Source organism: Haemaphysalis longicornis, unplaced genomic scaffold (assembly GCF_048455015.1).
Source record: "Haemaphysalis longicornis isolate Haplotype H1 unplaced genomic scaffold, Haemaphysalis longicornis Haplotype H1 scaffold_1, whole genome shotgun sequence".
Classification (NCBI taxonomy): domain Eukaryota; kingdom Metazoa; phylum Arthropoda; class Arachnida; order Ixodida; family Ixodidae; genus Haemaphysalis; species Haemaphysalis longicornis.
Window position 1 is genome coordinate 204,069,205 of NW_027526203.1, and position 288,358 is coordinate 204,357,562.

At 48.1% G+C, this 288,358-nt stretch overlaps 2 protein-coding genes across 2 annotated transcripts; both read right to left on the bottom strand.

Annotated features, from left to right (window-relative positions):
• Positions 1 to 71,240: 71,240 nt before the first annotated feature.
• LOC144168030 (amine sulfotransferase-like) lies at positions 71,241 to 77,454 on the bottom strand. Its single transcript, XM_077697123.1, has 2 exons — positions 77,331 to 77,454; positions 71,241 to 72,324 (listed from the first exon to the last, which is right to left on the bottom strand). Exon 2 carries the CDS (start codon positions 72,307 to 72,309, stop codon positions 71,356 to 71,358), a length of 954 nt encoding a protein of 317 aa, XP_077553249.1. The 5' UTR covers positions 72,310 to 72,324; positions 77,331 to 77,454; the 3' UTR covers positions 71,241 to 71,355.
• A 170,517-nt stretch (positions 77,455 to 247,971) lies between these two features.
• LOC144156605 (kelch-like protein 10) lies at positions 247,972 to 249,201 on the bottom strand. The gene is made up of 3 exons (XM_077688384.1): positions 248,664 to 249,201; positions 248,417 to 248,569; positions 247,972 to 248,084 (listed from the first exon to the last, which is right to left on the bottom strand). The coding sequence occupies exons 1-3, from the start codon at positions 249,199 to 249,201 to the stop codon at positions 247,972 to 247,974; spliced, it is 804 nt and encodes a 267-aa protein (XP_077544510.1).
• Positions 249,202 to 288,358: the final 39,157 nt, after the last annotated feature.

Sequence of the window (288,358 nt, forward strand, 5' to 3'; positions counted from 1 at the left end):
TCGCCGCAGTGTTAAGCCTAAAATATGTATGCGGGCCCGTAGGCGGACCGGCCGGCTGCTCCCAGCGCGCGTGCGAGGTTCCCGTTCGAACCCATTCCCATTTCACCGTTCCCGCTTGTTCCGTCCCGTTTCAACCCGGCGCAAAACGACCTTCCTGCTTCGCCCTTTCCCCCTTGGCCCATTCCCGTTTGAACCCATTCCCATTTCAACCTTCCCAATTGTTCCTTCCCATTTCAACTCGGGGCGAAAGAACCTTCCCGTTTCGTATTTTCCTTATTAAGTCCGTTCCCGGAATAATGTACCCAGTTTATGAAACGTTATTAAAAACATTTTCATATTGTTTTTCCTTTATTTCCGTTTGTTCACAGCCGCTGGGATAGTACGCTCAGTACATCCAGAATCCTTGACTGCTTTTCGAACCTGGGCTTCACTTTTTGAATCTAGAGATGATGACATTTGGTTAAGATTCGTCATACCAATTAACAAATCTGTTAAATTAACAAAGCCTTACAAACAAATTAACAATTAACAAATTAGTACAAAAATATTTTAAATTAACAAACAAATCTTTTAAATTAACAAACCAAAAAATGATAAAATCAAAAAGCCCAGAAAAGCGCCGCGGAAGCACAAATAAAAAATTGCAAAAACACCCTCACTTTGAAAAAAATCGTATTTGGTGGACTAACAGATTTAATCGTTATAACAGCGCAAGTGTACATCAACGTACAAAAGAAACAGATGAAAACTGAAAAAGATAAAAAGATGTATAAAAATAAAGTAACCATATGTATCTGGATACATATGCCATATCTGGCTACAAAAAATCGCAGTCATGAGAAGCGGCAAAAATTATAAACTTAGCTTTGGGTTTTATTAACTCTGTTTATTCCCGCCACTCTAGCGTACTCAATTGGCATAATAGGGCAAACCTTCAGAAACTTAAGCAGCGCAGGGTCGTCTCTAGCCTAAATGTTCTTTACTACAGAAGCAGGGTCGTCTCTAGCCTAAATGTTCTTTACTACAGAAGCTTAAAATTGACGCGAGAATACTACCTCCAAGGGCCTTTCAGACGTTCAGCGAGAAGACATCATAGTAAGACTATTAGGCAGCCAATCAGCTGAATTACTATTCGAAAGTTCTCTTTGTTTCCTCTTGCAATTTCTTACTGGAATAATTTAACTGAATGAACAGTGTACTCGGTGTCGTTAGAAGACTTTTCCCCACGTATTGTAAATATGTGTTCTGGTTGAATCGTCGTATTTTAATATTGGAATACATTACGAATACATATCCTTGTTCGGACCCATTTACGTCTATTACATATTTATGGTTTTTACTTATTTGTGTGGGGTGTTTTTAAACTACGCCAACCAATACTGATGTGTTTTTATGTTCACTCCTGCATGAGCCCGACAAGACCGTAAAGTATTGGTAAATAAATAAAAATGTCTGCCATTACTCACGTAGGAAAGGCATTAGTAGCCAATTCTCAGACTTCTGCACATGTTTTTGCTTTTTTAAAAGTCTCTCCTACGGACATGTTTGATCTATAGATCTCTCGAACCCGAAGACAAAGCTGCGCTCCAAACAATGAGCATAAGAGCGGCTGATAAATAAATTTCAGCCGCACGTACGAACACCAACTGCAGGAAAATCCAATGCGTGCATTACTCAAGATATTGGGTATCTTTAAGGTACACTTTCGCCGCTAGAACGTTTGTGTCAAGAGGGCAGTATCGGCCTAAGGCATTCGGAAACTTTTATCGGCCGGAAATATCGGTCGATTCCGGAACATTTGGTGCAGACAAGATTTTAGTGCATGACCCGTTGCTTGTGCGCACATTTTGTGGAACAGTTTCGAAGACGGTAACGCATATTTTCAGAAATTCAAATGGGTTGCAACGATGCGGGTTCAAATGAGAAGGGCGCTTTGGGAGCGGGTTGTAACGGGAAGGGCATTTTTGGAACGGGCTGAAACAGGAAGCGCCCAAACGGGAAGGTCGTTTCGGGAACGGGCGCACACGGCGGGACGGGTCAAGCGGGAAGGGCGTTTCGGGAATGGGTTCAAACGGGAAGGGGTCAAACGGGAATGGGTTCTTTCGGGCTACACCCGCGCGCGTACCCCACCTACTGCCTCGCGCGTCGCGGACCGTTCTCTCCCCGCGGCAGCGCCTGCATCGCGTCCACGGCCAATTTTTGGGTGGCTGACAGGATCAGTACGTAGGAGCTTTAGCACAAATTGCCGTCGCAGGGGAATCGGCGGTGCTACGGCAGCTCTGCCTTAGAGATAGGCGACTACAAACACTGACGTCCGTCCGACAGACGCATCCTCCGTGTGAGCGAAGGAGCTGGCCGAGCGGAAGTCCCCCCGCGGTGACGTCACGACCTCCCTCGGATTTCTCCGTTGAAACGCTCCGTCGTGTGAATACCGCTTTAGCGGACCGTGCTTCTCCCTCCGCAACCCGCTTAGCCACTAAGCGACGAGCGCATGCGCAGTCGCACTTTCGCTTTGCTTAGCTGCTGAGCGGAGCGTAAAAACGCCAAACTAAAACTCCTTACCATTTTCACAGTTCATGAGCGGCCGGTAGTAGCCGCGCACGCTGAGTCCGAGAGAAGGGAGAGAGGTCTCTGCAACGGCCTCCGCGACCTTCGGACAAGTCGAAGCATGCCTCGTCTACCGACGCCGAAGTCTTAATCACGCAGAGAGAGAGAGGCGACAGCGATCCGGACTTTCCCAGACATTTAGTGTCGGGTTTGCATCCGTCGGCTCCAAGCGTCAGTCACCGACAGGGAGGCCTGCTCGAAAGGCGCACGTAATGTAAGCTTCACCACACAGCCGAGGAGTGCGGCACAAAGCACTGCGGCGGGCTGATTCATAACAGCTTCTCCGCCGGGGGTCCGAGATCCCGATGGATAAGGGTTTTCAATCGTAGTGCGGAGGGATGCTTTTGAACAGATGTGCTCACCCGATGCTCACCTCCAGGCTTAGGCTGTACCACACCATGCTGGAGCTTCATCGGGCCGCTCACAGAACGAATAGTGGCTAGCCATGGATGTCTCTGGCTTGGTCAGGTAAGCAACAGAACAACACAGGAATACACAACCGCATCGCCGGCAAGTGTGAAGACAAATCCACACTGAAGCTCTACCAGGCTTTTAGTTGCAATAAAATACGCAAATAACTAACTACACTGGTTATATTTTAACCCAGCAGTACTCTAGTCAAGTACGCAAACTTGAAAGGTGACATTTCTGGTAATTGGAAATGTCCCACACAAAACAAATGTAATCGAAAAGGGCGCAACCTGTTACAGGAAAAACAATCCAATTGAGAAAGTCAGGTGTCTACCGGCCACTTCTCCCGCTAAGGGCTGCGATTGGACCTCTCGTCATTGCCCTGACATTTCCCCTTTTTTGAATCGAACATTAGGTGCACCCGTTCTCTGAAAGCTGCTGCGACCGATCGAGAGGACATCAGCCTTCTTCCGAGACGTATCTTGAGCGCGTGGAGAAAACTGCTGAAATTTCCACCGCTCGAGATAAGCGTGCGCTTTCGTTCCCGGCGGCTCCGAGTTCCGCTGAGATCCAGGGCAAAGCGTGCGGGCGGCGCTGCCACTCGGCAGGCGCACATGGGAGCTCTTGCCGCCCTTTTTTGCGACACTGTCGGTAACCGAACTCCACAGGGTGTTTCCGTTCTAGTTGCCCGCTGTGAAAGCCAATCTGGATACGGGCGGCCCGGTCTCAGAAGACGGCCCAACCCCAGGCGACACCGGAATCGCTACTTGCTCGGCTGACCGCTGCTCGACATCGAGTATCTGAGTTGGAGGTGGAACGCTAACGGTTCGCTCAGTCGTGCCGCCCGTGGCTACATTTAGCTGCACCATGAAAACCGTTCAGTGTCCCGACTGCCGGTCTGCCACAGCGTTGCTTGGTTCTGAACTCGCGTACGGAAAAACACTATTCGTTTCAACGGACTCGCATTGCCTCCTTTCGCTAACGTCACGGTTGAGGCTTCCCCCAGAGAACGCCGTTTGCCTGATAACTGCGCGCATTCTGGTCGGAAGCCGTTTTCAAGTCCTCCCGTGAACCTGAGCACTCCGAACACGATGCTGACACATCTCCGCTCACAGTAGGGGCCTTACACACAGTGGACTTACGCTGCCCTCTGTCGCGAGCCTCCGGAAATGCACTATCTTCGCTATCTTTCTGAGTCTCGCCGTTCCTCTCAGAGGTGGCAGCACTATCTTTACTTGAGCCCTTCGCAGGGAGCTCAGCTGATTCTTTCCTCGCCAGTTCCTCGAAATTGCTCCCCTTGTCGTGTAACAGCTGATCCGACCTGTTCGGGAATGGGTACCTGTATTCCGGATGAAGTTGTGGGGATACTGCCGCCTGCGTAACAAGTTCACCAAACGGACCTCCGATGCTGAGCGTAGCAATCGGCAGGCGTACGTGTCGTGCTGCTACGGCCTGCTTCTCCCAAACACACTGTCCTGTCGGCGGATTCGGTTCAACGTACAAAGGGTGGATCATGTCCACCGTCGGCGCGGAGTCACGAAGAACTCGGCACGGTTTACCGTTGACGATGAGCTCAGGTACGTACGGCTCCAGAAACTGCCTGCTGTCCTCACTCTGGTCTAGCACGTGAAAGACAAGCTTACTTTTTTTGTAACTCACAGCGAAATGCTCCGTCTCGCCGCATTTGTAACACGCAGCCTGTTTGCGTGCTTCAAAAGCTTTCTTTCGGCGCTGCTCTTCTGCGCCCTTTTCGTTTTCGCGGCCAGTTCACTATCAGAGAAAACGACTTTGCTAGCTCCACCGTCTTCCTGGGGAGCTCTGCCTTTTGGGCCCTGACTTATCAGGCCTCAGCTTGAACTCTTTTTGGCCGTCTTTCGGCCCTTGCGCTCCTCGACGTGCGAGGAACTCGTCGGCTAGCTCAGCTGCATGATCCACAGTATTTACCCCGGCCTTTCTTGCACCCAAAGGCTTAGGTTTTCTGGTAGACGCCGGTAAAACTGCTAGAGACCAAAGCACTCAACTACTTTTTCAGGCTCTCCGAAAGCCTCCGCCTCTTTGAGCTACTCTTCCATGTTAGCCCTCAGCTTATAGGTGAACTCCGAGGACGACTCGCGCTTAGCTTTCTCGGCTTCACGGAATTTCTGGCGAAACGCCTCTGCCGACAGCCTGTACTTACGCAAGACGCTCGACTTGATTTTCTCGTAGTCCACCACCTCCTCCTTTTGCAAGCGGGCCATCCCGTCGGATACCTAACCTGGCAAAAGCGTAAGCAGCTTTTGCAGCAATGAGTCTCGGCTAAACTGGGCCCTCTCGCACGTACGCTCGAAAATGACGAAAAAAAGAGCGAAGTCTTCTCCATCCTTGTTGGTTCGCATCAGGACACTCATTCGCAACATAGGTCGCTCTATCGCCGCAGACGGCACGCTGCTGTCACTCTGACGCCTAGGTCGAAACGCCTCGATCTCGAGACGCCTCATCTCCAGCTTGTGCTGTCACTTTTCTCGATCGAGTAGAAGCTCATGCTCTCGTCTTTTTTCCTCCTGTTGTTCCTGTTTCTGCCTCTTGAGCTCCGGCGTTTCTAGCTTTTTCTCCTCGCGTTCCTAACGCTGGCGCTCAGCCTCTGCCTCTGCAGCCTGTCGTTTAGCCGTCTCCCGGTTATTGATCAGCTCAATGCACTCAGACAGCTCGTCATCGTCAGCCCCAAAAGAGAGTATAGCCTGTATCAGCGCTGGCTTTCTCAGCGCGTCCGAAACTTGCAAGCGCAACTTGCAAGTTCCAACAACTGCGGTTTTTTCAACACTTTCAAATTCTTGGCCGGTATACAGTACTGATTTCACACTGCTCCAAAATAGTTTTGTGCGAATAACCCACACGACAAAAACACACGCCCTACCAGCTATCCTCAGCTGACTGGTAAAACTCATTGAAGAAAAGTCCCGCACTTACCCTTGACCGCCCTAAATTCTGCGAAGTCTGAAGCCGCCTCGACGTCTGTGGCGTTGGATCTCGCTCCGCTGGCTCCACGTGTTACGAAGTTGCCATCCGACGGCGACAAACCAGCTGTTTCATACAAGCAGGCGTACCCGAGCCGCGCTCCGTGGCCTCCGACATGCGTGTAGTAGCGTGGTGAAGCGAGCGGCCAGCCAATGTTGCTGCCTTGAAGTAGACCATAAGCCGAAGGGAGACTTAACTTGTTTACTGTGTGGCGAGAGATGAGCCGAAGCCCGACAAGAACAATGCCCCAACTGGGGAGGTTACAGTACAGGACTCGAGCAGAGTGACACCATTGATTCACTGCTAAAACACGAATGAACTACAGCGCTTGAGGGGTCTCATTTATACCCAAACTGCTAACGGTCAAACAAGTGTTCCCTCAATTCTGTGCACACGACACGAACGGTACAGACACACTCAACACTCTTTCAGAGTTCGTGAGCGGCCGGTAGTTGCGGCACATCCGGGAGAAGGGAGAGAGGAGGTCTCCGCAACGGCTTCCGCATCCTTCGGACAAGTCAATGCCTGCCTCGTCTGCCGACGCCGAAGTTTGAATCACGCTGAGAGTGAGGCGACCGCGAACCGGACTTTCCCAGACATGTAGCGCCGTGTTTGGATCCGTCGGCTGCAAGCGTGAGTCACCGACGGGGAAGCCTGCTAAAAAGGCGCACGTAATGGAGGCTAAGCCACACATCCGAGGAGTGCGGTACAAAGCACTGCGGTGGGCTGATTCGTAACAAGGGCAACGTCTGTCGAAATTTGCGCAGTACCCCACACGTCCTGGTCAGAGAACTAGCGGTGCGCTCAATATGGTTATCCCAGGTTAAACGCACATTAAAAAGTACCTTTAATGGTTTAATTTGTTCCTACATCTGAATGTTCTCGGATCCAAGATAAAGTGTAATATCTTGGTTAATCTATTCTTGTGGTGGCGTAATTAGAACAGCTTTGGTTTTTACTGTATTTATTTCCAAGGAATTGATTGTACTCCGTTTGAATAATTCACTCGAAGTGCCATTTTCTAGATTTTTTAGATATTTAATATCGCTGAACTGGAGAAACGTACTTGTGTCATCAGCATAAACTATGAAACATGTATGCTCAGTAATATTGACAATATCATCTATGTAAATAATAAGCGAAATTGGACCAAGAATGCTTCCCTGCTGAACATATTGCATTGTTTTTTGCATCGTCGATTGTTCAGATTTAATAGAAACGCATGCTTTTTATGCATTATACACGACCTCAGAAGTTGGAGTGCAACGACGCAAAATCCGTAGAGTTCCAGCTTAGCAAATAGAGTGAAATGGTCAATCCTGTCAAATGCTTCCGAAAAATCGACAAAGATGCCTAAAGTTCTTTTTTTCGTCAGAGACGTTGAAAATGAGCACGTTTTGCGCTAGCAAAGCTAACTCTTTTGAAATTTCTTGCCTGAATCCGAAGTGTTGTGCCGATATAATTCCATGCTTTTCACAAAATTAAGCAATCCGTTTACAAATACGTTTTTCTAATCCCTTTGATGTAGCAGGTCGCCGCAAAATCGGTCGGTAATTTGGGAGTTTGTTTCTGTTTGCGGATAAATAAAAGGGCTACTTCTGCACGCTGAATTTTTTCAGGAAAAACACATGTTCGATAGAATAATATAAAAATATGCGTAAGAACCAATAACAAAAAACCAAGCACGAACTTAATTGGCCTTATTTTGATCCCGTTTATATTACGTGGCTTAGTGTCTTTCAATGACATAAACGCAATATAAACTCCTCCTGGGGTGGTTGGCTGAAAAGAGGTCGTGTGGGCATTGTGTGTGCTTAAAAACGAAATTGCTTCTTCATTGTGAGGGCTTGTTACTAAGGATGCAAAGAAGTCATTTAATTTATCTGCTAATTCTTTTCCTGTGTATACTTTATTGCCTTAGCGTTGACTGAAGTTCATCGTTATTTTAAGCGTTGGGTTTGATTAACCTATTTATTTGACGCCATAATAAATCACTGTGACGGCTCACCTTATAAGAAACGATTTTGGAGGTATATATTTTTTGTAGCTCTCAATAACTTCGTTACTTGATTTTTATATTTTTTAAAGCAGAAAACTCAGCCGGAACGCTTGTTACCCCAACGTATCTTCGAAATATTTTTTTACGATGCCGGCGTCAGCTACCTTTAGGTATATTGTCAGATTTGTCGAAACCAGACCGACCAGTACCGAGTTTCTGATAACACCTCGGATGCGTTTTGTTTTTTTGCCGCAAATATCTGGGCATCATGATGAGTTTCGATGGCATTAGAGGCGATTTTCATTCGCTCATGGAAATAAAAGCTTCCTAATTCTTCTTCATTCGGATTAATAACGCCATCAAAAGGTATACTGGCGTCAGCCACTACTCCGCTTCGCTTATTGAGCTATTCACTAAACTGCTACGAGAAACGTTTTGAAAACATTTCTGCCCATGCAGGAAGACGAATGAAGTCCCGCATCGTAAATGCCACTTCGCCTGAAACATGTCATTTGGCAGGCAAACAGACAAACTGAAAAAAAAGGTTTATTTTTAATCTGGCTTAAATCCCCGGGATTAAAATTCGCATGGGCTTCGGTGCGTATAAGCCTTGTAGGTTCTTACGTGTTGTGCAGTGAAGACCCGAAATCAGCTCTTCCATCTTGCACAAATCTTCCAGCTTTCAGCGGGCCCCAGATTTCCAGTTCACTCTTTTATAAGATCGATAAACGAAATCAAGACGGTTTGAGAACAGCTTCTCCTTATATTCCATGAATGTCGCACTGAGTGTTATTTAAAGTAAAAGACACTTTATGGTTATGCATACTAAGATACCTTATTTGCCATCTTCCAGCACTATGAAACATACCACGTAGATTTTGTAAACATGTATATCCTGCACATCAAAGTTATTCAAACCTTTATTTCGTAGTATTGTGGTAAGTGTCTTCTACGCCGCTGAATGACCGCTTAGAGCTGATGTCTGTAAAAGATCGATCATTCGGAGAATTTAAAAGAAATCATCTAGCGAAGGAAAAGTACTTCTCAAATTACATTGCTTGATATTTCTTTTCAAGATTCAGTGATTTTCAGCTCATCTAGTCTGCAACACCGATACAGTAAATGTTTCTTTCTGAGAGAAGGCAGTTGATTGACGAGCCTTTAAAGGAACACGTCGTTGCTCTCCTCTTAGATTCAAAGCACTAAAATGGCAAACTATATTTCTCTTTCAGTATCTTAAGAGATGAGAAGCAGTAAGTTTGTTTCCAGCGTATTCTAGTCACACAGCAGTTTTTCGGTAAGAGAGAGAGAGAGAGAGAGAGAGAGAGAGAAATTTTATTGAAATAAAAAAAACACCCAAAGGTCGGCCTGATGGTATTCGTTCTGGCCAGCTATTGTGTGTATGGGATAGGGATGGGGAGGAAAGAACGTGGATAGAGGATGAGGGATATGAAGATAGCGGAGAAATGAATAACTGGCAATGTTCAAAAGATGCCTATACACATACAGTGCACTTGTTAAAGTTAATCCAGACGGGCATCAACTGCGATATCGCTACCAGGCCACTGCTTCGCTGAAATGTCAGCACTGCTTTGAATGCCTTGTGGGAACGCTGCACGTCTGGCCAAGGACCAAGCAGTACTTCGATTAGTGGCAAACCCTTTGTAATTTGTATGCATAAACTATGGGCAGCCCCCGGCGATGCTTCGGTTGGCCACTATACTAATAAAACTAATGTTAAGTTATTTCTTGCCATATTTAGGCAGCTCACCGTGAAGTTGTACAGAATTAGGAACTCCCGCTTGCTGTCAATACATGCACTCCTAGCATACGTGTGTGGTAATGGGAAAAGGCTGTTCAAAGTGTTTCATTAGAAGTTTCCCGAAACCAATTGTACCAAGATTCGGCGCTGAAACGACTACTTACCCATTGGAAGTGTAATATCAGTAGGTATGAAGGGTACTCATCAGCCACAGTTTTATGATAAATAACATCGGCCGCTACGGGAGGCACGTGGTTGGTTGCAGAAACTCCAAGCAGATAGCGAGAGCTATGCGAACACGGGAAAATTAAACCGAATTCCACGTCCACAGGGGTGTAAGTTGAGAAATCCCGCTGGCGTCTTTATGCGCGTGTTGGGACAAATTCCTGAAATCTGTTTTTGGACAATTCTATATGGGCAGCATTTGCGAGCAAAAACGAATTGGATATACAAACGGGGATTGATTAACTTGTTAAAACAGGTAATGTTCTCAAACTCTTGATGGTCCCTATTAGGTGGGTGTTATAGAAAAATGTTCTAAAACAGTGTCTAGGTACCTGTATAAGTAAACAAAACTAGTTGAATGTCTGAACTGGCCTGTGATAAAAATCACATATATGAGCAACTACTTCAGCGCTCGTCACTCTCTCCCGGGTCTAAGTTTAAAGAATGTCAGCAATATTCAGCTTCTACACTATAATACTGAGACTTTGCTCATAATATTGCAAACCGTTTGAATGAGCTGTTTGTCTAGGCATTGATATCACCTTTAAGGCCTTTCCGGCTCGTCAGGCGTGTCATTAAAAATTATTTTCGCCCACTTACCGGCATCGCAGAGCGAAATCCTTAAAAGTGGTTTTGTGTATTTGTATTAATAACATTTAATAGAATTAAAAAACAGTTGGATGCATCAATCAGTAGAACATCTATTGCAGAATCTTTCAGAACACCCATTTTATTACGGAATGCAGAATAGGCCCAATACTTTTGGTTAGAGGAAAACCGCGAAACTACTTTTGATATATATCCGTAAGGGCTAAACACATGAGCAAAAACCACGTGGACATGTGAACGGGTGAGCGAGATAATGACGAATTTACGAAAACACACTTTTCCCTTGTTTTTTTGCTCAGCAGTACAATTTCGGAAAACCCAGCCTCAGTAAGCCCTTACGTCATGACGCGAATGTACTCCAGAAATCTGAAGTCTCCAGGTGTAGCAGTTATGGCTGGGCGTTGATGAATCAGTCAGTCAGTCGGGCGCTTCTCTTTATAGGTATAGATTGCACCCACACTACACTTTCACTACGACTGCACCGGTGATGTCGCAAGGATATGGTCGGAACTAAAATCAAACAGGAAATGCCGATTCTACACAAGAACCGTGTTTATTTTGTCTCTCGCAAATAACGCTTCCAACCGATCCCTTGCAAATGTGTTGCACTGGACACGGGATTACGGAAAATTGAATGCACCGGACGGGAAGGAAAATAATTTTGATACCATAAAAATGTCGTGCTTGAAATTGCAGAAACTTCATTACGCTTCGAAAAATCTGTTCTTTTATTTTTAAAATTAATTGGTTCGTCGGAGAAGGGACATACAAAAACTGCTCAACCTGTTCCCATTACGAAGCCCGAGGGACGCAAGGAGGAAACAGCACATGTTTGAGCAGACTCGTGGGGCTTGACTCGTTCAGGAGCGCTATAAAAGCAACCATGGTGGCTGCGGGCACCTCAGGTAGCTTTTCCAGTCGGCGATTGTGACTAATGAAGCCTTATGCTTTAAACGGAATTAAAAAAAAACATTAGCGAGGCGGTATAGATGACGTGCTTACTTGCAGCGTTGCGTGAGGCGTCGCATGATAACTGATTTAAAATTTGAGGAGTGAGTTCTGGAACAATTATTCACTCCGGCTGCTAGCGGACCAATCGGTTAGTCACTACTGCGCCGTTTTCTTCTGCCGTGACCGAAGAAACATCGCTTGGAGCTTCCCCATTAGCTCTAACGGGGCGTTCGTATTGTGTTGGCTAGAGAAATAGCGCCCGGTTTTGTCTAGCGCCGACTCTATACACATCGGTTGCACTAGTTCGTACCATTTCTTCGCTGTCATCAAAAACTTCTGCTCTGAGCGCTGAAAAAACATCTGACGTGCCCTGTTCGAGACACGTAGCCTCAATAAGTTCCGCTCCAGGTATTAAGGAGAAATCCCTAAGCGCTTCATTCTGAGAAACACCGTCGTCGTTGTGGTTGTGCGGTCAAGAAAATGGTCGTTATTCTAAGCATTAAAAAGAATGGCTGCGGCATAGCTCCGCTAACCTTAGATATGCAAAGCAAAAGCTTGTCTTAGTCTGGTTGAGTCTTTGTTTCGCTTGGTTTACCTTTGATTTAGCTGTATTGCTGACCGCGTCTCAAAGCCGTTCGGTTCCGTGCGACGCTCACAGAAGGAGGCCGGGTGAACGCGTCGTTCATTCATGGCGAACGCACCGTTCCTCTCCTTTGGGCGCGAGACTAGTTGCGTTGCCCGAAACGACCCAGCGCCGCACGCATGGAAGGCTGCGGGGGTGGTTGGCTGCCCCGGCCGCAGCGGCGGTGGCGACCGGTGTCGGCGCCCGCAGGCGCCAATAGCGGGCCCGGCGAATCACGCGATGCGCTTCGAGGGGTGTGTCGCGGGGGGTGTGTCTCCAGACAAAAGGTCATTGTCGCATCCTACACGAAATCGCTGGGCGAAAGTACTAAAGTTTTGATTTGAAAAAACATGTGGGATCTAATTTATTTTGAGCCCGGTGGTCTCAATCACTGCGCTATCTGCGCATGAACTTTGCCAGCTGTGGAGAACAAGTTGTTGCTCCTTTTTTTGTGGACGGCACCCACTGTGAGGTTGGCCCACCCTGAGATCGGTCAAGAATCGGGAACGTAAAGGGGCTAATGTGCCTGCTTCGCAAAATTCACAAAACTGTAACTTGAAACTTAAAAGTCATGGCATATTGCGTGCACATGCCACGTGACAGCTCAACGTGGTGGCACGTGAGTAAAAGGGATTCACACCAGCCGGGCGAAACCTTATTTCAGGGAATGTTGTGTCTGCCAGACTGCATGCGACATGGAATTCGGGCAGTAAAACACCGAAGCGAAAGCGTATACAGAGACACAAGCATGTCGTAGCAGAAAAAAAGTCGGTCGAAGTAGTTCGCGCCACAAGACAAAGAAACGAAAGCGAAGATAGAGTCACAAATATATGTATTAGCAAAGAAGTTGTTAAGTATCGCCAAGCTTCCGCATTGAAATGGCGTACGCAGGCTTACGTGCCCCGAGGAATTTTCGTGCCACAGGTCTCTGCCCCGGTGTACACCTGCACGTATCTCTCGAAACAGGCTGACTGGCAATAAGCGCTCACGGTGGAGGCGCATCCCCTTCACTTCACCCTCTGCAGAGTGTATGGTCGGCGGCACGGTTTTTACGAATTAGCCGGAGCATTCATGAACCCATTCAAATTACTGGGCGTTTTTGCAGTATGAAATACACATATCGGTAAGGGAATCGCACCTACAGTTGGAACAATGTGCAAGTTCGAAATACGCTTGTCCGCATTACCCAGATTCGACTGCATTTTCGAACAGCGACGACATCGCATGGCGCTGCCCACCGGATTGCGTGAAATGATGTTTCCTACGTATACGGTATTCTATATTACGGTTGCCACTAGAATGAACATAGCTTAAGTGTACGCTTAGTCTACATGTGAACATAGCTTAAGTGTAAGTCTACTTCGCTTCCATTATGAACCAGTGGTGCCATTAAATTACAGGTGAACTTGCACGCATTGTACATTGACACCCGGCGTCCGTACCGTTTTCCTTTTAATTGTTCAGCCGTAGGACCACCCAAAATACCAAAATTCACCATGAAAGGAATTTAAATTGAGTGCGAGATTGTTCTGATGCTGGGTAGGTCAAACCCATGGCCAGAGAGGCCGGAAGTTTATAGGGTATTCCCCTAGAATGGCTATTGGATTTAAACATACGGGATGAAAAAAAAAAACGTTCACCTTGGAATCGCTCCCTAGCAAACGGCGCTTTGAAGCCGTAAGCAAAGGTTTCTATATTATAGCTACTGAGAATTCTATTAAAATTATATTATTATTTATATTTACATTACAGCTATTAAAGCTACGATGCACACGGCCCACGTGCATCCCGTTGAACCACACACGGAACGAGCGAAAGAGCGTTAAGCTGGCGTTATGCTGCCCCTCGTCACTGTTACATCTTTACAGCCCGCGGCATCCGCATATCGCCGAGGTAGCCGCGCCGCCCCCGCCCCAACCTCCGAGCCCCCGAAAGCGCTCCGCGGTGTGTCCAGAATAGAGACGAATGGCGACATTCTTCCCAATTAAGGCCGCCGGCGCTCATTATTTACGCTCACTTCTTCCGCAGCCAAAAGCCGCGCTGCGTACCAAAACAGCTGCATCACCGACGCCGTGCTGCAGCGACGGATGTCCGTGGCCCGCTGCTTCTTTACGCCTCCCCGGAGCTTTTGGTTTCCACTGGGCCGTTCATAAATCACGGCCACCACTGCGGGAGCCTGGGTGGCCAGCCGCAAGGGCCCCGAAGTGGCAGCCACCGCACCACGCGCCATTGTGCGTGCGGTTGCCCGAAGTTCGTGCACGTTGGCCTGGCCACGCATGCATCTGTAAATGCGCGTGCATGGCTATGCGTGCGCGCGTTCGTGCGGCTTCCGTCGATACGTGTACGTGCGTGGCTGCGTGTTTATACGCCTGTTTACCCTTCATTACTCGCGACGCACAGAAGCGCGTATAAAGCAAACAGGCACGCCGCAACGCGCGCCTGCGTGATATTCGGTTCGCACGCCGTGTCGACCGGCCGAGTCTCGCCGATATAGTATTCGGTTGCACGGCGCGTGCCGTGCAGCTTTGGTCGTTAGCTCGTTTTATGCCCAACTGGTCTCATTTCGGCTGGATGATCGAGCGACCGAAATTCAAGTTAAGCCACGCGGAAAGTTGCGTGAGCCCTCCTGCGGACGGATGTCTGAGTGATGGTTTATATCCTTGGGCAACCATTGGAGTTCCATTCTACTTATGCGTTCTTATTTGCGCGTATACGCAAAATATATTGTGGGCTGGGCCTGGCTTCGAGGAAAGAACTGGTTTTTATGACACCTGAAAGTTCGACGTTGCTGAAGTTCAGATACGAACTTGGCTCCGCAGTTTAAGCCGTCTGCAACGCATTTCCAATTACGCCCTCGATGGCGATTATAAGATTGATTGATTGATTGATTGATTGATTGATTGATTGATTGATTGATTGATTGATTGATTGATTGGTTGATTGATTGATTGATTGATTGATTGATTGATTGATTGATTGATTGATTGATTGATTGATTGTAGGGTTTTATGCGCCGTCTCAACGCTGGTGATGAGGCGCGCCGTAGTGGAGGGCTCCGGATTAATATTTACTTAGTGGGTATCTCTAAAGTGCGCCGTAACATCGTCCCCACGGGCGTTTTTTTCATTTTGCCTCCATCAGAAAAGTGGCCGCCGCGGCGGGGAATCGAACCCGCGTCCTCGTTGCTCAGCATGGCGTTTATCAGAGTTATAGCTTGGCCGAATGGTTTGTTACGCATGACCTGCGAGTAAACTTGTAAATGATGGCCCGGATGTGTCACGGCATGCTTATCCAATTAACAGCTCGCCCTCGCCATGTTCCTCAAAACAAAAAAAAATATCTGAATGTCCCCAGTTACCATAGCACGTTATGCACAAACACATGGACACACACACGCACGGAAAACCCGCATGACCATGCACGGATGTCCGCACCTGGCATGATGGGTGTGTTTGTGTATTTGTCGGCGGTACCAATAAGCTGTTTTGAGGTTTACTTACGGGACCAATAAAACGAAATCATGGCAGCTTGAACCCGCGTTCTTTTAGACAGGGATACACGTTGGCTTGGATTTTATGACAGCAAGTGAAAAAATAATGCTTTAAAAATGGCGCAGGTATGGTCTCACTTGTGCGTGATAAAAGCAAGCACAAATACAACAGAGCTCGTGCGCTCGCGCTGTTACAGGCAAAACAAGAAAGAAAAAAATCACGCCATATCCACGGAATGAATGATGATAAGTGGGGCGAAGCTCGAGAGGGGGAGATCATCGGTAACCGTAACTCTCCCGTGAAAGTTCGCCCATTACATCATTAAGAAAGACGTAAGACTGTGTGCGTACATTGTACAAATCAACTTTTATTTTCGGAGTCAATGCTCCCAGGCCCAGACCTGGTGAAAGACCCCGCGCCATAGAGGACTACCCCGCACCTCCACCACAATTTGTCACGTAGGATGGGACACAACGGTAAAGAAAGAACTTTTATTTAGGGCGAACTTGCGCCCGAACAAGATGAGAGGAAACGAGCAAAGGTCCTTGCGTCTCGTTCGATCTCCGAGAACGACTGCCTGCGTTCGTGGCGTGATCTCTTGCGTGATCTCCCCCTCGCAGTGCACGTGCGCTCGCGCCTCCGTTGGCGAACACAGACAAGCTCGCGCTCCTGGTGCCGAGTTTGCGCTGCCGGTTGCAGCCGGTTCTTGCGCGTGCATCGCGGCCCACTTTTCGACATCTCCGAAAGCATGCGGCGGTCACGTACCACGAGACACAAGGGATGGACAGACCCATGGCTTTAGGAGCTTCGCCCCTAAAAAAATAAAGTAGAGGAAACTGTAAAGAGGAATAGCCCAAGGAAGTGCCTCTCAGAGGAAGGTGCAAGGGAACACACGAGTGTGCACAGCGTGCGAAGAGGCAGCGCTCCGTGCAACTGAAACCAATACAAGCGTACACCACCGGAACCATTACGACGCGAACATTACCCGACAGACATATATTCCTTTGACAAAGAAGACGTTGTCGCAACAGGTGACATATTCACGGGCAAACCCCCCCTAAACATACAGGACCGCATAGCTTGAAATAAAATGTGTGACGTAAGAAGTATATCACGTAAGCAGGGCCGACGTGATGAACGCAAGCTTATGGTTCTGGTTCTACAGGTTCGTGAATTTCACCGTTATAAACGTGTGCACATGCGTTCAAGGTCGGTACCGAAGTCCAGAGATTCTGTTTGCATGAGTGTGGTAAATTGTCTCGTAGCTTGTATACTATGTAGTGTTATGAATCAATGAAATGGGAACATGAAAATATTAACCAGAACAGAGAAATAACGCTATTTCTTTCCATGCAGCTCAAATTTACGCGTGGTTTAATTACAGTAAGAAAGTTGGGAAATATGGCTTTCCAAACGTACCTATAGCGCGCCATTATTTTGCCTCCAGAAATAGTATTTTTGGATTATGAGCTTTGTGGTAGATATTTTTACGTCTGTATTTCATTTTTCCGTGACTGTAAGTTGCATTGCTGTATGAGAAAGCCAAGGTTACTGTATTCGTGTGATATGGAAGAGAATCCCGGCCCGATGGCTAAGAAAACAGAACAGTAACTTATCGAAACAATTCGACGTATACCCGAACAGGTTGATTTCCAAGAAATAATATTTATATTCAAAGGCGTTATTGACACATCAAAAAACACCAGAATAAAAAAATAGGCCGAAATCTAAGCTGTAAAGGGTGACTGAGGCACCTTCTGTTCAAACTACCGTATGTACCAATCAGTTTACAGCTCAAAGCTACCAGCTGAACGATGCCATGTACATACAGTCGCGTGTGATTTGAAGGTAATCGCGCGAACATCGACCACGAAAGACGATAACGCCCCCGAACGACATTTATGGCGCGCCGGGGACCTAGTTTATTTAATCTCCTCTCACTCGGTCGCTGTTCCTTCAAGCAGTCATCACTCCCGCGGCTAGTAATCTAGATACAAGTGGAACGCCGTGGCTGCGTGCGCGATAAGAAATAAAGAGGAAAGGGCTACTTGGTTTGCCGCGGGGTGATAGCTGCTTGAAAGAAGCACGACCGAGGGAGAGAAGAATGTGAAAACTAGAAACTAGGCGCAGTAAAACAAGCCGCACGGGGGCGCTATCGTCGTGGTCGGTCGAAGCTCGCTTGAAAACCTTTACATCGCACGCGACTGTACTCCGTGCTACGTAAACAGGACGACTTACAAAACCAGTGACGTAGGAAAACTTGCGTATCTTTGCTTTGTGCGACGCTTATAAGGAAACCTGGGATGAATCAGAGGCGAAAGTTATCTCTTTAAGTGCAGACAAACAAGTGTGCAGGTGAGGCCCTCTTCAATTGAGAGAGCCCATAGAATAGGGAAGTGCGTAAGAGGAAAACTTAGACCAATTGTTCGATTTCCACTGTTTAAAGATAAACAGCGAATACTGACTGCTGCCTCAAAGTTGAAGGGTACGGACTTCTCGATAAGCAAACATTTCTGAAAAACCATACACGCACAAGGTTTTTCAAGCAAGGTAGTGAACCAAACAATAAAGCTAGCGCCCTTTCACGCGGGGGAAACCCATAGCGACTATCGGCCACTGATTCTCGAGCTGCCCGATTCACTCCGACTTCATCTAATCGCTTGTAAATAATCGTAGGGATTTTCCGCAGTCTGAAAAACAAAGTCAGCCGATTTTCCTGCGCCGTTGACAATGTCACCTCCGGACGTTTTGATTCCAACTGGGTCTTGGTTGAGATATCTCGTTCTCAACTCTTTGCTTCGGGATTTAGTCTATCGGGAGGACAGGGATGCACCGGGAGGAGGAGTATTTATTTTAGTCGACAACGCATTCGGCAGACCACCCTTGCATAATATACATAATTTGTCGGAATTGGTATGGTGTACGGTAAATGTTTCACACGGAAATAGAGTGGTAGTAGGCTCATTTTACAAATCACCTAGGTGGAATGATATGGAACCATTTTTTCTGTTTATCGCAATCCTTACCACTGTTTCCGTCTGATTTGGTATTATTAAGGGGTGATTTCAAAATGCCTGATGTTGAGTGGAACAAATGATCACCGGTTGCAAAAAACCGAAACGCACTTCACGCTGCTTTTATGAACTTATTCAAGTTACGGACTTTTTTATTACTGAATTGCCGACCGGTTCTTGTACTACTGCCTGTAATATGTTAAATCTTCTGCTCACTAGCTATAGTAACCTAGTTAAGTCGGTTGAAATTGTCCCAGGCATCAGCGATCATGAAGTTGTGGTTGGATCTATTGTTTGCGAAAGACCCGTGTGCAATATTCAGCTTACACGAAAAGTATTTTCGTGTGACCGCGGTAATTGTGACCCCATAACCAATGAGCTGAACTCGTTCATTCCGACATTCTTAGATCAAAGTAACCGTGGTGACGACAACGAATTGTGTACACTTCAAAAAAAGTACTTTGATTTATCCATCATTTCATGTATTTTTTAATGCCAAACGCATCACCCGCAACACAATGGGAGTGAGTGGTACGTCCGTTTCAGCCGCATGTCGTAAGGTGGGGCAACAAGCTTAAAGGTACCCTGCAACCATTTTTTTCAAACTTTTTTGAAATGCTAAATTCTTGCAGAACATAGTCACCCAAAACACCCATTACTTAGATAAGGGGGTCGCAAAGTACTTCAGCCAAAAATTACTGCTCTATTCCCATCAGACTTGTAAACTCACTCAAAAGATTTTTCTCTCTTTCCTGGTCTTGACGTTCTTCGGTGACTCGAATTACGTCACTAGGGCCATGTAGCGGCTGTTGGCCGGTTTTCCTCCAGTTGCAGCAATGAACGCTTTTCGACAGAAGCTTAAAAAAACACAGAAAACAAAACAGAAATGGAAGGCGTATCTGGGGCGGTAATCTCGAGTTTTATTATTGTTGTGGGGTGGAGACCACGATCTTTTACCAATGGAACTGCAGGGGAATCAAGAACAAATCGGCAGAACTTCAATTACACATCGAGAGCCTCGACTAGAAGCCGGATGTGATCGCGCTCCAGGAGACCCGCGGCAGACCCAGAATCCCGGGATACGTGACTTACGCGGACCCGTCCGAAGAAGGGACGGCGGTCCTGGTACGCAGCAATGTGGCGGCCACCCAGCACCTCACGGCCCAGAAGGGCTGCGAACACACCCTGGTCGAGATACACACGAGAACCATAGGCAGCGGATGGAACCTGTTCGTGATGAGCGCCTATTGCAGGCCGTCACGCAGGGACCTCGATTTCGACGAGACGGTCGGGCAGGCGAAGCAGCTGCCGGGGAACAGGCCGCTCCTGGTCCTCGGAGACTTCAACGCCCCGCACACCACATGGGGTTACAAGTTTCAATCCAAGCGGGGCAAGGCTCTCGTGAAAACGATGGAAGACCTGGAACTGGCGCCCCTCAACGAGCCTGGGGTAGCGACCTGAAGGGGAACCGGCACCAACCCGGACACCATCACGGACCTCTCGTGGCTCGCGGGGACTCTCGACGCGACCTGGCGCAACGAGGAAGTCAGCCTGGGATCCGACCACGACATCCTGAGCGCGACGATCAGAGGACCCAAGTTCAGAGCGGAAATCGGCACTGCGAGGATCACCGACTGGGACCGCATGCGCAAGTGCGGGGCAGAAGTGGCCGAATCTTCCGCCGAAGCCGTGGAGGGTAGTGGAAGACCGTACGTGGAATGGGCAAGAGAACAGGAGGCCGCGCTCGATAAGTTCACGGAGATCGTCGCCACGACAGCAAAGACACCGTTCGTCGACGCCAAGCTCGCGCACATGTGGGCGGCTGGACACTCGCTGACTCGGAGGTGGAAACGGCAGAGAAGGAACACAAAGCTGCCTAAGCGCATAGCCTCGCTGAACAAGCAAATCTCCGAGTACGCCGCCAAGCTCTGCCGGGAGAACTGGATGAGCACGTGCGACGGCCTGCAGGGCATGCTGTCCGCGCGCAAGACCTGGTGCCTCCTGCGTCACTTGGTCGACCCGCTAAATGGTAGGGTGGCCACGAACCGAAACCTCAGCAAGGTCCTCAACGCCTACGGCGGGGACGTCAAGAGGCTCATCGAAGACCTGAAGGCGAAGTATCTTCGCGCTGCCGGAGGAATACGGGGGACCCGAAAATCCGGAGCTGGACGAGCCCTCTACCACCACAGAACTACTGACGGCCATCGACGAGGGTAACAAAAAGAGCGCACCCGGCACGGACGCCATTACCTACCGACTCCTGAACAACATGAGCGGCGCGGCGACGGCCGAACTCCTGGACCACATCAACCTAGCCTGGGAACGCTCGGAACTACCCGCGGAATGGAAGGAAGCAGAAGTGAGATTCATTCCCAAGCCGGGCAAACCGCTGACGATCGAGAACATGCGCCCGATCTCGCTCACGTCTTGCGTGGGCAAGGTCATGGACTCCAAGAGTTCCTGGACGAGATGAACCAGATGCCGGCTACTATGTACGGGTTCCGCCAGCACCTGTGCACCCAAGACGTCCTCCTCCAGCTAAACGAACTGGTGTTCAAGAAGGCCACGAGAGACTCACCCCGCGGGATACTTGCGTTGGCGGGGAAGGCAGTCCGGCGGGGAACGGCACGTGTTACAAACGCATACGTTTCTTTTGCTAGGATCCTTGCCATGGTCGAGAAAGAAGACGGAGGAGCAGCGCTATCGTGATGCACGCCAATGCCACTAGCATCACCTGACTGCGGCTACCAATGAGCAGCGAGGACTCTGGGGACGTCATGCCTTCAACGTCTTCATAAGCGACGAGGCGACAGCGACGAGCTGCAGTCCGGCGGGGAACGGCACGTGTTACAAACGCATACGTTTCTTTTGCTAGGATCCTTTCCATGGTCGAGAAAGAAGACGGAGGAGCAGGAGCAGCGCTATCGTGAAGCACGCCAATGCCACTAGCATCACCTGACTGCGGCTACCAATGAGCAGCGAGGACTCTGGGGACGTCATGCCTTCAACGTCTTCATAAGCGACGAGGCGACAGCGCCGAGCTGCAGTCCGGCGGGGAACGGCACGTGTTACAAACGCATACGTTTCTTTTGCTAGGTAAGACACTGAAAATCTGGGCGTTTGAAGTCCTTCTGTATTCCGCTGGACTGCCAATACCAAAGTGTCATGATGTCTATGGATTGTTTGGCGTGTATGAAAGCTGTATCTGCTGAACATGCAGGTATAAAATGCGGAGCGTGTGAAAACTGGTATCATTATGGGGAGTGCTCTGGACTAACGAAAAAACCATGAAGGCTATGTCTTCCGAAGAAACTGATAACTGGTAATGCGCTACATGCCGAGTGGCCGAGTGCGTAAGGAAAGGCAGCCGCTACTGCCACGCCTACCAGCGATAAGTGCGCAGAAGGCCCAACGGAGGCAAATGCATGCTGCGCCGAAATTGTAAGGGAGATAAAGAAGCTAGGCGAAGTAGTAACTGCCTTAAAGAACAAAATTGACTCTGTGGATTCGATCGTTAACATGCAGGTCGTAAAAAATGATATTGAAGCTAAACTTGACATGTCTCTGCAGTCAACTCAGGAAATTGAAAAGGCCATGTCACTGCTTTCAGACAAGTACGACGAAATCTTGACGAAAGTGGATGGTCAAGGCAAAACTGTCGAACAGTTGAAAAAGAAAGTCGACTCACTTGAAGTACAAGTGGCTGATCGAGAAAAAGAAATAAAGGACCTGCAGTTGGCTGTCGATAACGCAGAGCAGTATTCTCGCAGATGTAACCTGGAAATTCATGGATTACCGGAGGCAAAGAAGGAAGACTTGGTGGAAGTAGTACAAAACCTGGCCTAAAAATTGGAACTCCCCGTTCCAGACAAAGAGGAAATCGAGGCTGTACATAGGTTACGTGCGAAAGAAGGAAAAGTCCCACCAATCATTGTAAAGTTTGCGCGCAGATCTGTAAGAGACGAGTGGCTTGAGAAACGTCTGGCTCTCAGTTCAGAGTCCATTTTCATCAACGAAAATCTAACACAGCGAGTGAAGAAACTGTTTTGGATCACAAAGCCGATAGCCAAAGCAAAAGGGTATCAGTATGTTTGGACAAAGAATGGCAAAGTACTAACTAGGAAAGCCCCAGGTGAAACAGTAATTCGAGTGGACAGCGAGGCGGATCTCGACAAGCTATAAAATGTCTAAGACTTTCACTTCGTTTGAGGAATGGGACGCTTATATTCAAGATTCACTGACCGATCAGGATTGTGATATTGGATTTAGTCTTCTACATATAAACACGAGAAGTGTGAAGAAACACTGGGACATGCTAAGAACATATCTGTGTGGACAGACTGTTACTCCTGATGCATTAGTATTATGTGAGACAAACCTAGAAGAATCGGAGTGGGGTCAATATACTATGAATGGGTACATACAGTACAACTTCTGCAGGAAGGAACGGAAAGGTGGAGGAATTTTGGTGTTTATTAAATGTAACCACATATGCGAGCCGCTAAGTTACACCTTTAGTTCTGCAGAATCGTTTATACTGTCGGTAAACACCAAGTCAGCTAGTTACGTAATCTGTGCCATATATAGGCCCCCTAACAACAGTGTCGATACATTTCTCTTAGAACTGAAAGAAGTAATTAAAAAAGTTCATAATAGGAATCCCATATTTGTTGGAGATTTCAATATAGATGTAGCAGTCGCGAAGAAACCATACGTTCATACGTACTTAACCTTGTTAGCAGGATATGGATTAAGTAACGTAATCGACGACTATACGAGAGAAGAATGGCGAGGAGAAACCTTTACACAAACTTGCATTGATCATATTGCAATACCAACGTCCATACAAAGCTTGTCTGGTGTAATACAAAAAAAAGTTGCGGACCACTACTTCATTTCTCTAGCTTTCCTTGAGAAAAAAGCTACGAAACAAACGGAGGAACAGAAGGTGACTCAAATAAGAACTTCTATCGTTGACAAGTTATTTAAGGAATATGACTGGAATTCCTTATTGCAGTATAACCACGTAGAAATGTATCACAAACTGGTGACGGAACTGAACAATATTTACTCCCAGGCTTCTAAACAGAAAGTCTTGAAACGAAGAAACACCAAAAGCGAATGGATAGATGGAGAAATAATTAAACTTTGTGACGAAAAAGAAGAAATATGGAAACGCTGCAAGAAGGAACCCGGAAATCAAATTTTGAAGGAAGAATACAGAAGAATTCGTAATAAAGTGACAGCAAAGCTGCGGCTCGCGAAAAACCGGTACTATTTGGAAAAATTTTTCATTAATAAAAGAAGGCCGAAAAACACCTGGGGAATGTTAAATCAGCTTATAGGCAAACAAAGGAAAGGTCTATTGACGACACCATTATTAATAACTTTAAGAACAGGGACGTCCGCTCCTTCAATGATACATTCAATGACCACTTTATACAGGCTATTGAAGGCGTTAGGGGAGCAAAGAAAGTACCATCTTCGGATGGAATAAGTAGTAGGTCAACATGCTCACAATCGGCATATTTGCCAGAAATGACAGAAGAAGATCTTTGGTGTATTGTTAACCATATACCAATATTTAAACCTGCTGGTGTGAATGGAATAAGGCCGAGAGATATTTTCAGACATTTTAAGTAATTGCGAACTGTGGTCCAGGCTATAATTAACGGGATACTCAACACGAGTATAATACCCAATGAAATGAAAATATAAATTGTTAGGCCACTGTACAAGAGAGGAAAGAAAGACAGCATTGATAATTAAAGACCGATTGCTATTTTGTCTGTTATAACCCACATAATGGAAAAGTATCTGGCAAAAATAATGGTCAGCTTTTTTGAAAAAAACTTTTTATTGACGCCCACCCAATATGGTTTCAAAAAAGGGCAAAGTACCCTGACGTTGCTAGAAGATTTCTGTTACCATGTGCAAGCCAAATTGACGAGAATGAGGTTGCCTTGACTTTATTTTTGGATCTCACTCGAGCGTTTGACACGAATGACCGCGACATTCTAATTTGTAAACTTGAAGGACTGGGATTTCGAGGGCCATTCACTGCGTTGTTAAAAATTACTTCTCCGACCGGAAACAAACTGTGAAAATTGACGGTAATTACAGCGAAGTAATATTGATAAAATACGGAGTACCCCAAGGTTCTTCATTGGGACCTTTGTTATTTAATTTGTATGTGAATGACCTCGGAATGCTGAACCTTCAGTCCAAAATATTTCAATTCGCTGATGACACTGCCCTTGTCGTAACACATCAGACTTTGGAGTGCGCAACAAATTGTCTTCAATCTGACATATATAAAATTATGTCATGGTATGAACAAAACTACATATACGTGAATGCATCGAAAACAAAACTGGTTTGTTTTCACAATCCTCATTAAAAAACTTGATAAGTTGAAACCTGTGTTGCTGCATTCGAAAAATCGCAAAAGCTGTTCGTGTGTTCCACTGGAACTAAGTGTTACTGCGACATATTTGGGATTAGAATTAGATGAGACGTTGTCGTGGCGCGTTCATGTCGAGAGCATATGTAAAAAGTTACGTTATGTTGCCGCTCAGCTGTATCAAATTAAAAGCAGTACGAGGGTTAAGTCAAGAAAGATTGTTTATCAAGAACTGGGGGAGTCGCTTTTAAGATACGGAATTTCCCTTTACGGGTTTTGTTCTGACATACTCAAAAAACAAATAAATAAAATAATCTGTGTGCAAAAATAAGTGTGCAAAGCGTATATGTTAGGGTACCAATTCAAGTGATCTAGACAAGAAAAGCCTATTGAAACTGGTAGATCTTCTTACAGTGGAAAAGTTGCGCGATTACGTAATCGGTTTAAAGTGGTCAAACCAAAGAGTACGTTTGGTTTGAGAAAAAGTGAATATTACAATGTACCACGGATTTTCACTAATTATGGGAAGCGATGCCGAGTGTACTATGTTCCTTCCCTTTTTAATAACCTGCCAATTGACGCACTGCATATTCCATCATTGAAGCGAGCGAAGCGCACCTTAAAAAATGTATGCTTAGAAACAATATGAAATGCACTACTTTCTGCGTGTATGTGTTTTTTTTAAGCGTCTCGATGGAAGAATGTGAACTGTGTACGGAAATGCTAACTGTGATTTTCGAGTTTAGTTATGCTTTGTTAATACGATAAGTATAACAAGATATCAATGACAAGTGCTTTCCTTGTCAATAAGTTTGTTGATCTGCATTATGTACAGCTGTGAGATATTTTTAGTATTGTTATTCACCGCTGTAGGTAATTTTCACACAATGCTTATTGTGTTGCATTCTTTTTTATGTGTTTTTGAGGCAGATGTTGAATTTTTTTTTGTGTGCTTTCAAATATTTATTTGTTCAAATGTTTCGAACTTTATTATGTACGTGAGTGATCGCGTTTTGTTGCACTGCTGTTAACTATGCCGGCTGCCTGTGCCGCACTCAAGCACGCTAGTGCTTAAGCGGCGCAGAATTACCAATGTCTGTAATTTACAGTGCACAAATAAACTTACTTGATTGATTGTAGGGTTTAACGCGCCGACGCAACGCAGGCGATGAGGCGCGCCGTAGTGGAGGGCTCCGGATTAATTTTGACCACCTGGGGATCTTTAATGTGCGCCGAAATCTCGTACACACGGGCGTTTTTGCTTTTCGCCTCCATCAGAAAAGCGGCCGCCGTGGCCGGGACTCGTACCCGCGACCTCGGGCTCAGCAGCGCAACGCCTTAGCCACTGAGCTACCGCGGCGGGTAAATAAACTTACTTACTTACTTACTTACTTACCTCAAGGGGGCCTTCGACAACGTGTCCCACGGAAGCGTGCTCGAGAACCTCCGCAAGACGGGCTGCGGCCGTAGGACGTACGGCTACGTCGACAACTTTCTCACCAACCGTACGGCGACCATAAGGATAGGAGAGGAACGGTCCGACCCGATCGAGCTCGGAGACAGGGGCACTCCGCAAGGGTCGGTATTGTCGCCGCTGCTTTTCAACCTGGCCCTCCTGCCCCTGCCTAGGTTACTCCAAGAGATCGAAGGCGTGGACCACACGTTCTACGCCGATGACATTACGGTGTGGACGTCCCGAGCGGGTTCCGAAGCCTGGGTGGAAGAAACCTTGCAGAGGGCGGCGACCACCGTCCATGAGTACGCCACGACCTGCGGGCTGAGCTGTGCCCCGCAGAAGTCGGAGCTGTTGATGGTGCAGCCAGGTAGACCCAAGAAGGAACCACCACCGAACGTGATCGTCACGATCAACGGCACGAAGATCGAGCCCACACTGCAGGTCCGCATCCTGGGCCTGTTGCTGCGTGACGACGGCAAGGCTACCGCGGCAACACACAAGATCAAGATCGTCTCCGAGCAGATCTTGAGCATGATCCGAAGAGTCACCAACAGGAACCGAGGAATCAAGGAAGACGACGCCCTGAAATTGGTGCAGGCATTCATCGTGTCCCGCATCACTTACTCTGCCCCGTACCTCCAGCTGACGAGGGCGGACCGTGAGGCCCTGGACACGGTGGTCAGAAAGGCGACCAAGCTCGCCCCTGGAGTGCCCGTCCATTCGTCCACGCAGAAACTTCTGGGCATGGGTAGGCACAACACGGTGGACGAAATGGTGGAGGCCCACCTCTCTAACCAAAGGATCAGACTAAGTCAGACCGAACACGGACGGGCCGTCCTGCGCAAGGTCGGACGGAGCATCGAACCACAACCAGACACCGAGACATTACCTACCGAGTGGAGGGACGTCGTAAAGATCAAGCCCCTTCCCAGGAACATGCAGCCCGGGAAAAACGAAGGGAGGTGATCCGCAAGGGCCAGGGCGCTGTCCCGCCAGATCGAAGAGGACCCCGACGTCCTCTACGCGGACGCGGCGCTTCCCAAGTACGGAACCACGGCTACGGCGGCGGTCAGCACCATAGACACCCTGGTGACCTGCGCATCGGTCCGCACGACCCAATCGATCGAAGCAGAGGAAGTTGCCGTGGCCCTCGCGCTAACACATTCGACGGCCGGCACTATAGTAACGGACTCCAAGAAGGCGTACGCCAGCTTCCGAAAAGGGAGGGTGTCCCCCGCGGCACATGCGATATTGTCCAAGCGAAGGCCCCCGAGGCGAGCCTTAGAGCTCGTGTGGGTGCCGGCTCACTCGGAGGTGAAAGGAAACGAACTCGCCGACAACCACGCCCGAGAGTTATCCGTCTGGGCCGAGGACGAGCCGGCGCAGCTGCGCCCCGTCACGAGCTATAGAGAAATTACTGAAATGTACAGAGAGCGTAGATGCAGATTATCCAGGCCTCACCCGCAATTGAGCCGAAAACAGCAGACCGTAATCCGAAGTATACAGGCGGGGTCGCTAGCGCATCCCACACTTTTAAACAAGATGTACCCGGACAGGTACGAGAGTACTTGCCCGTTCTGCAAGGAGAGACAAGGCACTCTGGCACACGTCCTAGCCGAGTGCGAGTCTCTTGATGTCCGCCCACCCCCCACCCTTATTCCCACACCCGATCCCCGAGAGCGATGGGAGACCTTGTTGTCTAGCCCCGACCTAATGATCCAGCTCGCGCTGGCAGCCAGGGGCCGGGAGTTGCTAGACGCATATGGGACCCGAGAAGAGGGTTCTACTCCATCCGGTGCCTGCGTGCACTAGCCAATACCTCATTGGGCTCAATAAAAGTTGATTTTCTCTCTCTAGAGTTTTGTCCCTTTTGCGTCTCTTTCAAAAGTGTCCCTTTTGGCAAGTCTTGATTGGCTAAAAACAAACAAGCGGAAGTGACGTAACGCAAGCACGGCAAACCTACTGCCAACGCTCACTGCTTAACCGGAAGTACGCCACGAGGAAGGGGCGCAAAAGGGACGTTTTCAAAAGGGACAGTTACGAGAATACCGCCCCTGGTGCGAAGAGCAAATCACGCAGTGCAGCTTTGTCCTGGTGATAGCTAAAGCTTTCGCAGTGGTTCCAGGTGTGAAGGACAGACCGAAAGCGCTTATCGAAAGTGTTGTAGGATCCCTTTGAGCGGAATCAACGAACCATAACTGAATTCGAGAGCGGCTGTGCCTGGTTGCCAAGGCAACCGATGTTTGATACCGCCGAAGTAGCAGCCCTCTCGCCAGCAATAGAAAAATCTGCCTCCTGTCGGAGCACGTTTTGCCTGTCTCCGGTTTCCACCACGAGCCACCCCAAAAGTAACCAGTCCCGTGACTAAAGCACTGGGAAATCTAGCAATTGGGGGGGGGGGAGTGGCAGAAGTAAAAGGAAATGGCTTGGTCGGCCGCTCGGACTGATGTGCTTGGCATCAAAAAACTACCGGAGGCGGTGTTTTATCATTAGCCGTACCCCGTATATAGTTCTATAGACAAAATGCGCGCTCAAAAACCCTGGGTGAATGCTACGCTCCGTTCTTCAAAGGGTACCGTAAAACAGGCCACCGTCTCCTTACGCTAAGGTAAAATATACGAATAAAAACTATAATCCGCACTATCGCAAGCGAAGCATGCGTATTTTTCATGGATAGCTGATAACACCAAAACGAATCCAAAAGAGGTTGGGCGATACACAACAAGTAATAAAAAGGACAGCAATGGGATCCCAGCCATTATTCATGATAATAATTTGGTGAACAATGATCACCGCAAAGCTGAATGCTTTAGTACGTATTTCATTACGCACAAAGCACGCAACCACCGGATTTAGTTCCTCGATATTGCAGACATCTGCAACACAAGGAAGAAGCTGATGTAACAGAACCAGGGGTACATTCCTTGCTGGCTAACTTGAACACACATTTTGCTAATGGTCCTGATAGCATCGCTAATGAATTATTGCAACGTTGTACGGCTTGTATTTCGCATTTTCTAGTGATATCGCTGCAGGACACAATATTACCAAAAGATAGGAAAATGGCTAACATAACCCCTATTCATAAGGAATGTGATACAGCCAACATACATAATTGTCAGCCGTTGTCATTAACGTCTGTATGTGTAAAGCTTTAGGGCCTTTAATTTGTTCAGGCCTCATGCAAATAAACAATTACTTTCACTAGTGCTCCGCACGGCTTTCGTCCCTAATTATCTTACACAACCCAATTAGCAGTATTTATACAGGATATTGCAATTCGCATAAATATTAGCACGCAGATAGGCGCAGTATTTCTAGACTTAAAAGAGCCATGAAGAGCAAACACAAGTTATGTTCACTCAAAAGATTGCCTCGTTAGAATCATACTGACACCACTTTTAACGTAAACGTCGCTCAAATAAGCTACATAATTAGGGCAATAGGGAATGGCCATGCGACTCACCAGCTCATTTCCCGCAACCGAACTCATAATGTCATACCAGACAACTCTGCGATTGGCGGAGGGCGGCAAAAGCAAACGCAAATTAAGCAGCGCTTATATGCTTGCCAAGCGAGCAATTTGCGCTTATATTTAGGGCACATTCTTTTGAAAGCCCTAAGATGGTGGGACAAACAGTGGAAGTTACGAAAGCACACGTAAACAAAGAAGTACAGATGCGTATGCTGCTGTTGGTACTGCGCGCACTATGCTTTCGTTTAGCTGCCCAGGACTGCGGGGCTTTGGGGTTGTCTTGGGGTTGTCTTAGCGACGATGCCTTACGTGACCGTATCTGTCGAGCGAGCACCATGTTTCACAAAACGACTGTCTCCATGAGCAAAACAAGCCACGTACAAATACATCCACAAACAAGCCAAAGGCAGAAAACGGCTTGTCGCGGTGTGGTGGCGCCATCTAGGTTCACTAACAGTAAACAAGGCCATGTGATGTCATTGCAGACCACGAAAACGCACGATTTAGCGGAAAAATCAAAATTTTAACATTAATTAAATAATTTCTCGGTGAATAAAGCATCGTTTGCATTCGAACAAGCGCTGGGGACACTATTAAACACGAAATCTTTCGAATAACACAAACTTGTGTTTTGTCTTCATGGCACCTTTAAAAAAGGCATTCAAATTGTGTCGCACAGACTTCTTCTGTTAAAATTATCTCATTTAGTAATTCTAGAGCCTTTACTTAGCTAGATCAAAGATTATCTACACAAGCGGGAGGAACGCGTTGATGTCAATGGTGTGCCGTCTTCCCCTGTTGCTGTGCTATCGGGTGTACCACAAAAGTAGGTAGTCAAATTCTGGTTATTTCTTATCGTTATAAACGACCTGCCGGCTAACATTCAGTGCACCGTTAGACTTCATGTGGATGACTTTACGAGAAATAATATTTGATACCCGTAATACTGATTTCAATAAGCGCTAGTTTGTGTGCCCTGACGCAATTTAATTGCGACACAACAGAAACAGACACAGATAATAAACGCAAGAGAGACTACGCAAGAAGTCTACGGCTGTTACATGAGGACTGTTAGGTACAACTCTAACAATTTTCTCATATACAATGATATCCGCATTGAACAATCAAGACGTATCAACACCGGCAAATAGTTTTACACACTTGAAGAGCGCTTTTCAAAAGGTGTTCAGCAGCTGAACAGATTTTTGGTGGAAAAATGCATTTTAGAGCCCATCGGCAGTGCGAATTTTGAGGCGTAAGGAAACGGAGCTGCACAGTGGTGTTTCGCCGTTGGCTCTTCAAAACGGGATTGACCTGCTAACAAGGGCACGTGTTATATACCCAACCGTTGCGTTGGAAATAGGGTTGGATTTCAGTGCGCTTCTAAAAACATGGATGGGACTGCTCATTTTTGAAGGAATCTGCTTGGTGAGCGCGCGAACGCAGTCTAACAATTACAGTGAAATTGCGGAAACAATAGCAAACCAGCACCATCTCGGGATTTTTTAATTGAAAATTCGTCCTCTGGATACTCAAAATAAGCGTCTCATTGTACATCTGCCCGCAGATGGTTTCCGGGGGTCGGTTGAAATAGAGGACTAGGTGGAAATCTATAGGGTGCTGAACAGTCCGTGCTGCCCGATAAGGTGAATAACGATCGTAAAGGGCACTCGAAAGCAAAACTTGAGGCTAAATAGCGTTCACATAAGAACCGACATCGACAATAGGCACTTATAGGCATTTGTATGCATTTAGGCACAAACCTCAGAAGAGGCATTTATAGGCACTATAAAAAACACCATAAAAGCCCTTCTTAACCTCTAATTCATGTTTAGATATCGAAATGGGGCGGGGCCATAGGAGCGTTATGTTTCGGTCCTGACGAGGTTGCGATTTTTCTAACCATCAGCAATCAAGCTGTTGACTTAAAACTGTCTTTTTCTCCCACGTTATTTACAGCCTTCTACTGTGGGGAACACAACAAATGCCAACATTACGAAATTTTATTTACTGCAGAAGAAAGCTGTGCGTGCAATAGTGACCTCAGCGTATGATGCTCATACAGGACCATTTTCTTAAAGTCTGGATATCAGTCCCATTTCATGTTTATGTAAAGAAACAATAATTACACGGTATCACAAGGAAAGAAAAAGATACGGTTCTTGAAATCTAAGTTTCGACGAAATCTCGTTTGGTCGGGTAAAATATTCATAGTTGAAGAAACTGGTGATCGCCGACAAAACGTTTATTTAAAAAGGTAAAAATGCGTTTCGGCTTCCATACGAAATCCCAAAATCCCTGTTCACAGCCTCAGTGAACAAGGCTTCCGTATGGAAACCGAAACGTCTTTTTGCCTTTTTAAATCAACCTTTGGTCGGCGATCACCAGTTTCTTCAACTATGAATACAGTTCTTCTTTTCTTCAGATAGCTAACTTATCCCCATAGTCAGTCAAACCCATAATACGCGTCATGAAGAAACCTGCCTTGTTCCCTCTCCAAGAACAAATTATGGCCAACAGTTGCTGTGGTACGCTTTGTCTACGCTACTACAACGGCACAACAACCACTCATTTCTAATTTTCCCTCCCCCTAGCTCTTGCTACATATTTTGCTGTATTCGCACTGCGTGATGTCAGTATTTTTCGTTTCGTTAATTGTCATGTATTATTATTTTGTATTTTTTTCTGCAGGCTGTCAGTATTCGTGTACTCTTGAGCGGGTGTATTTCTGCGTTCTTTGTATGCCCCACTATTGGTGGTGCTGCGGAATTCCTGGTTCCTTTTTTACTCTATAAATGCGAATTTTATGCATACGCGGTCGCACTACAATTTGTTCGTATACTTTTTACATGACCTGTATATCAAGGGACACGGACCCCGTCAAGGCGATTTTGCTGGGTTTTGTCCATGCTCCCGACACCTGTATGTGTGTGGCTGTCAAGTAAACATATTACTTGCTTGCTTGCATGATTGATTGATTGATTGATTGATTGATTGATTGATTGAACAGAATAGGCCTTTGCCTAAAATCCGGTCTTTACAGATTGCCATACTCTAGAAACACCTCGAATACGTACGCCACGTATCGAGTTTTTTCTGCCGATTTCAGCGCAATATGTAATGACATGATGGCGTTTGAAACAGAGTTCGTTCTTTTCCCATTGTTCCCACCCATTTCATGACGGTTGTCGTGAGGAAACGCTAACAAGACCGCAGCAGTAAATTTAAAGAATTGGCAGTATGCTTAACCTATCTAACAGGTGCGCCAACAAACAAAGGGCAATGTCAATATTAGCTATAAAATGGAGACGATTATGAATAAATTTGACATCAGCTTAAAGAAAAATGTTTTCCCACCAGTGGAAACGCCCTTTGCATTTACGCGTTTAAAAACATTTTCTTCGGGCTCATTCGAAGCGTGAATGTGTATAAGTAACACGAAAAGACATTTGTAACTAAAAGACAGGATGAATGCGGCGACCGGCGGGGCCTCGGCTGGACGACAGCGGCAAGGAGACCTCAACGCCGAGCCAAATCGTCCTTCTGGCCTGCAAGACTCACTATACCTCCCAACGACCAGAAGTCAGCCCTTTGCTTGGTGCTGGAAGCAGCGTCGGCAAACCGCTCGGGTGTCGCGAGGAACAAGGTGTTCGGGGAGATACCGCCTGGGCGCGAACGTCCAGTGTACCTCCGCTTCGAACCGCGCTCCTTCCTGGCCTACAAGACAGACAGAGATTTGGCAGCGCCGACGGCGGAGTGCTTTTCGGCCAGTGAGATCATCGAGGACATCCTGTCATCGGCCGACTACAGCGGGTCTACCTCACAGCGCCATGCATCAGCGCACAACTCCAGCTTACGGACATCCAACTGGCACGGGAGCCCGAACTATCTGGGTTTAAGACTATTTCCACTGGGCCTGTAATGACTGTTTGGTTTTGACTTTCGTGTTTGCCTTTGCCCCGTTAAATATACTCTTTTCGTATGCGCCGTCAACACGCCTCGTACAGGGCCGATCGATGAAAAAGAGGTCGAGCGGCCGTGCCTCGTCCTTCTCCGCCTGTTCGACCTTACCCTCCTGACCAACAAACAATCTGCATCACAACGGCCATGACCGACGTGTGCTCTACACTGACGCTGCTGGTTACCCACCCAACCTCAACGTCAAAGTGGCAGTGGTCACTGCTCACACAACGTGCCCTGTACCCACCGATTCCTATAGGATGACCGAGGAAACAGCCATAGCCATGGATGTGTGCCACATCACCACAGCCCGTCCAGCGCAAGCTGACAATGACGACACCTGGAAAGTTATAACAGACTCCCAAACCACGTGTGCTGCATATTATTCTAGACTTCTCTCCGTCCAAGGAAACAACGTTCTTCGGCACTGGCTATTCACGCTTCCCTTCATTCGTATCGTAAGGACCCCTGGCCATGTCCCCCTTCTTGGTAATGAGTGTGCACACGCGTTCGCCCGAGAAGTGACCCAGCAGGCGTCCAAAGAAGTAGGACAGATCTAGTAGGGTGACTCCCAGACATCACCTTTCGGATCCGACCCAGTGCACCTCTCTACTATACACTCACATTCGCCTACTACCAAACACAAACAAAAACACCACCTCCGCCTCACCACCCCTCATCTCGCGCCGACGCCAGGTCATGGCGGCAACTCCAAACACACGCGGTTCAAACATACACCACAATGCCTCTTATCTCCCACCCAATAACCTGGCAACTTCCCGCCTTACAATAACCCCACTCCCACCCTCTGCCATTCAGTGAGAAAGTGCCCTCGACCGCCCGACGGTGTGCCCCTCTGTGCATTCCCACCCTCTCTTCTTTCCACCACTGCCCCGCAAGATCAGCAACGGCTGATTGCGAGGTACCACCGGATAGCGTCCGCAATCGGATTCCTGCACTGAGGACCACACTCATCGAGGCTGCTCTTCCACCGCCAAAACCGAACGATAGATGTTTTCACAATCAGGGCGACACCTCCGATTTCAAGAAACGCTAGCAGGTCGAGATTCGTTAGGGGTTCCAAATGTGTCATTATTGTTGCGAGCGAGCATGTTGTGTTTGGGACCTCTTATCTGTCCTTCAAAAGCTCGTTTACCCTATTCTAGAACTGACATGTTGGCGCTAGCACGGCCGACGTGAAAAGCTGCGCCGCGCAGAGCACGCTCGTCTACTGCTAAATACAATGCGTGACGTAACGCCAAGCGGAGCCAATAGGTGCGCATATTTCGGAACACAAGGGCCCTGACAAGTGTTTCTAGGTTGTCTAGCTTCGAGAGAACATCTCGTAGCATTCAAAGCACTTTCCGACGCTAGAAAAGAGCGAAGGCTCCAGGCCTTATAGCTTGCAGAACACTATTGAAAGCCCCCTTAACGGCGGTAAGAGAGCAATCGTAGCGTCGCTAGAAGGGGAAAGCGAGTTTGGTGAGGGTGAGAAAATGTGTAATAGAAGGCAGTTGTAGGCTTTCACCAGAATAATCAGGTGGAAGAAACATCCGAACGGGTCAACATTTCTATGAGGTGGAGAGGGCGTTCAATTCCTTCGCTGGAAAGTATGCGCTCGCTGTCACAAGGTGAAAAGGACAGGGACGTGTGGCGTTCTGTGAACAGAACGAGATATACGGGAATAGCACGTGGATAGTGGAGGGAGCACGTGGAAGTCGCGGATTTTGGTAGTAGAGACAGTTGCTTTCAAACTTTGGCAACATTGCAAGGCCGACTTTAGTCGAACGACAGCTCGGCGACTGCCTTTGTCGACACGCCATTCCAGTCTAACTTCGCGCCATTCATCCCGTGATTCAAATCAACGCTGGTACATGTCGTATACTTTATCCCGCAACCAGCACCGGCAACGAAATGACGTTAATGTTGGGCAAGCAAATGGTAGACAGGAACACACTCCAGCATCTAAAGCAAGAAACCACGACCACTCAGACGGTTGGTGCGAGCGCTAAGCATGGTTGTCCCATTGCACAAATACTTGCGAGACACGCCGCGTCGGCGATTTTTTATGCCTATTCGAGATGAGCGCATCAGCTCGAGCCTTAAGTTCGTGATAAGAGGGACGAGATGGCCACCAGGAGACGCCTTCTCGAACATCCGTCAATCGACCCTAAATATGTCTTTGTTTTTTAGTTTTATTCTTATCAGACTTTGCTAAAACGTTTTTGTTCTTATTGACACGTAGCCCGCCAAAAATCTAGGAGCTGCAGGCTTGCACCCGCTAAAGACCTCGCATGAGTGTTCCAAGTATTGGTGGCAGCATGCCGGTGATTGAAGCACGACGATGACCTTCCTGGTATGTATCCCAGGCGGTTAATTTAGTTCATCTTGCCTCACTTCTTAATTCCGGCAAATGCGGCGAATCCCTCTGATTTCTCGCGCAAGCAAGAGGGCAAGCAGAAGAGAAAAAGGAAGAAGCCGCCACGGGAATTGCATTGCCGTTTTTTTTAAATAATTATTATTCTCCTCCTCCTCCTCCTCCTCCTCCTCCTCCTCCTCCTCCTCCTCCTCCTCCTTTCTCCTCCTCCTCCTCCTCCTTCTCCTCCTTCTTCTTCTTCTTCTTCTTCTTCTTCGTCTTCTTCTTCGTCTGTCTTTCTTTCTTTCTTTCTTTCTTTCTTTCTTTCTCTATTTATTTTGTTTCAATTTGGACTGATTTCCGATCTCGATTCCTCAAAAACAAGAAGAAAAAAGCTTCCAAAATTTTCTAACTTTCCTTGAATCATCCACCTAGGCAGCAATCTCATTCGAATTAGCAACTGATGTTTGGCCGATCCCCTGATTGGGTATGCGCCATTTTGTGAAGGAACAACAACAACAACAACAACAACAACAATTGCGAAGGATCGTCCAGCGTTAACCTCCATGGTCTTTCTACGACGCTGATCACCTTTGCCAATGTAAGTGCGGGTAAAACGCAAGAGCCCGCTTTTATACTGTGGCATATTGGGCTTTACTCAAGAAAAAGACAATTATTTGCTGTTGGAAGTTGGCATCTGCGCTCCTACTGCCTTGCAGAAAGCACATATCTATTGCGTACCCGTTTCGAAATCTGGCTGGCGTGAATAAAAGCAATGTGTTAGCAAATTCTATTGTTCTCGTGATTGTGGTGCGCTGAGGCTGGAAGATGAACTCTATTCCAGTGAAGTTACCGAGATTCCCTGCTTCTCGCTGACTTACATTTAGCGAATTTCTGTTTTTTGTGCGTTAGACGTATATCGTTAAACAACTTTTATTGGTGGTGTAACTGCTAATTACCACAAACATTTCTCGAAATAGCAAACACTGCAGCGCCCTGTAGGATAAAATGTACGTGTCAAGGGGCGGTAGCGTGGTATAAAAAGTTCATCGTTAATGAACGCCTGCTTGGACTTGCATTCAAAAAAGTTTGTTTGTAGTCTAATAATTAGGGTGGGTAAATTGGAATTAAGGTGGGTAAACTTGTAATTAATGAGGGTAAACCTGTCATTTGACAGAATGCTTCTGCCCAAAAATGCCTTTTAAAATACAGGGCATGAGTTTTAGCATGAAATTAGCAGGGTTTATTCTCCCGCTGTATATGGAATACCCACTCGTTTTCTTCAAGTCCCTAGAGCGACGTGCTACGTCTTTCATTTGGAGCACTTCGCCTTGTCCGCAGTCGTGCAGTTCGCAAGTAAAGTCATATGCGTTTGTTCTATCGCGTAGATCTCGCAAATTTCGATTACCCCAGCCTAAATTACTCAATAATACCAACGTAAATGTAAGATGAAGTACTGAGACAATGTAAAAGCGGTAAAGTTGGCCGCTCAGGTTGAGTGCAGAAGAAAAAAGACGTGACTGATTGACTTTTCTGACAAAGGTTCTACCTATGAGCCCAAAGCACGCACACACACACACACACACACACACACACACACACACACACACACACACACACACACACACACACACACACACACACACACACACACACACACACACACACACACACACACACGCACACACACACACACACACACTCACACACACGCGCGCGCGCACGCGCACCCGCATACACACGTACGCACACACGCTCGCTCGCTCACACGCACATACGTGCGCACACACGCATGCCTGCACGCCTGCACACGTGCATGCGCATGCGCAGGCATACGCACGCTCACCGCATGGACACACTCACAATACGGAAACACGCATGCACTCGCGCACTCCCGGACACGAACACACGAACAAACTCACAAGCGCGCGCGCACGCACGCACGCACGCACGAACACACACACACCCGGAGATAACAACGCCACTGGAGAGGTATAGCGGAGGAGGAGAAGGCAAAACGTTTAGTCAGAAAAAAAAACGGTGGGTGGCCTCCTCAGTACAGGAGCCTGCGGGCCGCGCTGCTCGCGTAGGCCGCTGGATGAGGCTGAGCTGCTCCTGCAGGTCCAAGCTCGTCAACGCGCACTCCCACTGCTCGGGGTAGGGTCAAGGGAGAGGAACAGGGTGTTGAGGGCACATGAAGACGAGGTGGGCAGTGGTGGCTGGAACATGACAGTCCGGGCAGTTGTACTCGAAGCGTGAGGGGGAGATGTGGGAGAGAATGGTGGAGTTATAGTACGTGCCAGTTTGTAGTCTGCGCCAGATTCGTGATTCTTCGACGGACAGGGTAGGGTTGGGCGGAGGATACCTTTGGCGAGCGTGGCGGTAGTGTGATAAGACGTCGGTGAAGCAGGGTTGAAGAGGATCGATAGTGGCTGCCATAGAGTCCGAGCCGCCTGGCCCTGCAGGGAACTCCCGAAAGTGAAGCTTGCGGGCCGAAGCATGTGCTGCTTCATTCCCAGGGAGTGAGGCGTCTCCCGGGGTCCATACGATAGTTATTGTAGGTAGGTCGGGAATGGCTTTGAGGAGCTTGAGCGCCACCGGGGGTACTCTTCCCTGGAGGTAATGTCGGCATGCTTGTTGAGAATCTGTGATTATGGTTAGGTGGGTGGTGGGTGTGTGGCTGGGCGCCGCGAAGGCAATGGCGGTGGCTTCAGCAGCGGTTGAAGAGAGATGAAGGAAGGTAGCGGCGTTGAGAACGGTGCCATCGGTGCACGTGACTGCTAGGGTCGAGCGGGTGTGTGATGGGGTTTGGGTGATGTCGCTATAGCGAGGATCCGGGGCTGACGAGTACTACAGTTGAAGGTGCTGCACTGTGGCTTTGCGTAGGCCGGGGTTGTATATGGGATGGAGGTGCCATGAAATCGGTGCCCCCTTGATATTGGTCCGGATGTGGGGAGGGAGGGGGTGAAGCTAGTTATGAGGGTTCAGCGTGGGGCGGCCTACTGCCCTGAGGACAGTTCGGCCGGTGGGAATGAGGGACAGGCGTGCAATCGATTTGTCTGTCGTGCTTCGAGGAGTTCAGAGAGGGTGTTATGCAGCCCCAGTTGAAGCAATTTCTGTGTGGCGGCGAAAGCTTTAAGGCCTAGAGCTATCTTGTAAGCCTGACGAAGGAGTGCATCCAGCTTGCTCTGTTCTTGAGATTTGAGACAGACGTAGAAAGTGCCGTATGTGAGGCGGCTGAAAAGTAGGACGTGGACGAGACGGCAGGTGTCCTGTTCCCTCAGTCCATGATGGTGTGTGCAGATTCGACGGATGAGATGGATAAGTTGCGATATCGTGTCCTGCAGTTGAGGGAGGAGTGCTGCTCCAGACCCATCCGCGTGAAAAGGCACTCTGACAATTCGCAGAATTTTCACTTTCGGCACCAGTGCATCTTTGATAGTAACTTGAGGATCTGGGGTGGTGCTCGGGGGTCGACCACACGTTCTGGTGCGGAGGAACAGAACGGAGGAACTTTTGGGGAGCAGAAGTTAGGTCGCGAGGTGTGAGATACTGGAGGGTAAGGTCTATCGCTTGTTGTAAGGCATCTTGTTGGTAGCTGTCGAGCCTTTGTTTATCCAAAGTTTCATATCGTCCACGTAAAAGGCGTGGTGTAGATCCGGTATGACATAAAGTTGTATAGGTAGTTCAAAGAGGGCGAGATTGAATAGTAAGGGCGAAATGACCGACCCTTAGGGAGTGCCTTTGGCTGGTGTGTTGAAAGTAGGGGATTTGTATGGGCCAAGGCGGATAGTTGCAGTTCAATTAGTACGAAAGGCGTGCACGTAGTCAAAGGTTCGAGGACCGCATTGCGTGTGAAGGAACCCTTGTAATATGACGTGGTGCGTCACGTTGTCAAATGCGCCCTGGACGCCTAGGGTGAGGATGGTGCTGGGGTAAGTCTTGCTGAGGTTGTCGATAATTTGGTCTTTTGGTTGGATGAGCACGTCTTGAGTAGACAGGTGATTCGTGAAGCCAAACATGGTATGGGGAAAGAGATCTTTAGTTGCGAGGTAGGAAGTAAGCCGGGAATGCACAATGTGTTCGAAACGTTTTCCCAGGCACGGTGTTAGAGAAATGGGTTGCAGATTTGTCTGGGTAACAGGCTTGTGCGGTTTGGGAATTAGGGTTATGTCTCCATGATGCCATTGAGGGGGCAAAGTGCCTGCTTCCCAGTAGTGGTTGAGAAGAGTGAGATGGGATTCTTGGGCTTCATCGTCGAGGTTTTGAATGAGCTTGTTGGTAGTGCCATCCCTACCCGAGGTGGTATTGCGAGTGAGGCGTCGCAGGGCTTTTTGCAGTTCAACGTGGGTGAACGGGGCATCAAGTGCTTCGTTTGGCCGACCCGTGTAGCTGGTGGCCCGAGGGGGTGGGTGCGTGATGGGTGGCCGAACAGGTGATCTCTGATCGAATGTAGGAGTTCTCGGGGAGGCTGGTCACTGTTATGTATGAGTCTAATAATTTGGTGGCTGGTGGCTGTTCGAGTACGTTTTTCGCCTTTTAGTTTCCGGAGGATGTTCCAGGTGCGCTTGGTGCTGCGAGTGCCTCTTAGCTCGTCGCAGAATGAGTGCCAGTTTTGTATGTGCAATGTCTGAGCATACTGGGTCACTTGTAAAGGGATTGCCGCAATACGTTTCTTGAGGGTGCGGATATCCCTGCAACCAGCAGACCGGAAACACCTCAACCAATCTCCCTCTCCCAACCTTTATGAAGTGCTTCGAGACATCCAGCAACAACACGCTGCCCTCAGCGAACTCCTCAATTATTTGGCGGCAGCTATAGCTGCTATTCAAAGCCCCTCCTTATGCACTACCCTACCCAAAACTCTCCCATCATAGACTTTACACGCCGGGCATGCTGCTGCCATTCTTGAAGAGAATATACCAACACGAATAATCCCCCTCATCGACCAATGCCTGGAAAAGGCCATCGGCGACTTCCAGACGACCATCACAACATCCCTGACTTCTATTCAGAAGATGAGCGAAGTGCTTACTGCCCGCATCACAAACATTGAGAAGGCCCTCGCTAGCAACTCTTCCTTTCCCATTTCGCAATCCAAGAAAGCCAAACTCCAACCACCCAATACGCACGATACTATTGCCCTAGCCATTGCCCTCCCAACGACGATGTCTAACTCCCCGGCCCTGACCATCACTCAATGGAATTGCCGATCCTTAAATAACAAAAAAAGCTTAATTGGGATTCTACATCACCCCTGCCTCTGCCGATGTAATCGCCCTCCAGGAAACCGACGTACCTGCTCGTGGAATTTGTGGGTACACGGCCTACACGCAAGATCACTTCCAACGCACTGCAATACCCCTGGCCGAGCTCCTCCCCGCCCAAGAACATAGCCTAACCTCCCCCATCGCCCACGCATTTGTCGAAATTCTTCCAACTCGGCGAAACGAACCCAGCGTTTTTGTTCTAAACGTATACAGCCCACCTCTCAGTCCCCTGCAAGTAATCGACACCCTCGTGCACGACGCAAGGCGGACAGTGCATCAAAATACTTTCTTTCTGCTCAGCAATCTTAACGCCCCACACTACTCTTAGGGATACTCCCAGGCTACAAAAAAAGCAACCCTCCTCCACGCCACCCAGCACCACGCCATTTGTTCTTTATAATGAACTGCAACTCCAACAAGACTGGGGAACAGTGTATCACGCGACACCTCCTCAGACCTCTCATTCGCAGCCAACGTAGGGCATTTTAATGTCAAAGGACTTCAGACACCCTCGGAAATGACCCCTACCTCATTCAAATCGTGATACCTCAATTCCACACAACCCGAAAATTGGTTTCACAAAGATCACTATTTGACCCGCATTCCGCAAGGATCCCACCACCCTTCCTTCCATCACCGAAAACCTATAAGAGTGGACATCGGCCCTAGAAAATCTCGTCCAGAAGCATACCAAAACATTTCCCCCGTCGGACAAGAATCCTGCCGGTGAGGGCAAGTCAAACGGTGGGAACGACTCGTCTCGAAGCACATCATGAACGCGTCTCGAAGCACTTCATGAAGGCTGGGTGAGGGAGATTGGTTGAGGTGTTTCCGTTCTGCTGGTTGCTTTGGGTGGGAGGAGGGAGGAGTCATGAGCAACGGTAGTTTGTTGAGAAGTTGTCGGGGGTTGCGGTTATGGGTGAGAGAGGGGGGAAGTCGTGAGCAGTGGGAGTTTGCGCTACGATGTTGGACCAGCTCACCTTGCTGAGGCCGGGTGCGGTGCTAGTAGGCGTCTTGTATTGGCGGGTGTTCTGGCGGGCAGTCTTCGTCGTTTCAGCGGGGTCGGTGAGATGACCCGTTTCGGGCCGAGTGTGGGCAGGACGCGTTTGGGGCAATCCTTGCTGCCGGGGGGATGTGCTTGTTTGCATAGTCTGCACGTAGGTTGACAGTCGGGCTGGGGGGATGGGTTGGCGACGTGGCAGCGGGGGCGCTTCGGTGAGTCCGGGTGGGGGCAGATGTCTTGACGATGTCCGACATCGCCACAGAGTTGACAAACCTGGGAGATGCGGCGTTAGGGTCGGCAGCGGTGAAGTACACAGCCCACTCGAACGTAGTAGGGCACCCGAAGGCCGTTAAACGTCAGGAGTGCAGATGTGATGCGACCTACGAGCCGACCGTGCAGGAGGAGCGGGCGGTTGGCTTCCAGAAGTTCTTGTAGGCCATCCTGGGTGATGTGCTCTTCCAGACCGTGGATCACGCCACGGCAGGTGTTCGGCGGTGGTTTCATGTACGATGCAAGCTCATAGTTGGCAGTGCCGAGGTTAATCGCCGTCATTTTGCTTAGCAGAATTGGTACCTGGGCATTTGCTGTACTTGCCACCAAGAGGTTGCGATCCTGTTGAGCTTCCACGATGAGTCGTTGAGAAACTGCGTTCTCGAAATGGCACTTGCTTCGTCAAGACTTGCAGCAAGGGTGCGGGGAACCTAGGCGGCTATATTGAGACCAGATTGTGGTCGATAAATTATTATGTAGTGGTTGGCCGGGATGAGTGGCGGCGGAGTTACGCGCGTTGTTGTAGTGTTTTTCGTGCCTGCTGGTGGATGGCGATGCGGCTGCTTGGCGTCAGGCAATTTGTGCCGGGCAGCGAGCACCGTCTCCCAAGTATTATCGAGGGGAATGGTGCGGCAACTTAGCTCCTCGAATTCCGCGTTGATGGTGGTTGGTGCCGGCTGATGGGATGTCGACGGGTCACCGTTGCCCGGCGCTGTAGCGGTGGATGTCATGGCAGGAGCGACGGTGCCGCTAGGCCTGGAGACGAGGCTTAGCGTGGGCGGCGAGATGGGAGACCATGACGTGGGCTACAACTCTGTCCTTTCGAGTCTGGAAGCTCAGTCGGATGTCTTCGTATTCCTGAAAACATACCGGAACTGTTTGTAGTGGGCGTATGGTGGTCAATGAGGAAGGTCCGCTCTTGGAGGGAGGATAACGCGGGAGCGAAGCAACTCGTTTTCGGTGGCGCTGGCCCCCTGGTGGCGAAACCAGGTATAAGGGAGTTTTTTTTGTATGTCTTCAAAATACCGTCAAAATCCGTGTTGAAGAACAGGTCCCGGGGCCATGGTTCTGCTATGGGTGCTCTTTTAATCATATTTGTCTTCTAGCTGATGATGATGATTGCCCTCTTGGCATGCCGTCTTCGTCCTATTCCGCTACAAGGCCTCCCCGGAGGGGGGTATAACAAAGGAGGATGCGTCAGAGCATAAACATAGCCATACTACACACTGAAAAAATGGAAAACTATGAAGAGAATCTGGCTAGGACAAGGCGCAATTACAAATATTAACAATATAAGTAGATAAAAAATACGCGGTACAAGAAGAAAAACAAGAGGTGTCAAACAAAAAATTTACAATAAAAGGAAAGACCGTTTTAATGTGGGAATTGTACTTCTGCGGGTATTAATTCATAAAATTTCACAGTATCAATGACGGTTGTGGTGTGTAACGGTAACACATTAATGTCAACAATTATGAGCGAAAATAACGACTTGAAGTGTTTCAAAGTGACACACAACCTGCGCTTTGCATTAAAGGCTGTTATTGGTAGAGGACAGAATATTAAGCGATGCTCATGATAAAAATGATCCGGTTGGGTGATTTCTCGTGAGGTCTTAAATGATTGGCTTCCCGAGCCATTTTTCATGACGTTTTCGAACGCGGAGCCAATGACTTCATACCTCACGAAAAATCAATCCCACTGGAATATTTTCCGGCACCCAGTAGGATCTGACCACATCTACGGCTGCGTTCGCCGCAGCTGATGGATCCGACCAGTGCCAGCCGGCCTAAGTGACTCGTAGGCCATCACCACCCTCTTTATCTTATTTTATTGTATTTCTCCTTTTCTGGTTTCTTCACAGAAGAAACCGGTAAATGGTCATTGTCTTCGTAACTTTCGTCTCGCCAAGCCCTAATTTCATCTGTCTGCAGCCTGGTCGCAGCCCACCAGAATCTGCGGGTAACGTTTAAAAGGCCTTCCAACTCGTGCATCACTGGTGACGGCCAACCCATCACACAAGCAAGGCGCAACACGCTCTTTTGTAGCGTAACAGTTTTATTTCTGGTAAGTCACCGTTACGACTAGTACAGTACTTGACTACTCAGTTGCGGTTGAGTTTCATAGCCTAAAAATGGCCGCATATCTGCTGCTTTCGTTGCAAATTTCGACAAAAGACGATAGTCGACTGACGCCCCCGCCACGTAAATGCCACCCTTCTCTTTCCTGCTCACCTCTCATGCTCTTCCTCCCCCGTCTCGTTCCTCCCAAGATAACACGCTAGAGGTTTGCTCAAGTCAATTTAAATTAACTGCGTTCCACTGCTCCAAGTCGGGAGCCTGGATGCCAGCGCTGCCGTACGCGGAGACCCACGTTAATCAAGACACCCTACGACAACATTTTTTAGAACTATGTTGCCCTACTCCACGGGCGTTCCATGTGGAACTTGGAACCTAACACGTGCGGCTTCGTAGAGTGACAGTCTACCCTAACTTGGTTGCAGCTGCGCAGGGAGCAACGGGCAGCCTGTTGTCAAAGGCGAGCTCGCCTCGCGACTTTTCGGCAGAACTATTCTCGGAACACGCCAACCGCGCGTGGGGGCCACGATGGCTCCGATCGTGACTATATCGGTAAGCATTAAGCAGACGCACCCGTGTGTACGTCACTCAGCGCGGCATTCGTGCTATTCCGTATCAGATGAGCGGGGAGGTAGCGTACTGAGATAGCTGAAATGTTGCGTGGGTGGTTAATGCTGTGAATGAATATACCCAGGGTGGTGTGGCTGTGCTACGGGTAGAAGGAGGAGCTGGAGGGAGTTGAGTTAAGAGTCGTTAGAGTAACAGCGAGCCAATTGTGAATTATGGACCCGCGGTACATTTGTCGGCTAACGCGACTGGAACGGGGCAATACAGAAGCGATGACCCTTCATGCATCCATCCTGCATATACCCCGGGCTCCCGATGTACCGTTACATTCGCGATGGTGGTCGACCTTTTCTCCAAAACTGGGGGTTCGGTTCAGTCTTACAATATCTCGCTCTTGGGAGCACAGATACCGTGGGCCTTTGCAGAACTTCTCATACCTTGGTCGTGCGGGCACAAGCTCCATTCGCATTTCGAGCTAGGGGTCGAAGTGTCTGCGTTTCTTTTTCGTGGCAACCTGTATCAATTTCAACTCAAAGCTCAAAACAATGGCCTGAAGCAAAAGTCAATAAGGCTACTTATTAATGCTTCAGCATACACAACTCTTTAAAAAGTTATTTCTTTGGGATATCTTTTTTCCCCGATAAGGACGCTTTCTTTCTCGCGCGAACGGCAAAAGTAAGGTGTTATTATGTGATTTTTGCGAGATAAAGCTTTACGGCAGGACCATTATATTTAAAGGCACTAAAAAGACTATGCAACGGGAATAACACCGATAGTTGTGAGACAGCTGGATTCTGGTTATTGCTTACAAGAACAGTTTGAACTGCAAAAGTTCACGCCCAGTTCTCCTTGAGTGTGCAGACGGCCTATTACAACAGCAAGAAAGCTACAGGGCTCGAGCTAAAATAACCATGCTGGATAACGGTTTGTCACTCGTACCATTTTTTGCATATATTTGGAACTTCAAGTTCGTTGCCATAGTAAAAGGAATAATTTATTTTCAAGAAATTCTTCAAAAATCAGGCGTGACTGCAATTTCCCGTTTTATTATTTGTTTCTTTGCCCAGCTTCAGAACTTTAACCCATTGTCACAAGGGACGCTTTTCCAATGGACGCTATTCTCCATCAGCAAGAGATAACTTTACATCCCATGCTTCGACATAACTAAGAAAATTTCGGAGGACACCTAAATCTGCTAGCGTGGGAGGATGTGACAGATAGATTTGCAAGATGGCCTTGCGACGTAACCACCGATGTTTGGTAAGCAAGGTGCCGCAAGCGATGTCAAACGAGACGCTGAACGAGCCGCTGTCGAGCAAGGGATGAGTTTTGAAGTCCAAAGTGTCATGCGGCGCCCGTATCACCATCTTAGTGGAATGTTATGCGCAACGTTAGCTTGGTTCATTCCCTCTTCTCCCCCTCCCAGTATGCCGAGAACAGTTACCCGGGTTCACTACTGCTCAGGTTAACGAAAAACACAAGGGAAGAAGGCAGGACAAGCGCAAGACATGAAATAATTCTTTAGCGCCATCCGTCCCGTTGTCTCTTGCGATAATGAATAATAATGTTCGCCAAACTGTATCTACCACATGGCTCGTATTTACGCTGTGACAATACCACTGTACCCACTGCGGTGGCTCAGTGGCTAAGGCGTTGCGCTGCTGAGCGTGAGGTCTTAAATTCCCCACCGTGGCGCCCGCTTTTCTGATAGAGGCGAAAAGCAATTACGCCCGTGTGTTGGAGATGTCGCTGCACGTTAAGGATCCCCAGGTGGTCAAAATTAATCAGTAGCACTCCACTAAGGCGCTCCTCATCGGCTGCATTGCGTCGGGACGTTAAACCCTACAATCAATCAATGAGTACGACCGCGGCAATGCGAAAAAGTCGTTGCGCGCGCTCTTTTTTTTTCATAGGTGTATACTATTTCTTTGGCTTCTTAAACCCGAAACATTTTTTGTCTGTCTGTCTGTCTGTTCGTCCGTCCATATATCTGTCTGTCTGTCTGTCTGTCTGTCTGTCTGTCTGTCTGTCTGTCTGTCTGTCTGTCTGTCTGTCTGTCTGTCTGTCTGTCTGTCTGTCCAACCATCGATTCAGCCACTCGGACAAAAAAATTAGAATACTAAACCGCCACGTTATTGAAGCAAAACACTCTGCTGTCTGTCCGTCTGTCTGTCTGTCTGTCTGCCAATTCCGCCAGTCTCCCCGTAGGAAGAAGAACACTAAATCGCCACGTTACTAAAGAGAACACATTTTCCATGCCACTAAGCTTGTTACCATATTTCGTACTACTGAATATGGCTACGTAAAACAGTCTGGTAAAACGATAACTTTTTGCCAATTTCTGCAAAACATCAATACCTAATCGGTAGTCGGCGGTGTTCTTTTAATTAAAAATAAACTGGCACTCGATATTTGCGGCAGCAAATCGAGAATACGTGTTTAAAAGATTTTTACCCAGAGACACCGAACAGCTTGGCCCAGAGAATAGGCCTCATACCGGCATTCCAAGTCCAACATCAACGAAAGTTCCGAATAGATGGCGCAGCGAGCAGTCGAAGGCAGGAAAATTGAATTGACTTGAGCGGACCTCTATCGTGTTTATCGTGGGAGACGTGAGAAGGCAGGGGAAGAGCGAGAGCGGGGAAGAGAAGAGAGAAGACATTCCCAGCGATGTAAGCAGATAGGTTCCATTCTTTTTTTCATTTGACTAGGCCGGGCTTGGAGCGCGTCGTAGTCAATGACACCTCGTCGAACGCTGACGCGCTTTTTCGCCCACGTGGGTATATCTACAGTTGTCGTCGAACCCGTCCTGCGCTCTCCCCGAAATTTCGTCCTCCTCCTCGTCCTGCCCAACTTCTCTCCTGTCGCGCATACAGCTCGTGCACTGTTGTTCTTTTCTTCCTTCAATTACGGAAATGGTTAAGCAGATGCTTCCTTTGTGGCTCTTTGATGTTCCTGCGGCTGCTGTATTTAGCACGTCGCCTTTCCGAAGGAGAAACTGACACTGGTGGCTCACTAGTGCGCCCTCAAGAATAAAACAGCGTCCCTCAAGGTTCTTGCCGTTGGACATACCCAGATGGCCATTAGTTTCCTTCCTTGCTCGCAGTTTTGTCCGTACACAGTCATTTCCTGTCCCAACAGCGTTCTCCACCACGTACAAAACCACTCCCTACCCTCTAAACTTACACAGAAGATCGAACAAACTGTTTTCATAGTTTAGCCATCCACTGTTTCTCTCTGCTGGGTTCATGGACATTTCGAGGATGGCGGGAAGGAGAAAAACTATCAAATCACTCGGAATACCCTTTACTGGGGACAATTCATCCTCTGGCCCTGGCTGGCGGAAGGGCGCTGAGATGGTCTTCCTGCACCGCCTATCAAAAATGTCCACCTCCAGTTACGTTTGAGAGATAGAGAGATAAAACATTCATTATCATGTCCAGCAGTAGTGGGGTGGGGAAAGAAGGGATGGGGCGGCGAGGTGTGTGGTGGACCTCCCCGCTACGGCCGCCTACTCACTGCGCGTCTCGGTGGAGACGGCGTTTTCGGCCGTTGCCGCGCGAGGATGTCCATCACCTGCCCGACCGTGCCGCGTTGATGGCCGATGTCGTCGCTTCTTATGGCGAGTGCCATGCTTGGTGGTATTGGGTCTTGGGTGTCTTCTGGGGGCGTTTGACAAGCGCCTCTTCCCACCCCTGATAAATAACTCACCCTAGGAGCGGTCCCTCTTCATTGGCCAATACTTCCACATAAAACTACGTGACATCATTTTTAAAGGCGATTGTCTTTCTTGGGCTACTTAAACGCAGGAATTTTGGTCTGCCTGTATGTCTTTCTGTTTGTCTGTAACTGAATTCAGCCACCGGGCCAAAGTAAAATACTTACTGCGAAATAGTCATATATACTCACTGCCAAATATAAACGTCTAAGCCCAGTTTATATGTTCATATTTGTCAACTTTGTTGAACAAGAACTAGACATTACGCAAATATAAGACAGGAAATTAGTACACAAGGGATATTTACAGTGTTGCTTTATTTAAAAAATCATGGATGCTTGGTTTTTTGATAGCAAATGATATTCTACATCTACTGCAGAAAACCTCCGCCTGCTGTTCTGTTGCCAGCGCCACCTCCTGGCGGCATATGAGAAATCACGCGGCAACAACAAAGAAAGGTTCCACTAGCTAGGTTTCACGTTCTGCTTGGAACGCACGTGGAGCATGGTAACGCGGTTCTATAAACCTTGAAGTCGGCCGCCTCGATTCTTGCGCGTCCCCGCCGTACTGCAGCGCTGGCATCGGGGAACCCCGCCTGTCGCAGTGGAACGCGGTAAATTCAAATCGTCTCAAGAAAACCTTTAGTGTGTTAACATTAGGATGAGCGCGACGGAACAGAAACAGCATGAGAGGTGAGCGGGAAAGCAAAGAGGGGCATTTCCTTGCAAATGTGTACAAAGACTACAGTCTTTTGACGACATTTGCACCGAAAGGAGCAGATACGCGGCCAATTTTTCTTTTGCTGTCGTGACCAAAGCCTGACACTGCAGAATAAATAGTGCTGGATCATGTATCCCTTACCCGGCCCTTGTTTGTGTTATTTTTCAAGAGGTTATTCAGCCCCTCCGGCAAACGTACTAGGAACCCCGTCGGCGGTGGTTCTACCTGCTTCTGAAAACAGCTTCATCACAGCTTTCCTAGAGGACACTAAGGGCTGATTCACATGCGCCCCGTCGACAATGGCCTGGCCTGCATGGCTCCTCTTTTTTTTAAATGCTTTTTGTTATTAATAATAATAATAATAAATTATTGCTTGTGCGTTGGCACATACATAATTCAGCCTGTATAAGTCTACAGGGGGTGGCTTGTGTGCGATGTTTGGCAGCCCTGCGAATCACAGCGAATTCTTTTATGAAAATTGTCCCTCCGACCTGTACCGTTTCTTGCTAGTCTTGAGGATAAAATAAACAAATAAAGAAACTATTCTGAACAGCCAGCATTTGGGAATGTCGTTGTATTACCCATTTCGACTGAGATGCTTTGTCAATCCCGGCTGTAGCTGCGGGAAGTGTGTGGAGCGCACGAAGAGATAGCCCCGGTGGCCGCCGAAACGCCATGTCTGCCAAACCGACCGAAGAATAGAGCATCAAGGCTGCGACACTTGTGCACTGGTTATGCACATCTGGCTAGGGTCAGTTGTTATAAGCATATTTGACCGGCACAACTACCTCACCTGTGATACCTTCTGCGCCAATCATCCATCCAGGCACTGAAACTAGATAGATAGACAGATGGATGGATGGATGGATGGATGGATGGATGGATGGATGGATGGATGGATGGATGGATGGATGGATGGATGGATGGATGGATGGATGGATGGATGGATGGATGGATGGATGGAGAGATAGATAGATAGATAGATAGATAGATAGATAGATAGATAGATAGATAGATAGATAGATAGATAGATAGATAGATAGATAGATAGATAGATGGATGGATGGATGGATGGATGGATGGATGGATGGATGGATGGATGGATGGATGGATGGATGGATGGATGGATAGATGGATAGATGGATAGATAGATAGATAGATAGATAGATAGATAGATAGATAGATAGATAGATAGATAGATAGATAGATAGATAGACAGGAGCCCGGCTGGGGCAGCCGAGGGAGCTCGCGCCACTGGAGCAGTGCACCTCGTCACTGCAGATCGTCATGAGCCGTGAGCCACGAGGCACGAGTCACGCGGCCGGCAGTTGGGATCCAGACACCGAGCCGACAGCACCGAACTCGTACTCTGCCACGCAGGACCACCACCGGCGCCATGGCCCACCCGCCTGCGCCGGTGTTCGCCTTCTTCCAACCTCTCGGTCCTTCTCAATAAATGAAGGCGAGACCTCTTCTCACTCCCCCTTCATAATTAGTGACCCGGAAAACGAGCCCGCACCGCAGCTGAAGGCGTTCACGGCAACTGTCTCAGCGGCATGACCAACGCTACGTCAGCGTTGCGATCGCGCTCTAGGACACGTCAGCCATGGTTTTTCCGCGCTGGTCTGTATTCCCAAGCTCATCCGTCCAGCCACTCAACCTCACGCTACCGGGACTACAGGAGTTTTACGAGAAAGACTCTCCTGTGTGGTTCGCGCTGCTTGAGAGCCATTTTTCATCCAAGGCATCACCGAGCAGGCGCAGCGCTACAACATCACTAGCAAGGCTGTCCCAGAGCGCGTCGTGGCACAACTTCGGCTGCCGCTGAAAAGCCACGATGTGTACAACGACTTCAAAAAGGCAGTCCTTGCTCATTTCTGCTGGACCAGCCCTGTTCATCTTCAGCAAACTTCTCCTGCCGCAACAGCCCCAGGACCATCAACTGCCACTGCGGAGACGCCACGTTCAGTTCCGTCCTCCGCATCGCAAGTACACCCTGCGGCCTCACCTCACGCCGATACGCACCTCACTGTCTTCCACGCCCACAGAACCGTCGATACCACCACGAAGCTCATCAGTTTCAGTGAGCTCCTACGTGCAGTACATGATGAGAGAGAAGTTATCAGGCCCAAACCATACCTGCAACTACAGCCGTTTTACGCCAAAGATTTCGAGGTATGGCTGGCTCAGGCCGAAGCGTTTTTCGCTGTCAAAAGAATTACCAGTGATATTCCGTAGTGCAAAGCTACGATTCGAGCCCTGCCAACCGACCGCCTGTCCGACATTCGCGAAAAACTTCTCTCTGCTCCGTCGGTCCAGTACTCCCTGCTGAAGCAAGCGATCCTCTCGCCCACCAGCATCCCTCATTCCGACATGCATGCCCAAGTGCGTGCCGGCCTCATCCTCAAAACTGCAACCGCGAGTGAGTTTATGGCAATTGAGACCCCACCTCACGTGGAACCAACCCAGCCATGGTTAGTACCCGTCCAATTTCTGGTGCCTAGCAACATGCCCAGTGCCCCCGCAATCATGACAGTGCGCCATCGCCAACGTCGGAAGCGTTGTCATCAGCTCTGCGCTCATCTTCGCCTGGTGATTCCATCATCACAGCGGCCACTGCGCCCCATGCCTGGAACGCTGACCTATCTACCGCCCCTGATGCACCAGAGCGCGCGACGTCCTCCACCAAGGAGAGAGGCGTTTTGCGTAGTGTCATCTCGAATCCAACTCGTCGCAATTCACCGCAACGAGCAAGCAGCCCGTCGCCAGTTCTACCTGAGAAGTCAGTGGTAGCTGGTGGGGCAGACCTTCCTGAGAGCATGCCCTACGCCCAGAAAGCAGACTCCAACGTCTCAAGGATTGAGAACTTCACTGGCCGTGCAAAGTTGCCTCCTGTTCTTTAAGGCACTTGCCCAAGCTAGCCTTTCGGAACGACTATCTTGTCTCTAAGAACGATGGCCAAGACTGCGCACCACCGGGTAATCTGCCACCATCGCAAACGACCATTGGCAGGTGGCTGCAATCAGTGCCAACGCAAACACACGACAAAGCAGCACCACGCCAGGCATGGCGGCCAAACGACAACCCTTCACTCCGAACGCACTCAACTGAAAGCTCGTGTGAAGATGTGCCGATGTCCGCACCAGCGTGTTCTAAAAGCAGCAGCATCATGGTATTGTGGTACGAACCACCCGGCACACAAACAACCACGTTTTATTACCGGAGACCCGTCAGTGCTTCTGTGAGACACCCTGTGCAACCAGAAGACCCTGCTTTCTTACCCTCCTCGACTAGTCCTGCGTCTGCTGACTCGTCCACGGCTGAGCACCCTGGGAAGACCACCCGAACTAACGGCAAACCACCGGACAGCTTCAACGGCCGAACCAGGACTGGACACAACTTGTAAATAGTTTACAGCATGCCATTCCACTCCCTCTGGGACTGTGAATGGAATGTTTTTGTATAGAGTGTACAGTGTATACATAGGACATTTTTTGAAGTGCGAATGCACTTTATAAGCGACCCCAAACCATCCACCGCCGGCGGCGGCGGCGGCGGCGGCGTCCGCAGTGCTCCTCTATATTTAAAAAAGAAACAGCATCCGGCGCCAGGTTTCGATCCGAGGACTTTGCGGCCGCAGCGCGACGCTCTACCGACCACGCCACGGACACGACGCTGATATCAGTGTTATTGACGCGCCTTATATCTTTAACGCATTCAAACTACGTCGTCAGCGGCGTGCGTTGGCGACTCAGCGGCGTTATAGCGGCTTGATAACTGCGTGGTGTACACGTGATACTACAAACCCGATGGAAGAGATGGAAGAGAAGGCGGCGAGGCGGTGGGCTGCGGGGGCCGAGCGCAAGCGCCGCAAGCGGGCCGACAACCGTGCATTCGCACTTTCACATTCTCCCCCTCGGGGAAATGCGGGAGAATTTTTTTTGTTCTAAATCGTTTGTTCTGAGGCGGCGCTCGAGCGGCGATGGCGCTGGGGCGGAGTGACAAGCAATGAGAGTGGGCCACGCGTGGCCGGGCCGCAAGCAGCCACGAACGTCACGAGCGTGGAATAAAACGGCGCCCCAGTTTTCTGGGTGCACGGCACAGCGTTCAGACGAGTCTCGGCTCGTCTCTCTGTCGAGTTCGCGACATTGGTGACCCGGACGCTGCAGCGGAGTCAAGGCACCAGAATGGACCCTCCTCGCAATACCGGCGGCAATTCTGCGTCCTCCGCTGCCTCTTCGCATGGCATCTCCACCATCGCCTGCCGTTTGCCCACCTTCAGCGCTCAGCACCCCGACGTGTGGTTCCTTCAAGCCGAGGCAAGTTTCCGAGTGAACCACATCACGTCGCAAGAGACCCGCTTCAACCACCTCCAACAGTCACTAACTATTGAGATCGCGGTCGAAGTTCGCTACATCCTCGCAAACCCACCTACCACGAACCCTTACGACACAGTAAATGCTACCATCTTGAGCCCCACGAGGCCTTCAGAATGGCAGCGCTTTCCGCGGCTGCTTTCTGCGGAGGAGTTGGGTGATCGTCGACCTTCGCAGCTCCTTCCCGAACTGCAAATCCTGCTCGGCGACACACCTTCCGTCACGGACTCCCGCTTGCTGATGGAACTTTTCCTACAATGGCTTCCTTCGTCGGTGCAAAGGATCCTCGCGATGGCTTCTGACCTTCCCTTGCCACAATTGACCGAGCACGCCGACAAGATAATGGAAGTCACCACATTACATTCGTCTCCAACCACGGTGGCATCCTCTCGATCTCCCGAACATACCACCGTGGGGGCTTCTACATCCTTGCCCTCACCGGTATCCAACGACGTCACCGCCCTCTAAGAGCGCATGGAAACCCTGGTGGAGCTCGTCGCGTCTGCTGGCTACCGCTCATCGCAAGGGTGAAACACTCGTCGGTTTCGTCGTTCTCCCCGTCCCTCGCCACCGCACGTTTACCGTCAGGAATACACAACGCGCCAGCAGCCCCGTCACACTGATTCCTCGTGCTGGTACCATCGCCGCTTCGGTGCAGCGGCGCAACGTTGCACCCGTCCTTGTGGCTGGTCGTGAAACGCGACGAGGGATCGTTAGCGGCGGCGACCGAATCCCCAGCCAGCGACAGCCGCATTTTCTACATCACAGATGCAACGAGTGGTCAGCGTTTTCTAGTTGACACTGGTGCTGAAGTTAGTGTGCTCCCCTCTAATTCCTATGACCGCACTCAACCACCACTGTGCCATCTCCGAGTTATTAACAAGTCCAGCATCCCCGTGTACAGGAAAAAATCCCTTCTGGTAAACATCGGCCTATGCCGTCCGTTCCGCTGGGTTTTCCTAGTGGCCAACGTGAGTCACGCCATTCTAGGAGCCAATTTCCTTTTTAACTTCGGCCTTCTGGTTGACATGGCCCGAAAAAGAATCCTGGACGGCTCAACCGGCCTTTCTGTCACAGGCCGATCGTCTACCGTCTACCCGTTCGCCTTTACGCTTCTTTGCGATTTACCGTCTCCGTACCGGGAGTTGCTTAATGAGTTTCTTTCCTTGACTGCACCTCCTGACTGGACAAAGCCAGTGAAGCATGACGTTGTTCATCAGATCATTACAACCGGTCCCCCTACGCATGCCGCGGTGCGTCGCCTTGCTCCGGAGAAACATAAAATCGCGGAGCAGGAATTTCATCACATGGTTGAGATTGGCATTGCTCGCCCGTCCTCTAGCAACTGGTCCTCATCGTTGCACATGGTCCCGAAGAAATCTGGTGACTGGATACGCTGCGGTGATTACCGCTCCTTGAACGTGGCCACTGTACCCCACAGGTATCTCCTACCTAATATACAGGACTTCACCAATAACCTCAGTGGTTGTACCATATTTTCAAAGCTTGACCTCCAAAAAGCCTACCACCAAATACCTGTAGCCCCGGATGACGTCAAGAAAACTGGCATCATTACACCGTTTGGCCTCTTCGAATTCACTCGGACGCCTTTCGGGTTGCGCAACGCAGCTCAGACTTTTCAGCGCTTCATAGATGTCGTCCTCCGTGGCTTGCCTTTTGTTTTCGCCTACATAGATGACGTTCTTGTCGCCAGTTCGTCGTTATCTGAGCATCTGTATAATCTGAGGATAGTTTTCGAACACCTAGAAGAGCATGGCCTCATCCTTAACAGCGAAAAATGTGCATTCGGGTTGCCGTCATTGGAGTTTCTCGGTCACCTCGTTGACCACAATGGAATTCGCCCTCTACCAGACAAAGTGAAGGCAATAATCGATTTCCCTCGGCCTCAGTCCCTACGCCAACTGCACCATTTCCTAGTACTGGTGAATTATTACCGACGGTTCATCCCAAACTGTGCGGCCATTGTGCACCCTCTCGAAATTTCCCTTCAAGCATCCAAGTCTACCGAGTGCAAGCTTGAATGCCTGAAACTGCCGATCGCGCACTCACTGCCATCAAGGAGCGCCTGGCTTCTGCTACTCTCCTTGTGCACCCGCGCCACAACGCTCCCACGAGCCTGATGGTAGGCGCTTCCCACTGTGCGGTTGGAGGCGTACTTCAGCAATACATGCGTGGCACCTGGCACCGGCTCAGTTTCTTTTCGAAGAAGCTTTCTCCAACTGAGCAACGCTACAGCACCTTCGGGCGGGAGCTCCTGGCGGCATATCTCGCTGTTAAGCATTTCAGTTTTTTCCTTGAGCGCCTGCAGCTTCGTGATCTTCACCGATCACAAGCCTCTTACGAACGCCTTCAAGTCATCAAAGACTACATATTCTCCCCGAGAAACGCGGCACTTGGTGTATCTTGCAGAGTTCACGACGGACATTCAGCATGTCAAGGAAGTTAACAACAGCCCAGCCGACGCCCTTAGCCGTATTTCGGCCATACAACGCTCCGGTTTCAGATTGATTGATTGTGGGGTTTAACGCGGCGACGCAACGCAGGCGATGAGGCGCGCCGTAGTGGAGGGCTCCGGATTAATTTTGACCACCTGAGGATCTTTACGTGCGCCGAAATCTCGTACACACGGGCATTTTTGCTTTTCGCCTCCATCAGAAAAGCGGCCGCCGCGGCCGGCAATCGAACCCGCGATCTCGTGCTCAGCAGCGCAACGCCTTAGCCACTGAGCCACCGCGGCGGGAAATTTTTGTTTTCCTGTGGATAATAGGCCACACAAGAGTCGCTATTTCAGCGTATTTACGTAAAATTCAGGTTGTTTTGACACTACAGAAAAGGCTTAACAGCCATCGCAAGCCAGCCGCATCTCAATGTTTTACGGCTTGAAGTTGTACTTCATGTCATTCGATAATTGCGTGCGAAAAAAGGAACGCTCAGGGTCTCCTTGAGTTGGCGGAGCGTGCTTGTACTTCCCACATGGTGTAATTACAACTGGAATGTTCAAATTTTTGCCGCTAAGAATCTTTAGCAGTTCGTTTACCCCAGGAAATCGAGGAACTTTACGTTCGAGACACATTTAAGCTTCGGAAAGGCTCCGTAAGCAGTCCTTCGGGGATGGCGGCGGCCAACCTCAGCCTTATGAATAAGCCAGAGGGGCACATAAGTTCTTAGCTACTGAATGCTTTCTGCTGAAAATGTGAAATAACCACACGAAAAGTCACTTTAAGTGTAGGGTGTTATATCGCGGCGGAAGCCGCAGAAGAATGACGAAGCGACCACTGTCGTCGACGATCACCAACCAAAACTGAACTTTTATTCAGAGGCATGCATATATATACAGAGGTCACCTGGTGGCAAGTAAAGACAACATAAACCGAATCGAAACCGAAACTGAAACACTACATATTCCCCTCCTTAAAAGACCAATGTTAGTAATTGTTAGTGGATTAGTATTAGTTCGAAAATACACAATATTTACAAATATTTACAACCACACATGGCATGTGCGATTCACAATAATGTCTGATGTACAACTATGCAGCACACATTCGACGACTGCTACATAACAAAAAAAACACTTGCAGAACCACTGAAACGTCTCAACAAAGTCCACGTAGCCCTCAAGTTGTGTCACTGCACCCGTCTACACACAAACACCAGCTACACACGGTCCCCGTATCGATCCGGAGGTCTTCTGTTCCTCGGTGGCTGGACCAGACGTTGAGGTCCTGGGTGCTTCGACGCAGCTGGCGCTGAAGCTTGTAGCGTGGGCGTAGCTGGTGAAGCTTCAGACTGCGCTATTGAGGAGCGATCCTCGGGTCGCTCAGGCGCCAAAGGCGGGGTTGCAGGTTCGAAGACAGCGTCATGATGCGGATTCCACGCGGCTGATGGCGCAGGTACCTTGGATAACTTCGAAGCGTTCCAAGTTCGTCCATCGTCAAGCCGGAACGTTGATGGGCCTTGTTGGTGGACAACCTTCTGTGGGTGGCTAAACGCGAGGTCGCCCTTAGCAGATATTCCGGGTTTCTTAATTCGCACAAAATCACCCACTGACACTGTTGTCTTCTTCGCGGCCCTGCGACGGTCTGTGTACTCTTTGCTGTACCCTTGTTTGCTCTTCACGCGTTGGCGTAGACGAAGAAGTTCGGAAGCAGGATCGCTGAAGAAAGTTGGTGATGGGTGGCCCACAACGTCAAGACGTGTTCTCGGTAGCCGCCCGTGTAGGAGAACGGATGGTGCAACACCCGTAGTGGCATGTGGCGTGCAGCGATATATAGCCAAATAGTCTGTTACCGCTTGACGAAGCGGACGTTGCTCTAACATTGCAACCTGTACGAAATCTTTAAAGACATGGTTGAACCGCTCTACAAGTCCGTTCGCTTGAGGGTAGTAAATGGAAGAGTGCACGAGACGGATGGCGCGATCATTGAGAAACTTTGTGAACTCCGCAGAGGCAAACTGGGGCCCATTGTCGGATACTATCACGTCCGGGTAACCCTCACGGGAGAACACCGAAAGTAAAAAGTTTATGACGGTGCGGGATGACACTTCACTGCAGAATTGAACTTCTGGCCATTTCGAAAAGTAGTCGATGAGTGTAATGGCGTATCTGCAGCCGTGCGGTGCTCTCTGCAGAGGGCCGACGATGTCAACGGCCAGCTTCTCCCATGGGCGTTCTGGCAAGGGTACTGGCTGCAAAGGAGTAGCAGCAGTCTTCGCACTTTTGTCAGCCATCTGACATATTCTGCAGTTCTGGATGGAAAGTTCCACCTGTCTATCCATGCCTGGCCACCAGAACCTTTCTCTTAGTCGAGCTTTTGTCCGAACTATACCCGGGTGAGCTTCTTGGGCAGCAGCGATTACTTGCGGTGTCAGAGACAAAGGAACGACGATTCGTTCCCCGCGCAGGAGCAAGTTGTCAACGACCGACAATTCTCCGCGCACCAATAAGAAAGGCTAAAGTTCGCTTGAGAGCGTCTTATGTGCAGGCCAAGATGTGGCGACATAAGTCGCGACTTGCGTCAAGTTGCAGTCTTCACGAAGGGCCTGTTGAAACTGCTCCTTGGTGAGGCAAGGTAATTCAACAAAGGACACAACCTCCTCAAATGACGCATCTTCCTGCGGAGACGGAACTGGAAGGCGAGAAAGGGCATCCGCTACCTGGTTTTCGGACCCTTTCCGATACTCTACAGTATAGTTATAGCGAAGTAGCCGTTCCGACCAGCGTGCGATGCGAAGGGGGCGGCGGCCAGTACCTTGCGAAGAGAGGAGAGAGACCAAGGCTTGGTGGTCTGTGCGCAACGTGAAATGCCGTCCCCACAAGTACGTATGCCAGTGCTCGCATGCCCAAACGCACGCAAGCGCTTCACGCTCTCCCACTCCGTATTTCCTCTCCGCAGGGGAAAGCGTTCGCGAAGCAAAGGAAACAGTTCGCAACCTGTGGCCATCGACCTGCTGGAGAACAGCACCTAGTCCGCAGTCGGACGCATCAGTGGACACTACGACCGGAAGGGACGCATCGAACATCTGCAGAACTTGGCTGGACGAGAGCAGAAACTTTATTTTGGCGAAACTGGCATCTACCGCATCAGTCCAAATGAATGGTTGGTTCTTTCGGAGAAGAGCTCGCATAGGTTCTACCACATCAGCAAGACTGGAAACAAACTTGGCGTAATACTCGACCAGACCAAGAAAAAAACGGAGACTAGTAGCATCAGTTGGCGCAGGAGTATTTATAATGGAAGAAATTTTTTCCGGCAGTGGAGAAATGCCTTGCGCAGTGATCTTGTGTCCCAAGAAGGAAAGTTCTTGTACGCCAAACACGCACTTGTCGTTTAACTTGAGCCCGGCTTCCTTAATGCGCCGTAGTACAGCGATCAGGTTGGTCAAGTGTTCCTTTTCATTTTTCCCAAACACAATGATGTCATCAATATAGAAGAGAACACCAGAGCATCCTTGAAGGATTTTGGACATCATTTGTTGAAATGCAGCGGGGGCGGACGCCAACCCGAAGCACATGCGTTTAAAGCGAAAGAGACCATCGTGAGTAATGAAAGCGGTCAAATCACGGCTTTCAGGATCGAGCAAAACCTGGTGGTAGGCTGATGCGAGGTCAAGCTTCGAAAAATGAGTTGCCCCAACTAGACTGTGGAGGAGTTCTTCGGTGTGTGGAAGAGGAAAGCTATCAGTCACTACGGCCTTATTAGGCTCCCGCAAGTCGACACAAACACGAATACCTCCATCCTTCTTTTGAACAACAACAATCGGAGAGACCCATCACATCCAACTGCTCGAGCCGACGAAGTTCTTCCGATACCGGAGCTCGGAGTGAAAGGGGAAGGCGGCGAAGTTTTGCTAAAGTAGACGGAACTGAGAGCCGAACTTTGACACGATGCACAAAACCCTTGGCTAGGCCGAGGCTGGAGTCGAAAAGACACGCAAACTCATTGCACAACTCTGCTGGAAGGCACGCAGTTGAAACTGTCTCCTGGCCTGGGTAGTTGGCGCGGTAGTCCTGGCGCGGTAGTCCTGGCCTGGTAGTTGACGCGGTAGTCTCAAGGCAGCGGAGGGACGAGCCGTCAATCTGGAGCTGAAGGGCCTTAATGGCGTCAATACCTAGCAGCGATGTGCCTTGCGAAACGACGCAGAACAGAATGGACGCTTCGCGTTCCTTGTATACGACCTTCGATAAAAAGCATCCTCGCACGGGGATAGCTTGTTTCGAGTAATCTAGCAGCTTCACACGGGGCGCGAGCAGCAGCGCATGCCCGGCAAAATGCCTATCGAAAAGATCACCCGCCAGAATGGAAACAGAGGAGCCCGAGTCGATAAGAAATGCTAACGGCGCATGCCCGACTGTTACCTCGACGTGAATACCGGCGCGGCTGGATGCGGTCACCGACAGAATGCTCACAGCTTCGTCGGGCAAATTCTGGTCGCTAAGCTCGTGAACACGAACTTCTTTTTGCAAACTGAACTAAAGTGCCCTATGAGCCCACAATTATAGCAACGCTGACCTTTTGCTGGGCAGCGGGATGACGCGGCACGATGCCGGCGCGAACCACAACGGTAGCAGTAAGAAGAAGAGGTGGGTGGGCGCGTACATGAAGCAGGTTGGTGGGTGTCGGGATGCGGGCGCGTTTCGGTACGAGGTGCAGGCAGAGGCGTTTCGCTACGCGAAGGACGGGGGCAGTGTTCATTTCGACTGCGGTCGTGCGGCGTTGAGCGAGAGCTTTTTGATATACGCTGCACGGTGCCTGAAGCTATTTCTCGAAGGTCCTCACTAGCCTGTTCGATTTGTGACGCTAATTGAATTGCTCGGAAGAACGAGAGGGTGGAGCCCTCAAGAAATACGTTCGCGAATGTGCTGGGACGAGACCCCTTCCACGAACTGGTCACGAAGCGAGTCTTCAGGTGAAGCAAAAGAACATGCAGCGGCAAGCGCACGTAGTGCGGCAACGTACTCCTGAACAGACTCCCCTGGGTGCTGAATGCGACGGCGAAAGCGGTGCCTTTCTACGACGACATTGCTTGAGGTTGTGAAATGTTGCGTTAAAGTCGCTACAGCTTCGTCGTAAACAGAAGGCTGAACGGCGGCAGCCTTGCTAGCTTCAGTAAGTTTGTCGTCGGCGGTTGACTCACCGGTCTGGGAGGCATCCGTTGGAAGCGGTAGACTGGAGAAGACACGTTGACCCTCAACGCCGAGGCTGTGTAACAGCAGGGCCTTGCGACGTTCGGGCGGAAATTCGGACGCTCCGGATGCCAGTAGGTAGTTTTCGAAAATGTGGTGCCATTGCGTCCACGGAAGAGGAGGGCGGCCGGGTTCAGGCAGGAACGGGGGCGGCGGAGCAAGCCCGATGCAGCTCATGGCGTCGAAAAGGTGCAGGCGTGGTTACGCCCCCCGAAAAAGACGCATCCTCGTCGCCATTGTTATATCGCGGCGGAAGCCGCAGAAAAATGACGAAGCGACCACTGTCGTCGACGATCACCAACCAAAACTGAACTTTTGTTCAGAGGCATGCATATATATATATATACAGAGGTCACCTGGTGGCAAGTAAAGACAACATAAACTGAATCGAAACCGAAACTGAAACACTACATAGGGCTGTGTAGAATAGTTTTGACTGCGACGCTTTGGTTAACTGCAAAGCTGTTAATACCACCGAAGCGTTTGTTGTAGCAGTTTTCCGCCCTTAGCCGAGTTCCCCAACAAGTAACATCGGGCTCCGGTAGAAGAGGCACAATCTGTGACGAATCTTTGGAAACATGCACGCTCCTCGAAACACGCTACCTCGGCTGCAACTATTTATTCGTTGACAGAAAGGCACGACGTCCTCAGATCTTCACAAAACCGCTGAACCCCATTGATAGTACAGTGATTTGCAATAATTCCGGTTAAATTGCCGAGTAATTCTGTCCTGCAGAAGTGAGTGGCTAGCTACGCTGCTGAGGATAGCGCCATCCAGTACTATGCACTGTCCATAGATTAAAGAACCAGCTATTAAAGCCAGTTAAACAGCTAACTCTTAAAGCTACGTTGCAAACGCACGGAAGATGACGGCTGTCCCGACCAAACTACTCCAAAGTGCCGAGATGCTAGTCGTGCAACCTCCGTCTTTCGATCCTTTGTGCTACGCGTGCTGTATTTTCCCAAACGGCGGTGTACCCGTGATCGACGGCTGCCTGTGCATGTACTCATGGCGTCACCTTGAAACTTTCCTGTGTCACATGTTCACGTAGTTATCTACCGGAAGGCTCTTTGACCTTGAGCGGCACATTCTTGACTGTAGATGGTTGTTTTTCTTCTTTGCTTGTCTTTTTTTATTGTGTTAACAATGAATTGTGCATGTCGGCAAAAGTTTGAGCCGTTGATTCCCGAACACAGCCCAACAGGAGAACATAAAATGAAAGCGCTGGCGCAGACAGGGGTGACGTCAAGCTGAACCGACGGCGAGGTTTGTTGCGGTGTCGCTGCGTTCGGGCCTTTAGCGGCCTGGTTGGTCGGTACAACGTCAGGTTGAGGTGGGGGAAACTTAAGCGCGGTTTCAGAGTCTCGGCGTCTTTGTCACGGTGCGAGAAATCTACTCGCTAGCGACGTGCGAGAAACTCCGAGTTGCAGGCTTCTGAAGTGAGAGCCCTCCTAGCAGAACATGGTGCCGAAAACACAAAAAGGCATATGTAACGTAAAAAAGGCAATTTTAGGCGCTGAAAAGCCCATATTGGCACCAACCTCAAAATAGGCACTAATAGGCATTATAAATGATTGCTTAAAATATTTCTTTTTCCTCAGTTCGGGATTATATCTTAAACAGGCGCGAAACGTAGTCAAGCACAAAAGCATTCATTTTGCCTAAAGTTCCGGTTTCTAGTCATGAGACACACACACAAAAAAACACAAAAAGCAGGCTTAGGCGCCCTGACGAAGTTTTGTTATTGTTTTCCGGTTCAGACAATGGCACTGCTGTAAAGAGTAAAAAAACACTGGTGTGAACCGATGGAATTTGAATCCGGGTCTCCAAAGTAACAGCGCGGTGCACAATAACGTTGTTGGAGCACAAGTGTTTTAAAGCGAGTTTTCGCTTCTTTTATTTTTCTTTTTTTTTTATTACAGTCTCGCTTCTCCCGCCGCAAAAGCTCCCGACGCAAGAGCTCCTGTAAGGCGCTCCTGTTGCTGCTTCTGTGGTCTTGCTCCGACGCGGGCTTCTTACGACACGACCTTACCGTGCTTTTTTAATTACACAGTAAAAAAACTGAAGAGAATGTCCATTATATTAAGAAGTACAGATCACTCACAAGAAAATTAGCTTTGCTATAAAGCGTCTTCTCTCAATTTTCTCTCTCAACACATCAGCGTACCGACAGTCCTTCTTTCCCCTAACCAGCAATGAGTGGAATTGTCTACCAGCCACGCTAACAAGCACAGCCGACCCCATACTATTCAAAAATGCATTGTCAAACCTGGTTTAATTCTTTCGTGTGTCATGCACTTCTGTTTCTTTTTTCTTTTTCTGTCGATTTCTAATTTTCATATCTGCTTCCCTGTTTATATCTGCTACCTTTTGTGTATATTTATTGTATCTTGCCCCTCCTCTCTGCATTTACCTAAATGTACTGATGGTTCTTATCACTAAATAAATAAATAAATAAACTTTCTTGTATGGACGCAGTACAGGATTAAACGATTGTGTGTGTGTGGGGGGGGGGGGGGGGGGAGGCAGGAGGGAGGTACACAGTTTTGCTATAGAAGGCGAAAATGCTTCTTTCGAAAATTCCTTATCTCGCTGGCCCTTCCCTACATAACAACGATTTTTGATCACGTATAGGGGCCCGAACGTGGGACAGGTGGCGCTGCTGGTGCCATTCAACAGCGCCACCCGCGGAAGAAAATCGCAAAACTGAACTGGGTATTCCCTGGCGTGTGAATGTGGAGCACGTTTGTTTCTGTGTTGTTAAAAAGTGCAACCGCTCGTTACCCTGATAATATTAGTCATATGGCACACATTTTTTTGTCAGAAATTAGGTGCGGGCGACGCTTGTTCATTTTATTATTTACCTAATTCATGTTATTTATTAATTGTTAATTATTCATTGATTGGGTTAAAATTCAAATTAATGTCACTGAGGCTTGTGAGGCATCAAATTAAAGGTTTCGATGAGGGGAATCACATGGGACAGATTAAAAGTTGTTTCCTGGTAGGAGTCAAGAAATAGTCACGTGAGTCATGGATTCGATTAAAAATGAAAGTGATGCCACTACGGCTTGTGAGGCATAAAATTAAAGGTATCGATGAGGCGAATCATGGTGTACAAATTAAAAATTGCTTCTTAGTTATACTCATCAGATAGTCACGTGAGTCATAGGTTAGGTTAAAAACCAAAGTGATGCGACTAGGGCTTGTGAGGTATCAAATTAAAGGTCTCGATGAGGGGAATCACGTGGGGGAAATTAAAAATTGCTTACTGGTTATGGTCACGAGATAGTCACGTGAGTCATAAATTGGATTAAATGTCAAAGTGGTGCCACTAGGGCGTGTGAGGTAACAAATTAAAGGTCTCCATGAGGGGAATCACGTGGGACAAATTAAAAATTGCTTTCTTGTATAGTCATGAGATAGTCACGCGAGTCACAAATTGGGTTAAAAGACAAAGTGGTGCCACTAGGGCTTGTGAGGTATCAAATTAAAGGTCTCGATGAGGGGAATCACATGTGACAAATTAAAAATTGCTTCCTAGTTATACTCATGAGATATTCACGTGAGTCATAGGTTGGGTTAAACGTGAGTGTGACGCTACTGGGGCTTGGAAGAGATCAAATTAAAGGTCTCCATCTAGAATGTTTTCATACAATCTATTTTTTTGGAAAAATAACGAAGGAATATCTTTAAATAAAGTTAGAAAGATCACCAGATTAGGTGACATCAGTTGATATTACAAGCCGACACAAGTTCGCGAAAAATCCGTATTAGGGTACAGCGCACATTGTGGGCGCGATTTTATCTTTACATAATACTTTTTTGCCTTTCTTTATTTTAAACAAAATATGAAAGGGAAATATGTTTGCTGACACTTTTTAGAAACCGTATTTTTTATTGTATTAGTGAACTTTCTTTACTGTTGATGCGGCACTGCTGTCGAGGCCACTCTATTCGCCGCTGAATGAGCTCCCGAACCTCGGTTCGCCGCTAAATATCATTCACCTCAAACGTCCTTCGGTGTTGTCGTGTAGCGCTGAAACATTGACATTTAAAGCAAATGTCATTCGCTCGAAAGATAATTTGATCTGCCGTCTGGGAGTTGTATAACATTTGCGGCGCAGTTTCGATTGTAATCCATATTATTGCTCATAAAATAAAATAATATTGATAAGGTGAAGCATTTCTATGGCAGCCGTTGTGTACCCAAGGTAATGCGGCCTTCGCAGAACACTCCGTGCTAATACATGGCTTGCACACCATTCGCGCTGGCCGGTTGCATAATGTAGTTGGCCCAAGCGGGGCGCGATGGTGAAGTAACACAAGGTCCAGGAGGGAACGCAGTGAGAACTTCACATGTGTTGCTGTAAGCCCACCCCGGAAAATATTTGCACGGGGTTCTTTCTAAATGCGGGCTGATTTTTTTGAGCCACTGCAAAAACCGTTACTCGGATTTGGGCATATATACTGTAACAGTCGAATGAAGTGAGCCTCAAAGCTAAGCTATGTGATGAGGTACAAGATGTTTAGCGCAGCTGCAGAAGGACGATCGTTACAATGATAATCATAGCCACTTGTTTGTCTACGCCTCGAATTCATACGGTATTGGAATGAAAGTGGGCGGATGAGTATTTATGTTCTGGAACCACACTTGCGGCAAAAAATGGATCTATTGCCCTAAGCGTAAATGCAAGTAGGGTGCCATAAGCCCGCTCTATATGGTGCGAATTTACAAACGAATTCGCAGCTGCGGCGTCGCTAGTGCGGCAATATGTCGTTTTGCTGCGCAAGCTAAAACAATTCAAGCGATCGATTTTCGTTGCTGCCGAAGCTACAAAATTTCTTCCACAGGTTCAGAGGCACAGTTGGAGAAGACGAAGCGAGAAGCGACTTAAGGAGAACCAAAGGGAGAATGGGCTCAAAATACAAGAACAAGTGAACACTCCTAAGATGGCGTTACCGGTTGCACGAAAGAGGTGGTCACAGCCTCTCTTAAACTTTCCTTATTTTTATGGTGGAATAGTTTACAGATGGTGGCGCCAGTATTCAGATAGGTGTGAATAGTTGTACCGAGACGACACAAACAGGTATCTGTATATTGGAATACATGCATGTCGATTTATTCATTGCACTCTTAAGGAGCAGAAAAGACAGTATAGTGCTGTCACGTTAAAACAGTAACCCTGCGAAACGTCTTGCAGGGCGCATCATGGCGCTGTTGCGCCGCGCATTCCCTAAGAAGATGGTGACGTCGCCACGAGTATTCTTGGTGAGTCATCCTGGATGGCGCACCACGTGACTGGCGTTACTCGTTCCGTCGGTGGCTTGCAACATACTCTCTAGAGCATGAAGTCGTTTATAACAAATTTCACTACAGGGAAGTCTGGCACTGCAATCAGGTGCCGTCATGGGACTGCTGGAAAAGATTATATTTTTACTTCACCGGCCTTTCAAATTCCTCAGCTTCGTGATTGACAACTCTTTTCCCGACGGTGGCTCGAGTTTCTTTTCCCCCTAGAAGCACGACGCTCCCTTTCCACTACTTTGGAGCAAGCATGCACTGCTTGCTTTCTTGAGGCTCTGTGTGTTGCTTTTTTGGGGGGCTGTTAATTCGCGCCAAAGAGCCATAAAAAAAGAGCTTTGAACAGATGCAGCGAACGTAGGAGAGTCGGATCAAATTGAGCAAACTTCGACTGCATCTATGGTGGTGAAGCGGGAGCGGAAGAGACCAGGGTGGGGGAGACACAAGGGGGTTTTACAGGCTCGGATGGCAGAAGACTACTGTCTTTCGATGGCATTTGCAGCAAAGGATGGAGATATAGGGCTTTTTAAATTCAAGTTATGAGAGTTTACGCGCCGCGGCGGTGCACCTGGGCCACGAGGGCTCTCGATTACTTTTGAGCACCAGGGCACCTTTAACGCGCGACGAAATCTCGACATACGATCGTCTTTTTTCTCCTCCATACGAAAAGCAGCGATCGCGAACGGGATCCAACCCGCGTCCTTGGGCTCAGGAGCATAACTGAGCCACTGCAGCGGGTGTTATTTTCAGTTACTGATGTAAGACGGACAGGGGATGTAAAACAGCTTCCGAAGCGCGCTGGTTCGTCATGTGTATATTTGTTTACTACCATAAAAACGTAAAGCACCATAGATATGTTTACCACCCTTGTACATTATTATGTTGGTGCTACCTACGTTGCTCCACATGGCATATCAGCCACAAGTAACAATTGCAATAAAGAAACAAAACAAATGAATATATTTATTTTTTTTATATAAGACAAAAGCTTCATTTCGAATTGCAAGGAGGTGCCACTTCAGTAGAGTTGTAATTTCCATCAAATAGTGAAGGGCGTGAAAAAAGTTTTCTTTTCATGTTTTTTTAGAAAAATATCGGAAATAGAAAAAACACGATTTCAAACATATTAAAAGCTCAACATGCTTTTAAAGGGCTGCTGAAGAGCTTTTCAAAACATTTGTTGGTAGCATTCCTTTATAGTTTTCTTGACGCTGAATCAGGAATCAGGAAAAAAAAGAAAAAGCCCCGGAGCTGCGTCGACCACTCAGCATGCAGAGCTCATTCTGTTCTCATTCCGAAACGGGTCAGAAAGTCCCCAGTAATATTGAAGACGCACAAAATCTTCCCTTAAATAGGGGAGCTTGAAGGAAGCACAAACTGAACAACTCTGCTCGCGGCGAGCTTAAAAAACGAATTTTCCCCGAACGACTCATGGCCGACTTTGGATTTTGGGATGCCGGGATCTTGTGCAGATATGGTATTGTCGATTTCACTACCAGCGCGAACACATATTCCTAGCACACTTTTCAACACCCCATCAGCCCCCTTCTCGAATGTGCAACTTTCTTTTTACATTCGGGAGGGCGATAACAAGCTCTAGGGCATCACTTTGACTTTTACCCCAATCTATGACTCACGTCAGTATCTCATGACTATAAGCAAGAAGGAATATTTAATTTTTCCCACGTAATTATCTTAATCGACACCTTTAATTTGATACCTCACAAGCCCTACTGGCACCATTTTCACTTTTAACACAATCTATAACTCACGTGCCTAGGTCATGACTATAACCAGAATGCAATTTCTAATTTGTTTCGTGTGATTCCCCTCGTCAAGACCTTTATTTCAAACCTCACAAGCCGAGTGACATCAATTTGACTTTTAACCAGATCTATGACTCACGTGACTATCTCATACCTATAGCCAGGAATCAATATTTAATTTGTTCTATGTGATTCTCCTAATTGACACACTTAATTTGATATCTCACAAGCCCTAGTGGCACCATTTTGACTTTTAACCAAATCTATGACTCACGTAACTATCTCATGACTATAACGAGGACTCTACTTTTCATTCGCTCCACGTGATTTCCCTCGTTGAGACCTTTAATTTCATGCCTCACAAGCCCTAGTGGCATCACTTGGACTTTTAACCCAATTCGTGACTCATGTGACTATCTCATGACTGTAACCAGGAAGCGATTTCTAACTTGTACCCCAATTCCCCTCATCGAGACCATTGATGCCTCACAAGCCCTAGTGGCATCACATTCACTGTTAACCCAATCTATGACTCACGTGATTATCTCATGACTATAACAAGGAAGCGATTTTTATTTTGTCCCCCATGATTCCCCTCATCGAGACCTTCAATTTGATACCTCACAACCCCTATTGACATCACTTTGACTTTTAACCCAATCTGACTCATCAATAATTAACTAATTAACCTAAATTAGGTAATTAACGTTTGAGCCCTACTGCCTCGGGAAAAACTCGCGGCAAGCAAAAACAGCGCTCGCGCTCAAAAAAAGAAGTAATAACGTACCCCAGCTGTGGGCATCGCGCCCACAGCTGCGCGGCACGTTCTTTTTTTTTTCGTTCATAACTTCCGTTTTCCGCCACTACGGCAAAAAAATGACGCTAGTGTCGCGCGGCAAACTCCTTGTTCCGGTCCCTATGCGAAACTTACAAATTCCTGCTTTCCGATTTCAGGGTTTGTCACAAACAATACCCATTGCCACGTCTTGATTTGCTTCAAATGGCCCCGCGAAGTCACCACCATTGCGAAAGCCAGAACCAGCGGCTGAGCAAGCGCGGTGAGTTGCCGCCATGTTCAGCCTGGCTACGTGAACCCCACAAGCCTGGGGTTCAATGATGAAACCGCAGACGCTGTCGGAGACGAGGTGCAACGCACGTCAAGGGCCCGTCGAATGGCGACAACGACAACTCCAGTATACGAAGAGGAGTCTGGTGCCGGTTGGAAAAGTAGTCATCGCTCTAAAAGTGATGTCGTCGTGCTGAAACGCGGTGTTTTTGAGAAAGAAACTCAAGGCATTGCGGGTGAAACTACTTTCACGAGGACTCCGCCAATAAAACTCAACCGGGAGATCCAAATATGGCACGTTTCACCTTGTGCGGGGTCGTGACCTCACAAGCAGCAACATCACACCCAGAAAAATAATGCAATAATACAACCGTGAGAATTATTTTGACTCAACACTGCCGGAACTCGTCGTGACATTTAAGGCTCCTCTTTACAGACCGTAAGTATTGCTTGGTTGACACCATAGCTTTTATTTGCAGCAACACACTCCCGTTGCTACTTTCCTACGTACCACCTAGTTCTAAGAATGTAGAACGCATTACCACGAGGCGTCACCACGGTAGAATGTCAGATACGAAGCTTCTTATCAACTCTCATACTTACTTCTTTATCGATTCTCTTCATGGCGTGCTTGGCGACTTTTTTCTACCCTCCTTCGTATTGCGCACTATCCGGCAATCTGGAACCGTCCGGCAATCTGGAACCGTCACATCAATAACTCGCCTTTTCCTATGGAGAGCGTTCTGATGAGGTTCTCCCGTATGTTTTACACCAGCTTCGGATCACCGCATGGCTTACAGCAAAGCATCAGGGCCACATGCCAAGGTTATCTCAAGGTGACGGTGCATCAGGTTAATATAAGATTGTACGTGTGGATAAGAGTGTGCAGTATTGCATATTTATAGCGAAGAAATGCAAACGTATGCCGTGTATAAATCTAAAGCATGTTTGATGCGTCTCGAACCAGTACTTTCATCTTATCATAATTGGCTTTAGGTGACTATTCATTGATTGCCTGAAATGTAAGTCTTCAGAAATATATTTATTTCCACAGGGAATAACGAAGACATGCAGTGGAATAATGTCTCGAAAAAAAAGAGAAAACATAAAAAAAAAACTCACGCAAGCCTTTCGCTGAAAATAATTTGACACCAAAAGAACTTAGTTTCCCCCTACACTTTCGAGGCTTCAATAGCTTCAGCCCGAATATCCTTCCACAGCTCCATGAAAGATGATTTTTTCTCTGCTTCCTGGATTCTCAGCTCCATCCGACGCAGCAGCTCTGGCGTGAAGTGCTCTCTCCACCCACCTACTCTGGCAGTTCGCACAATTCCGTATTTGTATTTATCTCCTCCGTAGCCTTCTTTGCACTTGTACTCACGGCGCGAAAACACCTCTTGCCATTCTTCGTTCAAACCTTTTTGAAGGTCTACGACCAATATACTTCTCATTGAGTCGGCCGTGGTTCTCTCGAGCAACTGTTGGAGCAAGTCGTCGCTTTCTTCTAGGCTCTTGCCATACTCTTCACCGAGGAAGTGCGCCAGTTTCACCACCACACTTCGCTTCTCTTGCTTGAGTTCTTCGTAAGTGAGAAAGAATACGTTAGGCTCGTTTCTCAGCGCGTAAGCGGAGGCCACATGCTCGAAGTAGTCGCCGTACCCGAAGTTTCCATCCATGAATGCCTCGACAAAGTCTTGGAATGTGCCGTCGTAGAACTCGAAGATGCTGAGGTTGGTGGCCCAGTGGAAGAAAGAGACGCACACGTCCCACGGATTCCGAGCCACGTACACGTACTTGGCTTCCTCCGCCATCCTGTTGCGGGACAGTGGCAGATGGGAGATGAACAATCTGAGTGCAAGGGCTGGCGTCCAGTCCTTGCACCTCGAGTACTCTAGTAAGCGCATGTTGCCTGCAAATTCCTGGTGTGTGGAGATCGGTTCACCTTTCTTGAGGATTAGCTGAACAATAAACTGCACCCAGTGTGTTCCACTCTTCGGGAACGTCGACAGTACGACGTCGCCGGCCTTAGCTTTGAACTTGAGAGCTTCTCGAAGTATCTCGGGGTCAACTAATACGCATCGAGGTTCGCCGTCGATTATCTGATATTTAGGTGTCCTGTGCTCCATTGGGGCGTGGACTGCCTGAAAATGGACGACACTGTATGAGTACCGGCATTTGCAAAACCTTATAATTTGGGCTGTAAAACACGCATAATACGTCTCTAGTTCACCGTGCGGGGACACGCAGCGCAGCTTTCAGTTTGGGGAAATGAATGAATACAGCCTTTCGTCCTAATGCATCAACCTATGTTCTGATACAAATATACCTGTATGTAAGTTAACTTCCGTCTATCAGTAATTCTCTTTAGTGGAAATATAACGCTAAATATGGTGTTTTTAGTCATTTCGAAAGAAAACGGCAAGACCCGAAGATAATCTAGGGTGGAGGAGATTAAAAAAACTTTTTAGCTTTGCAATCATGTAGACATTGTTAAATCAGCGGCTTGATTCAAAGCTAATGCCAAAAAAAGGCGGACTTACCTAAAGGGACTGCCCTTAGATAATTGTACGTTGAATAGAGGTGCAAGCCATGCGCTCTCAATAATTTATTTATCGCGGAGCTCGTTGAAAAGGCAAACTAAATAACTTGCATGCGAAAGGTATGGTCACCCTGAATGAATAAAAACTCTATTAAGGTCCCTGAAACACATTGGCAAACTTTTTTTAAAGCAAAGCTTTCTACCTCTACCCCCCAAGGGTTCTTTCGCGACCGTTGGTGTCACCAGAAAACTCAAGCGAACAAATAAAAGAAGTTGCGTTGGCGCCGCCGGGAATCGAACCTGGAACTAATAGACTAACAAGGCGAGAGCCCGTTGTCTTACCGATTCAGCTACGAGCCCACGCGAACACGGGAAGACAAATGGTGTACTCACCAAGCACATCTACGGGTTTACCCCCTGCCTTCTCGCTGAATGCCACGTGAAAGCGTCACACGAGCACTCACGCCCGTCTAGCGTCCCTGTGCGCACCTGGCTCATGTGCTAAGAGATACAAAAATTAAAGGAAGCTCACACCAATCTATGGAATCTCACTTTTAGTACGCCAATGTGCTAAAGCCCGTGGCCTCCAGTGTTCACGTAAAAAATCACAGCTCCTTGTCGTCCGCCCTCGCGCCAAATCAAGGAATACATTCAAATACCCCTTGATGACCAGGCCATCACTCCAAACCCCAGCATCAAGATCCTGAGCCTACATTTCCAGGCCAACACCAAGAGTGACGTCTCCTTGCAGCGCCTCAAAAACAGCATTTATCTAATCATACACATGATCAGGCGAGTTGCCACCAAGAAGCGAGGCCTAAAAGAATCCGGTACCTTTCGATTAATTAAAGGTTTTGTCCTCTCGAGAGTTACGACAAACCCCTATCTTCTTCTCAACGAGGAAGACATAGAGATGCTTTATATAATGATTAGAAAGGCGGTTGAGCAGGCCATTGCTCTTCTCATGAGTGCGTCCACACTGAGGCTGCTTAGCACGGGCTCCACAACACGGTGGAAGATCTGATAGAAGGCCATCTTTCTAACCAGAAGGTCCGACTCAGAACTGCGATGGGTAACCGTATGTTTCACCAGATTGGCTGGGCAGCCCAGAATGTCACTCCACTTGACGTACTCCCAGACTCTTGACGACTAAAACTAAAGATGCTCCCTTTGCACAGAAATATGAACCCCTCACATGACGAGGGTCACCGAAAAGCACGGGCTCAAGCGCTAAACACCACCCTCGGTGGGGCCCATGCAGTTATCTACCCAGACTTCTCCTAACATCGAGGGCAGCAACACGCCATCATCGGGGCTACCTAGCTCCAGAACCAACCTCCTTGTGTGTACCTCGCTTAGGACCCAACAAATGACGGCAGCAGAAGACGCAGCCATCACCTTGGCTCTCACTCAACCAGGGGTTCGGAGGGTAGTCACCGATTCCCAGCAAGCCTACTGGAATTACCAGTCGGGTTGGGTGTCCTGACCTGCACTGTTCGTGCTAAAAAAGCACTTTCCAAACGATTCAGCTCATCTGGACACCGCCTCACGCTTCAATGGAGGGCAACAAATACACCCACCCAACAAGCCTGCGCTTTTACCTCCCGTGCTATGTAGCTGCACGAGGAGTCACCCGCTTGTCACGTCCAGGGAGATAATCCAGCATTATCGCCTTCTGAGACAGACCATACCTTCGCCTTACCCTGACCTTTCCAGAGAACAACAAACTACCCTACGGCTCATACAATCCGGGCTCCTTCCCACAGCCTACGCGTCTTCAAGTAATGCATCCGAATCGCTACGACGCTGAATGTAAATGTTTCTCAGAAGTAGGAATACTCCGCCCCGTAATCGGGGTGTGCGACTTTAGCCCTGAGCACTCTCCGCTCTTTCCGTCAACTACCCAACAAGAGCAGTGGGAGATGCTGCTGTCCAGGCCCTCTCTACCTACCCAGCTTCAGCGGGTGGACAGAACACAGGCCACGCGGACTGAATATGGGCCCCAAAGAAGAAGGAATCCCTCCCCAAGTTTGCACTCTGGGCCGTTCAGAAATCTGAACAGAAGTATTTCTTCCTCCTCCTTCTCAGCCGCAAGTCTCGTCGCCTCCGACCGCGGCGCAGAGACGGAGAAGTCAGATCGTCTAACACCGGATTGGAGCTTACTTTGATTTTATAAAAAAAAGTTTCCACTCTTGCTACACCAATACAACTCAACCAAACACCGTTCATGCATCATGCATTGATTTAACCTTACCAAGAATATCTCTATTGAAGTAATAAATGGTGTGGTTAAGTGCATTTCACTTCTCTCTGGTTTTACTATTTGTAGAGCGATGTGAGTGATTTTAAGTGACCTCGCATGAGTAATCGTTATGGGTGCCGTTTACAGCTTTGCTTTCCAACCACATTCACGGGATGGATTGGGGCGATTTTTTTCGTAATCTTAAATGCTTGTAGAACTCAGTCAATGCAAATGCGTCCAGTATTTTGACCGGTCGGCCACAAAATGCCAACAATGCCAACAAAGTGCCATTCAATATTACGATACCACACCCATCCAGTAATTAAGAAAAATGCCCAAAACATTTTTGTCATTTTCTCACTCCCTAAATTATTAACGAACTTGAGTGATGTCATTCGATTCAACCTCACTCAAGCCATATCGCGGCTGTTTAGTCGGCTTTCTTTTTGTTGCAAGAATAAACGGATTTGGGGGCCACTTTTGAGAAACTTAGAATGAAAGTAAAGAGAAGCTGAAGATGTATCTGCTACACCAAAAACTCACGCAGTCTCGCCCTGTTTAAGCAGTAGCTACAGCTTTTCAGGTGCTTCCAAGGACAAAAGAAAGAGTGAAAGCTTCGTTCAGCAGTGTCGCAGGGCAGCCTAAAAGGATGCTTATACTCTTTCGTAGTTGTAAAGCGACGAGGCACAGCGCAGTGGAGGGTTCCGGAGTGCTTGTACTTTTCAATGACTCTGATTTGCTAGTCGAAGTAGAACGAGACCAGTTAGGCAATTTGTTATAGGGGACAGGTATGCGTTGAAGAAAAACAACTACGTTTATTGGTGGGAAATTTCAAAACGAGTTTTATGCTCAGAGCACACGGTTCAAATACCTGTGCTTAATTGTCAAAATGAAGAGGGCAGCTGCGTCCGAGTGTTTTCTTAGAGGTTGAGGTAGACTTGATTATATTCAAACCTCATCAGAGTGGCACAAAATAAAAGAGTGCAAAAGAGAAGCGCGATCCAAAGGAACGACACCACAGGGCTGACTTCAGCTGGAAGCTTACTGTTCGTATCTACATTATGTCTGCTACCGCGAACAGGAAGATACGACACGTGTTACGAAAAAAACAAGCAAATAATCACATTCTTGTAGGCAAAGCGCGAGGCAGACACAGGACGAGACAAGAGATGGGACGAGGACGAGCGCTATTGCCTCGTCGTGTGTCTGCCTCGCGCTTTGCCTACAAGAATGCATCACCAACAAGACCAACTTTACAATCTCGTCAAATAACTACAACATGCCCCTAATTGCCCCAAGAAACGTTATTGCCCGAATAGCACATAGTTATGATTTCCTAGTCTTTGGTATCATTTATCGTTTTTCCTTCTGTTGGCGGTTGTGCATATTCTGCTGGCGCGAATAATAAGCTGTTTCTGAAGTCAGCGCCGTGGTGTTATCTCTTTCGCGCGCCCTTCTCTTTGGGGCTTATTTATTTCCCGTCATGTTTCAACAACTCGCCCAGGCCTCGACGTTAGCCATCAGGGTGCCCACATCGGCTCCGAAGTAATTTTGCCTGAATTACTCCCTCGCCTAAAAGAAAACAACGGTATGCAGCTTTATATGCGCCCCTCCAGGGCTAAGTAAAAGGACAGCAAGAGAGGGAGGCTAAACTAAGCACCTAGAAGAAATCGTTGGTGAGCTCAACGTGCCTGGGAAGAAGATTTAGAGGTAATCGCTTAGCAATTGGAAATGAGTATGCTGGATTAGAGAGCACACTCTTATCTAAGAGATGCGGGTACAAATTAAACAAAAGCAAGAGGGATCAGGCTTCCATAGATTGCTGAGGGCAGACAACGAATGTTGCACTCGAACTAAAATTGATACGTCGAGACGGAAGGAGAACAAGGGAAGGACAAATGCTGGGGGAAGGCTACCAAGAAGAAAAATGAGTGGTTGCAACAGACGAACACTGCGCACGGTAAGGGTAGTTTGAAGGCAGTGGGAGGGGCTTTCATACCGCAGCGTACACAAACAGGCTGCTGGTGACGATGATGGTGATAATCTAGCCTTGTGTCAAGTTCGCAAATACTTAGCAGGGCCCTGCCTTAGCTCGAGATCATAGCTGAATTTCGTTATAAACACGATTTTACGTCGGCATCAAATACTGACTGAAAGTATTGACAACAATTCGTACACAGAGTCCCAAAAATGATTTCAATTCACGAGTTACTGGTAAATGTTTTAAAGACGGGGCCTCGAGGGTTAACAGCTGCAAGGTCTTATAGAAATTCAGAAAAAGTTGGCGAATGAATCATGTTTAGGTCTCCCATGCAGCGGACGTGAGTGCATGAAATAACCACAGAAATGCAACGGCCGTTACTTACCGGCCGTAAGCGCGTGTGTTATCCTCGGGGAAACCGAGCGAAGTGGGCAACACACGTAGGCTCGGCTCCTTGCGGCTTTCACAACCACTAATATAAAAAAAAGATACCGGCGTTGCATGTCGTCATGGCTGCCCCAACTACGCCAGCAAAGCTATGCCACTCAGTATTTTTTGTTGTCTCCTGTACCGTTGCCGCAGTTTTATCGCCTTCTTGTTGTCAACGCTCCCGTCATATCGATCCTTGACCTGTGGTTTCCGTTCCGTAAAAGGCTATTGTTTGCTCTAAACGTTTCCCGATAAGGTCTGGCGAAGTCACCGAGGCTCCGCAACGCTGTCTTCTAGATACACCAACTTATCATAAGTCAACGTGGGCTCATGAGGGTGGCACAACGTTCTAGCGCACTTTTAGTACTAGGATGGCGAAAACGTGCTAGGTCAAAAAAAGTGATTTTGTGTTTAGGGAGTTGCGTCCCCCCACGCTGACCAGCCAGAACTGTGCGGTGCCCTAGCGACCTAGGCAGGCAATTGGCTGTTCGCGAATTGAGCATCATTATGGGCTCCTTATTGATTATGTGTGCCATTTCCGCGGGCATGTTTCTGACTTGAAAAGTTGAGTCTCATGTTAGCATTTATTCCTGATGTTATCCGATTTTATTCAATATAAGCTGTTTGACCGTTTACCGACAGACGTTGTATACGCAAAGAACAACTACAGTCTTTATAGCCAGTGTTTTTTGAAAATAAAACGTCTGTCAGAACGAAATACGCAGGAGGAGAGAGTCCTGTTTGGTCTAAATATTAGAGTTCCAGCTGAGCAGAGAACCGGTCCCGACACGGTACCCGGAACACCTGCTCATGCGCACAACCATTTTTGCCGTCGTCTCCGCGCACGCTCATTGGCGCCGGTCGCCTTCCGGGTACCGCACCGGGACCGGTTCTCAGCCCTGCTATAAGTCTCTATGGTCTCTACAATATTGTCCCTCACAAAAGCACACGCGTTAGGTCCAAGGCAAAGGTTTGGGTATCTTCGAAAAAAAAGTGACAACTTGTTTTGTGTGTGATAGGAAGGTCATAACGAGGGTTTACTCATTTAAAGCACTTATGCGGTCTCTGTGTAAACAGTCACTTTGATTAAGAACATTCGCCGTGGTGGCTCAGTGGCTAAGGTGTTGCGCTGGTGAGCACGAGATCGCGCGTTCGATTCCCGGCCGCGGCGGCCGCTTTTCTGATGGAGGTGAAAAGCAAAAACGCCCGTGTGTACGAGATTTCGGCGCACATTAAAGATCACCAGGTTGTCAAAATTAGTCCGGAGCCCTCCACTACGGCGCGCTCATGGCATGCGTTGCGTCGGCGCGTTAAACCCAACAATCATTACTTTGATTAAAAACGCTGATACCCACGCAGCTACGTTGTTCGAAGGTTGGACTCGCCAGCCATTCGAGAATAAAAAGCAAGTGTTCGTCCATATTTCGTGCCGTTGTAGACATATAGGCGATCTGTATCATTCCCGGGCAAGTAATGCCCGCAACAATCAGGTGACAGTTGAACTCACTTACGAGTGCGCCTTGTGTATTTCCGACAGGGCACTCGATAGACAGTTGGTTCGAAGGCCTTCCAAACGCCTTCGAAACGGTCGTGTAGCACAGGTATAGAGACAGAGAATACCTCTTTGGTTATCGAGCAGAAGCTAATGTTATGGGCCTCGCCCGGTCCACCACTGGAGCGCTTCTTACCGCAGGTGTTCGTTCCTCTTCAGGGAAAAATCTGGAGACCGCAATAATTACCAGAGAAAGAGAAAGAAAAAGGCTCGCAGATGTAGACGCGATCGCCAAAGGGCACAGAACAATCTGGTATCACGCGACCATGCTTCCAGGGTTTAGACCCGGCGTCTCTTGGCGGGATCTCTATTCTGTGGGCCCCGTCCAAATTCAAGTGAACAGTCTAATAAAGAACGCCAGGAAGGAGGTATCGACAAAGCGAAAGTGAAGGTGACAGCATTATCTTACGCGGGCCCGAATTGAACCTGCCTCTTCCCAAACACGTGGATTGCTATCGCGTACAGCGGCACGGAGCTGGGGTAAACGCTGAGGGCTCGCGATACTTGGCAACTCTGTCAAGAGCCGAGAGGCTGACTAGGTGCAGCTGCCCACCCTAGTAAGACACCTATCAGTGCTCCTAATCAATGACTCGAGCGAACTCGAAAGGACAACAGTTATTTTTAAGTATTGGGCAGTAGCCTTGAACAATAAATTTTGGCTGAGACAGGCACTGTTTGTTTCATTTTGACGGGTGCCTGAATTGAATGGCATCTCAAGCTTCCTTTTGCATGTGGTTTGGGAGTCAGTCATTCCATGTTGGAGTGGGGGGGCGGAGGGCAAAGCAAACGCAGTGCCGTAAGACGAAGGACGGGGCGGATGCGGGACAGCTGCCACCTTACAACACCTGATTTTATTGCGTATTCGGCGCATATACATGCTCATATGACTGAGAAGAGGAAATAATTAAAATAAAATATTACAACAAAACGAACAACAAAAATTGCCAAGCGCCTCCTACGCCAAGAACTCGAGCTCTGGCTTCGGTAAAGCCACGGACGGCCTGATGCGCATTCATCTATTGCACGTGCTATCTTCACCGCATCTGCAATGTCTCCGGTCCGGCTGGAGCGGCGGATATTCAAGCAGTGATCGAAACGAGGACGAACGGGTTTACAGAACACGGCTTTCGCCACACAACTAAGGGACGGGAAAACGCACAGCGTCAGCGTGGGCTGAAAAAAAAAAAAAACAAAGTAGTCCTGCCTGCCCTCCTTTCGTTTTTCCCGCCTTGCTTCCCGTCTTTAGTTCGAGGGAGCACCGGAATTTGTATCGGAACCACGAATCGAGGTCAAGCCTAATACAGAAGGGAGGCTTTCTTTGCATTTGGCGCCCATTTATCGTACACTCAAAGTCCCCCTACGACGTCTTCACCACAACGCTCCAGAATGAATAATAATGACCAATCCACGTGGCCTAGTTTAACCAATTCGGTGAATGACGAGGACGAAGATTCAATTAGAGTGAAAAAAAATCGCCCCAATCCACCCCGTGAATGTGGTTGGAAAGCAAAGCTGTAAACGGCACCCATAACGATTACTCATGCGACGTCACTTAAAATCACTCACATCGCTCTACAAATAGTAAAACCAGAGAGAAGTGAAATGCACTTAACCACACCATTTATTACTTCAATAGAGATATTCTTGGTAAGGTTAAATCAATGCATGATGCATGAACGGTGTTTGGTTGAGTTGTATTGGTGTAGCAAGAGTGGAAACTTTTTTTTATAAAATCAAAGTAAGCTCCAATCCGGTGTTAGACGATCTGACTTCTCCGTCTCTGCGCCGCGGTCGGAGGCGACGAGACTTGCGGCTGAGAAGGAGGAGGAAGAAATACTTCTGTTCAGATTTCTGAACGGCCCAGAGTGCAAACTTGGGGAGGGATTCCTTCTTCTTTGGGGCCCATATTCAGTCCGCGTGGCCTGTGTTCTGTCCACCCGCTGAAGCTGGGTAGGTAGAGAGGGCCTGGACAGCAGCATCTCCCACTGCTCTTGTTGGGTAGTTGACGGAAAGAGAGGAGGGTGCTCAGGGCTAAAGTCGCACACCCCGATTACGGGGCGGAGTATTCCTACTTCTGAGAAACATTTACATTCAGCGTCGTAGCGATTCGGATGCATTACTTGAAGACGCGTAGGCTGTGGGAAGGAGCCCGGATTGTATGAGCCATAGGGTAATTTGTTGTTCTCTGGAAAGGTCAGGGTAACGCGAAGGTATGGTCTGTCTCAGAAGGCGATAATGCTGGATTATCTCCCTGGACGTGACAAGCGGGTGACTCCTCGTGCAGCTCCATAGCACGGGAGGTAAAAGCGCAGGCTTGTTGGGTGGGTGTATTTGTTGCCCTCCATTGAAGCGTCAGGCGGTGTCCAGATGAGCTGAATCGTTTGGGGAGTGCTTTTTTAGCACGCACAGTGCAGGTCAGGACACCCAAACCGACTGGTAATTCCAATAGGCTTGCTGGGAATCGGTGACTACCCTCCGAACCCCTGGTTGAGTGAGAGCCAAGGTGATGGCTGCGTCTTCTGCTGCCGTCATTTGTTGGGTCCTAAGCGAGGTACACACAAGGAGGTTGGTTCTGGAGCTAGGTAGCCCCGATGATGGCGTGTTGCTGCCCTCGATGTTAGGAGAAGTCTGTGTAGATAACTGCATGGGCCCCACCGAGGGTGGTGTTTAGTGCTTGAGCCCGTGCTTTTCGGTGACCCTCGTCATGTGAGGGGTTCATATTTCTGTGCAAAGGGAGCATCTTTAGTTTTAGTCGTCAAGAGTCTGGGAGTACGTCAAGTGGAGTGACATTCTGGGCTGCCCAGCCAATCTGGTGAAACATACGGTTACCCATCGCAGTTCTGAGTCGGACCTTCTGGTTAGAAAGATGTCCTTCTATCAGATCTTCCACCGTGTTGTGGAGCCCGTGCTAAGCAGCCTCAGTGTGGACGCACTCATGAGAAGAGCAATGGCCTGCTCAACCGCCTTTCTAATCATTATATAAAGCATCTCTATGTCTTCCTCGTTGAGAAGAATATAGGGGTTTGTCGTAACTCTCGAGAGGACAAAACCTTCAATTAATCGAAAGGTACCGGATTCTTTTAGGCCTCGCTTCTTGGTGGCAACTCGCCTGATTATGTGTATGATTAGATAAATGCTGTTTTTGAGGCGCTGCAAGGAGACGTCACTCTTGGTGTTGGCCTGGAAATGTAGGCCCAGGATCTTGATACTGGGGTTTGGAGTAATGGCCTGGTCATCAAGGGGTATTTGAATGTATTCCTTGATTTGGCGCGAGGGCGGACGACAAGGAGCTGTGATTTTTTACTTGAACACTGGAGGCCACGGGCTTTAGCACATTGGCGTACTAAAAGTGAGATTCCATAGATTGGTGTGAGCTTCCTTTAATTTTTGTATCTCTTAGCACATGAGCCAGGTGCGCACAGGGACGCTATACGGGCGTGAGTGCTCGTGTGACGCTTTCACGTGGCATTCAGCGAGAAGGCAGGGGGTAAACCCGTAGATGTGCTTGGTGAGTACACCATTTGTCTTCCCGTGTTCGCGTGGGCTCGTAGCTGAATCGGTAAGACAACGGGCTCTCGCCTTGTTAGTCTGTTAGTTCCAGGTTCGATTCCCGGCGGCGCCAACGCAACTTCTTTTATTTGTTCGCTTGAGTTTTCTGGTGACCCCAACGGTCGCGAAAGAACCCTTGGGGGGTAGAGGTAGAAAGCTTTGCTTTAAAAGGGCATTTGCGCTGGGGCATTCCACAATTCAAAACGCCATTCACTCACTTCCCGTCCCTGCGCACATGCACGTTTTGATCAAATCCTATGATGGGATTCGTCATTTACCGATTTGCACACTTGGTCTCTACAATAGGAGATTATGGAGCGCTGTGGTGAAGACCATAGAGTTTCATACAATAACAACTAGAGAGGAATCTGGCGCTGCGATCGTCCGCCTCAATGGGCGTGATGGGTAGTTCTGGATTCGGATTGTCGCTCGATGGCTTGCGGAAGTTACTGTGAATTCGATTATGCAGACAGTTCTGTTTTCGTCTTCGGTTTACATAAACGCATTTGCCCACGCGGAATGTTGAAAGAAGCGATCAAAAATAGGTTTCTCCTTGAACCGCATGCCGCGCGTGCACTGACGCCGCCATGAGTGAAATGTTTAATCACCAGAGTTGCGAATTGGGTGGGTTATCAATCCATTGCCGCACAGCGAGCACTAAAACACAAATGCGGCGCTCTGTGCGGCGAAGTTGTCGGCGAATTAGGAGATACGGCCAGATGCGGCGCTGCTCAGTCGGCAGAGCAATGTATTGTCGAGCTGATAACGGTTGCGAATCGCTTGGAACCGCCACACCTTTTGTGCGTACGCCTGCTCCTACGGCGTAGACCCAGAGTTGCGTAGACCAGCAGTATCGGCGGCTGATAGCAACGCAGCTTGCTGAATGTCACTAATTCAGGCAAGAATAACTTCTCCAAAGGTAATCGGGTTCTTTTTTAAAGCAAAGCTTTCTACCTCTACCCCCCAAGGGTTCTTTCGCGACCGTTGGGGTCACCAGAAAACTCAAGCGAACAAATAAAAGAAGTTGCGTTGGCGCCGCCGGGAATCGAACCTGGAACTAACAGACTAACAAGGCGAGAGCCCGTTGTCTTACCGATTCAGCTACGAGCCCACGCGAACACGGGAAGACAAATGGTGTACTCACCAAGCACATCTACGGGTTTACCCCCTGCCTTCTCGCTGAATGCCACGTGAAAGCGTCACACGAGCACTCACGCCCGTATAGCGTCCCTGTGCGCACCTGGCTCATGTGCTAAGAGATACAAAAATTAAAGGAAGCTCACACCAATCTATGGAATCTCACTTTTAGTACGCCAATGTGCTAAAGCCCGTGGCCTCCAGTGTTCAAGTAAAAAATCACAGCTCCTTGTCGTCCGCCCTCGCGCCAAATCAAGGAATACATTCAAATACCCCTTGATGACCAGGCCATTACTCCAAACCCCAGCATCAAGATCCTGGGCCTACATTTCCAGGCCAACACCAAGAGTGACGTCTCCTTGCAGCGCCTCAAAAACAGCATTTATCTAATCATACACATAATCAGGCGAGTTGCCACCAAGAAGCGAGGCCTAAAAGAATCCGGTACCTTTCGATTAATTGAAGGTTTTGTCCTCTCGAGAGTTACGACAAACCCCTATCTTCTTCTCAACGAGGAAGACATAGAGATGCTTTATATAATGATTAGAAAGGCGGTTGAGCAGGCCATTGCTCTTCTCATGAGTGCGTCCACACTGAGGCTGCTTAGCACGGGCTCCACAACACGGTGGAAGATCTGATAGAAGGACATCTTTCTAACCAGAAGGTCCGACTCAGAACTGCGATGGGTAACCGTATGTTTCACCAGATTGGCTGGGCAGCCCAGAATGTCACTCCACTTGACGTACTCCCAGACTCTTGACGACTAAAACTAAAGATGCTCCCTTTGCACAGAAATATGAACCCCTCACATGACGAGGGTCACCGAAAAGCACGGGCTCAAGCACTAAACACCACCCTCGGTGGGGCCCATGCAGTTATCTACACAGACTTCTCCTAACATCGAGGGCAGCAACACGCCATCATCGGGGCTACCTAGCTCCAGAACCAACCTCCTTGTGTGTACCTCGCTTAGGACCCAACAAATGACGGCAGCAGAAGACGCAGCCATCACCTTGGCTCTCACTCAACCAGGGGTTCGGAGGGTAGTCACCGATTCCCAGCAAGCCTATTGGAATTACCAGTCGGTTTGGGTGTCCTGACCTGCACTGTGCGTGCTAAAAAAGCACTCCCCAAACGATTCAGCTCATCTGGACACCGCCTGACGCTTCAATGGAGGGCAAGAAATACACCCACCCAACAAGCCTGCGCTTTTACCTCCCGTGCTATGGAGCTGCACGAGGAGTCACCCGCTTGTCACGTCCAGGGAGATAATCCAGCATTATCGCCTTCTGAGACAGACCATACCTTCGCGTTACCCTGACCTTTCCAGAGAACAACAAATTACCCTATGGCTCATACAATCCGGGCTCCTTCCCACAGCCTACGCGTCTTCAAGTAATGCATCCGAATCGCTACGACGCTGAATGTAAATGTTTCTCAGAAGTAGGAATACTCCGCCCCGTAATCGGGGTGTGCGACTTTAGCCCTGAGCACCCTCCTCTCTTTCCGTCAACTACCCAACAAGAGCAGTGGGAGATGCTGCTGTCCAGGCCCTCTCTACCTACCCAGCTTCAGCGGGTGGACAGAACACAGGCCACGCGGACTGAATATGGGCCCCAAAGAAGAAGGAATCCCTCCCCAAGTTTGCACTCTGGGCCGTTCAGAAATCTGAACAGAAGTATTTCTTCCTCCTCCTTCTCAGCCGCAAGTCTCGTCGCCTCCGACCGCGGCGCAGAGACGGAGAAGTCAGATCGTCTAACACCGGATTGGAGCTTACTTTGATTTTATAAAAAAAAGTTTCCACTCTTGCTACACCAATACAACTCAACCAAACACCGTTCATGCATCATGCATTGATTTAACCTTACCAAGAATATCTCTATTGAAGTAATAAATGGTGTGGTTAAGTGCATTTCACTTCTCTCTGGTTTTACTATTTGTAGAGCGATGTGAGTGATTTTAAGTGACGTCGCATGAGTAATCGTTATGGGTGCCGTTTACAGCTTTGCTTTCCAACCACATTCACGGGGTGGATTGGGGCGATTTTTTTGTGAGCACGCAAATTTTCTTTTACAACTCGAGATTCTAACTAATTTTCTCGGGTGCAAGAAAATTAGTTGTTCGAAACCATCCATTGTATGCATAAATGTGACTTACAGCAGTGGCTTCATTTGCGATAGCCTTGGCACAGCATGAAACCAACTTCATTTAACTACTATGAGCAGCCATTTGAAGACTTGTGTACGTGCTTATTGAACTAAAAGAATGAAGAGGAAGTATTCTGCGTGGTATTTTAGCCCACTGTGTTCCCAAAGTGGTATTCACTTGAGGGACCCTGCTGAGGAGGAATGTGCGTGGTGCCAATGACTGAGAGAGCTGGCACGTCCTCACTGCCCATGTAAATCTCCATTGAAGCCAGGTTCTATTGTGCACCTTTCACAAACTTTTGTGGCGCCGCCACCTCTTCCAGCAACATATTCATGAAGGTATGACGTAGGGATTAGCTTTCACCACTTCAACTCTGCACCCCGCGATCATCTTCCTTTCCACTATTTCAACAACTTCGGGTTTTGCCTCTAACTCAAATTTATCGGTACAGCCTCGGCATCTTATTTTTCAAAATTCTTAATCGCAAACTCGTATTAGAGGTTTTCCCGGTTCGCATTATTACTAATACGAATAACACGCGTTTTTCGAGTCAAAACAATTTCTTGCTTCCGAAGATTCGAACTAATTATGGTAAGCATACAATACAGTTTTCAGCGATATCTTTTTGGAATTCTTTACCCAGCTATATTAAAACAAATTCTTTCTATGAGTTCAAAACTGTACTTAGGAACTACCTGCTTGACATTTAAATTTCTTGTGGCATATTAATGTTCCATTTTTTATTGTATCTCGTTGTTTATATTTTGCTTGAAATCTACTACTTGTTATAACTGTATCTAAAGTTCTATTTAGTTTTATATTTTGTCTCTGAAAACATAGTTATGTATTGTTCAATAGTTCTGTATAGTTTTATAGTTTGGCTTTGTATATGTAGTTCTTTATGGTTCAATAGTTCTGTATACCTTTTTATTTTTTTTAACGTCGTTCGTAATATTTTGTGTATCGTCATCGGAGGTCCCGCGTACGGCTTCGGTCTTGGGACCTCCGTCTGTATTACAACCCATATGTAAATATGTATACATCCCTGAATAAAATTGAATTGAATTGAATTGAATTGAATGTCAGTTAAAACCTGCATTATACGTTGTGGCTGCAGTGTTTTGTTTATGCACCTGTGATGTCTGTCCAAATAATGTATTGAAAAATGTTAAGCTGCACTTTCACATGTTGCACTGTTAGTACGGCTCAAAAGGTTCTGATCAATGGGGTAGAAGGCTGCCTCACCTACTTCTGGCTGTTATCAAGTTGCAGATTGTATCCACTCACTGCTGTTCACTGTGCCTGTATATTTTTGTGCCGAGTGTACGCTGTTTTAAGAACCTTGTTTTGTTCGTTGATCAGATATTGTTGCCCTGCTTCTACTGTGCTGGCAGATGCTGATAGAAACACTTCTGCTCTACAGCTATAAGCTTTTCTAGGGTTCCTTGCGTGCAATCTTTCTACCGTAGCCTAACGTCGCATTTGTTCGTCACTTACAGTAACCATTTTGTTGGTTCCTGCATAAAGCACCCTGCGCACATCAGTATGCTGGTAGGAAGCTACAAACTAAATCTTGGCACCAATATGTTCACAGTGGCTCTTGGATGGGACAATAAATACATTGATGTGACATGCTTGTGCCTTCACTCATTTTCACTGCATAGTTTGCATGTTTGCTGCTCACCAGCCTTCAAAATTTCAAAACAACTTCCTCAAGGTAAGCTTGCACTCTTGCTTTTAATGTATTAAGCAATGCTGTGCTTATTTTATTACTGTTACCGAGTATGACTGTGGTAAGGGCTTTTTTTATAAATGAGTGAAACTGAATTCGGCACTTTGCTGTCGGCGCAATAAATTCACACAACACTCGCCTGGTGCAGTCGCCAACTTTTTCTGTGTGCTCAATATGCCTGTCTCCAGGCGCTGAGCCAGGGTTCCACTAACGCAAACAGTTGCTACAGCAACACCTGCCACTGGATGGGAAAACACTGTGACCAATGTAGACTCACAGCGATTTCATTGAATAGCAAGCATGCATGCCGGTGATCGCCTCATCTTACAGGCATATGGCTTCACCAGTACATAAAACTATGTAAGCCATAGTTTATGGCCAAAAAGTACTGGTAGGCCCCCAAGCAATCATTTCGCCGCGTTCTGTTGCAATAGGTAAAGCCATTCTACCGTTGCAGAGGTACATTTTCTCTCCCTGCCTGGTACGGTTTAACGAGATCATACTGCACTGCATATACAGAGTATGCATTTCATTACATTGTTTTTACCTTCAGCTTCAAACACCCCATACGCGTCCGCCACTGAAACTATTCCACAAGTTTGCGTGGTACCGGGCGGTCACAGCGATTGCGCGTGAGCCTTGGTTACTCCGGAAAGGGACTGTGTCGGCCGTGTTGTGCTTACGGGAACAGCCTAGCAGACGACGGTTGCACTGGCGGGATTGTCTTATGCAAGCGGCCTACCCTCACTTGTTTCGCCGCTTTCTCCCATGATAAGGTGCCGACCCACCCGCTGGTGGACGCTCCCGCAACATTAAAAAAAAATATCACCGGCTGTGCACACATACTTACTGCTGATAAAAGATTTTTATTTGTCTTCGGTGCTACCGTGCTCGTGTTATAATCGCAAGCGTAGTCATGAACGTGACTAGAATGGAACGCACTACCCGACGCGTGGTTGGCGGGGTGCTTTCCGTATCCATTCATTCCAGACGTGCAGTATTTGCGCACTGCAGCCGCTGGAATAGGACGCCAACAGCAATTCTGCCCCGGAATGACCCACCGACGCTTTCGACGCCGAAACCGAAACTGATGGCGCGGAAAAGTACGAAGCCTAGTACATATAACAATCGTCAAGCCTCAAGTTAAGCCGAGTTCGAAAATCACGAGTCTACGTCACATAATCAGCTCCATGGGGTTTGAACGATTGCAGCGCCAGTGCCCCCTCTAGTTTCATTAGTATGAAACTCTATGCATCATTCTCATTGAAGAGTAAGCGCCGCCGCCGTGTTCGCGCTGACACTAGCGCCAGTTTTCCCTCTAGTTATTATTGTATGCAACTCTATAGTGAAGGCGACCGCCGGAGACTTAGAGCGTATACGTTTTTGTAGCGTAAGCTACACTGGCCAAGGTTGAGCAGTTTCGCGTGGGCTGTGAAGGGCCTGTAGTGGCACATCATCTTCATCTGCTTGCAGCGCCACTATCCTCATCATGAACAGCCGCCTACCATCATCATCAGCGGTGCCTGGCCAGCGTCGGCAGTGACACGCAGCACACAAAGAAGATCGAACACGACGGTGCAGCTGGGCGGTAGCCGGTCTTCGCCGCTCCCACTTCTGGCCGGGCCTACGCTCTTCAAATAAATGTAGGAAGCCGCATCAACCACACCGACCGAGTCTGCTTCTTACGCGCCGTTCAGCGCAAGCGCGATGAGCATTGGATTGGTTTGGATCGGATCGGATTGTATTGGATTGGCTTGTATTGTATTGTATTGGATTGGCTTGGATTGGATTGGGAAAAATTAGATAGCGTTCGATTGAAATCCAATCCATTTGGAGTACGGGCGTGTAGAGAATTGGGTCTGCACATTCACCGGTCTGCGCATTCCAGAGGAGTGACGTCATAGCCACGGCAGCCGCACTGGCGCCGGCGCGTGCCTAGTTGTGCGCCTCCGTTTTGCAGTAGATAAGCCTTAGCCCTCATTCACACAGCCGTCACCTTCTCCGTCACGGCACCGTCATGTCAACAAAAAGCGACGTTGACGGAACGGAGAAGTGTTCAGACTGGATCTACACGGGAGCTTTCCGTCAGATTACAGGGTCGTCTGCCTAGTGATCAGTTTAGCCTAGAATTGAGCGTTTTTAATCTGAAAAGTAAAGAAAATGGTTTGTGCTCACTTTTCGCTAAATTTAGCCGTAAAAATTTGTTTTCTGATTAGCTGGTTTAGCGCGGGGCATGGTCCCGCCACGTTGACGTGACGGAAACGTAGAGCTCGACCTCCCGTCCCCGTCGCACCGTTTTCGGCGAGAAATCGGCCGAAAAACGGCGCCCATGACGGAAGACGGTGACGTGACGGTGACGTGACGGGGTGAAAAACGGCTGTGGGAATGAGGGCTTATGCTGCGCAGGAGCCGTTTCATAGCCAATTCGCGTGGCTCCTGGAGAGCCATGCTGCGCATGCGCGAGGAGTAGGGACTGGACTGGACTGGACTGGACTGGACTGGACTGGACCGGACTGGACTGGCTTGGATTGGACTAGACTGGATTGGATTGAATTGGAAATCGTTTTAGCAGCAGTAAGCATAATCAGCTAATCCAAGCAAACCAGGAAACCTAAGAATAAGCAGCTGAACTTTAGCTCATGCTACGTATACCCTGGCGTAGACGAGCTAAGCCACTGGTAATTTTGTAGCGTAAGCTACACTGGCCGAGGTTAAGCAGTTTCGCGTAGGCCGTGAAGGGTCGTTCTGCGAAAACGCGAGGAGCATTGGATTAGTTTGGATCGGACCGGATTGGATTGGCTTGGATTGAATGGGATTGGCATGGATTGAATTGGCTTGGATTGGCCTGGATTGGATTGGGTAAAATAGGATTGTGTTGGATTGAAATCCAATCCAATCGGAGTACGGGGGTATAGAGAATTGGGTCTCCACATCCGCCGGTCTGCGCATTCCAGAGGAGCGACGTCATAGCCGCGGCAGACGCCCTGGCACCGGCGCGTGCCTAGCTGTGCGCCTCCGTTGCGCAGTAGCTAAGTCTGACGCTGCTCTGGAGCCGCTTGATAGCCGTTTCGCGTGGCTCCTGGACAGCCGTGCTGCGCATGCGCGAGGAGTGGTGACTGGACTGCACTGGACTGGACTGGACTGGACTGGACCAGACTGGACCGGACTGGACTGGATTGGATTGGATTGGATTGGATTGGATTGGACTGGACTGGACTGGACTGGACTGGACTGGACTGGGCTGGACTGGACTGGACTGGATTGTATTGAATTGGATTGGATTGGATTGGAAATTGTTTTAGCAGCAGTAAGCATAATCAGCTAATCCCAGAAAACCAGGCAACCTAAGAATAACCTGCTGAACCTTAGCTCACGCTACGTATACCCTGGCATAGCCGAGCTAAGCAACTGCTATATTTTTCGTCTGGCTCTCGACAATTTTTCCTTTGCTGTCTCGAGGCTCTAGGTTAGAGGAACATGTGGACTATGAGCAGCAGCAGAGTGGATGCCTCCAAAATAATGCAGACCACCTGGGGATTTTAAGGGGCGTAAAACATTGAGAAATTTTTGTTACGTTGTACACAAAACATTAACACCCGAAACAGATTCTCGCTCCAGTCGCTCCGGTCACGCTCCGGTCCCTTGCTCCTCATCAGCTTCGTGAGATTAGGCTAGTCTGGGTTCCAGGACATGCAAGGATCTTGTACAATGAAGTGGCTGACCAATTAGCCAGTTTGTCTCTTGGTGGCCCCGTGGTCGTGCGATGTCCCAATGACAGCTTTCCATAGGGGGCGAGATAAAGGCGTTTCCAATTGCTACAGACTTATCGGCAAGACACCCTTTCCTTTTCTAGGAATTATAGCTACCTTTGTTATTCATGGAAGAAGATGTTTTGTGCATCTAAGATAATCGAAGTAGCAATCACTAAACTTCGAAGCAAAATTCCCCACTAAATTTTTGTGTTCACAAATCGGTCCCGGCGCTTCAGTCGGGTGCTCTGGCACAAAAACATGCACTTGGGTACTGCCAAACAATGCGGCTACTCCACTATCTGGTATGGCTGGCAGGGGGGAGCTGCACATTGGTCGCACAGAGCTCCTGTCTTTTCCTCGTTTCCAGGTAGAGCTGTTTGAGGCAGCCCAGAACGGGAGCATGATATAGGCCTGGTAGGCCTATACCATGTCCTCGTATCATCTCGTATCGTATCTTGTAGCGAGAGGTATAATATACTTCTCTCGCAGTCATTATCATCAGGGAGTACAATGTAGTAGCCGGAATCCCCTTGGACGAAGGCGGCAAGTGCGCGTTCTTCCTTGTCCCCACCGGTAAGGTCATGGTCTCACCCATCCACTGGCCTTGGGCTGATAGGAAGCGGAAGGGGCAGGGTGACAGTTGGCATGTTATGGTGCGCTGCTTTCGTCGTAACCTAACTCATTCGGCACTGCAGTTGAAGGGAAATGTTTGAATGCTGCCCCATTACTATCGCTTGACGAAACCCCCAAAAAGGTGGGACGGTTGCAAAAATTAGCACTGGCGTAGTTCGGCTATGCCAGGGTATACGTAGCGTGAGCTAAGGTTTAGCTGGTTATTCATAGGTTTCCTGGTTGTCTAGGATTAGCTGATTATTCTTACAGTTAAAAAGATTTCCAATTCAATCCAATCTAATTCAATCCAGTCCAGTCCAGTCCAGTCCAATCCAATCCAATCCAATCCAATCCAATCCAATCTAATCCAATTCAATTCAATCCAGTCCAGTCTAGTCCCGTCCGGTCCGGTCCAGTCCAGTCACTGCTCCTCGCGCATGCGCATCACGGCTCTCCAGGAGCCCCGCGAAACGGCTATCAAGCGGCTCCTGCGCAGCGTCAGACCTAGCTACTGCGCAACGGAGGCGCACAGCTAGGCACGCGCCGGCGCCAGTACGCCTGCCGCGCCTATGACGTCACTCCCCTGGAATGTGCAGAACGGTGAATGTACACACCTGATTCTCTACACACCCGTACTCCAATTGGATTGGATTTCAATCCAACACAATCCAATTTTATCCAATCCAATCCGATCCGATCCGATCCAAACTAATCCAATGCTCCTCGCGCTTGCGCAGAACGGCCCTTCACGGCCCACGCGATACTGCTCAACCTCGGCCAGTGTAGCTTACGCTACAAAAGATGGATTAAAAAAATAGCAGTGGTTTAGGTCGTCTATGCCAGTGTATAGGCGGTATTCAATGAAAAGTTTAGTGGGCGATTTCTCCTCCTGGCAACACTGAAAACCGCCATGTCGGGGCAACCGTGCCAGCGCATGCGCTTTGCGCCCGCGTCTCGAAGAAAAATAAATACCAGCGCACATCGTCGGCTGCGTTTCAGCCCGATTATCGGCCGTGGCGTCAACAGATATAATGTTATTCGCACTCACATTAAGTGGTGGCGCTATGCTCACCCTGGAGCACTTCGAATCCACGGAGGATGAAACCGCGGCTGCAAACGGCAGCAAAAGTCCGACGCTGCATTTGGCTGCCGCCACGGATTTCAACGCAAGTGCACGCGCACCGCATCCACGACTTTGTCTGGTAGGTGCCCTCTAATACGTGGTTGAGTACAGAAACCGTATAATTTCATTGGAGAAATGGTTCACGCGTACACCGATTTAGCGCTGGCTTTCTCGTGCGCTAAATGTTTCACACCCAGCAAAACAACTCATGTCTGACGTTAGGGCGCGGCGGCTGGCAATCAGCCGATCTGCGGCGGCTCCTTCATACGCGTCTGGCGATAGGTAGATCATACTGTGCTGCACTCAACAGCACTTGGCGTCTAGGTATTGTTTTGCGTTCAGAGGGAAACAGTTTGGTGATGATGCAGTTCCAGCTGTCAAACGGACCACTGCGCTCACGTTGCAACCTTCGTGCCACGACAGCCTCGCACTCCCTCGTAGGTGTGCGCGGAGGCTGGGGTTGAATTGCAGATAAGGTTGTCACACTCATGTGTGGAATCGTGACTTTTCGTGTAACTAACGCTATCGCGGCACAACTGACTATCGAATCACTCGCACACGCCTTGCACCCGGGAACCCAAGGTCACTCGCGGCCGGCGGCCTGCCTGGCCACCATGAAGGCATGGAGGTGAAGAGGGGTGCCTGATCTGGGGGCCGGGCGCACAACGTCGCCTTGGCAACAGACGCTTGGCCACAGATATGGCGGCGCACTCGCTCGGTTGCCTGCATGCATTCCACGCTATTGAATACCTGCTATACGTAGTGTGAGGTATGATTCTGCTGGTTATTCTTTGGTTTCCTGGTTGTCCGGGATTAGCTGATTATGCTTACTGCTGCTAAAACGATTTCCAATCCAATCCAATGCAATTCAAATCAATCCAGTCCAGTCCAGTCAGGTCCAGTCCAGTTCAGTCACCACTCCTCGCGCATGCGCAGCACGGCTCTCCAGGAGCCACGCGAAAGGCTATCAAGCGGCTCCTGCGCAGCGTCAGACTTAGCTACTGCGCAACGGAGGCGCACAGCTAGGCACGCGCCAGTGCCAGGGTGTCTGCCGCAGCTATGACGTCACTCCTCTGGAATGCGCAGACACAATTCTCTACACACCCGTACTCCAATTGGATTGGATTTCAATCCAACACAATCCAATTTTATGCAATCCAATCCAAGCCAATCCAATTCAATTCAATTCATGCCAATCCAATCCAATCCGATCCGATCCAAACAATGCTCCTCGCGCTTGCGCAGAATGGCCCTTCATGGCCCACGCGAAACTGCTCAACCTCGGCCAGTGTAGCTTACGCTACAAAAAATTTTCGCAGTTCGCAATACTGCTGCAAGGCTGGAGAAACATCAGAGTAATAACATCAGACTGGCCCACGCTGATTGAGTCCATTCTTTGCCTCCAAACTCCCATATTTTGTACCTCCATCTATCTGTTAATTGGCCTTCCTCTTTTTCTGGGCCCGTCCCTCGGTGTCCACTCGATCTGGTTGTTCACCGATTGTCACTTAGCCTAATTACGTGGCCAGCACAAGTACATTTCTTTTTCTTTATTTGAACTATATATTCTACTCTAGTTTGTTCTCTGAACCAGGAAGCTCGTTTCCTGTCTCTAAGTGCTACTCGTATCATTTTTCGTTCCATGTGAGCCGACCTAAGTTTTCTTTCAAGTTATTTAGTTAGGCGCAAGTTTCCGGTCCATTTATCGCCACCTCACATGTAATTTCTGTACTTGCCGCTGAAAGTTCTCCATGACTGGCAGTCCCGGATTTTTTCGTCCGCAGGCTTTCACATCTCTCCAAAAGTGTATCGCGTTAGCACGCTCTAGAACCCGCGGCCAAGTCCAAAGCCAACGCCCGCGCTACAAATTCAAAAGATATGCTGTGCGGCCGAAACGCGGTCATAGCTCAATCAGGTGGACGCTGGTTTCATAACGCGAGGGACCCAGGTTCGATTCCCACCAAGGGAAGCCTTTGTTTGCAATTACCTGGACATGTTGTTGTTCTTCCCCGTTTCTTAGCCGTACCACTCCGGCATTTGGGCTGATGCAGTGGTTAGTAGGCGGGTTTCGTGGCGTAAAGATTCCGGATTCGACTCCCGGAACCTCCCTTACGACGTTTTTTTTTTTTCTTGAGGCTTCGGGATTTTTGGGTACGATGGAAGAATTTTTGTCTGCCTAAACAGCTCTGCTTTTTCTTCCACTTGGACCATTGGTCCTTTCCATGGTACTGAATTCTTGATAGGGTATTCATCTCTGCATGGTTGGACATCACTCTACTTTTACACCCCACTTCTTCTCAATGTTCTTCTTTTAAGGCAATAATAGTACCCGAGAAGTTATATGTACTTGTCAAACCAAGGTGTTGTTGAACAACTTTTTGCCTCCCGTGTCCTTCTCCGGAAGTAACTGTCATGATGTATTTGCAGCTTTGCTTGGTGCATCAAATATGGCCCTGGGATGGGTACTTGGAGTCGTGTTTTTACGTGTAGCCTTGGAGGCCAGGAAAGTGTCTGATGGCAGCACCTGTTCTAGGTTTGGCAGCGTTATTGACCCACTTGCCCTTTGAGGGACGCAGCGTTGGTAAGGATGCATGCAGTCCTATCGGTTGCGGTCTCAGTAGTGGCTGTACATTCGTGCAGGCAACACGAGAATGTCGACAAAATCTTGAAGGCCATATGGCTTGTACTTTCTGTGAGTGTGAAGTTGGCTTGTTGGCGAAGACAGCGCAAAATAGGGACAAAGGAAAAGAAGAGGCGAGGACGAGCGCTCGTTCTCGTCTCTCACCCAAGCATATCCTGTTTATCTAGCTGGTGCGCACTAGCATTGGCCAGTTATACGCTGTGCCAAAAGCTTTAAAATTCCTGACAAGTCTTTAGGCAGTGCAGTGCTGCATTGCCACAAGTGCTGCTGAATGTAAGGAATATCATGGTGGGTAGAGAACATGCAGTATGCAGGCTGGCGAGAGGACGGCAAGGCCTGCATGTTGCGGGCGCTTGTGTCTGCCCAGTACTTCTAGAGGTGCAGCAGCAAAACGAAATCAAGGACCAGAGGAAACCGTGTGTAGGCGGCTTACGTGGGTGACATGAACGTAGACAACTGGAGCAAAGAAAACTGAAACGCGGAATTTTTCCCTTTGTAACCCTTGAATGAGTACGAACTCGCCCAAAAGTCCGCCTTAATCTGGAATGCGGAGTTCGTCCAGTCACAAGTGGGTGCCTTCCTCTCACCCCTCCCCACCTTCCGGCCTGCTACGATTTGGGCCTCGATTGACGGGATCGGGCTTCAGGGGCATGTCCGAATGTGTGCCTGAAAAAAGTGAAAAGGATTAGTGGGCTTCGGCTTCCACAGTACACAAGCCTTTGAGTCTGTGTTTAGCACTTATGCAAATTTTCCTTTGAAAGGAACTTTTCACTCAAACATCACACAACCTTGTGTGATTTTTTAAAAGAAAATTTTACAATGGGTGCGGGTTAATTTGTGAGTAACTATGCTCTAGCCGTTTTTTCAGCACACAATAAAACTTCAAAAAAAGAATTGATCAGACCAGTACCGGCCATTTTGCGCAGAAATGTATTTCATATTTGTGATCAGCGCGCTGAAACACGTGTGTCTGCACTTTGCATAACAATAGCTCAATTACAAAAATAAATTCAAAGGCAAGTCATGCTTGTCTTTCCTCCTTAACTAGTTAAATGGGCGAAGGGATCCCTTCGCCCAATTTTCAATTGATTTTGGCCTTTCCATTTTCCCCTGCTCTTTGCACCTCAGTGCTTATAGCATTCGCTGCACGGCCGGCATGCTGGGGTATATAACATTCGCCGCACGGCCGGGGTATGTTGGGGAAACGGGATGGGGGTATGGTAGTAGGCAGGAGATGGACACGAGTCATGGCTTTCATGTTGGCTCCACTTCTGCCACTCCTTTCTGAATGCAGCCACACTTGTGAACGGGCTGACTTTAAGTAACGTACGCGTGGAGGGGAAGAAGCTTCTTTTATTTTGTATGGTATCTGCAGAAGTGCATTCACAAGAGCTGTTTTCGTCGTACCATCGTTCCCACAGATTTCCTGGTGTTGGTTGTGATGATAGACTCCAGAAACTTCAGGGAGGAATTTAAAGGGACACTGAAGTGGTTTGTAAACATTGCAGGAACACTGCAAATTGGAGCCTGAAGTCCATAGACCATGTTTCGACCACTGCGGGTGTGTTTACACGAGTTTATTTAGTAGAAAAATCATTTCAAAAGAGCCTTCGTCCTCTTTGCATCCTCGTTGCCGATTTCCTATGACGTTTCGTGTGACGCTTACTGTTGCATACTTGGCTGCGCCTGTTGCTTGCCTCCCCAACCCTCCCATATAGACAGTCGGCTGGCTGCCGGCGAGTCGTCGCAATTCATTCGCTCATATAAAACTAAGCCACGACAAGATTTCGTTGAAGATACTCGCAGATACTCAAAGATCCTCGTTGAACACCATAATTTCTCCATGTTGAACACGCAAGTACGTTTGTCCGCGATTTTTTTTAAAATAGTGTTGCCAATTGAGATTCTACATGTGTGCTACATCTAGCAACTGAAAATATTTCTACACGCCCGTCTTTGTGAGAGGAAAAGTGTTTGCGGGCAAGAACATATCTAAATTTTACTGTCTCGGTAAAGATTTTAAAGTACTTAAAGGGGTCGTGAAGAGAAAATGTATTTGCCTAATTTTTTTGGCCTAAAAGAGCTTTCAGGAACATAAATCCCAAATATTCTCCCAAATCATTGCTTCTAGAATTTAGGAAACGCATTTGAAATCCTCGTTTTGAGGCGCATCGCAAGCGACCATGCGTGTATCGTCGGGCGACAGCGCAACTAGCAGTGACGTCATAGTAAGAGCGTTCGAGAGTTAAAGCAGTTAAACGCTGTTTGTTTATATTGTTCTGTACAGCTGGAAAGCCGATATTTTAAAAATAATGCATCCTTTATTCGTTGCCATAAACAGTTTTCTATCGACGTGACCCGTGCCTCGACCGCTTCAGTTGTCTGGCAACCATTGTAGCAGAACTAGGGGGACGCTCTTACTGGCCATCAACAGATCGCGGTCGTAACGTAAACAGCCAAAAGTCACGTGATAAAGACCTTTTGGTAACTTCCTAGGCCATGGGCTTTTTTTTGTTGTTTTTACTTTTTTCACGAAGGCACTGAGCATAGTATCGAGAAGCTATGCACTTCGGTACGGTGTTTTTTATCACCATTGCGCAAGTGCGCCCTTCTGCAGCGGTGGGTTCGCTTTGGCGTTTGTTTGATGACCGAGTTTCTGTCAACGTAGCCGTCACTTCCTTTAGTTTCATCCAAGGTGTCGAGGCGATTGCCAAAGGCATCATGTGTGTGCGCTACGGTCGCTTCGCCGTTTGTTTTATTGTTATTGCGTAATTTTGCCCTGGGAATTTGTTCTGCGCCCGAGTCGGTTTCTTTCAACGTAGGTGATACCCGCGTGATATGTTGAAGTGTATCGTCGAAGTCTCCCTCGGCGTCGTGTTCTGCTTCTTTGAGCCAGCTCACGAATGAAGCCGTAACGTTGAGCCCTCGCAGGTGAAATGGCGACAACACGATGACACCGATCTTTTCCCTGAAGAATCGAGGACGAAGTGTTACACCACTAGTTGCGCGCCCCCATATCCTACAAATATACAAGTCACGTTGCTGTCAGCAACAACATGCAGCAAAAGAGTTCACCAAGCGAGGATATGCCGTGCTGTGATGCAGCGAATTCAGTGATGTGGAAATGATTGTGTGCATTCGGGTGCCAAGCTGGACGTACCACATTCAGCTTGTTATTTCGACGACAGGTAAATGCGCAAATGAGACGTTGTCGAGTTCACTGTGTTCTGGTATATCTACGAATTCCACGGTGACAGAGAGAGAGAGAGAGAAAACCTTTAATGAAAGCTGAAGCTGAAGAGGTCAGTCCCACTAACGGACAATTTGTTTTATGGTAAAGGCGAGATTAGCCAAGCCATTGCACTTAGCTTGCTATCACCCTTGATGTCGGCGCTCTTGGTGGCTGAGTGCGATGCTTGCACGGGCAGCATTTTTGGAGGCAGCTGTATGATGCGGGCTTCCAAATACAAGTGCCTAACATACATACTATTTTCATTGCCTAACTGGTGAAAGAGCAAATTTTAAATCGTAAATCAGTGGGAAGCTGATGGCATGTAAAATTTGATAATCAATGAGAACTCGCTTCTGGGCTAGTTGGTACATTATTTCTTGCAAAAACACTGCGCTAAATTGAAATTACGAAGACGAAGGACGGCTGAACACACGATGCACACTTACGAAAGCGCCAACTATCAACTGGCCTTTATTTTCCGACCCTATAGGAAAACCCTGGAAATATAAACATAGAAACAGAAACGTTCAAAACCCCGAACAAACCCTATCTGTGTTAAGTTCTTGATAGTTGTTATCGTCACTTCACTTTTTGCGCGGTCTCACTCACAGCTGGCCACCTGCGCTCGTCGTCCCCTCTCTCTGGCTCACTGTCACACGGGGAACATCTTTCCGCAGAAGGTGAATTTCCTTGTTTTTTAGAATCACCGACGGCTGGCTGACGCATGCGCCTTGTCTCTCCGATGCCATACTAAAGGCTTCAATAACTTCCCTGGTCTTCCTGCTGTGGGAGCGTGCCAATAGTGTTGTTTCATTGAACAGGGGTTCGCATTCGCATTTTTTGCAGTGATCGGCCAAGTGCCCGGGCGCTTGTAGCTTGGCGCACGCGTTCTTATGCTCCCGCAGCCGCTCGTTCACGCACCTTCCGGTTTGTCCTATATAGGACCTCCCACAGTCCAACGGAATTTTGTAGACGACTTCTGGCTCGCACCCCACGAAGGGGTTTCTGTGTTTCACCTCACAGCGTGGGCGTTCAGCGTCTTCCTTGTTCACCCGCTTGCACAGTCCTTTCAGCTTGTGTGGGGCGGAAAAAACAACTGTAACACCGTACCTTTTGGCAACCTTTTTCAGCCCGTGGGGAGAACTGAGAGAAGACACAGTAGCGAAGGTTTTGGAAGCTTTTAGCAATGCCCATGCAGGCCTTGAATTCACGCATGAGCTACCAGAAGACGGGCGCCTCCAGTTTTTCGACATCAGCCTCACATTGCAAGGTGACCACGCGTGTTGGAAGTACCTAACCAGAAGCCAGAAAAAATTGCTCCCACACGACTCTGGGCATTCAAAACTGGTCAAACGAGGAATAGCCACAGCGTGCATAACGCAAGCTTTGTCAAAATCTTGCCACCACGCCGTAAAAGAAAGTCTGAATGTGCAGATCGGGCGGCTCAAAGAAAGCGGCTTTCCAGAACCACTCCTTTTAGGAGTGGCAGAGAAGTGCCTGAAAAAAGTTAAACGCGGCGTTGGGCGTCAGCAAGAGAAGGATGACAGAAGACCACTGGTATTCATTCCGTACATCCACAACGTCTCACACGGGCTGAAAAAGGTTGCCGGAAGGTACGATGTTAAAGTTGTTTTTTCCGCCCCACAGAAGCTGAAAGGACTGTGCAAGCGGGTGAACAAGGAAGACGCTGAACGCCCACGCTGTGAGGTGAAACACAGAAACCCCTTCGTGGGGTGCGAGCCAGAAGTCGTCTACAAAATTCCGTTGGACTGTGGGAGGTCCTATATTGGACAAACCGGAAGGTGCCTGAACGAGCGGCTGCGGGAGCATAAGAACGCGTGCGCCAAGCTACAAGCGTCCGGGCCTTTGGCCGATCACTGCAAAAAATGCGAATGCGAACCCCTGTTCAATGAAACAACAGTATTGGCACGCTCCCACAGCAGGAAGACCAGGGAAGTTATTGAAGCCTTTAGTATGGCATCGGAGAGACAAGGCGCATGCGTCAGCCAGCCATCGGTGATTCTAAAAAACAAGGAAATTCACCTTCTGCGGAAAGATGTTCCCCGTGTGACAGTGAGACAGAGAGAGGGGACGACGAGCGCGCGTGGCCAGCTGTGAGTGAGACCGCGCAAAAAGTGAAGTGACGATAACTATCAAGAACTTAACACAGATAGGGTTTTTTCGGGGTTTTTAACATTTCTGTTTCTATGTTTATATTTCTAGTGTTTTCCTATAGGGTCGGAAAATAAAGGCCAGTTGATAGTTTTCGCTTTCGTAAGTGTGCATCGTGTGTTCAGCCGTCCTTCTTCTTCGTAATTTCAATTTAGCGCAGTGTTTTTGCAAGAGCAAATTTGATAACTGCACCTCGCAGGCAGCCAGTGGTGATCAGCCTTACTTATATGCACCTCCTGCAGCTGTAACTGCCCTACCTGGCCTAATTGCACCTAATGACGATACAGGACGAGAATATTAACAGATAAGACATTCGAAGTGTCGTGGTATTTTTTTTTTCAACGTTTATTGAAATGTAGAAAAAACACCCGGGGGTCTCTTGCTAGTGCATCAGACCCCCTTGCGGCTAGCGATAAGTTAAGGTTCACGACGGGTATGGGTGGGAAATAGCAAGGGAAAAATAGCGGGTCGGGATAGAAAATGCAGGAGAGGTCCCACACTGCCTTCACTAAATTACGTGGGTAGGACGGACGCAGGAGATCATTTAAGGAATTCGGTCGTAAGTTAGCGGGAAGGGTGTCTAGGAGAACCTGTCTTTCAGTTTGAAATTGAGGGCATGTCCGAGTAATGTATTCAGTGGTGTCCGGAATTTCACAGGGGATACACATGCCTTGATTAGGTGATGAATGAAAAAAACTGTTGTCGTTTTGCAGGGGAAAAGTTGGTAAGTGTAATTAGCTGTCTGAGGCGGACTTGTTGAGAGCGAGAATACGACTTGGGAATGGGGGTGTGGTTGACCAGGGAGGCGAGAAAGTCTTTCCGTTGTTGTTTGATGGCGGTCCGGTGCTCGTCAGGGTCATAATCTCAGTCCGAAGGCGTCCCGCTGGCTTGGGGCGCGGTTGTGAACGATGCACGTGCCGCCAAAAGGGCCGCCTCATTTCCGGGGATTCCGGCATGGCCGGGCACCCACGTGATGGTGACGCGATGTTCTGTGATGAAGGATGCTCTTGAGTTCTTGGATCTTCTTAACTCGTAGGCTGTATGGTAGTTGATGGCGACATTCCAGGAATGCTTTCCGACTATCTATATGAATGTGTATGAGTTTGTACATGGAAAAAGATTATATGTTATGAACAACCTTACGAAGTGAAAGGATGATACTTTCTAGTTCTGCCCCTTTAATGGTGGTATCTGGTGGCAAGGAATGAACGCTATTGAAGTTAAATGCTGGTATATGCCACGCCAAAGTTGTGCTGGATTCTGTTTTAGATGCGTCAGTGTAGATGCTGAGTGTATTAGGGTGGCAAGACCGCTTCTGGTGTTGTTTTGAAGATTTCCGCCTGTTTTGAGATTGGGGATCGGGTTTAGGATCCGTTTATGAAACGGTGGTCCATGGTTCTGATGTGTTGGCTATGTCTGGCAGCTGCGAGGTATTGTGGCCAATGGCTTCAAGTCCTCCAGGACTGTCGTGATCGTATTGCGGTTAGTACCTTGCGTTGTGTCGTGGTATTTTATTGTCTCTGTTTCCTTAGTGCAGGAACACACCCAGCTCAGCGTCATCACAAACTTTATAAATGAGAGGCAAAGCGAAGTTCATCCAGCTGTGAGTGGCCATAGCGCTGTACTCCTATTTTTATGGCAAGCCTTCCCTGACCAAAACACCTTTTCCCATGTCGTTTTACACCCATGACTACTATTTCTGAGACCCACTTTGGGTTGCCTATGGAAGCAGCCATTCCACTGAGAGAAGGACGAGTCACCTATGCAAGCCTTCCCCATCGAGATGTCAATAGTCACCTGCACTCATGCTCTTGTCACTCCAATTGCCTTTGAACTCTCAACTGTGCATTGTGCTGTCAAAACTGCAAATGCTCAACGCAGGAACACACGTGTACACTAGCTCAAATCAGCGCAGTAAAGCACTGGGACAGGAAGATGCTTTGAGTCTTCCAGCATATTCATGGTCACTATTCAATATTTCCATCCGGTGATTGCAAAGACACAGCCTGAATTTTTCTAACCACTTTGCCGACCACATTTTCCCATCGCCATACCAGACTCTTTTCCAAATTGCTGCCTTCAGGTCCTTCTGCTTTCTTAAGACTCAAAAATCTCTGCCCCCAAAGTTGCCGATGCATCTGCTCCCTTATTTGCACTGTTTCCGAGAGGAAGTTTCTCTCCAAAGGCGTCTAGTTGGAGTGGCCCTCACACTTTTTCAATCTGGACACATGTTATACCCTGTCCACTGAAATCCACATACATGAGTCACTAAGTCGTAAATTTTCAGAATGTCTTTGCACATTGATGGCAAGTATAGGTTCTAAAGAGTGGACTCTGGTGGTATGTTTTGGGGCAACACGTTACGTAAAATGGACTCGGCAAGCCTAAAAAGGCATTTTTAGGGCAACAAAAAACCAATATAGGCATGAATCTAAAAATAAGCTCTTGTAGGCTCAATCAACAGTTGATTAAACTTCAATTGCTGTAGTTTGTGCTTATTTGTTGAATAAACATTACAGAGACTCCAGGAAAAAAATGGGCATTTTGCCAAACGTTTCGATATCTAGTTATATTTCGTATATCAGGGCATGAGCTGTGTCACAAATATTATGTGCCTGTGCATGACTGTTTTGTGTGCTAGAATTTGCTTTTTTTACTGATGTGCACATGGTTTTTCTATCTACACAATTTTACTTTAGCAGTAGTACTTTGTTGCACTTGTTCCTGTCATCCTCCGCTGCCTCGTGTCAAAATTTTGCCTGTATATAAGAGCACTGCACGGGCCTGGTTTTAAGACCTGAGCCCCGCCTGAGCCCGCTTTGTGAAGCCCGGGCCCGTAACGCCGAGCTCGGGCCCGGACCGGGCCCGGGAATTCATAAGTGAGCCTAGCCCGGCCCGGGCCCGTCGTCTCGATCCCAGGCCCGGCCCGGGCCCGTCGTCTCAAGCCCACGCCCAGGCCGGGCACGGTCTATTTTTTTGTGCCTAGGGAGGCCCCGCATGTGTGTGACTAGGCCTGGTCTTAGACGTTGAAGAAAATTTGTTTATTATATTTGGTCGAGTGTCTGCGTAGCGGGATATCAGATGGAGCATCTAGTCGGTACAAGCACGCCCTGAATTGTGACGCAAAAAATAAGGTTTTAAAAGTACACGTAGTGTAGCTCACACCGTCTGCAGTTCACGCCACATGGGCGTAATAATAGCTCGTATTCTTACACGAGAGTCACCATCACCTTTGATGACCAGACTCTTGGCAACTTCATGTGGTTGTTTCGGTCACAAGTTGGCATTAATGAAATTTGTTGCTCTCCATTTGAATCCACGAGTCTGTGCGTGCGTTGAAATATTTTCCCTGGAGTGGTTGTTAAGCGGTGGCGCTTCTCTAGCACGCGAGTTTGATTTCAGCCACGGGAGCCGCATTTAGATTGGTTCGACATCTAAAACACACGTACATAGACATAGGTGCACAGCTCCAGGGTGGCTTAATTAATTCCTTCCCCGCTAGGGCATTCCTTGTAACCGTATCTTTGATATGCTATACACCAAAATATAAAATCTACATGAAATGTCAATAAAGTTACAATATAGTGACTATCAGCCCTAGCAAAACACGTTTTTAAAACAATGTGTACAACTAACATCAAGAAGCGCGTAAAAGTATACTCAGAATATTCAATTTTATGCTCTTTTCTACCCTGCACGTCGGAACTATTAACGGCCGGGCCTATGAATTGAAGCCTGAGCCCGAGCCCGGCCCGGGTCCGCGGCACTGAGCCCGAGCCCAGCCCGGGCCCGTGGCACTGAGCCCGGGCCTGGCCCGGGCCCGCCAACAATCGACTTCGGGCGGCCCGGCCAGGCCGGCGGGCCGGGTCGGGCCCGGGCTTTCGGGCCGGCCCGGGCCCGTGCAGTGCTCTACTGTATATATGCGAATGTATCTTACCAATAAATCCTAGTTGGAAATAGCGTTTGTTCATGTCATCCTTCTTTGACTCTCATCCAAATTTTGCTCTTTACACGTGTTAAGTCGCCCAAAAGTTCACATCGGTCTGTTACATGAGAGATCCAGAACACCACCCACTAAAAGTCTGTATTGCTTCACCTAACAATTAGGCTGTAAGCTTCAAGTGATACCAACACTAGCCATCCAGAGTTAACATCTATGGAGAAAAAGGGAGTAGTATAATGCACAAAATAAATGGGAAAAGATACGAGGCTGTTTGGGCAGAACTTTTTATTGCAATCGAATATCCTGAAAAAAAAAAAACAGAGTCAGTGTTGGGTGCAACAGGGCCTCGGAACACGTTGGCTTTAATGTTTTTTAAGTGAAGTTTTTTCTGAGCCGACATCACAAGCACAGAGTTAAGTAACAGCACTGTATCTATATGAAAACTATCATGCATAGTGGTGTGGCTTCTATACTCAATACAGTGCAAAGGCTTTATTAGAAGAGAAACAAAAACAGCATGCAGTGCCCTTAGAGCAAGTAATTATCTTCATTCAGTGACTTTTGCGTCACCTAATGGGAATGCACTGTCCCCTTATAACTGGTGAAGGTGGTACAAAAACAATTCAGCTATTATCAGCAAACCCACTGAAAGCAAAGTGCTGGTTATCGCTTTAACATTCGTGTGTTTGAGGTGTTTGCAGCATATTGTGGCAAATTTGAATTTTTGTTCCCAATGCAAATTACGAAAGGCACAAATTGCGGCTCGTTGAATGTTATGTGGTGCTTTTTACTGGAGTACGTATTCGGGGTGGGCGATTAATTGACCAACTTTCCGATTAATGCTTTAGTTGTGATTAATTTTTTAATCGGTTGAATTCATGTGAGCAAACAGAAACAGGAGTGCCGCATTGAAATTGTGTGCATGTTGAGGAACATATTTGTGTTCAAATAACCCGCCTGACGTTACAACAGAAAACAATGCAAGTATGCTCAGAGATGACAGCGATTAAAACTGATAGGGCGGAGAAGCATTTTATTATTACTTATATTATTGTATGGATATCATTAAAATATTATTTTGGTCATTTTTCTTTTAAAACCAATGCTACCAATTAATTGATTAATTAAGATTAAAGCTAGCCAGTCATTCGGATGAAAACTTTTAACGAAAGCCCAGCCCTACTATGTATGCAACCTACACCTTGACTTTATTCAAAAGGTCAGAGAGTGCACATCATTACTACAATATTGTTGTGTGAGGAACAACACTACCACCACACAGGAATTAGAATACGCATGGATAAATTCCACAAACAGGCAGCCAGAATGCAAATGAAGCCAAGTAAACCAGGGGAGGGCATCCACTTATTAAACAGCCATCGGTTCAGTTCTTGTGCAAGATGGATGAAGCCTGCCATTTCTGTGGTATCAAAACAGCTTGTCCGAGTTGCTGCTGCTCCTTCCTTTTTTTCTCTGAAATGAAATCATATTTGCTACCACTAAACAAATGCGGTCTTAAGTAGGAAAAAAATGCCTGAACTGGAAGCCTGCAACCCTCCTAGTTGTATTTCTGATAGGAGTTTTTGTAGAGACCAGCCACACCAGCGGTGCGAGAATATGAAATTCTGCTTTTGAAGCTGTTTTATTGGAATAGCTTTTAATACAAACAAATATTTTCAAGTTAAAGTGCCCTACTAAAGCACCATACTCTTCAAAACGCGTTTTTGGTTGAGTTGGTCTACAATATATTGACAAAATAAATAAAAATATTGGCGCTACATGAACAGCGCACGAAAAGAACGGACGACAAATACACCAGCTGCTTGCCTTTCTCGTCGGTTGTTCTTGTAGAGCTGATATTTTTACAGCTCCTTCCTCCTGTTTGTTCAAACCTCCTCTTAAGAGGTTTAAACATTCGTAAAGCAATTTCAATCTTTGCGAAAGGCGAGAACGGCCTCAGCCATAAGCTTCATACAATGCCACACCATGCTCAAGAAAAGTGCAAGTTCTGGTGCAATTCACAGCTACATCCTCTTTGGAAAGAACTTGACGGCTATTATATAATTCCCCTTTTTCTGGAATGAGTATGCGCACAAGTGGCGTCGATGAAATTCGCACCCGCCGTGGTGGTTCAGTGGCTTAGGAGTTACGCTGCTCAGCACGAGGTCGCGGGTTCGATTCCCGACTGCGGCGGCCGCTTTTCTGATGGAGGCGAAAAGCAAAAACGTCCGTGGGTACGAGATTTCGGCCCACGTTACAGATCCCCGGGTGGTCAAAATATTCCGGATCCCTACACTACAGCGCGCCTCATCGCCTGCGTTGCGTCGGCGCGTTAAACCCTACAATCGATCAATCAGATGAAATTCGCAAGGCACCAGGTGAACTTTCTAACGATTTGATCTGCTTTTGGGCAGCTCCGCCACCATAGGGTGTGCATTTAACGGAAGAATTTTATGACATACGATGCATGAATGGAGAAATGTTTTATAGGATGCAGACGCCAAACACAATCTATGTACTGGCTATTGGGGTGTATTGGATGGACACAACAGGAAAAAACTACGTAGCTGCGATGACAGATATGTAAGACGTGACCCACCCAGCACTCGCGTGTGTGGTAAATTGCTTGCTCATGCCCTCTCCTTCTCGCCAATGCAGACATTCAGTTCAAGCAGGCCTCTCAAGCTTGGACGTTCCCTGGTTTCCCTATAGGTGGCGTAAACATCGACGCTCGACGTGACCCACCTACAGCGCAGTTTTTGACCATCAAGTCCACCAGACGGCGCAACCGAAAGGTTACTTTTGGTAGAGGATACAAAACATTAATTCCATGACTCAGAGAGCCAACACAGTTCGCTTACAATGTGTTGTTTAAAAATATTATTAACAAGTTCCGCATTAAACATTTGTTGAGCAAAAATGTACGCAACTTTTTACGAACAACCGACTGGTGCACCACCGCGTTTCTGAATTCGCAACCACAAAGCCGCCAAATCAAATTGAAACCGCTGCAACGGCTGACCGTTTCTGTGTGCGACGAGCACTGGTTTCGTGACTGTTATTGCTGTTATGTGCTTTTGCGTCCATCAGTTGTTGAGAGGACTGGCAAAACACGGGAATTGAGTGCTTGTGGAGTGACAAATGTGGGAAATTCCGCATCGGAAGACACCTGTCGAGGCGAGAATATTTGATTCTTCCAACAGAATGTGAGTGTTATGCACTCCGCTAGAAATACTGGCAAACGAAACCGTTGTCGCCATCAATACCTCATTTGTGCATGACTTCCCCTGGAATGTTTTCTTATTACATGATTCAAATGTAAAATCTGTATCCCTCGGAGTTTTTGATCAGGGTGCATGCAGAGTTAGCAAAAAAACTTGAAAAAAAGAGAAAAACCCAAGAAATAGCCTCGCAACTCTTCTGGCCGCTCTCGAGCATTTCTGACTATCTAGAACCCGAAAAGTGGTGGGCGCATTTGCCTCAAAAGGTGTGGCATTATTTCGGATGGAACTTCTGAGGCTACCAAAAGGCAGTATTTCGCCCAGGCTTTACCTAACTGTTGCCTTTCTGTTTTGACGCGTTAGTGAGCATTTAGTCAACAGCGCTTTGCTACAACTAAACTAAAGTTGGCCTTCGTAAAGACTGTCATGATTGAGGGGGCAAAGATGACGTGTCATAGTAGAGCCAGAGGCCGACGAAGAGGAAGACGAAGAGAAGGCAAATTTCCCGCGAAGAGAGCGGACTAATGACGAGGTGACGCGAGGGTGGCACGTGGAGAATTAACCAATGTGGTGGTGACCCGTGCGGCGGACACGGGCACAGCGAATGCGAGAGTGCCGCGACGGCCGGGCAGAGGATTTTTAATCCCGGGGCACCGGCCGAGAGAGAGAGATCAGAAGAACGCCACAGCAGGAAGGTCAGGTGGCACGAGTCCGAGGAACAAGCCGGGGGTACGAGGCCACGCCATCGACCAGAGCCACGTCAGCCTGGGCCGGAGTGGACCGACGTTGCATCGGCTCCTACTTCCGCGTCGTACCACCAACCTGCGCTTTGGTGGCCCAGCGGCGACGGTCGGGCGCCTGCGTACAGCGAGCACGCAGCGTCAACTAACGCCTTGGCGGTCCCCACGCGGCGGCGTTCCCGGAGTTCCCGGTGCTACCTGCTTCCACGGCGACGGCCCCGAGGCCAGGGGTTGCTTCCTGCTACGAGGGCTACCACGAGGAGTAGCTGAAGAGCGGTCCACCGGGTGACTACCACGCACAACTACGTTGGTACCACCACCACCGGCACCGCGGCAGCGGACTATGACGACCACCAGCGTGTCACGGCCACGCTACGGTTACGACACGTCAGCGCCGGAGACAGCGGTAGGCCCGTCCGCTAGGGAGTTGGGTATTATATGACCCTTATTGTTAAGATTGTTAACATGGACGTTGTATAGAGATGAACTAGGACTGGTTGCATTATTAAGGACTTCATTGTAGTGACTTTTGGTTTGGTTTGGTTTTGTGGCTTTTCTGGGTTGCTGTTAAGAATTAGTATTTAGGAATTTATTTGGTGGAAGTTTTTGTTTGCTTTGTGTTTACTTTGCTTAGGGGTTGTAGCGGTACATAATAAATGTGTGCTGTGGTAAACGTGCCAACGATTCTCCAGTGTCCATTCTTCTGAGCTGGTCGAGACGTGCCACAAAACGTTGACAAAATACTTGGCGAGCCTGCCAGGATTATATTTATCCTCACCCAGGATATTTCCATCGGGCCCAGTCACGTGTCTAGCCAGCTTGGAGAATGGATTTGGAAAGGTTGTTGACGATAGTTCAATCGCGAGGTTTGAACAAAACGCAGTTTTTCGAATTGTTAGATGAAGAGAGCCGCAAAGTGCATGAGAAATTTGATCCAGAGGTAGAAGAACTGCATGAGAAATTTGATGCAGAGATAGAAGAACTGCGAAAGAAGGTAGAACTAAAAGCATCGAGGCGGCACTTCGTGAAAAATAGTTCGTGCGAGCAAGGAGGGAGCATTGAACCTAGCTCACCTGACAGTAAATGCACGCGCCTAGCCCACAGCGATGATGCCGAAAGCAAAAGAATAGAAATAGAAAAGGTGCGTTCGCGACAGAGCTTGCAGGAAGAAAGATGCAATCAGAGCGGTGAACGTGCCGCACGTGAGATCGAAGGCACGCGGAACGCCGACCGAGACGAGGCACGTGATATAGAAAGAACGCGGGTCGGAGACAACTACGAGGCCGCGAGTAAAAATGAAAATAAAAAAAACGATTGTGTCTGCAGACAGCCTACTGACGAGAAAGCCGCTTTCGAAGAGCGAGGGGGTGAACGTAGTCAGTGTGACACGGTAGCAGAACAGATGCAGAGAGATGAGCGCTCTGAGAAGAATCGCGGCGAGAAAGGTATGATGCCTCCAAGCAATTATGATGTTTCGAGGATGCCCAGCTTCTCTACGCAAGCATTGATTGAGGACGAGGGGTCTTTTCTACCGTGTACCGGTAGGAATAGCCTGCGGCAACAAGGCTTTAGCTGTGTGATTGTCGAGGAAAAGGGCAATGACAGGCAGGCAGTACAATCTGCGTCTGAGCTTGTTACCGAGTTCAACGGGGCAGAGCCATGGGCTGAGGCTCCCAAACAGCTAGGGCCGCGCCCTGAAACGGATTGCTTTGCAGTGGACCAAACCAAGCGAAAAGTGGTATTGGACAGGGTTACCGCCAAGAAGAAAGTGGGCGATGACGAAAAGGTTGCGCGAGCCCCCAATAAGCAATCTCGCGCCGACATCAGCGAGAAAGAGCAGGAATCCCTTAGTGGACCATCGAAGCAAAGGGAGGAGCACTGCGTGTGGCATAGACGGGTTAGAGTGAGTGAGGGTAGTCCTGCTGAGAAAGGCAGGCTAAGCATAAAAGTGGCCCAGCTAACAGCCAAAGAGAGAAAGATGAGCAGATGATGGGCCAAGACAAGAGAGGCTCATTGGAAGTCCCACAGTGAGCACGGCAAGTCAGGTCGCTCAGGGCACAGAAGACCTACCGCGCTAAGAGGCTTGCGAGCTAGGTGTAAAAGGAACACTCTCTATTGCCCAGTAGGAGGTGAACTTGCAAGGCTTAGGCGCCTCAAGCAGCCATTCAGCCAGGCTACGTGCCACCGTCTATCCAGTGGGGTGACAAAAGTTGATTGTCTGAATCGAGCTGACCGGGTAACAAAGGGTGCTGAGTGGTTGAGGCGGAAAAAGGTGAAGATGAAGACATAGCTCAATGAACCCGGTTGAAACCGTGGCGCCGACTTGGAAAGAAATAGGACCCTTTACGGAGACGAAATATGTTTTGTATTGCGGTGCAGCATTAGTGAAATGAGAGTTATTGATGAAGCTCGGATTGAAAAGAGTGGTGCCGAATATTAGACATAGAAGTGTTTGATGTGATGATGTGTTCTAGTAGATTGTATGAGGATATGAGTATGGTGGTGTAAGTTCATATAGTGTAGGAATAAAGTAGGAAGCTCAGGATAAAGGCGAGGTTATGAACATAAGATTGAAAAACAGCTTCAAAGTGCCGATTGAGGAGCGAGAGGAGGAAAGACGTTTTTGATGTGTATTGAGAAAAAGGGTTGTTGAATAAGAGATCATTGAGGTGTTTGATTTTTATGATGTGTTAGAGAAGAGTTTGAGTATTTTGGTGTTAGAGAAAGTGATGCATTGGTGTTAGAACTTGAACGGGATGTGCGCCGATGTGTGTGTTCTGTATACATGAGTGAACTATAGAGAAGAGTTGAGAAAGTGATGGTGTGGTGAAGTGTGAAGCGTAGTGAAACGTACGACTAAAGAAGTGAGCAGGGGTGGTGAACAGCGGACTGCATGAGTAGATTGGTGTGAGACATGATTACTTAGGGGTTTGTAACTTGATGAAACCTGTGCGGACGAAATGTGTATTATGGTGTGTAGATAGAGTGAACTGTAGAGTGATGATAAATTGAACGGTGGTGTGTGATAAGGTGTGTTGTGTGTGAGTAGTGAACAGTGGTGATGATCAGAAGATCCATCGGCGACATGTGAGCAGTTTTTTGGGAAAAAACTCTTGAAGAGGGGGCCCATTGTCATAATTGTGGGGGCAAAGATGACGTGTCATAGTAGAGCCAGAGGCCGACGAAGAGGAAGACGAAGAGAAGGCAAATTTCCCGCGAAGAGAGCGGACTAATGACGAGGTGACGCGAGGGTGGCACGTGGAGAATTAACCAATGTGGTGGTGACCCGTGCGGCGGACACGGGCACAGCGAATGCGAGAGTGCCGCGACGGCCGGGCAGAGGATTTTTAATCCCGGGGCACCGGCCGAGAGAGAGAGATCAGAAGAACGCCACAGCAGGAAGGTCAGGTGGCACGAGTCCGAGGAACAAGCCGGGGGTACGAGGCCACGCCATCGACCAGAGCCACGTCAGCCTGGGCCGGAGTGGACCGACGTTGCATCGGCTCCTACTTCCGCGTCGTACCACCAACCTGCGCTTTGGTGGCCCAGCGGCGACGGTCGGGCGCCTGCGTACAGCGAGCACGCAGCGTCAACTAACGCCTTGGCGGTCCCCACGCGGCGGCGTTCCCGGAGTTCCCGGTGCTACCTGCTTCCACGGCGACGGCCCCGAGGCCAGGGGTTGCTTCCTGCTACGAGGGCTACCACGAGGAGTAGCTGAAGAGCGGTCCACCGGGTGACTACCACGCACAACTACGTTGGTACCACCACCACCGGCACCGCGGCAGCGGACAATGACGACCACCAGCGTGTCACGGCCACGCTACGGTTACGACACGTCAGTGTCGTAACCGTACTTTTGGTTTGACTTTTGGTTTGGTTTGGTTTGGTGGCGTTTCTGGGTTGCTGTTAAGAATTAGTATTAGGAATTTATTTGGTGGAAGTCTTTGTTTGCTTTGTGCTTACTTTGCTTAGGGGTTGTAGCGGTACATAATAAATGTGTGCTGTGGTAAACGTGCCAACGATTCTCCAGTGTCCATTCTTCTGAGCTGGTCGAGACGTGCCACAAAACGTGACAGAGACCTTGTGACAGCTGATGCTTGCGTCATGGTTAACACGCGTGAAGTCAAAAATACTGCGTTATTTTTTTTTTCAGAGATCGGTGTTCATTAAGCCATTCTGGCTGAACCTTCAACATTGTCGGCGCACGCAACAACTGCACCAAGGACTGGCAGGCCATTTCAACTCTTCGTGCTTGCCTGATATGACAGCCATGCGCCCGACTGGTGTGTTTATGTATATTTAACTTCCACTTATAGTTGTTTCTCTGAATTTGTGTGACATGATTCTCTTAACTATTCGTTCTTCGAAGTTAATTTACATTTTTCATTCATTCCTTGTTTTTTGTTGCAGATACCACCAAAGAACAAAGAAGCACACACCGGAAGGCGACCACATCAAGTTCGCAGCACGAGCAAATGTATTATGTTGCCTGCAGATAAATGTTACAAAGTGCCAGGTATTTTCACCAAATGTTAAAAAGAAGGTCAGCATATATCAATGCGTTCATACATGTGATGTGCATATTTCTTAGTATGAATGGAATAGTTGTTGCTCAATTCAAGAACACGATATTCGGTTCAACGTCTAATTCAACGTCTAAACATATTTCACTTCGGGCGAGTATTCGGTATACTGCAAGTATTGAGACGCATCAAAATGTGCGATGTGATATTGTTACGTAGCTAGCCAGTAAGCTCACTCTGTCCCCGAAATTCAACGTTTATCAATAAATCACGTTGCGTACACATTGGCAAATGTAAGAAAGCAAATGCGGGTTCTAGTTTGCTTTCTTTCATTTTCTTTCACTGCTGCTCAAGAGTACTTCACTTTCTCTGTGCATCTACAACACTTCGCACAAAAAAATTGCTGTAAGACCAACTGTACAGCTCCTGTTATCAGCCTAAAGCAAGTTCGTGCAACAAGCTGAGAGGAATTAAACTTTATTGGAGCAGCTCATTTCTGATACACACTATGATTATATGCTCTGGTGATCGAGTGGGTGTCTCCTTTGTTAATAGCGCTGTGTGGACCTTGCAGGTGGGCTTTAAACCTTTGTACACAAAGAAATGTGAGGGGTCAGAGTTTGCTTCTGAGGTCTGGAGAAGTAGCAGCCCGGATCATCTAGAAACAGGGATAACCGTGTGGCAAAAGTGAGGAAGGAGGAGGTGTGGTGCTTTGTACCTCAATGGCAGATTGCTTTAGCGAGTTGGATGGGTTGCCTGCGAGTACCTCGCAAGGGCTTTTTGTATCGAATATAATAAGGGAGGCCACTGCTACACTCAGTTAGTAAGCGTGTGAAAATCCCAGATCCCTCGAGGGCACAATTTTACATGTAGCCACCGACTGCAAATTGTTGCACAAGTGGGTGAAAACTATTCAATCAATGCACCATGATGTCACTCCCAAAAATAGTGCACGCATGCAGGTCTTCTTCTAAATTGTAAGGAATGGAAGATAGTAGATATTATTGGTTGAACCTACAAGCAGACTAAGAACTTTAAGTTGTGTACAGAACTGTGCAGTGCAGTCCATGCATTGATGTGTGAAATCATATTTGTAAGCCTTGCTTACTGATGTGCATGTTTTTTTTTACATTTATCAATCACTGAAGCATAAAAAGTGCGTTTAAAATTTTACTGTCAATACCGTATACGGCCATCCACATTACTACTGGCAAATTTCAACATTTCATTTCATTTATTTACACCTGAAAGTGCATTACATAGGGGGCAGGGCTCTTGGCCGAAGTATAGTCAGTGTTGCAGTTCATACAAAAAATAGGACGATGAGAACAAAAAGAATACAAGATTAACGAGGTGAAATTCAACTCACTGCTGCAAATGGTGTTAATCCGGGTAATGGAACTAACAATGTGGCTCTTCGACGTGCAAGTGCGAGTCAACACAGGGTGCGTAATACGTTATTGTGCAGCTGGGTTGTGAAATCATATTTATCCTCTTTTGCTTATGGAAATCAAATTTCATGTCGCATTTTTACTGTGTAAATATGAAGGTAAAATTATTTAGACCGAGCGGTGTTAATTACATTCTATATGTCACCAGCAAGTGAAATATCTCATTCAATCAAATCAACTTTATTCGCCTTACAGATGGGTACAGGGGAAGGAGAGGAGCAGCCACAAAAAGCTGCACAGAGCAGCTTCATGAGTATTAATTACAGCACATGATTCGTAACCGCCCTATAGCGTAATAAACAGCTGATACCAACGTTATGTATACCGTATAGTTGAACGGTAAAGCTACTGTTTACGACAGCATCAAGTATAATAAGGGGGCATGCAAGAAGCATTACTGTAAATGAACTAGTTAGCAATTTTCACGCAACAGAGCATATCGGAGTATTTTGAAAAATTTCAAAGTGTTGGTAAAGAAAGTCAGATAAATATGTTTAACGCCATAGGTGTTTTTTTTCTTTTTCTTTCAACTTGTGATGCTGCTTAGCGCGTGCTTGGGGCCTGTCGCACCCCCCCCCCCCTCAAAAAAAAAAAGAGATAAAGAAAAAAACACCGTGCATCAAACACTCGCACACGGATTTTATTTCCATTGCTACGTTCAAATGTAGATATGTTCGCAATAAGCGATAGAGTTCGCAATAACTATCGCTTTAATACGAGAGAATGTCCAAGCGTCTGTGTCCTTCGTAACTTGTTGCGACGTCCACAAAGAAAAAAGATACGGACAGCACAATATTGGAAGCAATGTGCCCTTCGTTCGAAATCTTAGCGCAAGTGAACGAGTTGTTATGGCAAAAAAAATGTTGTCACGAAAGCGACGTACAATTGCAGCGATCGAAATGAAATGATGTTTTGGCCTCTGTAAACTTGCGGATGTCAATAAACGATTTGTTCTCACTTGCTGCTCACTGTGGTCTGTGCCAGTCGAGGCCATCTGGTCACCTGGCGTAATATCACTTCACTAGCGCGGCGCAAGTAAACACGCGGCCAGCGTGCCAGCCAGGAACCAGCTGGAGCAGCCACGGCCGGACTCGACATTCCAGGCGGGTAAAGCTGGCTCAAAAATGTGTTAAACACGGATGCCGCCGTGATGCCACGCTATAGTAGCCAGATCAGTTGTTGAAGATATGGCTAACAATGTTTCTTGAAAATGAGGCACAAATTTAGGGCCCTAAGCTAAAAGTAGGCACCTTTTATGGCAATAACTGGGTTGTTTATGAGTTGGTATGCTTTTTAATAGTTTTCTCGAAGCATTTATGCTTGACGAACAAAAATAAATGAAATATTAAGCAAAAAGAGGACGTCGGGCTGAGGCGCCAAATTCAGTTTCGGTATGTTGTGAGGAGCGCCACTCATGTGGGGGTAATTTACAAAGGTTCACTCTAACACGCCTTAGTTTCTGTTGTGTCACTTCGTTGCTTGCGAACACAAGCTTGCGAAGACTGGCGACGATACGGAATAAAGCCGCCGCCGCCTATCTTCAAGGACACCTTCTCTACATGTCCGTAGTGGCTGCTGCCGCTTTGAACTCGCCGTCAGCCGGTCATATCATGTTACGCGAGACATTGCTGGGCAGATCGGCTCCTTTTGACCGTATATGATTCGTAAATTAAAAACAACCAAATGTACGAAACATTTTACCATGCCTAGCGTATAACTAGGCACTTGTTTACGAGAGCTGTTATACTTTCACTGAACGGTGTTTTACTTGAGTGAGAGATAAAACAGCCGCAATCTAATAATAATAATGGTTACTTTATTTGCAATAAGGTGGTTTTCTAGAGGAGGACAAGGCGAAGCCGAAAGGTAATCCCGAATGTAGGTGCACAAATCTCCTGTATGCGTGTGTGTGATTGGTGCATGCTCTTTCGATCGCTGAAACACGCAATCTGAAATTTTCGAGAATATATTTGATGCTCTGCATGACACATTCCTTAAACTCGGTGGATCAGCGACGTTGTTTTATTACGTCTACTTGCACCTCTACTTTCATATGGCCCATGTATATACCAGCACAGAGGAGGAAGAGGAGGAGTAATGTGTGAGATGGGCATCCGTGTGGTGGGGCGTTAAGAAAAATTATTCTGTCCTTCCCTGGGTGCCTTCGCAAATGAACGGAAACGGCAACTTCTGTTCACGCCCAATTATGAGGACCACCCCGCCTACAGGCGAGTTTGCCTGAAATGCCTGCGGGTTCGGCCGGAAAACTGTCTGTCAACAGAAACCGCCTAGGAAGCATGTTGAGGTAACACACATATGCGCTTTCCTGGGTCGCGATGGGACCGTCATGTATTTTGTGAAAGGCGAAGTTGACGAAAGATATACGTCTCCTTTGAAAAGTAAATTAATTTGAGTGAACCTGTACATTGTTATTGCCCCTGATTAGTTCAATCATAGTGGTTAATTTTGAAACAGGTACCAAATATAACTATTGCAGGTGAATCATACTGCCTAGCATGAGACTATCAATCGCTAATATACAGTATTCAGACACTTAATGTGTATTGCATATGACAGTCATTAAGACAGCGGACAATAAATTGAACTCTCAATTTTATTATTTGCGATAGTTACATCTGCACGTATCGGTTCAGCCAGTGCCCCCTGCAGACGTTCTTCAGCTGTATACACCAGATAAAAGGAAGGAATGCGATATGCGAATGCAATACGCGATAGAAGGAAGGAACTCGATATGTGTAGCACAGCCTTCTCATTTATGCCAACATCAAACTGGTGGCCGCAAAGGTGTCACACCAGACCTTGTGGAATTTCCACGCTTCCATTCCAGCGTGCTCACAGCAACAAGGATGATGACGAAGTTGCATTACCGAAGCTGGGTTCCAGTAATGCTGTAGCTGATTATGAACGTTCTGGCTAATGCTCATTCATATTGTAGTCACCAGCATTGTTATTTTCATCAAAAATAATGGGCCATCACAATGCCATCAGCCCGCGCATCATGTGCTTCACACCATAAAACATATTCACTGTCGCAATTCCGGCAACGAAACAAAGAAATTTGACATTGCCAGCCTTACCTTCTCATCCTTCCACCGGTTTTGTTTGAGGTGTGAGAAGTTATTTGTGCAAGCTGAGCCCAATAAAATCTTGTGCACAAGTTAGTTTTCATACGTACATTACTCTTTGGCTGCCAGAACAAGCAAAAATAAACACAGTAAAAGCAAGAGGGTCATATGTACAAGCAATTGTCATCCAACAAATTTTATTTCACCACCAGTAATACCACGAGACCTCTAGCGAAGTTTGTGATGGTAAGAGCAAGGCTTAGATGACTTAATGTGCGACTTTAAAGAAAGGAAGAAACTGTAGAAGAAAGCCAGGGAGGTTAACCAACGAAAAAAGAAGAACGGCCCAGATGGCTGCGCTACATGTGGAAATGGGAACAGGAAACTTGAAAGGACAGAAGGAAAGGGAAGGACTGGCATAAAATATAGGATAAACAATTCGGGAGAAAAAAACATGGCGTGGAAATGACCAGTACAAAGACAGCACCATGGGCGAAAAAAAGAGAGGCATAAAACATACATGCAAAACGACAAAATAGGCAAACGAAGGATGCTGCGTGCAGGTAACACCCCTTCAGCCCCTGTGACTGTTTTTCTCCCTTATTCACTTCAATCTGCTTCTTCAAGGCAAGAACTGACTTGGCTACTTCAGCTCCATCTTGTCTAAAACCACTGAAATATGTCTGATTTTCTGTGTACATGATGTAAATGGGGTACATAATTTCTCATTTTTTAAAAATTTTCCTGAAGTGTCTGTTCCTTCGTGCAAGCTTTCGTGACTAACTGCCTCGTAGAATTGCATTTGCTTGGTTCATTTTTTGCTCTTTTATGTTGCGTCTGCTTGTATTTGTTTATTTCGTTCTTCTCCTCTTCTCCAGTGCTTAATTAAGTAATTTTAATAATGATATTGTTTTTTCTTCAAAAAGGTTTTTTGGCTTTTAGCCCTGTCTGTTTATTGGCTTTAAAACTACCATAGCTTTGCTGGAAATAGTTCCTCACACAATTTTCCTGTTTCTTTATTCTGGGAGAGGGGGCATGAAATTTTAAAAGGTAACGAGCCCTGCAGCGACTAATGAACACTTGCACCACTTTCTTTGTGGTTGGAAGTACTGAAAGCTACAGTTCCACAATCCCTTGAGTGAGTTTCATGATGCACATAACATAGCAATATTAGGCTTGGGTATTTCACGGTTATTGAATCTAAGCTAATGCAAGGGCCACTACCTAAAAGCATTTCAACTGGAGAAAAAAGTTGACACACGTGCTGCAGAGGCCTCGTAGACAGGCACAGGCACAGAAAGCGTGTTTGTTTAGCATCAAGTGCAGTCACAAATACGATTTCCATTTACAAGCAGTTCTTGGAAGCTTTGTTCAGTTTGAAATTCCATTCGCTAGAAAAGCAAGTAGTTGTAAAGAGCACCTCAATAGATTGCGAAAACAATCAGCTGACGCATACGGGGGGGGGGGGGAGGGAGGCGTGTGAAACATGTTAAATTAGCGCTGTACAGACGGGACAACCAAGAAAAGACTACACAGAATTAGCGCTGCATATCAACTGAACTCTTTTACCATACACAAAAGGATATCTACACAAACAGCGCATGCGCGAATACAGGGAAGGCACCAGGAAAAAAATCAGGTGAAAAAAGCAATCACAGGGAAGTGATTTCTTTTTAAAGGAAGAGGGAAAATAAATGAACTGGGGATATTATTAAGCTCTCATGGGAGCTCACCTGCATTTAACACAGTCCAGAAGCGGGACTAGTAGGGGAAATAGGATAGGAGAGAGAAAAGTAAGGATTAGAAAGGTGGGGAAAAAGTAGAGAAGAGTAGTTCCACTGTAGTCGATTCCGTCGCTCACAACACACCACGAACACTGTTGGCTGGCGTAATGCTGCGTCCGGGAGACGAGAAGCCTCGGAGGGAACGGTGAAGCGCGGAGGAGAGCTTGGTGCGACGAAGAGCGATGTCTGCGGCGGTCCCGACCGCTTTGGAGTTCGCTGGATAGGATTGCGGCCGACAGACGGGTACTGGGGGGGGCGGGAGCTGGCACTCGACCGCCCACACCAGAAGCGCGAAAGCCGCGCGACCTCGAAATCCAGGGCGACGGCCCGCGCTTGCAACGGGCCGCCGAAATGAAGCCCTCCGAAAAACAGGGGCATAAAAAAACACGTCCGCTCAACTCCGAAACGACGACCGAGCACCCGCAGAAGCTACCTCTCTGAGCGTACGAAGTACCCGCTAATCTACGCGCTACCCTTCTCAGTTGCGGAGAATGCAATACGGCATCTAACGCGGCAGCACGGCACAAAAGTTCGCTACCTACCACAGGAAAAACTTTACACGACGTTTCTGCACAGCAAAGTTGTCACGGCGCACACACAGCAACGGTGGCTGCCATGATGGAATGCGTATGTTGCTAGGTGAAAACCCACTACTGCCGCCAACTCTAGTAGGCAAAAAGACAGCGGGCAACGCTGTGAGGGTGGCATAATGTATGCGCCCAGGTGTAGCACGGTTTCAATGCACGGGCTGGCCGGGCAGCTTTTCCTCTAGAGTCAGTAGTATTAACTCTATGGGACGCTCCTTTCGCGCGCGGGAGGAGGAGAGTCGAGTGCGGCCGTGGAGCAGCGAGCCGGCGGCCGCCGTGCGAGGGCAGCCATGTTATTAAGGAGCTCAAGCGGCCTGTGCAAAAAGCATCCGCCATGTTTACAAAGCCATGCTTACAGTGCCATCAAGCGGGCGTCCTCGGTAGTTCAGGACGCCGTCACGACAATTTTTCTGGCAGTACAGGAAAAGCTAGACCTTTTCTTCTCTAAAATCCTCCCTGTTCTGTGGTTCAAGCGCTAGGCATGAATGCTAGTACAGCAACCTTCACGGAAGAGAGTGATTTAAAATGAAGCACTCATAATCGCCAACCAAGTACTGAAAAGCATGAAGGCAACATTAAAATATTTTTCGTTCGTCCGCAGTGTCCACAATGTCTTTGGCACCTCACCGCACCTAGCCTAGCTAGGACTTCGTGCTGTGGAAAGCAAAGATTGGCTCGCTTCCGCACGTGCCTGTTCGTTTAGACCAATAAAAATTAAAGCACGCAGTTGCAAGCAAGCATCAGCAAAGACCAGGGCCGTAGCCATAATTTTTTTCGGAAGCGGTTATGGGCTATCGGAAGGCAGGAGTTTTGCCCAAGGGAACACGAATTCTCGCTTAATCGCTGCCCGGGAAACTTTCGGAGGAGGTTCGAACCCACAACCCCTCCGCCTCTCGCAACGTTACTGGCAAAGACTGTACCCAAGGTCTGATGAATCTAGCACACACGAATGCTCGAGTTCACCGCTCTGCCTCGACACTTTTTTTTTGTTTTGTTTTGGTGCAGTACGATATCGGTCATCCAAACTTTTTATGGGCCTGGTACTGGTATGGTGGAGTCAGTGACTGCCGAACAGGCAACATGAGCAACACGCTTACAGCACATACGCAACGCGTTCATCAACCAACAGCTCCAAGCAACACTTGACAATCGTGCAAGCACAGTCCACAGCGGCTATGTTGACAGAAACTCGGGCACCCCCCGCGGTGGCTCAGTGGCTAAGGCGTTGCGCTGCTGAGCACGAGGTCGCGGGTTCGATTCCCGGCCGCGGCGGCTGCTTTTCTCATGGAGGCGAAAAGCAAAAACGCCCGTGTGTATGAGATTTCGGCGCACGTTAAAGATCCCCAGGTGGTCAAAATTAATCCGGAGCCCTCCACTACGGCGCGCCTCATCGCCTGCGTTGCGTCGGCGCGTTAAACCCTACAATCAATCAATCAATCAAACAGAAACTCGGGCATCAAACAAAACGCCAAAGCGAACCCACCGCTACAGAAGGGCGCACTTGCGCAATAGTGATAAAAAAACACCTTACCGCAGTGCATAACTTCTCGATGCTATGCGCAGCAACGTTGATCGCAGTGCCTCCGTGATAAAAGTAAAAAGAACAAAAAAAGGCCCACGGCCCAGGAAGTGACGAAAATGTCATTATCACGTGACTTTTGGCTGTGGCGTCACGACCTCGATCTGTTGATGGCCGGTAAGAGCGTCCCAGAACAAGGGTGGCTAGAAGGACCTACTGGCTGTTTGTACGGTTTGTAGCGCCAGTTTACTTGCCGAAGTTCAGGTTGTTTTGCCGAATTCTCTTCGGACTCGTAATTTTTTTGTGTCAAATGGCACAACACCACTCAAGAAAAAAAATGTGCCCCGTGTGCGATTTGAACTAGCGGCTGCCGGGCCAGCCCAATGTTACGGTCGGCCTACATTCAAGTCAGACACTTATCCACTACGCTACCGACGTACGAAGCGCGAGGGCCCGAAAATTGCGGCATAAAAGCTGCTCCTTTGTAACTCAGCGCTCCGGTGTGTTTTCATAAATTCCAATCAACCCGGAGCTTTAACCGCCAACTTGCTGTTGAACGCTTCTGCAGTAAGCCAAACCTGAGCATTCCCAAACAACGAAACAACGTTTACAGCATTGTTTACTGGAGAAAACAGGAAAGCAATCGAACTGCGTGATGGTGGGACTCGGCGAGTCGGCGCTGTATCACGTGATGCTTCTCGTTAGTAGATTCTCATTTTAGGCTTTACGTCATTTATCTCGTCAGGTCAGAAGTTTAACGTTCGCGCAACTCGCATTAGAGGCTACGTGAGACAGACGTCGGCAGGGTTCTTCAAGAATACCGGCAAGCAGAACGGCAGTTTAGACTCGTGCGCAGCAGCGTAAAAAGTTTACAAATACGTAGTTTGCTTTAAAAGTGGTTACTTCTTACTGCGCCGCTCGCCGCGTTGTTGAGCGATCGTTCGACCATGTTGATCAGTCGTATCAGAGATGATGCATCTCCCGTTCAGTTGCAGGACGATTTTCATCATGTCGCCGAAGCTGTAGCTTTATCTGATCCTTTGAGTTCCCGCTCTATGCCGACATGTTGTGCCGACGAGAGGAAACTGTGATTGGCTCCTTACCAAAACGCCACGACTCACTTCACGAGTTGAGCAGGAAAGCCTCAAGGAAACCATAAGTGCATATTTTTTCGTATTTGCGTATAACGGGCAACGAAACAGGTATCATTGTTTGTTTATCAAGGTTCCACATTTGTAAATACGCATACAACACAGTTTGTTCGAAAATATCTACACGACCTCTTTAAGGCGTATTTCTAAAATATACTTGTAGCGAGTCGGCACAATGTCCGTTTGCTTCTACGCGCTTGGGACCAATTTTGACAATATGCACTCCTGCGAAAACGAGACATAATTATTTATTGGGAAAAGGGCGGGGTGGTAGAAGCGGACCTTAAACAACGGGACTGTCCCGACCAAAACGGGACGTCTGGTCACCCTACCTTGCAGCCGACGTCAACGTCCTCCCTTCTGCAGAACTGATGACCGGATTACTCATCAGACTACTTGATTACTGACAAGGAATGAAGCAAACTTTATTTTCCTAAGCACCCTTAGTCTACGGGGCCGTCTTGGGAAGCAGTGGCCATGTCTTCCTCCGCTCTGGAAGTCAGCAGGAGCTCTGTCGCAGCGGTGGGGTTAGCCAGGCTTACCTCCCATGATGCCAGAGTTGGATTCGGGATGCGGGTCAACTTTGGATGTCGATCACAGGACCATGTTGTGTGGAATATGTTTGGGTAACCTCCGCAGAACGAGCAAGTAGGGGTGCCGGGTAAATTTCGAAAGCGATGTGTGAGATGTTGTGTGGGTAATATGTTAGTGTGTATCTGTCGGAGGAGGAAGGACTCCCGCCTTGTGAGTGTACGATGTCGGGAGGGATGTACCTTGCGCAGCGCGCGTAAAGACTCGAGGTATTCGCGCGGGCTAAAAGACGGGTGTGCATCACGTAAGGACGGCTGTGCACCGCTTAAGGTTGGCAAGAGCTGGTCAGGTGCCCGGTAAATAGTTGCTCGGGCGAGCGTATGTGCCTGCTCATTTCCTGCCAAACCCTCGTGCCCAGGAGTCCAAATAATGTGGAACGTGTACGGTTTGTAGTCCAGCGCGTCTTTTATGAGGCGGGCTGTGCGGTGGTGCTGGTAATTTCTGATCAATTGTCTGCAGGTGGCTTGCGAATCGGTGACGATGATGATGGGTCTTTGCGGACGAACAATATGGGTGGAAGCGGCGCTTATGGCTCGTGCAATAATAAATCGAGTTTCTAGGTCGCCGATAGCATGTACGTTTGGTTCGAGCGTGACAAGTTCGTAGTTTAAGGGTTCGACGACAGCCGTGATGCCTCCCTCATCTTCCCCAGGATGTGCGTCAACGTAGTAAACGTGCTTGATGGGGCTAAGGTGGCGCAGCTATTTCGAGAGGAAGTTGGTCCTGATATGGCGCCGTTCAGCATGCTGTTCGGGGTCCACGTTCTTTGGCAGGGGAGCGATGGTGGTGGGTCCGCAGAGTAGCCGACATCACGCAGGATAGCCCTGCCTTGCTCGTTGCTACGGAGTCGGTGGAACTGTCCTAGGCGCTGCGCACTTAGGAGCTCCTCCAGTGTGTTGGTGACTCCGGTGGCCTGGAGTGCTTGTGCCGAAGTATATTGCGGCACTCCCAGTGCTTGATTTAAGGCCTTCCTTCGAACTACATTTATGCGTTCGAGTTCCGTCTTGGTAGGATTTTGATATTGGAGGTGATACAATATACGGGAGTCAATGAGCGCTGCGCTTAGTCGCACAAGGTCGGCCTCTCGCATTTCCCTGTGCCGACTGGCTATGCGGCGTAGCATATGAATCACCTGTGTCCCTTTATCTAGCAGCTTCCGTATGGTCATAGTTGCTTTGGCATTACTCTGGATTGTGAGACTGAGAAACCTGATGTGAGAGCGTTGGGGAATTGGTCTGCCTTCTATGGTGATGTGCAGTTCTTCTTGTTTCTGATGCGCCGCGTGCGTCGTGACCACCAAGAATTCGGATTTCTCGGGTGAGCAAGAGAGGCTACCCAGGCTCGCGTATTTTGCGGTTGCATCAACACCTTCTTATAGCGCCTGCTCTATTTCAGCAGGGGAGCTTTCCTTGGTCCATATTGTGACATCGTCCGCATAAAGGCCATGTTTAACGCCAGGTATGCGGGCGAGAATTTTGGGCTGATCCTTAATGGCAAGGTTGAAAAGCTTTGGAGGGAAGACGGAGAGCCCTGCGGTGTGCCTCTGTTTGGGGTTTGTTGGATGCTCAATTCATAAAGTCAGAGGGTGTGCGTTATGCTGCGGTCTCGAAGAAAATCGCTAAGGCAATTGTACATTTTGCAGGCACAATTTCTGATTTCTAGATTCTGAAGGATAAGGTCATGTGTGACATCAAAAGCTTCACATAGGTCTAATTCCAGTATTGCCCGCATCTGCGCTGAGCAATAGGGTCATTCAGGATGTCCTCTTTGAGCTGCAGGAGACAATCTTCTGTAGATATGCATTTTCGATAACCAATTAGTGTGTGAGGGAAGGCTTTCGTGCATTCCAGACGTCTATGGAGCCGGTCTAGGACTATCTTCTCCATCAGTTCGCCGAGGCAAGACGTGAGGTATATTGGTCGGAGATTATCTAGGCTGAGCTTCTTCCCCGGCTTTGGGAAGAAGACTACATTCGCCGTTTTCCAGGCTTGTGGGAGTCGCCGTGTCTGCCATGCGCTTTTGATATACTCCGTAAGTGTTTCGCAGTCGTTGTCCGTTAGGTGCGGAGTGATTTGTAAGTGATTTTGTCCGGGCCCGGAGTAGTGTTACGTCTTAGCTGCTGTAACGCTGATTGGACTTCCGCTACCGTGATGTCGGCTTCCATTTCTTGATCATCCGGTTGCAGTCCAGTGTAGTCACTGTAACGCGGCGCGTCTGCGGTAGGTAGATATTTGGCAGCGAGCTGTTGAAGCTGCACATCGGGCTGTACGCTCTGGTGAGGCAAGAGACGGAGGACGTCGTTGGTTTGATTCGCCTTCGTCTCATTAGGTTTTATGAGAGCCCGTAGGAGGGCCCAAGGGCTGCGCATTCCAAGTCTCCCAATGAGACGTTGGTACAGTGAGTGCCAGTTGTTTCGTGTGAGAGATTCAGCGTATTGCTATGCTGCAACAGATAGTTTAGCTATTCTGGCTTTGAGCTTGCAGTTGTGCTTATTCTTGTTCCATCTCTTCACGAGTCCTCTCCGGGTTTTCCAGAGATGAAAGAGGTGTGAGTCGATGTCCGGGTGCTCTTCTGTTGTCTGTGCTATGGTGGTATATTTTACGAGCCTCTCGTTTAATTCGTTTATCCAGTCGTCTAAACTGGCTGGTGACTGTTCCGCTTGCTGTGAAGGAAAGCTGTGCCAGTTTGTAATCTTGACTTGCTTTCACCGGCGCTTGAGGTTGGCTACTTGGACGCGAGTTTCGATAATATTGTGATCACTTGTAAGTGACTCGTGGGAGTTGCTTCATTTGTATGTGTATTGTCCTTTAAACAGGGTAAGGTCAGGGGTGGTGTCTTTTTCGGATGAGTTTGCTTCTCTGGTAGGTTGATTGATATCATTAAATAGCGTGTACCCGTGTTTTTTGACAAGCGCGTCGAGTTTGCGTCCCTTCCCAGTGATGCGGCTGTACCCCTATGCCGCATGCGGAGTGTTAAAGTCACCCCCGATAAGGTGCGCAACCTTATTAGGAATATTCTCGAATATTCCATTGAAGTTTGCTTCATACGGCCGCAGCGGACTGTACATGTTTGTGATGAATATGGTCTGCGGCTTTTCCCGGCCGCGGCGGCCGCTTTTCTGATGGAGGCGAAAAGCAAAAACGCCCGTGTGTACGAGATTTCGGCGCACGATAAAGATCCCCAGGTGGTCAAAATTAATCCGGAGCCCTCCACTACGGCGCGCCTCATCGCCTGCGTTGCGTCGGCGCATTAAACCCCTCAATCAATCAATCAATGGTCTGCGGCTTACTCCGTTTTTTCGTAAGCTGCGGTATGATTTCAATGGTTACGGTGTGCAGGCTGTCGTCGGCGTGCGCGTGCTCCTCGGTGGCCGTTAGTGATTTGTTTACTATAGTGTGGCTATCTTGATTGTGTTGTCCCGTATGTCCGCGGTATCAAATGTTTGGTACCCAGCGACACGTGCCGATGTCATTGTTTCCTGTAGGAGAATTACGTCTGGCTAGCGGAAACATTTTGCAGGTGTTGGAGAAGCAGTCCCCTTCTGGTTCGAAGTCCTCTACAGTTCCATTGCCAAACGAGAATGACATCGGCTGGGTTATTACACGGTTGTGGAGGGGAAATGTTCAAGGTCGCCTGTGGTCTAGTTGTCCCCGTTGTTGCTGTGGCCTCTGAGGCGTAGGGATGAGAGCGGGGAGGCGTGAAATGGTGTGCCGAGGAGGGTGTTGACTCCAGGCCACCTGGGCGTCTACGGATGTCCTGTTGAGATTGCTGTATGGCTTTCAGCGATTGATCTATTTTTTCCATCATTACAGCTAATTGAAAGGTTGACCGTTAAGCTTTCCGCTCAATCTCGATAAAACGGGACTCTGTTTTCTTCTCCAACTCCTCTTCCGCTTTCGTAGCGGCCTGTAGCTTAGCGGTGATGACAGTGATTTGGGTCTTGAGCTCCGAGATGTCGATGTCGTGGTTATTAACGACGAGAGCGCACTGTCGTTTGCTGGGGGGATTGTCCAGTTCACGCTTTTGTGTCGAACATGATCGGCGGGGGGGGGGGGAGACTCCTTTTCGCTATTGTGGATCGGGGGGACCTCGCTAGTGTCCATTGTGTTTGTATCCGTGGTTTGCGACTCAGTGGGCGGAGCTATGGGTGTGTCTTCGGGCATGCACCTCAATGACTCAAGAGTGCTTGGCTTTGGGCAGAGGAGTGCTCGTTTGTACGTGTCTGACTGACATGTGGTTGTGGTGTATTTGCGTGTATTGGGTGTGTTTTTGTGCACTGAGGGGTTGATGGGAGGCAAGGCTGACTCCCTCACCGAGCGGCGCTTTCTTCGCAAACTGAGGCTTCGTGCTCTCCGGTTACCGTTAGTTCAGGCGCGACTGCCACTCCTGTCATTGCTTGCCACAGCTGCTGTCTTCACCGGCACTCTGGTTGTTTGCTATTTCCGCAGTGAGGTGCCGGCTCTCTGGCTCTTGAACTTGTCGTGTTTGTTAAAGGGCTCACCCTCAGCAGCGACTTCTCGGGACGTTTCGGTCTTTTTCTCGTATTTCATTCAAGCCTGGAGTCCCTTGAGATGCGCCGCCTTGGATGCCGCGGAGTCAGCTTGTACGCGGGCTGGGCATGTGGGGTCGTCCACTGGATGTTCCCCTTGGCAGTTGGCGCAACAGAGCTTGCACGCGTGTTCTTTATCTGGTGAGTCTAACAGGCTGCCGCAGGCCTTACACTTGATGACGCCGGCTTGTGGGCAAATGTCCGCTCGATGGCGGATACCATAGCAGGTGAAGCAGAATTGGGCTTTCGGTTTATGTGGCTTGCAGTCGTATTTGGCGTGGTGGTAGAGGACGAAACGGGGAACGTACGTGCCCCTGAACGTCTGGAGTGCTGCTTCCGACCTCCCCATCATTCGGGCGCAAAGAACGTCCGTATCCGGGGAGCAGAGGTCCTGCATGAGCTCTTAGGGTATAGTACCGGCCTCGATTCCGTGAAAGATGCCTCGGCATGAGTCTTCTGGTGCGGTGGCATAAATACGAACCCTGCGAATTTGGCCGAAGATGTAGATTCCAGTGATTCGTACGATCTTTTCGGTGGCAGAGTTGCGAAGGGACTTGATCACAGCAATGTTCTGGTGGAGAGGTACGTCGACGTAGATCGCCTTTGCTTCCGACTGCAGAAGGTTCACTGCGCTTTCCATCGCCATTAGGAGCGCCACGGATGGATGGGTGGCTAGGAAGAAACTGTCTTGTGGGCGGAGTACTAGTGTGGACTGGTTTTTTTCGCTTCTGCTTTTTGCGAAAGATGGTGAGCCAGTCATCTTCCTCTGTACGGTATAGTTGGGCCATCTTCACAGTTAAGGCGGAGTGAAATGCCTCGGAGTGTGGTGATGATAACTGCGAAGCGCGAAGTCTTCTAGCTCCGGGGCCGCGTAGAGCCACGCAGGCATCCGGTGGATGTGAGCGCGGCCGCCGTAGCTGTACCGTTCCATTACTGCCAAGATGCTTCTTTTGTACTCCTCAGTCTCCCTGTTGTTCCTCCTAAACGGTATGTGAGAAGGTTTAACCTCCAACGTTCATCAGCAGTCTATGAACAAACAAAAAGACAATGTTAACCACAAGGGAGTCGAAAATAGAAATTTTCATGACTGAAAGTGTGTAAAATGGCATTGTACACCATCATTAACGTTTGGGAGGCAGCCAAAAATCGAGCCTGGTATATTTAGTGCGCAGCACTTAAGCGCCCGCTACTGTAGTTTGACGGTGGCGTCGTTTCTCGTAACTAAGCGAGCGAAGGTGTCACCGAAGACAGAAGGGAAACGCTGGTGGAAAATGTGGCGAAAGAATAAGGAGAGGTGGTATGCTGAGGCGGCGCGAGGCGCTCCCCTGCGGCGACGTTCTACGATATAACCGAGAAATAAGAGGCCACTGAAGATGAGCCCGCAGGAAAGCGGAGGATGAAAGTATGGCGAAAGTATGAGGGAGAGGCCAGAATACTGAAGCCGCGCCAGACACGTGCGTGAAAACCGAGCGTCGGAGTCTAGTGGTGCCCGAGAAAGGAGACTGTTACGAATCAGCCCGCCGCTCTGCTTCAAGCTTTCGGCAGCACCCCTCGGCAGTGTGGCGAAGCCTCCACTACGTGCGCCTTTCGAGTAGATGCCTCCCTGCCAATGACACGCTTGCAGCCGACGGATCCAAACACGCCGCTACATGCCTGGAAAGTCCGGATCGCTGTCGGCTCTCTCCCTGCGTGACTAAAGCTTCGGCTGTGGCAGACGAGGCACGCTTCGACTTGTCCGAAGGACGCGGAAACCGTTGTGGAGACCAACTCCTCCCCTCTCTCGGACTCAGCGTGCGGCGCTACTACCGGGCGCTCATGAACTCTGGAAAAAGAGGTTGTGTGTGTCTGTACCGTTCGTGTCGTGTGCACAATCTAGAGGGAATGCTTGTTTGACAGTTCGAGCTTTGGGTATAAATAAGACCCCCCAAGCACTGTAGTTCATTAGTTCATTCCTGTTTGAGCAGTGAATCAATGCTGTCCCTCTGCTCGAGTCGTGTACTGTAACCTCCCCCGTAGGGGCATTGTTCTTCCCTGTCTTTGGCTCATCTGTCGCCATGCAGTAAACAAGTAAGTTTGCCTTCGGCTTCTGGTATTCTTCAAGGCAGCAACATTGGCTGGCCGCTCGCTTCACCACGCTACCACACGCTTGTCGGAAGCGACGGAGCACGTCTCGGGTACGCCTTTCCGTATGCAACAACTGGTTGTCAGCGGTGGGATGACAACGTCGCAACAAGACGCAAAACCAAGTGTCCATGAAATCAAGCGTCTTGTTCTTTCAAGTTCACAAAAACCTCAAAATCCCAGCACTCGAGGCGTGCTGCACGTAAGTAGGTCCTTCGTCGTCCTCCTCATTGCGTTACTCATCACAACATGATTAGCACTGGCGATGCTCTGCGAGACAACGACAGAGTAGTGCGCGCTACCGTGCGTTCGCTGATCACACGATTGCTTCCTGACACGCAGCAGCTATGCACTGCGACCGAGAGGAGTGCCGTTAGCTCTGCGCACAAATTTCGCGTTAAGGAGTATCGTAATCGTCAGCCATTTTTTTTGTTGTCAGCTGAACTGATCATTTGAACTGAAATATACCATGCAGCTACAGAAAGAGTTCGAAAAGCTCACTCCAGCGTCCCTTTAAAACAAAGAAACCAGTAAACTTTGGCTGGTGGCGTGATGCGGAGGGCAGGTGGCGCATGGACCTTGTGAAAGGCATGTCGAGGAGAGAGTGAAAGGAGGCAGAGGGAGCGACTAGAGGAGTTGAAAAAGGAGAACCTCAGGGGGCCGGGAACAACAGTAGCTACTGTGGGACAAATTAGTGTACGAGCTGGTGACGATGCTTAGAACCCGCACTGGCCTTTGCCATGGCTGCAGGCTACCTGGCCAGCTTTAGGCGCCTGCTGTGCCGCTATGCCAACGGGTGTCTCGCCAACGACATTGGCGAACTGGAGGACTACACCTGCTTCCCCGATATGGCCACTGCCTTTGACGCAGACACAGAGCAGGACGTCCACTGAAAGTAGCGCTCGTCTCGGCTGCTAGTGGAGGCTGAGCGGGCGGATGCTGGGGAGCTGCCTTCCGGGGAGTGCCGGGTGTGCCGGAGCTGCGGGCGGCTTGGCGGAACTACGACTCCCTGTGCGCCCGCTTCATCTCTTACTTCTTCTGGCCCGCCATGATGGACTCGCAGACACTCCGAAAGTCGGGCAGTCTGTACCCCGAGTCCAAAACCAGGCGTCCCAAAAAGAAATACAGGCGGAAGAAGCAGCGCATGCCCTCGGTCAAGAAGTGAAAGGAGTGCAAGCCATGCAAACACTGGCCATGGCATCATGTGCAGAGGCTGCCCATGAGGACGTCAGCCCATGAAGAGCAAAGTCGCAGTGTGCCGACCATGCAGTGCCAAAGAAACGGGTAAGTAGCACCAACAATCCAAGCGAGCCTGTGGTTACTGCTACATGGGAGAAGGTCTAAAAAATACAGGCACAGTTGACCAGCATTACGCAAGAGGGACGGTCGACTTCTATGCGGAGCTGGTTTGTCTTGACTTTTGCCGCTAGCTGTTGCATATACGTAAGCAGGTTTTTGGAATGGGTGACAGCTTTCCAATTCCCTGCACATAACACTCGGGTACACTTGTGCACCAAGGCTGAAAATTTGATTCAAATCAGAACTGAAACGATGCTTAACAACCGTGGCTATAGTAGTGGATTAAAACTACCGTGGTTTCAAAGCTGCGGTGATTTTAAAAGCTCGTGATTTCAAAACACAGTCATGCTCTACAAAAGTTTTCGTGTGTATTTATGTTGCGTCTACGTGCTCCTGCTTTGCTTTCCTAAAACATTGAAGCAAGTTATTTCAAGCACACTTCCCCGTTCATGATTCACCAAGTGCGTGCGTGCGTCCGTGCATACGTACGCGTCTGTGGGTATGTGTGAGCGTCTACATGCAGTGCAGTGCCGTGCTGAGAACGCACACACGAGTGCGTGGACGTTCTTCGCACTGCAATGTTCAAATGTATGCAAACTTGTTTTACCATATGATCAAATGACCTGTTTTAATAGTGTAACAAAGAATGCGTTTGAAATATGCATATAATACAGGTGAACAGTTAGGATTTCACGTGAAGGAACTGCCAGGCCTTAGTCGACCACAAGGCGCCCATCAGTGAGGTTTGTAGGAAAGCTTTGGATGGTGCACTTTCACGATGTCGCAATCGAGCTGGTTGCCAAACATCATACTGCTCCTCATGGCATTGCCAAGTTGTGTTTTAAAGCAAAGCTTTCTAGCTCTACCAGCAAACGGTTCTTTTGTGGTGTGCGGGACAACAAATCCTCAAAGCATCGGAGGCGGCGGCGCGGGGAAGAAGGGGGGCGGAGGGTTTGCCTCGCGGAGCACACTAGAGATGGCGCCGCGAATTTACCCAGCGTACCCCACGCGGGAGCGCCTGCTCGCCGGTGGCGGCGTCGGCGGTACGACTTTGTCGTTTGCTTCAGCGGCGGTTGTTTTGGTGCTGTTTTGGTGCAGCTTCGCCTTCATTGAGCGGTGCCTCCGCACGGCTTGATTCACTTGTTCGACAGCACCTCCAGGGTAACCCACACCTGACGGAATTAAGTGGTCGCACGACAAACATACGTTAAGGATTGGTTTGCAGGGCCGGAAAACAAAATGTACGAACCACATACAGACATCTGGCCGCTAGGGAAACGCTACCTTTGGCGCACTGCTTGCCACGAATTGAACTCCGTTTTCTAAATTTGTGGTTACCGATTCGGTTGTTTTAGGAGGTATTACAGAAGGCGAAAGTAGCAGCAGGTTCTGATAAATAGGAATTAAAAAAATTCTCTCAGCTTTCTCGCAGTTCTCAAACTTACTAAACAAACTAGTTTAAATTGGTATAAATGGCAATCACTAAGCGCACATGCCGAATTGTTTCGGTGTCTGCGCTTGTGTCGCGCGGTTGTGAACCAGAAACTAGAGCATCAGGATAGCTAGGTTCCGCTGTCTCACCCTTCGAAAGACGCTCCTCTCTGTTTTCTCTCACTTCCAACTCACGGCCGGGCTACAGCGGCGTCGTCCGCCGCTATAGTCCGTCCGTGGCCGACGCTGCTACAGCGTTCGGGACGGCGGCCCCGCGATTCCTTGCAACAGCTGGCAGAATCTTTGTCTCTGGTTTGAACCTTCCTAGAACCGCGTGTGTGAATTCAAGTGACGTCGCATAGGCAATTGTTCTGGGTGTCGGTTAAAGCTTTGCTTTCCAATCACCTTCACCGCTACATTGGAGCCAATTTTTTTATTTTCGTGCATCCGAATCTTCTGTAGCCAGGGGCCTTTGAGGGGATGCCAATCATCGTGTCACAGGTTTAATATACCACAAATTTTTATTTGCACATGAGAAATATAGTATTGGTGCGTGCCAGCTGTGTTCTTGTTTTCGTGCGGCTCATTTCCTCTCACCATTGATCGCCATTCTCTTCAATGAATGAGCAGGTGCCCGACATAACAAAATAACCGAGTGACGTTTGTCTGTGGTGTAAAAGGGCTCTCGTAGACCCAAAGCATGCACCATGTGCCCAATGGTGGACTTGGACCTTGTGGTTATTAATTACATAGCTATATGATTCCACCTGACCGAATCCTGAAATCTTGCCCTTCTGCACATTTCCACCACCCCAGGCAGCACAGGAGTGTTCAGCCTTTTACTCAAGCCGGTGTACTTTGGCCGGTGATTTTCTGACCGGCCTTTCTCCGGCAACCATGTTCGGCCCGTGTCCAAATGTGGGTCTTTTGGCCGTATACGGCCGCACTCCCATCACTGTCCAACGGCCAGTGTCCGTTGGCCAGTCGACCGGCTTACGTTCATACGGCCAGATTCCAGCCGTAGGGCTCCGGCCATCCCAAAGCCATCCGTGTGCGGCCGAAGTACGCCCACCGGAGGACAGCCGAGATGCGGTCGTCGGACTCCAGCCGGACTAAAGCTGCCGGAAATTCGGCCGTGCTACGGGCATTGTAGTTCAGCCACAGTACGTTAACTGTACTGAGTCCGGTGGACGACCACTGCATGCAGCGCAAGCAGATGACTCAATCAGCCGTGCAGCAGCACAAGCCCACCATTTTGGGTCCTCTGCACCCACATCAAAGTGAGCCCGCGCGCAACCACCAGCCGTCCAGCCTTGAGCGCAGCCCGGCTTAATTATCAGCGTCAGTTTGCACCAAAATTAATTTGTTCACCAGTGCTCACAAATGGTCGTTCCTTTAATTGCTGTGCCTCTTTTACTGTCGAATACCGCAAATATTCATTTCTTTGCAGAGCTGGAAAAGGTGTATTGAACAGGTCCTGATATCTTCTGTGGGGCGGCTTACCTGTAATAAACAAGGAAGGATAAGGGGGGGGGGGGGCGGAAGGCGCATACTTGAGTGGGTTGAATTTCACAAAGATGAAAGTGCCGCTTAGGCAATTTCTTTTAAAACAATACTTTCATGCTATGACTAAATCAACTATTTTTACAACAGCTGCTTGACCAGTTTTTTTTATATAAAACCGTGCGAATGCCTTTACGAAGCGGTTCGTTACTCCCCAAAACACTCAGCAGCATTATATATAATTTACTTCACACAAAAAGTATGTCCAGTATTTGCCCATTTTTCTTGCAATGAAATTTTCTACTCGATCAATTTTTCTTATGATCTCTCACAGGGCTGATCCTAGAAGAGATCAAAGAAGTACTTTCAGTTTCAATATATTTTTATATTGTTTTCATGAGTTACGTGCACACTCCTTTATACCAAAAGAACCTAATTTTCCTCTAAAGTCGTACTACGTTAAGAAAATTCTAGACGTGTTGCGAACGACGCCCTTCTTCAGATGGCTGCTGTTGTATCCCTCTGTGTTCACGCAAGAAAAGGCGTAAGACAAGAGTTTCATATTTTCTTTCAAAGAAATAACTTAGCAATTGTAGTATTCAAACAGCAAACCTTGCATACTGCAACGAATAAAGCAATAAATATTTCATTGGTCAATTTTGAATGCGTAGGGTTCTCAACCCGTCGGAGGCGAACTTGTTGCTCCGCAAGTTTATTTATTTATTTATTTATTTATTTATTTATTTATTTATTTATTTATTTATTTATTTATTTATTTATTTATTTATTTATTTATTTATTATTTATTTATTTATTTATTTATTTATTTGTTCAGTTATTTATTTATTTATTTATTTATTTATTTATTTATTTATTTATTTGATGCCTGCTTGCCCTTGCATGCATTACAGCAGGGAGATACATAGCAGTAAGCATCAAATATGAGACCAAATAACAAAATAATTCTACAAAGCGCGGTGAAAATCGTCATTATAAACAGTGGATAAATCATACGTGGAAGATAATTACACTTTCATATTGATCTAAAATAAAATGATTCGCGCAAGGCGTCACCTTAAAGGAAAGTTAATAATTTGCTTCAAGTTAGCGATCCCACTTTGGGATATATAGAATGGCGCTTGGATATACTTCTTCCCTTCTATTCCAGTTTTCGAATGATAGATATTACGAAAAAATTTCGAACTCGGGTTTCGTCTATGATCTTTCCCGTCTTACCATTTAAGTTTACTTTTACTTTCCCTCATCCTACGTTAACAGTGCCAATACCTAATACGAATCGCACTGCCCTATTCTGTATGTTTTCGAGCGTATCAACCAGCTCTTTGCTGTGGGGATCCGAGAAAACACATGTGTACTCCTACATTGAGCGCACATGAGTGTTATACGGTTGTTCTTTTAAGTTAAGTGGAGGTTCGCTGAAATTTTATCTCGGAAAGCCAAAAACACGTGCAGCCGTAACTTTTATGTTGTGAATGTGCCCATTTCTCTAACAACTCGTTAAATAAACTCCTCGTTATTTATATTCCCCGGCCGTTCTTAAAGCAGTGTAATATTCTGTATACGCATTCAACTGGAATGAAGGTTTTCTTGTAAAGTTAACGTTAACACACTTATTAAGATTCAACGACTTTTCTGAATCAGCACACCAGGATGTTATTAATTTCAATCATGCTGCAAGAATTCGGAATCACGTTCATTCGCTATAGTCCTGTAAATTACACAGTCATTCGCTTACATTTTTAACAAAGATTTGAGGCCACACAAACAAAAGAGGGCCCGAAACTGAGCCTTGGGGAATTCCTGAGGTGGCGGGAACATATCCGGACGAACAACCATTGAGAGCGACCAACTGCGGTCTTAGAGAGATATACTCGGCTATCCATGCAATAACCGATTCATTCAGTTTATTTCCCGCAATGTACCAATAAGAGGGTGATATGAAACACCGTCAAATGCTTTTTGGCGCGCGAGAAAATAGTCAGCTACTTTAACCTTCTGTATTGCTAAAGCCAAATCGTGCGTGAACTCAACAAGCTGGGTTGAGCAAGAAAAACCCGATGAAATCCGCGTTTGCTAGGATGCTGGCGATTATGTTTAACCAAATGAGTCATATCCCACGTGTAGCTAATCTCAATTTCAAACACCGCAACTAAATTAACATCCATGCTTCGTCATTCGGCCGCGGCGGCCGCTTTTCTGATGGAGGCGAAAAGCAAAAACGCCCGTGAGCACGAGATTTCGGCGCAGGTTAAAGATCCCCAGGTGGTCAAAATTAATCCGGAGCCCTCCACTACGCCGCGCCTCATCGCCCGCGTTGCATCGGCGCGTTAAACCCTACAATCAATCAATCAGGCTTCGTCATTCACAAGGCTCTGTTGTTATGGCAAATTCAAAATAACACTTGTTTCTAAATAGGCAGTCATAAAATCCCATGAAGTAACATAGTGCAGGGGACGAAGTTGAGCCTACCAATGCACGAGCTTAGTCTCTTCTAGGTTTATCACAAACAATATAGTGCACATTGTTTTTCGCAGTATTATTGTGAGAAGAATAGCCGGAAACTTGCGCTTTTGCGCGCCCTTGCCTTTCTTTGGTGGGGAGTCCTTGACATGGCGCCGGTTGAGCTCCTGCGTGGTGGCCGCTTGCTCGACACCCTTTAGGCCACTTATTTTTGTGAACCACCGCCATCTCGGGTCGGACATCGCTGCCGGGTCGATGTCTCCAATTGTCTCCATTTCTTGAGGGGGCGAATAGCCTCGAGCTGATGCGTGGACGAAGTCGACGGGCGAGGCGTTGTAGCGGCTATGACTGGCGAGGCTTAGCTCACCCGTCGGTGTGACACAGTCTTCTTGTGGCAATAAATGACATTTCGATGGCCTAAACGTTTCCCTGGTAATGTCCAGTGAGTCCTTGCACCTTGCCCGTTCACCTAGAACACTCATTACTGTTTGACAAATTTAGTTCGTTCATTTAAAACGTAGAAACCCTGAGCGGATAAAAAAACTAGACAATTTCGCAATGGAGTTCCTAAGCGCTACTTTGAGTGATATTCAGCTTCCTCAAAGGCGGTTCGCTCATCAGTAAGCCGTGCCAAGGGAAAGGCAAATACCAGTACAGTGGAACTCCGATAATACGACTTTCAAGGGACAGCGAGAAAGCATCGCATGACCGGGTTGTCGTACGACCGGGGTGCCGGTAAATACCGCTGAGTAGACGCTCTCGCGCGACAGGTGAGCTAAGAGCTTATTTCAATTACTATATGTAGCGCGTTCAGGCGGTATTTGCGAACCTTTAGCTGAAATCCCAAGCTAAAAACGAAAGAATACCTATGTTTTGCCACCCCCCCCCCCCTTATGGCGTCCAGCTATTCCGCTAGCCAAGCGCCGCGCGCTACGCGATAGAATGCCAACGTGGTCGAGCAAATTGAGAGAGGAAAAGGCGAGGGTGAAACTGGCAAGGCCAAGCGAAACGAACGATAGTACAATGCGGAGATTAACAAAAAGGCGTCTCCCATACAACAGGGCGCTGAACCAGATTATCACAGTTCACTTTTCAGCAGATGATTATCGTCCACACATATAAAAATTAGGATGTTGGAAACTAAGAAATGGGATTCGGTCGGCGCCAGAATCCCGGGACACTCGCCGCCGAGTCTGCACACAAAGCAGCCGCGTCGGCGGATTGCCTCGAAAGCGCGTCATCCCTATTTCATATTTGCCTCGCTTTCGAGGCGCTTTTTCAAAGAAAGTGCTACGAGTTGTGCCGCGCCTTCGCCAGATGGCGCCACGGGTCGCGCGACCGAGAGAAGTCGCAGTGAAACATCCACCTCGCGAGGGGCACGATCAAATGCAGAGCATTTGCGGGGGCGCACGACGTTAAGTAGTTTGCGTTACGTTAATGTTGTTGCACTTGTGGCAACTGCTGACGAGAGAGCGCTCGTCAGCAGTAATTTGAATGAGTCAAATATATAAGGCGCGTTCATAGCGTTTCATTCTGTGTCGGCTTTGTGGCGCAGTGGGTAGAGCACCATGTACATTGCGTTCCGCCCGCAGGGTCGAGGGATCGAAACCTGGCGCCGGATAGTATTTTCTTTTTTATATAGTATGGAGGGGGGCGGTGCGGACTACGGACGTCAACGCGGGTGACATCGTGAGTTACTGAAATGCTCTGCATTTAAAACGTGTCTGCGCCATTCGACTCCCTAACGGCTCTTTCTTCACCCAGGGAAAAACCGGTCCTACATCGGCGGGTCTTCTTCCAAGCACGTCGGTGCATGAATTCTCGGCGCCCAGACGCGCGCCCTTGTTCGCATAATGACGTATAACCTGATACCTTACGAAGGCCGGTCTCCTCTTGAACACCGGTTGCCGAAAATTCTTCGGCCGTTTGCTTGCCGTAATTCGGCCGAAGACCGCTAACCAAATGATAAACGTACATTCTGAGGCCGTAAGTAGGCCGGTCTCTTTTATAACACCAGCTGCCCGAAGAAAACAAATATTCTTCCGCCGGACGCGCGGTTCACCATTGGAAGAGCGGATGCGCGGCAGCCGCGCTACGGCCGGTCTCCTTTCGAACACCAACTGCCACAAGAATACGGATATTCTGTGGCCGGTCGCTTGCCGTGCTTCGGCTGAACACCGCTTCCCGAAGGAAAAATGGATGCCCTTAGGCCGTACTCCGGCCGATTTCTTTCTCAAAATCGTCAGCCGAAAGGCAACTCAATATCTGGCAGCCGGGCAGGTGCCGTTGTGCGTCTGAGCACGGGCGGCCGGAGAAATACCGAAGCGCTGGTTGCCGAATGTTGGCCGTTCATCGTATGATCAGTGGCTACCAGAACCTGGATGCTGGCCGGACATGCCAGAAAGCGGCCATAGACGGGCTGGTCTTGGGACACACTTTCTGTGCCGCCTGGGCACCGCTCCTTATGAACTGACAATGCTCTGGCAGTTGCGGAGGAGACTGCTTATGTGCGACGAAAATGTGTTGACAGTTGACTTAAGCATGTCCGTGCATTTATACTCGCAGCACTTTTCTGGAGCACCAGAATTCAATTATTTAAAATTCAAAATGGGCCAAAGCAAGAAATACTAGAATTAGAGATATGGCATATAAATAAATAAATATCGGAATGCACTCCATGCACCATTCGCGATAAACGTTTCCTCAGTTCTGTTTCACCACTTTTTTGTAAACCTGGAGCAGCTGATACAAGATATACTGGTTTGTTTTCGGAAATTCCTTGTTGAAGCCCTTCCAGACGTGCTTACAATTATAAAGTTGCAGTTTTTCTGCATGAAAAGTGTCTATGTACCGCTGGCAATGTGGCATTTGCAGCAGAAAAAAGAGGTTCTTACGGTCAGGCTTGCCAATTACCCTCTAAAATGGGTGTGCAAATATTCGGAACTTTGGAATATCAAAGCAGGTAACACAATATTAGATCCAGCTTCGAATAGGATTTGATTGATTGACTGATTGTAGGGTTCAACGCGCCGACGCAACGCTGGCGATGAGGCGCGCCGTAGTGGAGGGCTCCGGATTAATTTTGACCACCTGGGGATCTTTAACGTGCGCCGAAATCTCGAACACACGGGCGTTTTTGCTTTTCGCCTCCATCAGAAAAGCGGGCGCCGCGGCCGGGAATCGAACCCGCGACCTCGTGCTCAGCAGCGCAACGCCTTAGCCACTGAGCCACCGCGGCGGGTATAAGTGAGGTGCACTCACATGAGAGCGTAAAGCTTAGGTAGGATGGCTAAAAAAATTAGTATTCCCAGCCGAGCAAACGATCGCGCTTCTTAAAGAGCATGAGCAAGTTTAGAGTATGCATAAGACGTTAATTATTGAACTAATTCGCTCGTCAATTGTCATTCAGCAGTATAGTATTTATAATTTTGTTCCTTCCAATAATAAAAAAAGCAAGTTGTCAAAGTCTAGAAATAAAGTTGGCAAGCAGAAAATGGACGCTTGTGAACAGCTCTCGGGCGAAATCAAATGCAAAGACCGCTACGCGGGAGCAAGCTTCATGAATATTGAGCATACCATCACGGCCCCCCTCTGCATTCTTCACATATAGGGAATACAGAACCTACGCTGCCCCGTTTCTCGTTTTTGTTGAGGGATTTCGATAATAGGTCATGTCTGTGTTTGTTTCTAGGACACAAAATGAACGGAGGAACCACATACTTGGGGATAGGCACCAAACCACCAACACAGGTTTATTTTTTTTTTTCAGTTTCGAAAATATAAGGTAAGGTACATAAGTTAAGGTATACGTAAGAAAATATAGTCTCATAAATATAAGCTAAACTAAAAAGAACTAGAAAACGTCACCTGCCTTTGCGCTTCTGGAGGCGTAGACAAAAAATTATAGTTCTTTTTTTTCAGCTAGTGAAAGCGATTGAAAGCCCATTGATACGGGTCGACACTATTATTCGATGGCGAGGGATCGAAGAATCGCTAGAGGTATGGGCCCTGTGTCACTTTCGTGCTGACCCTTTCGCTGATGGAAAGCGAAGTGATGTGCAAAGCTGCATGTTTGAGCGTACGATACTTCATACACCAGCCGATCTCTACAATTCAGACTTTTCCGCATGATAGCGGAACGTTGTAAACGGGAAATCGCTATCAGGCTACATATGTGATACCTGCGATACCTAATTGGTTGAGTGCATATATTTGTCGTATGCAGAAATCACCAGATGATAATAATTATGTGGGTGGTGATAACTATATTACACTCCGTAGGGCGTCTTTGCCAAATAGCAGCTGATAAGGGATCCGTACTCGGCCCCCTTCTCTTTCTAATTTATATCAATTATATACCCAGCTGAATTAACTCTTCCATCAGATTGTTTGCGGATGATTGTGTACTGTATCGAACCATTTCTTCAAATTCTGACTCGTCACTGCTACAGTGTGATCTAAACAAAGTGTCTAACTGGTGTAATAATTTGAAAATGCGGCTAAACATTAATAAATGCAAAATAATGCGAATTTCCCGGCGTCTGCACCCCCCTGAAGCCTCCATTTACACTATTGAAGGCCGCCAACTTGAAGAGACTAAAACATATAAATATCTAGGAGTCCACGTAACTCATAACTTATTTTGGGAAACGCACGGGAATTACATAATTAACAATGCTAATAGGACCCTTGGATACCTCCGACGTAACTTTTCTGCTGCCCCTTCTGATCTGAAATTGATACTTTACAAAACACTAATTCGCCCAAAGCTAGAATATGCCTGCGCAGTATGGGACCCTGGATTCGATTATCTTACTAACGCTGTAGAATCCGTTCAAAACCGCAGCGCACGTTTTATCTTGGCCAACTACTCTCGCATGTCAAGTGTAACATCTATGAAACTCACCCTTAATCTACCCAATCTTTCTTTGCGCAGAAAAGCAGCTCGATTGAATCTATTTCACAAGATCTACCACTCTGACCCAATTTTAAAAAAACGAACTGATAAGTAGCCCATCATATATATCACCACGCACTGATCATCCCTACAAGGTTAAAGTTCCGCATTGCAATACAAATCTATTTTTTGATTCCTTCATCCCGAAAACATCGAAACAATGGAACCACCTGCCAACCTCAATCGCCACCATCACCGATGCGCGCGCATTTCGAACGGCCGCCGAACGCTACTTTCGTTCCCATTAAACTTTTTTTTTCTTGTTGTTGTTTACACCCGTGCGTTGTATATTTATCGAACATGTATTCGGTCTCCCTATCTTTTATACTGATTTCTTTTTGGTAGATGGGTTTATTTTTCGTGTATTCGTATGTTCGTTTTGTGTTTTCTTCTGCTTGTATTTTGGTCTCATACGCTGATGTTATTTGGTAAGTGGTTTTTAATTGCATTGCATTAGTTCATATGTTCGCTTTGTATTTAATTCATTGTTTGAGCCTGTATATTGCTATTACCTTTGTATATTTTTTGGAAACATTATTATTTTATATATGTAAACTGCATTTATAGTGTAACTTGACTAATCTCCCCGTGTAAAATTGTTTTGTAAACGTAACCACTCCCTTCTGTAACGCCCTCTGGGCATTTAAGGTATTGAAATAATTAAATAAATAAATAAATAATGCTAGCTCTCTCGTATACGTGAAACAAAAAACATGTGTAATGTCGCGTGAGACTATTAAAAACTGCAGTCGTAGATGGCCAGTCGGAAGACAAAAGATGGTCAAAATTTAGAAAAACGCGATTTTACTATGGCTAAATTTGTGCATGATCGGAAAACGTCGGTGCGTACTTCTGGCTGAGTCACGAACCATTGGGATCCCGAGGTCCAAGTGAGAGCCCGCAGCACTGCCCTCACCGCTTGAAGTAAATACGGGTGCACGACCAATTAGAGTGGCTGCGAAAAAAATCTAAACTCGCAAAGATAACCTAGAACTAAACATCGGGCCGTCCGCTAAGGATGATCTGGGTGTTGTGGAAAGGAGTGTGCGTACAATTCAGCGAAGTGTGCGTCTTTCTGCGTTATAATATGGGGATGCTACTACGACATTGAAAAGGGATAGTTGTTCCGCGAATTTGCTGCAGGATAATTTTTGAGTACTTGACCCAATTTTTCAGTCTGCAGATGGGTACTTCCGTTGACCTGTTTTGTTTTTCTGTACCGCGTCTTCCCAGACGAGCTTTTATTACGAGTAGTTTGCTCTCGGTTTGTCCAACTTTTCTTGGCATTTCTATCTAAGCTGCCTTTTTATAAATGACGTTAGATATTGCTAAGGCTATTTGTCTTCGCCTTCGGAGCCTTCAAGGGCAGCCGCTACAGAACTGTGTTTGGGAGCTTTTATACCTACCACACCACAGTGTCCAAGCACATTGCAAGTCCTAATGAGTCCTTTCGGAGACAATTTAAAACTGCAATTGAGAGGGTCGGTACAAAAAAATGCGGTTAATACACTCAATGACTGTGTGTAAATTACTGCTTTTCAATTTTACAGCGAAGCTGTTAGGCTCTCAATTTTCGAAAAATTTCGTGTCGTAAACAAAAAGCCCAAGCAGGACCCGGCAGTTGTTGCGCAATACGCCGAGCGCGTGCGTCAGGGTAATCGCGCGTGCAGCATAGAGGTCAGTATTTGTGTTAAAAAAAAAAAACCCAAAAAAGCATCGAAACCGCCTGATGGATAATAAGGCGCCGACAATGGGATCCCCCCCCCCCCCCCCAACCATGTGTTCTGGTATAAAGATTAGGTTTGCAGCGGCTCTCGAAGGGGCGGGGGGGGGGGGGAGCTGACGTCATTCGGGGGCTAGCGCATGCGTCAGGCTAGGCAGGACCCTGCAGTTCTCGCCCAAGACGCCGAGGGCATGCGTTAGCTAGACCCAGCAATTGCCACCAGAGACGCCGAATGCAAGCGGCAAGCCCGACGAGACATTGAGGAAAATTTCATACCCTCCCCCATCAGCATGTGTAGTGATTTACAACGGCTGCGCTGGACATACACTTTCGCAGGGCGGGATGGAATCCATTTTTTTTATCCTGTGCTTGTTTTACAGCCACAAAATATAAGAGCTATTACAGACTTCGCCAGAGAAAGTAGTCGTGTTTTCCTTTCCACTATTGGAAAACGACACAGCAGGGGAAGTTTGAGTTGAATCGCTGTAAAATCCTGCGCACTGGTATTTATGCTGGGGCGATAAGAAATGCGGATAATAGATTGGGGGGGGGGGGGGGTCTTGTCTTAAGACGATAAAAGACATGTAGGAGGTGATAGGCTGTAGTTTTGGGAATGCAAGGGGATTAGTCAGCTGTCTGGTAAGGGCTGTTAAAAGAAATGCTTTAAAAGAAATTAAAAGAAATGACCATGCTAGTGTTTTATATGGAATAGGAGGTGAAAGCCGAAATGTTACGTATTAAGATGTTCGGGGGTTCTATGTGAGTGACGTTGTCTCCAGATGCTATGCTAAAGTTGTGTAAGCACGCTGGATTCCAAGTACCACATATTAGACTCAGCTTACAAAGTGTTCGTGAAGTACCCCACTCGCTAGTCAGAAATGAAGATGACACACCGGGTGTAGCACTTTAATGGCGGCAGGTGGTGCCGACTGAAAAACAAGAATACCAGCCTTTTGTAACAACGCCATTAAACATTTCCATAAGCAAGGCTTGTCCGTACCGTAAGATGGACTCAATAGAATCTTTAAAATGTTGTGAGCTTCGGGAATTTTATTTCTAATGTTTAATGAGTTATAAATTTGTTTTTTCGTGGAGTACCACCGCCAAGAATGTGTGTTCTTTCTCCACTGGGATACCACTGGACATACGCGCTTTCTTTCCATTAACTTTTTTTATACTGGCCAGTCCTGGTTACCCCTGAACGCCCAGTTTCTTCTACTTTTTTTCATCAAGTATTGTTAATGGGGTACTTTTTTAGCCTGTTAGGACATGCTTAAAATCATTATATTGCTAATTATTTGGTATAGGAATACCTTTCAGAGCTTTCTCTTGAGTCCTGAATTTTCACTCCTGTAAAACGCTGCACATATGTCCTCATTGTGTTCAATAAGCATAATTTTGGCTGTATTGTTCCTAGGCCTCAGATATTCTACGGCGAGCACTTTTGCTTTGCCGCGTACTTTGGCATTTTTTAAGGTTACGGAATGTTCCCGGTTTTCACAGAAACGCTTATACTTTAACAGCACTTGCTCCATAGCAGCAAAAGAAAGAAAATGAGCGAAAGTAATTTTTTTGATATATTTAATTCTGTTTCTTACCGATTTCCAGTTTCCAACTTCATGTGGTTAGCTCCGTAACAGTTTCTAAATCTCCTTCTCTCAGTTTGAAATATGTGGCGGCATAATCTGACAGCCATTACTCCCATTTCCCGTGCACGTAGTCTTCGGTGCACGTGTGTCTAGGCAATTTACTCAGCTTGGGCAGCCAGGCGGTGAGGCGGGGCACAGGAAATCCCCACCGCAGTAAACTGGAGCCTAAGTTCGAGCGCTTGCCGCAATGGAGGGGCGCCACATTCAATGGTGCAGCCGAAATTTCACGCGGCAGCCATTCGCGTCGCTTCAAGCTTCATTACGTCCCGCGGCACCCATGCAGTTAACTGCACGTGGCCTGACCCATGGCTTCCCCCAGCCTGCATATATTCTACACCACAGCCAGTCTCAGCATTATCGGGCAACCTAAATCACCACCGACCAATGACCAGGTCGCGCTCCCTAAATCCCGTCGCCCCTTTTCGGACAAAGCTGTTGATTATTCCAATGCACATGTTATTTAATATTTCCAGCCTGGCAGCTCGCACGAAAACAGTGGCCTCATTTTTTCATCATGTTGGCATTATGTTGGCACCTTCTTTTCTCTCAGTGGCTGTCCCATCTGGGAGCTCCCTTTTTCTTTCCCCTGTGAAACTCACCGCTCTCGGAGGTCTTCTCCCACGCAGACGTCACGGAGCCCCGGGAACTGACACCTCCGCTGTGCGGTGGAAGCCATAGTACGCGCCGAGGAGTGCCGCCTAATTTCCGGTTCTAATTGCGTTTACGGCCGGTCGCGCGCCTCTCGAAGTACACGGCTTCCTCGCACTGCCTACTCGGTCTGGCGCCAGTTCACGCAAGGCCGGCTTGGCACCTGGTCGCCTCGGTAAGACCCCACATAAGAGAAGCCAAGGCAATGCACACCCTAACGAAGGGTTTCACTTCATGGCCTTCGTGTCCCTAGCGCTGTAACTACTTCTCCTGGCCCGCGGCTACACCGCATCGCGCGACTGTTCGGAGCAGACGGCGGTCAGTGGTTGGATCAGTTGTGCCCGCCAACCTTTCCCGCTATAGATTCTAGGGCACCGAGAACAATCGTTGGGCACGCAATACACTTGAGGAGCAAGCAGGCATCATTGGAAATGGGTCCGCGCCAGCCGAACAAAGAAAGACTGCAGCTTTTGCGATAAGCGACAGCCTGTATTGTCGACTCATTAGGGAGACGCCGCCCCATTGGCACAGCCTGGAACGCTGCAACTTGAAATAAAGAAGTATCTTGTTCACTATGAACTCACAGTTAGCAGTATTCTTTTCTTCCCTTTTATTTTTCTTAATTTCATACTGGAGGCATTCAAACATCGGGAAGAGAGGGAACACATTAAATATTCCCAGATGGTCAAAATTAATCCGGAGCTCTCCACTACACGGCGCATCTCATAGTTGAGCTGTAGCTTCGGCGCTTTAAAACCCACAATCAAATTAAATCACTGAAAGCTTCGCTTTACCTCGATTCCCACGTATGTGTCCGATTCGCAGATTTTCTGTTTTTGTTCTCTCGCCATCTGAGGGCAGGTGAGCGGTGGTGTCGTGATCATTCTCTTCGCTTCCACCTTTTTTCAGCACACGAAGACCAAAGAAAAGCTAACAGCTCCACTATAAAAGTGGGAATGGCCATTATAAAGGATGTTGGATCGCGCGGTTGCCTTCTTGTACAGAAGCATTCTTGCTTGCTTACATGCCAAGTCAAGAGTTTAATATTCGCTTTTGACATGTTCGACAACTTTCTTTCTCAGGAAAAGGTGGGCTGCCTTTAAAAAAAACCCACAATACAATACATGCCAGGACCAAAGTGCCCATACGCACGTCACGACGTGCCGACATCGTCAATATCTTCACGATCCCTTGCACACTAACGTTGGAGCTGGCGACCGGAGGTGCGAGTAAACGCGTAGGAGTTGCCAGGCGTGGCAAAATTATAGGAGCAAAGGGCCCTGTTAAGGGACATTGGCAAGCTTCGCGAGACGGGAAGTCATGGCTCCTGACTCCTCTCGTAAGCTATTCTTTCCCAGATCTCTAAACCCACCAACAACTAAGACCGTGAAAATATCCTCCTGCCATCGATCAGCTTCTTCATCGGAAAAGCGTATCGCGACCAGCTTTGTCGCGCCACGGAGGTCATTGTGGTCACATCGCAGATACAAATTCGCGAGGAGCTGTCGGAGTAAAGCCACGCTGTGAAGACAGGAAAGTTTAGCTCACGGTGAAAGGCTATTTCAGCTACACTAGCTGATAAACAAAAATAGCTATATGCACTAACATTTTTACATCCTTTTTGGCCGAGATGGGTGTAGCATAAGTGGTAAAACGGTGTTGTGAGGCCAATGCACCCTTATTTTTGAATTTCAACGCCCTTATTCGTAGCTCTACACCCTTTTTCTGGGGAAGAAATGGTGTTCACCAACATCAACACATTTGGTTTCTGGTAGGGTGTTGAAAGGGTGTGGAAAAGGTGTTCAGATGTTGATTAAGGCCATCCACGGATGTATAATTGCACTGCGAAGTACAAGTCATCCCCTCCTCCTCTCCTCCCCATCTCGTAAGGAATGTTCAAAAGCAAAAAAAAAAAGTTCATTTGAAATGATCGCTCGTTTCCATATACGGTGCGCCTCATCGCCTAAGTTTAGCTTTGGCACGTGAAACCTCAATTTAAACTTGTAAAATTAAAAATACAATATATATACACTAAACGCTTTGACGGCCTTATTGCCTAAAAAGTCTAGTATAAGTGGACAAGGGTGTTGGAAAGCCATTACGCGCTTTTTATTAGGTTCCAACACCCTAATTTGTAGCTCTACACTCTTTCTCTGTGGCGAAAAGGGTGTTGACCGACTGCAACACCGTTGGTTTTCAGAAGGGTGTTGAAATGGTGTGAAATAGGTGTGAAATCCTGTGACTGATTGAAAATAATAAGTACCACACGATTAAAAAATTTTCACAAAACCTTGTGCTGACTTCTATATGCTCACATTAAAAGGCATACTTCCAAAATTAGCGCTAAGGTATTTGATTTTTGTGACAAGCCCACCGACTCTATAGGAGGACTTCCCTCTGGTGACTATAAACGCAAAAAGAGCAGATGTATTCTTTAGTATGTACTAGGTCTCCCCATGCATCCGTCGGTTTTCTAGCTCAATTCAATTGGGGTCCAAGTGTGACTTGTGCGGGTTGAACGTGTCTGTATGTCATGCTGCCCACTCAACGGATTCACATTGTCACGCGCAGCTGCGCTGCCCACACCTTTTTTTTGAGAGCTGTTAAGCAATATTACACGCTTTCTTAGGGTGTTCACAAGAACCCCCTTTTTTCAACCTTACACCTATTTTTAGCCAAAGCACCTTTCAAAGGGGTGCGCCATTGGGACAGGATTTTACACCTTTTGGTGCCAAAAGGGGTGTAAGAAACTTTAACGGGTAGCTGAGCTGATGACGGTGAGACACTCTAGGTACTCTATAGAATGCATTTCAAAGCGTTCCAAAGCTCATCGCACAAACTCCCAAAAAATTGATTAGTGATCCCGCAACAGCGGACCCTGCGTGTTCGGATGCTTAAGTTCAGGGGGAAGGCCAAGTGATAAAAAATCGTATAAAGTTAGCAGGAAGAGCACTAGGCTCCCAAGGTTTCCTCGCAAAAGGTGACAACACACACCTTACATCAGTTAATTCCGGTCAAACACACAACATGGGGTCCTTATGTGAAGTATAAAATGTTACCCTACTTTGCGGCCACCAGTGCTAATAAATACCCCCGTAGGGTGCAGGGAGGACATTTTATAAGAGACAGTGACCACGATAATGGGAGACATTGTTTAGTTTGTTTTATTCTGCACTCTTTATTCTTTCCCAACGCGCCATATCACCAGCCTCTCCTTCGAACGAACCATGCAATATCATACTGGCCACACATATGGCCCTGAAAAATGCCAGACAAGTTGGAAAGAGTGAAAGTCAACGCTGTTTTAGGCCTCAGGCACGGACAGTAGCCGAAGGTAAAATCAGTTCTCAAATGCAGTTTTTACCTGTGCATTAGTGAGTGAGTGATTGAGAGAGTGAGTGAGTGAGTGAGTGAGTGTATACTATATGCTGTCGCAAGACAGGCGGTGCCGAGCCCTGAGAGTGTGAGACAGGATCTCGAGAGGAACATTTCTCTTCCAGATGTCACTTGCCCGCCAGCACAAGCGCGTAGCGCTTGCTCTCTGCTGCGCACACGGTAACGTTTTTTCCTTGTCACACTTAGCTCGAGCACAGCCCCCGTCCCCTTCATCTTTACCCCAGCTCCTTGGCCACGTTTCCGTCGTCCTTTTTTTGTTTGTTTTTACGCCACGTTAAACTTCGCCGCTGCTGCGTGTCCTCCATTTCAGTACGGAACACGTGTGCAACAAAATTAGCTCACCTGCTCTTTGAGCAGCAATAATGCAACGGCACTTAGCCGGCCCGATCGATGACAGCCAAAGGCGAAGAGGTTACATTATTCAATTGCCTCTCGCGCCTGAGTCGAGGCTTCTGGGTAAACGTACATTGTCCGGGAAGGGAAACGTGAAGTGGTTCCGGCGAAATTGACAGGAAAAACAATTGCCTCCGTAGCGCTTTCTCGCGTAGCTTTTAAGATGTCGATACCTCTGCCGTGTCGTTTCTGGGCTCCCAGCATCAACTCTCTCTTCTTTCGGCCGGCTGACTCGCGCTGCCCTTTACTACGTGACATGTGGGCGGCGATGAGTTCTTCCAAACAAGGAGTTTCGTGGCGGAAGCAGGCCTTCATATTTGTGTTCGTTAGGTACGTTTATCTCAAGCGCTTTTGTTTGTTTTGTTTTTGTTTTTGTTTTCAGGTGGAATTGTATACAAGTTGGTATGTTTAAAGCGCTTCGCGATTTGAAGTGAGGGACAGAAAACAAACGAAAGATATTCACATTGTAGAAGTGTTTTAGACAAAATGACCAATCACGCACAGATAATTCAAGCATTGCAAGTACGGTTGAGTCATAAGTGTAGCCGCGTTTTTTTAAAACGACACACATTAACCAGCCGTCTCTATTGATACAGCGCGACGTAGAGGCGGAAATACCGCACAATTTTACTTGGAAAGCAATAAAAATGGTGTCAAGAATACGTCTATGAGTTCGCCATATAGGCTACACCTTTGTTACCGCATAATTATTTTCTACTCGCCCTGCTGTGTAAAAGCCGACATATCAGAACATCACGTTCGAGCACATGCAGTCGACACGAGCTTTCTGACCGGGAGAGGAGACTATGGAGCGGCATACGTTCGCAGAGCTATACTCGGAACGGAGTCGGCCGTAGAGCTTACGGTGAAGGTAACATTGCAAAAAAAAGGTCACGTATCTGCTCCTTTCGTTGCAAATGTCGACAAAAGAAGATAGTCGACTGGTGCCCCTGCAAAATAAATGCCTCCCTTCTCTTTCCCGCTCACCTCTCATGCTGTTCCTCTCCCGTCTCGTTCCTCCCAAGATGAACACACTAGAGTTTTGCCCAAGTCAATTTAAATTTATCGCGTTTCAGTGCGCCAAGTCGGGTGCCTCGATGCTAGCCCTCACGTACGGCAGAGACGCGCGTGAATCGAGGCACCCTACTACAACGTTTATAGAACCACGTTGCCCTACTTCACGAGCGTTCCCAGCGGAACGTGGAACCTATCTAGTGGAACCTTTCGTTACTGTTGCCGTTTGATTTCTTAAATGCCGCCAGGAGCTATACTAGCGCGGGCAACAGCAGGCGACGGTTTTCTGCAGTTGATGTAGTATTTCATTTGCTATCGCAAAAACGAAGCATCCATATTTTTTTATAAAGGAACACTGCAAATATCACTTATGTATTGATGTACTGCCTTATTTTTGCATAATATGTTGTTCTTGTTCACCAATGTTGACAGGTATGAACATTGACACCGGACGAAGGCGTTTAGATTTGGCTGTTGGTATATAAGACTATTGCGCAGCTTCTGTTTCACTTTGGCCGTGTGGTTGAATCGAGTCACAGACAGACAGACAGACAGACAGACATACAGACAGACTAAAATTTCTGGGTTTAAGTAGCCCAAGAAAGAGTATCGTCTTTAAAAAATACGCGTTGTTCCGAATAGTGCTTACGGAAACAGGGACGGGAAACAAATCGCCCAACTGCTAGCTCTGGTTGCGAGGTTCATATATGCCAACATTATTTAGCGCAAAGGAAAACTTCGCCCCATTCGGGGCAAAGCAGAAGTACACAAACTTACCTTTTAAGGACACTGCCCGTTTGAGAAAAAATAAACATTGGACTGGTTCTCACGAAAACAGATTACAATCACCGCATTTAGAAAAAAAAATGCGACAGAAAGAAGCGCAATAAAGGCACAAAAGCAGAAATGGGCGATACCGTATCATAAAAAAGAGCGGTAGTGCGGGCCTGGCCCACGTGACCTAAAACGGAAAACAGCGAAAAAAAAAAGAAGGGTCTTTTGAGCGCAGCAGCTCAACAGGTTTCTCAATTAAGTTGCCCACGGCACAACTGCGACTCGGTCCTCGGTGGTTAACACAGTGGTTAACAGAGTGGTTAACACAGTCCTCGGTGGACTGTGTTAACCACTCCAACCCATCCAACACTGATCTAGAGATTTTGTGGTTTCGCTCCTTGTCAGCGTGCCAGCTCTGCAGTTGTTTTAGGTGCGTGAGGGTAGCATTAGGCCTCGTAAATGCTCTTGTTATTCACAATAATCCTCATGACCCCAAGGCGCAACAGCACATGACAAAACACCACGCTACAATGCGCCGCTGTAAAAGAGGGACGCCCAAAAACTGCATGGTCTGAGAACAGCTAGTACTGGAGCACCCCAGCGACAGAACGGCAATACGTCAACGCGCACTAAGACAAAACTGCAAAACATAAATGGCATGGCCGCCGAACCGCGTAGCATCAAACAAGCAAATGGACAGAATGTCTCCGGGGTTACCTGCATGAGGATTCAGCTTTCAGTGTTGGTCTACTTCGAAAACACGGGTAAGATTACGCGTATACTGCATGCCATCATACGGCTCCTAAAGAGGGAGAATCATGTGTCATCCTACTTTGCACTGCACTCCTCCGCCCGTCTGTCAGCTGTGGGTTGGCGATCTCGCTTCTGGTTCCACGAGCAGCGGAGTTCCCACTCCTCACCTCTCACCAGGAGCGGGATCCTGTGCCTGCCCTCACACGTTAGTGAGAAACCGATTAACAGGAGAAAAAAAAACGTTTATCTCGACCAGTATTTCAGACGAACATTCATTTTCCCTTTTCGCCAAATCCCAGCCGAGTTCATCATTTTGGCAAAAGCCGAAATGACATGTATTGAGAAGGTCGGGAGAATTATGCCCAAGGGCTTGTATATGACCCGACGTTTACTAGAGAAAGAAATCGAATCCGGAGACTTGCGAATCTAACGCAATGTAACTAGATTTTAATGCGTAGCATTCGTTGCCGAGTATCTCCACTGCTATAACCGTGTAACGGTCTGCATTTTCCCGCAAATTTGCACGAAAATGCATAATTGATGGAGGTGAAGTATATAACCGTTATAATAATAGCGAAAATTGAGATAATTGGTCGAAGGGAATTTTGAAAACCAAAAATACACAAAACAAAAAACTTAAATTTTTAATAGTGAACTCACAAAATCATAAACATCAATCTTTACACCTTCCCCAAAATACGAGGAGCAAAACAAAAAGCCGGGAAAAAAAACGAAGGAAACATGTATAAAAAATTTTGAAAACGGACGAACCATGTTACGCCCTGCATTTGCCCAAAAATGCATAATTAGTAGAGTTAAGATAATTAATTGCTGTAATAGCCTAAATGTACATCTTTGGCGAAAAAAACATGGAAACTATAAACAATTAATCAGCCAACGTATTTGGCTAATCATAACAAAATATGGCTATAAAAAGTTCTCAATTAGGACCAGCGGCGTAACATTGCTGCGCATTTGGAGACAATTCATTAATTTCCGCACATTCTTTGCAAATAAGACTCATTTTTAATCACACTACAAGCACAAGTGTACAATTTCATTCTTATAATCCTCCCACAAAAAAAGGAATGTTATCGCGTACTTTTCATTTTTGGTCCTGACAGATTTGCTACGAGATATTCCCTTCAACCGGTCGATATTATTACTGAATTATTTTAAAAAGCTCTAGAAGCAGTTATAAAAACGCTTGAACCTAATGTTATGTACTACAGGAATGTTTATGCGCCTTAACAAAATTAATGGGTTGGCAGACCCAACCGGCAGTGGAAACATCGGTGAAAACATGCTTAAGCATTTCAACAGCGGAGCTGTTAAACTATTATCATCGGAGAAGTGAAGAGGGAATATTCGACCGTCAGGGAAAGTGGCGAGGAAGCAAGGATCACACGAGTGCGTGCGCGCCTCAAGAAAAAAAAAATTGCGACTAGGGAGGCCCTTGGAATGGAACCTGGGGCCTTTACGCCGTGAAACCGTCAACCTAACCACTTGCCACCCCGAAGGCCCAGAGGGCACGGGGTTTGCAGTGGCGGGGAACAATAACATGTGCAGCCAATTGGAAAGAAAAAAACTTGCTTCCCTAGGCCAAAACCGAACTTGGGTCACTCGCGTTATAAAACCGGCGTCTATTCGATTGCGCCACCATCGCATTTTTGGTAAGAGTAACTTTATTTACATAGATACATAGCCGTATAAAGTGGTTGCAGTGGTTCCAGTGTACAACAGAACATGGCTTTACGCATACAGAGAAAAAAAAGGAAACAAGCGTTCGGGTAGCATGCTATCAAAGGGTCAGCATTTTGCCAGGGAAGTGTAAACCAGTCGAGCAGTAATACTACAAGAGCCGCAGAGCGTTGGTGAAATGTGTGCTACACAGATTGATGACAGGACGGCGGTGTCACCTGCGTAAAGTTTGAAGTGACCGCTATAGACGCAAAGGGAAGCAAATGGAGCTCTTGAGAAAAGTCATTGCTGGGTGGAAGTGGGCTCCAGTGTTTCCCGGCACCGTCCCTCAACTTGGGCCCCATCTCCTCTATTCTTTTACATTGAACTCCATGAAAGCTGGAGAGCCCCGTGCCATTGCGTGGCGTAGCTCAGACTCTGAATCAGCCCAGTCAAGGGCGGCCGCTGCTCATTGGGCTTTCCGCACAAAATGCCGCCAGGCCTGCCGGAAGCGTTCAGCACAATCAACAGCACCGACTCCCGCCTTCCATAGCGAGTGGAGGCCTGTGACACAGACGCAGTCGCGGAGGAGCGGGAACTCTTAGGCCGCCTCTAACAACAACAAGCTCACCCAGGCGAGCTTCCAGTGCGTGTTAAAGGAGCACTGCAGCCAATTCCAGACATATAACGCTGTGTTGCGTATACAAAAACATGTTCAGCCGTCTCCCGCCTTCCACACAGTTGACAGTTGGTCCCTCCCGTCAGAAAGAAACACCGCTCCTCCTGTATTGCTTTAGTAGGTAGCCCACCTGTGTGCAAGCGGAAGAAGAAATCATTCGAGCCAGTCGGGATAGGGAGCTTCCGTACACGCCGCAGAACGTCACTTTTCAGCCGACCAAGAGGTGGTAGGCGGTACATACATGGTTGGGGGGAGGATCCGTTCCACCAAGTCCCAATAATGCTTCCTTGGTTTCACTGCGCAAAAATATTCCCAAGAGAAAAGTTTTTGCAAGAGGGCCACCACCCCCGCCACTTCTCTGTAAAAGCCTGTTGCATGGGCACTGCTGTTGTTTCGAGTCAAGGGGTGAGGTGTAAGGCGCCTCAATTTGGACTGTAACCTGGCCAAAACCGTTACGATAATCACAGAAGAACATAAATCGCTGTACAGTCAGTTTAAGCTCCACGTTAACACGCCCAAGGCCCCCGGCTTCATTACTCCAGAAAATGTTAGTGCGGAGCTTTGGCTCATATGTGGATCGCCAGAGAAATACTGCGAACAACCGGTGAAACCTGGCCGCTGAGCCTGTGTCAGTGGTCGATACTCGGGCCGCGCACAAGATGGCCGGATATACCTGGGCATTGCAGACGCCGCCCTCTTGAGAAGAGAGCAATGCGTCGCGCTCTCCAGGGCGCAATTTACATCCGGCTGCTGCCAGTTTCGTCTGCCACCGGAGGGTGATGGCTGTGCTGTTGTATAGGTTGACCCCGAGGTAGCGGCCGATGGCCTTTCTCCATCGAAATTCGTAGAGCTGTTTGGTGTGGTGAGCCATTTTCCGAGCGATACTCTTTCTGACTTCCAAAAATTCAGCTGAGCCCCCGAGAATCGACAAAACGATTCAGCTAGTGAAACAAATGCAACATCATCCGATCAGGCCAAGACTTTCCACTCTTTGTCTCCGAGAAATAAGCCTTTGATTGACTTCAACGCCATTGCCATCCTGCAAAGTGGTCCTGCATACAATGCGAAGAGAATCGGGGGCATAGGGAAGCCGTGCCTGACCGACTTTCCGACGTCGATGGAGGTCCCCACCTTCCCGTAAATGATGATGCTGGTAGTGAATTCGGTGTAGCAGATTTTTATCGACTCCACCTTTTAATCACCTATCCCACATTGACGGAGGAACATGAAAAAAACGCGTGGTCTACCTGGTCGAAGGCCTTTTTAAGGTCGAACTGTAGGAAAGCTAAGGGGCTGACTCTGCCGCCTCACGGACGGTCCGCATGCGATGCAGGTTGGTATTGATGGAGCGTCCCCTAAATCCACGTCTGGTATGGCCCCACCACACTACTGAGGGCTGTATCGAGAAGTCGGGACAGGATACGGGCTAAGATTTTGTAGTCAGTCGATGGTAGACTGACCGGCCTGAAGTTTTCCACATTGGGTGCCGCATCATGGGGGGGGGGGGGGGTAGAGGAGAAAAACGAAATTACTGCCCGCATTGAGGGTGGAAGAAGTTTTGTGTTTTTGATGTGTTTTCGAAGACCGCAGCCAAAAGAGGGCTAATCGCTTCACGGATTCACGGAATACCTGACAGAATGCCGACCCTATGCCGTCGGACCCTGGTGACTTATTCTTTGTGAGTTTCTTAATCGCGTGCTTGCTTGACCTTTTGAACCCATATCGGTTGGTTTATTGTGGCCTTTGCGTCCTCTGGAACCGTTGGAAACTCGCCTGTGACTTCCTTTAGAGGAGCCTCAGGATGAGCGTGAGAGGAAAAGAGCTGTTCGTAGTACTCGCTGAAGGCAGCCGCAACCTCCCCGCTTCCACTAGAAAGACCACCAGAGTGGCTCACGTAAGAAATCGTTGTAGTCGCGGTCAAAAGCACGAAAAAGCTTCGATGGTTGTACCTCGGACAGAACTCGTTGCTCCCTGCTCCGCACAAGAGCGGCCCAACACGATTTTTCGAGCTCAGAGTGGATCTCCTCTTTCACTCTGCGAATGTCCTCAGATAATTCTCTCGACCTCTCCACATCCGCTTCTACAAGGGAGCGCAGGCACTCCACCAGTCGACTTAACTCCGCCTTTCTGTCTCTCGCCTCCTGTAGCCCAATTGTGATTGCTCCATCTTTGACAGGTTGTTTGAAGCGCTCCCGCACAACTCCGTCGATGGTTGCAGCGTTGGTTGCTTCAATATCACCTCTACGCGATCGACGAAAGCCGTGTAATCGAGGACTCGGGGCGCTCAGGATTTCCCTGGGGCTCGTAGCGCGAGCGTTGGCTTTGGAATTCGGCTGAGTTTAAGTGGACTGTGACTTCGGACTTTGGCAGTTTAGATTTCGGACTTTAGGAGGGTGTATCCTCGAATTTGATTTAACTCAGTTGGCGCCGAGAAAGGTTCACTTTTTATCCCTTTCTGTTGAGAAAGGGGCAGACCTAAGAAAAGCCAAGTTGAAGCTAGTGAAGACCCCCCGTTCCGCTGTTTCATCAGCTTTCACATCTCAGTTGCGAAGGTGGCCGAATTTTTTAAATTCCTTGGACTGTAAATTTTAAGATACTATATTGCCTCGTGAGCTTTTATGTTACGAGGGGATTGTCCTCTGCGCGTTCTGATCTCCTGCGCGAAGTTTTGGCTGGCTGGTATTTCAATTTTACAGAATCATTACAAATTTATAAACAACTAGAAATTTCTTCTTGGGCATTTGGATTCGCTCATTAGAAAGATGCAACGACCTACCATACCTTCCTAGCAGTGTTGTACGGGACGGTGTCCCTGGAACTAGTTCCTTTTTGGAGGAACGGAGGAACGCCCCCGTTCCATTAAGGGTCGGTGGAACTGTAACGGTGACTCGTTAGTTTTTTGAAGGAACGGCAGGAACGGCCTTCCTTCTGCGAACGTTAAATCGCTAGGCGTTGGCTGTTTTCAATGCCAAGGCTCGAGTACAAAAATCCACAAATCGCTACTGTGTTTCTCTTCCTATAAGCTGGCCAATTTGCCCACCGTTCAGGGGAACGTGCTTCCTCGAAGGTCAAAGGCAGAAGAATAACCACGCAGCGGGCCGCAGCTCGTGTTTGCTTTCTTGCCGGATGAGATTACGCGGTGTTCGACGGGTGAATAGCGCAGCCGCGAGAATTCTTTTTACCTTTCATCGTTTGTCTGGGGAGGCCAGGATGTGCGTCTGGCCGATATAATTTTTTCTTGCCGGGGAAAGGACTCTAAGTCCTTGCGGCTGTGGAGCTACCTTGTGGAACCACCGTATATTGTCAGGGGTAATTACCGAATTAGTGCGCGCGAGCCGTGGGTGCGTTGTTGTCGAGGGAGCTGCTCTGGCTGTGGGGTCATTCGAAGGGTCACTGGAATTGAAGGGTCACCGCGTCAACGAGAATTGTTCGGGATTGCAGGTTTGGACCCCTAAAAGGAAAGCGCGAGCTCGTTGTCACCGGTTTCTTAATCCCAGTGTTTAAGCTATCATAGATTCCAGACATTTCTATGCGAGACAAGGCGACCAACGACATAAATACAGAGCTGGCTGCGGTGACCGAGCCATCCAGCGCAGATTTAGCCACGTCGTCCGCGCCCGAGGATTTGTTTTCCTTTGGGGAGCAAACCCTTCCACCTGAGGCGTAGGATGAGCTGTTGCGGTACCTGCTCATACCAGTTGACTAGCCGATGTCGTAGATGAAGAACTTCGAGGTGCCGAATCAACTTTTCTTCAAGTACAACATGGCAGTACGCTCAAGTGCTTCCGTGGAACGGCTCTTCAACATTGCCAACGAAGTGTTGACGAAAAAACGGGTTCATCTGTCTGACTCCAACATCGAGATGCAAATCTTCCTGAGTTTGAACAAGGGACTCTACTTAGTTGCGACCATGCATTCGCGCATTTTGTCGCACTAATTGTTTTCACATTTTTTCATTTACTCTACATTTTTTTCTGTTCTGCCATATCCTGTAACTCTGTTAGGTATTTAACTTTTTTCTGCTTGAAAAACTAAAGAATCTGTTGTTTCTGTACCACGTGTTTTCTTGTTTTCTCATTACTTTTTTTATTTGTAGCTGTTTCTTTCACATTTTAGCGTCATACTTTGTGTCCGATGATATTTTTGTAGTGTTTTTTTTACGCACTTGATTAGGCTCCGTGTTATTTCCTGTGCTTTTCACTTATGCGTATTAGCAACTGATTCGTGCGTCGCGTCCACATACTTGGCTATTTTTGGTTGTTTCCTTTATCTACTACCCTGATTGTTTTCGGCTTACTTTGTAATCCTTGTGCGTAGATTTCGTGTGTGACTACGCTGTCGGCTTTTTTCCCTTGTTATCGTCTTCGACCTAAACTTGGACTGCGAATCTCGTAGTCATTACTTGTTCTTCTGTGTTTCTTACTCGAACATTTGTGCTGTATGATCGGCAAAGCTTCACTTTTCTAACCCCCTAGCTAAATTTCTTGCAAAGGGTCCTGTAAGGTATTTTAATAAACTGTTATATTAAATCAGCATTTCTTAAAGGCCTATGCATTGTTCCTTTTGACGCGGTTTCTAATACAAGGCATTTAATTACGTTCCTGCATGTTAGTAACTGTCTATTCGCAAATCTGAAGCGCAGTAACCTTACTGCGCATTTGTAAGACCGAAGTAGGAAGTGTCATATGTGTTGCACCTATAATAGACGAGCTCCAAAATCTCAGTTAGCCATGTCTGGAGTTTGTCCGGTGCTCCCTGAAAAAAAATTCTCTAGGGGCGTTTCTTTGGATTCTTTTTATCTCCAGATAAACTGCCACCTGCGTTGTTCATATTGCTATAATATACACAGTTCGATGTGAGTTTTAAATTTCCCACTTTATTTCGCCTCAGTAATCTGACACCATATTTTCATTTAAAAATTGAACTGCAATGTAATCTAACGACCCGTTCCAATGATCGAAGTGGAACTGGAACGCGTTCCCTTCGCAATAATGGAACTTGTAACGGGAATTCGTTTCGAAATTGCGAAGGGAACGAGGAACGAGTTTTCGTTCCTGTTTTAGAGGGACATTTACAACACTGCTTCCGAGTTATTGAAAATCGCTGCATGCAGTGGTTTGTTATCTGATGTTCTAACGCAGATATTTATTGAAATAATCTATGATTTTTGACAGCTTAGTGCGTAACGTTAAAAGGCAAAAAGTTATCATCCATGATAAAATAGCATGCTGATCCGCGTTTGATAAGATGGTTATTATTTACCGTCTTCATGGCTGGCTTTTTCAACATTACAGTTGTAAGAGCTTGTTACTCTTGAAAGACAAAGATCAATTCGGTACTTTGGTAGTCTAAACATATACAGAAATTTTTAAACGAATGTTTCTGCTGCTAATAAACATTCCCAAACTTCTTTTGAGAATGTCAATAAGAAATGTTTTTTTATTCAAGGCTGATCTCGCAACTTTAGAGACCCTATATACCGCACCACAAATTGAAAATGAGTGAAAGCGAAAGGTAGCTTTTGCTCAATTTGCATGCGTACCTTGAAAAAATATAAAAGAAACTGAATTTTTTCGCGCGAATTTCTCTGTCTAGTTATTAGGCGAAAAAATAAAAGGGCATAAACCAATTCAACAATTATAGGACTTAAGGTATATAAAGTATACGCAGAAAAAGGTGTTGATTTTTTGTTTTGTTTGCTATTGATACAGCTCGTTAATTTTGTTTTTTGATAAATGTAGCTTTTATTAATAAGTCAATTTTGCCTTTCTATGATACAGCCAGAGCGTTTGCTTGAAAACATCAAACAAATACACGAAGCGGTGAGTATACGAGCCAGTCGACCGGTCGGTCGGGCACATCAACACGTCTTCATAGCTGTCAATAAGCTAAGCCACGATTGTTCACTTTTCTCCATTGAACAGTCAAAGGACCAAAGGACCAAAAGTTACGCAAAGGACCAAAAATTACGTCAGAGTGGCCAGGATAAATATTGGGCTGAAAATGCGATTAAAAAGATTGGGCCCATCTCCCCACGAGGGGGGACTCGAGTAAATGTGTCGCATATGGGGTGGGTGTATTGCGTTAACGTTAGTGTTTGGGGGGTGGTGGTGGGCTGGTAGTGAATGTGTTAACTATTATTGCTTATTACTATTAATTATTATTATTTCTTTCATATATTAATCATTACTTTCGTGATTTTGCAACTCGAGTCCCCCCTCGTGGAGAGATGGGCCCAATTTTTCTTTTTTTTGTGACGCAAGAAGTGAAGGCAAGGAGTAGGATGTTGTAAGTCGTTATTTATTTATTTGTTGCTGTTGTCGTTGTATTGGACGCTGAGAACGACGGCTTCGTGGTCGCTAAAGTGTACTGTTAAGGGGTCTTTAAGCAGTGGTCGTGCGTTGCAGCAACTGGTGAAGACGAGATCGATGCAACTGCTGCCGTGTATCAGCAGCTTCTTGACGTAGTTTGAATGAGTCAAGGATATAAGGCGCGTTCGTACCCTTTGATTCTGTGTCGCTTTTGTGGCGCAGTGGGAAGAGCACCATGTACCTCGCGTTCCGCCCACAGGGTCGTGGGATCGAACCAGCCGCCGATCACTATTATTTTTTTATATATATATAGTGTAAGGGGAGGGGTGCGGACCTGTTGTTGAGAGCGAGGAGGGTAGCGTGATGCGGGAGAGGAGGAGTGGGGGAGAGGGCGCACCTGCGCGCTGAGCTGTTGCGGACGGACGGCGGACGCTACACGTGAGTTAAAGAAATGGTCAGCATTTAAAAATATTTCACCATCTTCCCGCAGGGGAACCCTGAGTAGTATGCGGAGCAGCCATGGGGTCGATTCAAGTCGACTGCGTTAGGTTGTCCGCAGACATCATGCTCACCTCGTCTATGATCACGCATTTCACGTTGCGGAAGGCCACGCGGAAGGTGTTCAATTCGCTGGCGCTGAGGCCTCCGTCCTTGTTGGGGCGGGTGGTCTTCCGAGAGAGCTTGAAAGCCGCGTGCACTGTGGTTCCTCCCACTGCCACAGCCGCTTTCCGGTGCTCGCGCAGATGACGAACGCGTTGTAGGCGGTGTTGTTGCCGGCATTGCTGTACGGGTTGTAGAGGTCCAAGGCAAGCCGGCGGACGAACGTCTTGCCGCAACCGGCCGGTCCGGTGAAGAAGACCCGTAACGGAGATGCTGACAGCGTCGTCTGCTGGTGGATGGTCTCGTGCAGTAGCTCATGTTGTTCCGCGTTTGTCATCCTCAGGCAGTTTTAGTAGTCGTCCCGGTCCATGATGTCCTGGCGCTTGCGCAAGGCCGTGCACTGACTCGCGTGTTTGATCAGGCGCACCAAGTCTTGGCTCGGGATGAGGTCGGCGTCTTCGTGTTCCGGGTGGACGATAACGGCAAGAGGAGGTGCTGCTCCCTTTTCTTCTTGTTCTTCTTGTTGTGCCCTCTTCTCCGCGCCGCTGTCCGCGGCGCTGACACTGGCGTTGACGCTGGCGGTGCAGGTGGCGTTACCGGCGGCGTTGCCCGTGGCACTCATCGCGGCGTTGCGGGAGGAGGTTCCCCTACGGGAAGATGACGACGGTGGTTGAACGCGAAGCTATCTCGTGATGGATTCTTTAGCTGACCAATCTTTAGGGGCATCCTGCCACAATCATTATCAGCGGTGCCTGGCCAGGCATGCGCAGTGGGGGTGTGGACGCCGCACGGCAGAGGGAGGGACATAGCCCCGACCGTGAGATGATTCGCATCTAAAATTAAACAGTTCCACTCAACGTGAAAGCTGTTGGAAGTGCAGAGCAGTGATTCGCAAGTGTCTTCGTTGACACTTCGCTTCTGCTTCGCGTTTTCGTACAGACGAATCGGCCGCTGGTGTCGCCGTCTTTCCCGAGCAAGCATCCGCTTTCGTTCGATACGAGCCAACTGTTGGGCGTTCATGGCGGGAGAGACTGGCTATTCGCAGCCTGCATTTATAGGCGTATCCAACCAACGCCGCCTGTATTAACATTGTCTGACGCGTCGCGCGCTTTTCAAGGGGAAGGGTAGGGACGCTTAGTTCAGGCACTGATCCTCTATGTGGCGCGTGCCGGCGGACATCTCGCCTTACGTCACTGCTCGCGAGTCGCCAACGCTGCACCCACTTCTACGACGTGTGTCTGTCAGCTTGCCTGTTGGGCTTCAAGAGCCGTTTCGCTTACATCTTAGCCGCGACGGGGCGCTTGTTCTGTGGCGCACTGGGGGATCTCGTTCAACTTGTCACTCGCTTCATACTTGCTGCATTTTTCCAAAGATAAAGACGGAGGCGGACTGAAATAGTTTAAGAACATACTGATTGTCGGGTAGACATATAGCTAACAGAAAAACGATATTTTCGGATGAGGCAGCCATTTTTTTACTGATATTTTTCCTTCTAGAGTTTTTAGAGAAGAAAAAATTGCCTGCACGTTTTTCGTTCAGGCGCTCACTTCTACGATTAATTTCCAATAATATCACGTGCTTGTAAACTTCAGAAAATTATAGGAAACAAAAGGATAAGCAGCTGGGATCCCGCCACGCTGTCCGGGCGCTTCTACAGTACAGTCCTCAATTTTAGAAGTGCGTACCGATGCGGAGTGCGAACAGCGGGGTCAAAACAATACCTAAATGCGGAGGGGATAGAGGTGGGATGCCCCACTCAGAAAATTTCAGGGCCTGTGATCAGAGTAGATAAGCGCGCAAAGCCGGCATCAGCCTGCGGCAGCGCAAGTGATTTTGCTTCGTGACCAAGGAAGTTTTATCAGTGACAGACCAAGACAGACAGGCATGGTGAAAAACAAGAAGGCGTAGGAGCGCCGCCTCGGGAACGCTAAACAAACTTTCCACTATTTTGCATAGTTTCCGAGAAGCGGCGCTGGCTGGCGGACACGAAATCACGCTGGAAGGCTACGGAGCGGGGAAGGGTAGGAGAGAGCAACGGGAGAGTGGCTGTTTGGCCATTTTTCGCTCACGCGTTAGACAATGTTTATACAGGCGGCGTTGATCCAACGAACGCCATCTGTATAACATTGCCTGGCGTTGATACCGAAAGCAGTCAAGCAAGGACGCCGCAGCCCCGAAAAGGCATGCAAAGAAACCCTAGATTAGGTTTTAATTCATGTGGGGTAAGTAATGCGTTAATTCGTGATGTCTTTCTTATTTTGTTTACTTATTGGCGGCATAGCAACGACAGCGTCCGTGGCAACGGCGCAGCGGAAAGATCAGCCTAACATGTTGCACATGAGCAATGTGTGCCTGTGGCGCAATGGGATAGACATTAGCTTCGTAAATCAAAGGACCCAGGTTCTATCCATACCAGGGGAAGCAATTTTCTTTTCGAAGCCTCTGTTTCTGCACGTGACGCCGTTACCCTTGTACGAGTTACAACAAGAAGCAAGGGCCCTAAAGTGCTCCGAACTTAAAAGTGAAGTGAATGGGGGAACGGTGCTTTTGAGAGATATTATGAGGTTGAAAGCGCCGAAGCTTCACCAGGGCTCCGAGGTGCGCCGTAGTGGAGGACTCCGGATTTATTTTGACCACACGGGGCCATTTAACGTGCACCGAAGTCTCGACACACGGGTGTTTTCGTTTTTCGCCTTTATCTGAAAAGCACCCACCACGGCCGGGATCGAACCCACGTGCTTTGACTCAGCAGCACAGCGCCTTAGCCACTAAGCCACCACGCCGGATAACGAGTGATGTGAACACAGTGCGTAGCAGCAACTAGAATACAGCTTTAAAGATTTGTTACAAACAAAAAACGGGCAGTTAAGGGGGAGTACTAAAAAACTCAGCTTAAAGTTAAGGGAGTTTTCGTTAGATCTTATCATTATAGCCCAGCTCTTGCAGCGGCAGCGCGCCGTAAAGTTCAATTCAGATACCAGCACTGAACGCAAGAAAACAGTGAAGTAGGTCGGGGCCTTAGCCCACACATGGTGCCATGAATTCTATGTTATATTAAGTAAAATGTGATACCGCCATACAGAAGCCCGCGTGCATACGTTAGACACCCGAAGGCGCATTGCGACAAAGTTTTGCTGGCGCAAGAAAACCGGAATTTAATAATGAGGAACCACGAATGGTTTGCAGAACCAATGCCAAGTTCAGAAGGCGGCTTCTGAAATTAGTGTCAGCGGGTTCTGTGCGGATGCAGCGGCAAAAATGCCGTGAATAAGCGTGAAGGCTGCCTGCGTAATGGACTCCTTAGGACATATGTATCTTTCCCTGGTATTCGCTAACGCAGTCAAAGAAAGGCTTGGGTGCAGAATTTAGCTGCAGCTGCCGCCCCTAAAAAATGTGGGGGAAATTACTAGGCAGCTACGTGGTATACGTAAAAGGTTACCATCGCGAACCGCCGCATCGGTTCGGTGTCTTTTCCCCCATTATCTTCCACAAAAAAAGTGTAGAGAGATCTCTGACCCAGTGTAAATTGGTGGGTAACCAGTTTATCACATGCAGTGGCCCATCAGTGAGTGACGCAGTGTAACCCACGGATATTAGGTGACACGCCATATCAGTCGCGGGTTTCCCACGCTAACTATTGCGTGGTAACCACTCGTAAAACAGATCATTTGTAACTGAGATTTGCAGGCTTCGGGAGATATTGTGAACTGGTGCTCGGACATGAAAACACAAGGGAACTACTGAGACGACTACCTTGTCTGAATAACGTAGTGGTGGACAGCGTCAGGCGGGACATAAAACAGCCAGGGTGGAGGCCTGGCCGTCACATGCATGTAGCGAAAATAGGGGGGGTATCGATTAACGGCCGCATAAGGTACAGCAGAGGAGTTAAATCGTCCCATCAAACTGGGAATTCTCAACTATGCTTCATGATGGTGGTCATGAAGAGAATGTTTCGGGCGGGCAGGTAATGTTTAAAAAAGCACGATACATGAGTGGGGCTTCTGTTACCCTAGATTAAATTGCACTCATCTATTCTGTAGCAAAAGTAACTGTCTGCAGAAGGAAGAAGCACGAGCACTTCACAAACTCTATTTGCCTCGAAATGCCGCTGCAGTGATCTCATAAAAGCCAAAGCCTAACCCACAACCACGGTTACACTTCCATGCCCATGAAATCAACAAGGACCCAGAAGCGGGCGTGGATTCCTTCAGTATAGAAGAGCTGCGGTGCTGCATTTCATCAGAAAGGATCACTGAATTCATTGTCAGTGCAGAAAAAAAATTATGGCGCGGATGAACAGTGCCGCTGCCGCTAGTAGTTGGGAAGGTCGTTTGCTCAGTATTTTCTAGTTTCAATGCATACTGTTCAGGGTTCTTTTCAACGCTACTATCCCCATGATCTAGATGAAGCACAACCGACGCATATATATATATATATATATATATATATATATATATATATAATATAGACACAAATATTGATAACTAGCCCCTCATTTCCTATTGTGATTCACTATATATATATATATATATATATATAGAAAGATAGGTCAGCAGTCTACAACGCCAAAGGAGGCATAGGGGTGCGGTTAGGCTCTTTTCTTTTCAACTTCGGTTAATGAGGTAAACATTTTTTTTTAATATACAGAAGAAAGAAAGAAAGAAAAACACGCGCCCAGAGTGGGGACCGAACCCACGCCTTTCGATTACATGTCGAATGCCTTACCAATATATATATATATATATATATATATATATATATATATATATCAGGGTGTCGAACCGAAAAAAATACCGGTTCGGTTACGGTTCGGGTTCGGGTGAAATAATTTCGTTCCGGTTCAGTTCCGGTTCGACAAAATCACGTACCGAACCGGTTCGCGAACCGGTTCGGGAACTTGAACCGGTTCGCGAACCGGTTCGATGAGTTGAATTATCACTGAAATTAGAAAAAAAAAACATTTACTAGTATAAAACGACCGTCAAATCAAAACACAAACAAAAATTCAAAATGCTGCTGTTCCCCAAGGGCAGTGGCGCAACTGCAAAGCAAACTTTAAACAATCACGAGATATTAGAAAAACAGATGAAGTGGCGACGATTTACCACCTTCCTTATCTCTCAGACTTTACCGCTCTTAGCGACTATTCATAAAGCCACCGCCAAGAGATATGACGGTGGGATATATTTTCTGTTCTTTCCTTTTTTGTTGAAATCGCAATCGTCGCTATGCAATCACCCATCACGCAAACCTTGAAGCCTTAAATTTAGTCCTGCGTACTGGCGCGTTCAAATACCAGCGCTTAATACCAATGGCGCACATTTTTTATATTTGTAACAAAACAGAAAAATCCTACAACAGGCACATAAATACTACCAATCACTTAGAATATTTGGTCACCCTGAATAATTCGTTAGCTGTCACCTTATCGAATGTGTTAGCCACACTTTTGTTAAAAGTAAGCTTTAGTTAACGCTCAGTCACTGCATTATTGCTCTGACCACTGCAATTCATTTTGCGATACAGAAAGTGTGCATTACAATCAGTATGTCATCGTACCGCCTGAACCCCTACCATCGTTCCGTGTGCTACATTGCGGAATTTTATAACAGATAATGCGGTTACAAAATGAAAGGAAAATTTGACACGCGGAGCATAAGATGGGACTTTTTGGGTAGACGCTCTTTAATTCGTCCACAGCAGTACTCCCCTCCGGAACGAGTCGCAGTAGAAGCAATGTAGCGAGTTGGGCAAACGGCTTAGCAAACGGCTTAGCCATTGAGCAGCTCCTGCGGTCACACTTGTCAAGTATTAATAATTTGCAGGTGTCGGACCTTTTAAACAAATTATGAAATGCAAAAAGTTTGCACACATCGGGTGTGAGCTTTCGCTGTTGCGCAGTGGAGCACTCCTGCAGCCTGATTGCTCCAATGAAGTCGCAACTAGGGAAGGGCAAAGTCGTTTTATATCCCCTGCAAGCTGCCGAGAATGACATTTCGTTTGGTCAGCTTGCACTACGCTCGCGCCTTCAGCAGCAATAGACCATTGCTACATTGGTGCTCATTCATTTCCCCTGTTGTTACAAAGAGCGTGATAGTGTTCAATTGTCTGGAGGGGAAAGTGCGCGAGCAAGTACGAAGTTGATGGTACGTGAAATAAAAAAAGGTCTGAATTGCATTGACTGTGCAATATCAACAACAGAGGGTCGAACCGTTTCGGCATGAACCGGTAACCATTATTTATTTTTTCGGTTCAGTTCCGGTTCGGGTTCAGCGTGCTCAAAAAATAACAGTTCGGGTTCGGGTTCAGTTCCGGCAAAAATATCGGTTCGGTTCCGGTTTTCGGTTCGGTTCGGTTCCGGTTCGACACCCTGATATATATATATATATATATATATATATATATATATATATATATATATATATATATTGCAGGAAAATATTTCTTGGACACCGGCAAATCATAGCAAGAAAAGAAAGACACACGTCAAAAAAAGAAAACGTATAACGTTTCGGCCGAGGGATCGGCCTTCGTCAGAATAACAGGAGTGGCTGTAGTCGCACAGCATATAAAGGTGATCGTTGCAAGGTCACGTGAGGGGATGACAAAGTCAACGATTCAAATGCAATATACCGAGGAACCATGCGACAATCTTTTCGGATGAATACAACATAATAATAAGTACGGCACGTGCAGTATAGGAAATAAGCAATGTCAAGCCCACACGCGCACAAAAATTACGGGGGATAGAGAAGTGGATAGAAATATTGATTACGGTCACTGATGCAAGCAACTAAGTTTTCCTGCGCTTTCATTTAAACCACGTGCTTTTGTATAGAATTTAAATATAAGAAAGGATTCGCGGACTTCCCTGTCATGATGCGTACGGAAGCCAGACTCAAGTATAGTTGCTTTGATATGGCCCGCGACATTGGCATGCTTTGATATCGGTAGGTGAGGTAGTGTAGAGATATGAGCCTTGTGGTTGTTGAACTGCTGCCGGAAGGGGGTTTTGGCCTCGCCAACATACTGCATACTGTTGACCATAATCAATATTGCTATCCACTTCTCTCTCCCCCTAATTTTTGTGCGCGTGTGTGCTTGGCATTGCTTATTTCCTGTACTGCACGTGCCGTACTTATTATTATGTTGTATTCATCCGAAAAGATTGTCGCATGGGGCCTCGGTATATTGCATTTGAATTGTTTACTTTGTCATCTCCTCACGTGACCTTGCAACGATCACCTTTATATGCTGTGTGACTACAGCCACTGCTGTTATTCTGAGGAAGGCCGGTCCCTCGGCCGAAACGTTAAACCTTTTCTTTTTTCGACGTGTGTCTTTCTTTTTTGCTATATATATATATATATATATATATATATATATATATATATATATATATATATATATATATAGACTGAAAAGATAAAAACTCACACAGAGCGCGAAAAAAATAAGGTTAGTAGAGACAGAGACAAACGAGAAAGACTTAGAAAATAAAAATTAGTTTACTGACGTTTCAGGGAGAGGACTCCCTTTCTTCAGAGTACAAAATAAGTTCGTTTCAGAGCTATATATATACAGAAAATGTAGCAAGCGCGAGGGCAAGGTAAGAGGAGGGAGAGTTTGTACAAATGGATTCATGGTTGGTGGGTAGCAAAAGAATGAAGGGAGAGCGGGAAAATTAATTACAACAAGGATAATAAGAACACACAGTCACGCGGTACGAACTTGGAAAAAAAGAGAGAGAGAAGAACCAAACACAGAGAAAAAAATAATAAATAATTTAAAAATAAAAAAATAATAAATAACAAGGTAATTTTCCTCCCCCGTGGCAACGGGGGTGAAGGAGGGGTCAAAACAAGATATGCCCATGCCCGTGTTTGACATGGGCAAAAAGATTAGTCATGCGGAACGAAGACGTTCCGAAGAAGATATGCACACAAAGGGCGAACATCTGCCCATTTACACCCGTTCTAGGAATCCAAGTAAGGTCATTGAAACAAGAGACACGTGGCTTCTGTTGGTGGGAGGCGGGGGTCGCGCCCAAAAGCGGTAGGACAGGCAGTTTCGACAGCAAAGAGTGTACTTTGGTATACAAAGAACGAAAAAAATAAATAAATAAAAAATAACCGGGTAATTTTCCCCTCCCTCGTGGCAACGGGGGTGAAAGAGGGGTCAAAACAAGATATGCCCATGCAAGTGTTTGACATGGGCAAAAAGATTAGTCACGCGGAACAAGGAAACGAAGATATGCAAATACGGACACAAAGGATAAACATCTGCCCATACACACCCGTTCTAAGAATCCTGGTAAGGTCATTGAAACGTGAGACAGGTGGCTTCTGTTGGTGGGAGGCGGGGGGGAGGCGTTTCTCCCTGAAACGTCAGTAAACTTATTTTTATTTTCTCAGTCTTTCTCGTTTGTCTCTGTCTCTACTAACCTTATATATATATATATATATATATATATATATATATATATATATATATATATATATATATATATATATATATATATATATATATATGTTGACGCCAGAAAACCTGCCAGCTTTACCCGAATATGCTTCGCATGTTAAAAGAAGACGTCACCACGTGCAACTTCGGCATGCCGTGTGTCTCAGCGGAATTTTCGTTTTAAGGGATAATTTGATACAAATATTTTTCCAGTATTTAGCACTCTAGCAGCGAGCTGAATGAATCAGCTAACGTAATAATGGTTGAATCAATTGGAATATCTGTACAGCTTTATGTACGAAACCACGCCATGTTGCACTGATTTTTGGTTTTTTAGTTGGTCTGTACCGATCACGAGAACCTACATCACACAAACTGGGAGTTGCGATGGACAAATTGTCCTTGCCTTGAAAGCATGCATGCTAACACGCCATTTATATTCTATAACAAGGATAATACTCGGTAACAACACGTGTTCTTTAGTTTTACCATTATTAAAAGCCAACCTGCTTCGCTCTGGCCATATTATCAATTCAATAAAAATTCATCGGCCCCTCCACTCTCTGAAGAAGCACGACCAGCGAAGCTTTCTGGCGGATTGTTGACAAACTCGTGCTCAAAGCAAGTCGTAGTCCCGGGGAAAATTTCCGAAGGATTGTAGCACGCCACCTATGCTCACGTTTGTTTTTTGCCCTCAAGCGCTCAAGGTGGTCATCGCTACGAAACAGTTTTGTGTATTGGACGCGATACATGAAACCGTTATATTATATTTTGCCATTACTGATCCCAGTTAAACCAAGTTTGTCGAGCGATAGCTCGGAATTGGCTTCTGTTAAATTTGGAAAGGCGTCCCCGAACCGGGCTCCATCACCTCCGTCATGTATTGGTAGCGTGGCGGACGAGCGGTCAGCAAAAGTTGCTGGCTTTGTGTTGACGACAAAAAGCCGAAGGCAAAACCTACTTGGTTTACTGCATAGCGAGAGATGAACAGCGACGACACAGAAACTTCACACTTTATGGCGAGCTTACAGCAAGACTCGAACTGAGGGACAGCGGTTTCCGATGCTGTCAATCGAATTAAAAATGCGCTCTGAGGACCCGTGTATTTATCTCCCGAAGCGCTAACGGTCGAGCTGCTGTCCAAGTTCTTTTGCACGCGGCCCGAACACGGTACAGGCACACACACACTATTTTCCAAGTTCGCGACGGCCGGCAGTAGCATCGCACGTTGAGCCTTTGAGATAGGGGATAGGTGATCTCGGCGAGCGGCGTCAGCTGGCAGGTTCAAGTCTGTACATGCAGAACAGCTTCTTTTGTATTTTGCAACTACTGTAGTTTAAGCTACCGCTGGCGGGGCCAGCGCGGTGGGTTCCTGTTTCAACTCGTGCCAGGAAGGCGGGCTTTCCGCAACGCTGAGGTGCTTCGCCACACTAAACCAAGTGGTAGCACGCGCAAACATGGTAGCGGCGCGCTGAATCGTATACAGTTCCATACAGTCGTTTTTTCAGGTGCAAGTTCCGTATGTACAGTCGCGCTCACTGTGACCTACACCGCTCATTAGTATTCAGACGATTATATCGTCAAAACAATGACCATGGGCATATACGTTAGGATAAGGCTTGATTCATTAGGACGTTGTTCTCCTAATGCGCACTTGGTCTTTAACCCCGGGTGCGAGACAAAGGTCAAATAAAGCTGTGAATAAAGCTGTGTGTAGGTCATAGTGAGCGCGACTGTACAATTGCGCCACAGGCACCACACAGACGCTGTTCGGCACCCCAAAGCGCGGAGTGAAGCCGAAGTATGTCGAGCGAAGGCTTGTTTTTCGCCCTGAGAGCGCGCAGTGAACGCGCGCATTTTCGTATCGTATGCGCCCTTACACTTTAACCCCACACCCACCTCCGCACACTCTCCCCCTTGGATTGGGGGAGCGAAAAGGTGCTTTCACTTTTTCTTTGTGAAAAGGGTGGTGTACACCTATAGACGCAGAAAATTGGCGTGGTTGCAATATACAGTTTCGCTGCAAAAATTCGACCCAAAGTTATGTGGTAATGTTCATGTAGTGAATAAAATAGCTGGTCGCATCACAAAATGCAGTAACCCCGGGAGGTTGGGTACATCAATGGGCTGCTGACATGATATTTATGATATTTCATTGCTCTCCATCGCGCAGCTGCTTCGCAAACAATGGCTGTGATGAGCAAACGGGAGTACAGATCTCTGAAAATAGCACGTGTATAGCGTAGCACGAGAAAATCTCGCTACTGGGGCGAGCTGGGCTGTATCGTTTCTTTTCCAGAGCAGATTGTATGTCCCGTTTCTTTACACTACAAATAGCGTTCTTAAAATATAGTTACCAAAATGTTTCGTGGTTGAGCTTTGAGGGTTAAATTTAATATGAAAATCAACTTTACACTAAAATGTCACATAGCCTAAGACGACGCAGGTTTCTTCAAGGAATCAAAGTTTATTGGAGCGAACTTGTGCTCTTCGAAGAACTCAAAGAATACACAAGCGGCGAGGAAACAGTCAACAAAGTGGCGTGCGCAGACTAGTGTCGGTGAATCGAATACCGCGGCGGCTGGCCATGGGAGTATTTATCTTTCCTGCGCTATTGTTTCTCGAAACTTCGAATGACAACGCGAACACTGGAGATCAAAGAAGATTATTTTAGGCTAGGGAACGTGAGGGCCGAACACTCTCCCTATCAAAATAAGATATCCTGTGCGGCATTCAAAAGGAAGCAAAGTGCATGCACTTTGCTTGAACCACTGATAACACAGCCGGGCGACTCCGGATGGTAAAAAATAAACAGAAGTAAACAAACATACATAATGCATGGTTAGCGTCATTACCTCCCTCTAAGAGTGCATCGACTCGAAGCTAAAATAAAATGACAGTACAAACAAACAAGAAAAATTCCGTCTTCTTGTGAAGTAAGGCTTGAGGCGAACCACGTGGACAACTTGGGGCCGCGTGCGTCGTTGTGATGTGCTGGAACCACTGTCGGGGACATCCTCGTTGTTAAGTTGGCTAATACGTCGTTGGATTCTGTAGGGCCCCAAATACCGTCGCAGGAGCATCTAACTCAGTCCGCGTCGTCTAATGGGAGTTTAAACCCACACAAGATCACCTGGGTGATACCTGGCGTCTCGGCGTCGGAGGTAGTAGCGTCCGCCATCTGCCAACTGCTGGTCCGTAGTGCGTGCGTGAGCAAGCTGGCGTGCCTCCTCGACAAACTGTAGACGTCCGCGCTGATATAGTCGTCGGTTTCTACGTGTGGCAGCATGGCGCCGAGCCTCATCGTCGGCTGTCGACCGTATACGACCTTGAATGGGGTTATCCACGTAGTTTCCTGGACAACTGTAGTTAAACTTCAAAAGTGGTGAATCGGACGCCGATAGTCGATGATCGATGCGATGATCCGAGGAGACGACGTCTCGCTGGTTCGTTGGCCGACGGCACATAGCCGATGACGGTCTACTCCAAGTAAACTCAAAATCTACAATATGAACACTTTATTTACATTACGTATTTACAACTCATGGCTCGTGATCGCAAACAAAAGGTCGGGCAAGGCCCGCGTCGAGCGTGAGCTCGCCTCTCTCCAGCTCTCTCGTTCCTCTCTCTCTGTTCTCTCTGTTCGATCCCTTCTGTCCCTCCTCCAAAAACATCAAACACCTCGGTTTTACCAACAAAACCCCGCCCACAAATGGGATGTCACAACTTGAGAGTGAGGATGGCTCATTCATTAGCCCACACTAGGCCCTTATTGGCCACCTCGACAAACAAAGCTAGATGGGTTCAAAATAGTCACGTGACCCACCTCTCTCACTCTCGTACACAAACCCATAGGTATTCCGTAAAACACAACTATAACAGAAATGAAAACCAATCAAATAAAAGCAGACCCAACTCCGGGAATCGGCTCTCGGGCGACACGTCTTAAAGTACTGTCATACCGTGCACGCCTATGTTTGTGCTCCGCGCCGCCAGAATTCCTTTCCCTTGTTAAAACGTGAAGCGCCAAAAGAAGCCTGGTCGCCTAACCCGTTCACGCATACCAGCCGCCGTATCGCCAGTTTCAGACGCGTGATGAACGGAAACTTCGCGCAGTAACTTTGAGCAGTGCAACTATAACAGACAGAACGTTTGGTGACCTCTTCCTAACTCTGACTCACTGTTTGGCCCCTTGACCGACCTTCAGCTCCCGTCAGCTTCGGGGATTCTCGCAAGGAAATCCTTCTTCGAAAGCTTACATAGCTTTAAGCTATTATGGAGTGCCTTACGCGTTCGTATGCGTCGTCTCCAGGCCAGCTCGTCGGGTGGACACAAAAGCGCGGCAAATAACAAAAGCCTCCGCGGTTTCTCCCTACGCCCCTTACGCCAAGTCCGCTCGGCCGGCGTGAAAACAAACACCATTCAGGTAAACAAGCTAACTCCAGCGAAAGATATCTTGTTGCCGGGCGTTTTTAATTATTAAGTGAAGGACCCGAACTTAACATCTGTAATGTAGGCGAACGTGACATAAGGAGTATTGTAGTGTAAGCTACACTGGCCGAGGCTGAGCAGTTTCGCGTGGGCTGTGAAGGGCCATTCTGTGCAAGCGCGAGGAGCATTAGAGTAGTTTGGATCGGATTGAATTGGATTGGCTTGGATTGGATTGGGCTGGCATGGATTGAATCGGCTTGGATTGGATTGGATAAAATTGAATTGTGTTGGATTGAACTCCAATCCAATTTGAGTACGGGTGTGTAGAGAATTGGGTCTGCACATTCGCCGGTCTGCGCAGTCCAGAGGAGTGACGTCATAGCCGCGCAGACGCCCTGGCGCCGGCGCGTACCTAGCTGTGCGCCTCCGTTGCGCAGTATTTAAGTCTGACGCTGCGCAGGAGCCGCTTGATAGCCGTATCGCGTGGCTCCTGGAGAGCCGCGCTGGGCATTGCGAGGAGTGGTGACTGGACTGGACTGGACTGGACAGGACTGGACTGGACTGGACTGGACTGGACTAGACTGGGTTGGATTGGATTGGATTGGATTGGATTGGACTGGACTGGACTGGACTGGACTGGACTGGAAATCGTTTTAGCAGCAGTAAGCATAATCAGCTAATCCTAGACAACCAGGAAACCTAAGAATAACCAGCTGAACCTTTGCCCACGCTACGTATACCCTGGCATAGCCGAGCTAAGCCACTGCTAATTTTTTCGTCCGATATCTTACGCCCACGACATAACAGCATAACGGCCATATTCTTGTTTAGGCATTCGGTTAGTCCGTTCATCTGGGGATGATACGCCGTGGTCTTCGGGTAATCCGTGTTGCTGTAACGTAGGACGCCCTTCATGAGCTCCGCAGTGAATGCCGTTCCGTGGTTCGTGATTAGTACTTCAGGGTCTGCATGTCGCAGCACAACTTGATGGATAAAGAACTTTGCGACTTCTTGTGCGGTCCTCCTAGGAAGAGCAGCGGTATCTGCGTAGCGAGTCCTGTAGTCTGTCACTACGACAACCCACTTGTTCTCGGATTGTGACGTAGAGAATGGGACCAGAAGGTGAATTCTGGTCTGTTAAAAAAATTTCGATTGGCCGGTGGTCTGCTGCAGAAGTTCATGGGTCCTTGGGTAATTACCGGTGATTTTAATGCACACCACATGCTTTGGGGAAGCCGAAACACCTACAGACAAGGTAAGAGCCTAGTAGCTTTTGCCTCAGACCATGGGCTGTGCCTACTAAACGACAGAAGCCCTACTTATTTACGTGGAACGAACTGCGGCAGTTGTTTAGACTTGACGTTTGTGTCACGATGTTTATCGGGTAGTGCACAGTGGTAATTCCCAGATATAGAATCTCGTGGAAGTAACCACATTCCGACCTTTTTAAAGATAAATGGCTGACGAAGTTCCTTCGATCCTAATGTCATTCGTGATTAATGGAAGTTCAAATCAAGAATAGAAGAAATTTGCCGGAGCGTTGAGCTTGAAAATCTAGAATCCGCCTTTGAAAGCACACTCCAAGCCTACAAACATTCCGTCCAGCTTTCTCCGAAAGTGCCGAGTTTGACGTGGAGCTGCAGCGCCTTCGTGCTGCACGTCGCCGCGCTGAACGCAAGATACCGGCGAACGAAATGTCTCGAAGATTTAAGAATTTGCAGACGAACGCAATAGAAGATCCAGTGAAGCATTGCCCAAGTGAAAGCACAACGTTGGAAATCTTTTTGTGACGCGCTGGACCAGCGCAAGCCTTTGTCGATGATATGGAAAACTGTGCAAGGGCTAATGACTCCTGTACAGCAGCGCTCCCAATTTAAGGCCATGGCTATTTACCAGAACCGCTGAGAGCTCGAAGTGGCCTAGGACTTCTGCGTGAGGATAGCCAGTGAAGCAGGCCATTCTGGACTACTGCTCGCCAGTGACATCCCTGCATCGCGGGATTCAAGGATGGATGTCCCATTTTGCATGACAGAGCTGCAGGCGGCGTTGGCTGCGTGCAAGCGCTCTTCATCTCCTGGGCCTGATGGAGTCGCGTATGCTGCTCTCCGTCAACTTGCCAAGGATGCCCGACAAGCCTTGTTGGAATATTTTAACGACGTATGGTGGGATGGTTCCATTGCTCAAAAATGGAAGCCCAGCCGCCTCGTTCCGCTCCTGAAGCCCGGAAAATCTATGCTGGATCCAATGGCATACCGACCGATTGCACTAGAAAGTTGCGTCGGAAAGCTAATGGAGCGAATCATTCTCGCACGTCTGGACTGGTTCCTGGAGCATTACAATCATAGGACAATATGCTTAAGTACGTTTCTCTAGTGACGAGTCTGTACTAGTTAAGCTGGCGTTGACTTGAAGCACACACGCCAAGGGCTCGCCAACTTGCGTCAGATGGCGATGACATAAGCCCTCAGCGATCAGAGGCCTGCTAAATCTATTTTGAAGTCAAAATTTCCCGCTAATGCCACCAAAACGACGTCACTTTCTGACCGGATCTTGCGTCACATCCTGTTTATTTTTTGTTCCGCCGGAAGTGGTCCCTCCTCACACAGATGGCGCTAAGCCCCATGAGCAGCCTAAGAACCGCCATTTTCTGAACGTATGGGCTTCTGTGGAAGCTTCGCTACCAGTTACATTTACCTTGCCATTTATTCGTCCGAGGACAGAGTATTTAAGCATAGTGAAGGGAGAAGGAGTTGGAAGGAGGAAAGGGCGAGGAAAGACATGACGCTCAGTTGATACGTCACATGCCTGGCTCAGGCGGCGGGAGCTAACACAGCTCGACGATTTACAACACTATCTGATTCCGCCCTCGAGAAGCACACTTGTAGCGCGATTCTCTGTTCATCTACGAGCTCTTTCGTGATATCGTGGACTCCCAGAGCCACTAGGCACTCGTTGAACGTAGATACTGGTAGGCGCAAAGATAGTTTCATGCATCTATGGAGAGCCCGACCTAGTCTATCCTTCTTTTTGGGTTTGAGGTTCAGAAACAACGTACGTGCATCTAGAGGCCACAAGGGCTTGTACCAGTTTAGTGGCTTCGGTTTCGTTTAGTATGTGGTTTTTGCAGGTCACTCGCCTGATCATCCGGGAAATCTGGTTGGCCGCTGCTATAAGGAGACTCCTGCTATGGTGTTGTGTACCATGTGGGAAAAGTGTACGCCGAGGACACGGATCTCCTGTCTGTTAGGTCTGAAATCCACGTGCAGTTTGACCGAATCTTGTTTGGGTTATTTGAGCTTCTCGGGCTGTACCGCCAGTAGTACCGACTTATCCGGAGCGCACTGCAAGACGCTGGATCGAGACCGATTTTTGTCGCTCGTTGGAAGCTGCCCTCTATGTCTATTAACAGATGTATAGCGCAAAAAAGACGAAGGACAAAGAATGCACGAGGACGAAGCGCTAGCGCTTCGTCCTCGTGCATTCTTTGTCCTTCGTCTTTTTTGCGCTATACATCTGTTAATAATGATCGACAAACTAGCCCAACAACGTACTTTACTAGACCTCTATGTCTGCCATAGTCCCATGATTCGACCATATGGTGATGTCCGCCTACAGGGCGTGACAAATGCCTTGCACCTGGTTCAATCTGGGCGGCCGATCCTTTATCGCCAAGTTGAAGAGCAATGGGGAGAGGACTGCACCCAGCGGTGTGCCTCGCGATCCGTCTCGGGTCCCGTTATGTTGAACGTGGCCTTCCGATCTCGTAAGGACGCCTAGATATAGTTGTAGTTCTGGTGTCACAATTAGTCTCCGTTAAGGTGCGTAGTACAGCCGAGTGCAGGACGTTATCGAAAGCCTCTTTCAAATCAAGGGGCAGCATAGCGCATAGCTGACTGCAGTCTGGGTGAAGATATACGTCCCTGTAGATCTGCGGGACCACATCGGCAGTGCAAAGGTGTGGTCTGAAACCAAATTGCGTATGTGGAAGTAGATTTATGCGGTAGACAAACCCTTGCAATCGAGTGTTGATTACTCGTTCGAAAAGTTTCCGCAGGCAGAATGTGGGGGAGATCGACCTGACATTCTTACCTACAAGTCCTTTCCCGGTGACGGGAAAACCGAATGTCCACGTTTTTCACTGTTGCGCAACGAACCATGGATCGAGTAGTTCTGATTGAAATGGCCGATAAAAGCTTGAATGTCTGCTTCCCCTATAGTTGAAGAGAGCTCTTGCTGTAATTAAGTCTGGTCCCGGAGCTGTGTTCTTCATATTGGCGAGTTCAGACTTGTTTTGTGTATAGTGACGGGTTCGTTCCACACTTGATTGGGTTCTCCTTGGTAATCTGGGTAATTACCCTGGCGATCTGTTCGGAGGTACTTGGCCTTGAGGTCGTCAACAAGTTCTGGTCCATCCCGGGGTATTCGTGCACCAGCTTAGCAAGTCGATCGGCATGCTGACTCGTAGTGGCGATTGGTTCCATCGTTGACTTAAGAATATTCATCGTCTTCGCCACGCCTAATTGTCCCGACATGCCACTGCAAAAGTCCCGCCAGTTTTGAATAACAAGGTTTATGGCGTAATCATCTGCATCCATGCTGATTTGGGCCACTCGACATCGTAGCTTGCGGTTGAGGGGCTGTCTCCGTGATCTCTTGGGCAGCGATTGCCTGACATTCCATATGTGCAGCAGGTGCGAGTCAATAGCTATACGCCTACTCAAACTTTGATTTTTGGCGAATTTGCTTCCACGTCTGATAACAGCTCTCGGGTCCACCGCTCGATGCCACTATGTTTTGTTCCACCTGGTCCTCAAGCAGTCTTTGTCTGTTTAAATTCTAACCTCACAACAGCACGAGGACAAGAGAGGGTACAAACGACTGCGCTCGTTTGTGCCCTCTCTTGTCCTCGTCCTGTTGCGCAGTTAGAACTTAACCATGAATCCTTTTCAACTAGCCCAGCCTTTTCTGAATCTTTGTCTGGCTTCTCCCTATTTGTGCCAGTCAGTTAGTGTGCAAGGTCGACGTTTTCTTTCCCGTCTGCCACATGCGTCGTCCATTTCGTCGGTAAAATAAACTGGTCCCTTGCGATACTTTGCCCTAGGTTTTCCCATTTCTTGTCCCTAGCGTTTCGTACGCAGGTCAGGTCTGGGCAACGTATTTCCAACCGCTTCGATGCACAGCGCCCCACGTGACCTGTGGGGTGCCACTGCGCGTGCTATTCTACTGATGTGCTGCTACAACGGTCCCACCGTTCGGGCTCTGTGGGCTCGAGGTAGAGTTTTGTGCGCTTGCACTGATGGTCTCGGTTCGAGCGTCAGCAGTTCTACTTTAATTTTTTTATTACTGGACTTTTTGTTCTAAACTCAATTTTATTTTTATATTGTGGTAGAACTGAATTATTTGTACCGTTTTTGTTGTAAACAGGGATTTTTGGTATGGTTTCGGTCGCTTTAGGTTCGTGGTGCAGCCAATGACCCCGGGTAATTAACGGTCGGTATCGCTCGAAGACACATCTCACGTGAGGCGCTGTGCAGCGAAGCGTTTCGGAATGCGTGCCCGGGCATGGGTCCCTTCTGACGCTGTTTCCTACACTAATAGTTTGCGGTGGGTTGGAGAGTAACATGAGATGCTCCCTGGCGGCTAGTTCTCCCAACTCCGTGCCTTGTGCACCCATTCGCTTATAGCCCTACGCCACATTGTGAGCATTTAAGTCCCCTGCAACCATCACACGGGCACCACGGCTGGCCGAAATGGGGAATGATTTCATTAGATAGTCCAAATTTGGGTGGCGATTGCTTGGGCTGCTGTATACGTTCAGGATATCTAGGGAAAAATTGAGAGAAAAAACTTGATTAGTTCAGTGCTCCTTGAGTTACAATGGTTAGGCCTCCTTAGTCTGGGGCTTCCGTTGGCCGACGTTAACTGACGCGTCCTATTTCGATTTTCGATTTTGGCCCGCGCATGGGCACTTCTAAATTCACCCTAAAGATGGCGCCAGAGCAATCGAATGAGAGCGTAACAAGTAGACCATGCCTTCCCAGTGCCCTGACAGTACCAATAAAAGCACTTACTGAGAAGCAGTGCACTCAACGTTAGAAAAACAGTTGTTCCCTTAACTAAATAGTATCACTTGAATAAAGAATTACCGAGAAGTATTTGCGGCAATCGCTGTAAGCACAGCCTTGAGCCCCAGGACAAATATTGGAGAGAGGAAAAACGGGAGCAAAAAAAAATCATGCCAGTCAAACCTGAGTGACCAAGGAACACAGCTGGAACGAAATGTGTGTTTCTTTATGGCCGCTGATATTGAGTGAAATCTTCTTTTCTTTTTGCATAAATTTCTCCGGATAATGTTCTTCAGCGTGTCGCAATATTGCGTTAAAAGCCAATCATGATGGGCCTTCATTGCGCGGGTGGAAGCATTTATCCTAAAATTTAAAGCTTTTAGTGGGAAACAGCGGCGCACTAGTCTTTAAATTAAGCCTTATGGATTATGTGTTGTGAGGGATAATATACTGGTAGGTAGGGGGATGGAGCTGGGTCATTCCACGCCAAACGTTCCAGACAGTGGGCTCGACCATCTTCGATTACACTTTAATAATTATGGTCGATCCTTCAGTACACTATTCGTTGTCTTAAAACCAATTTTTAGAGGAAAAAGGTTTTCCTAACTGCAATTTGAATATCGGAGCTGCAACCAAAACCTAGGTGGGAAAAACAAGCTTTCAAGAATGAAATATTTTACCGACCGCGATAAGACAATTACGTTTGGTAGGAAAAGAAACGTGTTTCCTTTCTTCAAAGGTTTACAGCTGCTATGTGTAGTGGATCTGAAAATGTGCTTTGGGGGGAAGCATTGTGGCGTTTATGTGTCATATTTATATATTGTTTACGGTTGCTACAGGTTTTCCAGAGACAACGAAGCTCCATATTTCGTTTATATTGCTTAGCGGTAAGTGCACGAAAAATATAACTGTCGGGAATCCAGCAGTTTCGGAGCGCTAAACACATTAACTTTGAAAATTTGCAATATTGGTCATGTTCAGGCGCGTATCGCAGTGTGTGGCGATCTATGTGTAAAATACAGACTTAGGCTCATTTGAAAGGGTGTAGAAAGGACATGCATTTATGGAAGTCTTACCGGAGAACCCTTTGTTTTAAGCGAGAGAATAATTTTTATATTCAGCGGCCGCCCTGGCCTTGTCGGCGGGCCGTAAGTCCGCTTCACTGCACAGAAAACCCTCAAAGGCAGCGAGAGGTGCGGTGGCCACGCATTTAGAGAGAATGCATGTTTCGCTTGGTTCTAGGGATGTTGCTCGCTTGGTAAAAGTGACTCCACATGCATCTTCCGGCCTTCCGCTGAGCCGCAGACTAAGTGAGTCAGTAAAACCCGAAGCAAGACCAAGGATGACGCCTCGTGCCAATTAGTGATGTTGCGACCGTGAAGGCCGACTGCAGCCGGGAAGAGGTCCAGAGCTGATAGGCCAACGTAAACTGTTTACTTCATAGCGAGAGGTGAGCCGAAGCCAAAGAACAATGCCCCGACGGGCGAGGTTACAATACAGGACTCGAGCAGAGCGACAGCATCGATTCGCTGCTCTAACAGGAATGGTTTACAACGCTTGCGGGGGTCTATTTATACCCAAAAGCGGTAACGGTCAAAACGCCAACAAGCGGCAACACGCCACGCAAGTCACAGACACACACTACGCTCTTTCCAGAGTTCCTAAGCCGTTCACAGCCTCGGCGCACGTTGAGTCCGGGAGAGGGCAGAGAGGAGGACTTCGCTGAGTTCGCGGGGCCTCTGTGTCCTTGAAGAGCGTGGAGACGAGCCTCGCAGGCAGCCGCCGAAGTTTTGAAATGCGCCGAAAGTGAAGCGTCTGACGCGGCTTGTCGCAACTTGTCACCGACATGGTGGCGCCTGTTTTCAAAGGCGCACAGTGGCTTCGCCGCACAGCCGAGGAGTGATGCGGGGAAGTACTGCGGCGCTAGCCGATTCGTAACAGCTTCTCCGCCGGGGGTCCGAGATCCCGATGGATAAGGGTCTTCAACCGTTGTCCGGAGGGATGCTGTCGAAGTGAAGTGCTCGGCAGACGCTCGACTCCAGGCCTGGCCTGTACGACACCGTGCTGGAGCTTCACCGGGCGGGTCACTGGACGAGTAGTGGCTCCCCAAGAACATCTCTGGCTTGGTCAGGCAAGCAACAGAACAACACAGGAAGACACAACCGCATCGCCGGCAAGCGCGAAGACAAATCAACACTGAAGATCTACCGGGCTTTTAGTTGCGATAAAATACGCAATAACTAACTACACTAGTTATATTTTTGCCCACCAGTACTTTAGACAAGTGACAAACTTGAAAGGTGACATTTCGCGTGATTGGAAATGTCCCACACACAAAAAATGCAATCGTAAAGGGCGAACCCTGCTTAGGAATAACAATGAACTTGAGAAAGTCAGGCGTCTACAGGCCACTTCTCACGCAGAGAGCTGCGATTTGAGCTCTCGTCAATGCCCTGAGCTTTTCCCCTTCTGTACCGCACTTTAGGTGCACCCGTTCAATGATCGCTGCTGCGACCGCGTGAAATGACACCGGTCGTCTTGTTCGACACAGGTCGAGCGCACAGAGGAGCGAGCGGGATTTTCCACCGTTCATACGTTAGGCGCGCACTCCTTCTTGGAGGCGGCGTTCCCTTGGCGCGATGCGAGCTCATGGCCTTGCCCCTTGGCGTGCTCGCATTAAAACATGCGCCACAAGTACGCACGGAAGTTTTCCCTCTATCCTTCTTACTCGCCTTTTTGCGAACGCGTTGGCAAGCAAACGCCGGAACGCGTTTGCGTTCTCTCCTCTAGGCTGGTCGGTTCCAGACTTCGGCTCAGCCACAGCAGACTCCGGAACCTCAACTAGCTCAGCCGATGTTGGCCTATCATTGGGAGCATCAGCTGGGAGTAAAAAGGGCACGACGTGCTCATTAGACACCTGGTAGCTTCGAACAGTCACTACCTCGTCGCCCCTCGCGCTTTCGGCAACAGCCTCAGCAAGCGAAGACCGAAGCATGTTCCCGTTCTCCTTCATCACTGCCAGAACTACACTACAACCTGGCTGCTCTGTCTCAAAAGACGGCTCAGCCGCCCCAGACACCTGGATCTCTACGATCTCGGCTGGCCGTTGCTCGAGGTCAGCTACCTGAGCTGGTGGCAGGACGGAATCGGCTTGTTCAGTGGCGAGATCGTCATGACTCCCAACTGAACCGTGCAAACCCTTTGCTGCCTCGGCTGCAGGCTTTCCCACCACATCGCTCGTTTCCGCACTACCGTCGGAAGGAACAACTTCGGTTTCAGCGGACTCGTGCGGCCTTTCGGTAGCCTCATGGTTTACGCACTCAAGCGAAACCTCGCTATCTCGCGAAATGTTCATGTTCAGACCGGTAGCCGTTCCCAAGGCCTCCCGCGAATGTGAACCGTCCGAACACTCCGCCGAGATCTCCAAAACAAACGCCGACACATTACCGCACTCAGTGGACACGCACTGCCCTCTGCCGCCTCTGCCGACAGTCTGAGCTAATGCGCCGTCGTTATCTCTCTCAGCAACCTTGCCGCGCTGCTGGGCCGCAACCGTCACCTCCGACTCGCGCTCTCGAGCGTCTGCTACTGGCAGCGCTGGCACGGTGCTTTCCTCGACAACGAGGTCTTTTTCGAGCAACAATTCTAACTCGGGCTTCACTTCTTCCTGCTCAAGTTGAATTTCATGCTCTAGGTGCTTGTTCTCCCGTTGGAGTCTCTCTCTTTCGAGCTTCTTTCTTTCCATTCGGATTCGCTCGATATCGTGGGCGTACCATCGCATCATTTCCTCGTGTTCTAGTTCTCTTTCCTCGAGTTCCTGCTCTAGTTCCTGCCTCTCGAACTCCTCACGCTGGCGCTCAGCCTCAGTCTCTGCCTCGGCGGCCTGACGTTTCGCGGTCTCCCTGCCATTGATCAGCTCAATGCATTCCGACAGCTCCTCATCGTCAGCCCCGACAGCGAGTATAGCCTGTATCAGCTCTGGCTTTCTCAGCGCGTCCGTAACATCCAAGCGCAACTCTTTTGCAAGCTCCAACAACTGCGGTTTTTTGAACGCCTTCAAATTCATGGCCGGTCTAGAGTACTGCTTTCCCACTGCTCCAAAAAGGTTTTACGCGAATAACCCACGCGACAAAAACACACGCCCTACCAGCTATCCTCAGAAGCCTGGTAAAACTCAGTGAAGAAAAGTCCCGCACTCACCCTTGACCGCCGTGAATTCTGCGAAATCCGAAGCCGCCTTGACGTCCGTGGTGTTGGGTCTCGCACCGCTGGCTTCAGGTGTTACGAAGTTGCCATCCCACCGCTGCCAACCAGCTGTTGCGACCGTGAAGGCCGACTGCAGTCGGGAAGAGGTCCAGAGCTGATAGGCCAACGTAAACTGTTTACTTCATAGCGAGAGGTGAGCCGAAGCCAAAGAACAATGTCCCGACGGGCGAGGTTACAATACAGGACTCGGGCAGAGCGACAGCATCGATTCGCTGCTCTACCAGGAATGGTTTACAACGCTTGCGGGGGACTATTTATACCCAAAAGCGGTAACGGTCAAAACGCCAACAAGCGGCAACACGCCACGCAAGTCACAGACACACACAACGCTCTTTCCAGAGTTCGTAAGCCGTTCATAGCCACGGCGCACGTTGAGTCCGGGAGAGGGGAGAGAGGAGGACTTTGCTGAGTTCGCGGGGCCTCTGTGTCCTTGAAGAGCGTGGAGACGAGCCTCACAGGCAGCCGCCGAAGTTTTGAAATGCGCCGAAAGTGAAGCGTCTGACGCGGCTTGTCGCAACTTGTCACCGACATAGTGGCGCCTGTTTTCAAAGGCGCACAGTGGCTTCGCCGCACAGCCGAGGAGTGATGCGGGGAAGTACTACGGCGCTGGCCGATTTGTAACAGTGAGGATACGGCATTGTGTAGTGTGGGCGGGAGGGAGCGAACAGGTTTACTCGCTGTATCACGGCTGTTGGCTGCAGACAAAAAAGAGCAATTTTAAATTCTGCCGAATTTTTGTAGAAGTTTCTAGACGCAATAAAAGAGCTCAAGCTGCACCATCTCATAAGCACACAGCAAACGACGTAGTTGACAGAGATGAAATGCAGCCTGAAAGATGACAACTAGATTCTTCTTTTAGGCTTTGCGGACACTTAAAGTTCTCGTTCAAGATGCTCCCTAACGTACCACTGAGTAAATACAGAAGTCGACATACACCCCTCACTCAGAATGCCCCTTCTGGCATCTTTGAGCCACCGCCCTCTGTGAGATTGCAGATAAAAGGCGTGTTAGGACCTTGTCCTGTTCTAAACGTGCATCACAAGCGACGAAAGCTCTATTGACTTACCTACGATGCACAAGACTTGGCCAGTCTCTTTAAACAGCTCTGAAGATGCGTACACATCATAATAATCACCATTGCACTCATCATCATCATCGTCACCATCGTCGTCGGCATCATCGTTGTCATCGTGATCATATTCATCACTTTTTTTTTCTGCCAATTTACGCGGCTGTATGTCGTGGAAATCTAGTGGCTTGGTTTGCATCACTAGTTTTATTAAAGACAGCTCATTCTCTCTGTCTTTCTCTTCCCTGGGGGTTGTAGCGACGCAGCTACTACGCATGGTGCGCGTTGTGGTGAGATACGGACGTCACTCCCTAGCCCCGTGTACATGGACGCGACGGGGGCGGGCTGAGTTGAGTGGCGGGTTCAGCTTACCTCGACGCGTCCGAGTTTATATGAACCCCGTCCAAAGGATCGAGGTGAGGGGAGCGGCGGGGTTCACGGACAAGGGGCTACCGTATTTTCACGATTCTAACGCGCACCCTCTTTTGCTAAAAGGTAGCTTAATATTTGTGTGGGCGTTACAATCGGGCTCAAAACCGAAATAGGCTTTAAAGCGGCCAGCAGCATTGTCATGCGCAACGGACACGAAGTACCCGCAAAATCCAACTCAATCCAATAAAAACAATCCGTCAACACCACGTGAATGAATTTCGGCGCACTGATTCCTCAATGGCAAGTCGCATACCCTGGTCAGCTGTTGCACATTTTTTTGTGCTTCTGCTTAGCCCCTAACGTTTAGAATTATGAAGATCAAGGCACTTGAAATCGCAAGCAGCTGCAGTGTTCCCCGCTATAACTTTATTTCCAGCAGCAGCTGGGTAAGCAACCTTGTGAAGCACAATTCATTTTTTGGCTTCCAGAGCTGCATACGCCAAATAAAATCTCCCTCTTCCAGGTACGTGGGGTCATGTCTTTTCCATCTGCGCAGTACCGTCAGTGTCACATTTTTTTTTCTCGAATTTTCCTGGGCGAAGTTACCCGCGCGTTACGATTGGAGGCACGTTAGAACCGCCCAAATACGGTATTCTAATCCCCGCGGCCCGCCGACTCAGCCCGACGAGCGAGCTAACCCACCCCCTGCCTCCGAGTTGACTGGACTTGCCGCGACGGCTCTCTGACCCACCCCGTCCGCTTATACATGAGGGTGTCGAGTCCAAAAAACCTGTTTATTTCGACTCAACGCGCCCTCGTCGGGCCAATGTAAACGGGGCTCCTATTCGTCATGAGCGTTGTTCGCGTTCGTACGATAAACAGTAAGCGGACAAGGAACCCTCGTGGTGCGTACTGTTACGATCGCCGTATTGGCATTTCGATCGGACCGTCTGCGATATTATCGGGTTGAATCTCCCAACCCCTCCCGTCGTCTGATTTTCGCCGCTTCCTGCCCCCCCCCCCCTCATCGACAGGGAGCGACAAGGCTTTGTGTGCAAGGACGCGGGGGCGACTAATTCTGCTATTCGACACAACCCGCTTTCCGCGGCTTCATGGTAACCCAAGCGGCCGCCGGCAATGCAAGTCACAATGAGCGAGAAAGCTGCAGGGAGGGATGAACAAAGGCGTGCTGCGTTGCTCCTCCGGCGACAATCTTCAGCTGCGAGCCGAGTATCGTGGAGCCGCTTTGTTGTGGGTCCGAGACGCCGCTGTTCAAGGAAGGTTGCAGCACCGAAGCCAACCGACTGACCTGTGAGAGGGAAAGTGTGGACATCAGTTTCAGTGCCCCGGATTGGTGCGTCCTGACGTCAGCCGAGAAAAAGGGGGAAAGGGGGCGGACCCAACCTGGTTATTTAATCTTGTGCGCACAGGAGCGCAAAACCCTGTTCACTCAGTCAAACGCCATGTAAATATCTGTACATAAAATTTCCTTCTTCGCCCTACTCGGCCCCAATGTTTGCCGCAACTCCGGATAAACGAACGCACCACCGGTCACGCTACGAGATTTGCAACACTGGTTGGCAGCAAGTGGGATCATCTCCACCACGGCGAGATCATCTCCACTGCGGACGGGATCGTCTCCATGAGGCATGGGTCGACTCCAGAGCATCGGAGCCGACTTCACGGAGGCATGACTGCAAAGTTTGGTGAGTGCGAGGCCATTCTGTTTGAGGGATTACCAGGCTCTGCTTACAAAGTGTTGCGAGTGAGGTAAAGTGTATTACTCTTTTGACGCGAGGTTTCTTTGGTGCGTCGGGGTCAATGGTTTTTTGTGTGTATTACTCTTTTGGCACGGGGCTTCTTTGGTGCGTCGGGGTAAAGGATTTTTTGTAGTAACAGTTGGCAGCACTCAAGACAGACATGAACCTGAGGTCGCTAAGAAAGCCGCAACTCCTAGAGTTGGTAAAAATGTTGGGGTTAAGCTTGGCCGAAGAGAAAAGAAAGCCACAAATTATCGAGGCTATCGAAGCAGTGGGGGCAGACGACGATGAGCTCTCAGAGTGCCTGGAGCTTATGAAAGAACGGGAGCAAGATGAGAAAAAGAAAGCAGAGGAGGAGCTAGAGAGAAAGAAAGCAGAAGCGAAAGCACAACGTCGTGCAGATGAGCTAGAGAGAAAGAAAGCAGAAGCGGAAGCGGAAGCACCGCGTCGTGCAGATGAGCTAGAGATGAAGCGGCTCGAACTTGAAATACTGAAAGCCCGAAGCGGTAGTGGTGTTGGCGAGGCCACTAGTGTAGGAGGAGTAAAGCTGTCGTTCAAAATGAAGGACCTCATGCAACCGTTTAAGGTGGGACAAGACATGGGTTTATTTGTGGTTAATTTTGAACGCATATACGAGAAAGTGGATTTTCCTAGAGACACTTGGCCGCAACGCCTAGTTACTTTGTTACTATGTGAAGCCGCCGATGTGGTAGCCCGCTTGACTGGACAAGACGCAGAAGATTGCAAGGAAGTAAAAGCGTGTCTTCTATAGAAGTACAGGTTGTCAGCGGAGGCCTACAGGCAGCGGTTTTGGGAAGGTGAAAGAGGGAGAAATGAGTCATACTCGGAGTTCGCGTATAAATTGATGCGAATTTCCAGGAGTGGCTAAAGGAGGAGGGCGCGTTTGGCGACCACGATAAAGTAGTGCAACGCCTAGGTTTGGAGCAGTTCTACCGTCGGCTCCCCGCAAGCATGCGTAGCTGGGTAATGGAGAAATCAGATGTCACAATGGTGACACGAGCTGACGAGCTCGCTGACAAGTTCTTGTCGCGTCATGCTAGTGAAATGAGGGAGGGTCCGAAGCGGGAGTTCAAACCCAAATGGCAAAAAGACAGCGTCTCCCGAGATGCCGAGGGCGCTGGCGACGAAGATTGGAAGCACCGTGACGGTGAGAAAGCGGAGAGAAAAGAGGGCCAGGAGCAGCATCAGGAAAAGGTGTCCGAAAACAGACAACCAATGATTTGCTTCAATTGTCAGCAGCCGGGTCACGTGGCCGCCGGGTGTCGGAATCCCAGGGTAGCTTTTCTGGCGGCCGGTGAAGGCGATGTAAATAGGATGCCGCTGGAACCATACATTCCGAAGATGGCGGTGAACGGTAAATGCTGCCGAGTATTCCGTGATTCTGCGTCAACGATGCATGTGGCGCATCCATCTTACGTAGCACCAGAGCAGATTTCCGGCGAGTGTGCATCGATCAGGTAGGTGGTTGGGGCAAACAGCGTGCGTCTTCCGATAGCGCGAATACGTATCGAGGGTCAATTCGGTACTTTTCACACGGAGGCTGCTGTGTCGCCTAGTTTGCCGCCCGAATATCCGTGCCTATTTTCAAACCATTCGGATGAAATGTTGCGTCAAAAGGGCTTTACATTTGGTGTAGTCGTTCAAGCAGTAACATGCTCAAAAGACGAGGCGTTGGCGGCGAGAGCGCCTAGTTCAGACGAGCTGCCACCCCACAGTCAGTGCATGGGAGAGCGCAGCACTCCAAGCGTAGAGGCGCCCCCGCCTGCCACGGGAATTGAGGGGACATCGCAAGACAATAAACTGGAGGAAAACCCCAGAGACGAGAAAGAGTTTTCAGACTTAGGTGAGGTGTTTTTCCCACCCACTTCCGAGTGTTTGCAGAAGTTGTTAGGAGCAAACAGAGCTGCACTGATAGCTGAACAAAGAAGAGACGCCACGCTTCAGAACAATAAGTTCGACGGAAGCGAGGGAGTTGCAAAGGAAATGCCCCTCGATTTTCCCGAACTGGGCCCGTGTCGAACGAAGAGGACCCCTCCCGGGTCATCGAAGAAATGGTCGAAAAGGCAGACCTAGAGCCTAACCAGAAGTGTGACTTGAGACAACTTCTTCAGGAATTTGAGTTCCGGTTTTCCGACAAACCCGGTAGAACCTCATTTGTGGTTCACGATATAGAGCGGACCTCTACCCAACCTGTTCGCTCTAAGCCTTACCGTGTGTCGCTGCGTCAGCAGAGTATCATGGAAGGAGAAATAAAGCGCATACTTGAGCTTGACGTAATCGAGGCATGAGAGGTATTACACTTCACCGATGATCTTAGTGGAAGTTCCCGGCAAAGACCCCCGACCTTGTATAGATTACCGGAAACTCAACCTAATCACCAGGGATGAAACGTACTCGATACCTCACATTGAAGAACGGATCGAGAGGGTGAGCAGGGCCCCGTTCATTTCAACCTTAGACTTAGGGGCTATTGGCTGGTGCCTTTGACAGAGCAGGCTAGCAGGTATGCCGCATTCATGTCTCCTCTTGGAACGTTCCGACCGATAGTCTTGAGCTTCGGGTTGAAGAATGCACCATATTGTTTTTCTTGCCTCATGGACAAGGTGATTAAGGGAATGGAGAGCTTTGCGCTACCCTATCTAGACGACGTAGCGATATTCTCTCGGTCGTCGACTGAACACGTAGAACATCTTCGCGCCGTTCTAAATAGGCTAAGGCAAGCAGGCCTCACGGGCACGACTTCGAAGTGCCAATTAGTCCAGGCACAGGTGACCTACCTAGGGCACTTGATTGGTCAGAGGCACCGACGGCCTTCCGAGGTCAAGGTAGCTGCGATTCGTGATTTTCCGCAGCCCCGTACTACGACCGACATCCGCCCTTTTTAGGGCGTAGCAGGCTACTACCAGCGATACCTTCACAGGTATTCTGAGTTAGCCAGCCCCCTCACTGACGCCCTTCGGAAAACTGAGCCCCTTACGATAAAATGGGATGACAAGAAGGAGCAGGCTTTCAATGACTTGAAAAGAGCGCTGACGAGCCAGCTGGTGCTTGCAGCCCCTGACTACAACAAACATTTGGTCATTCAGTGCGACGCTAGTGATCGAGGCATGGGGGTGGTATTCGAAAGGGGCACGCCCTATAGGAGGCGCACAAAGCGATCCAAGATGGCTGTCCTAAGGAGGATCGGGGGGGTTCCCTCTGCGGACCGCCGCTTATGTGCGCGTTGAAAGCAAAGGGGGTAGCTCTAATTTTTAATTTCGTTAGGTGATGGTGACGCCAGATTTTAAGAGAATTCTACCTTTAAGAGATGTTACGCGCCACATTAGAACTAAAGGCAACATTTTGGCTCACAAACGAAGTTGAAGAGATATGGCAAACGCCGCTAACGTCGCTTGTTGCGGCGATAAGAATGCCAGCGCTCGATCTGTGACGCTACAAAGTTTCTGCCTGCAAATATCACTGGTTCACTAGCCACCAGCACACTTAGTAGAGTTCGCTCATTAGCGGTATGGACTTATCAGAGTACGCGAGCTTACTAGGCGTTTTATTACCGCCCGGTTACTTGAGAAATCCTGCCTGTATAAGGCATTTTCTCGGTAGTACCAGAGTCCTTCAATGCTTTACTGGTCACGAAACTGCTCCGCAACTCAATGGGAGAGCTTCATACGCTGCGTTTGGCCGCCGCGCGGTGGCGCCACCCTCTCACTGAGGTCGCTCCTTGGGCGGCGTTGCGCTGGCTCGAACGGCGGAGCCGCGGCGAGTTGTGTTTGTTTTGTGCGGGAAAAAAATGTAACGTGCATATCGCGCTCTTGCGATGCGACTTAAGTAGTGCAACGACGATGCCGAACCTGTGTTGCGTCCCGGGATGTCGTTCCTTGTACAACGCTACCACAGACTGTTGACCGAGCGACGGGCAGCTGTGTGAGAAATGGAGGGGCGCCATTCCAAGGCAAGCAACGGGAGATTTCAGCTTCTATTATAAGTGTGCGACAGTGTGTGGAAATGCACTGTGTATGAGAATAGAAAAAGCAATGTACCCTTTTGAGAGCATCGTGGACCTAGAATTGTACAAGGCAAACTTAAAGCCGGATTTTCGTCATATCAGTCAGGTTGTAGCGGTGCTTCATTACCTGTTTGCAAACTTGTATTACCTTGCGCTCAGGCTCGCGTGTAAAAAAGCTGTGGGACGTCCTTGTGCTTTTACTTTTCATATTTCTGCGAATTATCGCTTAGGGTTCGTTTTGTTTGTTTTGTAACCGCGCGTGGCCGATTCCGGTTTCTTATCTGGCGTTTCAACCGGAGCGCCCGTTTGCTCTTTTTGTCGTACGTCCCGTCGGGCAATATTGTTTGATATGGAAAGGGTGCCACCTTGTCGCTAACTTGATTTTTTGTTTCTTCGACAATGTTCTCGATCCTATTTCCATGGATCTGAAATTAATAACGTTCCAAGAGTAATACATGCATAGCAAAAGCCGCGCAACCCACTTTATCGACGTTCATCTGTTCACGTCACACTGCGGACTGCTTCTTCGACGTTTGTGTTTCATTCTAGTCTTTTGTAGTGCAGGAGATCGCTAGCTCTCTCCGTTCAGAAAAGCTTTCCGTCGTTCTTGGCTACGTGACAATATTCTGTTCCCTCCATGTGCTGCGCATTGCAGCGCGAAAAAATAAATTTTTGTACGCTGAACCACGCTCTTTTGTCTCCCTTCGTAACATTGGAATTTTTTGTTGCGTGTGATAAAATCAGTTTCATTGTTCTTTTTTCGCTTCCTGTTTTTGCAAGGACCCGCCGCGGTGGCTCAGTGGCTAAGGCGTTGCGCTGCTGAGCTCGAGGTCGCGGGTTCGATTCCCGGCTGCGGCGGCCGCTTTTCTGATGGAGGCGAAAAGCAAAAACGTCCGTGTGTACGATATTTCGGCGCACGATAAAGATCCCCAGGTGGTCAAAATTAATCCGGAGCCCTCCACTACGGCGCGCCTCATCGCCTGCGTTGCGTCGGCGCGTTAAACCCCACAATCAGATCAGTTTTTGCAAGGATTGCAAAGCGTGGAAGCAGAAAGACACATGGTGCAACATATATCTCTTCGCGTTTTGATCCTTCGCGTTTCTGCAGCGTTTTTAGATGTTCTCAAGTATGTATACCCACTCATCAAAACGACAATACTATTGGGCTATCTCTTTTAGCGTTCTGTGCATTCCAGAGCAACCAACGGATTCATTAAGCGTAGTCTGAACGACGCGTACTTGGTTTCTTTCAGTTTTTTTTATTGTATTATCGATAGGCCCACAGCAGTCCGTGACTACACAGCTACCGTATGTGTGGTATTTACAACTTTGCTTTAAGAAAAGATGCAATATAGATTTAAAATCCGTAAACACGACGGCGCAGTGCTTGTGCCAGAGCACACAGAAGCCATTGCCGTTCGCGGCCGAAGTCTACGGTAACTTACTTCGAAAAATAAAATCCCATTGAAGGCAGGTGATAAACACAATAACTGGACTATTCATCGCTAACTACTACAAAAAAAAAACACTTAATCAGCGCGAAGACACCAAAAGCAGCGAGCATTTGCACGCCAAGAGCTGGCCGATACGCCGCACGCGCGGCGGCTGGATGACCTTCGTGCGGCGGTGGCGCCTGTAGTGGCGCGCGCGGTCCCTATATGAAGCGAGCGCCGACGTTTCGTGACCAGTAAAGCATTGAAGGACTCTGGTAGTACTTTGTGTCGCTCCGTACAGAATACGGAAGTCAATGGCCTGGCGAGCGTGAATAGTAATAGTTTCCCACGAGGTCTGTTTTACCACCAGCGAAGGCAACGATACAAACGTTTCCAATCAAACTAACTAAGCGAGACGTTTTCTTTTCGTTTAAAACGATACGGAATGGTCGACGCAGTGGCAGTCGTAGCCGCATTCGCCCCTACTAAAAGCAATATTTTGATAAGACACACTACTAGTAGAGCGTTTGATGCTGCTTATAAAGAAAAAAGACACATCGAAACCAGCCAAAAAAGAAACCAGCCAAAACAATTTTGTTGCTCCAGATTGGAGCTGATTAAACGTTTGAAACTTCAGAATGTTAACCTGAAAACCAGCTTGAGCTGCTTTCTTACTATCACCTAACGTTTTCTGCATTGCTAGAAGCGGCTCCCTGAAACAAGGAAATGCAAGGAAGAAACAAAGCTCTTCGCATGTAAATCAGAAATTGTGATGCTGGTTCTAAACTAGCGCGCCTGGGCAAGCCTGTTGTCTGTGAAATGTGAGGTGATGGCCAAGGTGTCCCCAAATCACAAAATGCCCTCACGACGTCGTATGTGCAAACAGCTTCGTTAATATGACTCATATTATCTGAAAACGCGTGCGCACAACGCACGAGGAGCAAAGCAAACAAATAGTCAACAGCGGTAGGTTTTGAAAACAAATTATGGTTCAGCGTAACATCTCACTACTAAAATGTGTTATAACTGCGCTATGCTGTACTATGTAAGAACATGAGCACGAACAAAACAAATTTATAGCAACGTTGTTATCGTTCCTTGCACGATTAGGGCGATGGCCATCTTCGATATTGATCGAACTTGTGATATGCATACAAAAGTGAAGTAAGGGTGACGGAAACTAAAGGCGTCCACTCGGTAACAGCAGAGTTGTGGCTTAGACGAGGTGGTACATAATTGCAAGAATTTACAAGCATTGCACGAAGACGAGGGACTAAAACATCACAATACACACAATGCGCACTGTGTTCGGTTCGTGTTTCGGATCCTAGTTTTCGTGCAGCGCGCTGAATCACTTGCACGCGGCAGCACAGGACTGTTCAGCCTAAAACAGGCCGGTGTACTTTGGCCGGTGATTTTCTCTCCGGCCGCTTTACGGCAGCCATGTTCGGCCCATGTCCAAATGTGGGCCTTTTGGCCGTATACGGCCGTACTCCCATGGCTGTCCAACGGCGAGTGTCCGTCGGCCAGTCGACCGGCTTACGGTCATACGGCCAGATTCCAGCCGTAGGGCTCCGGCCATTCCAAAGCCACCCGTGTACGGCCGAAGTACGGCCGCCGGAGGACGGCCGCCGGAGGACGGCCAAGATGCGGTTGTCGGACTCCAGCCGGACTACAGCTACCGGAAATACGGCCGTGCTACGGGCATTGGAGTTCACCCACAGTACGTTAACTACTGAGGCCGGTCACTGAATGTCGCGCAAGCAGATGACTCATTCGCGCAGTGCAGAAGCAGCACAAACCCAGCATTTTGGGTCCAATGCAGCCACATCAAAGTGAGCTCGTGCGCAACCACCACCCAGGCGGCACCGAAAGTGTGCCCCAAGACCGGACCGTCTATGGCCGCTTTCTGGCATGTCCGGCCAGCATCCAGGTTCTGGCAGCCACTGATCATGCGTTGAACGGCCAACATTCGGCAACCAGCGCTTCGGCATTTTTCCGTCCGCCCGTGTCCGGACGTACAACGACAGCTAACCGGCTGCCAGATATTCAGTTCTCTTACGGCTGCCGATGTTGAGAAAGAGAACGGCCGAAGTACGGCCTTAGGGCATCCGTTTTTCTTCGGGAAGAGGTAATCGGCCGAAGCACGGCAAGTGACCGGCCACAGAATATGCGTATTCTTGCGGCAGTTGGTGTTCGAAAGGAGACCGGCCGGAGCGCGGCTGCCGTGCATTCGTTGTTTCAACGGTGAACCGCGCGTCCGGCGGACGTACGGCCCCAGAATATACGTTTTTCATTCGGTTAGCTGTCCTCGGCCGAATTACGGCAAGCGAATGGCCACAGAATATTTGGCAACCGGTGTTCAAGAGGAGACCGGCCTACGTAAGGTATCTGGTTATACGTCATTTTTTCGGCAAACGGCATACAGCCGAACAACGGCTCGCGCCTGGGCGCCGAGAATTCATGCACAGACGTGTTTGGAAGGAGACCGACCGGTCTTTTTCTGGGGGGAGAAAAAGCCGTTAGGGAGCCGAACGACGGGGACGCGTTTTTCATCCGCTCCGTGTTTCTACGTTTTAAATGAACGAACATCGTTTGTCAAACAGTAATGAGTGTTCTCGGTGAACGGGCAAGGTGCAAGGACTCACTGGACATTAGCAGGGAACCTTTTAGGCCATCGAAATGTCATTTATTGCCACAAGAAGACTGTGCCACACCGACGGGTGAGCTAAGCCTCGCCAGTCATCGCCGCTACCACGCCTCGGCCGCCGGCTTCGTCGACGCATCAGCTCTAGGCTATTCGCCCGCTCAAGAAATGGAGAGCATTGGAGACATCGACCCGCGAGAGATGTCCGATCCGAGATGGAGATGGTTCACCAAAATAACTGGCCTTCAAGGGTGTCGAGCAAGCGGCCACCACGCAGGAGCTAAACCGCCACCATGTCAAGGACTCCCCACCAAAGAGAGGCAAGTGCGAGCAAAAGCGCAAGTTATTCTGCTTACAATTAAACTGCGACAAGCAATGTTGCACTATGTTGTTGGTGATAAACGTAGAAGAGACTCGCTCGTGCATTGGTAGGATCAACTTCATGCCCTGCACTATGTTGCTTCAGGGGATTTTACGACTGCCTATTTAGAAGAAAAAAATATTTTAAATTTGCGATAACAACAGAGCCTTGTCACTGACGAAGCCTAGCTGTTAATTTAGTTCCGATGTTTGAAGGTGAGCTCAGCTACGCTTGGGATATGACTCATTTGGGTAAACATAATCGCCAGCATCCTAGCAAACACGGATTTTGTCAGGATGTTCTTGCTCAACGCAGATTGTTGAGTTCACGCACGATTTGGCTCTTGCAATAGATAAGCTTAAAGTGGTTGACTGTATATTCTTGGACTGCAAAAAAGCAAATGATGGTGTTGCATATCACCTTCTGCGTCGTACATTTCATCCTATGAACTGAATGAATCGGTTTTTGCATTGTTATTCCTATTGGCCCTATAGCTTTGTTCAAAAGTACTGTGTAGTTAACCGGACTATAGCAAATGAACGTGATTCCGTATACCTGCAGCTTTATTCGAATTTAATAACATCCTGGTGTGCTGATTCAGAAAAGTTTTTGGATGTTAAACAGTGTGTTAACGGCACCTTTACAAGAAAACCTTCATTCCAATTGGATACGTATACCGTAAATTATGCTGCTGTGACAACGGCCGAGGAATATAAATACCTAGGAGTTTATTTAGGGAGTGGTTAGAGGTCAAATAGGCATGTTCACACCATAAAAGTTACGGCTGCATATGTTTTTGGCTTTCTGAGACGAAATTTCAGTGAACCTCCATCTGACTGAAAAGAACAACCGCATTTCACTCATGTGCGCTCAATCTTGGAGTACGCATGTGTTTTCGTGGATCCCTACACCAAAGAGCTCGTTGATACGCTCGAAAACATACAGAATATGTCAGTGCGATTCGTATTAGGTAATTGGCACGCTCAACTTAGCATGAGAGAAAGTAAAAGTAAACTGAAATGGCAGGACGTGAAAGATCACAGACGAAACCACAGGTCGAACTTTTTTCGTATTACCTATCATTCGAAAACTGTTGTAGAAGGGGAGAAGTATGTCCAAGCGCCATTCTACATATTACAAAGTGGGACCGCTAGCTTAAAGCAAATTATTAACTTTCCTTTAAAGGTGACGCCTTGCGCGATTCATTTTATTTTACATCAATAGTGCAGTGTAATTATCTTCGACGTATGATTGCATTAACTGTTTATATTGACGATTTTAAGCGCGCTTTGTAGAATTATTTTGTTATTTTGTCTCATATTTAATGCTTAGTGTTATGTATCTCCCTTCTGTAATGCATGCAAAGGCAAGCAGGCATCAAATAAATAAATAAATAAATAAATAAATAAATAAATAAATAAATAAATAAAACAATGAATAAATAAATGAATAAAAATTAATACATAAACAAATAAATAAATAAATAAACTTCCAGAGGCGCAAGTTTGCCTCCGACGGGTTGAGAACCCTACGCATTCAACCTTGACCAATAAAATATTTATTGCCCGATTCGTTGCAGTATGCAAGGTTTCCTGTATGCATGCTACCATTGCTATGTTATTGGTTTGAAACAAATTATGTAACTCTAATTTTACGTCTTTCCTTGCTTGAACACAAAGGGATACAACTGCAGCCACCTGAAGCAGGGCGTCATTCCCGACGCGTCTAGAATTTTTTGAACGTAGTATGACATGAGAAGAAAATTAAGCTCTTTTGGACTATTAAGTGGTGTGGACGTATACTCATGAAAACAACATTAAAATAGATTGAAAATAAAAGTACCTGTTCGCTCCTTCTTATGATCAGCCCTGCGCAAGACCATCAGAAAAGTTGATCGAGTAGAAAATGTCTTTGCAAGAAAAATGGGCAAAAACTGGACATACTTTTTTGTGAAGGAGTTATATTAAATGCTGCGGAGTGTTTTGTTGAGAACCAAAACGCTTCGTAAAGGCATTCACGCCGGTTATATATACATCAAAATTGGTCAAGCAACTGTTGTAAAAATAGTTTATGTAGTCATAGCATGAAAGTGTTCCGGAATATTGCCCTAAAAGAAATTGGCTAAAAGCGGCGCAATTTATCTCTCTGAAATTCAACCCACTAAAGTATGCGCCATCCGCCGCCACCCCCCCCCCCCTCCTCTTTCCCCGTTTATTACAGGTAAGCCGCCCCACAGAGGATATCAGGACCTGGACAATACATCTATTCAAGCTCTACAAAGAACTGAATATTTTTTGTGTTCGGCAGTAAATGAGGCACAGCAATTAAAGGAACGACAATTTGTGAGCACTGTTTAATAAAAGAATTTTGCTGTCAACTGAGGCTGGTAATTAAGCAAGGCTGCGCTGAAAGCTTGACGGCTAGGTGGCTGCGCGCGAGCTCACTTTGATGTGGCTGCATTGGACCCAAAATTCTGGGTTTGTGCTGATTCTGCACTGCGCGAATGAGTCATCTGCTTGCGCGACATGCAGTGACCGGCCTCAGTGCAGCTAACGTACTGTGGCTGAACTCCAATGCCCGTAGCACGGCCGTATTTCCGGTAGCTGTAGTCCGGCTGGAGTCCGACGACCGCATCTCGGCTGTCCTCCGGCGGACGTACTTCGGCCGTACACGGGTGGCTTTAGAATGGCCGGAGCCCTACGGCTGGAATCTGGCCGTATGACAGTAAGCCGGTCGACTGGCCGACGGACACTGGCCGTTGAACAGCCATGGGAGTACGGCCGTATACGGCCAAAAGGCCCACATTTGGACATGGGCCGAACATGGCTGCCGGAAAACGGCCGGACAGAAAATCGCCGGCCAAAGTACACCGGCCTGTTTTAGGCCGAACAGTCCTGTGCTGCCTGGGCAGCCGTCAAGCTTTCAGCGCAGCCTTGCTTAATTACCAGCCTCAGTTGACCGCAAAATTCATTTATTAAACAGTGCTCACAAATTGTCGTTCCTTTAATTGTTGTGCCTCTTTTACTGCCGAACACATAAAATACTAAGTTCTTTGTAGAGCTTTAATAGATGTATTGTCCACGTTCTGATATCCTCTGTGGGGCGGCTTACCTGTAATAAACGGGGAAAGAGGAGGGGGGGGCGGCTGAGGGCGCATACTTTAGTGGGTTGAATTTCAGAGAGATAAATTGCGCCGCTTTTAGCCAATTTCGTTTAGGGCAATATTCCGGAACACTTTCGTGCTATGACTACATAAACTATTTTTATAACAGTTGCTTGACCAATTTCGATGTATATAAAACCGGCGTGAATGCCTTTACGAAGCGTTTTGGTTCTCAACAAAACACTCAGGAGCATTTAATATAAGACCTTCACAAAAAAGTATCTCCAGTTTTTGCCCATTTTTCTTGCAAAGACATTTTCTACTCGATCAACTTTTCTGATGATCTTGCGCAAGGCTGATCCTAAGAAGGAGCGAACAGGTACTTTCACTTTCACTATATTTTAATGTTGTTTTCATGAGTATACGTCCACACCACTTAATAGTCCAAAAGAACTTAATTTTCTTCTAATCTCATACTACGTTCAAAAAATTCTAGACGCGTTGCGAATGACGCCCTGCTTGAGGTGGCTGCAGTTGTAGCCCTCTGTGTTCACGCAAAGAAAGGCGTAAAATTAGAGTTACATAATTTGTTTCAAACCAATAACATCCCAGGCAGCACAGGACTGTTCGGCCTAAAACAGGCCGGTGTACTTAGGCCGGTGATTTTCTGTCCGGCCGTTTTCCGGCAGCCATGTTCGGCCCATGTCCAAATGTGGGCCTTTTGGCCGTATACGGCCGTACTCCCATGGCTGTCCAACGGCCAGTGTCCGTCGGCCAGTCGACCGGCTTACGGTCATACGGCCAGATTCCAGCCGTAGGGCTCCGGCCATTCCAAAGCCACCCGTGTACGGCCGAAGTACGGCCGCCGGAGGACAGCCGAGATGCGGTCGTCGGACTCCAGCCGGACTACAGCTACCGGAAATACGGCCGTGCTACGGGCATTGGAGTTCAGCCACAGTACGTTAACTGTACTGAGGCCGGCCACTGCATGTCGCGCAAGCAGATATGACTCATTCGCGCAGTGCAGAAGCAGCACAAACCCAGCATTTTGGGTCCAATGCAGCCACATCAAAGTGAGCTCGCGCGCAACCACCAGCCGTCAAGCTTTCAGCGCAGCCTTGCTTAATTACCAGCCTCAGTTGACAGCAAAATTCATTTATTAAACAGTGCTCACAAATGGTCGTTCCTTTAATTGCTGTGCCTCATTTACTGCCCAACACAGAAAATATTCAGTTCTTTGTAGAGCTTGAATAGATGTATTGTCCAGGTCCTGATATCCTCTGTGGGGCGGCTTACCTGTAATAAACGGGGAAAGAGCAGGGGGGGGGGGGGTGTGAAGGGCGCATACTTTAGTGGGTTGAATTTCAGAGAGATAAATTGCGCTGCTTTTAGCCAATTTCTTTTAGGGCAATCTTCCGGAACACTTTCATGCTATGACTACATAATATATTTTTATAACAGTTGCTTGACCAATTTTGATGTATATAAAACCGGCGTGAATGCCTTTACGAAGGGTTTTGGTTCTCAACAAAACACTCAGGAGCATTTAATATAACTCCTTCACAAAAAAGTATCTCCAGTTTTTGCCCATTTTTCTTGCAAAGACATTTTCTACTCGATCAACTTTTCTGATGATCTTGCGCAGGGCTGATCCTAAGAAGGAGCGAACAGGTACTTTCATTTTCAATCTATTTTAATGTTGTTTTCATGAGTATACGTCCACACCACTTACTAGTCCAAAAGAACTTAATTTTCTTCTAATGTATACTACGTTCAAAACATTCTAGACGCGTTGCGAATGACGCCCTCCTTCACGTGGCTGCAGTTGTATCCCTTTGTGTTCACGCAAGGAAAGGCGTAAAATTAGAGTTACATAATTTGTTTCAAACCAATAACATAGCAATGGTAACGAATACTGCAACGAATAGGGCAATAAATATTTTATTAGTCAAGGTTGAATGCGTAGGGTTCTCAACCTGTCGGAGGCAAACTTGCGCCTCTGGAAGTTTATTTATTTATTTATTATTTATTTGTTTATTTATTTATTTTTATTCATTTATTTATTCATTGTTTTATTTATTTATTTATTTGATGCCTGCTTGCCTTTGCATGCATTACAGAAGGGAGATACATAACACTAAGCATTAAATATGAGACAAAATAACAAAATAATTCTACAAAGCGCGCTGAAAATCGTCAATGTAAACAGTTAATGCAATCATACGTGGAAGATAATTACACTGCAGTATTGATGTAAAATAAAATGAATCGCGCAAGGCGTCACCTTTAAAGGAAAGTTAATAATTTGCTTTAAGCTAACGGTCCCACTTTGCGATAGGCAGAATGGCGCTTGGACATACTTCTCCCGTTCTACTCCAGTTTTCGACTGATAGATATTACGAAAAAAAGTTCAACCTGTGGTTTCGTCTGTGATCTTTCACGTCCTGCCATTTCAGTTTACTTGTACTTTCTCTGATGCTAAGTTGACCGCGCCAATTACCTAATACGAATCGCACTGACATATTCTGTATGTTTTCGAGCGTATCAACCAGCTCTTTGGTGTAGGGATCCACGAAAACACATGCGTACTCCAAGATTGAGCGCACATGAGTGAAATACGGTTGTTCTTTTCAGTTAGATGGAAGTTCACTGAAATTTCGTCTCAGAAAGCCAAAAACATATGCAGCCGTAACTTTTATGGTGTGAACCTGCCTATTTAACCTCGAACCACTCCCTAAATAAACTCCTAGGTATTTATATTCCTCGGCCGTTGTCACAGCAGCATAATTTACGGTATACGTATTCAATTGGAATGAAGGTTTTGTAAAGGTGCCCTTAACACACTGTTTAACATCCAAAACCTTTTCTGAATGAGCACACCAGGATGTTATTAAATTCGAATAAAGCTGCAGGTATACTGAATCCCGTTGATTCGCTATAGTCCGGTAAACTACACAGTACTTTTGAACAAAGCTATAGGGCCAATAGTAATAACAATGTAAAAACCGATTCATTCAGTTCATAGAATAAAATGTACGACGCAGAAGGTGATATGGAACACCATCATTTTCTTTTTTGCAGTCCAAGTATATAGTCAACCACTTTAAGCTTATCTATTTCAAGAGCCAAATCGTGCGTGAACTCAACAATCTGCGTTGAGGAAAAAATCCTGACAAAATCCGTGTTTGCTAAGATGCTGGCGATTATGTTTAACCAAATGAGTCATATCCCAAGAGCAGCTAAGCTCATCTTCAAACATCGGAACTAAATTAACATCTAGGCTTCGTCAGTGACAAGGCTCTGTTGTTATCGAAAATTTAAAATAATTTTTTTTGCTAAATAGGCAGTCGTAAAATCCCATGAAGTAAAATAGTGCAGGGCATGAAGTTGATCCTACCAATGCACGAGCGAGTCTCTTCTACGTTTATTACCAACAACATAGTGCAACATTGTTTGTCGCAGTTTAATTGTAAGCAGAATAACTTCCGCTTTTGCTCGCACTTGCCTTTCTTTGGTGGGGAGTCCTTGATATGGTGGCGGTTTAGCTCCTGCGTGGTGGCCGCTTGCTCGACGCCCTTAAAGGCCAGTTATTTTGGTGAACCATCTCCATCTCGGATCGGACATCTCTGCCGGGTCGATGTCTCCAATGCTCTCCATTTCTTGAGGGGCGAATAGCCTCGAGCTGATGCGTCCACGAAGACGGCGGCAGAGGCGTGGTAGCGGCGATGACTGGCGAGGCTTAGCTCACCCGTCGGTGTGGCACAGTCTTCTTGTGGCAATAAATGACATTTCGATGGCCTAAAAGGTTTCCTGCAAATGTCCAGTGAGTCCTTGCACCTTGCCCGTTCACCGAGAACACTCATTACTGTTTGACAAACGATGTTCGTTCATTTAAAACGTAGAAACACGGAGCGGATGAAAAACGCGTCCCCGTCGTTCGGCTCCCTAACGGCTTTTTGACCCCCCAGGAAAAAAACCGGTCGGTCTCCTTCCAAACACGTCTGTGCATGAATTCTCGGCGCCCAGGCGAGAGCCGTTGTTCGGCTGTATGCCGTTTGCCGAAAAAATGACGTATAACCAGATACCTTACGTAGGCCGGTCTCCTCTTGAACACCGGTTGCCAAATATTCTGTGGCCATTCGCTTGCCGTAATTCGCCGAGGACAGCTAACCGAATGAAAAACGTATATTCTGGGGCCGTACGTCGGCCGGTATCCTTCATAACACTGGTTGCCCGAAGAAAACGAATATTCTACCGCCGGACGCGCGGTTCACCGTTGAAACAACGAATGCACGGCAGCCGCGCTCCGGCCGGTCTCCTTTCGAACACCAACTGCCGCAAGAATACACATATTCTGTGGCCGGTCGCTTGCCGTGCTTCGGCCGATTACCGCTTCCCGAAGAAAAAACGGATGCCCTAAGGCCGTACTTCGGCCATTCTCTTTTTCAACATCGGCAGCCGTAAGAGAACTGAATATCTGGCACCGGTTAGCTGCCGTTGTGCGCCCGGACACGGGCGGACGGAAAAATGCCGAAGCGCTGGTTGCCGAATGTTGGCCGTTCAACGCATGATCAGTGGCTGCCAGGACCTGGATGCTGGCCGGACATGCCAGAAAGCGGCCATAGACGGGCCGGTCTTGGGGCACACTTTCTGTGCCGCCTGGGATAGCAATGGTAGCATGCATACAGGAAACCTTGCATACTGCAACGAATAGGGCAATAAATATTTTATTGGTGAAGCTTGAATGCGTAGCGTTCTCAACCCGTCGGAGGCAAACTTGCGCCTCTGGAAGTTTATTCATTTATTTATTTATTTAGTTAGTTATTTATTTGTTTGTTTATTTATTTAATTTTATTCATTTATTTGTTCATTGTTTTATTTATTTATTTATTTGATGCCTGCTTGCCTTTGCATGCATTACAGAAGGGAGATACATAACACTAAGCATTATATATGAGACAAAATAACAAAATATTTCAACAAAGCGCGCTGAAAATCGTCAATATAAACAGTTAATGCAATCATACGTGGAAGATAATTACACTGCAGTATTGATGTAAAATAAAATGAATCGCGCAAGGCGTCACCCTTAAAGGAAAGTTAATAATTTGCTTTAGGCTAGCGGTCCCATGTTGCGATATGTAGAATGGCGCTTGGACATACTTCTCCCCTTCTACTCCAGTTTTCGAATGATAGATATTACGAAAAAAGTTCAACCTGTGGTTTCGTCTGTGATCTTTCACGTCTTGCCATTTCAGTTTACTTTTACTTTCTCTCATGCTAAGTTGAGCGTGCCAGTTACCTAATACGAATCGCACTGACATATTCTGTATGTTTTCGAGCGTATCAACCAGCTCTTTGGTGTACGGATCCACGAAAACACATGCGTACTCCAAGATTGAGCGCACATGAGTGAAATACGGTTGTTCTTTTCAGTTAGATGGAGGTTCACTGAAATTTCGTCTCAGAAAGTCAAAAACATATGCAGCCGTAACTTTTATGGTGTGAACCTGCCTATTTAACCTCTAACCAGTCCCTAAATAAACTCCTAGGTATTTATACTCCGCGGCCGTTGTCACAGCAACATAATTTACGGTATACGTATTCAATTGGAATGAAGGTTTTCTGGTAAAGGTGCCGTTAACACACTATTTAACATCCAAAAACTTTTCTGAATCAGCACACCAGGATGTATTATATTCGAATAAAGCGGCAGGTATACGGAATCACGTTCATTCGCTATAGTCCGGTAAACTACACAGTACTTTTGAACAAAGCTATAGGGCCAATAGTAATAACAATGCAAAAACCGATTCATTCAGTTTATAGGATGAAATGTACTACGCAGAAGGTGATACGGAACACCATCATTTGCTTTTTTGCAGTCCACGAATATACAGTCAGCCACATTAAGCTTATCTATTGCAAGAGCCAAATCGTGCGTGAACTCAACAACCTGCGTTGAGCAAGAAAATCCTGACAAAATCCGTGTTTGCTAGGATGCTGGCGATTATATTTTACCAAATGAGTCATATCCCAAGAGTAGCTAAGCTCATCTTCAAACATCGAAACTAAATTAACAGGTAGGCTTCGTCAGTGACAAGGCTCTGTTGTTATCGCAAATTTAAAATAATTTTTTTTCTAAATAGGCAGGCGTAAAATCCCATGAAGTAACATAGTGCAGGGCATGAAGTTGATCCTACCAATGCACCAGCGAGTCTCTTCTACGTTTATTACCAACAACAAAGTGCAACATTGCTTGTCGCAGTTTAATTGTAAGCAGAATAACTTGCGCTTTCGCTCGCACTTGTCTTTCTTTGGGGGGAGTCCTTGACATGGTGGCGGTTTAGCTCCTGCGTGGTGGCTGCTTGCTCGACGCCCTTGAAGGCCAGCTATTTTGGTGAACCATCTCCATCTCGGATCGGTCATCTCTGCCGGGTCGATGTCTCCAATGCTCTCCATTTCTTGAGGGGGCGAATAGCCTCGAGCTGATGCGTCGATGGAGCCGGCGGCAGAGGCGTGGTAGCGGCGATGATTGGCGAGGCTTAGCTCACCCGTCGGTGTGGCACAGTCTACTTGCGGCAATAAATGACATTTCGGTGGCCTAAAAGTTTCCCTGCTAATGTCCAGTGAGTCCTTGCACCTTGCCCGTTCACCGAGAACACTCTTTACTGTTTGACAAACGATGTTCATTCATTTAAAACGTAAGAAACACTGAGCAGATGAAAAACGCGTCCCCGTCGTTCGGCTCCCTAACGGCTTTTTCTCCCCCCCAGGAAAAAACTGGTCGGTCTCCTTCCAAACACGTGTGTTCATGAATTCTCGGCGCCCAGGCGCGTGCCGTGGTTCGGCTGTATGCCGTTTGCCGAAAAAATGACGTATAACCCGATACCTTATGTAGGCCGGTCTCCTCTTGAACACCGGTTGCCAAATATTCTGTGGCCATTCGCTAGCCGTAATTCGGCCGAGGACAGCTAACCGAATGAAAAACGTATATCCTGGGGCCGTACGTCGGCTGGTATCCTTCATAACACTGGTTGCCCGACGAAAACGAATATTCTACCGCCGGACGCGCGGCTCACCGTTGAAACAACGAATGCACGGCAGCCGCGCTCCGGCCGGTCTCCTTTCGAACACCAACTGCCGCAAGAATACGCATATTCTGTGGCCGGTCGCTTGCCGTGCTTCGGCCGATTTCCGCTTCCCGAAGAAAAAACGGATGCCCTAAGGCCGTACTTCGGCCGTTCTCTTTCTCAACATCGGCAGCCGTAAGAGAACTGAATATCTGGCAGCCGGTTAGCTGCCGTTGTGCGTCCGGACACGGGCGGACGGAAAAATACCGAAGCGCTGGTTGCCGAATGTTGGCCGTTCAACGCATGATCAGTGGCTGCAGAACGGAGATGCTGGCCGGACATGCCAGAAAGCGGCCATAGACGGGCCGGTCTTGGGGCACACTTTCTGTGCCGCCTGGTGGTGTATCAAGCGCGAGACCCTTTCGAACATAACAGCCATCCAGTGAATGGATGAATGCAGAACAATCACGTGAAAACGGCATCAAAATCCCTGAGATACCACGGGCGAACCTGCCGGCCAACGTGCGCGCGTACGGGCTCCGACGTTTCCGTCACTCGCCGATCCTCCATGGAGTGATTTCTCCTCCTGCCACCGCGCGGCGCTATCGTCTACGCGCCTTGCGAATTGTGCCAGAAAGGGGAGACGGGTGACGAGCACCCCGTGCTTTACGCCAGTCGGAAGCTGACAGTGCGCGAGGAAGCATACAGCGCCTTCGAAAAGGAATGCGCGTGCCTCGTGTGGGCAGTTGAAAAGCTAGCTTGCTACATCGCCGGCTCGCATATTGTTATTGAAACTGACCGCTGCCCCCTCACATGGTTGCAGGCAATGGGGCTCTTCGATTTACAGTCTCGGACTCACCGCGGACTCCCCGAGAAGCCGTCCGGCATTCGATTTTCCCATGTATCCCTATGGCTTCGGGGAATCCTGGGACTACCCCCTAACTATCCGCGGTGAGTCTGAGAGTGCAAATCGAAGAGCCCCAATGTCCGCTAAGAACGGACGCCTCCTGCCCTGTAGCCTCGCTTTGCGGCAGTACTCATTTGAGGCCCGTTACAAAAAGAGGAAGCGCAATGAAGAGGAAGCGCAATGGCAACGCTGATGGCCTAAGCCGCTGCCCTTTGTGTAGAGATGGCCTCGAGGAATATGGTTTCATTTTTTTTCCTGTACTATTTTTATTACCAATATCGAGTTCTGCGGTTGGTATCATAGTGAGTTCTTTTGCTGATGCGTTTTGCATACCAGATTTATTTTTATTCAGTTCATTTTCTCGCGTTGAGTGTTGCCACATTAGATGGATCTTCGTCAGTATGTTTGTTTGACTTTAGAGGCAGCCTGGGGGTCTTTCAGTGGATTGTCCTTGCACCCACTTGCTTTGTAATTGTGTTTTTTGTGTTTTTCGGGTCTGGCGAGTGCACGTGAGAGGGCCATGAAGCCCTCCGCGACATGGAAGGCAATGAGTGTTTCCGGAAGTGTCTGGGTCATGATTCTGACCACTTCTTCGTGTTAAAAAAATGATTTACCCTCTGGAAGGACTGATTGAGGCGTTTGTGTGCCTGCCCAAAGTCTCTGCCTGGGACAAGACTCCCTCCTACACGGGCCGGGAACCAATGTCGTCAGGAGCTTCCCGCCGGCCGGAGATGCTGTTACGATCGGCGTATTGGCATATTGCGACGACCGTCTGCAATATTATCGGGTTCAATCACCCAACCCTCCAGTCGTCTGGTTTTCGCCGGTTCCTTCCCCCCCCCTCCCTCATCGACGGGGAGCGACAAGACTTTGCGCGCAAAGACGCGGGGCGACTAATTCTGCTACTGGACACAAGCCGTTTTCCGCGGCTCCATGGTGACTCAAGCGCCCGCCGGGAAGGCAAGTCACAATGAGCGAGAAAGGTGCAGGGAGGGATGAACAAAGGCGTGCTGCGTTGCCCCTCCGGCGGCAATCTTCAGCTGCGAGCCGAGCATCGTGGGGCCACTTTGTTGTGGGTCCGAGACGCCCCTGTTCAAGGAAGGTTGCAGCATCGAAGCCAACCGTCTGACCTGTGAGAGGGAAAGTGCCTTCTCTTTGTGAGTGTGTGGGCATCAGTTTCAGTGCCCCGGATTGGTGCGTCGTGACGTCAGCCGAGAAAAAGGGGAAAGGGATGTGGACCCAACCTGGTTATTTAATCTCGTGCGCGCAGGAGCGCAAGCCCTGTTCACTTAGTCAAACGCCATGTAAATATCAGTACATCAAGTTTCTTTCTTCGCCCCACTGGGCCCCAATGTTTGCCCCAACTCCGGATCAACGAACGCCATCACCGGTCACGGTACCAGATCCGCAACAGTACCAAGCCCCCGTCCCGTACCAAGCCCCCACAACGGCCCCGTCTGGTATAAAGACTGCTCTCACGGCAGCGGTAGGGAGGAGTTGGACGGAACAGCTCGGCGGCAGGGGAAACAGGATGGGAGCAGCAAGGGGCAGACAACCGGACCGACGACCCCTGGCCAGCTCGGACTAACCAGCACATGTGGTGGGCGCACACGGAGCGGCTCGGTACAAGGACTCGAACGTATTCGTGACTGTAGAGCGAAGCGCCGTATCATTTTTCTGCACATTCGGTGCAGTGCGTTTTTTCAGTGTCACGTTGTTTACATGACCGTATGTGCTACGAGCTGCTGTTTCTAATCTAGTCATTTTTGTTTTGCTGTCCTGGAATAAACCGGTGATTTCTATTTCTTTCGCGTCGGCGCACTTCGTCGGCCGGGGTCAGGCTAGCGCACCCTTCGCACAGGAAGGAGGTTCCTTCAGGGTGATCACAACTACTAATAAACGCGGAAACTGTGTTGGGTGGCACCCAGCTGCGGTCACAGCGTCCTCGTAGAGAGGTGGCCTTTGTTTCGTATGCCTCATGGCCTAAGCATTCGTTCTTGTGGCTAGGGGACGAAAAAAAGAAATGAAGAATTGACCCCATTTTCATAATCTGCTTATGACGCCAAACACTTTCCGGCTGGATGTATGGCTCCTGACTATTTCCACTCGTTTTCTCGATGGAAGTAAACTGAGAAAGAATTCGAGATATCTTTCCACAGAGCCTACTCAAAAGTAACTGTAATTCGTTGCTGCTCTTCTGCAGCGATAAAACGATCTAAGCAGTACAGTGTTTTTTAGGAGTGTACACGACGCCGTGAAAGCGTCGTGACACGTACAGACGGTACAGCACAAGAAAAACAATCAGCGCACACAATCCCAACGTATGCATGGATCAGTAGCAGAAGTAAAAGAAAAGATGTCCGCCTAATATCTGGTCAAATTTTATTGTAGCAAGTGTGTTCATTTTTTGGAGAAATATGTGCAGCCAGCGTGTTGGTGTTTGTTCATCAAAGGTCACATAACAACTTCCGAAAAACTAAGCCGCCTACACTTCAACCAAACCTTAAAGAGGACTGCACTTTTTTCATACCCAGCTTTCTTTGACCTCTCAAGAACCTGGAAAAGCCACTTCAGGAAAAGGATATTTGGCATAAAGCAAGAAGTCAACGTGAAGATGAAACCACTAAAAGGAGTTTCCGGGATTCTGAATATTGTGTGTGTAATTCGCTGTCAAATCTTACTCCCCGTGCATTTCTATGGGACAGTTTCCATGGCTCAGCAACCTAGTCGCGCGACGTGCGAGACTTCAAACTGTGCACAAAGCAAGTTTTCACCCCCGATTTTACCTGCGAAAAATAAGTTTACATTTCGCTAAATAACTACAGAGTAATCACCGTTGAAAGGACCGCCATGAGCGGGAAAGCTGCACATGTTTTACGAATAAAGGGCGACATTTTGCTAACGCTTTCTTATATCGTCCCATTTCGACTCGTAAGAAGTACAAAATAATTAGTGAGGGTTCAATCGAAGCCCTCCTGCCTCCCGGAGAGAGCAAGCGCAGAAAAACGAAGAATTTCAAAGTAACTACAAGAACTTCCGCGTACTCTGCGAATCAGTATTTCCATTGAATTTTAGCAATCGTACATGTACCCTGTAGAACAATCCGAGATATTTCCGCCGAAAAACCGCCCCAAAGCTTACCACGACGGTATTCTCAATGATTCGGAAGCTGAAGTGGGCTGAAGCGATCTATTCAGTTTTATTTCTCTCCGTTGTCATGAAATTTATTTACTCATTCGCTTTCTGTGGAAACACATGGTTCGCTAATCGAAGCGGACATTAAATTAAGGATGGAACGGGACTTCTTTTTCTGACCACATAAACGCAAACTGCTCAACGGCCCTCCAGACAAAAGGAGGAAAAAAACGTTAATCACAGGTGGGACTGTTCGCCAGCAGCTCCCACCACTAGTATTTCCGAGTACTGGAGGAAAAAAAGGACCGCTCCTTGCCGCCACAAGATTTGCCCTTCTTCTTCGTTGTCTACAGTGCCATGAAAACTGAAGCAATTTGGCAATTAAAGTGGGTTTAAAGCGAGGCTTAAGTTTGATTAGCATTACGCAAGAATTTTACATGCGAAGGATATTTTGAAGCACTCCGCCACATTTTTTGTTTTGTTTTTATGTAAGCAAAGAAATAAAGTTGAACACGCACACGCTTGCTTCACTGCAAGTGACGTGGAAAGACGATAGCCTGTCACGTACCCTTCCTCCTGCTCCCGTCGCCACTGCTCCTCCACTTCACCTTCTCTAGCTCCTCCAATATCCTCCGACCTCTGTTATTCTGTCTCCCTTCTCCTTCCCATCCACCAGGTCTCGATCCTTCACCGCTTATTCTTCTCCTCTCCCTGCCCTTTTCAGCTCTGCCAATTCCCTGACACGCTCTCCCCCTTCATCTCCTCCTCCCACGTAATAATCTTTCCATATCCCCTTTATCTACTCTTCCTTACAGACATCTCACAATTATCCTCCCCTTCTCCTCTTATATCCACAATCCTACTCCCATATTAGTCCTCTCACTACCACGCCACTCTTTCCCCTTCAACTCAAACCCTTACCCACAACCACAATCGCCCTCCCCACAATGGCTCTATCCTCCACGGCACACGGTGCCCGAGGCTGGGTCAGTAATGGGTCACCGGTGGGTCATTTGGAATTTGTGGGTCACGAGTTACTACTGACCTGCACGTCACAGGGCCCAAGGGGGGGCCACTGGATGGTCATCATTGGTGGATAACCACCGCCACCACCCCCGCCATCATCCCATATAAGTCCAGTGCAGGACGAAGGCCTCACCAATTCAACTCTTACCGCTCCGGTTCTCCACTGCACGAGTTCATGTTTTGCCCCATAATTTTCTTAATTCATCCCTAGCGAGACAGCGAGATAACGGTCTTCCGAGACTTCCAGACCCGTCCCTCTATTGCCACTCTGTTATCCTGGTGGTCCACGTTTAGTCTCACTACAAGGCCATCCCAAGTACATTTTTTTCTCAATTTGGACGACCCACCAGCAGCATTTCTCAATTATTCGGGTGACAGACAGACAGACAGACAGACAGACAGACAGACAGGCGGGAAATGTTGCCTGCGTACGGAATAACAGCGTTTCATCATAAGAGACACGGCACTCCACTCTTCCTGAATTACGTGCTGAAGGCGCACGAAGTCGCGGGTTCGATTCCCGGCCGCGGCGGCCGCTTTTCTGATGGAGGCGAAAAGCAAAAACGCCCGTGTGTACGAGATTTCGGCGCACGATAAAGATCCCCAGGTGGTCAAAATTAATCCGGAGCCCTCCACTACGGCGCGCCTCATCGCCTGCGTTGCGTCGGCGCGTTAAACCCCACAATCAGATCAGAACGTGCTGAAAGCAGCGCAGAAAATGAACTTAACCTGAAAGGAACGCGACAGCCAGTAGTAGAGCTCATGACACTGTGTCCGACCGCCCTTGTATCCCGATCACAAATCAATCACACAGCGAGCACTCCACTCCCAGTGGACGTCACGGAGCCGCATTCGCAGAAGTTATGGGCCGCTGCATGATTAACGGGTTCATTGTAGGCGGTTCGGCGCCATACACCTTCGTCTGTTGCTGGAGAAGACTGCTTGGGGGTAAATTGAAGGAAAGGCGCACTGCTCTGCATGCCTAGCCCACCCATGACGCCTTGCCGCGTCCGACGGCCATAGTCTTTTACGAGGTATCCTTCACGCCCGTGTGGTTCCTTTCGCACCGAAAGGTCGCTATCGGTCTGGTTCGTTTAATTTTTTTTATTTTTGACGCTGCGTTCGCCTTTCTTACAATGGTGCACCCGTAGGCACCGACGACCTGTTAGGGGCTTCAACGCGCTCACATTGCGTGTCTGCGGCTTTGGTGCATTTCTTCACCCGCGCACGCAGTACATACACACATAGAGTTTCATACTAATATATACTAGAGGGAAATCTGGCGCCACTGTCTAAGGGAGCCGCGCTTCAGCGAGCGTTCCGTTATGTACCCAGCTGGCACGTTCCACTTGTCCTTGGCATGGCTCATGAGCAGGCTGAAAAGTTGGCTCAGGCTGCGAAAAAGCAACAATATTACTGTAGAAGCTTCGTCAAATTTGTTTTGTTATTATAAAAAAGAACCTCCAAAAAGAATATTTTGCAGTGATTATTGAGAAGTTTCATGCACAATGTACAAGAAAAAGATGTTGCCCTTTTTTGTTGATTTTGGCTTCGAGACAAAAAAGAAGCCATATGGCTAGCTAAGCCAAGTAGGCGAGGAACCTCGCTAGCGGCAATGGCGCCACCCACGGTGGCCCGCGACTGCAGCGACAGATTTCCCTCTAGTATATATTAGTATGAAACTGTATGCATAGACCCACCTTATGAACTGCTTGCACCCTGCTGACGTTCAACAGGAAGCGGTGTCGGTGGTGCGCCAGTGACACATGCTGAAAACCAAATGATAACTAGTGTTACTATTCAAGAGCTTTTTTTTTCCCAGAAAAGCTCAAAATTTATACATAACCTTACACAATTCTTTTTCTCCCCATACGCTTGTCCTATACGCGTGACATTTCACTTGGTATCACAGGATACTGTTAAAAACATGGCGCAGTAAAAACCTATCAAGAAGAGTAAAAAGAAATTTACAGCCGCAAGTTGTATCTTTATTTTGGTTCGTCGAAGAACTGCATTTTTAATGGTTGTGTTTCATTTTCATTGTAACGTTTTGAATACTTGTTTTATACTTCACTCAAAAAACACTCGTGAGTCTGCTCCTTCAGAATCATCACAGTTGATTAATCACTGCTACCCAAGCGGTAATATTGACGGATGATGACACCCTGCATCAGATCTGACTCAAACGAACTTCATTGCGGCACGTAAGTTAGCTTACGTGCTTTGAAGGTGAAATCCTAGCGCTACTTGTCAATAACTCCTTCACTGCTGCACAGTATTTTCTTTTCTTTCTTCCCTTTCGTTTTTGGTCTTTTAGCACAAATTACTTTGACCGGCTTCTTTTCTGCTACGGTCTGTTTGCGTCTCCTTCTTCGCTTCAATTTCTTCGTCTTACTTAACGAATTACGTCAGCAAGTAGACTGCGCATGCCACAGCCTTCCCAGAATCAAGTGTTGTGTGGTCGCTGTGCACATGTTTTACATATATATCGCCACGTTAAAGTTTCCGGCGACATTCGCTATTTTTCAACATCCTCAAATACTTGAATTTAGGGTTTTGTGAATTTTGTGAAGCGGGCCCATTATCATCTCAAACCTCTCGGTTCCGGGCCAATACGAAGTTCCGGGCCAAGTGGACATGTGATACAAAGAAATGAGCAACAACAACGTCAACTTTCGTTTCACCGCTCGCAACCCGCTGTGGAGGCCCGGGTTCACATCTCACGAGCTTGCACATTTTATTTATTTACTATTTGCTGTGGCGGCCATTTTCTTGACCGCATAATTGCGGAAAGCACTTCATGCTTTCGCATCAAAGTGGCCATGAATACAAAAATACAAATTGGGTTCATTAAAAAGGCTGATTTGTCCCGATTACAAAAATACCAATTTTATCGCCCAGTTCAAAGAGATAATCTAGATATTAGAGAAATCATATTCAACAGTGGCGAATCCGACGCCAATTTCCGGCAATGTTTCTGCGACGTCCCAGAATCTTCTTTGTGCGATTGGCGGCCACCGTTTTAAGGCGCTGCCAAAAACTTGACTGGGAGATTGTAGGGGGGCCGCTAGTTTCCTTTGATCGTATCACTCGAATACTAATGCGCAATTAACACACTGATAAAAATGATTTCAGTACCGGTCTATGACACGTCACTCGTGCCCATGTTACGTCGTTATGGCGCAAAATTCGAAATGTGTTGAATACCCGCCGCGGTGGCTCAGTGGCTAAGGCGTTGCGCTGCTGAGCACGAGGTCGCGGGTTCGATTCCCGGCCGCGGCGGCCGCTTTTCTGATGGAGGCGAAAAGCAAAAACGCCCGTGTGTACGAGATTTCGGCGCACGTTAAATATCCCCAGGTGGTCAAAATTAATCCGGAGCCCTCCACTACGGCGCGCCTCATCGCCTGCGCTGCGTCGGCGCGTTAAACCGTACAATCAATCAAATCGTCATCAAATGTGTTGAATATTTATTCTGTTTTTTTTTCAGTGAAAAAACGTTTTTTTTTTTGTGGCCGGAATGGCGCTGGGTGAGCTACCAAGTCTCGTTCTTGCAAATAGAACAAAGTTGTCTTTTCTCTTCATGGTCCATTTGATGGCGTGACGATTTGCATTGCGAGATGTTCCAGCTCAGTCACACTTTAGAGTGAAATAATTTGTCAGGTTTCTTCCGGTGGACGCCACGATTGGTCAGTCATGTGCATTATGGCAAAGCAGGTAGATCCATGGACATTTCTACAGTGAAAAGAATTTTCATAACGTCAAATTTCTCGCAACTCACCGGACTGCTCTCGAAGTGAATAGGCCCATTGGGTTCGCGTGTATGAATCATTTCAGACCGCGCAGACCATCGTCGTTCTATACTGTAACGGAGCTCAGCGCCAAATGAACTTCGCTGTTTCATCCACAGGCGGCTCGAATGCACGGCAAGTTCGTCGCTTTTCCTGCCCGTTTAGCCGAAGGGATTTTCAAACTGACCTAAATTCTATATCGGCTTGGTGCTTAAAGTGGCGAATGGAACTCAATGTTAGCAAGTGTAAATTTATGCGTGTATCTAGAAAAAATAACACATTACCTGTTTACTAAATTGATAGCATCGCCCTAGACTCTGTTTCTTCTTATAAATATCTCAGTGTTAACATCACAAGCAACCTCACCTGAAACATTCACATTGAACATAATAGTAACAATGCAAATCGCATGCTGAGTTACCTCAGGCACAATTTTGCTGAGGCACCACCTTCCCTTAAAGTACTATAAAAAACCCTTATTTGGTCTAAATTAGAATATGCCTCTTAGATTTGGGATCCTTCTTTTAACAATCTTATAAACTCACTGGAAATGGTGTAAAACAATTCTGCACGTTTCATACTATCGGACTATAACCGAACCGCCAGCGTAACAACAATGAAATCTACCCTTAACCTTCAATCCCTAGCAGTTCGACGTACAATTTCCCGACGTTTTTTGTTCTACAAAATATTTAATCACCCACATCTGCATGAAAAACTCATTTTGCCTCCATTGTACGTTTCTTCTCGCCTTGATCATGCTCACAAAGTTGGTATAGCATCAAGCCGAACGAACGCTTTTTCTCAGTTGTTTATTCCCCGTAGGTCATTATAATGGAATCGCCTTCCCTCTCCTACAGCAGCCATTGTAAATCACACAATTTTCAGAACTGCCATAGTCAACATTCTGTAATTCATGCTTTGTTGTGTGCAGTTATGCTTGCTTGGTGCGGTTCTTTTATTATTGTTTTGCTTAATTTTGTATAAGATGTTTGTTTGATATGTATTTCCTTCGCTGCTTTTTTTCTTTTCGTTATACCTATGAATGTAACCATTCCCCTCTGTATTGCCATTGGCCGTGAGGGTATTACTAATAAATAATAAATAAATAAATAAAGAACCCAAGTCCGAATTATTTGGTCCACCGTGATAGAAATGCTAGGGAAAGGGAGCGTAAACGGACAATACATTGCTGAAATTTTAAATTCCATTGGCGTTTTCGCCGGCTTGGGCGGGATCTACTACCGCAGGGCGGTCGCTCTTTGTAATAGAACTAAATTGTGATAGCAGGGCTGATGGTAGCAGTAGGCTAGTATAAAAAGCAGCAGTAGTTATTGTTGTGACTTCAAATAGTACTGGTATCCATTTTAGCAGCCCAGTGGCTGTGGAATCGTGCTGCGGAACACGAGAAAGAGGGTTCGATTTTCGTCAGCCGTTTGTGGGATGTAGGCGAAAAATGAAAACGCGCGTGTGCTGAGATATGGGCGCACATTAAAAACCTCCAGGTGGCATTGGCGAGGAGCGCGACCACTCGTAGCGCTGCTAAAAGCGCTTGCGTGACGTCAGCTAAAGGAGTTCCGCATTTGTCGTCTGACTCACTCAGGTTATCTCTCACTGCTGTTTCTTAGCACTCGAGTTGACGTGTAATATTCGACGCACCCGATTTTGTCTGCACGAGATTTTTTTTTATTATGATATAGAAATGCTTCAAATACATATACACGCTCAAGGTGGGCTTTACGATACGGTTGATTTGTTTTTACCGATTTAGGGCAAGAATCGCCTGCATCGCGAAATCCCGTACGAAGCATGAACCGTCGCAGCTGCTCAATACTACGAAGATAAAGATAAATTCGATAGATTACTGGCCACGTGGCCAGTAATCTATCGAATACAAGCAATCAGCCCATTCCCGACAACACAGAAATTGCAAGACAAGATATGAAAGAACAAGAAGAAATGAAGATAAAATCAAAATGAAAAGAGAAATGAAAATGAAGAGGAGAAGGCTCGTTTGCGCAGGGAGACGTCAAGAATTGCCACCTGCAAGCTGCTGCGGTCTCCTCTCTTCGAAACGAGGTTCGTGCAGGGCAGGAGGAGTACAGAGGAGTAGGACACCACCCCCGCGTGGTGCAACCGCGAGGCATGAGAATGTCATCGCTGCTATAGAGACAGAGGCCCCCTTCTCTGCGGAAGTACAATGCCTCCAATCCCGCCCCTCTGCTTCATGCTGCGATAAACTGGGCCTCTTCGAAGGAAGAGTTCTAGGTTATGTATCCGTTGGATCGCACAACTCGAACATTCTCAAAGCCCCCCGGTGACCCTCCAAAAAGGCCCTGTTTGTGTCGTAGTTGCACGCGCACACTTCTGCGCTTAATGGTTGAAGCTGTATAACTTGGTTGCCATTGCAAATACTGCAGTGTGCACAAAATAGAAAAGCAAATACACATTAGATTTCCCATTGGCGGCAGGCCCGATTCTTTCGCTACATTGGATGACGCTTGTGTATGACCAAGCGGCTATGTGTTCCGCCCTTTTAAAGGGTCTCTAAAACAGGACTGAGTGCCCAACATCAATCCAGAATGCGCCCAACAGCCCACTGTCGGAATGTGCCTGGGTTGCACTCCAAACCGAAGCACATCTATGACAGTATAGGCATGGTACCTGAGCACGATGTTCTTTCCGAGTGTTGACCTCGACGCTGTTTGTCGCAATGCCAGACACGCAGATATGCCAGTTACAAAGCGACAGGCCAAAGGCCGGTTACAGTGTACTAGAAGGGAGAGGTGTGTCGTTCAGGGCCGATTAAGATGGTCCCTTTTGCGTTTAAAATTTCTCCTGACGAACTCCTGTTGTAAGCAGATCCCCTGGCGGCCGTTGCTTACCAGTTGGTTTCAGAAGTTTTGTTTCTTAAATTAATCCTTATTTGTTGCCCTAAATAGTCTGATTTCTTTATTTCATGATATTTTACAAAACCCCTGAAATAACTGCTTAGTTTGATTTAAAAATTTTGGGTGGCGCTGGCTGTAACAGGAGTTCTCTGGGGAACGTCTGCGCTCCATATAATTTTTTATCGCAAAACGGACCCCCGCTCTCCATTGGTTTTCCCCCCGCACGACACACCTTACCTTCTAGTACACTGCAGCCCTGTGGTGGTGTCCTTGTCGCTTTGAGGCCCTCACCTGAATAGCGCCTATGGGTCCAGACTGAAGGGACGGGCGCGAACAGTGTTCTTGCCGGCTTTCGACACTGCCGTGTTTGTAGCGACTCTGCAGTTTAACCAGAAGACTAAATTCCGACAACTATAAGATACTTTTTTAGAGCGTTTATTTTGGCACAGGGCATAGATAAGGGGTGTAAGTTGATGATGAGGAATGGTGATTAGATGAACATGAAAATGTTCGCTTCGCGGATAAAGTCTACGAGGAAACGATGATGGGGCCCATATATCCATGCGTTATGTGGATGCGTCGTCTACGCTGTTGTGAACCAGAGTAGCGTGTTCGAAGTGGACCGTGGTTGGTGTCGTGCCGGTGCAGTCATGATGACGAAGTTGAAGGACTTTATATATAAGTATTTACATCTCGGTATCAAATAACAGGCAGTGCGCTCCTGCGCGCGAGAGATTAAATAGGCGCGTTGGGTCCCTTCCCCTTCACCCTTTTTCTCGGCTGACGTCAGGACGCACCAATCACAAAATTCATGGCACTGATAGTAGCGCCCCCACGCGCAGACACACACACATTCACGAGAAACCCGCTCCTCTCCGGCGCAGGTGAGCGTTAGCTTGCTCCCGCCGTGGCGATCCGCCGTGGATCGGAGCCCCCTTTTGTCCTCGCGATGTTGACTACCGGGAAGACGTCTCGCATTCCTCTGTCGTAATATTCGTCGAGTGGCGCGTTGAAGACGTCTCCAGCGTCACCAAACATGCCACGAAAAGGGCATGAGAACGATGCGCGGGCACGCCGCCGAAGCTTGCAGTGCGGGGCGCCAAGCAATGCTATTGTCAGCACCGCCGCTGGCCGGTTGGCGCTTGAGGGGCCACGAGGTCGCTGAAAGGCTATTGTCAAGTAGCCGTATAGTTCGCCACTGTGAATACGCCGGGTAGTGGAAAGTCGATGAGGGAAGACCGGCAGCAGGTTTTGGTGGTTCACCCGAGCGCTGAAGCCGGGTTGCGCAACAGCATCGCAACAACGCGGTGGCCCGTAGCCGCAAGATGTCGCAGTCCTTGTTCGGCGCTTTAATTTCACGGGCTGTTAGTGGGACCCAGTAGAGGAGACTCCAGAGCAGTGCACATGCTTGATTTCTTTTTGAACGGCATCCAGTTCTCTGTTCTGCATCGAAACCCCGTGGAAACGTTCTAGATACACGTACTCTCTTCCCCAACTTGAGATAAGTCGTTGCAGAACAATTCCCTGATCCTGGCGTAGCAGTTGAAGCGTGGTAGCCACCTTTCTGCGTCCCAGCTTATGTATACACGCAGCGCGCGACTCCATTTTCCTCGCGGTGATTACAAAGCCCTATACGTGTCTCTTGACAGCGCGGACTGTAACACTGCGTAGAAAACGCGCTGTGTTGACTTGACGCCGCCGTCTAAGGGGTAACGAAGATCGCACAAAGCATTACGGTTGAGCACACTCCTAAGCAGCGATGTCGCAATGCTAAATACCCATTCTGTTTCAGACCCGAGCTGCGTGGCGCGCCTCCTACATAGCGTAATTTTCGTATATTGCTCAAGGCTTGGAATCACCGGTCTTTACTCGCAAGCTTCAAGGATCGAACGTCGGGCTTTAGCGAAAGAAATCTTCTTGCTCGGGACAAAGATAGTTACCGACTACACTGAATCAACGATTACCTGACACACCTTTCCCTTACCCCCCTCTCCCTCCAACCCCCCCCTAACCCACAACCCACTCTCCCTGTGCACTCTGAGATCTGGAGAAAAATGCTAATTGATGAGTTGCATTTTTCAACAGACTGGAAAGAGGGCGCTGTCTTCCCTCCGAGTAAGTAGGGAAGGGCCAAAGCTCCTTAAAACTAAAGCCGATTTCCCTTCGGTCTAGATTTTCCAGTCTTTCAGAACGTAATTCGTCAATACCAAATTCGCTCTAACCAACACGGTCAGTAAACAGGCAAACTTTGCCAGTTTTCTAAACGATAGCGGTCCTTTTGTGTTCTCACGCCATCATGTTAACGCAGTATATTTAGTAGGAAGGCCAATTTGAAGCTGTTCATCATCACAGTTCTTCGCAGGTTGCCCGCATACGGTCTATAACGAAAGTTTTGCCAGTAGTTCCGGAACTTCTACAAATGAAGGTGTAACTGCGTTTGTGAAGGCGTTACCTCCGGTCTTATGACATTGCTTGCAAGGATTCCTCAATTCTTGACGCTGGGCCCTCTTTTTATTAGTATTTTGTTAATGTATCTTTCTGCTTGTACTGAACACTCTTCGATCCCTCAGCATGTTTATGCTATGAAGCTCAATCGCGTAATTTCATCGCCGGAGAATCGCCTCTCGGGGCAAAAATACTTGAACACCATGTCGGCCTGGTGCGACAACTATTGACACCTGAATCTCTCAAAAACTATCGTTGTAGCGCATACTCGCAAGACCAACCGTTTCTGTTTATATATACTCTGCTCGGCAACGCCTTAGAGTGCGCTACTGTGCATAGTTTAGGAGTAATGCTGATTAGAAGACTACTTTTACACACCAATGGGAACTACCTGACCAACTGTCATTTTCACACGTTTCGTGTGATTTCCCGGGGGACGAGGGAATTCACAGAGTAAATCATGTTTCGTATGTCACACCTAATGAAGCCCTAATTGTACCTAAGCTCAATTTCGCCTGTGGGATATAGACATTGCTTGAGCTCTTCGTCATCTCTTCCTCTGGAAAAAAATTCAGAAGCACTTCACTGGAATCTATTTCGTCATTACTCATCACTGAGCCAATATGCGTAGGGGCAGCCTTTTTAGCTTGAACCTGGATGAGATATCCACCAGGCGCTCCGGACGCGTGCTGATTTTGCAGCAAAGCCGCTAGCCTCTCGTTGGTCGGAGTTTTCGGTGGGTCCCCATGTACATAAAGGAACTGGAACTCGAAAGGAGGTAAAGGACGAAGCGGAGAAAATGAACGCGGCACCACCGCTCAGGGGATCTCGGAGAGCCAGAAAACAATAAATGAGGAGCCATCCTGTACTTGAGAAGTGGGTGGTCGTTGAAGCTGGTATAGTTTTGACCTCCCTGGGGATCTTTAACGTGCGTCAAAATCTCGAACACACGAGCGTTTTTTTGCTTGTCGCCTCCATCAGAAAAGTATATTTCGTCGTTTAACTGCCGAAGGAACATCTGAGCTATGAGTACCGGAAGGCTACGGATTGCTTTAAATCACCTAAGCATCTTTAACGCAAGGCGAAATGTCGTACACACTACTTATTCCGTTCTTCACCACCATAAAAAAACTATTAGTAGCTGGAAATCCGCCACGTGGCCTCGTTATTAGTAGCGGAATTGCGCTACTTTCGGAAACGTTGCTTGAAGTAGTGCCTTTTAATACATCATCGACATCGTCCGCCACAACATGCTGAACGCCCTTCTATCGTTCCAGGCTTTCTCGTACTGGGTCATCGGTAATGCACGCGCTCTCGATGGGCGGTCATCATTCACCGCGGATCAAGATTCCCTTGAATTCTTTGCATCACCACCCGATAACCAGCTGATGACCGTGAGCAAGACAGAAGTTCCAGTTCTGGCTCCCAAATTGGTCGTCATCGTCAACGTCACCTGTCACAGGACCGGACCACCGAGTACATATACTCGAAAGACACGTAGGAAGCTCTGGGCACGACATCGTCCGCCACAACATGCTAAACGCCCTTCTCTCGTTCGAGGTTTGTTACCTTCACTTTTATAAGGAATAGCGAACCAGTAATCGCTGCCTTGTTGCGGTGTCGTGCCCCTACGATTTCAAATGCCGAAGTATGCTTGTTGTGCTTTCTGGTGCGATTCCATGACAAATGTTGTCGGAGTTGCTTTTATTGCTTTCGGGTGATGTAGAGCGAAATCCTGGCCCTCCTAAACCTGACATCGCTGCTCTAGTCACCTCCATTAAACGCCCTGAAGAAGCCCAAGCCGTTTTCCGTACAGAACTGTCTCACATAAAAGCTGCTCAATCCGCCCACGAACAACTGATTTCATCGCTGAGTAATCGAATCAATTTCATTGAACTAAAACAACCGGAACTAACTATCAGTGCAGAAATGGAAGAAACGTGTCAAATACAACAAGAACTTGAAGTTCTTAAAGCCGCACACATTGATGCGAACAATCGCATGTATCGAAATAACCTTCTTTTCCTAGGCCTCAATGACTGTGAAAAAGAAACGGTGAAAGAATCAGAAAAAAAGATACTTGAATTTTGCACAACTCAGTTAAATCTTGAAATAAATTCTACGGACATAGAACGAGCACATGGTCTTGGTAAATTTCCGGATAGCAAAAAACGGCCAAATATAATCAAGCTCGTCAACTACAAAACAAAAGAAAGCATCCTTGCATGTGGCCTGAAACTAAAAGACACAGAGTACGCCATACGGGAAGACTTCGCATTGGTCACACGTTTCGCACGTTACAAATTGTTGCAGTTCATTCGACCCAAAAAATGTGCCTTTAAATTACAGCTTGATAAACTTCATGTAGGTCCAAAGTGTTACTCCTACGACGCCGCTTCGGACACAGTAATGGAAAGCACAAACAACCGCACAGAATTACCATCAGAAAGTACATCAGCCGCTCTTATAGATACTACTGCAGATACTGCACCACGAAGTCTTGCTGATGCTGGAAAATGACGCAGGACAAAACAAACTTTCCCTGTTTCACCCCACTGCTCAGTATCATCTCGCGTGCACTTAAACATTGCATTTACTAACATCTGCAGCATCATTCCCAAACGTGATTCATTATGCAGCTTCATTGAAGATATCACCGCTGACGTCGTTTTACACACAGAAACATGGCTACACGATGACATCTCTGATAATGAAGTATTTCCAGCAGATCTTAATTTGACCATGTACCGTCATGACCGCCACGGCAGGCGAGGAGGAGGTGTGCTCATCGGCATCAAAACACACTGTCATCTTCAATTATATTTCACGACGATGAAATAGAACTAACATGGGTTTTTGTCTCCAACAACACTGTCAAATCAGTCTTTGGTATCTGTTACCGCCCACCCGATCACCCTCCAACTTTCTGTGCCAGCCTCCAATCATCACTTAATTCTGTTAAATGTAAGTTTCCTAATGCTGCCGTCTTCCTGTTCGGCGACTTTAACTTTCCGCCCATTTCATGGCCGCTGTTGACTACAGTTAGTGGTTCGCCATCTAGTGAAGCCAAACAGTTCATTAATTTATCGCTGGACTTCAACCTCCATCAAACCATTACGTGCCCTACAAGGGGCGATAATACACTTTATCTGCTGTTAGTATCCAATCCTGACGATGTAAAAGGCGTAACTCTCCTTCCTGGATTAAGCGACCATAATGTGATTCATATTTCCATTTCACTGCCAGGGATCAAAAGGACACCCTCGAAAAAGTTTATATCCCATTATAAAAGAGGAAATTTTGAAGCATTTAACAGGGAATTAAATTTTTTCTTTCAAAACTTCAAGAATTCTTACTTTAACCGCTCAGTTAATAATACTAATTGGGTGATATACAAGAATATCATGTTAAACCTGAAAAATAAATACGTACATAACATTCTTGTGAAATCTGATTCCAACCACCCATGGTTTAATAGGCAGCTAAAATCACTCCTTATTAGAAAAAAAACGCTTTTACAGGAAAGCCCATGAAACTAACAGTCCGGAAGCCTGGCAACGATACCAGTTATGTTCCAAACAATATATTCAACAGTTAAGTGCCGCTAAAGATACATTTTTTTCATCCGATTTACTCGCAATTCTTCAGTGGAACCCTACTAAATTCTGACGTATCCTTAGCAATAAGTCAAAAATAGCCTAATAGAACTTATGGGCCCCGACTATATACCTATAAGTAATAAAAAAATGCGCGGATCCGCTTAATGATTATTTTTGTTCCGTGTTTTCGCCTACTAGCACTTCTATCATCGCCTCCACGCTAACTCCTATCCCAAACACGATGCCTGTACTTCAGATCACCCCTGAGGGTATTTCTAACCTTATCAAGTAACTAAAAATATCTTCTTCAGCCGGTGTTGATCAAATCAACAGCAAACTACTATTAAACACTATAGTTCTTTCCAGTAAATATTTTGTTTAATATGAACACAATCGTTAGATTCCAGCATCGTTCCTGCCGAATGGAAAACAGCCCAAGCTGTTTCTCTCTTCAAATCTGGCAATCGTGCAGTACCATCTAACTACTGCCCCATTTCACTTACGTGTGTCTCTTGCAAGTTACTCGAACACATTATAGCATCAAACCTTATGAAGTACCTTCAATCAATTAACTGCTTTTACCCTCACCAGCATGGTTTTCGCAAATCATTACCATGTGAGACTAAACTGGCTGAATATACACATGACATCTTTCACTGCATGGATGCTAACATACAAGTCGACACCATATTCTTAGATTTTTCAAAGGCATTTGGCCGGGTCTCGCACAATCACCTCTTGCTTAAATTATCTACCCTCGGTATTCCCTCGAACTTACTGCGCTGGCTGGAACACTTCTAACTGACCGCATGCAACTATCTCTTGCTAATAGCAAACACTCACCACTCTCCAGCGTCACATCTGGAGTACCCCAAGGCGCATGTCTGTCTCCTCTACTGTTTCTAGTTTACATAAATGATTTATGTACTAATATTAAAACGAAATCAAGGTTATTTGCCATCGACTGCGTCATATATAACCCTACCCAAAGCTCCATCGATAACAGCACCCTGCAGCACGATCTCGACTCAATTTCTTCATGGTGCGATAAAGCTCTGATGCCTCTTAAACCTTTCTAAATGTAAAGTCATGTAATTTTTTCGTGAGCACAACATAACCGAGCATTCATATAGCATTAAATAAACAGGGATTGATAGGACTACAAAGTACCAATACCTCGGTGTGCACCTTACGTCATCACTATCCTGGGTTCCGCACATTGAATTCATCTGCTCTGACGCTTCCCCCACACTTGGATTCCTGCGCCAAAATCTTCAGTCTGCATCACCCGATATTAAAAAGCTGACATACCTAACATTCGTTCATCCTAAGCTGGAATACGCATCATCTATTTGGAATCCTTCTCAGTCATATCTTTCTAACGATTTGGAATCCATTTGAAACCGCGCCACTCCTTTTAACACGCCACAGTACTCGAACGAAGTAAGTGTCACATCACTCAAACAAACCCTCGGTATTCCCAAGCTTGCATCTCGTCGCATTATCTCTCGCCTTTGCCTTCTTCGCGCTTTCTATTACCCTCCTGAAACAAGACACGCTTTATTGATACCGCCACCACGAACGTTATCCCGTTTGAATCACAGTCATCCTATTGTCCGAATCACTTGCCATACGTCATCAATAAACTCGTCCTTCTTTCCTCATGCTATAGCGATGTGGAATACATTGCCGGATGATATCGCCTCATGTAGTAACCGAAAAACATTTCGTGACAAGCTAAACTGTCAAATTGGTACGCTACCAGTACTTATGTGATTAAACTCTGTTTAAAACATGTGTAATGCTGTTCCCTTCAACGAGTTGTGTTTTACCTCTGTTATCTTGTAATTATTTTTTGCCTTCCTTTTTTCTTATCCTTGTTTGTTGTTCATATGCTGTATACCTCGGCCAAGAGCCCCCCCTCCCCCCCCCCCCCTTTATGTAATGCCCTGGGGCCTTTAAGGTGGAAATAAATGAAATGAAATGAAATAAATTGTATTTTGCTTTCACTACTTCATGTTATAAAGCCAGATCTGGTGTCACGCATTTGTCAAAAAAAAAAAAAAAACTACCGAAACTGTAATACTCTCCGCGGTGAGTGGCTCAGTGGCTAAGGCGTTGTGCTGCTGAGCCCGAAGGACTCGTTCGACCCCGGCCGCAGTGGCTGCTTTTAGTTAGAGGCGAAAGGCGAAATAGCCCGTGTGCCGGTATTTCGGCGCACGTTAAGGATCCCCACGTCCACTAAAATACGTCCCATAGCCCACTGCGTCTCAAACGCCAAAAATTTATTTTAAAAAACCTTAGTGTGTTCCCAAGCTAAATAGCCCACTTCATCTGAATAGATTTTTGCCAAATGAATGGAGAAAGGAGGCTCGCAGTACATCCAGTGTGAGCGAAGGCAAACTTGGGCAAAAACGTTGGGCATCCTCATGTTTCAGGGATGCTGATGCGAACTCGGTCGTGCAGACACGAGAACCCAGGTTTCTCTGAAGGCTGGTTGGCAGTGGCGTACGCAGGGTCTCGTTAAAAATAAGAGAAAAAATCTGCAAAAATTCAGACAAAGTGCCGACTTATGCACAAGATTTTAACGCTACTTGTATTCAGTGAGAACTCTCTAGAGTCAGATGTGGCCGTGAGTAGCGAAATAGGTTGGGTTATTTTATTGTTTTAGAGTTTTGTTATTGTTTTTTTCCCCAATGATGTACAGGTGCCGTCATAAGTAATTGGAGCATGGGAGCTGTGGCCGAATCCGTGGGCCGAACTGTATCGGAGCGTCGTGTAGCTGCATCGGCTGTAAATGAAAGGACGAGAACACGCATGCGCGCCTGCCGACGGCGATAGCCCATCTATACTTCTCAAACCCCTTTTTTTAACCTGGTTCCGAGCATTGTTCGCAGCACACTGGTCTCGGCGATGGCGCTGATAGCGTACACACGTAAAAATATTCGAACGAAAAACTCACTGCAAATTGCTGTGACAGCGCGCCGCTTCTCCGGCAACTGAAAGTGCGCCAGAGACGCTGCCAGAATCGTCTCTGCTATCAGCGCCGTCGCCGAGAGCACTATGCTGCGAGCAATGCTTGAAGACAGATTTAAAAACTGGTTTGAGAGGTATAGATGGGCTATCGCCGTCGGCAGGCGCGCATGAGTGTTCTCGTCCTTTCATTTACCGCCGCTGCAGCTACACGGCGCTCCGATACAGTTCGGCCACAGCTCCCGTGCTCCAATTACTTATGACGGCGCCTGTACATATACACCATTATAGAAAATATATAATGCCTTAACTTCGCCAACACCCTATTTTTCCGCATATGCAAGGCGTAGAACATGTTTGGTCCGTTTTCGTGATGTTTGATTCGTGTTTTTTGTTCTTTTCCAGGCGTTGTATTTTCTATCGGCTCTTTATGGGGCAGAGTATTAGGTGCATATTTTCAATTTTGTAAGTTAATTTTTGTATTTTGGTATTTTTATATTCTACGTCTTAACCACTCCCCTAAATCAAGTATCCCCATTTACCTTATTATAACGACTAATGGATTGCCTCCACCAATTAAGCATTTTTCTGCAAATGCAGGGCGTCACACGGCTGGTTACTTCGCGCGTTTCTTTAGTAGCGTTTCCATGGCTCTGTTCCCGACCATTTTATCCTGGTATTTGTATTTAGGCGCAGATGTACGAAGTAGATATTATTTTGATTTCGTAAGCGTACTTTATTATTTTTTGCAGTATTTTTATTCTTATACTTTTTTGTTTAATAAAATTTTGTTTGATCAATATTCGCATTTACGCTGTCACAACAATTAAATATCCTGACTCGGGTAATTATATTTTTTCAGCTAATGCAGGACGTTACATGATTGAAGCTGAGGAGGAGGGGTAGTCGGCAAAGAATGCTACGCATTAAAATTAATAAAAACAAAAACTACACCAGTAATCGCCCAAAAAATACCCAGGGAAGCGACGGCCGTATTGATGACCTGCAGAATGCTTAGTTCATTCGCGTATTTCTTCAAGGGCATTTTGCGAAATGATTGTATAGGGGAACGCAGACATCGGATCCTCGTAAGTATGATGGTTAGCTTGCAGCAGTAATTTAATTACCGGCAGTCATTATTTGATGACAGTAAATTAGCGGTCTCGTCCGTTGAGCCCGCCCCTCTTCAGAGACTGAAAATTTCAGGTGGGGGGGGGGGGGGGGTAGCGGGGTCGCGGATTCCTTTCCTGCCCCCTGTGCATGCCAGGGCTGGCGAGAACATAAAGAGTAAGGATGACATAATTACATAAAAATGACATCAAAAAGCTAAAACAGGTCTATTGTCAAAACGGGACGAGACTACCTTGAAGCTTCTGAAAAGCGTGTATTCCCAGAGCTTTCATTTTGTATTGAGCCAGATACCCAAAAAAGAGACAAGACAGTTGATAAGGTGTAAGAAGAATACAGCAAAAATTGAAACCGTCTGAACCAGAGGAAGTCACGAAAGTGCCATGATTGCGTACAAAAGTAACTTGCTATGCTGATGTAAAATGAAAAACCACGACGTAGGGGAAAAATAAAATTCAGAGGATATGTAAAGGATTTTTCGGCATTGTGCGTGCCCGTGAATTAGACAAGAGATGGAAACTAGAAGAGCACGTAGGCAACGCATCGGTGGAGGCGAGGTCAGCGTTGCGACGAAAGGTGGCCCGGTTTGGCCTGTAACGCTGCTAACAGCTCGCTATATTTCCGTGGTCGGGGGCGATGAACGCACATGACGTGAAAGCAAACTAATATTGCACGCAGCCGGGCGAGAAACGTCCTGGATTCAATGTCGCCATCCACAACTATGCGCCGACTTCAAGCACGTGCAGTGCTCTAAATCGCAGACTCGTTCGGCTTTGCGTGCAAGCACTGGGTCAAGCTTGGGATTGCCTGGTCAAAGCCGGACAAAAAAAATTTCGCCGACACCTTATCAATAGGGTTGCGAGTGTGAACGCATGAATATCGAGCTGAACGCATAAGACGCCATGTTTCCGACTCGCATTGTCGAAGGGCTTTGTAATCTTGGCACTTGAGACAGTCTGTTCTGACACCCGCCGTAACACGTTCGAATGGCTTCGATTTGTCTCCTTCGTTTTGCACCGCTGCTCATTCGTACCGTCGTGTAATGGGAGAGTTGGCGACGATGGTTAATCCTTCTGCGCTTCTGTTCGCGTTGTTGCGCTCCCTTTATCTCCTGTTGACTGGCGTGGAACCGCCACCTATCGCTACGGCCGAATTTCAGCTCGCGCTATGGAACCCCTCGTGGTATGGAACTCTTACGAAGGAGCCGTTTGGCTGTTGCGGATGTCGGACGACGGCTTCTGTGCCACATATTGCTTACGCAATGAAAAATCCCTCCTTGATTTTTCTGGCTGGGTCACAACCTTAAGCGAATCCAGGTAATAAAGAGGCAGCGGGTATCCATAAAATCTTCATAGGGTCTTCTTCGCTTGGAAACAGTACGCGGTGGTTATGGGGATAATTGTAGGGGGAACACACGCAAAAAAATAACGGCTACTTTCCCTTTCGCGACTAATGGAACCATTTACGATTATTGCAACGTGTATACAAATGTAGGCATATGCTCGTGGGACTTGAAGCTTTCTCAAAGCAAGCTCTCTCTAACGAGGTCAGGGCTACGCTCCGTATCTTGGGTGCCAGGAGAGCTTTAGCTGACAGGCTGGAAGTCGCTGTTGGTGGGAAGCATAAGGGCGTAGTACCTTAATCCCAGTTTGCGGGGACACCGTGACGCGTGGCTCGTGCATGCTAACACCCTAATAATGCGGCGCAAAACAAACGTGCGTACTCATCACGAAGTGCAGCAACCAGAAGTCTTTACCACGGCGTGCACGTAAATGAAGATAATATCACCGCACTTTCACACCGCGACTCGCGGCTACACTGAGAGCCCGAAAGCTACGCGACGCCGTGTTCCCGTTAAGCGTGAATAAGACAGCGTTAACCTCGCCTATGTTCGTGAAGCCCAATTTCTGGGTAAAGTGGGCGAATGAGTTACTTCTGAAATGTTGCTAGAGCTTCAGGAATATTGAGGAAAATAAACAGGAAAAAACAAAACAAAAACAATGCTGGTGGGCGACAACTTGTTTAACCTTCAAAATATCCCCCCCCCCCCGGTCACCCACTGCTAATGTACAGTCCCCCGCATGGTATACTATAGGAGTGCAATGTTAGACGGTCTAGAGCTTTCGAAGTTGTTCGGGTACTGGTGAAGTCAAGCTTTCTCAGCTTCATGTTTCATGCGCCTCTAAGTGCGATCGCGCGTGGTCTATCACGAAAGCACATTCCGCAGTCCTGTCGCTGGAGAGACCACCGGCACGCCATGTTTTCCTTTATCCGGTCACCGGGGTAAAAGCTGGCGCGTCGTTTCAGCTTTCTTGTGTATCTTAGCGGGATTTTGGCAATGCATGGTATATACATACCATTGGAGCAGACTTTGAACTTTGGTGCATGCAATGTCTTTGGTGCATGCAATGTCCGCCAGTGGGACAACTTGCTTGGGTACAATAGCGGATACAATTTCGTAGCACATGCTCTGCCCATAGGCAGAGCTTTTGTGCGACATCGGGAGGGGGCAAGATCATGCAATGGCACGCACTGCCGTGATCACTATCAAGAATATTCGGTGGCCTACCTGCCATTTACTCTCTCAAAAAAGGCATGGCGTAGCTCTACTTCACCGCAATACATCAGCAAGGGGGCAAAAGTGGCCGATGGTGACACATAGCACTTGATTTCACTCTAAAAATATGGCCTGCGATGGCCCGTTACGCAATGAAAACATGATTTTTAAAGACGATAGTCTTTCTTGGTCTAGTTAAAGGCCAAATGCACTCAAATTTTCGACAACGCAAAAATATTTTCACCTGATAGTACACATAAAAAGAGTGCGAAATGCAAAATACTACGTTTCAGACATGAACGGGGGCGACGCAAACGGCTCAAGACAGTGGCGTTTTCGGAACCGAAACTGAATAGAAAAGACGGCCATCACCGGAGGCCGGACGTGACGTATGTGATGAACGGGAGCGGCCGCTCAGAGCCGCCTTCAAATGGGCGTGGTAGCACCGCGTTTCGCACTGTTATTTCCACAGAAAAACTCCCACTAACGTTTGCTCAGGATAATGGAGTTAGTCGCAATTCCGACATCGCGTCGCTATCAATTGAAATGAAGTATACCGTACGACAGTTATTTTTCCATCAGAATAACTGCCGTTGTAGCAATCATCGGCATTGCGAGGAAAAGCGGGCCAGTGATTTACAAAGCTAGTTGCTCGTAGGATATCCAAAAGCAGCTTTGGTTAGCCGGCACCTCGGCTCTCACATCACTCTCTTTGGAATAAACCGCACGCGGGCGGAGATCAGTTGCTATTTTTAGTATACATTGCATGCAAACAGCTTCGTGAATATCAGCCCAGTATTTTTCGCCTTTCTGCTCATCGAGAATAGAATTATAAAAGGGATCTAAAACTATAAACCAGCTATCACAGCGAAATGATGCAATAATACACGAAAAAGTTACCTATCTATACCGTTGCTGTCCATGGGAGCAAGAGTTTACCTCCCCAGTTGCATCAGGTGGTATACATATCAGACATTCCTATTGCCTCTGAAACCGGTAGGATCAGGCTTCTGGGATTGCCGCTAGCCAGCAGCAGCAGCGCCAAACAATGGATAAGTCAACTAATGTCAAGCTGGAAACCGATGCTACACTTAGTGTCGCGTATGTCGAATAAGTATGGTGGTGCATCTCAAACGGCAACCCATACGCTGGCAAGGACAGTGTCACTGGGCCGAATATGTTATGGGGCTCCGGTGTACGACCTCACCGCCACCCAAATGAAACATCTCGACATTCTATATCGAGCTGTTCACCGCACAATAACTGGCCTGCCTCGACACACCCGTATAGCGGCGCTTGAAGATTCTGTGGCTTTGCCACCGCTGCCCGCACTAATAGAAGCAACCATCGCCCAGAACGCTGCGAGACGCGAACTGACAAGCCAAGGCCTGGCTCTTGTGGCCTGGGACAACAGAAGACAACTCGATCCTGCCACGTTGCCCGCTGCACCACCACCGCCCTGGGAACGCACGACTCAGGTCGTAATGCATCAGAACACCAACATACCCAGAAGGCACCCCCAAGCCCGACAACAGGCTCAACGACGACTCCAGATGAGCAAACGCCCTGGGGAAATTGGCATCTACACTGACGCCAGTATTCGCGACGGACGCATCGGTGTAGCATGGAGATCTCCAGAGGCACCACACCTGGATGGCGCTGCAGGGCTCGAGCTGAACACCTGTTCACCCCTTGAAGCGGAGATACGGGGCGTACTGGCCGTACTGGACCATTTAACGTACTCTGCGAATACACCTCAAATGGCACGCATATTGACCGATTCCCATGATGTCATGCAAGAACTCCGGAAACCATATTCAGACCACCCTATAGCCAACATCATTACGCTATCCCTTCAACATCTTTCGCGAAATGGTGTTACGATACGCGTGGCGTGGGCACCAGGTCACACGGATTTCCAGTCGGGGAACCAAGCAGCACACGATGCTGCCAGGGAGAGCGCTTCATTACCTCCCTCCCCTTCTGCCGTCGTGCCTTGCATGAACCCGCGCCTGGAACTGGATGCTAGGCGTGTTCAACGCAAGATTACCCTATTACGTCAAACTCCTAAAGGATATCTGCCACAGAGCCTTCAAATACCAAGGGTTGCCGAGATATTCATCAATAAAAGCATCGCCAACAGTGCCTACACGCCCTCTGTTACGAGGAAATGGTACCATCCGAATGGGCAACCACCCCCGTATTGCCCTTATTGCCAAGAGAACGTATCATCTGACCTTCACCACCTCACGTGGGTGTGCAGCCATTTCGCGCTCCAAAGACAGGACTTGCTCCGTCACGTCCCTCCAGACACGGACACTCTGCACCCTCCAAATCACGAAATCGGTTTTCTGCAAGCACTAGGCAATTATGGCATACAGAGTGGCCTTGCGAGATTAGTGTAGCCTGGGGGTGACTACCCATCCTGCGAAGAGCCTTAATATCATGGACGCAAAATGAGTGCTCAAAGAAGGGACGTTCAATTGTGCGACGAAGACCTTTTGCTACCCCCTTCCCTTCACTTCCCATTCCCCCATGCACGGCCTCCGGGCCTCCCCTTTCCTCCAATAAAGGCTTGAATCAATCAATCAATCTATACCGTCCTTTTCTAATTTCATTCTACTTCCAAGTAAACTAAATCTAGCGCTCTCCGAAAGTAAATACTTCATTCGGGAATTGAAAAAAAATCAAGTGTATTGTTTATGAGAGGAGCAGTGTTGTTAGCTTTCTCACTTCGCGAAGACGACGGCCGATATTTGTGCGGATGAATTTGTTACCAAGAGCAAGGCTGATTTTGGTTCACTTAGCGAGTGAGGCAAAATTCGTACAAATGTTTATACCCGTGTGTACGACATCTCCAGTTAGGTCTTCGAACTACAGTCGAACACGGATATATCGAACTCCGAGGGGATCGCGAAATAGTTCGATATATGAAAAATTCGATATACAAATATGGGCTCTGAGACCTCACCTGTGGTGGACGATCATTTACCGATCTACGCATTGAAGAATGACAACTAATTCCAAACTCACGACGCAACAGGGTGCTTTATTTGCGTGAAAACAAATCGCTGATCTTGGCCAGCTTCTTCGTCCTGGAAATAAAATTCAAGACGCTGGTCTCGATCTTCTCGAGACTATCCAGGTGCGACAGCCCAGTTCCTTCCATGTCGCCGCAACAACGGCGAATCAAGCTGAACGCAGCCGCCACTTCACCGGCGGAGTACGATCGCGCAGCCGCCTCCTCGTCCGGACGATCTGCGCCACTCGAACTTATCAGCCTGGGTTACTGCGGCCGCAGCTACGATATTCTCGTCACCGACGCTCAAAACAGCCTGAACATTGCTGTCAGCGTTCACTAAGTCGTCGGCAGACACTCCGTGGACTTTTTCTCCCGCCTCGACCCGCTGAATGGCTTTCAGCTTTGTCGCAAAGTCCGGGTTCTTGCGCTTCTCTACGCTGGCCGCAGTTGTAGCGGCCGTTGCTTCCACGTCGGTTCACCCTCACCCAGTCACACGTGTCGTGAGACAGGTACACGACATCTGCACAACTCCAAAATTCCAGCCGTTCGCTGCGCCTTCGCACACCATGCACGAATAACACGCACGCAAAAGAAGAACAACGCGCACGCAACACAAGAACTTTTATGGTAACGATTCCAAGGCGCTCTGAACGTTCTCCAAAAAGAGCTCGCGATGGTCACCTCCAAGAGAAACAGCAATCTACGGAAGGTGCGGGACAACTCTCGAAAGAGCAACAACAGCAAAATACAAAAGGAGGAGGAGGCCGCCAGCGCATTCGTTCCTTCTCTTCCCTTTTCCGAGGCGACATCGTGGGAAGACAGATCCAGAGAGAGAGAAAAAATATTTTCGGCAAGCCTGGGAACGTAGCTAGCTGAAAAAAAAAGAGGTGTTCCGGATTTCGGAGAACGTGTGCAGTCGGAGCGCAGTCGGGGCATCCCTACCTCGCACTGTGACATTTTCCTGGCATTTCGGGCTTCTGTCCCTGTCGCTGGCAGTCGCTGTCCCTGTCGGGACAGCGACTGCCAAAGACCACCTTCGAGCTCACGTGGCGTTCGATATAGCCAATAACGGGAAAAAATACCGTTCGATATAAACGTACTAATTTCTATACTTTTACACGGAATTTTCGAGGGGATAATTTATGTGTTCGATATAGACAATAATTCGATATACCCGTGTTCGATATACCCGTGTTCGACTATTAGAAAGGTCTAAGGGCTCGGGATGGCGCCACACCAAATATGGCAATTATTGGACGCGGAAGTGCAAGTGGTCAAGAATTTATAAAATATCTTTTTTTTTTCGGTGATAGGTGCAATAGGAATGGCAAATGTAAGGCAAGTGTGCGTGCCGCCCTTTTTTTTTTTTTTTTTTAGTAGAAATACTATTTTGAAGCAAAAAGAGTTTTGCTGGCTCCAGAGCGTTCGCAAGCGTGTGAATGGTTTGTAGGCTTATAATCTATTTTATTGCACTGAAAAAACAGGCGGGTATTGCTACCTATGCGGTTAGTTTGAAGCATGTGATGGCGACGGCAGCACAGCGCGGTGGTGTAGCAGAGAAACCCAGGGCGAGCGCGTTCCTGCGCCCGGCGGAGCGCCGTGCGTGCCGCCGGAAGGGCCCGAGCCATTCGGGACAGGTTCCCCAACCTTCGTCACAGGCCGCTCGGAACTTGGTTCGGCGACTCTCCGCCAGGTGCAAACGTCGTCTGCACGGAGCTACTTTGAGCGACGATAGCTAGTTTGGTGTGCGCTTACGAAGCTTAGTATTTCGCCATGGTTATTTTAAGAGCATATACTACTTATCTGGGCAAAAATAAATTTGAGTGCAGTTGGCCTTTAAAGGGGTCGTGAAGAGATTAAAAAAAAAATTGTGTTGTCTGTGCGCTTATAACCATGGACGATGGAACCTTAATAAACAAACAATCCATACCAGCTTCGTTGCCCGATATCGGCAAATAGGTGAAGAAATGCTGTTACGGTTTCACCGAGGCTTTCCTCCTCAGCTCGTGAAGGGACGTTTCAATAAGTCAGTAAGAAGCCAATCATAGTTCTCCCTCGTCTGCACAATATCTCGACATAGAGCGGGCTTGCAAAGGGTCAGATAACGCTATACATCGGCGCCATGATGAAACTCGCCCCGCAATTGAACAGGAGATGTCTGATCTCTGATACGTATCAGAGATCAGACTGTTGTTGACTGAAAGTTCGACTATGTTGATCAGTCGTACGACTGATCAACATAGTCGAACTTTCAGTCAACAACGCGGGCGAGTGGCGCCGGCAGAAGTAAACACGTTTAATCTGAACTGGGCATTCGTAAACTGTTTACGCTGTTTCACACGAGTCTAAACTGTCGTTTTGCTAGCCGATATTCTTGCACAAGTTTGCCGATGTCTGTCTCACGTAGCCTGTAACGTGAGTTGTGCGAATGTGAAACTTCTGACCTGACGAGATAAATGACCGAACGCTTAAAATGAAAATTTATTTCATAAACACGTTTATAGAAGGAACTTTGAGTAGTAGAAACTTAAAACCCATCCATCATTTACTCTTTAAGCGCAAAAATAACTAGCGAGAAGCAGCGATACAGCGCCGAGTCGCCTAGTCCCACCATCACGCAGTTCGACGATTGCTTTCCTGTTTCCTGCAATAAACAACGCTGTTAACCCTGTTTCGTTGGTTGTATACGCTCCCCTTCTGCTTGCTGCAGAATCGTTTAACAGTAAACTGGCGGTTAAAGCTGTGGGTTGATTAGAATGTATGAAAGCACGACGGACTTCTGGTTTACAAATGCGAAGAGGCTTTTATGCAGCAGTTTTTCGCCGCGCGCGCTTCTCAGTCACGTATGGGCCGTGACTTTCAAGTCGGCGAAAGGAGTGAAGATTTTGGCCGCGAACGACGTAAAGGAAAACGACCGGCGCTGCATCGTCATTGATCCGGGAAACCGGGAGGTTCGCCTAAAACTTCACTGGTTGCTCCATAACGTGCCTGAAGACGCCGTCAGCGTTGCGCTAGCACCTTACGGGTGCGTCGGCGAGGTGCGCAGGGAGCGATGGCGCGTCGACGGCACCCAAGATAAAGGTTCAACGCTGCGTTCGGTGACCCTGAAGTTGAAGGCGGGTGTGACGGTGGACGACCTGCCACACGAACTTTGTGTTGCGGGAGACCGGGCTCTCGTTGCTGTCGCCGGCCGGGCCCCCCAGTGCCTGCGTTGCAACACACAGGGGAACATCAGGCGTGAGTGCAAGGTGCCGCGGTGTTCGTCGTGCCGTCGTTTCGGACACGAGGCGAGTGCGTGCGTTAAGTCCTACGCGACTGTCACCGGGCCTGTGAGGGACGACGACCTCCGTGAAAACCTCATGGACGAAGAGGACGCGGAGGAAACGGCAGCTGGTACCAGTGGCGAGGTGGTGACGATGCGCGTCCCGGAGGTGCTGGTCGTGGCAGGCGCTGGCTGTGGCGTTCTTACAAAAGAGCAGCTAGGCCAGCTGAAGACGCCAACCCCGTGCGCTTTGTCGAGCCAGACCAGCAGCACCAAGGTGAAGGAAGTGATGACGACGACGACGCCAGCTCCCGTAGCGGACGTCATGAACATAGAGCTCGGTGGTGCCGTCGCAAAGCGGCAGCGCGAAAGCAACGACACCAGCCAAGGCACCAAGGTTCCTAGCGTCGAGGAGCCGCCTACGAAGGTGGTACCCGGGCGTCGTTCGGGCTTCAAGTCGAAGCCTAACAAGCCCCCCGACCGACAGACGCCACCGGTTTTACCTTCCTAGTACCACTTCGGGGCGTTGAAAGAGAGTGTGTACCGAATCCCGCAGGGACGATGGCGTCGGTGAGAAGAGAACGATGTTCTTGCGTTGGCTCGGTCTAGCATTGCTTGGTAGAAGCGAACGCGGGTGGCGTTCCAGTTGTTTGACTGGTTTTGTGTTTCGGGTTGAGTTATGTTGTTTAAGGCAACGTAGTTTTGAAGGCAACCGCTGAGCGACAGGTTTGGTTCTCCTCTCAACATGGTTTTTTAAACAAGCCTATGCGCATCGACACGCTAAATGTTAGGGGACTTGCTGACCGAAGGCGTCAAAACCAGTTGCATCGACTCGTGACTGACGGTGACTTGGACAATGTGGCCTTGCAAAAGACCAAGATTGAGAGTTAGGACCAGACCGACCGTATGGTGCGGCCCTTAATGGCTCGCTACGATGTCTGCGTTTCTCATGTCGTGGGATTGTCGGCGGGCTGCGTGCTTTTATTAAGGCGTAGTTTAGGTGCGACTCTAAAGACTGTCACTGCGTCGGAAGCGGGCCGGTTTGTTGTGTGCGACTTTGATTTGGGTTTAAAAGAGTGGCGTGTTATTTGTGTGTACGGGCCGAACAACGGCGCCAAAAGAAAGACGTTTTTTGAGGATTTACGAACATGGTGTAACACTGAGCGGCTGTTGATTTTGTTGGGGGATTTTAACTGCGTGTGTTCAGCACGTGATAAGACCACCCTGTCAAATTTCCGAGATGCAAGTACGGCGGTGCTGAACGACATCGTCACAGACTTCGCGCTGGAAGATGTAGGCGATAGCCTTGGTGGCGCTGGGACAGTACAATACACTCATTTTCAGGGCAATAGTCACGCTCGTCTGGATAGACTGTATATGTCGCTTGAGCTTCTGCCTGAATGCGACGATTACCAAGTGTCCCCGGTTTTGTTTAGCGACCACTGTCTCGTGTCAGTATCACTTGGTAGGATCGGCAAGCGAAGAAACGCGTTCTGTTGGCGGTTGTGGAAAATTAATAACAAGTTGCTTGAGGATGAAGAATCTGTTGAGGCCGTCGTCGCATGTGGACGGGAGTATATTTGCAGTAATGACAGTGTTAGCTATGCTTATAAATAGACCAGACCGACCGTATTTTAAACCCATTTTAACCCATTTTAACCCATTTTAACCCATTTTAACCCATAGGGGGTTAAAATGAAAGCCCTTGAAAGATCGTCTGCAATGAAATATGAGGAGAAAAGGAAAGAGGCTTGGCTGCGGAGTAGTCTGGATGTTTTTGTAAAGGAAGAATGTAAATCACGTGGTATGTTTAAAGACGATATTCTAACTCTAAAAGCGCAACTTGAAGTCATTGACAGGGAACGCTTTCACGGTGCAGTTGTACAGGAAAGGGTTGAAAGCTTCTTGATTGGCGAAGCGCCAACAAAAAGAGCACTTAGTTCGGAAAAAAGATGCGCTCGTAGGGATGTGATAGCCGATATTTTGTCCGATGGTGTAGGGTACAAAGACCAGACCAATATTGAACGGTGTTTCTGTGAGCATTACGAAAAGATATTTACGCGTCACCCTGTCGATGTGATTAAGTTTAAGGAGAAGTTTATATGTTTAATGCCAAAGTTGGCTGAAGAAACCATAGAGTATCTCGCAAGGGATATCACCGTAGAGGAGGTGAGGAGAGCCATCGACCAGTTGAGCCCTGGAAAGACACCACGCCCCGATGGTTTATCCGCAGCCTTCTATAAAAAGTTTAAAGAAGACCTTAGTCCTGTGTTGTGTACAGTGTATTTGGAGTCGTATCAGAATGGTGTGCTTCCGCCTTCATTTTTAGAGTCGCATATTATTTTCATCCCAAAATGTGAGGATGACGCTAAACTCAGAGAAATCCCAGGGTATCGCCCTATTAGCCTGACGAATGTCGACTACAAGATTTTAACAAAAGTATTGGCTTCCCGCCTGCAGCCTGTGATCAAAGACGTTGTTGGACCGCACCAAACTTGCGGAATAAAAGGGAGGTCGATTGTAACGAATGTTCACAAGGCCCAGAGTGTTTTGGAATGTTGCGATAGCGTTCTGAGAACTTTAGCAATGCTTCAAATTGATCTGGCAAATGTCTTTGATCAGGTTTCGCACGAACGTCTTTTAAACATGTTAGAACAAGTAAATGCAGGATCTGTTATTCTTGATGGTGTGTGCAATGCGTATACAGGGTGCACAACTAAGCTCGTTGTCAACAAAACAATTGGCAAACCCATCCCGGTTAAACGGTCTGTACGCCAGGGTCGCCCGCGGTCCCCGTTGCTTTTTTGTGTCTGCATTGAAGCATTTTGTTTCAGTAATATTAAGAGTAAAAGATTCAATGGTTTTCTACTAGAGTCATGCGAGGTGCGGGTTTTGGCGTATGCCGATGATATCGCTACCTTTTGTGTCCATAGGAGCAGCATCAGCTTTGGTGTAAACACGCTAAAGGCTTTCTGCAACTCCAGTGGAAGTGGCGTAAACTGGCAGAAATGCTTGGGTTTTTGGCATGGCTACTGGGACACTACACCGAGTGTGTTTGAGTGCATGAGCTGGCAGACGATGCCAGCGAAGTATTTGAGAGTGCCGTGGGAAAATTATGTTGATAGTGATCCTTATTGGCACAGGCAGGCTGTTGAAATGCGAGAAAAGGCCGAGAAATGGAAAGGCACTGGCCATTCAAAGTTTGCCAGGGCCTCAGTGTGTAATGTGTTTTTTATGAGCAAACTCTGGTACGGTCTTCAGGTATTTCCCTGTTCGCGTAATAACGTACAGGCTCTGCATCGTGTGTTCGTAGTGTTGATATCGGGGTCCGCGTCGGAACAAACAAGCCGCACGAAGTTGTTTCGGCGGGTGCGCGTGGGGGGTCTTTCTCTCTCGCACTTGTTTTTGCGACAAGTTGTCAATCGGTTTTTGTTTCTGCGTGACGTGAAATATCCTTTCTTGCGCACTGTGTGTAAGATGAGGCTAGCTAGGGCGCAACCTGATTTTGTTGTTTCTTCTGCGTTTTTTACTTTGGGTGCACCCAGAGGATATTTTCGTGAGGTGGTACTGGTAACAAAGTTTTTACGGGCCCGTTTCACGCTTGAATACTTGTCAAGCGTGACGCGCAAAAGACTGTGCCATGATCTTATATTGTTTAGCCTGTGCCAATGTACAGATCCATGTACCGTGCAGGGCCTGGGCAGGACGTACTTAAACGAGTAAAGAGAATGGCAGTGCCGGCATGGGCTAAAACGTTTTTTTTAAACTTCACGTGGGCGTCTTTCCAAAAAAACCTGGCAAAAAGATAGAGGTCTATACATTCCATGGTGGGTTGAGTGTTACCCATGCAAAAAACCCCGAGACGTTTGAACATGTTTTCTTGGAGTGTTGCGATGGGGTCTTTTTTTGGGATGTGTTTCAGCACACATTAAATAAGGACTTCGCCCTGGATGCCTACGGGATCAGGTTTCTACCAATTCAAAGCGAGGATGGGGTACCATATGACCTCGTCATGGTTCTGGCCCTGCATGGCATGCGGAAATCGCGCATGGCCATACGCCATCGCGACATCGATGCCAAACGGTCCAAAGAGTACTTTTCTGAGTCTGTTCGTATGATTATTGAAGTGTGGAGGGCTCAGCCGGAGCCCCCGGAATGGTTGCCCGTAATTGAAACATTAGCAAACATGAAACGATTTTAGCCATTACTCTATTAGTCAAGTGCTGGCTAGAGTTTTTAGGAGTGTAGTGTTTTGTTTGTGGTGTTTGAAAGTATGGCAATAAAGGGGAAAAAAAACCGTCGATACTGTAGTGGATAAAGTGTCCGACAAGGCTGGCCGTAACGTTGGGCTGGCCCGGAGGCCCCAAGTTCGAATCGCACACGGGGCATTTTTTTTTTTCGCTTGAGCGGTTTTGTGCCATTTTATCCAAAAGAGGTAAGATTCCGAACAGAATTCGGCAAAAGAACGTGAAATTCAGCAGGGAAACTGGCTACAAACTACAAACAGCCGGTAGGTCTGAGTTCTGCTGCAATGGTTACCAGACAACTGAAGCGGCCACGACACCACTCACGCGGATAGAAAACATTTTTTGGCAGCGAATACAAAATGCATTATTTTTAAAATATCGTGTTTGCAGATTTGCAGAACAATATACACAAAGAACGCTGAACGTTTTGAACTCTCAAATGTACTTTACGTGGCGTCACTCTAGTTGCGCTGCCGACCGACAACGCGCGCATAGTCGCTTGTGATGCGCCTCAAAACGAGAATTCCAAAGGCGCCTCCTAAATTTCAGAAGCAATGAATTCAGAAAAATTTTCGGGTTTATGTTCCTGAAAGGTCGTTCAAGAAGACAAAATTAAGCAAAGACAAATGCAATTTCTCTTCACGACCCCTTTAAACGGAGCAATTTTGGTCTGTCTTTCTGTCTGTCTGTCTGTCTGTCTGTCTGTCTGTCTGTCTGTCTGTCTGTCTCTCTGTCTGTCTGTCTGTCTGTCTGTCTGTCTGTCTGTCTGTCTATCTGTCTGTCTGTCTGACCGTCCGTCCGTCCGTTCATCCGTCCATCCGTCCGTCCGTCTGTCTGTCTGTCTGTCTGTCTGTCTGTCTGTCTGTCTGTCTGTCTGTCTGTCTGTGTCTGTCTGTGTCTGTCTGTCTGTCTGTCTGTCTGTCTGTCTGTCTGTCTGTGGCTCGATTCAGCCACCCGGCCAAAGTGAAACAAACTCTGCAATAGTCTTATATATCCACATCCAAATCTAAACGTCAAAGTCCGGTGTTAATGTTCATACTTGTCAACATTTTTCAATTTTTTTATTGCGTTGTCAACATTGTTGAACATGAACCAAACATTACACAAATATAAGGCAGAAAATCTATACATGAGTGATACTTGCAATCTTCCTTTATTAAAAATTCACGGATGGTTGTTTTTTGCGATACCCAAAGGAAGTACTACATCAACTGCAGAAAACCGTCGCCTGCTGTTGCCCACGCTACATGGCGGCATTGAAAAAATCAAAGGGTTACAGCAACAAAAGGTTCCACTAGATAGGTTCTACGTTCCGCTTGTAACGCTCGTGGAGTAGGGCAACGTGGTTCTATAAACACGGTAGGTGCCTCGATTCACGCGCGTCCCCGCCGTACGGCAGCGCTGGCATCGAGGTACCCGACTTGGAGCCGTGAAACGCGGTAAATTTAAATTGACTTGAGCAAACCTCTAGCATGTTATCTTGGGAGTAACAAGACGGGAGAGAGACGGCATGAGAGGTGAGGGGGAAAAAGAAGGGAGGCATTGACTTAACAGGGGCGCCAGTCGACTATCGTCTTCCGTCGACATTTGCAACGAAAGGAGCAGATAAGCAGCCATATTCTTGTTCATTGCGCAACATCACAGCTTGGGTCATTTTTTAAATGAAGTGTTACGTCGGAAATCTTTGGGGGTAAAATTTACTGCTTATTTCCGCCTTCATCTTACCGACGTAAAGCAACAAAAGAAGACAGACCGTTTTGTCGCGCCAACGAGAGAATATGCGAAGGCAGCATACATTCCTGCTCACAAAACGTTGTCCATTGCCTCATGGAGGGTATGTGCTACTGTTTGGGTATGCAACACTTTGCTGGGCTGCAGAGCGCCCATACATGATTCAGAGCACGGGCAAATTTTCCTCGTGGTCTACCCTCCTAGTGATTGCGCTCTAAGTACTTTATTGAATGATCCATTGCCTGGTGCATACCCCAGCATCTGTACATTGCTGTTTATAGACCGTTGTCTAATGCAACTATGCAACTGTGTAGGTATGTAGCACTTTGCAAGAAAGCAGCAACTGTCGGTGATGTGCAGGAGGTGAGGACTAACGTTTCGCTTTCAGGTCTGACGTCATCAATCGGTACCTGCAGCTCGAAGTGCAATGTGCGCATGACTACTTTTGCCAATGGGTACCGGTAGACAACAGGTATTTTTTATTTGTTTCAGAGTTTATTTCCGAAATGACAATGGGATGTGTTCTACAATGCAGGTATACAAGAGAAGGTGCCAAGGATAGAAACTGCAGTCAGGACTTGCTGAACAGTTTTGAGCACTTGCTGGGCAGCCCAAAACTACTTTCGTCACAGGAATTCTATGGGCAAAAAAAAGCCAAATAAAAAAACCTAATCATACATTTCAACACGTCACGAGGCTTGAGGTCCCAAGTTTAGACTTAATGGTTAGTAACACTCAAGTTTAGTGTTGCGACATGGCAAGCTACATTACACTCAACGTAAGTCGAGCTGCGGGTTCCGGTGGACAGCTTTAAGCGTGAACCGCAGGGAGCGTTATTTGCAAGCGAAAACACGCGGCGCGCGCCACAGGCGTGCTGACGCCGCCGCGGAAACCGCCCGCACGGTGCGCGCGTCCCGGCTGGCGGCGGCAGCATGACGGCAGAGCCGGCCGGGAGGTGGTGCGGGTAGCTCCAGCGACCGCTTCTAGCCCACTCAAGGCACAAACTAAGTCGGTTGTGCAGGAAAGGAGCTGATAATGCGCCAAAAACGGCGCTATAACGCTTCATCCGGGCAACTTGCCGTCAAATATCCCCTGTCGTGGTAAGCCTAAACATCTTCGGCGGGTCCAGCCGGATGTCCCGATCGCTTCGAAACTGAGCACTGCCATGAGCCGCGTGCCTCCCCATTGGCTGAAGTCGCGAGGCTCCTACCAATGCCGCGCGCTCCGCGCGTCATTTTCTGACCTAGGCAGAAGCCGCAGAGGACGCGAAATCGTCGACGCGGGCGCTAAAAACACACGCGCAACGCCGACGTCCACTAATCGCGTCCAAAACGTGCCATGCGGTTCACGCTTAAGACCTCAAACATTGACGTTAGTAATGTCAGGCCGTCGCATACCCGCGTCGCCACCTGCCTTGGCTGAGCATTCACCTTTGCGGAAGTGAGCTATAAATTGAAATATGCGGGCGGCTTCACGCAGTCAACAATTTTCTACACGTTTGAAATCGAAAGAGATAGGTCAATATATCTTTTACCCTAAAATACACGAACTGGCGCCTCAAATGTAGGAAAGTGAGACCTAAATGCAGCAGGTAGAGCTCAACAGCGAACTTTCTTTAGCAGAACTGGAGGACTTGCCAACATTGCTTGGTGGGACGTCACAGCTTCTTCCATGACGTCAGTGCAACAGCTGATGTTGTTATTTGTTTGAATCAATGGCATTGGTTGCACTCAGAGCGTGTTGCAAGTTGCATGTGCGGGGCTGCACCATATACTGAACGCAAGAAATATGGAGAAAAAAAAGTGGTATTTGCTTCAAATTTCATACACTGTATATGAAAGCCACGGGCAAAATTTCACTGTACTTACCCTAAGTCCTCGCAAATGTTCAACTTGGCACAACAAGAGTGCTGCTCCGGCTGGCTCTACATTGCATCACCCGGTATGACTTTGAACGCTAACATTGACTGAAAAAGGACTTTTTCACAATTCCCATAAAGAACTCTCTCTAAAGCAGCTTGGTCTTTCTTCCATGTATTTCTCCTTATCCCCCTTTCCAAATCTCCTATTGCCCCAACTTGGGCCACGTGTGCCCTCCTCCTTCCAATTAAACTACTGCTACTACTAATGTTAACCTTATTAACTCGATACGACAAGCATTTTCGGTAGGGCTTTATCGATCGGCGTGCTTGTATTCTGCGCACCCCATGCCCCAGTGTTCGCTCTGACGCAGAACGGACCGCCGTGGAAAGGTTTCTAATTAGACCTTCACACTGCGTCCAGCCTCTTGGGTAATTTTCCCCCCGAATCCACGAACCCATGCCCTCTCTCTTTCGTACACACGCAGGTACGCAATACAGTCGTACATGCACATATACGCATACTATGCCTATATGTAGTATTACTAAAATATCACACCAACCTTTCTGAGGCGTGTAAAGGTGGGGATTGGGAAGTTCGGATTTTGGAGGAGTAACGGTTTGCTTTACTTCACAGATGGTGATGAAATATTATTTATTTGAATACAAGAGTGGTGGTCGGACCCCATATATACCCGGCGTCCCTTGGATTTTGCTGGCGCTCTTGCCCTTTCGATTAGCTCCTGGTGAACTTTCTGGTCTACGCTGGACAGCATTTCTCCAACCACTCAATCATCGGGCCTTTGATCTTAGGTATTTCCGCATTGTTTTGCAGGCCCATAACATATGGCGTAACTCAGATTGTATGCCACCCGCCGCGGTGGCTCAGTGGCTAAGGCGTTGCGCTGCTGAGCACGAGGTCGCGGGTTCGATTCCCGGCCGCGGCGGCCGCTTTTCTGATGGAGACGAAAAGCAAAAACGCCCGTGGGTACGAGATTTCGGCGCACGATGAAGATCCCCAGGTGGTCAAAATTAATCCGGAGCCCTCCACTACGGCGCGCCTCATCGCCTGCGTTGCGTCGGCGCGTTAAATCAGATTGTATGCCGCAGTGTACGCATTGAGGTTTGTAAGTATTTGGGAATATTGCTAGCAACCTTTAAGGACTTGGAGTACATGTTTGTCTGTAATCTTGGCAGAATTGTGGCTGCTCCTTTACGTACAGTGCGCGTCAGGCTTGTCTAGGGCTAGCGAGCGTGCGGCTTCTGAGCACGCTGGCGACATCTGCTGATAGTGGCTGGGTTGTAGATAGCTTGCCATTGCGTGTGCGTGGATCTCGGACAGACTCGGGTCCGTCGTCTTATAGCATAGGCCCCTCAAACTTAGAGACGCCACGCCCCCCAAGGGGCGCCTTTATTCTGCAGTGCCAATCGTAGGCGGTGACACGGGTATAAGCGCGTAATTTGACGCTATGCATTTTCAGTGCAGCCGTTACTTAATCGCTCAAAGTTTCGACGGAAAGCGCTGCACTGCGTTCTTGTTGCGTGCTTTTCGTTTGATAAACTTGAGATTAAAAATATTAGCGGAGGTCGTTTTGTAGTATTACGTAACCGCCTGCTGGGTTATTGCACCGCGTCGAACGACGCGTCTATTTGGCCTGTCAACGCTCCCAGCTGCCACTGTGAAAGACAAGCGCCCCTCGAGGGTGGTGGTGCCTGCGAATTCGAGCGGCACATGTGAAACGACAACCGGCCTGACACTGTCCGAGATCGGTGCACGCGCAATGGCAAGCTATCTCTAACCCAGCAGCTATCAGCAGATGTCGCCAGCGCTCGCTTGCCCTAGACAAGCCTGACGCGCACTGTACTCACAGTTGCACGTAGTTGAAGGGGGTGCTAGACAACGCTTTAAAAGCAGGACCACATGTTGCGGCGGCACGGGTTATGCAGACGATGTTACGGCATGCACCAAGCGACCAACTAATCAATAACTTACAGCGCAAGCACTCCAGGAGAGTCGACCGCAAGGAATTGCTCTTTGGGCTATGAATCCTGTATAAGCACTCTGAAGCCTATCAGAGTGATGCACACATGCAGTAGACACGAATGCGTGATGCTTTCACATGAAATTCTGCCGCTGGTACAGTTGTATACACAGTTAATCAAAGCACTAAAGATTTATTCGATGCGGTTGCGCGTGACCAGCGTTCACGATCCGAAACGTCAATTTTTTTTTTGCTCTTGGGGTTTTATTCGCGCTAAAAATAAAGAAATTCATCTCTACAATTTTCCCTTTAGCATTTTTGAGAGGGAACGTCATTAAAGAAAATTTGGCTGACAGAATTTACGATATACAAAGTGCTAGAAATGAGAGTCAGATGAATATCTTAGGGCGAATTAGCAGTGGTACTTGGCACCTGTGAGCGATGGTGAAAAGGTGCGATGGAGACAAGTAAAGGCGCGGAAGGCACTACAAAGTGGTTGACAACAGTTTTAGTGGTTTTCTCTGCTTAGTTCAGAAGACACGCCCTTGAGTCACAGCCAGCGCATCGCGTTAGGGATGTCCAGGAAAACGCAACCAGCTGCAGCGCTGCATGCAATGCTCAAGTCTGGGGCATTGTGCCATTGACGGGTTTGGATATTGTATCGCTCGACGAGAGACACCGCCGTAACGCCGTTAAACCCTCCGGCCACGTAAATGCTTCCTTCCAGTAGCACGGCCACGAAGTCGTTTCGCGGAAAGGTCATGCTGGGCAGCTAGGACCAATGGCCCCTGCGCACGTCTAGCCTCTCGGCCGTCTCCAGCCGGGAGGCAACGTCGGTGCCACCCAGCACGTAGATCATGTCCTCGTGCACAACCGCTTTCAGGCCTTAGCGGGCACTCGACATGTTCCTGACGTATGACCACGCATCAACCGACGGGTCGTAGCACTCGACGCTATCAGATGCGTCCGGCGGCTGCCGCAGCGCAGGCGCTGCTCCTGACTGAGTGCATGGGCGCGACAAGCTCCCATTGGTTGCGGTCGGCGTCATACCTTTCGCAGGATGATGTGGAGTTCACTCCATGGAAGCCGCCCATGGCGTATATGTAGCCCTGGAGGACTGCTACGCCGACGCAGCAACGGGGCTACTTGCATGTTCGACCTTGGGGCCCACTTCAACTGCGACACGTCCAGGGTTACGACCGTGTGGTAACACTCACGGCCGTTGAAGCCGCCCACGAAGTAGATGAGGCCATTCAGCATCGCCACGCCGTGGTACGCCCTCGGACGCGTGTTCTGAGAAGGCTGGAGCAGCCAGCGACTGGAACGGCAGTTGTACGTGAGGAGGTGGTTGGTCGCGCTGTCGCTCCAGCCTCCGAAAATGAAGAGTGCATCCTTGGGAACACGCGGCTTGAGCAAGCGCCGCTCGGAAAGGTCCGGTCTGGCCCTCCAATAAACGTCGCTCACCGGCTCCTGGCTCAGCGTCCGCTTCACGACAAAGCACTTCGAGGGCCTGCTCGCTTGCGCGCACCAGGGGATCACTCTCGACTTTCTCCATGTCTGCGCGGCTGCAGAAGGCGAACCTTATCAGTGACAGGAGTCGAGGCAAGTGGCCTCGCCTGTTCTCGACCTTCCCGGCGATCCATTTGAGAATGGCCCCAAAGGCGCACTCAACCTCATTCGGAGCGTGTAGCTCGTCATCGTGCAGCACGCTCATACGCTCATCGGGCGTCAGGGATTCGAACTCTGAGTTCGTGGCCCAGACCTTGTCAAAGTTTCGTAGTATGTAGCGAAAGGCATCGCTGGAGAGTATGTTCAAAGCCAGTTGGTATGTGCCGACGCAGTTTTCTAGCTCCAAATGCTTCCCCAGGAGCTGAAGACAGTGGTCCCGTAACGTTGCGATGTCCAGCGTTTCCGCTAAGTCGAGCACCTCGCGTACGTTGTGGAGGCCTACGCGCTCTTGAACCGGAACCTGGTAGGAGAGGTCGATGACGAGTTCTAGCATTTCTGAGCCACGTCACTGACGGCTGCTTTGCTGAAGGGTTTGCAAACAATGCCTTCAGGCTCTGGCACCCATTGGAAGAGAAAGCCCGTTCCCTCTTTAGAGCCGGAGAAAAACGCCCCACAGCCCGCGTATCTGGCGGCCAGCACGATGCGATGCGCCCAGAACTCGGCAGCGTCTGTGGTCCGGAACACTACATCGCAGTGCTCGCGGTCTCTCCTCAGCACTCTCAGCCCGTGCATAGAACGGGCCATGAACTCGTGCTTGAAGTTTTGTTGGCGGCCGTGATCACCGAAAAGCTGCCTGGCAGAAATGATCACCGTGTTGTTGTCCTCGCAGGTATTCCGGTCGTCAATGACGTCTCCAGCGGCTTTCATCCTGGGGCGGCCGAGAAGTTCACGGGTGACACGACGTCAGAGCTCACAGGGAGGGTCAGAGGAGCGCGGCCGTCCTATGCGGACAGCAGTGCGGGGTGTACGAGCGCTTCCTTGCTGTATGGCACAACGGCCGATTCAAATATGCAGTAGCACTACGGAGCGGCGCGAGCTGAAGCCAACGCATTCATTTTTACTTCATCCAGCAGTTGTCTCTGATGCTAATGGCAATAGTGCTGCGAAGACTAGCATCCCAAATTGACGTTAACCCGTGTGTGTTTCAAGGCAGATATTTCGTTCTCATAGGGCCGGAGGCAGCGTGTTAGATTGTGGGCCGCTGTAAAACCCCGCACTCACTTATGCAGTCGTGATGCGCAGCAACTGTTATATGTTTGTGAGGTCGACGGGCCTTTGTCGAGGCTGTGAGAAAAAGAAAAAGATTGTGGATGGAGTAAGGCTCAATTAAACAAACAAAACATTTACTGTTCGTCTTTAGGGTGGGCATGCAATCAAAGCAGAGCCAGATCATTCCAATACACTTCATACAAGCATGAACCCTGGTGCTCCCCGCAAAGCAGAATCTGGCGCGTAACAAACACCATAGGCACGCGAGGCTACTGACACAGCCTACAGTCCAGGACAGCGTACAGCTTAGACTGAAGTCGGGGAAAACATTAAAGCATGCGACGTTTATGCTCATGCCTACATCCTTGGGGACACATATCCAGCTAGTTGTCCTCAAACCACGCCAGCATCCCACTCCCACCACACCACCTTCCTTTCGAAAGGGGCATAGAGCCTTCCCCTCCAGTAAAAGTACTCTTCCTCCTCCTCCCTCTCCAGCAACGCTAAAAAAACACAAATCATACTACAAAAGGCTATACTCTGAGCTCTTGGTAGAACATGAAACTGACTGACTTTTCCTAAAACACAGCTAAGTAGTAGTAGCAGTACGAAACTTTAATGAGCCATGAAGGGTTCCCTCGTTCAGGAACCCAAATGATGACCGGGCGACCAGAATAGCATTCTCAAGCAAATTCCTGCAGAAATTGAAGTGGTCGCCGCTTACCGATGCAACCAAACTGACCGACAAAAACACTTAGTAGTTCGCAAAGGCTCCCGTCGGGCTTTAATCCAGCACGGGATATGGGCTGTCCTCCCCCGGGTACGCCTTACACAGAACTAAGGAATGCTTGCTGGACCCTACGTACGTGGATGCTCTACTGCGTTCCCTCCATCCCTAGAAAGTACACTGCCACACATCCCGGGTAAAGTTTAACAGCAACAAGTCTCGACGAACACGAGACGGTCTCGCCGAGCCGCTCACTTACGCACTTTGGGGCCGGGGTGCGGTCTTGAAAGGCTGTGGATCGGGATGACGATCGGGAAGAAAACAAAGTCTTTCAAGTTAGAAGCACTGTGTTGTGAGGATACCAATCGGGCATACGTTGCACTTTTCCCTCCCCGTCGTCCTGCAAGAGGACAGAAGATTACCTCTCCTGCCTTGAATGAGGACGCTTCCATTCATCCGTTCACCCGGACTCCGGGAATACCGTGCTGCGTCGGTTCAAAACTGCTTCCCTACACCCTACCTTACTACCTCAAAGCCAAGATGGGTTGGCTCATGGGCGACGTGAGGCTCGCGGACGATCCTTCAAGCAACTTTCCGGCGTCGCGTGCTAAACTTGCTTTGCAAGGAAAGAAGAATAAAGCACACACATATACAAAAAAAATGTATGTTCCACGAGAAAGCAAGGACATAGCTCCGGGAAGAAAGCCTTGGTGGCGGAGGCGCCAACAAACAAACTGAGAACCCTAGCCATGTATTTGCGACAGCCGCAGAAAATTATTTCTGATGACGTCTAAGTACGAAGACTACCGCCTAAATGAACGCCCGGTGTTACCGACTAATTTAAGTTCTCCAATACAACACACCTCGTAGTCATGCTGTATCCTTTGTGTGTTAAACGTAAATTTGAATTTGACCAGCTTTGAATATGAATTCCACAAGGTCATTGAAGCCTCCAGTCACGATTCGTAGCTTGTTTGGCAATTAACGTTCTTGTCGAATAGCGGCGCGTGCGTGACAGTGTACGTATTTCGCGGCGTGAATCTTTGTATTGTCGGCGGTTCAGTACTGGATTCTCACCTTTTCTCGGCTCTCGGGGCTCACGTTTTCCAACGAAGTATTAATATGTGCCTCACTCACGCCGTCAAGCGTAAGGTGAGATTAGGTGCAACTACCTTGATAGAGTTTATTACATTGTCTTCCTCACTGAAGTTTCGGGAGGTATCTTGAATACATCACGTATGGCTGTCAAGAGGTCCGAACCCTGACAACCGGTACTTTACTGAAGTATTCGGTATAGTTTGTGTTTGTGTAGTCTGCCTGCGTCCTCTGTTTTCCGTGACACCTGATACAGCGTGTGACCCGAATACAGTTCATTACTGGGTGATCTTCCATGGAACGTCCTGCAGTCGTATCACACGTTACTATCACTAGAGCTTGACTGAATGATTACGCTAAGCCTGTCTGGGTTAATATCAAAAACGTCATCAATAACGCTCGCCACTTCGTTACAACTAAAGTTGCTGTGGTATCCTTTGCGACGCATACACGGTATAAATGACGGTAGAGACCAAAAACTCGACTGTCCTGGGCAATAAGACGTGCCACGTCAGATACTGCCTGAGTTTCGATTTTTGGTTGCGCTGCGATTACACGCGGCTAACATGTTTTTCGAAAGGGGCTCGAGAAGTTACGCAAAAGCAATTAGAATGGATGCCGGCATCCCCCCCCCCCCCCCCCCCCCCTCGGCGTTGCCCGTACCACACTAGGTTGCATGATAACCTGATTCAAAGTTTCTGCGGCCACCCTTTTTTGCTTAGCCTCACACCGGGCGCTCATACCTCGCATGTAACTGCCGCACATCGCCGGGCAACCGTTGCAACCATGAAACTTTGGTCGTCGCTCGAAGCAACTACTATCCGCGGACAGTGACGCCACCTTGACAACTAAAGGCTGCTGGTCTTCCCCTCACCCCAAGCTTATTTTATTTTCCTCGACCGGTCGGGGGCCGTGTGGCCGGCTCTGTCGGTGACGTTTCTCTTTATACTGTCTACCCAGAAAGGCACATCCAGGCGATGGAACCTGTAAATATGATGCAGCGCGCAGGCCGCGCTATCTAGCTAGCGCCGGCTTCTTGCTCCTAAAGTTGGCACACACACACGCACGCGCGTCTAGCGACGAAAGCGAACGTAAGCCCCGTTCAGCCGCGCGGAGCGGCGTCGCGCAGCTGCTGCGGAATGCCGGACACGTCGCGTTTTTCGCATGAATTATGGAATGCGTCCGCGCTCGCGATAGAGATGGCTGAAAGCGGAAGCCGGCGGGGGAGGAGCGCGGCGTTTATGCTCTGGGCGCTACAGTATTTCAGGAACCTCGTTGACCCCTCGCGTTTGCTGAAAGGGAGCGGTCGCTCGGCCTCTGCTTCCGCTCGGGGCCGCTCGTCGAGGAGCCCTCGAGCGACCGTGGCTGCTGCTGCTGCTGCTGCGCCAGCCTGTTTATACTGGCGGCGGTCATTGAATCTCCAGCATTGGTTCACTTTCTTGCCTCTGTGCGCGTTATCTGAGCCTCTCGATATAAGGGCGTAATTTAACGGTTCCCTTTTTGTCTCCTAGCAGGCGCCCCCTCCCTTCTTCGTTCGTTTACCCGTTCCCTCCATTCATCGCGTGCCCTTTCGGAAGATTCTATAGGTAATGCGATTGGTGGATTTCTTCTTTTTTCCCCGGCCCTTCATCCGTTTGTCTTCTTCAAAGCACTTACCGGACCGGTGTTAGTTTCGTGTACGCATTCGTCGGCTCATGGTCGCGGCACTTAGGGGGAAGCAAAACGCAGCGCCGTTATAATAATAATAATAATAATAATAATAAAAAAATATAGGCGGGACTGGATGACGGCATGGTTATGCGCGTTCAGAACGGTGACCAGACCCGGGCCGGGAGCGCCTTTGTGTACACGGTAGCCGAGAGCTTGTTGGAAGCAGGATCCCCGTCATTTAATAACTAATGCGAGCGAAGAAGCTCGTTTGGCGTAAAGAATTGAGGAGAGCGTCCTGTTTGACGAGACACTGCCACCGCCGACGGAAAGGCGAGTGCGTAATGACTTTGGGCCACCGAAGCTCGCTCCGCGTGTCTGTTTGCAGTAAAACGAAGAATCCTCCTCCAGGTAGCGACGGACGCCAGTCGCTAACGCTACAAGTTCGGTCCTCTTTCTTAGTGTTCCATGTCTGCACTCTTTCCCCTCCTAATTATGGTTCCGAGATATTTACGAGACCCCGAGCGCTGTATTTATCGCGTGCCGTGCAATCTAGTCTTATTGAACAATCTAGCTCAAGCCACGCTGCACAGTTACCCCGTTTTCGTTTCGTTTTGCATATCGCTCTTATCCACCTGGGCTGTTATTTTATTTGAAGCTACACTGAAGGCAGAAGTATGGAGCAGTCGCTCACTGTCTCCCCTGAAGTTATTAAACTGAAGTTGCTTTATGGTTCTCCCTTCTACACAAAAGTCTGGATAATAACGAAAAAGATAAAGCAGTGCTGTGGTTTTAAACTAAGACTTTTGGGCCGGGATGGCATACTGACGTAGTCGCCACTAAATGTAAAATTTTCAGACTATTTAAAAATTGGAGTTGTCCAAATAGTGTCAGTATCCCTGCTTTACGCGATAGAACGCGTTTAAAACGGCGAGCTGCTTACGACTCGCCCGTTATGGTAGTCAACCCAATAATTGGGCTCTTGGAAAATTTATGCACAGAGCATCCCTTGATTCAATGTATCTTGATGAGGGAAGAAATGTACAGTCTTGGTCAAAAGTTTCTGGGCCATGTCAAAAGTTGAGAGGCCACAAGGAATTCAGCATACAAAATTACCTCTCCAATGAAACTGAAATGTTTCATATCAGAAAGCTGGCGAAAGCGCTTTTTCCTCACTGGGATAAAAATATGCGGTCACACGTAAACGAGAAGGCTCTGCCTTGAATTTCTTGGGGCTAAGAAAGTCTTAGCCAGGACTAAAAACCTTTGAAAGTGATTGCACAAGGTGTTAGCGTGGCGATACATGTAGGGGACCGTGCACACGTTAATGGCAAGTTAATAGCTGCGTAACCTGACACCTTTCGCATGCTGGCACCGCATCACGAGCTGACTGCCGAAAACTCCCCCTCCGTAGAATAGATAGCCTTTTTTACATCTTTGAGAAAGAAGGCCGCCGCAGCAAGCTAGCTTCGGGTAACTTCCATGCGCTAGCGCTTACAAGGGAGCGCTTCCAAGGATGCGCGACGATGGTGTCGTATACGCCTCACAATAAGATGTTGCTCTCAGTTGCTCTTTATGTTCATTAAGTAAAATGGGATTCGCACAGATCAACATTTCCGAGTTGCAGCGAAATGAATGTGGTACCTTCAGCCTTCGAAGTATTTCTTTCAAACTATAAAGTGAGTTAGTAGCAACATGTGTCCGAGAAAAAAGAGCGAACTGGCTGCAGTTATTACGCATGAGAGGAATGAAGGAAATAGAAAAAAAGGTTAGAAGTTGACGCCCGAATATTTTGCGCTGATAGGAATTTTTGCTAGGAACACCGAGAGGCCACTTGGTGAAAACAAATATGAAAGCCCTCTCATGACCGAAATGTTTTAGCCAGAGGCTGAACCTTCAGGGGGTTTCAGTTAACGCGCTTTATTTAAATGATGAAGCAAGCACGATTATCCACGCTGACAATTTTTTCCGCACACTCTTCTCCGTTAAACTTTGCGGCTGAGTTTGCGTGTTTTGAGACTGTGGTCGTAAAATACTGTGTAATTTTTCTATCAAATCTTAAATACTTCATATACAGGGATCATTCCATTGTAGAACAACGACAAAATTTCGCTCAGTATGAGTAATTGCAACAAAAATCCCAAACGTTTTCGCTGATAAAAAAAAAAGCTTCGTTTGAAGATCAGTTTTGAGAAAAGGGAGAAATTCAAACCAGGATTGTTGAGGCGAGTCAGCTCACCTAACGTACAAAACACAATGCAAGGAGTTAGCATTCAGTGGTGAAACAAGGAGTACATTTAAAAGTTTCCACCAGTGGACCAAATTATTACAGACTGGCTCGCCGTTTTTATGAAAGCGTTAAAGAAGGCCGTGCGAGTGTAACAGGTGTAGGGAGGTGGTCCGAGCTGGCTTGCTTCCGCACTGAATGCTTCCGGGCTTCCATGTTGCGGGAAACAGGGAGAACGTCAATGCGAGGTAGGTGGCTTTAGGGCGGAGCGGAGTCCGGAGTGGGTGGAAGGTGTGAGGTGGGATATTCCAGTGTCCCCAGAATAGCCGACCCTGCCGGATGGGCGGCAGTTTTCTCCTAAAGAGTATTGTGTAATACGGCTTTTTCGATTACCAGTTCATGGCATACTAAGGGACCGCGAAATCGATACGAACGGAATTGCGGATGGAGGCTCTAATCTTAAATACCTGGGATTTCGTTAGGCGGAGGTAGGGGTACTGTTACGAATCGGCCAGCACCGCCGTACTTTCCCGCATCACTCCTCGGCTGTGCGGCGAAGCCAGTGCGTGGGCCTTTCAGCCGTCAGGCGCCACCATGTCGATGACTCATCATTCAAGTTTCGAGAAGCCGGGCCAGATGCCTCGCTTTCAACGCGCTTCAAACTCCGGCGGTTGCCATCGGCACGTCGAGACTTGCTCAAGGACCGAGGCCTCGCGATCTCAGCGGAGTCCTCCTCTCTCCCCTCTCTCGGACTCAACATGCGCCGAGGCTACCGACGACTCACTAACTCTGTAAAGACCGTTGTGTGTGTCTGTGACGTTCGTGGCGTGTTGCCGCTTGTTATCGTTTTGACCGTTACCGCTTTTGGGTATAAATAGAAGCCCCGCAAGCGCTATAATCCATTCCTGTTAGAGCTGTGAATCCATGCTGTCACTCTGCTCGAGTCCTGTATTGTAACCTCGACCGTCGGGGCATTGTTCTTTGGCTTCAGCTCACGTCTCGCTATGAAGTAAACAGTTACGTTGGCCTATCAGCTCAGGACCTCTTCCCGGCTGCAGTTCGTCTTCCCGGACGCAAACTCTGGTTGGCAGCGGTCGGATAGCAACTTCGTAACACCTGGAGCCAGCGGTGCGAGATCCAACACCACGGACCTCGAGGCGGCTTCGGACTTCGCAGAATTCACGGCGGTCAATGGTGAGTGCGGGACTTTTCTTCACTGAGTTTTACCAGGCTTCTGAGGATAGCTGGTAGGGCGTGTGTTTTTGTCGCGTAGGTTATTCGCGCAAAACATTTTTGGAGCAGTGGGAAAGCAGTACTCTAGACCGGCCATGAATTTGAAAGCGTTGAAAAAACCGCAGTTGTTGGAGCTTGCAAAAGAGTTGCGCTTGGATGTTACGGACGCGCTGGGAAAGCCAGAGATGATACAGGCTATACTCGCTGAAGGGGCTGACGATGATGAGCTGTCGGAGTGCATTGAGATTTAAATGACAGGGAGACCGCTAAACGTCAGGCTGCAACTGCAGAGGCAGAACGCGAGGAGAAAAAACAAGAACAGGAACGCGAGGATAGAAGGCGAGAACAGGAGCGACAGCATGAGCTAGAAATGAAGCGTCTAGACGTCGAGGCATCTCGATCTAGGCGTGAGAGTGACAGCAGCGCGCCAAGCGTACAGTCTGCGGCGACTGAGCGACCTACGTTGCGAATGTGTGACCTAATGCGACCCTACAAGGTAGGAGAAGACATCGGTCTTTTTTTGGTCAACTTCGAGCGTACGTGTGAGAGGGCCCAGTTTAGCCGAGACTCATGGCCGCAAAAGCTGCTTACGCTTTTGCCAGGTGAGGCATCCGACGTGATGGCCCGCTTGCCAAAGGAGGAGGCGGAGGACTACGAAGAAGTCAAGTCGAGCCTCCTGCGTAAGTACAGGCTGTCAGCAGAGGCATTTCGCCAGCCGTGAAGCCGAGAAAGCTAGGGGCGAGTCGTACTCGGAGTTCGCCTGCAAGCTGAGGGCAAACATGGAAGAGTGGCTCGAAGAGGCAAAGGCTTTCGGAGAGCACGACAAGGTTGTTGAGTGCTTCGGTCTTGAGCAGTTTTACCGCCGTCTACCAGAAAACCTGAGACTCTGGGTGCAAGACAGGCCAGGGGTAAATACTGTGGATCAGGCAGCTCAGCTAGCCGACGTGTTCGTCGCACGTCGAGGTACGCAGGGGCCGAAAGACGGCCAAAAAGAGTTCAGGCCGAGGCCTGATAAGTCAGGGCCTAAAGGCAGAGCTCCCCAGCAAGACGGTGGAGCAAGGGAAGTCGTTGTCGTGGATAGAGAAACTGGCCACGATAACGAAAAGAGAGCAGTAGACGCTGAGAGAGAGAGAGAGAGAGAGAGAGAGAGAGAGAAACATCACCTTTATTTCCGGCAAGTTGTGACGCGGCCTAATCGTCACGTTGGCGGGCCGCTAGGCTTCAGCTGCCTACTCGCACCGCCCCTTCGCAGGGCTGTGAGGAGCAGCGCAGAAAGAAAGCTTTTGAAGCGCTCAGACAGGCTGCGTGTTACAACTGCGGCGAGACGGCACATTTCGCTGCCAGTTTCAGTTTCAGTTTCAGTTTTCAGTTTCATTTTATTAGACAAACATAGTAAATAACATAACGTCAGTATACAGGCAGGGGTCCCATAGTGAAGAACACTGCAGTCGGGACCCCTGATGATTAATAACAAAATGAACAATAGGTGCAGTCGCTGAACAAAAATAAATTCATAAGGATTATACAATTGATAAACAAAATACTAAGCCATGAATGTTGAGGGAATGGTAATATGCTAAAAACAAACAGGAGTGAAGAAATGCTAAGAGTTGGCAAAAAACATGTAATGGAATCTAACAGCTTAATATTTGTGAGAAAATACACATGTAAGCACACAATTAGTTGTGCACACATACAAAAAATGTACTTATCTATATGTATCCATGTATAGTGTACTATCTATAGACTCGGATATTATGTATTTTAGTCAGGTAATAGAAACGTTTTCAGTTACATGGCCACATAAACATACACACAAATTTGTAAGGTCCAGAATATCGTAAGGTGTGAGGAACATGACGTTTTATGATGGGTGAAGTGAAGAACGCAGCAAGCGCTTAAATGAGTTGAGAGATCTGGAAGTTTTGATAGTGAACGCCAAGTTGTTCCACTGCTTAATCGCGGCAAATTCGAAAGTGTACTTTCCATAGTTGGTCCTTATTTTTGGGAGTATGAAATTATTTTGTTCCGAAAATCGGGTGTTATTAGGGTTAGACAGATATTGTCTGCCTATTATATACAGGAGGTTTTGGTTATTGAACAGGCGGTATGCCGTAATACTTATCGTATAAGTTATCAGCCTGTCTAGAGGGAAAATTCCAAGTTCTTTGTACAGAGGTGTGACATGGGCATTATATGGGCTACGAGTGATAATACGAAGTGCTTGGTTCTGGATATGTCTTATTGGATCTAAATGAACTTGGTATGTCTGGCCCCTAGCTTCGATGCAATATCTGAGATGGCTGTGAATGAAAGCATTGTAGAGTGTAAGCAGGGTATGCTGGCGAAAGTAGTAGCGGGCTTTAACAAGTACTCTTATGCCATATGCCATCTTTCTTTTTAGTGCGGTGGTATGGACATTGAATTTTAGGAGGTTGTCAAGCTGGACTCCAAGGAATGTGCATTCATTGCAAGGAAAGATAGGGTGCATGTCAATGTATAACGGTTGCAGGTTATTTGTTTGGTTCCGAGAACTGAAGACCACATATTTTGTTTTCGACGGATTGATTACTAATTTGTTTTTATGACACCAGTTGTTTAAACAAGAGAGATCGCGAGTTAATTGGGTCGTCAGTGTCTGTATAGATTTATGCGAAGTATAGATAGTGGTATCATCAGCGTACATTAGACATTCTGTGGAGGTGGAAAGACAGGTAGGAAGGTCGTTTAGGTAGACGCTTTCTGTCTGAAAGCCGCACGCTCGCTTTGCGCCGGGTCTCAGCGGACGACGCAGCGGCCGAGAACGAAAGTGCACGCCTTGCTCGAGCGGTGGAAATTAGAGCAGTGTCCTCCGCGCGCTCGAGACACGTCTCGGAAGAGGGCCGATGTCCTCTCGAGCGGTCGCAGTCGTTTTCAGAAAGCAGGCACATCTAAAGTGCGGTACAAATTGGGGAAAACAGGGGAATGACGAGGGCTCAAGTCCCAGCTCTCTGCGCGAGAAGTGTCCGGTAGACGCCTGACTTTATCAAGTTCATTGTTTTTCCTGACGCAGGTTTCACCATTTACGATTACGTTTTTTTTGTGTTGGACATTTTCAATCACGCGAAATGTCACCTTTCAAGTTTATTCACTTGTCTAAAGTACTGCTGGGCTAAAATGTAACTAGTGTAGTTAGTTATTAGCGTATTTTATCGCAACTAAAAGCCTGGTAGATCTTCAGTGTGGATTTGTCTTCGCACTTGCCGGCGATGCGGTTGTGTCTTCCTGTGTTGTTCTGTTGCTTGCCTGACCAAGCCACAGATGTTCTTGAGGAGCCACTACTCGTCCAGTGACCGGCCCGGTGAAGCTCCAGCACGGTGTTGTACAGCCCAGGCCTGGAGTCGAGCGTCTGCCGAGCACTTCACTTCGAAAGCATCCCTCCGGACAACGGTTGAAGACCCTTATCCATTGGGATCTCGGACCCCCGGCGGAGAAGCTGCTACGAATCGGCCAGCGCCGCCGTAATTTCCCGCATCACTCCTCGGCTGTGCGGCGAAGCCACTGCGTGGGCCTTTCAGCCGTCAGGCGCCACCATGTCGGTGAATCATTCAAGGTTTGACAAGCCGGGCCAGATGCCTCGCTTTCAACGCGCTTCAAACTCCGGCGGTTGCCATCGGCACGTCGAGACTAGCTCAAGGACACAGAGGCCTCGCGATCTCAGCGGAGTCCTCCTCTCTCCCCTCTCTCGGACTCAACGTGCGCCGAGGCTACCGACGACTCACGAACTCTGGAAAGAGCGTTGTGTGTGTCTGTGACGTTCGTGGCGTGTTGCCACTTGTTGGCGTTTTGACCGTTACCGCTTTTGGGTATAAATAGAAGCCCCGCAAGCGCTATAACCCATTCCTGTTAGAGCAGCAAATCCATGCTGCCACTCTGCTCGAGTCCTGTATTGTAACCTCGCCCGTCGGGGCATTGTTCTTTGGCTTCGGCTCACCTCTCGCTGAAGTAATCAGTTACGTTAGCCTACGGCTTCTGGACTTCTTCACGGCTGCAACAGCGGCTGGCCGCTCGCATCATACACGCTACCACTCGTATGTCGGAGGCCACGGAGCTCGTATCGGGTGCCCCAACTCGGTCGCAACAACTGGTGTCAGCGCTGGGATGACACAGTTGCAACAGTACGCGTACATAATTCGCGTAAATTTGGTTACTTACACTACTTTTGCGTAGTTCGTATTCCTTTAGGCAGCGATTTTAGGAGGTAATGCGTTGGAACATATGTAGGATTTATCGCAGTCAGCCCAAACAGCGCTCGATCACGGGAGCTTCTACGTCCTGAGTGAGCGGCGTTACTGCAGCGGCCCAGGCTGCGTGACCCACATCGCTGTGGCTAGCGAGTTCGCACGTGTTATGAACAAACTATAATTAATGCGTGTTCTGTTGTCCAGCTTTCAGCTGGTTGTCTCTTTGGTGCGGCTGATAATGCCTACCTATACTGCGCCCTTGCCCTTCTCGTATAGCCGTGCGTTTCATCGTGCGAGCTGCGTACAATTCCGTCTTCGCCGTAAAGGCGTCGCTTTTGGTGACGCTTGTATAATGGGCACCGTGGGCTGACCGCGATGCCATCGTATTTGGCTCGGTGGCTTTAGTCATCGCTAGGGCTTACCTTGCTGGAGTCAAGGTTTGAGCATCGGCGCCGCTGCGCAACATGCCGATACCTAAATAAATGTAGTTATGCAACCCAGAGTTGTATTGATACACTCCAGGTGTCTTTACTAGTGAAGTCATGATGTTTTCGCTGATGTTCCGTTTATATAATTGTGGAACGTCTGAGAAAATTTCAAGAGCCAGTGCGAAGCATATTGCATTGAAGTTGGTAGGTAGCGCCCCTGCCGTTTTCAATGCCCCTTGTTTTCTTCCTGTGATCACCTAAATCAGTCTCAGCCGGAAGCCCAACTTGCAAAAAAAAGGGGGGGGGGAAGACGGGTAGTAGGTGGGACAAGAGGCGGCAATGAGCTCGGTTGCTAGCTCATTCTCTGAAGAGAATCACACATTGGCAGGGAGGCAAGACAAAGCGCTGCCCTCCTGGCTGAGAACACTTGTCGCGGCCGGTGCTAATTAAGGCCTCGCCTAATCAGGATTTCAGCTGGCGTCGTCGTCCGGCAGCAACCACGCTGCCGCCACTCGGCTACGCTCATTTGAGCCATGGGTGCTCCACTGCGGCATGGGGAGCGGGGTTTCTGTGTGCGAGGGAACGTGTGTCCTATTAGTAGACTTCGGAGCGGGGCCTAATTAGGCGTAGACGACATGCTGCAGCCTCTCCAAACAACCCCGCACGAACGGCAAGGACTTTAAGCACGGAGAGACGAAGAGATAAAATGACATAGAGGTGGAGAGAGCTGGACTGAAGAGAAAGCTAGTTTCCGAAGCGCACGACAAAGCCGTGAGCCTTTAGAATGGATCTCCATTTGAGTATCACTTGGTATTTCAGCGTCAACTTAGGGGCTTCGGTGTTGGGGGCTGTCTGTAGAGACAATCCTAATGAGTGCGTTAAAAACTTGGGTCGAGTCTCAGTTTCCTTTTTTGAGCTGTGGAGTTCGTGGTGCCGAAGTAGGAGGGGTAATGGCGGAGCAGGGACTTCTTCGATATTCGAATTTCTCTTACACCTCAAACTGTATGTATGTATGTATGTATGTATGTATGTATGTATGTATGTATGTAATATGTATGTATACGTATTTATGTATGTATGCATGCATGTATGTATGTATGTATGTTTGTATGTATGTTTGCATGCATGCATGTATGTATGTATGTATGTATGTATGTATGTATGTATGTATGTATGTATGTATGTATGTATGCATGCATGCATGCATGCATATATGTCTGTATGTATGTATGTATGTATGTATGTATGTATGTATGTATGTATGTATGTATGTATGTATGTATGTATGCATGTATGTATGCATGTTTGTATGTATGTATGTATGTATGGATGTAATATTTTCCGTGGTAGCGTCTTTTCATCATCCCCCGCTCCAGAAAAAGCGAGAATCTCCAGGTATTGAGAGTGCCCTCTTTCTCTAAATGTAGAGCTGCTATACATTGCTATGTGAAAGTGGGTGGTGGTAATGAAGGCAAGGGCGAGAGGGAAGCACACCGGGAGGAAGAGGATAAAAACTCTTATTGAGGCCCAATCCAGCTCCGTGTCTGGAGGCAGACCAGTGGGGAGACTCCTTAGTCCAGGATTCCCTGCCCGTCTCACCAGGTTAAGCTGGGAGCCGGCTTCCGAGCTGGACAACTGCGCCGCCCACTGTGAAGGGGAGGGGTGGAGATTGGGAGGGAGGTCGGGTGTGTGGGAGCATTTGCATACTATGTGATAAAGCGTACCCCTTTCGGGGCAAAACTTGCACTGTGGTGAGTGAGAGGTGGGGAAGATCAAATGCCAAAATGTATTGTGAGGGAACGTCCGGGTCTGAAGTTGACGGAGAGTGATTTCATCGGCTTTTGTTAGAGACGGGTGAGGTGGAGGGGAGGTGCGACTAGAAAGCTTGTAGTGTGTGAGAATATCGTTGTACGTGAGGAGGGGGTGGGCATCCAGGGTGGGAAGAGGGGGGTCAGTGGCAATGGCCCGGTGTACCACTTCTCGAGCCGCATCATGCGCCGCTTCATTGCCAGCCAACCCACAATGGCCAGGGGTCTGTAGAATGTGGCACTCCTCAGGGAGGTAAGTGGAGTGTTCAATGATGCGCAGGGTGGTGCGAGGAACTAGACCTATTTGAAGATGTCGACAGGCTTTCTGCGAGTCCCTGATTACTATCACGTAGTCGCGACGAGTGGAGGTAAGGGAGAGCGCAATGGCTATCTCTTCAGCTTCAGTTTGTGTTGAGGCTTGCGTGGAGGCAGTGGCGACGGTACGGTTTTGGCAGTCTACAGTTGCGACGGCGTAAGTCGATCGGTTCGGGTATGGGGCTGCATCGACGTAAAGCGTGTCCGGCAGATGCACATAGTTGTATAGTCGTGTCCCACCATGGAGAGTGGCCAGGCTGTTTAGTAAGGCGTCGTTAGAAACGTTATCAAACGCGCTCTTGATGTAGAGAGCGAGGATACAGTGCTTGTGATGCTTCGGAAGGTTAGTGAGAAGGTCTTCGTTGAGCTGCAGGAGGACGTCTTGGGTAGACAGTTGAGGTCGGAAGCCGTACATCGTCGTTGGGAAGAGGTTGTTATCTTCTATGTACGCCGTAAGGCGATTGTGAACTATGTGTTCAAGCAGCTTCCCGAGGCACGAAGTCAGTGAGATAGGACGCAGGTTGGGTTCTCGATTGGTTTGCCAGGTTTAGGGATCAGTGAGATGTCCGCGTGTTTCAACGCGGGCGGCAACGTCCCTTGTGTCCAATGATCTTTGATGATATTAAGGAGTTGGTCGAGGCTGGCAGAAGGAAGGTTGTGTATTAGACGATTCGTGATTTTGTCATGTCCTGGTGCTGTATTGCGCGTGAGGTTGCGGATCACTGCCTCGAGTTCTTCGTAGGTAAAAGGCGTGTTCAGCGTTGCGTTTGGGTTGCCAGCTATACTTTGAATAACAAGGCACACGAGTCTGGGGAGAAAGTTCATACTTTTCTTGTAAGGTGTTGAGGAGGCTTCGTTCATCCCCCGAGAAGGCATGCATGAGTCTGCGATTGTGGTGTTGAGTGGTGGTCTTCTTCTCTCAGCTACCCATTAGCGATCGAAGTAGGTGCCAGGTTTTGCGTGTACTAAGCGTTCCTTGTAACTGGGTGCAAAATTGATGCCAATTGTGCTGACTGAGTTGTTTGGCGTAGTCTTCCGCTTGCTTTGTGAGGCACCGGTTCGTTTTGTTACGTTTCCGGCGTGTTACCAGGCTGTGCCTCGCTGTCCAAAGGTGATCGAGGTGCGGATCTACAGCGGGGTACTCAGTCGTGAGCGGGATTCGTTTGGTGTGTTTTTGAAGAGCACGTTCAATTGTGGTGTCCATTCATCGAGGTCCGAATTGGCGGCTGGCGTAGCTTCTAGAGCATCTCGGAAGGCTTTCCAGTCTGTGAGGCGGGCGACGCCTAGTGTAGTCTTAATGATGCCCGAAATGGTGAGGTGAATGATACTCTGATCACTCCCGAGAGTATGGGAGAGGCATCGCCATGTGTATTGAGAGACGTTGCGAAAAAATGTGAGGTCCGGGGTGGTATCCCGCGTGACGCTAGAGCCGAGGCGGGTCAGGATGAGGGAAATGTTGCAGAGAGTAAAGCCGTGACGGTGTGCTGCATCCCAAAGGGTAGTTCCTGATTTCGCATTGCGGTCATAACCCCATGCAGTGTGCGGTGCATTAAAGTCGCCGAGGACTACTAATCGGTGGTGCTTAAAATTTTAATTGCATTCCGGAGGAGTAGAGGAAGATTCTTGAGGCTTTCAGAGGGAGGGGAGTAGACGTTGAGAAAAAATCGCGCCAATCCACCCCGTGAATGTGGTTGGAAAGCAAAGCTGTAAACGGCACCCATAACGATTACTCATGCGACGTCACTTAAAATCACTCACATCGCTCTACGAATAGTAAAACCACAGAGAAGTGAAATGCACTTAACCACACCATTTATTACTCCAAAGAGATATTATTGGTAAGTTTAAATCAATGCATGATGCATAAACGGTGTTTGGTTGAGTTGTATTGGTGTAGCAAGAGTGGAAACTCTTTTTATAAAATCAAAGTAAGCTCCAACACGGTGTTAGATGATCTGACTTCTCCGTCTCTGCGCCGCGGACGGAGGCGATGAGACTTGCGGCTGAGAAGGAGGAGGAAGAAATACTTCTGTTCAGATTTCTGACCGGCCCAGAGTGCAGCCGTGGGGAGTGATTCCTTCTTCTGTGGGGCCCGTATGCAGTCCGCGCGGCCTGTGTTCTGTCCACCCGCTGAAGCTGGGTAGTAGAGAGGGCCTGGACAGCAGCATCTCCCATTGCTCTTGTTGGGTAGTTGACGGAAAGAGAGGAGGGTGCTCAGGGCTAAAGTCGCACACCCCGATTACGGGGTGGAGTATTCCTACTTCTGGGAAAAATTTACATTCAGCGTCGTAGCAATTCGGATGCATTACGTGAAGACGCGTAGGCTCTGGGAAGGTGCCCTGATTTTATGAGCCGTACGGTAGTTTGTTGTTCTCTGGAAAGGTCAGGGTAAGGCGAAGGTACGGTCTGTCTCAGAAGGCGATAATGCTGAATTATCTCCCTGGACGTGACAAGCGGGTGACTGTCCTCGTGCAGCTCCATAGCACGGGAGGTAAAAGCGCAGGCTTGTTGGGTGGGCGTATTTGTAGCCCTCCATTGAAGCGTGAGGCGGTGTCCAAATGAGCTGAATGGAACCGTTTGGGGAGTGGTTTTTAGCACGCACAGTGCAGGTCAGGACACCCATCCCGACTGGTAATTCCAGTAGGCTTGCTGGGAATCGGTGACTACCCTCCGAACCCCTGTTTGAGTGAGAGCCAAGGTGATGGCTGCCTCTTCTGCTGCCGTGATTTGTTGGGTCGTAAGCGAGGTACACGCAAGGAGGTTGGTTCTGGAGGTAGCCACGATGATGGCGTATTGCTGCCCTCGATATTTGCAGGCGTCTGTGTACATAACTGCGTGATCCCCACCGAGGGCGATGTGTAGGGGTTCATGGGACCCTCGTCATGTGAGGGGTTCATATTTCTAACCAAAGGGAGCATCTTTAGTTTTAGACGCCAAGAGTCTGGGAGTACGTCAAGCGGAGTGACATTCTGGGCTGCCCAGCCAATCTGGTGAAGCATGCGGTTACCCACCGCAGTTCTGAGTCGGACCTTCTGGTTAGAAAGATGGCCTTCTATCAGCTCTTCCACCGTGTTGTGGAGCCCGTGCTAAGCAGCCTCAGTGTGGACACATTCATGAGAAGACCAATGGCCTGCTCAACCGCCTTTCTAATCATTATATAAAGCATCTCTATGTCTTCCTCGTCGAGAAGAAGATAGGGGTTCGTCGTAAGTAACTCTGGAGAGGACAAAAGCTTCAATTAATCGAAAGGTACAGGATTCTTATAGGCCTCGGTTCTTGGTGGCAACTCGCCTGATCATGTGTATGATTAGATTAATGCTGTTTTTGAGGCGCTGCAAGGAGACGTCACTCTTGGTGTTGGACTGGAAATGTAGGCCCAGGATCTTGATGCTGGGGTTTGGAGTGATGGCCTGGTCATCAAGGAGTATTTGAATTTATTCCTTGATTTGGCGTGAGGGCGGACGACAAGGAGCTGTGATTTTTTACGTGAACACTGGAGGCCACAGGCTTTAGCACATTGGCGCACTAAAAGTGAGATGCCATGGATTGGTGTAAGCTTCCTTTAATTTTTGTAACTCTTAGCACATGAGCAAGGTGCGCACAGGGCCGCTAGACGGGCGTGAGTGGTCGCGTGACGCTTTCACGTGGCATTCAGCAAGAGGGCAGGGGGTAAACCCGTATATGTGCTTGGTGAGTACACCATTTGTCTTCCCGTGTTTGCGTGGGCTCGTAGCTGAATCGGTAAGACAACGGGCTCTCGCTTTGTTAGTCTATTAGTTCCAGGTTCGATTCCCGGCGGTGCCAGTGAATTCTTTTATTTGTTCGCTGGAGTTTTCTGGTGACACCAACGGTCGCGAAAGAACCCTTGGGGGGTAGAGGTAGAAAGCTTTGCTTTAAAAAAAGCACTTGGTTCCTTCTTGCTGGTAGGTAAGAGTTCTACAAGTATACAGTCTATTGCAGTGGTCACCGGATGATGTTGTGCTGGGTGGGGGAGCAACAAAATTTACAGCCCGACTCAAAGGCACGGAGGTTGAAAGCCGTCAAACTTCGACATGGTAGAAATAGCGACAGAACGGATACACGAGGAAGAACCCTTAGACAGGACAGGGGCTAAACATCAACTGGCGGCTTACCGGCGATAAAAGAGCAATATACGTACAATAGCGCAAAAAACCTAGAACATACGTATGGCGCACTTTTCAGAACAAGGCATTCGACTGTCGCTAGAGATACGACTCCTCCTCTGCATGCAAGGCCAGAGGGGAGGGGGGGTGCTCACGCATTAATCTGTTTCATGGCTAATGCAGAAGGCCTCGAAAATTTATCTCCCTAAGATGTGTTTAAAAGCGTCGCAGTGCGCATGCACCCTGAGAGAAGGGTAGCACCAGCGCCGGGTTCACCATGTGTCACCTCCTGGGTGATGACGATGCCGTGGCCGAGTTTTCCTCGCCAGAGATCTTCCGCGCTTACCTAGTTATTCTCGTTTGTGCGATTTCCCCAGGATTATCACTAGCCCACCTACCTAGAGAAATTGCGGTAAAAAAACATCCCGAACGACGGACAGCACAGGCCATGCTTCATGTTCATCGTGCTTTTGCCACGTGTGCATAGGTCGGCAAAAAGGAAAGAACTCACTTACACTCAATCAGAACTTTTTTCTTTCGCTGTACCCAAACTCAGACTAAAAAAACTCGTGTGTACTCAAAATCACTCGACTCACTCTTCACATACTCATTTGTAATCGTACTCCTTGTACGCAAACTCATTAGTCCTCACGCGTACTCGTACTGATGTGTACTCATTCGCACTCAAATAGAACTCACTCATACTGGTACATAATATGCATTCACGAGCACCCGCTGTCAATCCGTGCTAACTCGTACTCAACTTATCTGCACTTACTCGTACTCAACCTATTTATGCACACTTGATCTCGTACCCAATCTAAATTCACTAGCACTCGATCGTAGCCCATATGTACTCACTCGCACTTGTACTCAATCTGCACTCACATTTATTCGTATTTGAAAGTATTTCTGATATCCTGCTCTCGTAATGAACAACTTCCATTCACACGCTACACTAGGTCGACTAAGTCAGATGACTCGACTAAACCAGAGCCAGAGAACGCTTCCAGCCCGTAGCAGTAGGTTCTTCTGGTTCCCTTTTCGCCATTTTGCCCAAATGAAACAGGCGAAAGCTTTTGTGATTACCGATTCTGAAGACAAAAAAAAGTGACTTCACCATGCATTGCGCATGCTAGCCGCCTTGCGCGCCCCTCCCTTCGACCAATTTGAACGAAGTTGAATGAAGCCACCCATGCTTGCCCGAGCTTTCACTATCGACACCCGTACGAGCAGTTGATGAGAGCAGCAACACCGCAGATGAGGGAATGGAGAAAACCACAGTGTTCCCCCTTAAAACCTCGTTTTATATTTCTTTAACGAACACCGCGAAATGCGTGAGACCCGTAAATGCACGTCGCGACTCGAGTGGGTGATCAAACTCACAAGCTTGTACTCGCGAGTATAGTACCCATGAGCACTACTTAAAAAACCACGTACTCCTCAGTACAGTGCTCGCAAATACTGTGCTCACGAGTACGTGCACTCTCGAGTAGTACTTATGAGTACTGTACTCGCGAGTACATGTACACACGTCTGTACTCACTCGACGGCGCACTCGCTTTTTTGCCTAGGTCTGTACTCGCTGATCATCGAACTCAGTTGTTTTGATCTGGGTCTGTACTCACGTGAATTTGAGTACAAATGCGTGTACTCACGAGTGACTACGCAGACCTATGGTGGTTGTGGTTTGCGGTAGAGGAAAAGGAAAGGAAATACACTGGGGATATTTTGAGCTGGGCAGCGAGCTCCCCGGCATATAACCTAGTGCAGGGAAAGGGAAGTAGAGGGGGAGTGACAGGATAAAGTGCAGAGAGACAGAAAGAGGGGGAGGGAGAGAGAAAGTTATAAAGAGAGCTGTCAGTCCTAGAAGGATGTCCGTGTGCGACCACGAGTACTACCATTTCCATCGCTGGAACTGCCTGGTTCTTGCAAATCCTCTGCTAAGGCGAGGTTCAAGTGAGGTCATGAGCTCACGAGAACGAGCTTGTCGCCATAAAGCTAGCCTTTGCTGCCATGGCTGCGCTTACCGGCATATATTCAAGGCCGACTTAGCGCATATATTCCTACAGCCAGTAGGCAGTATGGGCTTGCTACCAGGTCTCTGTAAACTAACAGGATGGCAAAAAAACGTATGCTAGCGTACCTCAGATTCAGTGCTGTAGGAACCACATCGCACAATCGTTACAAGGGCGGTTACTGTTAATACTATATTTATCGAAAGAGTAGCTACATAACCCGTCAGCCCGTTGAGCAGACATCTTACTTACGGTGTTCGAAAGCAGTGAAGCAATATATACGCCATGCACCGAACGGCGTCAAGTCAAGGAACACATCGTCCTAGAGAAAAACTATCCAATCCAATAGCCAAGTCACTTGCCGCCGTGGCTACTCAGCTCCCGCTGCTTGTCACTGGAGCTGCGGTACACCACTTTAGCGAAATGACGTCGGCCTAATTCCAACGCAATTGTACAAGATGCACCGACCGACCCACATCAGCTGCTATGGACACGTCCTGGCCCGTCGTGCCAGCGCAACTATGACGACGGTGAGATAACGACCCGGTCAGATATCAACCCGCTGGCATTAAAGCCGACGGTAGAATGACCAGTTCCTACTGGCCTTGTGGCGAGCTATCAGGAGAGCATGAGCGAAACTTCAACTGAAAAAGTCTAGCTTAAAGCGCAGTCTACAGCGACAGCTATCCGTGCCGCAATAGCTGCGTTAGTGGTGCATGGTGTTGCGTATATAAGTTGCCGTTGTGCGGGATTCTAGCTGAGTAGATGTATGCCAAAAAAAGCTTCTCTGCAGGGCTGTTAGTGGACTATTACAACAGCGAGAGGTGTCGGTTATGCAGCGCGCTGGGCGCGTCTCTGAAGTGCAAGTGGTGAAATGAGCGGACGTACGCGTGCGCGAGAGCGAGAGCCCAAGAGCGAGAAAGACAGAACGGGTAGCGGGGGGATATAGACTTTATTGAAGGTCAGACTATAAGATCTATAGGTATTCATGTGCAATGAGGGCCACAGGAAGCTGGTTGACGGCCGCCAACGCCAGGCACAGCTGTTTGAGACGAGAAAGTTTATGGAAATCAGATTGTACAGCGGTAGAATGAACCTGTTATCTGTTTCTCAAAAACTGAAATTCATAAAAACGAGTTCGACACGAGAGTAGGGGGTCAAACATAATGGGAAAAGTGTATTAATTTAACTAGTACAGAAACAACACGTCTCCTTTTGTCAAAGTCACAATGCACAGTGCCCCACCCAAAACTTCTATTCAGATGTGAGGGCGAAGCTCCCTATTTCTGTCTAGGTCCGACCCCGAGCCGACGCTTCGGCCCGTCCCGGGTTTCGGCTTTGTCGGGAAGCTTGGCGTCTGTTCTTGCTCTTTTCTTTGACATTGGTCTTAAGGTTATTTGTTACAGAACCTATACACGAGCCTTATTAAAGCGAAGCTTTAAGGCTCTCACTGATGCCGTTGTACGCCAACACGCCCTCAGGGAAGCCAAATTTCTCTGACGATATTGGTAAATGATTGCGGGTGAAGTGAAATAACAAAAAAAAAATCAGTTCCCATTTACCTAACGACAACGATGGGAAAGCGCGATGCTTAGGTCGTTGGGTTTGTCGTTTGATCGTAGAGTTTGATCACGACGACGGTTGAACGCGAAGATTTCTCGTGATGGATTCTTTTGAAGGCCAATCTCAAAGCGGGCCGTACCTCCAGAGTAGCACATACTTGCAGTGTGGGTTTCGCTACACTCTTAGTGGCGCCCCGGATGGCGTCCTATTTATATGCGGTGGGCAGTCTCAATACCGTGATATAAGAGGCCCTGACAGACTTCTTTTCCGTGACAAAACCGCAGGTGGTTGCAGCACGCTTATATGCTGCGCCAACGGCCTGTGTCACGGCTATAAACTAGCAGACAGCCTGACGCCAGCAAATAAAAAAGGGGGGCAATCGTGAAGCTCCGAGCGATATGTGTGGCTTGCGGCGCACGCGCGTATTCCTCCTCACACAATGGCCCGCGAGCTTCCTTTGCGGTGGCCGACCACGCGCGTCCAACGACGCGGCGAAAGCCTAAAAAAAAACTTTCGTGCACATGCGCAATAGGAGTGGATAAAAGTTCGCTCGCGGCGAGTTGTGGTTCGGTTGGTTCGGTTATTTGTCTCTATCCCGCACGTGCGCAGTATGGGAGAATTCCAGCGCGGAGCAAGTTGGGGTCCCGCGTTTTGACTCTTGCTCTGTGTAGTTCATACTCAGCTCCGAGGGTTCACACTTTCTTGACCACGTTCGCTTCCGCTAACATCGAATCTGTCCTTCGAGGTCGGTGTAACAGTGGAAAGAACGGCGAATGCGATGGGTTTATTAGGGCCACCGGGAAGGCAAGCCAAGAAGCAGCGCCACGTTAAGCCGGCTGGTGTGTGTATTGCGTGCATAGCCCGGTAGAACACAAAGGGATAGGTAAGTCCCTGGATTTCTTGTTTTTTTTTTAGAGGGGTGGGGGCGCAGACTGTAAGAATTAGTGTTTGCAGACAACTAGTAAGGGCCACGAAATTATGCCTTTTTCGTCGTCGTAAGAAGCCCGTGCCAAAACCGTTCTCCGATACCCAGGACCCGTACGGTAAATTTGGCGTGCTTTATAGAGAGAATGCGGTTTCCCAGTGCGGCGGCCGTTTTGGGATCCAGGCGAAAAATGAAAACGCTTGCACATGTGAGGTACTTCGGTTGCCGTAATAAATACCGTGGTGCCATTAAGAAATTGCATTTTTACACGCTTTCACTGTCCAGGTCAAGGCACATAGAACCCAGTCTGAATTTTGTATTTTTCAATATTCCATGGCCACTGGTTGTCATTTTCGTAGGCGTAGCAAAAAGGTAGGTAACGTTTTGTCGTATCTAGGTTTTCGCGTCGTCGTTTCGGCTAGTGACTTTTCTGGCACGTTAAGAAGTCTGGATTCTGTGGCGATTTGTAAACTTCATTACGGTGCATTGAAGTGGTAAAGTTTTCACATGAAGCAACGTTTATGAGTAACACCATCCCCAATCTTATTATGTTCGGCCCGGCTGTCGTCTATCTTGAGTGTCAACTCGCGGTTTGCAGAAACATGATAGCATTGGCAGCGCAAACGCGGCGTGTCGCCGGCGTGTAAGTCGCTCGAAGCAATGGATTTGATTGATTGTAGGGTTTAACGCGCCGACGCACCGCAGGCGATGAGGCGCGCCGTAGTGGAGGGCTCCGGATTAATTTTGACCACTTGGGGATCTTTAACGTGCGCCGAAATCTCGAACGCACGGGCGTTTTTGCTTTTCGCCTCCATCAGAAAAGCGGCCGCCGCGGCCGGGAATCGAACCCGCGACCTGTCGAAGCATTGGATTCTAATGTTGTTACAGATGCGCTGGCTGTTGCTCGGTGCGCGCACTTTACCTATGCTTTAGCAGAAGATATTGCTAGCGATTTTGTTTCATAGTTATTAAAATGTTTTGCACCATACTATTGGTGGAAATTGTTTCATAAAAAGAAACTAGAGCACATTACCCTCCGCATGTAACAGTGAACAGAGTTTCTTTACGACGGCCAATTGACGTGTCCAATTGACGACGTCCGATTGATGTGTCGGCGTCAAATAAAATTGTAGAAACAATTTCTCGCACGTCTTTGCACTGAAAAAGCGCTCGGCCTTCCTATGTATATAAAGAAACATCCTTTTGAAAGCGTTTGAACCTACAAGCAGTAAGAAAGAAATAATTGCCTAAACTACAGCGATGCAATTGCCTAATTTATGATATTTTCACATCTGCTAAGGCGTTGGTGATACTTCTTCTGCGTCCCTTCATGACATACTGTTATACCGCCGATAAATACCGACACCATTTTGTACCTGGTCACTTTTTTACCTGCGGTTTCTTTTCTTCACGCAGTGCCTACACAACAGATTGCTACCCGTGACTCAACGTTTTTGAAATATTTACAACGCTATTTCCATTCCTGTGCGACGAGATTCCAGAAGCAGCAGCACCCAGGCAAAAGATTGCTTGGGGCGATTCTACAAAGGCCATCTACATAATCGGAAGTGGTGTACTTGGACCATAATTAAAGCCCGGAGAAAGTACTTCGTCTTTGTTTGGTAATATTGTTACATGACGCTCCACATGCAGGTAAACGACGAAGACGACGAGAGACACTGGACGGTGCTCGGTTCGAGAAAGAAAAAGAGGAGGTTGATCGGTCAGCTTGCGAACTGCTCGTTTATACACTGCTGCATGCAACCATCGCAGATTGTGTGAATAACGCAAATACGCCTCATTTTTATCGTAACATTGTGGTGGAGGTTGCGGAGTTGGCATCACCACCTCATCCCGTACCGCTCGCCCGGGCGTACTCCACCCACCACGGAGCTTCGGAGTGGACGCTTCGTTCCTCGCGTAACAATGCCTGGTGATGGAGCGACCGCGTCGACGACCCCCCTCGTCATCGTGTCTCACCCCCGAGAGCCTGGAATATTCACCGGCGCGGACGACACTGATATGGACGGCTGGCTCAGCCTCTTCGAGCGTGTTAGCGCTCATAACAGGTGGGATCCCACCATCATGCTCGCGAATGTCATCTTTTATCTGAAAGAGGAGAGTCCTGCGCGCAAGTGGTTTGAGACGAACGAGACCGATTTGACCAGCTGGGAAGTCTTCAAAACAAAGCTGCGAGAAGTGTTCGGAAAGCCTCTTGGTCGCCAGGTTGCTGCCCGCAAGGAGCTGGCATCGTGCGCCCAGACGTCGACTGAATCATACGTCGCATACATCCATGACGTTTTGGCCCTGTGCTCGAAGGCTGACAGCACAATGCCGGCGGCCGACAAGGTGGGACACATACTGAAGGGCATTGCGGACGATGCATTCCACCTTCTTATATGTAAAGACTGTGCCACTGTAGATTCTATCATTAAGGAATGTCGGCGCTTCGAGGAGGCCAAAGGACGCCGAATAGCCCAAAACTTCGCACGACTTCCACACACAGCAGCGACCTCTTCGTGTGAACATGGCAACCTGCAAGCCCGTCTTCCCTGCCTTCAAGATCCCGTTCCATCGTCGTTGGATATAACCAAAATCGTGCGCCGAGAACTGGAGGCTATGACTCCTACTACTGCGGGGCCATACATGCCCGATCGGAACGACCTCCACACCGTTGCCGTTATCCAGGCCGTTGTCCGCGACCAAATAGACAACATGGGCCTTCACCCTGTGTGCTCGCTTAGCTCTCCGTTCGGACAAGGGTTCAGGTCCCCCGGTTCCCACAACGAACGTCCTCCTCCACGCTACCCACGCCGTAACTCCGCTGAGTGGCGTACCCCGGACGATAAACCAATTTGTTTCCATTGCTCCAGAGTTGGCCACATTACCCGGTACTGTCGCAGTAACAATATAACGGTAACAGTAACAGTAATCGTAACAGTAACAGTAAATATAACAGTAACTGTAACAATTTATTGCATTAAGGACATGAGATAACAAGGTAGCGAATTGGGCGAGTTGGATAGCATTCATGGTGGTGAGCGCGAACGGAATTTTCAGCGCCTGTGTCGTCTCTTCTCTTCTTTGTGTGTTGTTTCCGTTCGCGCTGACCACCATGAATGACATGATATACCCGTCAGCTTTAGGCCAAACGTCTGGCGTTATACAGTCAGTAGCCTGCAAAAAAGATGAGTTTCCTCCCTGTTTTGTAAGCAGCAAGCTGCTGAAAATTCCATAACTGAAAACAATAATTTTATTTTGACAGGTCCTTATTTGCTCTTCCGCAAAAAATATTTTCATTTCTGGGTTCCATAAGGGCCATCTGCTAATACCTGCATTCCTTATTTCAGTATGAGTCTTTCGAGTTCATATTTGTATTTTGGATATGAAATAATAATAAAAAAGATTGTTCCTTCGACATGGTGTCATTTACGTAATTGTCATCTCACACTTGTGCGTGGTCATGAATTCGAGAATGACAAAATACTTAACATTTACGCACCCAACTGAGTACCCCGTTCGTGTCCAAAGCTTGTATGAGTAGACTATCACTTCAAGATCCGGGTAGGTTTAGGGTATACAGATACTTGCATTACAGCTTTGCTTGCAACATGGCATTATGAATATAGGGAGTTTTTTTATTTCGTGGTATGTGCATTGAGCCCTGATAAATCAGGTGACTAACCACTGCGAGATTATAAAGTTAAAACCTCATTGCATAAAACCTGAGGTCATGATGTCCCAGAAGTGCACAAATTACAAATGTGTTAGTGCAATTGCAGCCATTGGAACCCATTTATTGGTGGCATTGTTTTATACGGTCTAAACTTCAGATGCACAAGGGTGCGTTCACGCCCAAGTGCTATGGTTTTGGTGAACGGCCTTGAAAATGTTGAACATGCTGAACCGCGACCTTGAGCTTCCGCGAACAATAACATAACTCGCTAATAACGGAAGCGCGAATGAAATGAGGCCACTTAAAAAAAATTGCTGAAATTCAGAGAATTGCCTACTAATGCGCAGCATTCTAACGCCGCTTCTCTTGAGCGTGAGTTTTTTAGAGCCACTTTTCTTGGTTTTTCTAAGTACTGTCCGTCCAATTATCTTCATTTACCCTATTATAAAGATCACAGGTGTTGCTTGCACCAAATCTGCCTTTTTTAAATTTTTCTTGTTTTTTACTGTTTCAAAATTCTTTTTGGCCAATTATTTCCATCTACGCTATGATAACGATTACAAGTGGAATTTCCGCGAAATCTGCATTATTGTGAAAATGCAGGGCGTTATACGGTTCACCATTTTGCGCCATTTTTTATATTCTTCCTAATTTTTAGTTTCTCAAAATTTGGTTTAACCAATCATCTCCATTTACGATAATAAAGCGATTAAAGGTGGAACTTCCGCGAAAACTGTATTTTTCTGGAGAAGCAAGGCTTTACAAGTTACACAGCCGAGTGCTTATTCGGTCTACGCGATAAAACGCTAAGATATTCTTTGTACGCTCGCAATTCATAAAAAAACGCAGTATCTAGAGGGCCGTCCGACGGCTCTTTACCTGGGCGTTGGAGCGCCGTCAGCGCCGCAATTCTGCAGGCGTCGCGACGCATTGTTATTGGTTCATTACATTACCAGATGCGTAATTTACTACCACTCCCTATTACAAAAATAAAGGTCAAGGCCTGTAACCGCACCATCAGAAGAGCTACGACGAGCAGAAAAAATTCAGTATAGCATTCCATGCTTGGTATACTTGCGACTTGTGACGAGACAGCTTCTTATTTTCAGCACGACAGTGAGCCTTACATGCTAGTTATTTGCAAGCATTGTCATAGGGGGCATTTTCCGCCGATGTCCAAGAACTTTGGTAGCAGAGCAGAAGAACTGTTATCAATTCCGTTTGCATCGATGGAATAAATCCCCGCACGGCGCATCATACTGTTGGAATGGGCACACTGCATGACAAAAGGTTTCCGCTCGTAACAATGTGCTTAAAGCCCTCCAAACCGTAGTATTATGCCTCTTTGGTAGCGTGATTCAAAAACGGTGGTCTAAAGAAAGTCACTCGCAGCGGAATGTGTTATTTAAGACTCCTGCTTGACGCGCAACAGCATGCAGAATACTTATAATCCCATGTTTGCACTCCCCAGCAGCCCGTGGGTCGTGGCGGTGTGGTTATGATATCCGCCTCTTGATGTGTTGTAGTAGACCCAAGTTCGATTCTCCGTAAGGTTGCGTGTATGTGCTTATGGGCACTCTGTGTGTTTTGTATGATGCAACATGTGTTAGAGCATTCGTCACAGGGGGCTGGCGTTGGCCTGACAATGCGAGCGAAAAAAAAAACGGATGAAATCAATTCTAGCGGAGTGGCTTTTTCTGGTGAAAAGCAACAAGGCCGCCTATTTGAGGGGCCGTATGATTTGGGGGCCGCTTCGTAAGCAGGAATACATTAGCATAACGGTCCGAGTAGGCAAATTACGTCCGGTGACCAGTCGAACACACGGCCCAGGGTTTAGGTGGCTCTCTGGTTAAGCGACCCTCAAGAGGGCCGCTTAAACGCCGGGCCTGGTGTTTGGCGGGCCGCTTGCGCTCGAGGCCGCCTGAATTGTCCCTTTATAAGCGGCTTTGAATTGACGCAGCAGCCCCCGGGTCGGATAACCAGGAATTGGCTAAGAGTGTTCAGTAAACGCCATGCTGGACCAATACTCGTTGCGTCTAAAGACCCCACTTCGACACACCACCCAAAACCATTCGCTCATAGAACCCACGTTTTCAAATACTCTGTGTTGAGTCACGATGACAAACCATCTGAGTCTCTACCATAGCGATCCCAAGGGAATGCTGTAAATGTAAAGTCGTTCGTTCCTAAGTGATACAAATAATGTCAATACTGCCAGTCATAAGGAACATGTCTTCATTCTCTCACATTACTCCAAACAAATCAACTACTACAATGACTGGAAAACGCGAAGCTTTAATGCGTCTACCCGCGTCGAGCCCGCTGAACTAGCGCTAAATCCTAGCCATTCCATCGATCAAGCTCAACGATCAAACGACAAACTCAACGACTAAAGCTTCGCGTGTTCCCACCGTTGTCGTTATACAAAGGGGCAGTTGGTTTCTGAACTTCGGGTCGGCGTGGAGCGTTGTTGCTGCCTCATTTGCCCAATCGCATAGTAGCAGCCGGCCACCGCATGGGTATTCTAAAGTGGTCGGATTCCCGTTGGTGTGGTTAAGGAGGAACAACTAATGAGAGCGATGGCATTGGTTCCGACTCGTAGACCCGAAAGTTCATGCTCGTTATCTCGAGCCAAAACGACAGAACATCGAGTTCACAACGCAGTGTTGTTGGCAAGAAAATAAATGAGGTCGCTATGGAAGTCAGGCAATAACGAGTACAGGTCAATTGTATATGTTCGTGCTAGAAGTTTGCCCATCTGCATGTGAGGTGATGCTGCATTATCCATAGTTGACGTTGGCATTCGATGCACGGCTGTGTGGATGTCCCTCCCTGTTTGTGTTGTTTTTGTTGTGGAGTCAGATATAGTTAAAACAACACAGATTACTTATTGAATTAACTTAATGATTGAGTGGAGTACACACAATTCGAATAGATGACCTGTATATGGACGGGGATTGTTGATATAGCCCTGGTAAAAGTGCTGGCTAATTGAAGTTTTGTTTAATGGTTGTAAATTACCCTAGAAGGAAGAGAGGAGGTTAAAGGAAGGAAGGAAGGTTAATTTGGCTATAGCCTAGTTGTGCAAATGGGGGAAAATGAATTAGAAAGGAGCAGAGCGTAGAAGGGTATGTCCTTCGTTGGGGCAATAAACGTGTGAATTCAGGGATATATTAAAAGCTTTCTTTCACATGAATAACGGGGGAGGAATTCCCATAAATAGAGGACGTATGCTCTCCAACGCGCCACGAGCCTCACATTCGTGACTTGGTGCGATTCCGACCAAGTAGGAATAAGCATTCGTGAATGCCACTCCCAGCCAGGGACGGCACAATAAAGGGTTGCACAAGGTCAATGCAAACTGAGTGGGAGGGGAAGTTAAAAGTGGAGGTCAAAGGTACCGAGACATACACAGGTGAGTTATTTGGCAAACCGTTTAGACAGCCTTGTTTGATTTCGCAGAGCACGTGCTGCGCTCGTCGTAGACAATAGAAGGTGTACGGTCACCTCCCTTTCAAGGAACGAAGGGGCGGTAGCGTCCGCACTTTCGTGGACGACAATGCCGTAGTACCGGGTAGCCACAAAAAGACGCTTTCATGAACGGCTTGAACAGCACGGCAGTACAATATTCTTATTCAAATCAATAGCTGTTCGTGATGTCAACGGCACAGGGCTGACTGGGGCATAGAGTTTCATACTAATATATACTAGAGGGAAATCTGGCGCTGCATTCGCGTGCCGCCGTGGGCGGCGCCATTGCAGCTAGCGACGTTCCTCGCCTCCTTGGCTTGGTTAGCCACATGGCTTCTTTTTCGTCTTGAAGCCAAAAGGGGTAACATTGTTTTCTGTTCATCTTTCACGAAGCTTCTAAATAATCCCTGGCAAATCAATCTTTATGGAGCTTTTATTTTTTTATAACAGAACAAATTCGATTAATTTTCTGCAGTAATATTGTTGCATTTTTGCAGCCAAAGCCAACTTTTCAGTCTGTTCGTGAGCCATGCCAAGGACAAGTGGAACGTGCCTGCCCGGTACATGGCGGCACGCTCGCCGAAGCGCGGCTCCCCTAGACGGTGGCGCCACATTTACCTCTAGTGTATATTAGTATGAAACTCTATGGACTGGGGTGACTGAAGTGTGTCGGTTTTGAATCGCAAAAGATCGTCCATCTTAGGCACGGGAGAGGTTTACCGCACTTGATCTCACCCCAGTGCTCCCCCCGCATGCGCCTCGTTGCTATAGCAACGCAGGCGCGTCGTCTGGTTCCAGGGGCCCTATTTCCGACTGCGCAAATTCCCGGGAAATTCGCCATGTTTTTTGCGTAAGCACGACGTAAGCATCAGTGACGGGATGCACCTATATCTCTGACGACATGCAGTGTAATATGACGCTTCAGTCATAAAGATCACAACCAAGGTATCAAATATTGGGCATAAAAGATCTAAAACAATTGGCATGTACTATAAAAGTTAAGACGGTAGCTGAGAAAAAGAAACACATTTGTGCAGGTCAAATTTGGCGTCACCACCACGAGGCGATCGAGTAACGTTCATCCAAAAGCGAGCGAAAGGGCATGTCGAGCTAAAGAACGTCACAGATTTTTTTACCGTATCTATTTATTTCTTTCAATCGCTTTTAGTAACATAGCTGGGCTCTCTGCTTCAATGCAAGCTTTGTTGCGTGACCACCTTCCCTGCCGCCACCGCCGCCACGCCATGGTCTGCTGCTATGTTACAAGTTTATGGCGTGATCACAGAAAAAGACGGCCGCGACGATCGCTTATAAGACGCATAAGAGCAGCGAAGCGCTACGTCTGATAACTACGGAGCACACCGATGTGGCCGATTCACTCGTTCATCAATCTCGACTTCAATCAGCGCTGTAATGAACCAAAGCGTCACTTTTCTTTGTTATTTTTCTCTTGAGTTCGATCATGTGACCCAACAGCTAGGACGAGTGTGGACAAATGACATGCACTGGGTTCTCTTTGTCATGGAGAGGCTTGTACTGCCCTCTTATGTTGCGGTTACGCCAAACAAATATACTTTATTTTATTGCCAAACACAAAAGCAAAATACTGCACGTTATTTGTATGCTGCGTGATCGTCACTTGGAAAAAGTTAAAACTATAATTTTTTTTGGCAGGAAACATGCTTTAAACAGCGTGCATGCGTAACTGCGCCTGCTGGGAATTCGCGGAAATTTTGCGGCGCCGAAAGCCGGGGCAATTTTTTGCCCTATTTTGCGACAAAATCAGCCTCCATTTTCAACCTGTTACGTAACATTACGTCACTTTTACGCAGCTGAAGTTGCCAATGCATGACGTGATCGTCGCACTCCGCTCGTCGAAAGGCGCCGTCGGCACCTAGAAGCGTTGCCGCCGCATATCCGATCGCAATTTTTAACATTCCAACGTGCAGCGCCATGCATTTCGCGCATTTTTCTCAGCTTAGCGACGAACAGCTGATCTGGCGATTCATGTTGTATTTCGATACGCGCACACTGTAGTTAGCTAATCGGCGCAGTATGGGCTCTTATCGCGATCGTCGCTTGGTACAATTGACGCCATAAGCTGTGCACCATATCCTTACAACACAGGCTTCAGAAACCGGCGCCACTTTGCAAGCGCGATATTGTTAATGGAAATGATGTCCAGTCGGTAACAGCGATGTCTACTTCACCTTCATGGGTTTATCTGTAAAGTGTTGACGGATACTCTTCAAACAAGTTGTGGGTACTGAAGTGGTTGGAATAGACTTTAGAAGGGTCTAGGTCTTTTCGGTACAGGGCGGTTCGGTAAAGGGCGTATCGGTGCGGTCATTTCGGTACACGGACGCTTCGTGACACGGGCGTTTTGGGAAACGGGCGTTTTGGGAAACGGGCTTTTCGGCACAGGACATTTCGGTACAGGGCAGCTCGCTACAGGTCGGTTCGGTACAAAAACGAATTGGGGCGACCATTTGTGGCAGCAAAATTCGCATACCCAGCATCACTTCACCTAAACAAACCACTTGCAAAGAGCTACGCAGCAGTGCGTGGGCATCGCGCCTTGTAATGCTACAAGAGATCTCTTTATGAGGCTGCAGACTGGTGAAGCAATGGGCCAAAACGCGTAACCGCAACGGCGTTCCTGCGCGACGCTCCCTTTATCATGGCGTCGTCGCGCTAACCACCAGTGTTGCTGCCGCGGAATGTTCAGTGTGGCCCGCCTTTTAGATGCCACTGCATCTCATTCACTCGCCTTGTCCCTCCATACGGCGTTGTTGTCCGTCCACACCCCTCCCCCTACATTATAAAAAAATACCAGTTAGCGGCGCCCGGTTTCGATCCCACGACCCTGTGGGCGGAACACGAGGTACATGGTGCTCTTCCCACTGCGCCAAAAAACCAAGACAGAATCAAATGCTACGAACGCACCTTATATCCTTGACTCATTCAAACTACGTCAAGAAGCTACTGATACAACGCATGTTGGGGCAATGATTAGCACTTGCAATAAAAGAAAAGAAGCTCCCACTTACAGCAACAATGATGGAGTAAAGGTCGTTGCGACAGCGAAGCCCCAAGTATACCAAGATTGACCAAGATTGGCCAGTAAAACATAATAATAATCATAAAACATAACAATCATACGCGTTCCCCACACGTTTCACGCGATTTCAGAATCAATCCAACGGAAACACCAAGTGAACCCCACGATGCGTCGCATCTACACAGGGTTCCCCTCGCGGGGAGGTGGGCGCAATTTTTTGCAAAGGGTCCATTGTGATTACTTAACGCCTATTAGTGAATCCGCATACTTTTCAAGCGATTTCTCCTGTAAATATTTGTTGAGGATAGTTCCTGGATCCTCTTTCGTTTGCTTGTTTTCCTCGTAAATGTTATGTGAATTGATTATTCAATTACATAAAACATTATTTTAAATTCTTTTCTCAGTAGCGAAGTTCTTTCTCACAAAAGTACCGAATCTGAGTTTCAGAGATACTAGTGAGCCGCGATGCAACGTCGCTCCTATTCGGGGACACCGCTTGAAGTGCATGATTGCTGCGGAAAATATTTCTTACGCACTAAGCGCTTTTCCGCGGTGTTAAACAAAGAAAACGCCTATCTTATCAATAAGAATGAAATGGTTTAATAGTGCAGTTAGAAACAAATGATCAGTCGGAATAGTAGCTCTAAAGTGTTACACTTCTTTACATCATTCCACGCGATTTGAGTTGCAGCGGCTCATTAAAACCTGTAGCATGCCTGTTGCAGTCGGCACTTTTTTTATACCATCTATAATGTCGCGCCGACACCTGCCTCTGCAAACATCGTTTTAATGGTGATACTGTGCGTCTCAAAAAAATACTTATGATGGGGAGCTGCAGGGAACATATTGGTCTCAGTTCCCGACCATATTATGGTAGTTATACTCTGCGGCAAAACTCTAATAATTACAAATGAGCAGTCCTTGCGAAGATGAATATCTGTATGTGTGCTGCAGAAAGCATTGCAGAGTGCTTTCAACGTGATTACACCGCGTTTCCAACTTTTGATTCACAAACACAATAAACCCGCTGCAGTCCCTGCTAACTACGAATAAGTCGGGACCGAAGAGCGCGGCAGGTTATAATAGGTGCCTTCCGTAATACATTGCTAATAACACCTTAAGTACTTGCGTTATCTGAAGAAAGCAACGCACGCAAATGCAGAATGTCAGGAAATTGATACCTCTTCGGGATTACGTTATACAGGCACAGGTTCCTTTCCCCGTACGGTAGCACTCATTACGCAGCCGTTGTCGTAGGGACTCCGCAAAGTGAAAAAAGGAAATAGTTACTCTCACTGATTATAGAAAAAAAAACAGTTGATTATAACTTGTCAAAAAACTAGAGAAAAATACAGTGATACTGTGACGGATTTATTAAATAAGTACTGGGGATAATAAGGCGCTAAAAAAGAAATAATGAGAAATTAGGTTTTATAAATGCTACAAATTTCCCAGCTCATATTTATCATATAAATGGACGTTCTTTTCTGGCAAGGATGTATAACCATTCCCTTGCTTAAAACAACGCAGAATTGCGAACTATATCGTGCTTGCATTGTGGAGTCGCCATGGGATAGAGCGGAAAGCCAAGAACTTCGATGGTACCAAGCGACCATAGTGATGAAAGCTAGCGGTGGGCGAGTGTTACATTGCCCTACCGGTTCATCGATTAATGCATTTATCGCGATGGAACTTCTTGCCATGTAATCGCTCGAGCGCATTAAACCAGAAATCAAGCTTCCAGATTATCTCACGTGGTCACCTTACATAATACAGCATGCTCGTATAGTGTCATAATTAAAACTAGACGTATCAAGTGGCAACGACGAGTCTCCGTGTTTGCTTCTTTTAGAAACAGCGTAAAGCACGCGTTCCAGCCACCATATGCCAGCCACATTTGCTATGCGAGGACCTGTTTAGCGGGCCATGTGCACAACCACACACATAGACGATATATTGCCTTAAAATTCAAGAATGTATGTGATTTTGTCTCTTCCGCGGGGAAGACCCCACATCAAAAGAAACAAAAGACTTCGAACTCAAAATGCAGTTTTTGGTACCAACCTATCAATTAATGGAATAATGCCTGTCGACTAACCGGATTATTTTTTCAAATCGATGCCCAGCCTATGCAAGAGCCGATAATAGCTCATGCTAGTGCCTATTAGCCTAGCCCCACCCAGCGCATATCGAAATTTGACACGAATCGTCAGATCAGATGTTCTTCTATTGGCTGATCTAAATGCGCCAAATGCCTCGCGCACTGCGTTGGCATTTTTTTTTGCCGACGGCGCGTTTCGACTTGCGGCGTGTGTCAACACCGCGCCCTCCCGCTTGAATTTGGCACCGCGGCGGGCTAGAAGCAGACCACGCGCCTCTGTTGCTATATCAACGGGGTGCATGCGCAGAGAGCAGTGGGGGTGAGATTAAGTGTAAAAAACCGCTCCCATTCGGGACAAACTTTCCCCGGCGGCGAGCGCTACGCCCGGCCGTAAGGTCTGTATGCGCAGATGTGGTGTGATGGTTTGCCGTTAAGGGGCCCTGAAAGGCGTTTTGAGCACAGTAAATGAACTAGCGCAATCGTTAGATTGGGTTGTCAACGTCATCTGTGCCAAGTATTACTCTTTTACGCGCAGCGGAAAGCTCACACTTTTGTTGCAAAGTTTGTCACTTTTTTCTCAGCCTTCCCTTCATGTTTTTGGACGCCGCCATCTTCACATGTCTACGTCATCGATTCCCACATGTTCGTCATTAGCTATACATCCTGCTATTGGGCGGCTTTTTCACGCACTTCCGGCAAAGAGATGAGTCGTCTGCTCAATGTCGGCTCGCCGGCTGATCTACCAGCGGAGTGCCGGAGTGCTTGGGCATTTTAAGACAAACGAAACAAGTGCAAACAAACGCTTAACCATTTGTATTGAATGAAACATGGCCATAACACGACATGGATATTCTCTTACCTGAGTACGTTCCATAAAGAAAGCGTTGAAGCCCCGTGGCACTTCTTTCGTGCATTCGCAAAGAACGCCCTGAGCCGAATGCCCGGGTTTGACGCATACATTTTATTCAACTTCAAAATAATCCAGAGATGCGTTTCGAACGAACACAACGTCACAACATGCGTTGCCAGTCTGAACCGCGATTGACAGACGATCGGCTGCCTCCTCCTGCCCGTCGTAAATTCGCCACTCACCTCGCGCGCGGTTTGCGGGGACGAACAGCTAGTCACTTAACTCTGGCGCACAAGTCGAGATGGGTTTTAGCCACGCACACTGCACATACTCCATGCGAGGTTGAGTCGTACGTCACTCGAGAAAGATAATTCAGAACATGGAAAGCACTATCCACACGCAGAAGCACAACGTCGCATTGCATCGCGAAACAAAGGCGTCCACAACACACACACCATGGCCTCCTGTAATGGCAAACGCATCTCGCACTTCCCAATGGGAGTGAGTGGTACGCCTGCAGTGCCCACATGTCGCGAGGTGGGGCCCGGAGCTGAACAGGGATCACGCAACCATAACTGACTTCTAGAACGGTTTCTACCTTGTTGCCAAGGCAACCCATGTTTGAGATTGTCAAAGAAATGGCGCTCTCTCCAGCGCTAGAAAGCTCAGAGCCACGGCGGAGCATGTTTTGCCAGCGTTGCCGCTCTCCACCACGCATCGCCCCAAGCTGAACTGGTCACATGGTTGAAGCGTTTTGTGCATGGGTTCTGTATCGGTTTAAAATGTCTTTTGCAGATTCCGCCGGCAGGAATTACCACCGCCGCAACATAAGACTCGGCACGAGCGGGGCCACATCTGATACGGCGCTTTTTGGATAAACAGTGCGCGCTGCATCAAAGGGAACGAGCGCACGATCCTCCCCGTGCGGCTGCGAGTTCGCCGCCGATAAAAAGTCACGTGCCGCCGATAGCAACTGCAGCAACGTACACCCCGAAAGGGCAAGGCCAGGCTGCCGCACACGTGCGGCCAGAATTTTCGTTCGCTTTTCGAGCCTTGAGGGGAGTGCGGGATTCATGGTGTCAACAAAGCTTGCCCGTAGCAGGCGGCCGTCTGAGGAGAGAAATAGCAGAAGTACGTCACCGGTGAGGAGCGCAGAATCATGGGAGGGAGTGCTCGCGCGCTGTCAACAGTGAAGAAAGGAGGAGCAAACGCGGCGCGACGATAATGCGCGGTTTTTGATTTACGATTTCTCAGCTAATACTCATCGCTTTAACAAAATTCTTGCGGGAGGAGATTGCTAATACATTGCTTTATTTGGTTACATGTACATTCATGCATCAGCGGAAGGTATTTCAGGACCCCTTTAATTTCTGTTTGCGGAGACATTCGTGGTGCCGCAGGAGCGCCGGCAGATGCAGATGTTACCACGCCATCAGTGTAAGTATGGGCTAAGTCGCTGTATATCTCGTGAAAATAGTTCAAAGGCAACTGCTACAGCGCCGCTGTTGGGATATCGCGTTTCCTGTTTAGATCGGATCACGTCGTTTACCAAAGTGGGAGGAGCTCTACTGTTGGATGCATATGTATGTTGGGGATGTGGGCAGCTACCCTTGCGAACTACAGACGGATTGAGTCGCTGGTGTACCCGCAGGAGGATGATGGGGAAGGCGGAGAGGTGCCTAATATGTGTCCTAAGTGTTTCAGTTGTCGCGTTCATCGGTAAAGGGGGATCGCAGTTGTAGCTACTGTTGACGTGCGCCGTGGGAGGCGAATATATTCTTGCAAGACCTGCGCTTTAATGTCCTGCAGTACCTAAAAATTGAGTGGCATGTAACGGAAATGGCAGTAACGCTGCACTGCAGAGAGCCCTAAAAATACGCTGTAGAATTGCAACATCGACTTCCTTGGCGTTCCACTCGTCTTGTCGCCAAGGAACAGGTAAGAATGTGCCACTGCAGAAAGCTCCCCTACTCCCCAACCCCTTTAAAAAATAACGTTGGTGCTCCAAGAAAGGTCTCTGTCAACAACGGAGACCTTTTCGAAGCGTAGGATAAGTTTTCGCCGTTAGAAGACAAACGGTGCGCGTACATAGGCTTTCGTGTAAACGCAGTCACTGCGAGCTTGCAGCTGTGTATTTACAACCCCTGTGTATGTTAAGTCAGCGATATTTTTTTTCCGCCCTGCGCAAACATGCCGATGAATCACTCCATATTCCCAAAGGCATATCGTAGGCGTACACCGACAGGTGATACGTTCTATAGGTAGGCAGGTTGCCAGGGAAATACTGGAGCGTTTAACAGCATGGTGCTCAGGGGCGCTATTCCAGAAGGCCCGAGTTTCGCCTACTTTCGAGTTTCCAGCTGCTTGGGTTATGAAAATGGTGATAGTGGAGCATTCGATACACCTTGAGCAAAACCACCGGAATCGCGCGCAGCACGCGTGGTATATTCAGCGCGCTGTGTTGGGGCCGCTTACGTTGATAAAGTACGGGGTGTGCTGTCTTACGCATGCAGCACCCTCTGAAATCACTCTTCAATGCTCATTCCCGAGCATAAACTAGATAAATCCACTGCTACTTTGAAATCCCCAGCGTGGCTGTTGGCCACGCCCGGTAAGGGGCGGTCCGTTTTTCTCGGTGTTCTGTTCTTCCACTGAATTATGTTTGCAACGTGGCCTGAGGGCAGTCCCAGTGCAGCTCTGCGCAAGCGCAAACCAAGTAATCAAGCGGGTACACTGTAGCGAATGGAACGCGCCCTGCTCCCGACCATCAAATATGGCTTTTGTTTACGGCTTGCTTGAGTGTGCACGGCGGGCGCTTATCAGAAATCGTCCCGTGTCACTCGAAGAGCGTGTTTGAGAATTGGCGAGTGCGTTTTAGGCGTTGAAGGTGTGTCATTAGTCATCGACTATGTTTTCACGGTGTAGGAAGGAGGCTCCAATGGGAAAATC

Bases quoted from the DNA above. Each gene is read 5' to 3' on its own strand.
- LOC144156605 (XM_077688384.1), bottom strand. From the start codon at position 249,201: ATGCTAGAACTCGTCATCGACCTCTCCTACCAGGTTCCGGTTCAAGAG. The intron at 248,570-248,663 runs GTGAGCGACGTT...TCATTTTCGGAG, and splicing joins GGACGCTGAGCCAGGAGCCG to GCTGGAGCGACAGCGCGACC. The intron at 248,085-248,416 runs GTGAGTGTTACC...GTGCCCGCTAAG, and splicing joins CGTGGGCGGCTTCAACGGCC to GCCTGAAAGCGGTTGTGCAC.
- LOC144168030 (XM_077697123.1), bottom strand. From the start codon at position 72,309: ATGGAGCACAGGACACCTAAATATCAGATAATCGACGGCGAACCTCGA.